Source organism: Falco rusticolus, chromosome 1 (assembly GCF_015220075.1).
Source record: "Falco rusticolus isolate bFalRus1 chromosome 1, bFalRus1.pri, whole genome shotgun sequence".
Classification (NCBI taxonomy): Eukaryota; Metazoa; Chordata; class Aves; order Falconiformes; family Falconidae; genus Falco; species Falco rusticolus.
Window position 1 is genome coordinate 78,536,761 of NC_051187.1, and position 288,358 is coordinate 78,825,118.

The window sequence follows — 288,358 nt, forward strand, 5'->3', positions numbered from 1 at the left end:
AGTGTGCTTTTTCATCACCAAATGAGATGAAAGCATAAACCAAAACCAAACATGACAACAGAACTCTGGAAAAAAAAAGATAAAACTATACACTAATAACAAGAGCCTTAGCAAGGCACATAGCATCTCTCCAGACTGAAGTCAGAGGTGATTTTAGTTTATGTAATTGATTATTAGAGACTTTAAACATCCTTGACTTACATACAACTATTCTCTCACTTATAGGAGTAAAAAAAAAAAAATTAAAAAAAATCACCTACCCCTCTCCAGCTAGGAATTCATCTGGCAGAGACAGGAAAATTACTCTTCATTCAGCTGTAAATATTTTTTTCTTTATTGACAGATTCTTCAGTGGAAGTTAATCCATTCTTTTTTGAAGTACATTTTCTTCAAACATGCCCCCAACATGAGCCCAAGGGCTACTAAAGAAAGAGGGAACAAAATTAAACCTCTCAGAAAAGAAGTGTAGAATGTGAACCCTACAGGATATTTATAGAGGTTCCTCCAGTGCCCTAGGTAATCAGAAGCCTAACTTTAAATATTCTAACTTGGGTGCTTGGAAGTACCATTCTATTTTCGTTGCTGACAGAGGGACACTTGGGGTCTTTTGGCTAAAGTTAGCCTTTGTGAATGCTAATTCTCCTGCCCCACCTACCTTCAAAACACAGACTGGTGTAGACAGATGTGCATTTTCCAAGCTTAGACCCAAAAAAATTGTGGATAGTTCAGCTAGACTGCTGAAGGCATCAGCAGCAACAAGACAAGTTATTCTCTGTTCTTCTCAGGTAGTCTCTCATGAGCAACTAACCAGATAGATCCAGATCCTGTAGCAGCCAGCTGATGCTAATTACATCCAGGCTAGACAGATGATGTGATTTTTAAGTGAAGGTAATTAGGCATTTCAAAGACTTACCAGATAATATAGTAAGTTTGTTGTCACTGGAATGTAATGCCTTTCTAAAAGCCATGTTTCCCATCTCAATAAGAATTTATGCTGGGATTATGGAGTCCAGCTCCCTAGCGTGTCTTATACAAGAGATCAGATGAACCGATTGTAATGGTCTCTTCTAGCTTCTAAATCAGTAAATAAAGAAATTGCAAATGTTTCCATGATTAGCCAGAAAAACAGGTTGATTATAGTAAAGAGAAAGAATAAAGAGAATGAAAAAAGTTGGGTTTGACTACTAACATTCAGAAGAGGGACAGAAATAAGCATTTTAAGTAACTATCATGGTGAAAAATTTAAAAAGCAGAAGAAATTTTCTGCTTTATTTATGCTTATAAAGTTCTACCCTTGCTTCCATCTTCTTAATCCCCATGCAGGGCATTATTTTCTGTGGGTTTTATTGTTTTAGCTGATTTGTCCTAAAGGTCACAAAGTTTATCTTGCCTTCTGCATGAGGCGATGGGACACCTTAATAGATTTCATTATAGTCGCCATTTCTCTGAAATTCAGTTGACATTTGACTGCTTGTGACTTCTGCTGAGCAACTTCTTCTGACAGAAAATATGTGCACATCTATCTAGGAATACATTACATGTGGCAGAGTAGAAAAAAATCTCAGGAAGAAGTAACATCAGAACCATCTTTAACATGGTCACTTTCAGACATTTTAAGTGTTAGAAAACTGACAGCCAAAGACTCAGAGAAGCACTAACCTAATTCTTCTTCGAGATTTAAGGATGAGATATCAAAGTCAAGTATGGGATTTTTAATGTAGTGGTTCAAGTAGAAAAAGTGACTGCGGAGTAAAGTGAGAAAGGGATTTACCTATACATGCAAAAGTGCACAACAGACTTGGGTGACTGGCTCCACTTGTTTTATCTTCACCATACATATAAATTAAGTGATGTGCAAAATGAAATAAAAGTCTTACATAAGTGTCTAATTGCAAAATGTAGCTTAAAAAAAAATCAGCTGGGAAAACTTCATCGCATCATGGTTTGTATCATCACTGCCCACCCTTTGCCAAAGAGACATTGGTTGTCTCCCCTCCTTTTCTGGGCACTTGAGGATACCAGCTCCCAAAGTTATTCCAATAGTTTGGAAGGTGATAATTGCCAGCTTGGGTTACAGGCATTGCAAAGGACCTGCCATTTTCCTTGGATTCCTTACTTCCTTGCCAATGCAAGCACCTTGAAACTATCAGATTTGTTTCAGTTCCCCTTAGGCAAGTTTAAAAATAAAAGTAATAAAACTTATTCTTGCAAAAGAAATTACTACGTTCTGGATTATGAAACTGAAAACACACTTTAAAAAGTAAAGCATAAAATAAGTAAATGGACATTTAAGACATACTTGACATGAATGCCTTTTCATCTCTTAAATACATTTGGTGGAAGACCAGCAACTTCTAGAGAGAAGCTAAAGACAAGGGTCACAATTTGCAGGCCCATCAGAAGCAGTGTACAAACTACAGGCTAAGAAACACCACTCAGAATTGTCTTTCAGAAGGGGACCTCTTTGAGACTTTATTTGGAAACAGAAGCTAAAAGGGCAGCAGCTCAGTAGCATTAATTCTCTGAAACAATTTCCAGTTGACCTAAAGGTTATCTTGGAAGCTAGCAATCTATCCTACATAAATATGCCTTTCTAACATTTAATATAATTTCAAATTTTCTTGAAGACTGTTCCGGGCATACCAATAACACAGATGAGAGAGCTGGCCCTTAGAAAGCTGCCTGTTCTTTTCTGTTTGTTTGGGGAGTTCAAATGCCTCCAAACTCAGGAGTCACCCAGACTCCACAAATTACTTTCATATTACATTTAAGTGCTTGAAGTATGTTAAGTGATGTGTTAAGTACTCAAATGTACTCACATTTCTAACTGTGCCAGACACTATTCCCACACTAAACTCTCAGTCCGTATAAACCTCCCTTTACTCCCCTCCCTTTACAGGTTAAATCCACTAGTCTATCTAATCTGCAGTCCTGGCAGATTAATCTTCATAGAGAACACAGTGAAGTTTCCATTTGCTTTCTTAAGACCCAACAGTGGTATCTCCTGTTCATCTAAAAGCCACAGAACGCACACTCAAATCTCTGAACTGCTTTAAGGATTTAAATCCCACAACACTTACTTCTCTGGAGAATCTTCTAACTAATAAGCCTAGAGGGCTTTACAGGAAAGATTTATCTGACCACCTAAGAGCGAGGGCATGAATCAATAACTTCAGCTAAGTGTCCTGCTCCTATGCCTGGGTCCTAGTGAAGAAGGACATGCACTCAGCCACTGGGGGAAACACAGAAACTTTAAGAAAGAAAAATAAGATCGTCCTTCCCTCCCCAGCTAAATACTCTTACCATTATTAGTGAGAGTCACATACTTTCACCATTTTCAGTTAAAACTCTCCTTCAGCTTAAAACAGCTGCAGGACACCAGCACAATGAGCTACCGCATTCACTACTGTGTTGCTTGTGCCACCTCTTGGTTCAGGCCTCTAGATGACAGTATGTAAGGAAGTAGGGCATAAACCAGTATAAGTCTAAATCAAGGACAGAGAAGCAGTAGTTCCTTAGATCTCATCACAGCTTTCCATTTCTGTGCTGCAATTTGCTCTTCTGAAAAGGAGGATGATATTCACAGAAGTGTTGGGAAGACTAGCTGGTCAACACCTGCAAACATAGCTAAAGGCATAAATGTACTTTCTGATCAATATGACTTTGATGACTGTTAAACATGATCAATCCAATCCCATTCTCCCCTCAGGAACCCGTTTGCAAACCAGATTTTCAGTGAATAAAGCACATCAAATTTATTATAGAACAGTATTGCCCTCCTGTGGCCAAAGGCTACTCTGAAGAAATGAATCTTACGACGGCTCCCCTTTATTTGTTTCTTGTACACAACCTCAGATACCCTGGGCAATCTTTCTGAAGGGCACTCAGAACTGGGAGACTCACCTCCAAACCCTCCAAATCCTAGATTCATAGCTGGGTTTGGCATGTTATGGCATAGCAGCTGAACAGAAAGCGTAAGCAGTAAACATGACGCCAGTCCCTCTGGCTCCTTTCATTTCTCCTGATGTTATTCACAGCAGCAATTATGATTATCTGCATTCATCTTCAGTGGCCATGTTTAATAGTGACAATATATCTTTCTGTGCACCATCAATCAGTCCTCCTCTACCTTAGAGGTACTGCTTTTTTATTAATTCAAAAGTAGAACCATATCCTGCCCACTTTCAGAGACAATCCTCTATCCCCTCACCGGTAGCAGGCATGGGCCTTCCAGACGTTACCCAAAATCCATGTAAGTGAACAGATTCTCTCTGACTTAAATGACTTTTGGATCAGGTCCTTACTGACCTAGCTAGACATAATGTCAGAGTTTGCAGACACACATGGCAGTAACAGACTGAATGCAGGTCAGGGTGTGACATGCAGCTCCTCAGGGCAAAACCAAGGTCCCCCAGGCTACAGAATTGATGTGCAAACCAGGAGATATCATTCCACCCTTGAATATATAAAGTGATCTCTGAAACAACCATAACTTAGCCAAACAGTATAGTTTAACCATTGCAATTAGCATTTTCACAGGTAAAACAACGGGAGATAATAAAAACTTCTTAAATACTGAATCAGCCAAATACCTGAGAGAAAACTGTTGCAGTAAAGGATTTATATACATAAATGACCAGATGAATGTAGCTTAAAGCAGTCTAAATTCTTCACTATTATGTCAAAGCGCTGTTGAAAATCAAGTTAGAGTTTCTGTGAAAATTAATTGCACTTGACATATTCCATGGAATGTGCTTGACCTGATCTATTTTACCTGCCAATAGTCAGTTAATATGACTCAGCTTTTCTGCCTAGCTGTCAAGGCTGGAGAAATAAGCACCTCTATCTTTCTTTCATGATTGCTATGCAGTGCAAGAATGACTTACCTTTCCCTTCTCACAGTTGGTCTTTTTCTGACAGACACTGTCAGTATTGCAATAAATTTAAACAGAATATTAAAAGTAATTATGGTGATGGAATTTTAAACTTTTAACCAGGACCAACCATTGTGGCTCTTCTGAAAGAAACAGAAATAACCCCATGTGATCAATATCCCCAATACAGCAAAGGAACAGTCAAATCTTACCACTAACTCTAATTCTAAAAAAAATGTGGCAAAGACTCATTTTCTAGAACCGATTTATGTCATCTTTAGGGTGTGGTGGTAGGGAGGAAGTCCCCTGTGAACTTTAATAGGTCAGAAGCAACTCCAGGACATGTGTGGCTTTAATCAAGTCTGACTTCAATTTATACATAAGTTTCAGTATTTCCTACACTGGGAACACCATAACACAATTTTGTTCCGATTAAAATAAAATCTTTTTTTTTTGTCAGATAAATATTGACAGCAAATCTTCCTTGCTGCTCAATATTTATTTCTGATCAATGAAATTCAATGATCATCTCAAGAGAAACATTATCTGCTTAGCATTACGTTCCAGAAGGGTCTATAGAACGTGATGGAAAATGAGGACTATGTACCCAGCTGGGTATGTATAGAGGGAGGACAGGATAAGGAATAACTCTCATTCTCTTGGAAATATCTGAAAAGGATTTTTACCTATGCTTCCCTTCCAAGAACATTTTTGTGCAGACCAAGCATACAGAACTGCAGCCTGGAACAAGCTTACAGAACTGCAGCCTGGAAGGAAGGAGAATGTTTGAAAAGGTTTTATCAACAAGGTCGCAGTCAACACTGCTCACTTGTTCATTAATTCTGTGTAATAAATGTTCATAGATATGTGCCAGTTAAGATGACACTAGAGAAATTAGCCTTGCTAGCATTTGGTTTAATTGGGCAGATCACCAGTGTGTTTTGAATGGAGGTATAAAAACAACAGCATTCTCCCAGCTCAAGCTCTATTGTGTTACAGCAAGGATGTTCACTGGCCACATCTTTCAGCTACATGTCCTTTAGCATAGGTGAAGAGAGATAGACATTCAGGTTTCTTCTGGGGACCCTGAAGACATCCTCCATTTCCTTTTGTGTACCTTCTTCCTAACCCTGTGGCAGCAAACAGCCACATTCGATTCTTACTATTCATTCTCAAATGCAGCAGATTTTTGATTGTTCATTTTATTTTTCTATCTTCCCTGATCAGTTTTTATTTTGATTGCTATCTAGGAAAAACAAATGGAAATGATTAAGTGGCTCACACTTAGTTTTACATTTATTTATATTTTTGGCTGTTAGATTTGTCATCTGTAGTGCTTAATATTAGTTATGCTACATTTAACACTATCCAGAACCGTTCTTTTCATTTAACCACTTTTCCCCAGAAAATAATTTTCTTGACAATTACACTGATTTCTTTTTTGTTGGTAGTCCATCTTGCAGAAGCAACAGAATCAGACTGAAACAGCTGGGTGCAACAGCAGGATGCCACCAGCTAGTGCAGGTTCATCTGCTCTCTTCTTGCTTTTTCACCCAGGCTGTAGCAAAGAAAGTCACTTCATCATCCCTCCCATTGCTCCATCACCACTTAGCTTGTATTCATAAGCTCAGTATTTCTTGCTCTGTTGTACAACCCTATCTGCACTCCTTCACAGCACATCTCTGCTTGGATAGTGTGCATTTCAGGCAAGAAGCAAGTTTTTTCTTCTGGCTCGTAAGCTATTTTTCAGGCTGTCATAATGCTGTGAACTAACAAAATGATAAGAATTGCTCTCATTCTTGAGACTGGTGTGACCTCACCTCCCTCTACAACTATTGTCCTCTTGGATTCATTCCTCCTAGGCAAATGTTCAGCCACAGCTACTTAGACTTTTTACGTTTGAAAGCCTCAGTCAATAAGGATAACAAAATACCCTGAAATCAGTGTTTGGTTGGTGAGGTCCTTCTAGCTCAACTGCAGACTCCTTGAGGAATTTGTTTGTGATGCCCATTGCAGAGAACTAAGATCTCTACAGCAGGTGACACAGATTTTTTTCTAGCTCTGAAATCCTCTTTGAACCTTCCACAGGAAGAGTAGTTCTTCAGCTGGACTAGAAGATCCCATCTGGTTTTGACTCAGTTTTCTACAGCTCCCTTCTGCCTAAACACATGGAACTTCAGGAACAGTAATGAGACTGAAAACTACTCTTTTTATACTCTCAAGTGATTATGCCAAAGCTTGTAATATTCCAAAATGCCAAGCCTCCTCTGAAAACCAAGAACTCAATCCCCATGTAACAGTAACCTGAAAAATATTGCTGCTTCCCTTCAAGAGTTCTGATAACAAATACACCAGAAAATAAAATGTCTTCTGTATGTATCAACATAAAAAAAAGATATTGAGCCTCATCTACGCAGAACCATGACATACAACTCTTCCTTGCACACCTAGGAAAAGAGTGCCAGAAGTTCAAACAAGTTTTGAAAGGTATAGGTATTGCTTGGTAAAGTTTGAAAGCTGTTGCGATTAAGTTACAGCAGTCAGGAAATAACACAACACAAATAAAATAGCAAGCAGCAAAAAGCTTTACCATTGCATAAACTCTACTGTTCGTGCTGTTTCTCCACCCTCCAGAGGCCAGACCACACTCGTCCTTGTCTCTGCTTCATCCAGGTTTTTTTTTCCCCATGCTCCTCAGAGCTATTTAACCACTTTGCTGTAGGATCACAGCTGCACATCATCAAAGCAAGGCCACAGCTGCATTTCACCAGTGTCAATCAACCCACTGTCTTTCTTCCCCTACAATTCCCCCTTTTTGTTTTTTTTGGGGTTTTTTTGTTTGTTTGTTTGTTTTTTTTTCAAAAAGTTGCTTCTGTGTGACAAACATTTAACACGTGGTGGGGCTGCAAGTGCGAAAGGGCTGCAATGCCCACTTGCAATCTTCAATGCAATTAAATGCAGCAAAGAAGCATACCTTTATTTGTTTCCCCAGGTTTATAGACCCTTTCCCCAGCTTCTCTGATTGGTTATCCTTATAGCTGGCATGCTCAGCAACAGCTATTGATTAGCTAAGATGCCTGGGTTTCATGTTCTTGGCCAGCAGCTGACATGTCACCCCACATCTGGCTCTAGCCTTGCTTCATATTCTATTTTCTCTCTCCTCCTCCTTGTCTCTGAGTTCACTCGGTCAGGGTTGCGGCTCGCTCTCTTTAAAGACACAACTCTATCCCATCATTGAAGCTTGAGCCACCAGCAGCCCAGTCTAATCCCTCATTTCCCACTTTTTCAACCAAAAAGGCCATGTTTATCATCCATTGCATCATCCTTTGCAAACAAGAAAACAAACACGGTACCATGAGCAAGATGACACAGATTACAAACAGTCCCATGAGTCACAGCTCAATCAACCCCATGAACCAAGATCCTAACCCCAAGTGACTTAACCGACCATCTAGAAACTCATGACTCTCCTGTAATTTCTTTGTTGCTTCCATTTTTCCTTGATCTATTTGTGAATTGTTTTTGAATGGTCTTTTAAATCCATGCAACATATACCATCAAAGTCTTGACAGCCATGACCATGTGCTATCAATAGATGATTATGGTTTAATATGATGTTCTGTGAAGGCATTAACAAACTTAATTTGCCTATGGTATATGGTCCTCCCACTTTCCTGCTGGCTAGCCCTGGCCAAGCCCTACCTCCACAAATTAGAAATAAACTTTTTGGGAATTGCCTAGGCAAGGCCACATCCAGGGTGGGTTGTGTACGATTATGCCCTACAGACGCACACCAGTTTGATTCATTTCTCCACAAATTGACAGGTGTGACATTTTTCGCTCCCGCCCCATTGTTCCAATGAATATCTGCTGTAGGTGTGAAGTTAAAAAACCACACAGGATTCTGCCTCTAAAGTCCCTAGAATATCAAGTTCTTGGGGTTCCAGAGGACTGACAGACAAACTATCATCCCAGACATCCCACCACTGGGCACAATCTGTCATATTTTTACACTTGTTCTATCTCAATGTTGACAATTTTTCTGTTATCCACTGACTCTCTGACCCATTTGAGGGAAGCCTCCTTCCCACACTGCTTTTCTTAACTCTTTAACAGCCTCATATTCCACAGGCTGCCACTCTGGAGGTTGATTTGGCCAATAAAATACTGGTCATGCCACCACGACTCCCAAATCCCCTCATTTAAGTGCCTCCCACTTGCATTCTTGCCACTGATCCCCCAGACTCCCTTTCAGCCTCCCCCAAAATATAATCAAGTCATCGGGGTGGGGAAGGTCTGGTTCCTTTTCCAGATCTATAGGACCTGGATCAAAAGGTTTATCAGTGTCAATGGAATCATTGTCCGAGTTATCCTGTTTTCAGCTGGTTGCAAACTTTTCTTCCTTGTCTTTCTTAACAAGAACACAAAATTCTCTGCTTCATCTTTCCTCCACCTGGGACCAACAGCATGAACGATGTTCTTGCAGGGGAGTTTCCCAGGGCCCGTGATAACTGTGCACCCAGGCTGCAAACCCCCATTCTTCCTCACCAGCTCATCACATTCCTGTTGCAGTTCTGGACCGGCTGCTTTTAACAGTGCCTCAGCAAGGCCACCGATGTGTTTTAAGTCCTCACTAGACACATTTACCACAACATCAGGAGGATAAGTACACAAGCCAGCTTTATAAACAGCTATTACAATTCCATCTATGGTCACTTGACTATAGGTCTTGCCTGTATTACTATTTCCTTACTGTTCTTCCAACCGTTCTGACTGCTCTTCCAGCCTGAAGTCTAGTTTTGCACTGGCAGCAAAAAAAGGGCTCTCACTCTTTGAAATATGACTTGGCTCCTGGCTCTCTAATTACCACACAATTGTAATGGAGGCCAGACAGATTTGCTCAGCTAAGGTGACTCCCTTCAGCACTTCTTGGCCCGCTCAAGCATATAACTTTATGTTTTTTCTATATGCTAAAGTCAACTTTCACACCTTTATTCTGTAAATCACCCCGAACAGCGGTCTTTCTCAAAAAAAGATTATAACTACCATAGGCTTTCCTCCAATGACCTTTTGTACTTGTGTGCTTTCATCTATGAAGTTATAGAGTTCTTTAAAGGCTTTTGCTACTGCTTGAGAACATATGCAAACTCATAACCATTAGTCCCCAACAGCTCACCTCTCCCTGCATCTGTTACATGATCCAGATTGCAGGCTCTCCCCACCTGTTTCAGCTACATTGGGCACTGCTGTCACAGCTCATTACCTACAGTCTCATAGAAACTTCAAATGTACAAATCAGTTCACCTCACACAGGACACCAATTGTTGTGATTGACTTTACAGCGGTCAGGAAATAACACAACACAAATAAAAGAGTAAGCAGCAAAAAGTTTTACCATTGGACAAACTCTACTGTTCATGCTGTTTCTCTATCCTCCAGAGACCAGACCATGCTCCTTGTCTCTACTTCATCCAGTTTTTTTCCCATGATCCTCAGAGCTATTTAACTGCTTTGCTGTAGGATCACAGCTGCACATCATCAAAGCAAGGCCACAGCTGCATATTATCAATGTCAATCAACCCACTGTCTTCGTTCCCCTATAGAAAGGTATATATGCAATGGAGCAGGAATAGGAGGGAAATAAAGGGATGAAAGCATGTATTATGCAGGTATAGTTAATAAGTTGTGATGTGAACACTAAAGAAAAAAAATGAAGGAAACTCATGAATGTATGTAAACAAGGAACAACATAGCCAAAGTTAGATGGGAAGAGGAAGAAGAAACAAGAGATGCAGAGAAGCAAGAGACAGAAATGAATCAAGGCAGCAGCTCAGCCAAACATGAACACACATGTACATGCTCAATACTCAAGACCTCCTGCTGTCACATCTCACAGTGACAATTAGCAGTCTAGAAGCCATCAGGATCACTGTACTACACTTCTGTAGGAGAAACAGGGATCAAGTTAAACTGCAACAGTACTTTTAAGGACTCCTTAACTAAATTCCTGACAAAAAAAGGACACGTTTACTCTGACAGAAAACTGATGTAAAGGAGCATGACTGTCAGGTTTGTTTCTACACTGCACTGCTGAATTCCAGAAAAGATCATTCAGGAGGAACAGAGTTACAAAGAACTATTTGTAATAGTTTCATGAGAGAAAATACACCACTTAAATACATGGTATTCAAAGACATGGCAGTTGATGTCTTCCAGAATCTTTTTTGTTATTTCATATTCTGTTTCTTTAAACTGCTTTTGCATTTTTTATTGAACTAGACCCAACCATGAGTTGCACTGATGAGCTTCACGTCAGAAAGGAGCTGCACTTCACTGGCAGGTGAGATACCTGTTAGCAATTTGTTTATTTATTTTAGATTCTTTGATCTACTCATAATTGACAGCCTAAATTCTATTTAAAAATTACCTATATGTTTAATATTAAAAAAGCAAGTAGTCCCACAACAGTTAAGTCCATGCTGGTACCAAGATAATAAAACAAAGATGTTCTCTGGGACTCTAAGTGCTTGAGAAATCATCTCTTATTTCAAATTTTGAACTTACTCAGTACCTAAACTCTGTCTCATTGGAAAAGGTCAAGATTCCAGCTACAAAATCCTTATTATCCCCTCCACACTTACGAAGAAAGAAAGAGTCTATAAAAACATGTGTCGGGAATTGGATAAAAAGGAAAGGTGGATTCACCACTGCAGCCAGAAGTCATCTACAGCTGTAGCCAGGAGCACTAAAACAAACAGCCAAGAATGCCAGTTTGGCTGGGATAGAGTTAATTTTCTGCTTAGTAGCTGGTGCAGTGCTGTGTTTTGTTTTTGTGTGAGAACAATGTCTATAGCACACCTATGTTTTCAGTTGTTGCTGGGTAATGCTTATACTAAGTTAAGGACTTTTCAGTTAGCGAGAGGCCAGGAGGGCACAAGAAACTGGAAGGGGACACAGCCAGGACAGGTGACCCAAACTAGCCAAAGAGATATTCCACACCATGGGACATCATGCTGAAAATATAAACTTGGGGCGTTGGGTGGGATCTGCAGATCATTGCTCCAGGCCTGGCTGGGCATCGGTCAGTGGGTGGTGAGCAGTTGTATTGTGCATCACTTGTTTTCTTTTTTCCTTTCCTTTGGATTTTATTCTTTCCCCCTCTTTTTCATTATAGCTATTATTGTTATTATTGTTCTTGCACTTTTTGTTCTATTTCAATTATTAAAATGTTCTTATCTCAACCCTCAAGTTTTACATTCCTTTCCAATTCTCCTCCCCATCCTTCTGGGTGAGGGGGGAGTGGCTGAGTGGCTGTGTGGCACTTAATTACCAACTAGGGTTAAACTATGACAGTATTTTGTTTCTCTCCAGAACAAGTCAACGTTCACTTTAATAAGCCACAAAGACAATCTCTAGAAGGGCAAAATTCATAAGCTGGTTTTCATACACCTGTCTTTAGCATCAGCTCTAAACAGTTTAGCTAAGGAAGTGATTTCAGGAAGATAATGGCAATAGAAAGCTGTTGCCACTTACAAGAATTAACTACTCTAGAGACATGTTTTGCAATAATATTATACCAACACTTGCTTTATTCTTTCACTAAAATTAAGTGCATAGAAGAAAGGATCCACTTTATGAGAATATGTATTTAAAAATAAATTCCAAGGTGGTTAGTTCTCTTTGACGTTCCAGTAATTCACATTAAGGATGTAAGTAAGAAGTTAATGTAATAACAAACATTTCCTCAATTCATCTTTTCAGCATATTATGCAATTCATTTTCTTCAGTTTGACATTATTTAACTTCCTGCTTGAATGCACACAAATAAATTCAAGGAAAATAAAGATACTATTTCAGAAAAAAGAAAACGGTTACCTAGCTTAACTGAATTTAAATGGACAAAATTATTTTAAAAAAAAAACACAAAATGGTTTCATCCACACTACAACAGAGTAGTTTTCCTACAATTCAGACTTGGAACAAAGCAGACCTAAAACTTCTGATGCTAGAAAATGACACATTATCTGGGTTTGCTTGGATAGGGTACTGAGAGTCACCCATGCAGAGGATCACTGAGACAGATGCTGTGAGGAAGACTGCCCCTCTGAGCTAAAAACGGAGTTGGCACGGAGAAGGAAGGTTTACGATGATGTCTTAGACACAGCTGTAAGCCTGTGGGCCGTTTGAGGAATGAGTGTATGAAGTGCTTTTATGACAGCTGCAACTTTCCATCACAGTGAGCTATCGCAGACTCCTTAAGGGTATCAGAGGAATCCAGGTCCTGTTAGCCCTCCTGAAGTAGCCGAAACCTGACGTCTAAAAGCTGACTCTGACCTTGGTCTGAGATTTACAGAACAGCACACAGTGAAGGAAAAGACCTAATCTCTTGACAAAAAGGCTTGTGTCTTTGATGAGAGATTTCTGCTCAGTTAGTCCAGATACATATCTCTGCTGTTTTGTCCTGGAAAACCTAAAGCACACTTGACTAAATGCTCTTTAATTTAAGGCGAATTAGAGTATATGGAAATATATACCTCTGTGAAAATGGATGTACAAGATCCAGAAGGATGCTTTCTCTTCTGTTACTAAAAGAAATGAAAAGAAGAAATACAATCCCTCCATGTTTACAAAACCATACTGAGAGGCAGACACCAGACAGAGATCAGGCTGTAGCTAACTGCTGTGATATGTACCACAGGAAGCTTTGGTTTGCTGACACCATTAAAATGGGATAGGCAGATGCTTTCAAGCCAGTTTTGCCTTCTCATCACTTTTCTTATACTTCTTTGGGACCATATCTTGTAATATAGGAAGACTATATACTCTCTTGCAGAACAAAACAGATGATTTTAACCCATGGATGGAGGATCTCCAGTTATCTTGGATCAACCTTGGCTAAACACTACTAACACACAAACCACGAGAAAAAGTAAAGATGTTCAGGAGAGTGAAATCTAGAGTGATTAAGACCAAAACAGTATTATTTACCTGCTGTCAAAAACAGGCAACATATTGGGACTGATGTTGGTATGCAAAGGCATTGTGGTATCTCAGGTGAAGCTACAGGCAAACCTTGACTATTTGGAGACTCATTTATATATTCTACTTTTATTCCGTAATATTTAATTATCACAAAGTTGTGAGGTTGTTTTAAGGCCAACTGCTTAAAAAAAATTACCCTAAAATCCAGAAAATGCAAGGCTTCATACATGTGAGCAAAACTGTACAGAAAACTTTAACTGGGGGAAATTTTGAATTAGATGGTAGATAGCTTATTTTTCTTGCTTGCTACTACATTCTTTATGAAGGGCATTATACTACTGCATCTATTCCAAATGGACATTTTGGAAGACAAAGTTAGTCTTTGATTGAGTACCTGTACAAGAGATCTGTTTTTATATGGCTAATTTACTAAAGCACTAAATAGTGCTGAGATCTAGATTTATCTTCTAAATGAGGAAAACCACAGTTACAGCACAGATAAAATAGGTGCCTGATAAGTAATCTTAATCAAGAAATTCAGAATTCACAATTGCCTCTCATTCTCAGAACATTCATTGGTTTTTGTAATGCATCTTTCTGAATAGGACTACAACTATAATACACAGTATAGCCAAGAGGCTACTATTGCTTTTATAGTTTGGATACACTTGTCCAATTCAGATAAGCACAAATAAAATCTATTTATTATATTAACTCATTGAAGATAAAAGGTCAAAGGGCAGCTTCTATCTTGACTAAAAGGGAGCACAACCTCAAAAGCAGCCTACAAAAAAAAACCCAAAACCCCAGATAATGTAGTTTCAAAAGTTATTTGCCTTCCCTACATAAAATTATTTAAATTAGAACTAAAAGACAAGTGTACATGTACCTTTTACCAGGACAGACAAGAAAGGTTGTGTTTAAGGAGATGGTTAGCAGTGGTTAACAATTGGTGTTAGGTTAAAGAGAAATAGTAGGGCGTAATTTGTTGCCCAGTATGCTGCTGAATGGTCTCAGCAGAGACAAGGGTATATTATATTAAAGCAATTAAATCAGTTTCAGAACAGGAATGGGTCACCTAGCTCAGGCTTCAGCTTGTGTTATTACCTAGATAAAAATTTAGGAAAATACGAGTTTATGATTTGCATATACTGTTGGGATACTGCAGACTTACAAAAGCAAGGATAAAATCAGGGCCTGCAGATATTAATAGTTATTTCCATTTTTTGATCTTTGTAGTGGTCTCAAGATTATGCTTAAGGTTCTGTTAAACACGTGTAAGACATTTCCATGTTTTTAAATATAGAGAAGCTGGCAGAAAGTTAGCAGAATTCAAGTTACTCAGACCACAACAGGATGGAATGGAGCATTGACCGTAAAATATACTAATGGAGTATCTTTTCAAATGGGTCCAGGTTTGTCATAATACAAGTTAGGACTTTCTTAGAGTATATATTATACTTTAGGAAATCACACATCGGTAATTTCATTTCAATGGTGGATTATGCATATCTGCAAAGCTGAAGAAGTGATGAGGGATAATGGATATGTTTAGTTTGTATTTAAGGCTACAGCCTTTTTACAGGTTAAGTTTAAGGACAGCAGAAGGAACAAAGTGAACTGGGAGAGCAGAACTTACATTATTTGTGGATCTTCTAACCATCAGAAAGGAGAGAAGGAGGGATAAAAAGAGCTGATAATTATATTCAAATCTGATAAAAGTATGAATCATGTATTTCAGGCTTGTGCTAGAAGTTCAGCTCTGGGGCCCCCAGCAGAAGACATGGACCTTCTTGAATAAGTCCAAAGGAGGGCCACAAAGGTGATCAGGGGGATGGAACACCTCCCCAGTGAGATCAGGCCAAGATAGTTGGGGTTGTTCAGCCTGGAGAAGGCTCCAGGTAGACATAGCAGCCTTCCAGTATGTAAAGGGGGCCTTCAGGAAAGATGGGAAGGGACTCTTTACCAGGAAGTATAGTGACAGGACATGGGGTAACAATTAAAGCTGGAAGAGGGTAGATTTAGAGCAGATTTTAAGAAGAAATTCCTTACTCTGAGGATGGTGAGAAACTGGAACAGGTTGCCCAGAGAAGATGTGGATGTCCTCTCCTTGGACACATTCAAGGCCAGGTTGGATGGGGCTTTGAGCAACCTGATCTAGTGGAAGGTGTCCCTGCCCATGATGGGGATGGGGGTGGGGATGTGGAGCTGGATGATCTTCAAGGACCCTTCCAACCCAAATCATTCTAGGATTGGATGATTCTGTGACTGGACTCCATTGCCTTGCTGCAGAGATGGAGCAGTGGTCCCAGGCTGCAGCCTGGCCTGACACCTTCTCTGTCACTAGGGTGAACAGAGGATTTACACTTCTCTGTCTAAGCATTTTCATTTTAGCTGTGGTCTGCAGCCTTGTGGCAGTCAGGTTGTTGCAATTATTGCTTGCTCACTTCTTTCCAAGCAGGATCACTTCACCCAGTGTAGGCTCTCTTTACTGGCTTAGCCCCAAAAAAGCACATACACCAGTGTCAGGGAGGAGATGGGGCATTAGCAGTTAACAGCTGGAGGGAGGAGATGCTTCTGCTGGCACCCACTGAGCCAGCTCATTGCAGCCTTGCAGATGAAACCTCAAGCAGAACACAGCATGACTGAAAAAGGGGAAGCATTTGCAGTCACAGAGGGTAATTCCCAAACACCCTCACCAGTGCCCGCTCAGAAAGCAAGCTGGAAAACTTGCTACTTCCTCCTTTTTTTTTCCCCTTTCTCTGGCCTTGCCCTGATTTTCCTCAGGGCTCTAGTTATGGAGCTTCATGCCCGAGCCTGGCTCTTGGCTGGTGGGGTCATCACACCAGCGGCAGAGCTGCTGTCACAGCTGCTTGGGCTATGGCCAGTCCCTACCAGGTGCCCAAATGGAATCTGAAAGTTGCAGCCCTGTGTCCGGCACTTCCTCTTCTGTGGTTTTCTTGCCTTCTCCAGCTCAGCAAAACTGGGTGATCCTGACATAATCTCCCTGGTATGATGCACTTGTTGAGGTTGAAAAAGACCCTTGAGATCATAGTGTCCAACCATTAACCTAACACTACCAAGTCCACCACTAAACCATGTCCCTAAGTGCCACATATTTTAAATACCTCCACATCTTTTAAATACCTCCAGGGATGGTGACTCCACCACCTCCCTGGGCAGCCTGCTCCAGCGCTTGACAATCCTTTCAGTGAAGAATTTTTTTCTAATATCCAATGTAAACCTCCTCTAAATGGCACAACTTGAGGCCATTTCTTCTCGTCTTAGCACTTGTTACCTGGGGAAAAAAGAGACCAAGATCCACCTTGCTACAACCTCCTTTCAGGTAGTTGTAGAGAGTGATTAGGTCTCCCCTGAGCCTCATTTTCTCCAGGCTAAACAACTGCAGTTTCCTCAGCCGGTCCTCACAAGACCTCTTCTGTCTTGAATCTGAAAGTTACAGCCCTGTGGCTGCTGCTTCCCTTTCTACAGTTCCCTTGCTTTCTCCAGCTCTGAAAAATTGGGCAATCCTGCCGTAACTTCCCCAGTATGATGCACTCATTTTCTTTCCTTGAAACCTTGGACCCATCCAGCAGCCAGGGGATAAAAGGAAGGCAGCAGCAGCAGGGGCCAAGCATTGTGCAGGAGAGCCCTGCAGCCACCCCAGCTCCAGCTCCACTCGTGGTTCCCTCAGCCTGCAGCATCATGAAGGTCCTCGCAGCCACCCTGGCTGCTCTGCTCCTTGTGGCCATCTGCTCCTTGGCTGAGGCCCATCCTCATGACTCTGGCATTGCTGCATCTACCCAGAAGCCAGGTTTGCGGTCCCCCTCCAAGAGAGAGCCCCGTCCCCACTGATGGGACCCTCATGTCCATGGGAAGGGCTGGGAGTGAGTGGTCATCACCAGTGCTGGGACTCAGCCTCAGAGATGGAAGCTTCCAGGGGGTGTCCCTGAGGGATACAGCACAGGTGACAGCAAATCCCCTGGGAGCCCAAGGCAGAGCCTTTCCTACAGCAGGGGGTCTCTGTCCCCACAGACACCAACCCCACTGCCTGCTGCTTCTCCTACACGTCTCGTCGGGTCTCACGCAGATTCATCAGCTCCATCTACAGGACCAGCAGCATATGCAGCCAGCCAGCGGTGGTGTGAGTACCCAGCACTGACGGGGGTCAGGGTGCAACAGCCCCAGCAGCACCCCAGTGTGTCCAAGGGTGGTTGGGAAGGGGAAGGGAACACAGCCAGCAACACCCAGGGCACTGCCAGCGAGACCCAGCACAGGCATTCCACCGCCCCGGCCAAGCGACCTGATGTTTTTTTCCTGGCAGTCTGGTCACCAAGAAGGGGAAGGAGATGTGTGCAGACGCCAAGGCATCCTGGGTGCAGGAGCTTATGAAGCACTTCGAGTCACTGGAGTACTGACCCTTCCCTGCTGCTGCCCCAATGCAGCAGGCTTGGGCCCCGGCACCAGATGCCCAACAGAGTGCTTGAGTTGCATACTTCTTCAACAGGAAAATTGATTCTAATTGACATACATTTTTTAAACTAAATTTTGTTTCCTAATAAAGTGAAAATACAAAAGCACTTTTAAAGGTGTCAGTATGCCTGTTAATGAGGAGTCAGGAGTTTTGATGCCTAAATAGAGTGTTTGGACCCTTTGGCTGTCTCTGAAGTCCCTGCTGGAGCCATGATTAGACAGAAGGGACCCACAGGGACCCCCTTCCCCTCCCCCTGCCTTGGTTTGACTGCTGTCACCCAGGCAGGGTGGCCTCTGCCCTATGACAGCTCCCACGGTGCTTCCCCTTCCCCAGCCCTGGCTCAGCTCCTGTCCCCCAGTATAACCCAGAAATCCCCATGGGGTGATATCAGCATCTCACCCAGGGGTTGCCTGTTTCTCAGGGCTCTCCCTGCACAGCATGTGCAGAGCCAAGTCACAAGCACTCCAAGTGAGGCAGCCCCCTGGGCATCTGCCACTAGCTCAGTGACGTGTTTGCCCGAAACACTGCAGGATCAGGTTGATCCTCGACTGCACCAATGTCCCCACGCCCAGCCATATCCTTCACGGCAGCCCCTTGCAGTGATGGAGCTGAGAATCCAGCACTGTGGGGGTGCCACAGCCCCACACACACTACCCCACACTGCTGCTGGAGGAGCAGGCAGGACCCTCCTGTGTGCCTCCCCCCCTCCCACCAAAACAAAGCATCAGGTCCCCAAGGATGAAGGTGAACTGAGGAGGTGAATGACAGACTCCTGAATGCTGATCAGAAGACCATTTATTAATCCATAACCCATGCTTTTATATCCTAAGGCACCATACTAAAATATCATTGGTTAATCAATACTGTTCACACACGTCTTAGCTGTATTTCATTGGTTAATTGCTAAGATACAAACACACTGAACTTCTTGCACTTCTTTTCTCTCTTCCCTCTTATCTCTGTGTGTTTCATGTTCTCAGCCAGCCACCGACGCTGCACCCTGCATCTGCTTCAGCCTTGCTTCATACCCCGTTTCTCTTCTGGGCGTTCAGCCAACTTTATCTTACTTTCTGTGCATTCAGCCTTCAAGGTCCTTCACAGGCATCGTGGCCTCCAGCACTTGCCATAAAGCTCTCTACAGTGAACGAAGAGGATCCCCTCAGGCACCTGCCAGAGGGGATTTTGCCAGATGCCCAGCTGCACAAGAGGCCCCCACACTGTGGGAATGTGCTCTGGCCTCTCCCCCATCCCGCTCCCAGTGTTACCCGCACTGGCACCCTAGCACAGTGCTGGGGGTGACAGTGCTGCCATCCTCCAGCAGTGTGCAGGCTGTGCCAGCAGGCTGACTGCAACCCAAAGTCAGGGGACAGTTGTGCTGGCATGACAGGTTCTGCATCCATGAGAACCGCTTGGTGAGTCACTGGGGCTTGACACTCCCCAGTCCCCAGCCCCATACCCACCAACAGCCCCTGACACACACCTTCTTTTCCCCTCTTGCAGTACCAAGCCAGTGGGCTGTGCCAGAGAGGGGACAATGAAGAAGGCTTCTACAGCTTTCTCTTCCCTGACATCTCACTGAAGCTGAAGCAGGTGGCATGGAGGCCAAGGGAAGCAGGTGGCATGGAGGCCAAGGGAAATACATCCCCACCATGGTTCCCATGCCCTGTGTCTGGAACTGCACAGGCCAGCAACCTCACAGGAATGTCCTGGCAGCTGGTTGCAAGTAGCCCACCAGATCCTCATTTATCCAACAAGGCCCATTTCTGCAGAAATTGGGGATTTTGAGACGGTACATGGCTTTATCAGTGGTCTAGTGTTACCAGCCAGGCAGCCCACCAGCTGGGCAAGGGCGAACTGTGTTCCCCAGGGGTGTGCGGTACTGACACCGGCTGGCTCTGCGCCATCCCCAGGGGTGCTACATTTAATGGCTGTGGGATGACTCAGTCAGCATCTGGGGCCAGTGATGCACCCAAAATTTCCACTTCCCCTGTGGCGTGAGTGATGCTGCATCTCCCAGTTTTTTGGGGAGTTCAAGTGAGTGCAGCCACCCCACAGAGCGAGAGCCAGGGCTAGGGCGGAGGGCTGTGACTGAGCTGTCACCTCTGTGCCACAGAAACTGGAACAGGTTGCCCAGAGAAGATGTGGATGTCCTCTCCTTGGACGCATTCAAGGCCAGGTTGGATGGGGCTTTGAGCAACCTGATCTAGTGGAAGGTGTCCCTGCCCATGATGGGGATGGGGGTGGGGATGTGGAGCTGGATGATCTTCAAGGACCCTTCCAACCCAAATCATTCTAGGATTGGATGATTCTGTGATAGGCTCTCTTTACTGGCTTAGCCCCAAAAAAGCACATACACCAGTGTCAGGGAGGAGATGGGGCATTAGCAGTTAACAGCTGGAGGGAGGAGATGCTTCTGCTGGCACCCACTGAGAGGGGAGGAAGGAGCAGAGAATGCATGCTCTGGGTGAGGAGAGGTAAGAAGGCAGCAGAGGGACAGGTATGAAGAGTACGCTGGTCTGAGATGGTAAAAGACCTTGTTGCAACTGGCTAGTTTGGAGAGGGCTGCAACAATTGGTGCCCTGTGTGAGGGCCTTCAGATTATGAGTGTAATTATTATGGGTGTGATGAGGGGTGGCAGTGATTATGGCTGTGCTGGGGGATGTTTGAAATTTTGAGCGGTGATGGCAGCACCCAATGAAGTGGAGACAGGCAGGAATAGTCTGCGATCCAGATCACGTTGAGATAGGTGGGAAGAGCCTGGGGGTCTGGATCAGACGCTGGTAAAGGTGAGCTCTTGGGATCAAAGAGAAGGAAGCCTGACTGCTGTGGGGTTAAGAGACTGAGGGTAATGGGTGATAGCAGCAGACTACATGGCCAGACGTGGCAGCAGCCCACAGTGGCAGTGAGTTCGGCCAGACAGCAGTGATGGCTGTGCTGGGGGAAGGCACGGGAGCAGCATGGTGCCGCAGGCGGCTCCTGCTGTGGCTGCTGCTCGGCCTGGTGGTATTCTTGCCAGTGTTTATGTGCTCGTTGAAGGTGTCTCCAGTTGTAGAAGAAATGAGCAACCACAAGGATGTTGTGAAGCTTGTTGGCACACAGAGTAATGTATTAGCGCTGTATTCTAGATCTGCTGCTGCTAAAAGCTCACTCAGGTTACTGTCCAGTGTGACCCAAGAGGTGAAAGGACAAGGCACTATAAGTTAATCAAAACCGCCTTCTGAAGAAATCAAAATCCCAGACGATAAGAAGAAAGGTGATCAACCTGTAGAAGCTGAAAAGCCCAAGATAAAAGTGAAGAAGGAATTCAGGGACAAGTTGTCCAGACTGTATGAAAAGTCTATTTGTAAAAAGTTTGTGATGGCTGGTAAAAAGGTGAAAGGTAGAAAGGTTAGCCCACTGCCTGTAGAACTTTTTTTTTTTTATAGATGGGATGAGGGATGTCATTGGGAAGAGGTGATGGGTTTGGTGGGAATTTTACCAATGCTTAAGAAAACCATCATTACAGAGGGGACAGAGGATCATATAAATAAGCTTTTACGTTTCACCTTGTCAGTCTTACATGGATGGAACAAAAAATATGCAATGGTGCTGTTCTCTGTTAAAATTTAGTTTGGCCAGGAGTGGAGCATGGGATAAGTCCTAAAACTTCTGGGGCCCGTGTTACTACACAGAGATATCTGTGGTATCCGAGAGGGGAGGGAAAGGCACCCTGGGAAACATCTAACACATGGTTTTCCAGCCAGGACAGATTTTGGGCTAAGGTTATTGTTTGCAAAAGGTTTACAGACATCACTTCGGTATACCCTCAGCAGGGTCCTGGGGAGGCCAAGTGAGGGATAATTGGACAAAGCCAGCAGCACTCCTGCAAACCCACCACACCTATCCTATCTGCCCTGCATTTTTGCTGGCTGAGCTCAGCCTGCAGACCATATCTCTAAGGTGGAAGATTGAGATGAGAAAGGCCACAACCGCTGTCATTTCCAGACCTCTGCAACAGAGTATTTGAAACACTGGACAGTTTCTATCACTCTCAAAAAAAAAAAAAATGTTAGATGTATCTAGAATATGCGAAGGCACAAATTCAATGTGAACTGTTTTTGGTAAAACTGAAACCAGAAGCAGCTGGTCCAGCTGTCATACTGACTCTTAAAGGAGAAGATCTGCTGATCTTCTCCTTTAACACACTGTACTCAGAAGAATGTAATTTAAATCACATTCAAGCCCTAGAACGTAAGCTTCCAAGTCCTCCTCTCCTTCATTCTAACAGAAGCCCTGCACTGTTCTGTAAGTGCCATTGGACTTTCCTCTTTCTTTTAACTAAGACTTTCTCTGATCTCTTCACTGCTTTGCAATGTCATCCTCATTCCAAATCTCTCTAATTTTGTTTTTCAAGTGAGCAGAGGGCAGAAGACAGACTTCTGAATGTGGTCTACATTATGTTTTGTTAGAATTTCTTTTTCTTTAATAAAGATAATAAAGAACAAATACACAAAAAGCAATGGTCCATCAACTCAGCTACAGCCCTCTGGAACAATGCAAACAATAGAGTCTGCAATAGCTTAACAGTTCCACTGGTTATATCAGTTTTGGCACAGTATCAGGGATTCAGAGGAACTGCTTTTCAGTTCTGCTAGGAAAAAGTTAAGGGAGAATTTGACCACAAGTGCACAGGAAAGGGAAACAATGGACCTGATTTTTCATTACCTCACACTGCATATTTCTTATTTACACTACGGTGCACCCTGTGATGAGTTTGGCCTCATGAACAACAACGTAAATCCAAAGTCTCTCCACTGAATTCCATAGAATTATTTCGGCTTTTTACTTGTGAGAATTAAGCACTTGGGCCAGGACACACAAAACAAGACCAAGTGTGGTCATGTGACACAGACATAAAGGCACTGGAGAACAAGATCCAACAAGCCAGCACAAGCACTAATGGTGCCGCATCCCTTACCTATTAAAATTTTCTCAGTGTTGCTCAAAAACTCAAGCAAATAAATGCATAAAGCTATGCACAACTATGCTCAGCGCCACAGTGGGAACCTGTAAGAGTTTATATAGCATACAGGCTGAACTCATTTGTAGAGCCAGAAAACTCAATCAATAGTTCAAATGACAGACAAGACGAAACCATCGTTCCATGTTCCAAAATGATTAAACACTATGTATATACACTATAATAATGAGACTAAAAGAAGCTCTAGATCCTAAAATTGATGTGAACAGCTCTGCAAGATTTGGGTAAGGTTTATGGGCTGCTTTTCCCATCATCATTTCACTATACTTCAATGTATACTTCAACGCTTACTTCAGCTGCTCTTCAGTGCAGTACATACTGCAATACTTTTGCCTGCTTCTCCAACTTAAGACTGATAGCAACGGCTTCTAGGTTCATGTGACTGATAATCTCTGTATTGACTTAGGAAAATGCAGAAAAAAGACAAAATGTTTATAGTGCTTACAAGGCAAAAATGAGAGCCCAGTAAAAATCCTCCTCACGGCACTGTTTTCAGAAATCTCATTCTAGTTTAGGCAATTTATTTGTTTTCATAGGACTGATTTATAATGCATGAAAGCTTGGTGTTGACAGTACTACAGAGATAAACTTTAATTTTCTCAAGGTCATACATGAGATCTGAGCTGAATTTATGAAGTAAACTTTTGCTTCCCCCAGCTAGACTCAGGCAAGCAAGCCTAGCACTAACCTTGCTAAACAAACTCAACACAGAAGTTCCCAACTATGCCAAAGACTCTGTACTACATAAGCTCTGCAGTGTGCAGAAGAGGATTCATCAAGAAGACAAGAGAAGGAACAGCTTTCTTCACCACCTTCCCCTCAGAAACACCCACATGGAGTGTGCTCTCCATACCCTGCACTTCTTTCATAGCAGCATTCAATTTTAGTGGATTTTTTCAAAACTGGGGAGGATATATCCAACCCTAGATTAAATATTGAGCATTTTCACAGCATCGTGATTTTTTTTTTTCTTAATACAGCTTGACTTAATCCCCTCCAAAGATTTCCCATTGCCTACTGCACTTCTTGGCTGCCTACCTGAGGAGGAAGCACTGTGAGAGGAGGTCAGTGCCATGCAGGACAGGGCACTCCTGCCCAGGAGCTGTGCTCTCAGCACACACCACCAGCCTCAGTGCTGTTCCCCCAGCTCACTCCTCAGTAACAACCCACTCTACTCATTATTACATTTCTCACAATCCTTCCTCTCCCCACATCATCAACCCCTATGTGCTGTCCTGGGCAGAGGTGCCCTCCACTACCACCTCCAAGGGAGGGCAGAGTCCTTCTTCCCCTCATAGCAAGTACTGGGGAACTGGTCCCCATTCTGGCCTTCCAGCCCTCCTGAGCTGCCTTTTCTTCTGTATACTTTTCAACATTTTACTAATATGTGAAAACTTTGTTCTGTCGAAGGGGTGGTGTTCAAACCCATCATGTCTCTCTTTCCTCGTACAGCTAATGGCAGCATCTCACTGAGGGACACACATGGTGCAGGAGAGCATTTTGTGTAGTTAAGACAGACCAAAAAAAAAAAAAAAAAAAAAAAGTCACTGCCACATTGGGCATATTTTCACATTTTGTGAAGCAAACACAGAAGAATGACACGAGGCCGCTTAAAGAGGAACAGCCCAAACCTAAATCTCTTACGCTACCCATACCCCAAAGCAGACACTGGATTTTCAACCTAAACTGGATTTTCAGCCTGTTTTTCTACACAGACGCCCCTCTCCCTCACTGAGGAGGGCGCGGAGCCCGCGCCCCAGTGGCCGCCCGCCGGAGGCTGAGGGCGGGAAGCCGTACGGCATCTCGGGACTCGTAGTTCCCCGCCCGGCGCGACATGGCGGCGGCGCAGGCTCTGGCGGCTGTCGGTGCCGCGCTCCTCCTTGCTGCTAGCGTCCAGGCCAGCAAATATTCTCGAGAGGCCAACGAGGGGTTGGCGGCCGCCGGCGCCAAGCGGCGAGAGGCCGGGGAGTTCCGGGTGGTGAGGCTGAATCAGGTCTGGGAGAAGGCGCAGCGGGTGAGTGAGGCGGCGTGGGAGGGATCGGCGGCGGCGCCTTAGTGGTGGTGCTCTGGCTGAGCTCTGCGGGGGACCCAGGGTCGGGCTTGGCCGCTTCGGACACTCCTTCCCTGTCAGCAGCCTCAGGAGATGGGGTGCGGCGGGAGAAGCGGCGCGGGCAACGGTTGGAGCGGTGGACTCGTGTGTGAGGAGAAACCGAGGCTGTCCGGCCCGGCGTCGTCTCGACAGGCCCCGGCTTGGTGTTGGGTCTCCGGGCTGCCGTGGCTTTTGTTTGGTGTTCAGGCCTGGCTGCCCCTGACGGGCAGCTCAGAGCAGGAGCCACACCACCTTGCTCCATGGGTGCTGTCCCAGGCGACTGGGAATAGTGGTGCTGTGTAAGGCCTTCTCTCTGGAGGTATCTTCTTCCTCTCTCCAGCTATATGTATCTGTGTCATGGGCAGTGTTACTCTTGCCATACAGGCCCAGGAAGTGGAAGAGAGTGTTGTCCCTCTGGTACCAGGGAGGAGCCGAGACTGGCTCCTGCACTTGCTGGTTCAGTGCTTTAGCACTTTTGTTAAGGGGTGATGCTCTCATCTGTCAGAACGCAGTGGCCTTAATTCCTACTTTGTACAGGACAGGAGTTCACTGTACAGGAGAGTAAAAAACCCTGCACCTTTGTGGTTATGTCACTTTAATTTATATCAAGTGATACAGTCACGTGTGGAAGGACCAGCAAATGGGTATCATCATTGCCAGATGAGAGCCTTAATTTTGACAGTGATACTTGAGTTTCTCTCATTCTGAGCTAAAAAAATATTTAATTAAAGTGAAAATACAGTAAAAATATTTAATTACAGTGAAATATTTAACTACAGCTAAGCAGAACAGCACCAACAGGAGCGAAGGAGCACACCCGTATTATCCCCTGAAGATTGTCAAACTCTTTTAGGGTCATGGCTGGCAAAGGTTCAGTTCTTTCAGGCAAAGGAATGTAGTTAATATTAATTCTGAATTTTCTGTATCCTGGACCCAGCCTGAACTATTGAGTTAGAGGCAGGACAGCCTGATGTTCAGTCAAAATACAGAAGCCCTGCCATAATGCTGCCTTCCAGTGTGCCAGAAAAAGGTATCAAAAATACTCCTTCCCTCAATGGGAGAAGGATGGGGTGAAGGATAGGGCAGTTTGTGATAATGAGACTCCAGCTGTGAACTGACAGCTGAAGAATAAACAACATGAAGACTAGAAACAAGCTATAATAGTAGTATTGTCAGTTTGCTCTTATTTTTCCAATTACCTCTTTTTTAATTTTCATACCTGGATCTTCTGGAATTCAAATTTGAGATGCTTTACGTCATCTACATTAAGACGCTAAAATGTAAAATGATATTAACTCTGTTAGAGTGAAGAGCTAAGCTTTAGTAAATTCTATATGTGTGAGCCAGATTTTAGAGACACAACACCTACTTGAACTGAATTTGCCACCATCTAAATTTCACTTTTGAGTACAATCAACACTCAGCCTGTGTTTCAGAAAGTGATTTTTCAGTATGTCTGGGCAAGGTCTGAAATAAGAGGACAACTATGCCTGTATGTTAGACCTGCTTTGAGATACTTGTGTGTGCCAGTGCTGGACTCTCTTCCCTTCATTTTGGTAGTGGTGGACATAGGACTGAAAATAAGGAACCTCTTTGTTTTGATGTAAAAGATGGGTATTGCAATTCAGCATTTCAACACACAGTTGAATGAGCAGTCCTTCAGAAAGCCCCAAAACATTACCAAGCGGGAACCAGAAGCTGACAAGCCAGAATTATTTCCTGTTTCCTGAGGTAGGGAGGATTTGATCTTTCTCCAGTATCTCTTTTCAGAGGTATATGTTTTATATAAAAACTTTAAAGAGTTATTTTAGTAGACGAGTTCTTAGACCCTAATTCTGTAGTTAATTGAACCAGTGACAAATATTATGTAGGTTTCACAATGTGTGTGGTTACACCTACTAGTCTCTAACAATCCATTGTGCTGGGGTTGTTGCCATTGGCATGGTTCTAGCATCACTTGTTATCAGGGCTTCCTGGCCATCCCAAAGCAGCAGTGGACTCCAGGATCTAGGGCATGTTACACCTTAAAAATTTGTAGTAAAGAGCCCTTTCCTCTCAGAAGCATGGTTGTAGGTAATGATATTGCAGGTAATGATTGTAGCAAGGCAAAGAGCAGATGATGAATTGTTGTACTGTTTCACAGCTTTCCAGCACTTATTCCCAGAATTGCCAGGTACCTGACTTGGGTGTTAATGTCCAGGCAGCATAAGGAATAAGGAATGAGCCTAAGGCACTTGGTGCTTTCTTATTTAATCATTAAACAGCTTTTCACCTCTGCTTCTTGTTAAGTTATTCAGACATAGGACTAATGTTAGTAAAGCGATGTGCAGTCTTACCTGTTGACATTTTTTACCTGGTGTCATTCAGGGTCCTACATGAGATGGCCTTGAAGGAAGCAGTTCTTGAACTATATGCTTTAAATTAGCCTATGTATTCGTTTCAGTGCTATATAAATGGGACAGACAAGGGGCTTCCAACAGGTTTCAAATGATTTATAATGTTTAAAAGGACAGTTACTTGAGTTTCATATTAAATTGTAAGAATCATAAACAAATTATTGGAATTGGGAGAAATTAACCTTTTCTTTTTTTCCCTTAAGCAACAATGGGCTTAATATAGTTCCTTAGGTTTTATTAAGAGTTTAAAATGTTTGATTGATGATGGGTTGTCTCCAGACTCTGTGTTTAGAAGTTCTGATATTCTTCTCTGGAACTTTCAGAAAACACAAAACTGTATATGTTTATGAGATTGCAGTAACTGCAGAGAGTGTCTAATGTAAACTGCATTATGTAAACTACTTTATACAGTAGCACGTCTCTGATGATAAAGTCATACATTCAACAGATTGTATTTTCCTGGTTTTGCAGTACTTGGAAGCTGAATTAATTGTTACCTAAGTTATTGCTGGTGATTTTTTTTCCTGGGTTTGCTCAGCCTAAATACATCTTAAGTCATGGTATTTGAATGCTGACATTAGAGTACAGAATTACTGAGATGATCAGTCATTTCCTTCACAATTTATAGGAAACTTTTCACTCAGTGTTCCTCCTGAAGCATCACAGTGCAATTCTTGACAAGTAAAGCATTGTTACTCAGTGCCACTGCAGCAATGACACACTGGCTGTCCAGGCCATCCTGCTTCAGAAAAGCAAATAAGTACATGATTAAGTTTTTTTGACTATAGGGCATACTAAAAATCATAAAGTGTCTCCTTCTAAGTGCTTCCCTTTTATCAAGCAGTTCCCCAAAAGCAGATGGTAAAGAAGAAAACGGGGATGCTCCTTTGCTTTAATATTAAAGGGATCAGAAGTTTTAAAACGTTCTATAAATTTTATATTTACCTGTGATTCTAACTACTCCAGATTTTATAGTAAATCATTTCAGTGAGCCAAGTGGAAGTTACAGGAAAAAAATCTTAGCTTAAAAATTAAAATTATTATATTCAGTAGCACAAGACTAACTATCAGGACAGCCTAAGCTGAAAGCAGAAAAATAATGTGCATAGGTTCCTGAAATCCTGTCAATAGGAATTTAGGGTATTCGCTCAAAATAGTGACATTTTTCCTAGTTACTTTCAGATAACCTGCTGACATTCAAATGAATGGCTGAATCTTTTCAGTATCATTCTGATGTTTAAAAATAATACTGAGTTCTGAGTCCATGTTTATTAAACATACTACTTCCTCGCTAACAATTAGATTTTTTATAATCTGTAATCTGATTTTAATGACAAAAAAAGACTCCCCCCCCAGTAAATAAGCCTATCCTAGGACAGATGAGCCTGGGTGGTTCAGAGCTGGAGATGAGCTCCCAGGAGCTGGCTGCTCAGTGGTCAGAGGTAGAAGGACTCAGGCAGCTCAGGCAGAACTGTACTGGAAGTCACACTGCTCATGTTTTTTGATCTTCTCTCTTTGGGCTTTTGCTTACCTCGCCTTTTTGTTATTAATATGCATGCACACACACACAAAAGAAGTTGTGAAGCACTGATATGGTTTGTTACATATCTTTGTTTTAAAGTGAATAACTAAAGTGTCTAAAATCTAGAAGTTCAGCCTCAACTTACAGCAGTGCTGCTTAGCCAGCTGCTTATTAGTCATTGTCTCTTCCTGTTTTCTCTATATTTCATGAAATTTCAAGTTGACCTACCATTCATTTAATTATTTCCTTTTTTCCACAGCTTCAACCTCAGTATCTTACCTTTTTGTTCTGTTATGTGAGTCAGGAATACCTCTAGGTTTTGTATATTTTTAATGCACATCAACCATGTTAAGAAGTGACCTTAGAAAATTTTGCACTTTGATCATAGTAAATGAAGTGGCTCTCTGACCTGTAAGGCCATCCTCAGTGTCCTGGTAGTCTGCAAAACCATACTGACAAAGTTTACTGACATGCTCTAACTGTATGCTTGAAGGTGGTCTGCAGGAAAGCACATATGGTGGCAATGGTGTATTGTTTCAGAAATTTGGTTATTATTGCCTTCTGTGAATTAATGAAACTGAATTGTTTCAATCATTTTTTTTTTTTACATTCTTTGTTATCAGTACTGGACATTTTAAAGGTAGAATAATTTTTAGAAGGTGGTCTCATTAAACATGGGGGGAAATCCCGTTTGAACGTTACTTAAAGGAATACTAAAGACAGACACAAATTTTTAACCCTTAGGTAGTTTCACTGTTGTCCAAGTAGCTGAAGAGCTGAGAGAGAAGGCTATGTGATCACTGTGTGTTAACAGTAGTACGCTGGGTACGTAGTCACATTCATAGGCAAGAGATGTTATGTATGCAGTGGCTTATACCTTAAGGCCCTTAAAGTCAGATAGATAAGTAGCATTAGAGTAAAAGAAAAAAATGCGGTGCTATGCTGTCTACACATTTATACTGACTTCTGAGGTAAGACTGCAGCAAGAGGTGACTCCACATAACTAAATACAAACCTTTCTCTGTTCTTGTTAGCTTCATCTCTCTGCTGTGAAACTGGCAGAGTTGCACAGTGATCTAAAAATACAAGAAAAGGATGAGCTAAGCTGGAAAAAATTGAAGGCTGAAGGGCTAGATGAAGATGGAGAGAAAGAAGCCAAACTCAGACGCAACTTAAATGGTAAAGTATATCTTTGAAAGAAGCCAAACTTAGATGCAACTTGAATGGTAAGGTATACCTTTGCAGAAGTTTAAACTTTGCCTCAGGTGCATACATAATTAAGACACTTGTGTTTGTGTTTGAACCATTAAATAGCAGGTTGTCTTTCCGGACACTGAGCACACCCAAGTTCTTTGGAGGTCAGTAGGGAGCTGCAGAAGGCTAACAGATTCCTTTGCCCCTGATGTTTTCAGAAAAGATCATTAAACTTGGGACCTCTGTGTCTTAAACTGTGAAGTTTTTCCACTGTGAGCTGCAAAATCCTCCTCTGCAAGTCAAGGATGCGGCCAGTGTCTCACCTTCCATAGTTAGTTCTAACGTTTCTGTGTCTTCTATTCCCTTGCAGTCATTATGACTAAATATGGAATGAATGGAAAAAAGGACTCTCAACTAGCTGATACCAACTACATTAAAGATGGTACAGAAAGCGATACACTAGATGATCCAAGATTGGAAAAATTATGGAGCAAGGTGTGTAAGGTTTCTGGGAACTGGAGCATAGGAAATCAGTGTTTCTTCATTGAACTATTGTCTGTGTCTTCTGAGAGCCCGCAGACTTGGAATTAAATAGCTTTACTAATCTGCTTTTAAGTACTGGCCAAACTGCTGTGGTCTGTGGCTCACATCTTTGTGCTCTAAGGGCGTCCCACCTGCATCCAGGTCACCAGGTGTGGTAAGTTGTCTTTGCCAGAGAAAACACCTGTATCAGTCTGCATGGGGGGTAAGATCCTGGGTCCACTGAGGACAAACAGAGTTTTCCCTTAAATTTCACTGAATAATGGTTTCCCTTTGTGTGACTGTTAGAGTGTGTGGTAGTATACCTGTGGTGTTTTTCCTGGTTTTATTGTTTCTGGACTTTTTTAAAAAGATGCATTTAAAATAGAATCATTTCATAGACTGTTTAAAAGTGAAATGTATAGTGGGAGGTGTTAAATAAGGACTTTCCCAACCTGTTATTCAAGTGAAAATTTCCAGGACTTGCATTAATGCATAAAAAATAGAAAGTGTTATGTCAGTCTGGGCAGTTAAAACTAACGAAGTCATAGTCTTCAAAAATTAAATAAGTGAAGTTTTAAGAAACAAGTAGTCAGGTACAAGAAAGGAATTCTTACACCAGTCTAGTATGGTGGTAGTAAAGCAGAGAAAAAGGTTTGCTGAGTTTTAAAATGTTACTGTAACTAGATACAGCTTTGTCAAGGGACATGATGTCATGTGCTTTGAGGAACAGTAAAGTGCGTTAGATAGAAAATTCGCTAAGCAAAAAAAAAAAAGGGTTGGGGCTGAATAGGTGTTCAAAAACATTCATTTTTGATCATGCATTGCAGCAAGTAAGTTATTTTTGTGGCTAGTGACCTAGCTGTGTGACCAGTGCTTCCCTAATTGCTAAGAAGTAGTCTAGTGATGAACAATTCACTGCAGAGCAAATGCACAGTAGTGATGAAATCTTCACTTGCCAGTAAGATTAAGTAAAGACTGTCCTTAGTATCAGGCTGCATCCCTCATGCAAACAAGTCACCTTACAGTAACATGTGGACCTCCAAGACGCTTATTTCTGTATTAAATTGTTTCCCATGGAATAGAAATGACAGACGCTTTTCACTTGGTAGTCCATAGCAGGTCTGGCTTTGCAAGTCTGAAGTAAACTTCCTTTTGGCATGATTAAAGCCACCATATCTGTCAGTGTCTAAATCCTGACCTCAAACTAGTATAAAGGGATTTAAAACAAAAGATCTTAGGGAAGAGCTGGACTTAATGATTTTCTAAATGTGCTGGAAAGTGGGAAGAAGTTTCAGCAGTTGAGTGCACTTAAAAGCACTTGGGCTGGAAAGCATAGTGAGCTCATGTTTCTTTCAGGCCAAGAACTCTGGGAAGTTCTCTGACGACGAGTTGGATAAGCTTTGGCGAGAATTTAAGCATCACAAGGAAAAGATTCGTGAATACAATATTCTGCTGGAGACCGTGAGCAGAACAGAAGGTGCCTGAACATTTCTCTGATATTTTGACATCAGTACAACTCTTCTCTGCCCATTGCTTCCATTGTTTCCAAGTTTCTTTGAAACTCTTGAAGTCTGACATTGCTGTTAGAACTGCTTGCAGATTCTGACATTTCCAGATACTTGCTGGGTTCGATTCTGCAGTAGCTGCCAAAAATCTTGCCAGCTAATAAAAATGTTGCCATTTCAGTTTTCTGGTTCTGCCTGCATTTCAAGCAGGGAGGATACCACCAGATTAGCAGTGATGGCTATAGTAGTTTACTGGAAATTATACAGCAAGCTTAGATCCACTGCTGCAAAATGTGGTCCTAAAGTCTGCAGAACATGCATGGTTTACTTTACCAGCTGGGAGCACAAGAGGATATACTTGATTATCTTAGGCACCTAGCCTCAGGTGTATTAAAGCATCGAGGATCTGAATCCAGCTAGCTGTACTAGTCCTAGCTAAAATTGTTAGAGCAAAAGCATTCTAAAGCTTATAGGCAGTTTTATGTTTGCATTGTAGAGTCTAAGCTGGAAGCTGCTGGAATTTATTTCAACATCAGATGCCCTGTTTGGTTCATAAAATGCCCAGGGAAGAGGGCACCGGACTCATCAGCCATCCCTATCCCATTTCCTTGGGATATTGCTAACCTAGGAAAATAAGAACGTTTCCTTACTAGAATCTTGGCTGGTGGCCAACAGGACTTAAAAGGCATTTCTGCAGTATCGCCCTCCAGAGCACTGCAGGGCACTGGTCTTAATATTGATGTGCAAAAGGAATTACTGCTTCTTAAAGTGTGTTGTTGATGCTTTATTTACACTCAGCTCAAATGCTATGAACTTAGCATCTTTTATTCACCTCAGATTTGAGGAGCTTTTGAACGATCAGGATTTGACCCACAATTAATAACACTTTTCTTCTTCGACAGATATCCACAAAAATGTTATCAACCCATCTGAAGAGAACCTGGTGAAAGAGGAAATCTTGCACAACAAACACAGAGAACTCAAAGACAAGCTAAGAAGCATCAATCAGGGGTTTGAGCGTTTGCGTAAAGTCAGTCACCAGGGATATGACACAAACAGTGGTATGACACAGTTTTTTATGTATATTTGGAATTAATTTAATTTTTTGAAATCAAAAATCAGTGGGCAAGTTGTAAGATGTAGTCACAGTATCACAGTACATGGTGTGACCACAGTGGGCTGAAGAGATACAACCAGCCTGTTCTATCTAGAAGCAAACACTAGAAGCCTAGTAAAAGGATAGGGATAACGTCTAAAGAATATAGTTCTGTCTTTCATGCCCATATGAGAAGGAATGTTAAACCTTCAGCCCCAGGAGGGCAGGTAAGAGACAACATGCAGGGTTGCCAATGCCAATACTCAGTTCTTAGGGGCTTACTGCTTTTTCAAAAATACTTGCTGCAGCAATAATGTAGTTTTACATTAGGTACTTGGATTTTTCTCCTTTTTCATTTAAATAGACCTATTAGTAATGTGGTGCTGAATATGTTTGTGTGTGTGTATGTAAGAAAGCATAGTCATCTTTCATAGAAGCTGGGCATAAAAGCATTGTGTCCAGATTTTCATTTAGTGGTATGTGTTTTTTCAGAATTCGAAGAACCGAGAGTGATTGATTTGTGGGACATGGCCAAATCAGCCAATTTCACTGAGAAAGAACTTGAATCTTTTCGGGTAAGTAGAATTCCAGTTAGATATCTTACAGAAAAATATTTTCCCGCATAAAGAAATACTCGATGTTACTCTGAGTGCAGCCACTTCTGTATTGCCCCTAAGACATCATGAAAAAGTCGTGCTTCTTTCTTAATATTTCATATATATAAACATGTATGTAACCAGTCACATGCATGGTTCTGTTATTATAAGCAATATGACAATTCTGATTCCCATCAAAGCAAGTGTTGCATATTTTAAATCTTTGGAAGATCAAACAAACTGCTTGTTTGATTGCAGTGCACCAGGTTTCCCTCTCTTACCTGACGTCTTAATGTAATTCTTTGAGAAGCAGTGTACTCCATATACCCAAGAATTTCCCTCTCATGCCCACCTCTTGCACTGCTAACTATATTGGAGCGGTGTTGAACTGACCCGAAAGTACCATGATAAAGGCCACTTTTCAGTGAAATACAGGAATTAATTCCTGTGGGGTTCATACTGGTTTTGTTTAGTTCAAATTGCATTGAGAAAATGTGTTTTTTTTCATCTGACTCTGCCTGTTTATCAGGATAGATTTTGATTGATAGGCTGGAGAAATAACTTTTCAGGGCTTCTTCATGGAGATGCATGTACTTACGATGTCTTATGCTCCAGGACATGGCTAGGGACACCTTGAGCTTCTTTTCTGGATAAGTTAATGAGAGAGTTTTAACTGCCTGGGACAGGGATTGAAATCTGTCTTAGGTATCAAAGATCCATCTTTCATCTTTTAACTCGCATGCAGCCCAGTTCTCTTACGAAGTAAACGTTTTAATTACACTGATTTCAGTGGCCCTGCTTTTCAGGCTGTCAGAGGAAAGCCTGCTTGAAGTCAGCAACAAGGCTTCTGCTGACCTCAGTGGGACATTTTAATCAGGATTGTACAGTTGCTTGAGAGGTAATTTGGCCTTCATATCTGCCGCAGTGAAAAAGAAAGACCCAATTCCATAAGCAAGAACATGTATCTGCTTACTAATTTTTCTGGTTTAGTAGAAATCTTCATTCATACAAACTCTCTTCACCAGACCAAATCTGTCTTGTTCTGTGGATGTTGGGACATCCTAACAAAAGTAAGACAGTAAGAATCACAGTGAAACATCTGCCTATTTATAAAGTCCATTAAAGCAGAATTAAAGAATTAATGTGCCGATTCCATTCAGCCTTGCTTGAGTAGCTGAAGTTGTGTCTTCTCCTGACTAGACACAGTACCAGCCTTCTTAAGGGTTTCATAATGAAAGATGCAAGTGCTGCTCTGCTGGTACATCATCTGAGATTTATCAGAGCAGTAAAACCCCAGACTGAGGTCCTGAAGGGAGTATGTAAAACAGACTGGAGTGTTCTACAGCAAAAGGAAACTATTTTGTCAGAAATGCTGAGAAAAAAACTCTTTAAAAAAATGAAGATTATCTATTAGGATGATGGATTTTTATTTTTTTTAATTGTTTTGAGAGGAATTTTGTCAGCCACCAGGATTGATACCAGTGACCAAAGCTAAGTGGGCTCTGTCAAACAGGGATTTCACTGTAGGGTTTGTCTGAGATTTTCTCAGTAATGTAATGCGTAGAACTGCTGCCATAAGTGGCATAACACTTTGAACTCTTCCCATACTTTTCACAGAGGACATGTCCCAAGGCACAAACTGAATTTACTGCCTCAAAGCAGCAAAACAAGCATACTTCGGTGGGCAGAGACATTACGTACTCTTTGCTCCCCCTTGCAGCATACCAGGTTGTCTGAGAATCTCTCTGATAGATCCCTGAACACCATTGTTAGTCTGGCCACTGTCTTTGGGGCAAACTAAGAGGGCTTTGAGTTTGTTAATTAATTCATCCTATTTCTAACTCATCATAACAGATGCAAAGCCAGAAAACATTTAAGTCTGAGCAGAAAACAGCAGATTCAGGACCTGATTTTGAGAAGAGGCTTCTCTTAAAAATTGTCTCCCTCTGTCCCCCCCGTCCCCTACTCTGATGTATAAACTTTTACTTGGTATTCACTGCCGTCATCTCCTAGCACCTCATAGCCATCAGGAGTCTCATTTTGAGCACTCTGCAGTGGGATGTTTTCAGCACCTGCCTTCAAAATTGGTGTCTGGGTGGTGATGATAATGTATTGTCCAGACATTCTTAAGAAGCAGGGAACTGAAAAAGCCTTTTGTGCTTGACTTTGTAAAATAGCATTAGGGATGTCTTGGCAAGAAAAGAGAGACGAAGCCTTGGAAAGAAAGTCCTGTGAAGCTGTGTGTGTTTGCTGTCTTAGGAGGAGCTGAAACACTTTGAAGCAAAAATTGAAAAACACCATCATTATCAGAAACAATTAGAGATTTCACACGAGAAGCTGAAGCATGTAGAAGGAACTGGAGACAAGGATCATCTGAACAGAAACAAAGAGAAATACGCCATGCTGGAAGAAAAGACAAAAGAACTAGGATATAAGGTCTGTATAGATCCAGTGTACATACATGTTGAAAGTTTAACTCAGTAGTAGAGGGTATTATCCAATGCTGATTTTTCATGCAAGTCGAATGACTTCCAAAGCGGGCTTAAGGCACCCCTGTGCTCCGTGTTAGTTCAGGATATGCATAATTGTGTTTTATAGACCTAATTCTAAAATGCCTGAAATCTCCCTGGTCTATGCTCTTCCTGTTGTCACATGTACTGATGGCAAAAACTGAATATATGATATTGACAATTTATTGTCTTACTAAAATTTGTGTGATGTGTTTTGTTTTTCTGTTAGGTAAAGAAACACTTGCAAGACTTATCCAGTAGAATCTCTCAAGGCCTTCAACACAACGAATTGTAAAAAATTGTTCTCCTACATGGAATCGGTCTATTAACACAAAACAGATGACGCGTTTTTTGAACAGAATTTACCAAGGAGTCCTTCTGAAATAGTAAGGATTGAACAGAGTTGTCCTGTAAGAGAATTTTTTTTTGGTCCACTTAATTTCCAGTTTTGTATTTGCACTATCAAATGATTAGATTAGATTATAATTTAAATTGCATATCTTGGATCATATAAATCTCACATCTGAATGAAGTAACAGCCTTTGAAATAAGCAGTCATGTCAAAAGGAAAAATACGGGAACTCTCAAAGGATTCCTGCTAGTAAAAAAAACACTAATAGTCAGGAAAGGTATTTGATCAATGAAAGCAAACACTGAGGTACAGGAAGTTAAAACAGAGGCCAGAAAAGTCTTTTATTTCAATGCCTGGCCTATTATATTTCCTACTGAAGGTAATTAAAATACTTCTACTGGCTGAGCAGAGGCTCAGAGCTGCATATGAATTGTCCATGTCAGAAGAGGAGGAAGAGGAAGGAAGAAACAAGTATTGAGGTCAAGTCACACAATTTAGTTACAGACTAACACATCTGAAGTTACTGAATGCATGTGTACAATTACCTTGATCATGGTTGCTTGGTTTTGTTACACTTAGTCATTAAAAAAATCAAAACGATACTGGTGAGGCTTCTTTTTCTTCCCTCTCATTTACTGAGAAGTAATCAGACCTGTTTTTTAAGCGTGTTGCTTATTCCTTTAAACTAAAGTTGACTCACACATCAGTTTTTAAGACAGGAGGGGTAGTTTTGCACCACAGGAATATGTTTCTATGTTCTGAATAGACAAAAGGCTTTCTAAAGCAGCTTCTCTTGAAGTACATATTCCAGTACAGTCTTTAGCAAAGAGTATTATTACTGTCCTGTTTGAGACCAGATTTTTCTGTTGGGCACCAGAACTTTGGCAAACATTAGCCACCTGGGTTGAAATTTTCTATAATAATAATACTGACCCTTTGTTTCTAAGGAGTTTTTCCCATGAAACTGTTCCAGGAATAATGTTAAGGCAAAGGCCTGGTGTAGGTAAATCATTAACAGCTGCTTGGTTAAGAAGCTCTGTCACATACTGCAGCACTGTAGTGTGCTGCATGAGGAAGCTGCTCTCTGACCTCTCTTGCCATACCTGTTCCATGAGAAATGTTGAAGAGATCCATTCAATCAGAATTAGCCACTTTATATGTTATTTATGCAGTTCCTGGGTCCATGGTAGGTTGACAGTTGTATGGTTCTGTACATAAAGACCATTTCATAATGTGCTAATGATCTGAACCAAAACTGTGGCAGCAGTCTTTGAGCTTCTGAGTATCTTTCTTTGAAGTAGTAAGTTACTGGGGGTTTTTGTATGTTTTATTTTAACGTAAGCTAACGGTTACTTACATTCCGGAGAATCATTGTCTATCAGGAGGAACACAGGCTAACATTAATATTAGCAGTCACCCTTAGAATTTATGGTGTACATCCCCTTGGTCTGGTAGGCTACAAAAAGTAAACCCAAAAATAACAGAAACACATCTATATGAGAAAACAGGTGTGTTGTTTTCCTAGATGCTACACACCATTTCTTCCCCAGACTATCACTTTAAGGGCTATTCAGCCTTCTTTAACATAGCGGTAGATGCATTGTCTCACAGGTTTATCTTTGTCATTATTTTTTTCATATTTTTCAAGGTGAAGGCAGAGCAGGAATGTACTCTATACTATGTGGAAGGAGCAGACTTCACTCTGTCCTTCAGTTTTTCCCCTTTGGTGGAGTAAGACATAAATCCACAACCAAGGTCAGTTTGGTGTTTGGTGGCTATAGCTTGGATGTGGAGAGAGGTTCACACCACTGGCTCCTGGGTGAAAAATTTGAACACATGCACTAATACTTCAGCAGAGGAAAGTAACTAAGCATAGCACTGAGCAGTTCTGCTCAGCAGTCCTAGCTGGGCTCTACACAAAAGGAAGAGCTTTCACTGAGAATGTTCGGAACCTTCTGCTGAGGGAAATCTGTTGCACAAGGGAAAGCAACATGACTATCTCAGCCTACAATAAAGGCAGGCAAAGTAGCTGTGTGGTCCACACAGCATTGCAGAAAGCTGGTTTTCATCTTCAGTGTGTACCTGAAATAAAATATGTTGAAGAGTTTCTGAAAAACTTGGGAATAGCACAGGGTACTGGATTCACTGAACACGTAACCAGGGTCAGCAGTAATAATGGTTGTCTCCAAGTGCAGAGCTGCTTCAGCACAGGCTGTAAACAGAGGGGATGGTTGTACCATGCAGTGGTGACTGTGCCTTGTCACGACATACCACGCTGTGACAGTAACCAGGCTTAAGGCCAGGTAGGCTCCAGCAGAGAGAATGCTGGGCAAGTGCTTCAAAGTAAAAGAGGCTGACAAAATGTTTACATGTCACTGTAATTTAAAATTAGGAATGAGTCACAGATCATCAGTGGCAAAGGTTGGAGACTGAGGTCAGCACAGTCACCTCACTTTAGATACTTAACATAGCTGTTAATGAGTCATTGGGTCCAAAGATCGTTTGCAGAAACCTAGAGAAGAAAAAATATTAAACAGCAGTGGTTGCTGCCCCTGAATCCAACTTCCCCGTGAAATTGTAGCTGAGTTCGTCTGCAACAGCATAGAGAAGACATTAGGAATAGCCTCCATTCCTGTCAGAGCTGTTTGGGTCTTTCCCTGCTTTTTGAGATCTGGGGACAGTGCACAGGCTAGCAAGTTGTCAAGTCTGATTTCACTCGAGTCTGCACCTCACACACACCAATATATGTACAAGTCTGTTAACTATTGCAGTTTTTAATTCTCCAAAGACAATTCATATGGCCAAAACAAAAAGAGTGGGTAGTCTTTGAGACATTTAAACATTAAAAAATAGCTTGAGTCACCATTCTTGTGTTTCTGTAAATAGCAACAAAAATTCAAAGCCAAGAAAAAAGGTGTAAATGAAATACGCCTGCAGTCCTGTCCTGTACCTAGTGAAAGGGGAATAATTGAGCTCATAGATGAGATTGCATGGAAGGGACATCTGAATAGGAAAGAACTAACAGCTTCTAAACAGTGGTTGAACGTTCTCCTCTGCCTTAGTTGGTATTTTATCTGATCCTTTTGTAATTATTCAATTTATCAAGTTTTTTGAAACCACTGAGAAAGAATTTGAAATACAAAAGTGGCAACAGCAGCATTTCTTAGGGGGAAAAAATAAATCAGAATGTTTTATGTTTCATATGGTCTGTCAAATTCTGCCCTGAAAAAGAACCTCCATTTCAGTAAACATGTCAGTGATTTCAGGTAGGACAGATTTTTATTTATTAAACAGGTTGGATGTGGAAATGAGAGGGAAATAAATACACAAGGCATTAAATACAACAAAAATAACAAAGTCTTTCTTAAAATAAACACTTATGTCCTACATACTGGTAGAGGAGCTAAGAGCATATCATTCTACCAAGACAAATGTGGAACAGTCACTGGGGGTGATATATTGCTGTAATGATTTCTCCCATCCCTCCCCAGGGCTTCTGAGGCCTGATAGATCAGGCAATAGCCAGAGTATTTAAGTTCACCAAGTAGAGATCATTTACATTTGTAGGCTGTGGGGCTCCCTCGAGCCAGAGTAATAATACAGCTTTTGCACAGAAGGTGACAGAAGGCAAGAGGCAGAGAAACCAGCTTAGTTTCCATGATGTGGCTGCTTCAACAGCTGGTCTCGGCTGAGCATTTAGAGGGGCTTCATAAGGGCTTCAAGCCCTGAATGGAGAGCAGAAGGCAGCTCCCAAGCTCCCAGCACAAGAACACGACACATACCTGTGTGCATGCTGCCTAGATGCCAGCACATGGGGTCTGCATCTGTGCTTAAGCAGGCATCTCGCCCTGCTGACCCTAAAGGTGCCCCAGCATCATATTTTCAGTTCTGCCATTTATTCATTACATGAGTTTGGGTGAATTAGTCCAGTAGTGTTACACTCCATGGAAGAATGTAGGTCCCCAGGCAGGGTCCAGCATGCCACAGTGCCCAGAAACCAGAGCATTACACAGGGAGCCGGGCTGCTGAGAGCTCCTCTGCAGGCCCTAACCCAGGGTCACCTGTCACAAGCCCAAGTACTGTGTTCAGCTCGGGGCTAACTCAGACAGAGGGAACAGGTTGCATGCTTGGGTCACAACATACCATCCGCAGACCTTCCCTGTCATCATCTGGCACTGCTTCAGAGAGGTAGCTGGGTTTCAAGTTTGTTTAAAAAGTTGTTTCACATACAGAAATCTACTAGTGAGTAGTACACAGGCAGTTCTAAAGTAATTTTTAAATGTAAAATGTATTTTTTTCTTTCCATAGCATTTAATGAGAATAGAAGAAATAAGTAAAAAAAAAGATGCGAAACAGAAGTCAATGAGTAGAATGGACACTTGCTTTCAATAGAAACAGATCTACCCTTGTAACAGAGAAAAGGGAGCTATGAAAAACAAAGACTGCATTTTCCATATACATTGTGTTTACTAACAAACAGCTTCTAAGTACCAGAATCAACATTTTCAAATACAACACACATTTAACGTATATTTCAGGCCATTCACAAAGCACCTATTGGGAAGCAGGTTGTTAATCAAGAGAACAAAGGACTGTGTGGATTTCTTTTACTAGTATCCACAGTCATAAAATGGAAGCATTCATAAAATCTGTCTACGTGGGCCAAAATAAATCTATAAACTTTCACCCACAGCAAGTTGAGCCATAATTGGTACAGCAACAATTGTAACCCAGCTGCTTTTATCAGTAGCCCTTAATGGACTTTCATATCCAAACCTTCATGTATATTACCGAACCACTCAACAAAAGAACACTCTCCTAAATCAAAAAGAGAACAGTACACAGATGTTAATGCTTAACATGTGAATGTAAAAATAATGGATACATTAATATAACGTAGATATTTTGTTCCTTCACCGACATGTTAACTTATCAGAAAGCTGCACACATCCATTTTAATAAAACTAAACATTTTCAGTCTCAAAGGTTGCCTGTCAATAACTGGCCTACTGCAACTTAAACCTGGTGATTTCTGTAGGGCAAACTGAGCGTTGAATCGCTTTGAAATAAGCCTCCTGCTAAAACAAAATGCTATTTAATGTTCATTTATGATTTTCCTGGCAACTTAATTTAAAGAGGGAGGGGAGCTACATTATTTTAAGAAGAAACACACTGAGAACTGGCAACCTTTGTATGAAACCCAGTAATTTGCAATGCTTGGCATTAGATCCAGGAGTCTAACCTCAAAATTCAAATCTCAGTTTCTAATTCAAGGTGACATCTGAACCAGAACCATTAAGTAAGTGGTCCTTCAATGGGGAAAGGTCCATTCTCCAACCTCAATTCAGATCCCAGTTCTGGGACTCCCGTTCACAATTCCAAATATGCCCTGTCATAGTGTAGAGTCTTCATTCACGCCACTTCCTGGGGCCACTGGTGATCTAGTATGTGTTCCATTTTGAAGTTCAAGAAAACAAAAGGGGAGAGAGAAGAACTGTGTGCAAAAACTCACATCTCTGAAAGAAGAGACTTCCATGGCAAGAGCTTAGGAATTGGGTTACTGCTTATTTCAGTTCAACAGCAGACCACCGGCAGCGGGAAACGCAGTAATTTTCTCCCAGTTTTTGTTAGGAATTTTTCAGGCTATACCTTTTTCCTAATCTGTCCCAAACTGACACAGATTCTTTACACAAAAGCCACTTCCCAACAGGCTGAACACCTTCCACACCGGTAAACATGGCCTGGAACACCTGAGTTACCCTTCTCTAAGCCCTTCTTCAAGCAGCTAACAACCACAATCTATACGGGATACATATGTCTTGGACAATGTTTGCATTAGCCTCAGTTCACTGGTGCCACTAAACCCTTACCACTGATGGATTGTTTCAGGTCTTGTGCAAAGTGACCCTCATTCCCCTGCAGAGGAAAGAGCTTTGCAGAACTGCAAAACAAAGTTTTCATTCATGATTAGTTATTAATTCAGGATAAGAACATGATCTTCCAAAGATGTTCTTAGGAATTGTTTTCCTTATTGTATTGCCATCTGTATCAACGGCTATGCTAGGATTTTTGAAAGAAAAAACCAGCCAATATAACCAAATAGGACAGTCACAAGTCCAAATCAAAGTACTGCCACAGTGCATATCGAGGATTACAGAAGAAACAGGAGCGAGCCTATTTAGCCACTGGCATACACTGATGATAAACAGCAGTTCTCTTCAGCTCCTTCAAACCCAAGGAACAGAACAACTCATCCTTTTCAGCTTTGACTGCTTACAGCTTTCCAGTGACATGGTGGAGACTAAGGGCAGGGTTAAGCAGTCTGGCATTTTCATGTTGACAACCTTGCTGCTTGGCCACCAGGTTTTCTGTTACCCAGTTTCTTCTGGCTCTTCCTGCACTGCTCAGGGCAAGCACCATGCTGAGAGAGACAGGCTTCCCGTCACGGGCCAAGCTGAAGATGTGGCCAGCTGCAGGCTGAAACTTGCCAGATGGACAGGAATGAGAGGGTCTAATCGTGTTAAATGTTGTCAGTGTAAAGGAGGGCTTGGCCAGAGGTATGCACACTGGAAAGAGTATGTAGTGTCAGCAAAGCTCCAAAGCAGCCCACCTGGGACTTCAAGGCCAGTCACTGCAGGAAATGCATTCTCACAGCTATCGCTTATAGTCACTACTATCAGGTATTCACCATAAAAAGCACAGAGATTGCAAAAATTCACCTAAGACCAGTTCTGGGCTTTCAGTAGACCTGATCCATCTCTAGCAAATCTCCCAGCTGTTGGTAAATAGCAGTGGTAGCTGAACGCAGGACTAGATGCACCTTCATGTCCTGTCAGGGCCCAGCTCCCACCATCCCTCACCCAATGCACATACTGTGCTTCATGCACTTCCACAGAGGGGAAAAACAGACTGGAGGGTAATTCTGTCCACAGTCTAGACAGTGTCAGTGAACTGCTTCCATGACTTGACACAAGGGCAATGAAACAACACACTGGCGCACACAGAGCACAACAGTCTGCCTCTTTACAGTGTATACCGGCATGTAACCACCCCATGGTTTCCACTCCATTCCTGGTAGAGACAGTGCCAGCCCATCTTCTGTTTGACAGCAGATACAGCTGCAACCTCAGCCTGTCCCAGGAAGCTCCACTTCCTTGCTACAACCACGCTTTGTACAAGAAGCAACAATCCAGCCGGCAGGTCTCCAGCAGTGGCCCAAACTACATTTTACAGACTCACGTACTCCTCTGTCAGTACAATAGCTGGCAAAGGACAACTTTCCCAACAGGAATTCCTCCTTGGGCTTCTCAATTTGTGTGCAGCGCTGCTGTTGATAGCAATAGGACAAATGTTAGAGCAGCCAAAGGCAGGCCACGGGGCACATCTTCCAACTGTAGCAGGCAGAGACATGGATGCGTGATGAATCTGAGCAATCCATTACATAATAAAACTTCAGTATCCAAAGGCCAGGTTCCTTTCTGAGCATGCAATCTGCTCTATTTTCTGTATATGAACTATCCATAAATTGCCAGCTCAGCCCACAGATGAGTAAAATTTAACTTCAGCAGTAGCAGGTGCTAGGGCTTTTTTTTTTTTTTTTTTTTTTTGGGGGGGGGGGAGTATTTCACAACAGTATAATGTAACGTAGAGACAAATTACTGTCATGCTAAATCTGCTTTCTGATCCCACCCCCCCCTGCACATTCCTCAAATAAGTTGACACTTATTGTTTCAGTAACATAGTGATGTTACATACGCCTCTGTGTACACAGTGGGGATAATACATTTGAATTATTTCTAGATGCGCTGATGCAGACAAATGTCGGAAAGCAAGTAAGTTTTAAAATTAATTTTCACTCACCCTAAAGTTTTTACTAAACTCAGTTTACTTGGCAGCTGCACCTTCCTAAACCTGCCCACTGTCTTACAAAGTTATTGTGTCAGAATCCAGGGTGTGAATTACATATATTTTCCTGTTGTTCAGTTCTAGCCTTTCAAAGAAGAGTCCACAGGAGAGTTGCTTTTAATCTGTAACCAACTGCTCATCACTGTCCTAAGCCTCAGAGTGAGGCTACCCTGAAGCCTGTCATCTTCGGAATAGAATAGAATATAGACTGTTTCAGTGGGAAGGGACCTACCATGATGTAGTCCAAGTGTCTGACCAGTTCAGGGCTGACCAAAAGTTAGAGCATGTTATGATGGTCATTGTCCAAATGCCTCTTAAACACCGACAGCCACAGGGCATCGGCCACCTCCCTGGGGAGCCTGTTCCAGTGTTGACCATCCTCTCGGTAAAGAAATGCTCCCTAATGGCCCAGATTTAAGACGTGCCCATGCATCCTTTCACTGGATCCCAGGGAGAAGAGCTCAGCACCCCTCTCTCTGCCTCTCCTCTTTAGGGAGCTGTAGGGAGCAATGAGGTTGCCCCTCGGCCTCCTTTTCTCCAAACTGGACAAACCCCATGTCCTCAGCCACTCTGCACAGGACATGCCTTCCAGCCCTGCCACCAACTCTGTTGCCCTCCTCTGGAGACATTCAGGGACCTTCACATCCTTCCCAAACCGCGGGGCCCAGCGCTGCGCACGGTACTCGTGGTGAGGCTGCCCCAGCGCTGAATGCAGCAGGACATCACGTCTGTGGCCGGCTGGTTGTACCATGTTTGCTGCACCCCAGGACAGACATCCCCAGGCCGCCAAGACCGTTGGTAGACGATCGAGAAGGGTCCTGCCGTCCATCTGCTAGCTCCCTCAGTCCTCTGGGATGAATCCCATCAGGCCCCACGACTTGTGAACATTTAGCTGATACAGGTGCTCAGGGAAAGCATAAAACTGAAGTCATCAGAACCTATACAACTTTTTTAAAAATTGCACTTTTCCTTAATTCTACTACCTACACTGAAAATACATTTGCAGAGCTACTTCTTACAAATCTCCCTTAATAACTTCTAATTCATCCATCCTTACTCCGCTTTGTTTGTTCTCTTTGCTGTATGATGTTAAATTAACATTTCCTTTCAACCTAGGCTGCAAAATAATGTTTGTATGACTGGCTGAATGAGAGCTGAGGATCTTCCCAGGTAAAAGGTGACATAAAAATATAACAGCACTGTCATCTGAAAAAATTGCATAATTTTAACAGAAGTGAGTAGCTAGTAACCCATAAAATTCTGTCTTCTTCCTGTGGTCATTTTAGCAATAATATGTGTGTCACCCCAGACAAACCAGAAAAGGTACTTACCAAAGGGTGCATGTTTCAGCATCTCAGAAAAAAAATCTAATCACTCATAACACAAATTCAGGTTTTCCAAGCTACAGTAATAAAGCCTGGTTTGCTTACAGCAGGGTGGAAAATGCAGGATTTTTCCAAGCTGTTTGCTAAAAACAACTCTTGAGGCAGATTTTCCCACGCATTTAGATGCCTAAAGACACCTACTGGCATTTTCCACAATTAGGTGCCAGACTGCTATTAAAACCCAGACAACTGTTTGTATTGTTGGGCAATTACATGCCTCCAAACTCCAGCCCTCTCTCCTGCAGCACATGTTAACTTGGAGCAACATCATAAAACCCACTGAAGTAGTAGTTACATTGGCAGTAACCTACTGAGTAGAACTATCAGAAAGAAAGAGGTACCTATACAACACACTAACGGTTATGCCCAAATGCTGCACCTGCTGACAGTGTTTTCTTACCACCGAGAGCACTGCCCCCAAACTGGCACTTCTGCTGTGTTAAAAGTATTTCAGGAACATCTCACAGAAGTATCAGCCACATCACATTGTTTTGTTCTTCTGGTAATTAGTTTCTCATACTCCTGGTAATGGTAGGAGGAGATCTGACTCTGGTAGAATCTTAAATTAAAAATGAGCCTTTGTTTTTACCAGCAGAAGATATGAAGATACACTTATCTTCAAAAGCATGGGAGATCTTTTGGGGGTTTTTGCAAAGAGCTCTGAATCTGCAATCATCCTATAGCGATCACAAACTGTATTTTAGATCACTTATGCACAAGTTTTGTGCAAGGTGTGTGAATAAATCCCTAACTATTTGTCCATTAACAGCAGTCCTAGAGTTAACCCATGCAAGCTATGTGGTGAGCACAAGCCTGCTCATAGGATTATGGTTTGACTTCCATTTCCCCCAGTTTGCTACCGGAACTAGAAGGCACATTATTTTATTTATTTAGGAAAAACGTTTTCCATTTCTGCGAGTTCCTGTTGTTCGAATGAGAAAACTTAATTTCTTCAGCAGAAATGTCAAGCCTATAACTTGTCAGGGAGACCTGCAAGGTACTACAAAAACAACCACCCACCAGTTTTTAACAATAAGGTTTGGCCTCCTGCTTCAGTCTTCTAAACATAATTTAGTGCATTATGAAGTGAATTTAAAAGACATGTTAAAGTCTTCTCTTCTATTTATCCTACTCAAGTGAAGCAGAATCTTACAAAGTAAAATACTTCATTTGTGGAAAGCCTTATAGGATAACTATGTTGACATTAACAAAGGCTATAAGTACAAATTTATATCCAGCCACCTAGCTATTCCTAGCTGAAGTTACTATGACATACACAAATACATGTGCAGAGAGAACCACGTGCATGCACAGATTCATAGCCCTGCTCAACCTGAAAGACATATTTTTACACTTGTGACCCCTCCTGTAAGGCCAGCAGCAATCCAATGCCCTTTTCTACTGTATCAAATCTTTACCCATGCTGCAAGTCCAGGATTCAATGCAAGCGATTCTCAGCAATGCACAGAAAGGCAGCCTTTGTAGATAACCTGGGTAATATATTTTCCTGGTAAATAGGTTTTTAGAATAGAAATATTGCAACTTCATCATATATCATGATGGAAAACACTGTATTTCAGTGCATCAGGCAAGCTATGCTCATTTTAAACATTAAACATAAATAGGCACATAGCAAGAGTTTTAACCCTGCAAGTCCTCCAGTGGTGGGTCCTTGACTGAATAGCAGTTCAGTTACATAAACCTGGTCCTAAGGAGCTGTAAGTCCAGGCCATTCCAGTTGTACTGAATATGTGTTTACGAAGCAGATCACCACTGTCCATTTGCCAAATGAGAAAAATCTTTTAAAATGGGAATCTCATAAGAAATATTTCTTTTCCTTTCAGAAATGTGCCAGGCTGATAAACAGAAAACTGTATCTTAGCACAGGACAGATGACAATGGCAATTGTCAACTCTCAAACACATTTTTATTTATTTGAGAGATTTCTGACATTTTACATTACTATTGAGGCTACATTCAAATAAATTTATCAGTTAAATTCTGCCTCAGAAACAAATACCTCTCATTCCATGTCACTTAGTGAAACCTTCACTGGCACAAAACTTCCACTCACCGATATAAATTATAACACATATCTGAAAAGCAGAACTGGGCTGTGATATTGTATCTTAAGAAGACACAGTCAAAAAATCATAATACCCAAGATATCACTCCAGATAACATATCAGCTTTGGCTTCCAGGAGTTAACACAGGCCAATTTTTTTTCTTCGTAAGTACACTGCTTTGTTATTCTAGTGTCACTATGATAACATTTTGTTTAAATAACATTTTGTGTCAGGACAAAAACATAGAACACAAGAATTACATAGACAATGCACAACACAAGAAACTAAGTCAAATTTTGAATCATCCAATCTCACTGTACAAAAGCAAGATGTCACAGACTTGTGGATAAACCTATATTACAACATAACATCCTGTTGTGCCTCAACTATGTAGCATCTCTGAAGACATCATCCTCTTACACAGAACTAGTTTTATGCTATTTAGGGACAGCAGGGAATTATTCAATGAAAGTTTTAGATTCAAGGTGTATGATCTGCTTTTGATGCTGCTTTATATTAGGGATAGTTTTGGAGGTATAAATAAAAGAACCCAGTTTTCAAAAGTAAGTGTTTCTTTTGAGTACTTTGATTTTAAGATATTCTGTATGAGAAACCCGAGACCTGATTTTCAAAGTGATACATACGTTCAACTCCAGGAGAATTGCTAAGAATTACAGGAACTCAGCAACTATGAAATCAAAGCCTATGGTTTGTCACAGAGTTTTTTAAGAACAGAAGCACCCAGAATGTCCCTTCACATTACTTTGGTTTATAGACATAATTAAATTAAATAACCTGTTTGTGTGTGCTCATGTCTGTGTGCATACACATATGAATCCCTGACACTGCAGCTTTTAAAACTGAGTAACTTTAGCCAAAGCTGCAGAACTCTTGGTGAGGTATAACACTGAATTACCCATAGGTAAAGTTAAGCATGTCCATAAATAAGCATATAAATTGAACAAAATTGTGCCTGCAAAAAATCAGGCACTGAATTTTCTTGCTTTTGTAAGAGTCCATTAATATATTAATAGAGGTTTTACATATTTATACGCTCAGATATATACATATATTTTAACAGTAATGTGTGCTTACATACATACATATGGCACACATGCAAAGATATGTACACTTATCACGCACACACTCACATTCCCTTACCTGCACACATTCAAGTTACTTATTTTGAAAGAAAATGCCAACATTTAATAAACACTGGAATTGGTTCCAGGTTCTCCAGGATTTTTGAATTATAGAAAAAGGTAATTTACATCTCTCATTGCATATGAAAAAAATAATATCTGGACTTTACAACCAAATTAAAATAAAAAGGAAGACCACACACACCCCTCATGCTACCAGCTTTCCAATTAGGAATCAAGATATTGGAATGAATCTGGTATAAATGCAATAAGCAATGGCAGTATTTTGTATGAGTATTTTTTACAATTAATGTGAATCTTTGGGAAGATAAATTAGTACCAATTTATGGTGAGCAAAAATTTCTTTCCTAGACAGGTCACTGCTGAGTCCCTTTCTTCTTCTGCTCTAGCTCCTGCAGACGTTCCTCCCGGCACTGAGCATGCTGTGTTCCCACTTTGTGGGCTGTCTCCGTGGCTGCAATGTCAATCTGTGCATATCGGGATGATCCACTTCCTGAAATACCAAATGAAATCCTGTAAAAGACTATAACCCTGGTATTCCTGGGTAAAACTGACCCAGGTTTAAGCTATTGAGACATTTCTTCCACAGATTTCCTAGATTGTCTTGATCTGGTCTTAAGGCAAGCTCTATAAAGGGAGGAAGATGATAACAACAACTGGGGGAAAAAACCTCAAAAGCTTTGTTAGCTATGTATTTTACCTACCTGGTTTTCTTCAAATAAGCAAATGAACCACTTGTATTTCTGCCCCAGGTTTGAATCTCTACCCCTACTCCACCTGATAGAAGACAAAACTGAACTCGGCTCTCCCACTTGTGGGAGGCTTCATCAGCAGGCTACTAGTCAGTAAATGAACATTTGGCATTTGAAAAGAAAACACCTTTGGTAGGCCAGTTGGCAGGATTAGGATTCTTTGTCTGAATTAGGCACTCTGAACTTTTACCGGATCAGCCTCAGACAATGCCAATTTTGTCTGATAACTGGCAATAAGGGAGAAAAAAGCTTCTCTGTTCAGAAGTAAAATAGTTCTGTATAGATGCAGACATACAAATCTAGAGGCTGGAAAAACTTTTGCATCCAAAAATAAAAACGTTTATGGTCACTGAATGTGCCTCCACACTTATACAAGTTGACCTTCAGGGGGTAGTTAACAGTTAAAGTTTATGTCAGTTTATGAAATTCAGCTCTTCATTCTCAATGCCTTGGTTCACTGTCTTTAAAATGAAGATGAAATGTCACTTTTACATCTCAACAGGATGTTGGACAAAGAATTACTTTGAAGTCTGGGAGATGCTTAGAAGTACTTAACTAGAGACAACTATCTGGTTGTAAAGTCCAGATAAATATATTTAAAACAAAACAAAACAAAAAACCACAAAGCCATAAAAAAAACCAAAACCAAACAATGGGAAAAGTGCTAGTATTTCAAAGTTAGTAAAATTGCTGAAATTAAAAGTATAATAAAATGTCAGTAGCTGAAAACTATTCATGGAAAACATGAAAACTATTCATGTGAGCACTTAAATGCCAGAACCTGATTAGGGACTTTCTGTAAGGAGGAATGCATCTCTAAATGACAATACATGATAGCTATATTGTATGTTTATGTGCTAATTGTCCAAGTTAAGCATTAGAAGTATAATGCTCAGATCCAGAAAAAAAATTAAAAATAAAAATCAAATACTCAGTCTGGCTTCCTCTCTATAGCACTGTCACACACCCTCATGGAGAGCGGATAGAAGAACACTTGTGTTCTATTCTTAAGCATTTGCTGCATGGCTCCAGAGTCAGTGTCTTCAGGAGCACGGCCCCTACACCTACACCCATAGCCCTGTTTCTGAAGTCAAGCAAGAAAAATTAAGTAAGCATCGTCCTAATGTGTGCACTGAAAATCTTGAGAACACAGAGAAAATTACTGTCTGTCAAACTCCACAGACAGAGAAATGTTCACTTTAGAGAGAGTGCATATTCAATGCACCTGTCAGAGGGATGCAATATCTTATAGAACCTCATCACTTAAAAATCTTTTCCAAAAGAGTTGGCAGTTACAAGAACTGCCTCACAATTGTGCCAGAGTTCAACTCCTCTGTTAGCAAGAGCCTGAGGGCAGATGAGAGGTTAAGAGTCCCCATAGCCCATACAGTCTGCATTTCTGCATCCTGTGCTGTTGGGATAGAACCGCAGACTTCCTTACCTCTTTCCTTACCTCTTATGCTTGTGCCAGGTTCCTGAAGTTCCAGTTCCATGTAATGAAGCTGTTTTTTGGAAGTAGGGCTGACAGGAATATTGACGTAGGTGGCTGCCTCGCTGTGGGGTCGGTCTGGTGTAGGGACATCAGTTGAATAACCCACTGCCCCTTCTAAAATAAGGAACATGTTATCATAGACACTGTTTGCAATGACCCATGATCCATTTCATACAAACACACTGTTCCATCTAATGTTCTGAAAGCAAGCATTGAGCAGTGACAGCTCTGCTTGCCAAACAGTACGTTCCTCAGCTACAAGATGGGAGATGAGAAGACCAAGGTTTCTGCAGAAAAGACCCTGAAGACTGCTGAAGCCAGGATCTATGCAGAAGACCACAGACCACAGCCAGTGATCTCACCGTGTTGTGACAGAAAGCCAACACTGCAGAAATTTTCAAACAGAAGCAATGTATCCGACACTACCTCGCAGGGCTTTCAGCTGTAACTCAGGCTAGTAACACCTTATATGAAGCAATCTGTTCTAGGAAGGCGTGAACTATTACATCATCTGCAAGAGAAGAATCGTAATTACTAGAAGTTCAGAAAGTATGTCCCAAAAACAGGGACTGAAGAACTGTTTCAATTAAGGGGAAGGCAAGCCTGGGGAGACAACACTGACTGCTTCTATGAGTGAAAAAGATAGGAACAATGCCAAGCGAGGACTGACCAAGTAATTTAATACTTCTATTGCAGGAAAAAAAGTCAATTAGCCCATGGGAAAACCTTCCTAATAGTAAAGATCACCAGAACACCAGAGGAAATGCCACAGAGGCTGAAGAATTTCTGCATCTAGAAACTTCTAAATAGGAGAGACTAACACCTACCAGAAAAGAATTCTCTATAAAGTGATTCTGACTTAAAGACAATATTTCAGGTACTGGATGAATTCTCAAGACCTCTTTTAGCCCTACTTTTGATTATTCTAATCTTGTCAGAAGTAAAACTAAGAAGGAAGGTAGAAGGTTAATGTTCCATTCTCTGGCCAACCGGGCATTCCAGCTTTCAACCCATTCTTGATAGCAGGCACCTACATCTAGTTCTTCAACCCATGAATACTAAGGGACTTCCCAGAATTACCTGTGCTACAGGAGACCCAGACACAAACCTGTATTCCCTCTGTGCTTGGGCAAGGCTTTGAGCCACATTCTCATTGTCCTGCTCAGCAGGCTGGTAATCACCTGCCTGTCAAGTCCAGTTAAAGTTCTTACCCATAAACACTTCCTGCTGTTCAGTCAATTTGGGACAGAGGAGTGCAGAGGAAAGATGGTATCACTTTTCTCCCTTTCGCCGAGGTTCTCCCGTTAAGCCCTTCCTTGTTCCCCACATAAAATTCGTGTCAAAACTTCATTTGTCCAAATCACTGCTTTTCTTTTCTGCCCATTCAGACACAGTTGAGATGTGAATGGAGAGGCAATAGGTGATCAGGGCTTTTTAGAGCACAAGAGAATAACTTCTTATATCCAACCAACAGCAGCTGTGAAATAACCATTAAGGGGAGCTTTTTCTTCTTTTTGGACTGTATTATGAATAACAGAGGTAGCTCAAAGTCCAGCAACAGTAACAGTTGTCAGAGGCTACAGAAGGCTGCAGAATAAAGGAATCTCTTCAGGCTTAACCTGTTTAAACCAAAGGAGTCTACTATGCAGTCCAAAATTCTAAAAGCCTGGAAAGTTGGCCAAATTTCTGACAGATTTTCATAAAGAAAACATAGGAACATCAGTGAAGTAACAGCATTTTTCTGATGGTCAAATTTCAAATTGTTGTTCCAAAGTCAGAAAGAAAATGAAAATTAATTAAAAAAAAAATCAAACAGAAGTTTCTATATCTTCATCAAACATTGTTCTCAGAAATTATTCTTAATTATTTTGTCTGAAGTATTTCAAAGGAATTTGGCCTGACTGTGCCAAAAGGGATTCAGCAGATCCACAGCATTGAAAACCTGCATCCCAAGTAGTTGAAGTTGTAAGCAGATTACAGTCTTAAGTACTGATACAGAGTCAGAAACAGTCATGAATGAAAATATATATTTTTCTAAGTCTTTCTATGCACTGTTAAAGTGATGTAGCAGGAGTTTAAATGAAGTGTCCTCAAAGCTTACTGGCATGACAACTAGCAAACTTCTCTATAGAGCTAAATAGTTGAAAGGTTTCAGGAAGCTGTATGCCATACCTGATGCAGACAAGCCAAGTGATTTTCCTGAGAACTAAAAAACCACACATGGAGAGTAATGTATTTATTGGTAGGGCTTTGTACAACAAAAGCAAAAGAAACACACAGAACAAAGAAACCCCTGGCAACAGTCAAATATTCTTCCCAAAGGAAAAAAAACAAATGAAGAACAAAGTCGGGCAAACTGGAAGGAAAGGATAAGTCCTCTGTTGTTTAGTCAGTTCTGTCTTAATTGAAACTGTGCTTTCCTTGTAAACATAGAAATACTTGGCTTTTTGGTTTTCCTTCAATTAAAAAAACCCAGACCCATTAGACACTAAAAACTGGCTTATGTTTGTTTGAAGAGAAAGGTTTTCTGAAAAGCATAAGACAGTCAAAAGCTCCTGCAAAGAAAACAAGGCACACAGAGAGTGCCATGGACAAAGACAGTCTTTTCAGCAGTTTGTTCTGGGTGGACAGATGTAGAAGATGCTTAAAAGAGGGGTCAGAGGACCAATATTTGAGATCATTATGGAAGGAGACTTTGAGATAAAAACAGACCAAAATGCGTGATTGCAACATTCTGAAAGGAGCAGTGTAATATCATGATTGCTTGAAGAGCAAGGGGGAAAAGGTAGGAAGAAAAAAAAGTAGTTAAGCAAGTAACAGAAGAGTAGAAAAGGCAAGGCAGTGGCACTGAAATGGGGGGGAGGAGGGGGGGAGAAGGGAAACATAGTATAATTTAGGAAAGAAGAAGAAAATTATATTTTCAACTTTCTTTCAGCAAGTGTTACTTGTTTGTATTTTCTACCCTATATGGGCACCATTCTCAGAAATGCACGATAAATAGCACAGAAAGAAAACCCACACCATAAACACAGCCCCGAGATAAGTGTGTGTGTGTGTGTGCACCTGTGTGAGCATGCATGTAAAGCTGACATGTTCAAAGGGTAATACTTGAAGAAAAAATATTTAGAAGAGACCACAATAAAAAAAAAGAAAAGGAAAAAAAGGAAAAGAGAAGGTGCTACTAGAATCCTCTGATGGAGTCCTCTGATGCACCTGGCTGCAAAGATCTGTGACTCACCAGGTTCCTCAGGGCTAGTAGGAGTTCCAGGTTCTGCAGGAAGTATCAGCATCTCATAACCACCTTTAGGACCTAGAATACAGGAAGCCCATCAAGGGGTTTGGATTTAGGAATTTGCACAATGTAAAGAGAGCATATGATTTTCTGGGTTTGACTTGTAACCTTCTAACCCAGATAATCATACTGAATAATCTCAGAAAGTATAAACAGTGGCTAGTGTTGACTTTTCTGTCATGGTGATGCCAGCTTTTCCTAATGAGTATAACACCAAGGAAATAAACGTTGGGACACTTCTACAGGTATTCAAACTGAAGGCCACTGGAGTCAACGGTATGTTTTGCTGTACATCAATGTGGGAGCAAAGCTGTCTTGAATGCATGAATCAGGGAGAAGTGTGTGGGTGATCTTGGGAGCATCTGGAAGACTCTTGTTAAAATTCCACCTCCAGCATGATGGGTAACTTCTTGTTTTCTGACAAAGCTCTGCAGAAAATGCTTAAGCTAGCCCTTCCAAAGATAACTTTGCTTTCCAAGTGCAAATCATCATCTTTGCAAGAAGTCAGGTTGCACAACATCATTAGTCCTTTCTAAACACTAAGCTGAAAAAAGATGCTCCGGTTCCCTCGTGATCTGACTCCACCCCAGTTTAAACAAGGTAAGTAAAAATGTTCTGTCCATAGGATGCATATATTGGGAATAATTTGGAATGACAAACATAATTTTATCTGCTGGTGTTGAGTTTTTGCTCTGTTAGCATGAAGAAGTACCTTTAAAGGGGGGTGGGGGGGTGGGAGGGGGGGTCCCAACATATCATTGCTGAGGTACAGGATTTCTCATGGCCTGAGGTGCGATGTTTTTGGTGGGTGCCCTTTGTTGAAGTGCTGGCAGCATTTTACTGCTGTGAATAAGATTACTGTCTATGCTCTGACACTTATCTCATCTGTCACTGCCTCTTCTAAACTTATCCCATCTGTCAATGCCTTTCTAACAAAAACCCTGCAAAGCAAGAAACCCAAAGAAATATGTAAGTCTTTCAATAGGGAATCAAGTCATACGTTACCTTTAACACCTTCTGAACTTTAAAATAATTTCAGTTTAAATTAGTTTAAATTTACATGCACTCACATACCTCATAACCACTGATACTTACCAGCTTGGAGACTGTGCCCTCTATGCATTTTCAAAGACCCAGAAACTGCCATGACAGAAGTACTACCTGTTTTCAAAGAGAGATAATCACATTAAATCTAAATACCTGTTGCTATTATTAAATACCTGCTGTGCATCAGCGATTTTAGTAATGTTTCTGAAACATCAAGAAAAATTTCAGTAACTGTAATTCTTCTCATTGTTCTTCATTTAAGCAATATTCCTTCCCCCCACCCCCACCCCCCAAATTCTTAGCCCAAGGTTATGGCATTATAATCTAATTCTGCTGTTGTCTTTCTTCAGAAAGAAAGGATGCCTTCTATAAAAGTTGAGGATACTGGCCTCCCCATTTGTGGTGAGTACTACCTTCCTAACAGAGACAGTTTTGTTAAACTGAGAAGTAAAATGGCAATGAAAAATGAGTGGGGAGTTGCCTTTGCAATCCATAAGAGCTTTGGAAACAAAAAGTTTGAAGTGTTCATTAAAATCTCATTAGATCAGATCCAAAACCTATTAAAGTTAACGGGAAGAACTGTATCGCACTTCAGTAGTCCACCGTCCGGTTTTAGCCACGTGCAAACTGGGGCAGGGTGAAGGGCAGGTGAAGGATCTACCTTCCATTGGCTTTGAATCCAGGGCATAGCTGGTTCTTTGGAAGCAACATTCCAAGGGTTACAGCCGAGAAAGGTTTACCAAGGGTATGTCAGGAGGCACAGTCAGTCTCCTTTCCCCAGCCCCACGCAGAGCAGCAGGAGGCTGTCCCAGGTACACTATTAGATACGGAAGTTTGAGGAAACAAGAGCCAGCAGCTCAGAAACCTATGGAGTAGTACACACGTAGTGTGGCTGGTCTACATACACACATCCCTTCTTTATTTAATCAGCATACTAATGAGTATTATCCTTACTTGTTCAATTAGCACTATTGCTATCCAGCTGTGAATGTCTTGCCTCTAGTGTTGTCACTGTGGGCACCTTAATCAAGATAAGTGGCATATATTTCCTCACATGAATCATTTCGAGGGAACTTCTTGTGCAAGTAAATGGTGCTTCACAGAAATAAGGTAGGAAGCTGTGCTTAGGAGTAACCCTGCCACTGGTGACAGGGCAGCTGTCCATGTACTGCTGGGTGTTGGGGATCAGGTATAAAATTAACACTCTTTTCTAAACTGATGGATAGTCTCTGAGTAGGTGAGGCATTTGTCTGCGAATTTTTTTTAAAAGAGCGCCCAAAAATTACTGTAATTCTTATGCAACATGAAGAAATTCTGTAAGATAAATAGCAGTCTCAAATACTTAAGAAAACTGCTGACATAGAAGCCTACAGAAAATAGCAGTTTCTTACTTTTCCCCTGTATAAAGTATATATTTGTACATTTTTCCCCTGAATTATTAATTTCCAAGTTTATAACATTATTGTTATGCTTTTATAAAATAAATCTAAATAAAAACCACAGATTATTTCACATAATGATGAGAATGGATTAAAAAAATAATAAACACCTATTTCAGAAGTGCACAACTGAACTAAAACCTTTAGTTTTGTGGTCTTTGTGTACAGAAAAGCATATATAGGGCAACCCAAGGCTACGAAAACAATTTTCAAGCATACCACACTGAGAAACTTACTTGGTATTTTAACAACTGAGATCAGGTTGTAGAACCTTTACATACTCTGGTGAGGACTTAACCACTAAAAACATTATTTGAAATTTTGATTTTAACCAGACTGCTGACAAAAATAAATGCAAAAATAGGACAGCCCTGGACTAGCTGATCTACTTATATTTTCACTGTAACTGATTTTCCTTTTTTTCAGCTCAGGGCAGCCTGTCTCTGTATTATTAAGAATATCAGAATACACTTTATGCAGCTGAAAGCCTTACCTTACTTTGAAGAAAGACTACGGCTTTATGCCAATTGCAGCTTCATCACAAAACCAGTATGTTTTGGGTTTGTTTTTTTCTCTCCCTCAAAATCCTAATGTAAATCAGCAGAAATCATTCCAGAGGAAACACAGATTTTTACACAACATTTTTAGGATTTGTGAAAAACACACAGGACAGGAAAGGAGATTTAAAGTAAGATACGCCAACGCTTTTATGGTCAAGTTGAAGTTTTCCCATTTGGAGCTCATTTAAAGAGCTATGTTAATCCTTCAGGATTTGACCTGTTGCATTTTTCTCATTTTCAAACTTGGCAGCTAACAAATATTTACATAGTCAAATCTCACGTGGATTTTTTTTTTTTTTTGAAGCTTTGAACTATGTCATGAAAACACATGTCAGCAGGGATTGACCTAGATATGTTCGTTCTTCTTCTTTACAGCTACGATGTAAACTGGCTCATTTCTCATTTATGAATCCTAAGATAACACTTGCAGGAATGGAAAAAGCAAGTTAGCGAGATAAATTTCTGAGTATATAAAGCATCCAGCAGGAGACAGATACTCCCTTTCATCATTCTTTTTGTTTTACAAGGGATTGTTCAGAATATTTTTTTCATTTTACCCTGCCATCCAGTTCTGTGTGGCTGACTCGCTCAAGTCTTTGTTAAAACTGAGTAGCTCATCAGAAGTTATTTCTGTTCTACATTCCTCAATGTGTAAGAGGAAGAAGATATGGAAAATGTGACAAAATGAAAATAAGCTGCAGAATATTTTGCATTCCTACATATGATTAGACTCAAATGCCTGATGTAGCTCAATGAAGACAACCACTATTTGAAACATTTTTCTAACTTCATAGTCATTTCTTTATGCCCACTCTTCAAAAATAAGCACTGTTTACAGCACATGTGCCACAAGAAAAAGCCATGAAAAAAAATTAAAAAACTAGAGGGAAGCTGGTATACATGCTATAAACTGAGCCCAGACAGTTCACATTTTCAAATCCTGTCACCTATCATTACGTGGCCATGCAACACTACACTGCATTTACCAAGTGATCACTTCTTACTGCTCAGCCTCTACTTTGCCTTCACACAGCAAGTCACAAACTTTGCAGATCTGGGCTATTAAACTTGCTGACAGAGTCAGGACAGAAGAAAACACTATGCTCTATGATTAATTCTTGCTTCCTGTTGAATTAAAACTTTCATTATGAAGTACTTTAATCCATTCAGCCAAGCAACATTTCCATCTCCTCCTTTGAAAACAGATACCTTGCTTAAAACTGTATCCAAAGGCTAGAGCTACTGACAGGAGAAATGCTGCAAGCACACCAGGAGGGGTTTGGTTTTTGTGTAAATGTAATAAGAGACTTCCTGGTGTTGTATAACCGCCTTATAAAACTTCCCTAAGTTTGTTACTCTTCAATTTTCAAAGTGATTTCTTATATTTTCTGCTATACAAATGGCATTATCTGCAATACATAAAAGCTGAAGGGGATGCTTAAAAACCCTTACATGCTTGACAGATTTCACCATATTCAGAAATGCCTCCTGTCTAACAGCCAACTTCAAAAGTAGTACAAAAAACTAGAAATCCATTCAAGCACCCTGACTGTTCAAATATTGCTCCACAAAGATGCCTGTTTAGTGTGTCTAAAAGAACATCTACCTCTAGCTATTATTCATGTTCCCATGCTGCAGAGCCAGTCCTGCTTAGCCTCCCACCCCAAAAAATGCAAGTGTTAAGCTATAATCATTACCATTTTCCTGTACAAGGAAGCTCAATGTCTGTTTTTTGAAAAATATACCTTCAAAGATGCTTTACATACAATTTACTCCAAAAATCTTGATGCATCTGAAGCTCAGGATCTACACTGGCCAAAAATGAAGGTCAGTTAATGGGTTTCTTTAATAGAAAAAAAGTTTAAACAATCACTGTGTTTGCAAATAAAGTTTCTCACCTTTTTGTTCTAGAAGGCTGGGATATGTAATTCCCCCACATTTCAGTGTCAGAGAAGCCATGGGGAAGCAGCTCAGGCATACAGAAAAGACAGGACTAGAGAGTCACTGTAACATGGACTTACCACCTTCTGTCACCCCCAAAACAGGCAACAAGAACCTGCTGGATTTACTCAGCCCAGAGGATGAAACAACAGCATTTGGATCATTCACTAACACCTGGTTTCACTGCAGTGACTTTCCCCCTCCCCCCTTCCTGTCAGGCCCCTAATAATTCAGGTAGTCACCAAGGCCAAGGTTTACCTTGTAAATGCAATACGTATTTTAATCGGCTTACTTTTTCCAAGCTCCTACACTTCTTCCCCTACAGAATTATTTTGAGTGTACTTATAAAATAAAGCACAATCAAGAAAGAGAATGCCATATTATGGCAGAGTTCTATTCATCAGTTTCTCATTAAAATAATGCTCTTCTATTACAGCATTTAGCTCTATGAGATATTACATATTTATGGTGGACACGGCTCAGCGCACAATCCTTTACTGGCTCAATGAAAGTACCATTGTGTACTTGGTCTTTCTACATCTGAAGAGCTGACAGAATACTTCCTGGGAAAAAAATTGTGAATTCTAAATTATTTTCAGCCTAAACAATAACAACCAATGCAGCACACCCCAGATTCTTCTTTCCTACTGCTCTCAATTAATTCCTTGAAAGCTTACTCCTAAGCTTGGAACAGAACCATCAGGCTGCACGGGTTTGCAATAAAAATTCTAAAAATGCATGAAAAAAAGTCTATTTTTCTATCACAAAAGCTAAGCTGTCAGACAGCAGAGTTCAATTTCAGCACCCATCACCTGTTATATACTTAACTTTATTCTATCTCTCTACCTTGACTCCCTATCTACCTAAGAACAATTTAATAGAGATAAAATGTTCATAATCAGCATTAAGCTGACATTTCAGCTGAATTCCAATCCACAGCATTGTTTTATGCTTATTCCTTAATTCAACTTCTCAGAACATTTTCCATCAAGCGTTGTGTAGGTTTGGTATTACAAGCAAAGAGGCTGTCAGATAGCAAGAGTGTCTGTTGCAATGCTGATGAATTTGTTCCTGTGGAATACAGAAAAATGGAACTGAACAGACAGAAAAAGAAAAAGATAATTTAAGAGTCACAAAAATTATTAATATTAAAGTATGCTGCTTCCATGGGAGGATATTTGTTAACTTATTTTCCCATTCAGCTATTGATTTTTGTAATGCCAAAGCCTGTAGCACAGAAGTACAGGGAGATCAGACCTCCCACTATAGAAGTTTAATTTGATTATTGAAAATGCCCAAGGTCAGGTCTGGCTCCTGGGAATGCCTAGGCAATCAGCTTCCCTGTAGCTAATAGGAAGTGACACAAATTTCTGAAATATGGTGCATACAGTCTGCATGAAATGCCTTCCAGGGATTGCAGAGCATCCCTAAGCAGTTCTACAAACCCATTCCAGCTCTCAACTTAGCTTCTCTAAATCGGAGTCTTGGGTTTCAGACTGCTCAGTTCACTTGGAAGGGTTGGCAACTAAGGAAATAGTGGTATTTTTCCCCCCTACAAAACAACCTCATGGTTTACATAACATTCATAAAACAGGTGAGCTGTGACGGAGTCCTAATCAACCAAGAAAATTCAAATATTTTGATGGAGAGAATGAAGACATTACAAGTAAGAGCTGGAGGTTCTTACCTAAGCTGTTGCAACACGTTAGAAAGAAACACAAGATTTAAATAAAATGCCTAAATTACAGCAAGAAATACCACAACTGTTAGGAAATACATTCTAAATGTAAGAATAACAAAAGACTTCAGATGATTTAAGGTGGATTAAGGACTTTCATTGCAGAACAAGATAAACAAACACCTGTTAGACTTACTGTCCTGGTTACAGCTGGGACAAAGCTAATTTTCTTCTTAGTAGCTGGTGCAGTGCTGTGTTTTGGGTTTGGTGTGAGAACAATGTTGATAGCACACCGATGTTCTTAGTTGTTGCTGGGTAATGTTTACACTAAGTCAAGGACTTTTCAGCTCCTCAGGCTCTGCCAGCCAAATGGCTGGGGGGGGCCAAGAAACTGGGAGGCGACACAGCCAGGACAGCTGACCTGAACCAGCCAAAGAGGTATTCCTAAGGGTCATGGCTCGGAGACTGGCTGGGCATCGCTGCTGCTCACTCCCTCCCTCCCTCACCCAGAGAGATGGGGAGGAGAATCGGAAAGGAATGTAAAACTCAAGGGTTGAGATTAGAATAGTTTAATAATTGAAATAAAACAAAACCCAATAATAATAACAGTTATAATGAAGCAGAAGGAGAAGGGGAGAGGAAGGAAATCCAAAGGGAAGGGAAAAAGGAAAAGAAAATTATGCACAAGACAGCTGCTCACCACCCACTGACCAATGCCCAGGCAGTTCTTGAGCAACAACCCCCGGGCCCAGGCTAAACACCCAAATTTATATACCAAACATGCCATCCCATGGTATGGAATACCTCTGTGGCTGGTTCAGGTCAGCTGTCCTGGCTGTGTCCCCTCCCAGTTTGTTGTGCCCCTCCAGCCCTTTCACTGACAGGGCCTGAGAAACTGAAAAGTCCTTGACTTAGCATAAGCATTACCCAGCAACAACCAAAAACATCCATGTGCTATCAGCATTGTTCTCACACCAAAACAAAACACAGCACTGCACCAGCTACGAAGAAGGAAGTTAACTCCATCCCAGCCAAAACCAGGACAGTCCCAGGAGAACTTCTCAGACTAAATGTACTAAACCTACACTCTGCCTCCAGAATCCAGCAGTCTCAGAAATCAGGAAATCTGAATCAGATTTTTGAACCTCTGACCTGTCTTGGTATTTTGGCCCATAATAACCATAAATGCAGTCTGCTATGCTTAAGAGCAGGCATCCCCACATCATATAACTCCAAAAAATCCCTTACCTTGATCTGTAGTACAAAACTATGGTAACAATAGGAACTTTCCTCCTACAAATGCAAGTATTCTATTCAGTCTCTCTTCCCAAACAAACTTTACAAAGCTATTTATAACAAATGCAACCAACTTATTTAAACGAGAATTAAATGATTCACCCCAACTTGTTTTTTTCCACCTAGTAATACAATTCAGAATTGTTGCCACATTTATGAACACTTTCAGCTTGCCATTAGAATTGGACACATTGCTCTGAAGTTGCTGAGTCTATTGCACAGCATACACAAGTAACAGTAGAAAAAGAATATCATCACCCACATTCACTACCAATAAACTGAAAAGTATTTAAATAATTGATCCTGACTCTTTAAATCCAGTTCTTGCTGCAGAACTGAGGCATTCAAAAGCAAAAACATTGCACAGGAAATGTGGGCACCTATAGCACTGGAAGAAGTGAGTTTGCATTCGTACAGTGTATTTGAATGAAAATACAATGCAATACTTTCTGTGATAAAAAAAGAAAAGTGTTTATGACTAAGTGGACCACCACACTAGCAAGCATTATAACTGTATATTGGGTCATTGTATAATCATTCATGCTAGTAGAGGTATCTTGCCATGTACATGTGCAAGACAGGTTTTGAAAGTAACCTCAAATTAGTGTGCCCTTATATTATCCTTAACAATGGATTAAAAGATCATAATAGAAAAACATAGAAAACTTATAATACTGTTCCTTTAGTCCAAAAGAAAGCTTCTAATGCTGTTCCTTCAGTCCAACAGAACTATTTGAGTAACTGCTCAGCACCCAAGGACCTTTAGTTAATGGCTTGGATTAAACATGGTGGAAGCAAAGTACTCAAAGGCTACAGTGTTATTTTGAAAGCTTTGCAACATCAAGTTCAATTATACTTGAAATGTTCACTTATACAGAAAACAATACTTTAACATGAAATATCTGAGGATAATAAAAGTGCAATGAGACAGAGAAAACATGGGTTTCTTTTGTATTCTGAAAAATAGTGTAGTATTGAAGAATAAAGTTCGAAGGTATGCAAGAACATTTGAGAGATGAAACCCCACAAAGATAAAAACTAAAAACTTCAGTCACTGGCTTTAGATGCTGTATTTGCGTGAAGCATTTATACTTATTCCAACAAGTATTCAGTTCTTTTCATCAACAGTATTTTCCTAGCGTACCAGACATGAAAACCCAGTCACTCAAATTTCCCCAGTCCTGTATCTTCCCTTTCTGTCCTGTATTTCTACATTCCCAATTTGCTTAATGATAGCTTTTTTCAAAACAGCTAACTCATTCATCTGCATGAATAGCCTGAGATTAAGGTTTTGCCAGGTATTGTTTGCATCCACAATTAATTTGCCACTGAAATTAACACAGCAATTATGTTGTGACCACAACACAGCTATAAACCCAAGTTCCCCTGTATTTATACACATGTGAATCATAAATGCTCTGGTTTCCCTGGGTTGATTAGAGTACTAGAAAGTTGAGCACCAGAAGGAAAGATAAAATTAGAGTTAATGGTCCAATTTGTGCTTCTACTTACACCTCTACAAATCAAAAGCAATTCTGCTGACTCTAGTGGAATAAGTAGGAACAAGATCTGCTAAATGATTCCAGATTTTTCTCCTGCTAGGACAGGCAAAGGAGTAGCATTACTTATAACCTTCTCCAGATATACCTCCTGATCCTAAGTATCATACTGGATTTGTTCACACAAGTATCTATCAGGTATACTTCACATTATTCGCCAAGATTTTTAAAAGTAATAATGAAACCCAGGCACAAAGAGCTGTACTGTGTCTATTGGAAGCAGGCAACCTGAGGAATGTAATGGATCTGCTGAATTATCAGGCAAATAATTTAAGGAATATAAAGATTTTGAAGATACTAAACAACTTATTTGCACAATGAAAAGATAGTCAGCATATTACTTTTGCCTATAATCTTTCCAGACCAGATACTCAGCTTCCTCCCGTTACTGATTTTGTTGGTCATTAACTAGTTCCACTGACAAGACAGAAGCATCTCCATGTTGGCTCTGGTAAGAATCCATTCCAGTGGTTTTGTGTTATTTAAAAAACTAGGTGCACACACTGAACATACAAATCAAATTTTCCCTTCATGTTAGTATAGCCTAGGAAGAACACTTTCTTGACGTTCTTCAACTATGTAAGTAGAAAAAGCACTAAACAACTTTGTATAGAAAGTGACAACTTTGAACCTCTTCAAATTACAAAAGGGAAAAATAAATATATTAATCTTTGCAACTTAAAATGCTACAGATTACAATGTATTCCATAATTTTCATTCATGAATTGCAGCAGCAAAACCAACCACAAACAAGGTACTTCTCAACATAGTCTTTAGTTCAGCTTCCATAAATCTTCTGTTTCTTTTGTCACAATTTGAGACTTAAACATTATTCTTTAACAAATCAAGTAACTAAATGGCTCCTACCTGGTATAGCTGGTAAGACTCCAGACTGTAATATTGCTGTTCCCTAAAGAAAACAGAAAATTTTAGAATGAAAAAACTTCATAAGAAATAGAAACTTCAAAACATATAAGGAGAATGGCAAAGAAATCATCATCACAAAAACTTAACAAATGGTTTTAAAATCCAGGACAGACGCAATGGTGCTCAGACACAAAGGTGTTCAAAACGTGTAAGTTGCAAAACATTTGTGCACCTTATAAAAGTTAACTAACTTGGCTTTGGAAGCTTTGCAACAACTGTAGCAGGCACAGTGAAGCTTAGCCCTATTGAAGCCATCCTGAATTAAGCAGCAAAAAGCAAGAAAATTCAATATTCAGAGGAAGATGATATCAAGTTGGAATAACAGGACTAACAGATGTATATTAAAAGCCTATATTTGCTTAAAATGATAGATGCTTTGAATGGACTGAAGCCTGGTGTGCTTTTGACTCAGCTCCATAAACCGAGATAGAGCTTAAATTGACTCCAGACTGCCTCAAATATCACCTGTACATCAGGGTATTTCTAGAAGAGCTTTTTGCCATCTCAGATGTTTCATGGGTTTTTGTACCACAGTGGTACAATGGCAGCTGGGGCACATCAAAGCAGTCAGGCATAAATACCAGTGCCCATTCACACTTAAGCGTAAGTGTGTTCCAAAACACGCTGCAGGCCAAGTTTCTGCCCAGCTTATACTATCTATGTCATTCAAAGCTGGTCTGGGCGACACTCTGGCTTTTCCATCTCCAGATGGTATCAACACTGCTCCTGCACATCAACATCAAGTTATGCTGCAGTCAGTCTGGTCTGTGCTACTGACCACCACTCTCCTAAAGAGATCTCTTTTATTTCTGCAATCTTGGTGAGAAGAAGAATTCATCATCATGATCCTTTCTTTTTCATAAAGAAACATGTCTTCTGGACTTTGAAGTGGAAAAACATTATATACCTGTTGGAGCTGAGCAATAATACTGCTCAGTTCCAAAACAATAAAATTCCATTTTGTATTGACACCTGACAGTAATTTTCTTCACCTAAAGGCACAGACTTGTGACCTGTGATAACTGCCTGTTTCCTGCGCCTTCTGACAAAGTGGTGGCTTTTCAGACACACTTAAAACTTTATATATACATTACATATATCTTCCCCTTATACAGGCAGCGTGTTGACTTCCCAAAATTTTTCAATAGAAGCCAAAATAGATTATTTATGTAGATTATCCATGTAGAAGTTCAAGTCATACTACAGGCAAACTTATTATGATATAAAGCTCATTACAAGTGACCCTCACAAAAAACTGTCAGAGCTAGCAACTAGATCCAACTTGAGTTAAAGTTATATGGAAAGGCTTTTTTCGGCTTTCCTGTACCTTGAAATGAACCAGAAAAAGATTAGGAAAGATTAGACTGATTCTGTTTCAGCCAATAAAACATACATTAAAATAGTTTACTTGGATCAATTGCGGAAGAGCAAGTTGGCTTTTTTTATATACTGTTTTAAAATCTGCAACACAGAATAACTTTCAATAGGGGAATAACAGATCCTATTGCAAACATGGAATCTACAGCTTCAGTATTTCCTTGAGCTTTTGTGCTAGCTGTATATTTTAATATATAATACACTGAATTTGAGCAACTGTTTAAAGTAGAACAGAGGGGGAGGAAATCAGAAACATGACCAAGATTTCATGGAAGAGAAAAAACATCCCACAGCATTTCAAAAATAGATTATTGTATTAATTTAACCATAGTGAATGTTATTTGTTTCTATAGTTACTGTGTGACACCACAGAAGTTGCTGCTTTCATTTGGGGAATACGCAGAAGTTTCTGCACAGATAAAGGACAGAGGACTTTGGAGTCCATTACAAGCAGCATTCTGTATATTTAGGTAACAATATTTTTCCATTACAGTAGAATTTCTACGAATTTTTTGCAACTACTGTTTATAGCAGAATTGGAAAATGCTTTTTCATGCCCCCAGTAACTTGTTAGGAGTTTACTGATATAGAATACCAAAAAATAATTTCCCTGACTCGTTATGTCTATGGATGTAAAGCACATTATGCTGCCTCTGAAGGTAGCATCTACTAGCTTACTTAATGCAATAGAAAGTGGCAGACTTCAGTGTCGAAACGCATAAAAATCAGCTCTTGCTAATAAGAAAGAATCTCACCATTTTCTGGCAACTTTTTTGCTTCCAAAACCAAAAAGTTTGGGGGGGCTTTTTTGTAACTTTTGCGGTATGGGGGCCAAACTGTGTATTACTTAGTTCACAAAGTCAAACAAAAATTGGTTTGGGAGGGGAAAAATAATTATCCTCCTCACCTTTGCCTCTAGATTCATTAATCTGCACAGCCTGGCTGTCATTCAGGGCATAGGCTTGTTGCATGAAACTAGATAGCAAGTTGGAAAAATATTTTTAACTCTCTTTCCATAAATGCATTACACATCAGAATATCTGAAATTGTGGGAAAAACACGGATAGAAATAAAGGGTAGAAAGCAGAAAACCCTAAAGGAGACCGGAAGCTCTTTGAAGAAAAAATGGCATTTTGGTTCTTTGTTTATACATAATCCCCCACAAAGAAGTCCTCTTTCATCATTACAGAGGTTACAAGCAACAGTAATGCAAAGAAACAAAGAATAAACTGCATAGTTTTATACTGATTGGTTTTCTTCTCACCTCATAGTAAAGTTGTTATCTGCAAAATAGCATACGGTCCTCCTAGCTACACAGCTCTGCTCCCCATGTAAATTCAAGCTATAACTACCTGATTTACTTGCAAATCACGTTTTGCTGTTTTTCCCTGTCTCAGCATTGCACAAGTACAGCTCTTCTGCAAGAGTGAGGACTGAAAAGTCAGCAATGCCAAACAGTTAAAAACATTTCAGTCGCAGATAATTTTTTTTGGTGATATGCTACTTAATGCAAGTTAAAATCAGTCACCATGGCTTTCTGATCTCTGAATATGAGTGAGAATTTAAACCATCATTTGCCTTTTATGCATCATATATGTATGGAAATAACTGAAAAATAAAGACAAATAATTTTGTTAACATAGGTACAGTTTGTTCAACAGTGGAGTCCTATTCCATGCCTGGAACTCCTAGTCATTTTTATAAAATAAATTCTAAAATGTTTTTCATAAAAATGTACAAGTTAGGTAAGATGAGAAAATTTATAAAGGCTAGACAGTATCAAATAAATATACTTTCAAAATAATTGTTTGAGGATTAGATTATAATTGACAAAGAAAGATGCAAAAAGGCCAACAGAAGTTTGATGTGTGACATTACATCAGATGTGGGACACTGATAAAATATTGTCGAAGTTATAGGGACTAGATGAAGGACAACAAATAACTAAAAGAATCAGTGTGACTACATAAAAAAATCAGTCTGAGACAATAAAAAAAATAAAATCAGTCTTTTGTTATCAAGTAGTTTTTCTAGTCTGTAAGATTGTTGTCTTCATTTCCATTTCAATAAATCATATTCTATTCTTTCTGCAACTCTGAGGCCTCCTGCTGCAATCCTCTCTAAGGCAGAGGCTTCGCTAATGCAATGGCTACTACTAAGGCAATTCAGTGGAAAGAATGGTACCAGAGACTTAAAAGCTTTTTTTTTTAATTCTGCCAGACTGCTTTTGTCAAATATGCTTTTGTCTGTAGGAGAAACTTTTTAAATTATTATGGCATAATGTACAAATGTAAAACGTATGGTTTTCAAATGCAAAGTATAATACATATCTCAACCTACTCTATGATTACATCAAAGAAAAAACAGAGTAAGTGACCCCACTCAACATGCTTTTCTTATGCCTGCTATGATATTCAGGCTATAACTAACAGAGTATCTAAATCCTGTGTATCTCATAATATTACTCATGAATATAAGTTAAATATATTTTAATATTTATTTTCATATCTATATTTATATCTAATATTTCTATAAATTTCATATAATTAAAATATAATTAAAATAAAATAATAATTAATAAAAATAATGTAGGTTCTTTTATCTGTGACCCAAGAGCTGAGTGCTGAAGTATGTGATGCATGGTTGTTAGTTCAAACAACCTCACCACTAGAACACCCACAGTAAACGGATATGTACCACTTGTATATCACACATCATGAAGTATGTGTCCAGGGCTATTTTAACTCTGGTAGTGATCTGGCTGCTGTCAGATGGCATTCATTTTTTATTTTCTGCTTCCAAATATCCTGAGCAGGGTTTCAATGATAGATGTTAGGAGAACCCACTAGTCTGATACACTGGATCATTATTCATGGATTAGCTCTGTTGCCCTAAACAGCTAAACAGAAGCTAAGACTTGGCATTTATTTCTGTGTGTGCAAATAATCATCGTAGTGCATAATCCTTTTTACAATCAAAATGGGATTTTCCCCCTCGCCCCCTATATATATTTGGTATATCATTGTCTTTCACCTTTAAGTTTAATCTTATTTCATTCAAAGTTTCATTCACTTTAAATTTCATGAAACATACGATTTATCAGATCAGTTCTCATTTTCAAAAAATTATCAGACACAAGTACTGTCCCGCATTAAGAAAACTATGCCTACCTTTCTCTATATACTCAAATCACTTCCTGTGGACTACAGACCCAACCCTGCTCTGCTGCTGCTAATGGCAGTTTTAGTCGTTGGGCACAAGATCAGCCCCAAAGTCCAGATTTTCCAGTATAAGCTGCACATCAAGAAGCAAAGATTCTGTACTGCTCCATTTCCTGGTTTTGGAAGAAGTTTTGCCAGATTCACAGTAACAAAAGGCATCACAACTGCCTTGTACGCTCATCTCTGTGCTGTAAAAAGGAACCAGGAGCTTGCAAGTCAGATGGACAGATAAGAAAGAAGAAAAATATTGTCTGAAGACTAATCCCTCCCATTACTGACTCTAAGGGTAGGAACTGATATATAACTGTTCCATAGAAAACGTGTATTTTCAAAGAACCAAAAAAATTTTGTTTTGTATCTTTCCTCCTAAAAAGGAGGAAACCACGCTTCCAAGAAAAAATAGATCACCTTCTGTAGATTGTAAGGCTAAGCTGGGCTCCATCATCACTGGCAAGAGGAATGAAATGCCATTTGCCTGATAACTGTCAACATTTCAGACACACCTCATCAGTCACAGCTTATGTAATTCTCTTTGTGTATCTTTAGAAAGAAAGCTTTTCTTTCTGCTCATCTAAGTTTGCCAGCTTTTTATAGCTTCGTTATTCTGAACCTAGTAAGAGTTAGAGTTCTCAGCACAGGAAAGACATAGACTTGTGGGAGCGAGTCCAGAGAGGGGCCACGAAGATGATCAGAGGGCTGGAGCACCTCTCCGGTGAGGAAAGGCTGAGAGAGTTGGGGTTGTTCAGCTTGGAGAAGAGAAGGCTGCATTTCTTATATATACATATATATATAGATATATATATAGGAAGAGACCTTATAATAAGGCCTTATATATAAGGCCTTTCAATACGTAAAGGGGGCTTATAAAAAAGATGGGGACAGACTTTTTAGCAGGGCTTGTTGTGGTATGATCACAAGTAATGTTTTAAACTAAAAGAGGGTAGATTCAGACTGGATTAAGAGACAAATGCTTACAGTGAGGGTGGTGAAACGCTGGAACAGGTTCCCCAGAGAAGCAGTAGGTGTCCATCCTTGGAAACATTCGAGGTCAAGTTGGACAGACCTCTGAGCAACCTGATCTAGTGGAAGATGTCCCTGCTTATTGCAGGGGAGGTGGACTAGATGACCTTTAAAGATCCCTTGCAACCCCAACTATTCTATGATTCTGTGACTTTTAGGTGTCATTTGCTTTGGGCTAAGCACATGCATGACATTTTGCCACAGTCTGGGTGCTCAGACAGGAAGAAAGGCTCAACTTAAATGAGAGGCTCCCAGATTCTTCTTGTTATGAAAGAGGAATTCATACTCAACAGTAATAGAAGCAACTATTTGCACTGTGAGATTTTTATTCAGCACATACCAGAAATGCACTCAGAAACAGAGAGGATGGATTGCAGCATTGGTTGGCTGCTTAATATTCACGGAGAATATGATCTAGATTTTTTTTCTCCTCTCTGTTTATTTTAGGGCTATTATGCAGTATCAAGGTCATGCAAAACACCCCGTTTTTCAAGAGAAAACCATCAAAATCATGACTCAATATCCAGAGGATGGTCCCTGAAAAGCAGAAACTGTGAAGCAGACTAACAACGAGCAAACACTCTCATGCCTGCTATAGACAGCTGGTGGCCCTTCATCACAATCCTTCCGACTGCTTCATGCAGTTTGTATGTAGAGGGAGGCAGCAAATTACAGTTACATTATATAGTTTATAACAATAGTATCTTGAACTGTCAGAAACTTCACAAAGGAGCAAAGGACCCAATGAGAAATCATGAATAAAGATTTTGAAATCAGCATCACAAAACCAGAAGTGTGAATTGCCTTTAGAAAATGGAAAAGTCTTGAACATGTCCAAAGTTATGCAAAGCCCAGATATTTAAGCAAAAAGAAAACAGTCCCTAATGAAACTGACAGCTAAGGTACTTTCCTCATGAGGATTAAAAACTATGACTTATTCTTGGTGCAAATAACCAAAGAAGTTTAAAGCTGGAATGCTTAGGCTGCCACAGGGGGAAAAAAAAACCACAAAAACAAAACCAAAACCAAACAAATGAAAAAAAAACCACAAAAAAACCCAAACAAACAACAAACAAATAAAAAAAAAACCCACAACAACCAAAAAAAAATAAATCCAAGTTCCCAGGAAAGGTCAAGAAATACAGATACATGGAGCAACCTTTAAAGGTCATCTGCTTTGATGGGCTGGTTCACAACGCCTAGTAGTTAGTTGATCAAGTCCTGAACAAAAGATACAAAACTATTCAACTCTGCCATCCTTTGTAACATCTCCAAACGAAACAATCTCCTGTCCATGGCATGCTTCAGGTGTGGGGCTCCAATTTCAGCCACAAACTTCTGATTACTCAGCTTCATCTGTTGCAAGCCAACTGGCGGCTTACAGAAAGATTGCTGAAGTCAGTTCAGAAACATCTCGGTTTGCTCAGCCAACCCCAAACATCAGCTATTTTTCTAAGCATGAAGCTGGTGATTTCAGTGGCACTAGCAAGCCATGCTCTGCCTCACATTAAAATACACGTCCTAAAACCTGTGGGATAATCACAGCTCAACTCACATACAAGCTGCAGGCGTTATTTAAACAAGAATCAAAAGCATTGTTTAGTTCCAGTCCAGATTTGTGTACCCATCTTCTCTCTCATGTTTTTACAGAGGAACTCTTCTGCTATGATTTTGGCATGCTTCTGTTGAGAGAGGCCCTCCTGCTTCTTGCTGTGGACTTCCCAGCCACCTGCAGCCACGAGCCCTTTGTCACCCAATCCCGAACATGACCACTGGCATCAGAACACAACCATTAGTTCTGAAAATGACACACCTTGCCTTTAGCATGCTCTGAAAGTGTCCACTCAAAGAAGAGAAAGAAAAGCTGGGCTGAGTCCTCTGCCACAGCTACCACAAAAGCCAGTACCTGGATCCAGCTGCACAGCCTCCACCCTGAGATAAAAGCCATCTCCAGCTGCCAGCTAGCAGTGACGGCCCTGCAATTCGGGTGGTGGGAGGCTCAGTAACAATGCTGAAGGGTCAATTTTCAAGCTCTGCGATGAATAACATATGGGCATGGGGAAGCTGACACAGCAACAAGGCACATGATTTGCTCTTGTCCTTTGCTTTTCAAAACCAAAAATTGCTCTAGAATGACTTCATACCAAAGAGCCACACTAGGAGTGTGCTGAACAACTGGGCTGTAATGCAATTACATGGTCACATATCATTTTTTCCACAGGACATCTGCCTCATTCACTGCATGAGAGGGACATGTGTGGGTGAAATCAAGATGGCATGAGCAACTGTAAATCTGTCAATTCCTTAACAGTGAGGGGCTTAACTTTTCAACCTAAATAACATCCTTTTAACATCACATACATATCTCATTATGTACAAAAGTATTGAGACAGAATTCTAGAGGAAACAGCTATGCAATACCATCCACTGCATATAAAATACCCGGTGTAAACACATCAGTGATGTGTTTGTTCTGAAGCACTACTGCAAGTCAAGTTTGCATACTTCCTAGACAAAAAAAAAAAAAGCCAAGAGCACGTACAACAGGCACAAAGCAATAAGACTCATTCCAAGTAGACAGCAAAGTCTGAAGGCACACAACACCAAGCCATTGTAAACTGTACTAACACCAGTATCAGCCAGACAGCTTGTGGTTACAGAGAAATGCCCAAAACCACAACAACTTAAGAAACATCTGCCACCTCCCTCAAACATAGATTTTGGGTTTGTCTTACAATTTTTTAAACTAATTTCATAAGGTTTCAGTTTTTCATGGGTCTTCAAAAAATTGCTATGATTGTTCCAGACCAACAAGATGCATCTGTGAATTTGAAAATCTGTCCTACTTAACCACAGGTAAAAATTAGCAGTACTGTTTTCCGTACAGGGAGAAGCACTTCATTATTGCATGGATGTTTTGTAAGGATAGATACAGTGATGAGCTGTGGAGAGAGATACTGCCATTGCAAACCCTCTAGGTAGATCTGTATAAGCAACTCAAATGAAAAGGCGGACGTGAATTATTATGAATATTGCTGAACAGATGATCTCATTAAGCTTCCTGAGAGACCTCACAGCACAAAGACGCTGGAACATAATCAGAACACATTTCACTCCCAGTTGATGATACAGGAGGTCTTCCATAGCAGGAGCCAGGACCAGGCTGAGGAATTCAGCTAGTCAGAAGAAATGCCTAGCAGACGTAGCAAATTGGCTCCAAGACCAGTTTTAATTCAACATATTTGATAAACACGGGCATAAATAGTGCAGGAGTTAGAAGGGAAGAACTAAAAACAATTCTTCATGAAAAATAGAAACACCATATGCAAATGTCATAGGGTATATTCATCAAACTTGAACAACTAGGGCACAGCATCTCCTGATTTCAGAGCACAGAACCCTGAACAAATACACCTGTGAACTGGTGCTAGATACACAATAAAATGTATTAACACTAGCCTTCACTGCCTCTTCTTTCACCAAATGTATCTCATAACAATCATTCTGTCATTCAGGAGATGAAAGAGTCCTTACACAATTGCCATTAAAATACACCATCAGAAATAAAACCCTTTTTTCTCCAATGAGAGGTCTAAGATCCAAGGCAGATACCCCTGATATAATCTGAAGTTCTGCATATCACATATTCTTAGGGCCAAAATAAAGATGGCCAGTTTGTCCAGGTAATAAGAAGCGGCTACATTGTTTCCCCTAACTCCTTGGCTGAGCTGTCATGATTTAGAGTAGCAGAAGGTCTGTTCTGGAATTTTATGAAAAGGAACAATTTTTAACTTAAGCATAAGATATCCAGCAGATTTTATGATTCAAGATAGCGTTGCCAACTTTTTAGAGATGTCTTCATTGCAACATTACATTCCCTTTTCCGAGCCTTATTCAGCTAGGCTCCTTTTAGTTAAACCACCTCTCCTAAGGTACATACAGAAACTCCAGTTATAGTGCTTAAGCAGAAGAGTTCAAACAAACATTCCTCCTGACTGTTGAAGGTTCAGCAGTGCACCCACAGCATTGCTTTAACCAATCACATTTTCACAGGTGAACACATGTATAATAGTGTATACAGCAGCTTTAGCTGTGTTTCTGTTTTAGAAATGGTAAGGCCTTTATGAATAGATACATGTTTACGTAGACTAAAAATCAACATTAACTGTAATAGGTTATATATTTGTGTTCTTACAGAAAGACAGTAAAATTGCAGACATCTGTGCCTATAAACTTATTTTAACATGAAAAGACTATTTTAAACTAAATTAGCTCCAATAACTGGGGAAAACATCTTTCCTATTTACGCCAAAAAATTTTTTTTCTTTCTTTTTTAAATAAATACCGGCACTTCTGAAGTCCTATCAAGTGCAACAGAAACAAAGTAATGTACACAAAGAGGCTTCAATTCCATGTATTCTGGTTTATATTCCATGTATTCCAATTTCCAACAGGGGGTAGCATTACACTACTACAAGAACAGCTGATATTTAAAATACACTCAGTTTCCCCACATTTGCTAGTCTGAGCTTCCTTGTACAAGAGATCTGTTAATTTCCACTCATTCTGCACCAAGTGAAAACCACTCAAGGCAGAGACTCCAGCAAAACTACTGTACCACTGAAAATAAGGCTCAAATGGAGCCCAAACACATATGCGTAACAGCAGACTTGACTCTACTGTACAGATAATAAGCAGGGTGGAGTTCTCATCTCATTCTTGCTCAGCACATAAAAGAAACAGGAGAGGCAAAGTGCACGTACACTGGATGCAACATCTCACACGATCCATTTCTTTTGCATTTTAAAGTTCACAAGAGTAACTGTGCCACCACTGAGCATCTCAGCACTGCACAAGTACCTGTGAAATTAGGAGGGCTTGACAAATGGGAAGTGGTGTTATACATTTTCTTAAAATAGCACATCCCGGTAGATACAGCAGAGTTCTGCTGCAGTAGGAGCATCAGCCCATTTCAAGTTTTTAAGTCAACATAAAGTACTGTTTAGCAGGAAACTTGGAGAGACTGAAAATAAATGAAAAAGGCAATCATTAACATATACACATATGCACACATGTACTCACAAAGGGATTCAAATAGTCTCGCTCTTTTGATTAGCAAAGGAGCAATTTACAGCAAATTTACACCGGGAAGAGACATGTAAGACAAAAGGTCCAATAATCCATTCATTTCCTGACACAGACAATCCTTCCCTGATGAGGAAAAGGGGATGAGCTTCAATCAACATACATAAGAGACATTTTACACTTCTCAGTGAAAAACAGCTTTTATGCCACTGTGCTGAGAAGTAGCCTAACTTATCACAATTGTTCTTGTCAAAAAGCTTCTGATTAACAGAAAATTAATTCCACCATTTAACAGAAAATTAATTCCACCATTCCACCAAAAGTGCATGAAGTATCCCTTTCACTCAAGTTTTCTGCTTGCAACGATATTTAAAATCCAAGTCATCTGTTCAGGAAGAACAGGGATTCTGTTTTGCATATAAAGAGTTTAACTACAACTCTACAGCTACAGTGACAAACAGTAAATAGGGAAGGACTCAAATGTGAAAATATTGCAAAAGCTGACAAAGTGAAATATCAGATGTTAGAGTCAAATTAAATCCACCTCTACAGATTCTCAGAGATGGAGAAAGTTTTTGTTAAGCGGTAATTACCATTTTGAAGCATTCACCTATGGACTGCCCTAAGTCTTTTCCTTCTTCTACTTCCCCCAAAGAGTGTTGTTCCACAGTGTGAGTTTAGCTTGTGCTTGCACTAAAAATACACTTGGGCCTGTTTTGTAGCTGATGGAGCTATGCCAATTTACATTAGACTAGTTATTTGATTCCTTCCTTCCAGCCCGTTCCACATAAAGACACGAAGAAAAGAATCCTTGTTATAACCTGTGCATCCTGCTCCACACAGAGAGAGAACTAGAGTAGGCTTAATTATGAGCGTATGAAGAATAAAAATGAACATCTTGCAATATCATCTTCACATCTGTTTTCCTTCTTTTTCAACCTCACATTTACAGCTAATAGTAGTCAACTTCTCCCAGAAAAAAAGTTATTAACAAGATAATCAGTTATCATCATTAGAAAGAAATGGGTGGAACTAGAAGGACAAATAAGGGAGAGTAAGCTCAAAATAGTAAGTTTAAGACAAGGATTTTCCTTTATCCCCAGCCCATCACTGAAATTATGGCTTGTCAAAGGCAATGCAACTATAATTAAGCTTCAAAGGATACAGATACTTAACTATTCACGGGGGGTGTTCACAGGCTTCTCCTGTATTGGAGAGACTTGCTATAAATTATTATGTATAATTACTTCTGTAGTTTTTCAAAGCTTTATGTAATAGTCACCTCCATAGCACATGTGTTCTGCTTGACTTCGTGTCTCAAGGAATGAGATGAATTGGCAGACTTCACCTGGAAATGTTTTCCTCGTGCTACAGAGGATTCAAGTATATAGTTACTAGCCCTGATATAGCCCACTTAGCACTTCTCTGTCCTTGTAATAAACCAGATCTGGGAAAGGTTTCTATTCCCTTAATATTTTCCAGGCTCAGATTTCTTGTACATTCAAAATTGCTTCCAATCAGCATTGAATTAGCAGAGGATTCCACAGAATCCAGACTACTGCAGAGGATGTGGCTAGGGGAGAGGGAACACAGCCAGAGTTCATGTCCCACTGATTCCCAGCTGTTGAAACAGTCATTTTAGTTGATTGACAGCTGGCTGCTGCAGTTTACACTGTGAATAGCCCAATATCTTCATGTGACAAGACTAGGAGCACAAAGCCAAAAGCCCCTTTTCAGTCTACCCTGTGGACTTGTGTAGGATCAAACTGCTTCAGAGAAAGTCTCAAGGACTGCCTTCTTTCATCTGTCCTGTTTTAGGAAAGGAACATGGAAATACATAAAAGGTAATGCTGAGGAAGACATACAAGCAGAGCTTGTATGCAGTAAAGGCACTTTTACTACAGCCTAGAATCTGTATGTAAGACTCTGGTATTCAGTCACCCAATCCTGGCTGTCATTTATCACATGGATCATATTAACAGTCACTTGTTTTGATCTTAACATCCCCATCCCACCCGAGGAAACTCAGTCTAACTTTTGCACACACACAAAAATTTTGTGTTGTTACAGTCCTGTTGATGCATTGAACTTCACTAGAGATGAAGCAGAGGGGTTGGAAAGAGTAGCTCCACATAACATTTTTCCCCATGCTTCTGTCCTACACCCACGGTTTGAATTACTCCCTGAAGCAAGTTATGAGTTTCTCAAGCGACCCTTCAAGATTCAAAACGTTATTACACTAGCAAGGATGGCTTGAATGCAAGGAAGTCCTTCCTTCCAAAATGTCATTTAGGAATGGAACAGAAAAGATTTTGTGCAACTGGTAAAAAGTGGCATAAAGAGCATTTTTAACACTGTAAAAAAGATTTGCTTAGTCAGGTGCAGTAACTTTAATGGTTCATTGTGTCACCTTGGTTCTGACCCAGCGTTCCTATACTTTGAGCTCAGTTTAGCCAGCACCAAGAAAACTCAAGAGTGTCTACTTAAGATGGGACAACTGACTAGCTGAAATACGTAACTGCAGATCCTTAGACAGCTTGAACGGGTCATCTGCTCTCAAACCTCTTACAGGGAAAAAACTCTGAGTTTTACCTAATCCCTATTCAGCCAAAATAGCTTTTGACCTAAAAAACGAATTAAAGGGGGAAAAAAAATTCATTGCATCAAAAAAATCTGCTAAATTTGATTTGGTGCAATATGCCTCTCCTAAATAAGGATTTAAGAAAAGAATACATTAAAAAACATAATACATTCATGTTTTTCTTTTCCTCTGTTGTTACAACTTGACTTGAATTTCAGTCATATCTTCAAGCATGTTCTTGGTATCTTGCTCCTTTCTAACTGCTACAAAATTGCTCAACCCTCAGGCTAATCCCATGCTTAGAAAGAACTGATTTTCAACTGCTATGTCTGCAGTTGTAGATTTTCTGAATCCACTAAGTGTAAAGGTTCCTGCGTTAATAACTTCTTTCCAGTAACTCTGCCGCTCTTTAAAGACACCATTCATCAAGCTCAATTTCACACAATTAAAAAAAAACAACTGTTGAAATCATGTATTCAGTGCCACTGCTCTCTGATCCTTCATTAAGTAGAAAATGGCTTTGAACTATTTGTTGAAATCATAAAGTTGTGATAGAATTCCCAGCATTTAAATAAATAAATACATAAATAAATTAATAAATAAATAGAAATTGTAGAGTAGCTGCTCCAACCTGGCAGGCTGATTTTCTTCTTTAGTGACTCTTATTGAGTTCCTTTTCTGTCCACAGTTCACTTGAAAGGCAAACAACTTCCTGTCTCTCTCACTGCAGCCTGGAAAACATCACATTTAATATAATCTTTAGCACTTGGATAGAATTGTCCACATCCAAAGTACTGTAGAAACACCATCCCATCAGTCCTAACAATAGCCTTGGGAAGTAAACATTCTCCAGTTACAGATATTATATAACTAGGTAGACTGAGGTAACCTGGTCAGAGCCACAATAATAAAACCATAACACAAAATTCCTACATCAGTGCAGATCTCGAGCTTTTTACCTCTCTTGCACACCCTGCGAATCCTTTCCCCTCCTATTGATGGGTTTCCAAAACACCATCACCTGCACTTTGCTGTCACAAATTCCTGCCAGGAGTCTGCAGCAGACAACTAGCTTTATAGCGTATCACGCAGGTTTGTAAAATGGATCTGACAGGCAAGAAAACCAAAGTTTAATAAGCATTCTTTCTGTATTTCCTGAGGTCCACAGCAATCAACCCCACTCCTTCTACTATGGGACAGGGATTGAAATCTGTCATAGATATCAAAGATCCATTTTATTTAACTCACATCCAGCCCAATTCTCTTACGATCCAAACATTTTAATCACACTGATTTCAGTGGCCCTGTTTTTAAGAGTCAGAGGAAAGCCTGCTGAAGTCTGCAACAAGGTTCTGCTGACCTCACTGGGACCTTCACCAGGACTGTACAATTGCATGGGAGGTAAAGCTGGCAGTCCCATCTACTATACACACTTTTAAAGAATGCCCTTTCTTTTGTTCTCTAGACAAGTTCTGTAGCATTTCAGCAGAAGCGTTCATAACTATGCACAATAAAGCGATAGACAAAATTGCAAGAGGAGCTTTAGAACAGTATGCCTTGAAAACTGTTTGGCAGGCATTTCTATACCAGAATGGTTTAGCCACATTTTCTGACTTTTTAGCCTAAAGGAAGTATTCATTCAGTTCTGAACACATAAATATTCTTCAATGATTCATTCCTCAGATTGGTTTCAGTGTAATTTTTTGTGGAGCAGGTAATAAACAATTTTCTGTTCAGTGGATTTGTTGCCACACTTGCCCTTTTCTTGCTAACAAATGCCAAAATCGCATTACCTGTATGAAGATGTTACCCTACTATCAAACTTCACTAGGCCAATATTAAGAAAAAATATTTGCTTTTTACAAACAAAGTAATACAACTTGGTATAGGGTTGCACAGTTATACTGGAAACAGGAATTTGCCTACATCACAACCTCTACACAACTAATACCTTAAGGATCTAATCTGATTGCAAATCTATGTGGGCTACTAGCCAGACTGAAAGTATTTCCATAGATATCTTGAAGTAATAAGAATACTGAGCATCTTGAACTACCAAAACTAACTCCATTTATATGTCTTGTCACGGGTTGTGGACAAGTATAAGCACAGTTTGTGTAATTTTGTTGGAACTACTGAACATCTATTTTCAGTCCTCTCATCTACTCGCAGTGAGCTGCTGTCAACCCTCCAGACACCCCATCCAAATGATTGCTATCCTACTGACACTTGCCAATTCCTTCTGAGCCACAGAATTACTTCGATATCGGTGACTGTTAAAACAGAATATTTTCTGCATAGGCTGCTTGAATCCATGGTCTTAAAAATATAATGGTGGTAGACACTACAAGCATTTTGCAGAAATGCAAGTCCAGGAATTGAGGTTTTTTTAAAGTAACTGTTTATGATTTTGCAGAAGGAGATGAACCACCTGGGAATAAAGCCTAGGAATCTTAATCCAGGGCTGTCACCGGAATTATTTGCTTGCCTCTGAGTTCAGCTTAATGTAATCCATGCCTTCCTAATGTCTTTTCGGGGTTTCCTCCTCTGCAGGTGAATTCTACTTTTCTCCGTTTTAGAAAATGAAGATAGAAAGTGTGGTAAAACTTTACAGAATTCTGTAGAATTCTTCCAGAAAAAATGGATTTCTATTTAGAAAAAAAGACAGACAGAAAAAAGCCTTCCATTTTCCCATTTTGGCCCCATTCCAAACAATCTGATGAGTCTCTTTACAACTGGATCAAAACCAAAAACACCACAAACCCTACATTCCAAAGGGAGTAATTTTTTCCAGCTTTTATTATCAGACTCCTCCTCCTTTAAAATATTTCTTTCTCTCTCTTCAGAAAAGCTATTGCTCCCAACAGAGGAAGAAGTAGCCATCAGTTGTAGTAATAATAAAAGCTATTATCCAGCTTGATTATATTTAGGGGAGGAAGTAGTTTTTCCCATTTGTTCATTCTGGTGGGTATAAAAGGTCAACAGCACGGTTTATCAATATCTTCACTGGCTCTCTGACAGAAAAGCGATCCAGCAACACTTCTATTTAGTACAGAAGAACGAATTCTGCTGACCTATGTTGTCTACATTCCCTCAGGTAGGAAAGACACTCTCTTCTCTTGACATTATTAGTATCATTTCACTTACCAGTGCTTCTGCGGCAAGCAGTTTTCCCATTAGAGACCACAGGCTATCTGTTCTTAGTGCCTGATCCCAAGAAATGCTGAGAGCTTAATTCTTATTATTCTGAATCCAGGTGAGAAACTTTATTCCTAGTGCAAATCCTGGCGGGGATTCTTTCCTGATAGATGGAGAGCATCTTCAGTATTACTTTTTAGGTATGAGGTAAGGCAGCCTCCTACAGGGCCAAAAGCAAGTCAGATCTGCACAGCTCTGGTAGGATCAGTATGTCTTGTATTTTAGTATGACATCTCAAATCCAAAGTCATACCCATGAAGTGACCTCCTCCAAGCAAAGCTTTGGAAGAGCTGGGTCACTTATATGAGCCCCTACCAGCAACAGCAAAGGGAAAGGGAGCTGGGTTCTCTTCTTGATTACTTGGGAGTGAAGCCTATTGCCAAGAAGCATTATAATATTGTATAAAATAACAGTGGTACACTGAGAAGAAAAAAACCATATCTTCTATTTGCCTGTGAACTGCTGATAAACAACACTTCAACACAGTGTATAAGCAGACCCAACAGCACCTTAGTAAGAGGATGGGAGTTAACTCTGTGATAGACTTGGGGTCCTGGCCAAAACTACAAAAAAGAAAACAAAACAAATCAAGCTCTAACCCTGACACTACAGCCATCTGTTTTATGCCCCTTTCCTCTACCAGTTTCAACTGGAGAACACATTTTTGCTCCAATCATTGACTTGCACAGTGCTGTGTGCTTTTGTCAGCACAACCACCTCCAGAAATGACTGTGTTTCATTGTCAAGGACAGCAATGGTCATAGATTTCTTCTCTTTCAGAATGATGTTGTGGGGAAATTGGTGGTTTTAAAGATGTCTTTGAACCTGTGAAAAGCCCCCAAAATAACACTACTTTATTGTAAAAATGTCAGAGCCTTTTACAATAACTGTAATGTAAGTAAAATGCCAGATTGCCAAATCATTGTCCGGTGCAGTCACCTCATTTAGCGGTGATACATGTTATGGAAGATCCATCTCACTGCAGGTTAATGTATCACAGTCAGGACTGAAAGAACAACAATTGGAATTAAATCTTAAAAGAAGAGAGCACAAATGCAAGTTTTCTAATTCATGCCAAAAGCCAGTAATACCCAAAATCAATGGTCATCAAAGCATACAAGAGCTTCACAAACACTTTGTCATTCAGGTCAATAATACTGACAACTGACTACCAGATTCCTCTGAGGTGCCAACTGTTCCTGTTACAGTTTTGACAGTGTGTGCTGCCTAACTGCCCAGAGCTCTGAGATGAGAGCAGAAGTACAAGTAGAACCAACACTGCAGAAGATGACAAATGTGTCCTTCTCAACTGAGGATTCAGACAACCTGTAGCTTTTCTGAAGGTAGGAAGACGCATAAAATGTTACAGCATCACACATCAATACTGTAAAAAAAAAAAAAAAAAAAGGAAGTAAAAAATCAATCTTTTAAAAGAGCTGTAAAAGGTGTGTAATTATGAATAATCATGTTCCTATACTTTCAGAGAAAGCAGGGAAATAAACACACTACGAGATAAACACATAAGGTGTTCAGTCTCATGGGGAAGGAGGTAATGGCTCCAACAGTAAAAAAAAGCTACACTGAAGTTGTATATAACAACATACTGTGATTTCTTCACTATCTATTTTAATACTACATTAGAAAAGTACCTGACTAAAAGCAAAAAAAAAATAATTCTCAGTTAAATGGATGTGACAATGTAGTCCGCAGCTATTTCTCGAATCTCACTACACAAATTTACACCTTATAGGCCCTCTCTTTTACCACTTGCAAAAGCAGCATCTACAATGAAAGGAGACAAACCAGCTAAACCCAGGATTAAGGGTTTGGTACAGGATTTGGAAGGCCAAGGCTATATTCCCAACCCAGTAACAGGCTGTTCATGACCTTAGTTAAACCAGTCCAGGCAAGACCACAAAACAGACCTCAGTGCACTATGTTTTTTAGAGTCCAAGCCCCTTCTCTAAGGAACACATGAGCCTTGCTTCTCTCTTAGCTTAGTCTTTCCGTGGTCTACAACGCACGGTGGAAACACAGATAATCATAGTAGTTCTAGATCTACCCAGAGACTGTGCACTCATAAAAGGCTGTGTGTAATTAACAAGCCCTGCAAAGACATGGTGCTGCATGACTAAATATACTGAGTAAAGTGCCTGCTCAAGGATCACAGTACAGACATGCACATGTCTTCCTTTAAAGCTGTAACACAAAATAAAGCAGTTCCTACGGAACAGACTAAATGAGGTAAAGTTGCTATCAGCCAATCAAAACAACTCCCCACTTGAACCAAGATCCACATCCCCCCAAGGCAGGTACCAGATCTCCCTATATTGTGTAGGGAAGCATCCTTGGAACCCTAGGAAGGGTTCTTCACTCGGCAGTGTGGATCCTGCTACCTGACAAAACCCCTAAACTCTTTTGTACATTGTGAGTACAGCATTCCTTTATTTCTGCTTACTACAGATAATCCGGGAGATTCAAAGTTTGAGGCATACAGTTAGTGCAGTAGTAGGAACTACACAAATACGTCACAAAGGATTTGCATAGACTGGCTCCGAATTTGGGACCTATGTCTCCAGGGAGGTTTTGGTATTTTAAATGATCAGCTAAAGTGAGTGTCTGAATACCAATACTGGATTGATGATAACAGTCACACAAAAACTGACACTTTCTTTCCTCCTCTATCATAGCAAGGTAACTACCAAAGCAGTAGCCAAGACTGTATTTCTACATACATAATACCTCCCACTGCCATAAATATGAATTTACGGTTGGCTAAACGTACATAAAAGTCATTCCAACTAATAGATATTTCAAGCTGTCAACAGTGATTTGAGTATAACACTAAGTAGTGTGAAAGAGACAGCCCTAGTCATTCCATATTAATTCAACTTGCAAGAAGATGAAGGTCAGGGGATAAAAAGCAAAGCAAAACTAAAGCCAGTACTTGTGAGATGGAAAAGGACAAAACCAGTTGGAAAATAATTTTATTTTTCAGACTTCTATGAAAATTTACAAACAATGGTGGTGTAAAAAAAAAAAAAAGACACCCTATAAAAAAGTTTGACATAATTTCTCAAACTATAGCATCAAATGAAGTTACAGAGCAATAAGCATACAGTGAAAGTCTGTTCATCAAATTACTATCAGCTAAGTAGTTGAAAACGTAGCAAGTCTAATAATATAGCTCTACAGCTTACTCAGAAATCCTGTAACAATCCAACATTCTGAGCTTAAAATATACTGAGAATACACAATGGATTCATCTCTGCAATCATCCATAAGACTGAAATCACCTAGGCAAAAAATTACATAGCAAAGGCACACCTTGCGAAGTTTGTAAAGGAAGACATCTTGAGCACACTACAATAACATACAACAGAAAGCAAAACACCCTGCATGCTTGCTTATTAATCCCCAGTGTCTAATATGAAATACAATAGAGAAATAAGAGAAGCAATTTTTAGTAACTTTCTTCAGGCTGGTTCTATTCTTCATCCAGAGTGAAACAGAAAGGCTTCCTTGCCCTATTTTCTGTTTGAACCTTGGCACTTCCCCAGGGTATGTTCTCCCTATGTTCATCATCATCCTTGTCATTAGCGGAGCAGGTGGTTCTTAACCAAGTCAATCCCAATCACAAATGCCACCATGCTTTCCACATATGCATGTCTTCATCCTGCAATCTGTCTCCAGCTCTTCACATGCTGAACTCCAACACACACAGACAACATGCCCAAATCTAACCTCAATTTGCCAAAGTTTACATACAAGGCAGAAAAAAACCCAGTGCTTACACCCTTTATTATTGCTGTAGACTTTCCTCTACTCAGGTCACTCACTCAGTTTAATTAGTAGGCATTTAAAAACCATCAACACAATTTAACTAACAGGTTAACTTGAAATTGCAAAGGAACTCCAAACACGGGCATGCTAAAGCATTTTGAACCGGAATTGGAATAAACATGAAAATCTGATGTCTTCATTAATCCATAAATCAGCTCCTCCTGGCCTTAACTGCATCTTAAATGTATTCTGCTCATAGCACAAGGAATACAAATTATTTTTTAGTTACAGCATATGAATTTGAGCTTTCACTGTATTCATTATGAGAAAAGCCAAAAATGGTGTCCATCTAAAATAACTCATCTTGACAATTCAGGACAATGTATCAAAAGGTTATTTTTTTCTTTCAAAAGTAAAAATAAACCCATGAATCATTCCATTTAGTAAGACTTCCTTCCCAACTGCTTACAAATGGCAGGGGGTGCAGGTGGGGAAGGATAAGAAACAGATGTGCATATCTCATGCTAAAACAGAGTTATTAAGAGGATTGCACCAGTGTTTCTCTCACTAAATTTGTTTAAATATTTACAGTTCCTGAAATTCCTTCCAACTATATTATTAAGGCAACTAGAAACACCATGAAACCTGATAACATTTTGCAATAAAAGATTTGGGTGTGTATGTTGCTGGAGTCAACGGGCAGTTAAAAAAGTGACATAAATTAGCCTTTAATGGCTTTGAAGATACACAACAGAATACTCACTTTCAGCTTCCTGTCTGCAACAAATACCTAGGGTAAACTTTGATAAATTCATGTCTGAACTGACAATTCAGATCACCCAGAAACATTTAGACCACATAAGCTAACTAACTGTACCTTAACTAATTATTTCCTTGCTGCTTAAGACAAAGCCATCTTGGAGCTTTCTGATCCCAGAGGAGAGCCCTCCTAGGAATCAGTCTTGTGCATTTTTCCTAACTCCTTTCTAACTATAGTCAGCAGGAAGCCAGCAGCAGATACACTGCTGTGCACCCTGCCGCCTGCGCTGCAGAAAGAACAGAAGTGGGAGGCTAAATCTCAGCCCTCCGCATCCAGCCAAGTTTTCAGATTTAGGCTAAAGTTCGAGTGAGGGCCTTTGGTACAGATGGCTGGCAAGGATGGTCATGGAAGAACACTGGTCCTAATGATCAGTGTAGACACAACCTTATGAGGCCTGTCACATCAGTGTCTCCCTACCTCCTAATGCTGCAAGTACATGACAAAGTAACATCTCCGGTGCTGTTACGGAGGCTATACAAGCGCCTCAGGCAGACAGCATTTTCTAGTTTTAGATGTGAAGGTGAAGGCAGTCAATGATGCAAATGCATGAAACACCTCATGAGAAGAAAATAATCCCTCGAGTTTATAACCTTCTAATTTTTCTTTTGTAACTTACTGTACACTTGAACCCTTTTCGTAGCAGTGATTTATGTAATCTCACACGCTCAATTAAAATGCACACACTTCAATGGCAGTATTTAATTCCTCAAACAAAAGTCTCTCTTGCTGAATCCCTACTTCACACATTCCGTAATTTGAGCACTCCCTCTTAACTTTTCCAGCCTTTCAACAGCTCACCAACACAAGCAGCTTTACCATCTAAGTTTAGCAAACACATTCACAAAAAAAATTCCTCTCCAGAATGGATAAAAACAGATACATTTTCTTCATGCAATGTACAATTAATGTATATATCTTACTCCTATAAAAAGCTAAGAATTCAGCAGAGTTCAAAAAGAATTTATGAGAATATCAAAATCATAGTAACAGATACTGGCAAATGTGTTTAGAAAAGCGTATGAATCTCCATACTTTGGGTTTTAAGTCTTTACATGACTGCTGATAAAAAATAATTTTTCCTGCAAATATGGTGTCCTGGTAGTAGACCACTAAGAGTTATTGTATACCTCCTCTAAAGTATCTGTCATTGGCCAGTCATAATACTGCATTAGTTAATCCGCTATGGATTGCCATGCTGACTTGACTATCTTCTCTTGCCCCAGTGAGAAGCTTTGCTAATCTGGCTTCCTGTGCAAGACATGCTCAAACTACAATGGTAAAGAAAAGAAAAACATCAATAAAATAAAAATATGCACTGTGGTCACCTTAAAGAGAAGTACACACTATTTGACCTCCCTTCTTCCTTCTTTTAAAATACCAGCAGTAAAACAGATCGATGTCCTTCATGCTAGATTACAACTATATGACAAATTCAGCCCTCTCAGTGCCTGTAAAGCTTCTAGCTCTGTCACTGTAAGCCACCCACATATATCCAAAGCCAAAATTGGCCAATTTACAAGTAATGATTGACGGCCTATATTGTTCAGTGTTTTCCTGATCAGGCACACATTTTGAGGAACCGTGTGCTAAACCTCTCAGCTTAAGCATAAACAACACAGAAGTTATTACCTGTTCAAATTATAAAGGAAACAGTAGTACTTATAACCTGCAACTTTAGCCATTTCAAATTAATCATGCTATATTAAGTAAGGCTTGTTAGCATCTGCTCAGTGTTAGGTATTTACCTTTAGTCCACCACAGATTGGACAAGCTGAAAAAAGAGCTCTTGTCATCCCAGGGTGGGGGCTACATGTATCACAGGGGTCAGCTGAGGGCCCCCTAGGTGGTGACAACTCACTACTTTTGGAGTCTGACACCTGTCCTTGTGGTTTTGTGTCTGACCACCTCGAAACAAAATCCACATATGTCTCATCACTTGAGTCCTTGCTGCTTTCTGTGAGTAAGGATGAAGGCCTCCCTCTGTCCTGGCTGCGCTCGGGTACCCTCCATGCTTCCAAGTGTGGTAGTCGCAGTTTTGGGTCACTAGCACCTTGAGTTGACAGGGCCTGGTCCTTGGGTAGCGTGGAATCTGCACTCTTTGGTTGCACATCTTTAGAAGCTGCCTGTAACAAACTCCTGGGTATATCATAAACATGTCTTAGAGAGCTGGGAACCTGATACTCTGATCCCACACCTCTCTGGAGCTCACTGTGAGGACAAGTACATAAATTCTGATCCGAAGGAAAGTTCAATGGCAAGCTTAGCAATGATCCAAACTCATCACCATGGCAAATGTCCAAGCTGCCAGCATAGGAAGAGAAGCTTCCAGAGTAAGAAGAGTGACTACCAGTAGCTATTCCACTGTCAGAAGAACTCTGACGACCTATTTCCTGTAGCTGTCTTGATCGGAGGGGCTTTGGAGGCAGTTTAGTGGTGCCACGTGCCCCTTCTGGAAGGGTCTTTTCTTCCCCAAGATGAATGCCCTTTGCTGCTGCCAGTCCATGACTCTCTTGAGAAGTGCTGGCTGAAGACTGTTCAGGCCAAATTGTCAGTCTGCTCCCAACACTAACATCCGAGTGGCTGGTATCTGAAGATGAGCTTGAAAGACTTCTATCATCTCCTAGAAAAGAAAACACATCGACCTATGTTTAAAACACAGACTGAAGCATGGCAAGTATGTACAAACAGAAAGGACCCTGAGATACCACCTGCTTTTTGTAAGGGGAACATCTGTCAGAAAGCCAGAATTCCTGCAATAATTTATATTCCCCACAGGAAAAATTAAATGCCAATAGTATGTTACCTTGCCATAACCCTACCACGCTGTGGAACATAATGCATTCAGGGCTAAACTTTTAGAGTTTATGCACTAAGTTCTCCCCTTTTCAATGACATTTTACTTCCATACAGTTCATTTGTTTTATTTTAGATACTTTTATCTTATATTACAGGGAATATTCAGAAAGTCCCATGCTCAAGATAGCTGAGGATGCTCTGAAGAAAACCTTGTTATTGTAACCCAAAGCCATATAAAACATTTCCATGTTTTAATTTGATCTGAATCAAACAAATTATTAACCTATTTGTACTTTTTTCTCTATCTACATCTTCTTTGAACGACACCAAAGTGAATGTGTAGAGACCACAAAAATAAAAATCAAACTTAAGACTGTCCTGTTCTCTCCTCAGCTCTTTTGCACTTCTGCATAATATCCATACCAAAATGCAACCACACATCACTGTAACAAAAAAATGAGAATACTACTATTATAAAAATGTTTACATAACTACATACAAAAAGATCTTCCATAATTCATTTATGCATCTATTGCAAGAATATTTTTTTTTCTCACCGATACTTGCAAGAAGGACACTTTTACAGGTAACTACTGCTATCAAGACAGAATATGGAAGAAAAAAATCAAACATTGGCATGAAAGGCCATAAGGACAAACACAAATGTCAGACAAACAAATGCACAAAAACAAACAAGCAAACAAAACCACGTTCTTGTAGTGACACACAGTCCACAATGATATTTCCTTCCTTCTTAATAAAACCAATGTGAAAACAAAGGTTGACAGCAGCATAATTTTGTAGGTATTAATCTTCATTGATTTAATTAGTTTTAAACCATGGGCATTAAGTTGCCAGATGGGGTAGAAAGGGGAAGGGTCCACTGCAAATTGTCACCTGAGCTTCTGATGTTACTAAGCTATTTCTATTCTCAGCTGTTGAGGGAAAATTTTAGAACAATTCTCCTGCTCTTCATGGAGTAATTCTTGATACATACTATCACAAAATAGCTATGTTTACCCTGTGAAATCTAATTCTTTCTTTTTCCCCAGTGCCCCACTGCATGACACTGGCTCATGATCCCTGAGCAACTCCTGAGATTAAATTATACAGCTGTCTAGACAGAAGGCACAAATTATAAAAATATGTGTAGTTCTCAGCAGCATTCCCAGAAGAAATATACTTGTTAAATAAAAGTTCTTCTGCTTACAAAAACATCTTTTTTATTTCAAAAATAAGATTGTTGAATTTATTTGAAATCACTTCTCTTAGACAACTATTTCAGGCACTTCAAAACTCTGGAAGGAAAGTCCTCCCTGTAGAGCTACATGTTCTCCAAGACGGTGGCAGAACCTACATCTCCAAATTTAGGCAAATGTCCTCTGACCAAACCTACAGGAACAATCTTGTTGTTATAATATTTCCCATAAACACAAATATTTAATTTTCATATGCAAAACCCAAACAATAGGAAAACCTAGGATTCCTCATTCTCTGAGGATTGTAACATTCTTAGGAGAATAAGGGCATACATTCAAGTAATCTCAGGCAGGGCATGTATATGAAGTTGGCCCACGTTTTCTAACCACAGTGGATAAAGCAAACAGGCATGCTTCCCCATCAAGTCTCATTTGTTTTCCATCACTCCAGTCAAGTCCAATAGTTATATACTAACTAAGAAAAACCTCAGGAAGTCTCAGCAGAATTTAGTCACAAACCACATTACTCAGCAGTGTCAAGACTAAAGTAGCCATGGACATATACAGAAGCACATAATTAAGCTCCTGAGGATCTCCACAGGGGCATTTTTAGGCTTTAGAGTCAAAAGCAAGGCACATGTTTTGAGGACATAACTTCTGCTACTAAACAATTCAAATGGCAGTTCAGGGCAGAGGCCCTTTTACACTCCAGTGCTAGAGAGCAATTCTACTTTGATACATAACTCCAGAAGGGACATGCATAGATAGTACCACAAAGAGCAAGAATATTAACAAGAATAATAGTTAGAACCAAAGCAGAGGAGTTCTAGGTTTTAGTACAAAAAATGTGCTGTAAGCCTGATGGGTGAACTATACAAGTTAGTCCATCTCATGGGCTGGAGTGAAGTACATAAGCAGATACCAAACCTGATGCAGCCAGTTCTTTTGAAGTAGCACATGCACAAATTCAGTAGGACTCAGCATACCAAAGGATCTTCCTGCATTAACAATGTTTGACCCAAAACTTGCACTGGTCAGTTGAAAAACTCCAGTCTACATCAATGGACTTTAGGCAATACTGTTAAAGAACTGCCCCACAAGCAACAGCAGCCAAATCAAATGTCTTGACCATTTCTCTATTATTTTTCTTTTAAGTTCACCATCTTATAATTATCTACATGTGCTTATTTCTAAAGCCTGGAAAGGAAGGAACGCCATTAATTTTACTTAGCTAAATTTCTTACCTCCACTGCCCTGGCGACTTGTATGGGACAGCAAGCTCAAGCGCTTTTCTAACTGCAAAGCTTCATGAGCCAATCTTTCTTCTGAATAGGCTGGATTTGTACTTGGATCTTTGAAAAGAAATACAAAATAAATAACAAAGAAGCAGCATGGAAAATATATAAAAAGAAGGAAAGAAAAAAACCACATTATTTTGTTAGATATTCTTATGTTCCTGTTTGATCTACTACTACAGGAAGGGAAAACACTGATTGGAAAATGTATGGGACAATCTGCCTTCAAGCACATCCTAGAGAAATGCTACATAAGTTATAATTTTAAGCTTCAAAGACTTTCAGAGATTATATCCAGTGTCTGTAAGAGTTACCACCAGGGACAGAACCCTGAAAAGCACAGCGCCAAAGGCAATAGCTAGAAAGATAATTAGCACGTTGCAGGTCTAGAGCAGTTGAAAAGTAATGTGACCAGTAAAACGTGTCCTGACTTCACTGAACTCATTGGGAATTTTATCATCAAGAAAGACCAAACTTTTTATGCTACAAATTTACAAATCTACATCATAAACTCAAGAGTCATAGTGATAAAACTACCTGACACCTTGCAATCCAGATCACCTATTTACAAAGACATTACTTTCAAGCTTCATGTTCAGAAGTCAGAGATAAAATAAGCAGCCTGGTGGCTCTCTGTCTTCATGTTTAATACAAGACAAGTTAAAATTATAAAAACCACTACTAAAATGTACTGTCAGGGATTTTGCCCATACATTTTAGTCAGTTTGCCATTCCAGCTGAAATTACTTCACAGAAGAAGTCTCATTCTATTCCAATAAAAGGAGAAATACCAGGAGTTATACAGAATGTGGAAGAACTTTCATCAGTAAAACAGGCCAGTTTCCTCTAAACCATTTTTTTTCCAGCCAGGCACAACAATAAAACCAGATGTTGCAAGTAATCATAACCATTACCCCAAGAGAAATCTTACAGGTGTTTTCAAACAGCACTGACAAGTGTGTCATGCCCAGCAGTTGCAAAGGATATGGTCTGCTAACTTGTTCCTCATCAGAAGTTTCAGTAGCTTGTATTAATTGCATAGGGAAGGTAATTAATGACAGATAAAACAGATTAGCTTCCTCAAGACTGCTGTTCTTGTATATCTCATCAACCAAGTAGTAGTAGCACACCACAAAAACATGTGATTATTGAATAATTTAATAAGGGGGGGGAAACGATGAAAAGGGCTGTGGTTGAGTTAGTAAGATAAAAAACAGTTGAAATGATGAAAGAAAAGTTTCATTTTCATCCCAGTTTTAAAAGACTTGGGTTTGATGTTGTCAAGACAGCAGTCAAAGCAAGCTCACACCAGGGGAAGGAGCATTACCAGGTGAGCTGAAGCTCCACAGGAGTCCCTACGTTATTAACTACCTGAGAAACCAGCTGCTACATCTCTCCTAACCATATTAACTTTCTGATCTGCCCTGGATAGGTCCAAGTGCATCACAGGAACAGAAATGACAATGCTGAACCTTCTTTCCCATGTGGAGGGGGTTTCCTTCTAGCAGTCTGCGATCTGGATCTGGATAAGATTAGCCGAACAAGCCAGAAACACACATTCCTTCTATAACAGCATATATTGGAAGGCAAAGATGTTCTAACAGGGACAAGGCAACAACACCTGTGACAAACAGAGTCTGTGACCTCTGTGTCTCCCAGCTCAAACAGTGCTCAGTGCTTGGTGTCAGTGTCTGACACCTCCCCAGCTTAGGAACAGAAAAGAGGGCTGTTTGGTATGGATTATTTTGTTAGGTCTCCATTCCTATTTCTGATGCAATATAACTCATATTAAGCACCGACTTGTTCAAACCTGTGGAACTCAGACAAAACCCCCAATGCTTCCATATGGACCTCTGCCAAAAGAAACACAAAATTTGGCCACCAGTACCTATGGTGCAACCCAGACAGGTCTGTGCAACTATCTGCTCAGTAGCACATAGTGTTACAGGCTGCTGCCTGAATCTATTTTTTAATGTCCTCTGCTCCAGTTACTCTGCTGTATGTAGTTAAATGCCCTTATGCCCAAAAAGGTTCATCAAAGATGTTCTACAAGGACTTTGCGTACAAAGTTGGCATAACAGATGAGCAAATTAGTCAAACCAAGATGTGACAGACACTAACCCTTCCCAGAGCAAAGAACTACCTGTAGGAAAGAGACTTCCCACTTTCCTCTGAATATGATTACTTCATAAATACAGATTTTCAGACTGTTACTAGGGCAAATCCAGAACTATTAGGTTTTTAGTAACTAATATCCCTCTTACAGACAGCAAAAGATATAATTAAAAAAACCCCAACAAACTGGTCAAACAACTGATCTTGCAAAAATGGCCTGTAATAGAATACAAGATCGGGAGGCAGTTTGCATTTCACATGTTCACTTGCTTCTAGAAGCCAAATTCCCTATCAGCTACACAGCTACAGAACACAACAGGTTTCACGCAACAACATGAAATCTCTAGACACAGGATTGACAATTTTTTACTTAAACTTCCCCTTAAGGAATGCCTGTGTACAAGAGATATGTATAAAACTGGGTTCATAGTTATGTGCTGGGACCTCTCATTGGCATTTTGTGGAAGATTGATTAGAACCCTTTCTCAGCAAGTACTAGGAAATATCTACAGAAACAGCTTCAAAACTTGCCAAACATATATAAACTTTAAGTCTTAGGCTTAAAAAATAACTGTCCATCAATCTTACTGAAATCTTTGGTTTGCCCTTAATCTTCTCTGCTAATAAGCAAGACTTCTATGGAAAACACACACAATACTATGCCCCAGAAGCAGCAGATTCTTATACCAGTATGTTTGGTTACAGACTACCATGCACTAATCAGGTTTTGCTACAAGATCAGACTAAGGACTGAAGTCATTGGCAGCCACCTTATAGAGACCAGTCCTTATTGGAGGGCTTAACCTATGACTTCCTGTCATATGACTGTAGAAATATGGCCTAAAAAATGATAAAAACAAAGGGTTTTCAACAGTAAAGTTGGATTTGTCGGCATGATCCTATACCTTGAGCATGCACAATACAAAGCCTCTAAATAACTGTGTAGTAATTTGCGGTATTACTAATTCAGGAGGACAGAAGCAACATGACTAGTACCAAGGCAGCTGTCCAAGGAAGTTCAGACAACTACTGTCCACGCAACATCCATCAGTATCTCCAACTCTCAGAGCAATTAGTACCTTCATTTCCCAAACTCCTAACAAATGTGATTTACTGCTACTTGTTTGATTTACTCCCACGGAATCTAGGCATTCACCCAGGTCCTTCAATTATGGAATTGTTTTATCATTTTCCAAACAACAATGGATCCCTTGCTATGAAGAGAAATCTTTTGTGCAAGGCAGTCACTGAAAACTTCTTAACGCTGCTTTGGAGCAAAAGGGAAGGATTACATGAAATCTGGCTGGACTAAAAATGCCTCTGATGGAGATTTTATTTTTGTATTACATTGGTGGATATGCATTTAAGCCACATCAGCTGCTCATCGTGGGAGATTTTGAATACTTTGGTAACATACAAATAAAGTGTCACAGTAACTCAAATCTCTAGGTTTGTTCAGTAAGCACCTGTCAAGAAAAGTGTTTTGTATCAAGTTAAGCCAGCAGCTACCTAAGATATGCTTAATTATATGCATCTTTAAAATGCAGCATTGGTTAATAACTTCATTAAACAAAGTTAGGTAAGTTAGGCTGAACATCTCTCCTTTCTTTCTTCCTGTAACTCTAGGCACATTTGCAAATCAGGCCTGGACCCTCACCTTCATGCTAACATCTCCACACCTTGTAATATGTCTGGAGGAATGAAAAGATGTCCTAAAAGTTTGAGGAGAATCCACTTGGTACAGATACTGCAGAAGGCAGCCACAGAGCTGTCTTGCAATGGCCAAAGGTGTATCAAGCTTCAACAAAAAGAAAGAGCATCAGATAGATCCTCAGCAAGCAGCACTGCACACTTTCATCAGTCACAAAGCAGTCTGAAAAAGCTTCCAAAATTAAAAGAGAGCATCAAGACTATGAACATAACACTTTGGGTCTTTCAAGCCTGCAGGACTAGACTGTCCTGTAGCCTTAGCCAGATTTAGAGAGTACTGATCTGCCCACTGATCAAAGACACCACCGATCAGCTATTGGCCTTTGCCATGTTCAAGTTTGGCATTCAAGATGAATCTTGCTAGTAAAAAGAAGGAATTCAAAGCACACATGATGAACAAACATTTCTCAAATAACATGCATGCAAATTCAGTATAGATTACAAACCATGCAATCAGTGACCCATTACTAGTTGTCAATACCTAGACTTCTGTCAAGACAAGAATATAAAATTCTTTGGTCTGTTTTCTAAATATCTTTTCAAGGCCGGGGGTGGAAGAGACTATGCAAGTAGTCAGTTACAGCAATTATTTTCCAACTAGTAGCTGGGGAAAAGAAGCCGTTCTGTCATTCAAGTCCTTTATTTAAAATGCTACATATACCTCATGAAAAAATATAGATACCTACACTACCTTTGCATTCCCACTCAGTGTCGTATGTCCTAAATTTGAGACCTGATCCTGCAGCTTTTAACAAATCAAAACCTCCATTCTACTAATGGAGCTACCAATGAGTATTTTGGTACAATTTTGCATAATTAATGGACTCCCAAAGTAAGTACCACACAGTAATAGACTGCAAACCATCTAATGTTATTGTCTTTTTCCATTTTATTTCAGATATACATATACTAGAATTATTTTTATCATGAGAATATTCATATTCATTTGATATCTATTCCTAAAAAGTCACAGAATAATTCAGATTGGAAGGGATCTCAGGACTTCTGTAGTCTAACCCGCTGCTCAAAGCAGGTCAACTATAAGAGATTAGACCAGAGATTATACCTTGCAATGGTCACTCAAGTTTATGCTTCCATTGCACAGCATTTTCACTACATATTTTATAGATGACATAATAAAATACATACAGTAATCATATATCCAAACTTTTAAGGAAGTCAGGTATATTTTTTAAAACCACAATCCTGAAAAAAAGGTGTGAATATTGAGTACTTGAGCAAATATCCCTTGCACGTGCAGTTTACAGGCTCCTTTTGGACACCGGGCATTTTACATTTTTTAAAGAATCACTACGGGAAGTAAGAAAACTAGTTGTTTTTCCGTCCTCTTCAAACCAGTCTCTACCATTTCCTATTAATTTCATGCTACCACTTAAATATTTCAGCACTCCACTTAACCATATGGTTGAGCTGTTTGTACCTGAAACCACTGGCTTCATTCATTACCCTTTTTCCAAAAACAGACCAAGCAGATGTTGACAGCATAACATCGCTGGATTCTATTTGTGCTGTGGGTGCTGTTATCCAAGAATACTGTCAATGTGACATTTTTTCACCACATTACATTCTTTTCTCTGTACAGCTCCCCTTGGTGTATTTTCCTTTCTTGAAAATACTAAAGAGTTATTCAAGCATATTTAAGTTGGAAAAGTACAGGCAACAGCAAGAAGCCAAATTTGAGCAGCAAACTGGAGAGAAGGCTGCTTCCTATAAATGATTTTAAATTACACAGAAGCAGAACATTGCATACATAAAGCACAACTGAGGCTGCGTAGAATTCTGCATTGCATTAAATATGAGTAACAGTGACTAGATGTTTCTAGGTAGAATCCCCAATCTGGAGCTTTTGATCTAGTTACCTGAGGTGTGCAGATGATTAATCTATTTAATAACTAAGCCTTTCAAAAGGTTGAGTGAATTTCAATACTCTTACCAGATACACTTTACAGCTGGTAAAGGCTTGACCTTTTCAAGCAATACAGTACATTCTGTGTAACAGCATACCTGATACAGAAATCCATTTATGCGTGAATCACTAGTATTGTACATGTGCACGTGCCTTAAACAGGTCTGTGCAAGCTTCTGCATAGGATAATAAATGAAGAACATAAACCATAAAAATGTTCTATGAAGGGACATGTACATAGGGGGTGACAACAAACTGGAAGAGACAAGGGTAAATATACAGGGAAATATAAGTCAAAGGGGTCAAAATAGCATGAAAAAGGAGCTGCAGAGCAGTCTGCAAGAGTATGAGCACAGTTCCCTGCAGACACTGCTCCTGTCTAGGGAAACAAGGTGAAATAAAATGGCTGAGTACATCTTCACCTCATTTTATCAGCAAGCCCATCAAGCACAGAAAAAAAAAATTAAAAGATCTCAGAAAAGAGGTCTTCCCTTACAAAAACAATACCAAATCATCCCCAAGATACTCCACAGCCACTTTCTACACATCAGTGAGGTCAGAGCGCTTGAAGGAGGGAAGGAAATGAGGTATGTGGCTATGTATAACAACCCACAAATGCCAGAGATGGTAACGAAGATGCAAAAGCAGATTTACTTCTATATGCCTCTAAAAAAAGATTTTTCAAAGAATGTGCCATCTAAAATTAAAGTTAAAAAAATAGTAATAATAAAAAAAAAGACAACAGAACAGTTGCTAGTAGGCTTAATTTTTCTGGACAGAAATTTTTGTTAAATGCAAGATTTAGGACTTGTATATGTATAATGTTTTAGATATGCAGAAAAATATGCATTCAATAGCAAAGCTTTAAGTTGACACTGTTTTTTGAGTTTCTGTTGGCTTTTTCATTGTTTGCTTTTTTTTTTTACACTTAGTTTGAATGCAAACACAGACCATCATATAAGCAGAATGAGGTTTTATTTCCCACTATTCTGCTTGATTATTTTATTTATTTCAGTCTTATAACTATGGGAAAGAAAAGATGAACTGAGCCTTGTGTCTGCTGCATTTACCTTAACTAACATCATAATTTATTTTCACAAGTTTCACATCCAGATCTAATCTTTTCCATCACATCTCCTTTCTACAATTACCTTAATCTTATAGCAGCAATAAAACTCTGTCAAACACCTATTAACTGCTTAGCACTTAAATAGAAACTCTATTTCCCATCCTTCACCATTCTTGCAGACTATTCCCACTATATCCCACTGCCAATTCACAGATACTTTTCTGCAGCCTCACTTCCACACTCTTGCCCTGTTTGACAATCATTCTGACTCAGTTTTTCTTTCTGCTAAAGTCAAAAGGTAACAGAGCTTAGTAGGATGCCATCTAATTTCTTCTCTGAACATTACAGCGCATGCAGTGTTTACCATGGAATAGGAAAAGGAATTTAATCCTTGCACATCAGAAAAGAAGCCCAAGCTGCAAAACTGAATTATGACGTGGAATCTGATAAAGTTTTCTAAGGTTGGCAAGACCTAGTTCTAAGTGATTTGGATGAACTCAAAATGTCCCAGAAGCTAGTTTTCCATTAAGCTATTAAAATAGTAATGCAGACATGGATCCAAGTTGAACTGTGTAAGTTTAAAACTAATGATTAGGGTTCCTTTCAATTCAAATTGCCCTATTTTAGTACTGTTAAATGAGAGAAGGCTAAAGTTAGCAGTATCACCAGAAATATGAATGAGCTAGAGCAGCAGGGGGAAACACGGTACATTCAACTGATAAATCTGCACTGTGACATTTCAGCATGAAAAAAACTTTGCACTTTCTACACCCTTAGTGTCTGCAAGCTGTTCTTACAATCACAGCAGTAAGTGCTAGACATGGCAAGTTCCTACTTTGCTTGGTTACTCTATACTTCCTATATTAACCTGGTAGAACTGGACGCAAACCAAAAGGGCCTTTTGTCGGGGAGATGCCACGGACGATACAGTCGAAGAGAAAGCTGATCTGCTCTCCTTCAGCACAAGAAAGGAAAAACACACCAGCCCCTGCAAGAAAGCACAACATAAATATGCATTGTTCACCTGGATACTTTAGAAATATATTTAGCTGAAGCTATTTATAATATAGCAACCAAAAGAGTATTAATTGCAAGCCATGAAAAGATATCAACAAGACACGCTCTTCAGAGAAAAGAAATAAAAAGAATTCAGGTCAGCACACACACACCATCACAACCTTACACATAAACTCAACAACTACCTAATAATTTATACTAATTCTCTGAGATTCAGGCACTTTGAGCAATGCAAAATACAACCCATATTCTCAATAGTTGTCTGGGTATTTTAATCTTATTTACCCCTAAAATTTTTTAGAAAAAAACTTAGCTATGCAAGTGTCAGGGATACTTAAAGTGTCTTCATCTAAATGAACCAAGTTCATTCTACTTTTATGTAATTTTAAGCAAGAGCAGCTTTTTATATCCCAATGAATTAGGATTTGGTTATATTGCTGGATTATAGTATACATTTTCCTAGACTAAGTCCTATGTGTCTATTATTAACAGAACGTAACACAACTCCACAGGTTGTCATCAGATCTTTACCCTTTGCTCTATTCTGATATTTTGCTTTCCATTCATTAAGAATAGCCCCAAGCAAAATTAGAATGAGAATCACTAAATAAACAAACAAGTTCTGAGCTGCATGATATATGGCTACATGGACAACACATAAGACTAGAAGAGCTCCACAGAACATTTTATTTGAGAATTCTCAGTCCAAATACTACTTACAACAGAAAAAAAAAAGAAAAAAAGAAAAAAAAAGAAAAAAAAAAAAAGAAAAAAAGATCTTAAAACACCAGGCAAAAGACCACCCCAGTAACTAGTGACTTCAGGAAAAAGAATACAATAACCATACACAAAAGGAAATTAAATTAGTGTATAGGTCTTAAGAAGTGCTGCCAGCTCACCAGAGCCATGCACACCAGAAAACCAGTACCAAACCTTAGACCTGCAGTAGTTTAGGGACCTGGGCCCCTAAACTGGACAAAATTGACTTCTGCATGTCTCTAGCCAATTCTGAGTCACACACATATTTGCCAGTTTTATTCAAAGCAGCAAAAATAGTCCTGACCGGAACACCTGCATTCCCATCCCTTTCTATACATACTCCCTGCCATATCCAACAGGATATTCACATTTACTTAAGCAATGGATACACTTCTGACTGCTTGACAAAGGGCTATGGGATTCAAACAAAAGGGGTAATAAAGAGTGGACCACAAACCAGATTAACTGTTTTAGTAAATTAGATCTAGCCAGCAAGTAGTAAACCAACCACTCCAGGAAAAGCATATTCTGGTCCACACTCTTCTCTCATTCTCAATTTATGTCAAACCTAAGTCTCTGCCTGCTCTGCTTAAATCTAGTCAAGACAACATTGTTAGCAGCAGCTTCGTAACTTGATTCGTCACTCCACCACGTTTGTTCCTCTTCAGACCTTACTGATCAAAACTTCTTCATAAATCCTCTTCCTGGTACAGTTTATTTCATTTGGTGAACTGCTATAAATTCAACTGGAATTAGAATTCACTCGCTACTACAAGTCAAAATTCATACTTAAGGTCTGGCTTGCCAGTCATTTCTGGAGTAGAAGGTCTCAAATATATTACTTGAGACTAGGGCTAGACAAATATTAAAACATGAAGCTATGTTTAAGCAACTGAAAAAAATGACCACACACCAGCTTATGAAACTTAAACCAGAAAAGCCTACTTAACTCTACATTCCTATGGTATTGTTTTCTATTACTGTTTTTAAAAACAAGTTTGTCCCACATTTCCTCATGGCACATACACACCCCCTGGCTTCAGGATCAAAGACCATCTAGGAGATTACAACACTAATCACACAGTCTGACAGGTCTGCAAGTTTCTGGTGGTGACTCACTCAGAGTCTTGTCCCATTTCCCCTCCCCAGGAGATGCCAAAGAGTCTGAGAACACTGTACTAGAAGAAGCTGGGTGCTAAGTATCTATTCAGGAATGATTTGAAATTCAGCTCTTCCTTTGAGCTGCCTCCTCCTCCCCCCACAGAGCAGAAAGAACCTAGGGTAATCTGTTTGCCTAATCTTAGATGGTATGACTCTTCCCCCATGAATCACACTGATGCCAGAAGCCACGCCTTTCTTGACAGAGCAGGGCAGCACAAGGCTTTGCTGGACTCTGAACACATGACCTTCCCATCCCATGGACAATATGTAAGCAGGATAGAGACAACATAACGGAGGACAATCATATCTCAGGCACAGTGATATACTATGTGGCTTGGTAATTCAGCAGAACCCTACACATCCATGTTGCCATTCAGGAAAAGAGGATTCCTCAAATATTTCTGTACATGAACAGTACATCTGGGCTGCTTTGTTCTTTTACCATTGTGAAGAGTCTTACTTAAACTCCTAAGAGGCTCTACAAGCCTTTGACTTTAATGCGGGGGTCCTCAAACTCTTTAAACAGGGGGCTGGCGCGCGGATGCAGTGGCAGGCAGTCATCTGCGGCTGCTTGGTTTCCCCCCCCAACCCCCGGCGGGGGGGTTTGTAAATACTGGGGGCCGGATTGAGGACCCTGGGGGGGGGCATATCCAGCCCACGGGCCGTAGTTTGAGGACCCCTGCTTTAATGGAAACAAAAAAGTAAATGCATGCACACAAGCTGGCTGCTTAACTCAAAGATTAATTTCTGCAAAGAACTATCACACATTTGGAAATCCCAAAAACAAATGTGATAGCCTTTAAATAGCTAGTGCAAACAGTGGATGCAAAAAACCCACATGCATACAATATTTCTTTGTGAATTCTGTTATTCACATGATCACCATAATTGCTGATTGACTCTCACAAGAAACATTTTCTTTCTTGTTTCGCTAGGTAGAATTAGACTGTAAGGGAAGGAAGAAGGCTGGGGGTCCTTGCAAAAGACATCAGATGAGATGAATTAATAGGTAAGGCTTAACTAAGTTATGTTTTTAAAGCATACATAAAAGTCAGCAATTACATTTTTCTGCTTTCTCGAGAAAGCTGAGAAATTCACTACTAGAAATTACACATCTCAGTCATGTGTTGGAACAGATTCGGTGCACAAGCATTTGGAAGCCAAGGAATATGTGGTATGCATCACTGTAATACCATGCAGCTGTTTACTAGACTGAAGAGCTCACTCACTCATGCTCTCCATGGGGTAAGAGACGGGGAAAAGCAGCCTGCAGCCACTTGCACAAGGCTGAAACACTAAGCCAGTCCTCTGTGGCAGTTAGAGCATCGTATCGTCTCCCAAACATTAAAAGAAGTTGCCAATTTCATAAAACTTCCAAGTATTATTAAATCTTGCTAATGCTGATTTTCACTCAACATATTAAAAAAGCAAACCCATGGGCAAACACACCCTCAAAATGCACAATAACCAAAAATTACTTCAATCTCTGTACTGTGTGTGAAAGCAAGGAGGAACAGTCAGTCCCTTCCCATGAATTATTACTCCTAACAGGTGCCAGACAACACTAGAGCCTGAAGTCTAGAGTTAGAGCTACAGGACAGGTATGAACCACAGCAATCATCATGTTGTCCAACCAGTATGTCTTAATCCTGACCTTGAGCAACCCCCTTTAGGAAGTGTCTCGGGCTGCTTTTCTCTCTGCTGAAAATGACAATAGGTGTCCCTATTACTGCCAAATAAGACATGGGCACAACTACAAGAACACTTGCTGTCTGCAGTAGGAGACAGCAACAGAACAATATCTGCACATAAACAGAAGTTTTAACCTATGCAACTGTCCTGATTTCAGCTGGGATTAATTTCTTCTTAGTAGCTGGTGCAGTGCTGCGTTTTGGATTTGGTGTAAAGACAATGTTGATGGCACACACTGATGTTTTTGGTTGTTGCTGGGTGGTGTTTGTACTAGGTCAAGGACTTCCTAGTTTCAAAGGCCTTGCCAGCAAAAGGGCTGGAGGGCCATGGGAAGCTAGGAGAGCACACAGCTGGGCCAGCTGACCTGAACTAGCCAAAGAGGCATTCCATGCCACGGGACGTCATGCTCAGTATATAAATGGGGGTGTGGGGGGTAGGGGGGGGGTGGTGATGGAGGGGGTGGCTGGGGCCAGCAGATCATTGCTTAGGGCTAGGCATCAGTCAGCTTTTATTTTATTTCAATTATCAAATTGTACTTATTTCAACCCTCAAGTTTTGCATTCCTTTCCAACTCTCCTGCTCACCTCTCCAGGTGAGGGGGGAGTGAGCAAGTGGCTCTGTGGCACTTAATTACCAGCTGGGGTTAAACCACGACAGCAACCCAGAATCTTTCAAGAAATTCCAGATATTGCCCCAGTTCAACCACCTCTACCACTTCTAATTTTCAAATAAATTGCCATTTGCTATAGGGCTTCTCCTCTCCTTTCGACCTTCCAGATATGCTGGTAGCCACTTCCACTATTTCAGAACAATTTTTAAAAGCCACTTGCAGAAGTCTCAGAAACACAGACATACAGACAAAAAGACAGAATCACCTAATTTCATAAAACAATCACAGAACTACTCCTGCTTATCCTGCAATAGCAGCAGCAGTATAATTTGTTCTTTCCAAGGACACCAAGAGTTCTACAAGTTCCTCTTTTCTAGGAGATGCTGTTATAAAACAGAAGGCAGCTTCAAATTGGGTTCTGGAAGCTAATTCTGAAGTAGTTGAACATTGGAGAGCCTGAATTCTCACAGCATTAACATACCCTTTGATTACCTTACTGAAATTTTTTCACACTACCCTCCAAGTCAAGATCCTCCTGGCAACTGGTGATTTTAATCAGTGCACACTAATTGAGCTAGCAACTTAGGAAAGCGAGAGGCTCCTTTTTTCAGCCTGTTCCTCTTAAGTAAACCTCTCAATCGACTCCTAGGCCCAGATGTGTGGTTTTTTGCAAATGGTATGTGTGATTGAGCTTCACCTACTGAGAGGCTGGAGGAGTCAAATTTGGCCCCAGAGATGTACTTATCTGCAGCTGTCAGAAGCATAAGAAAGGATTTTCTAATCTCTAGCAGTACAATTGTGATGTTAAAAGCAAGAGAAATTCAAAACATAAATGCTTTTTTTTTTCTATTTTAGAATAAACTGGTGTTAACTGCTTGAAAATGCACCTAGATACAATGTTTGAAATCTCAGCATTATCTCATATGATTTTCCTCTACTTGGATTAAGCACCAAAGCCTTTGGAGTTAACAAAACCTGTACTGAGCAACTAATTAAAAAACATAATTAAGTATTTTATATTTATGTAAAGAATTGTGAGGAAGCAAGAAACAGCAAGCTAAAACAGATTCATATCCTTTTAGACCTTAGTCCTACCACAGAAATACCCAAAATTAAGCTCTGCTTCTGTTTGGGGCTTCATGGGGTTTTGTGGAGAGAAAAGGCAATCTAGCCACATGATCATCAGTTCCTTTAAGTGAAGTATTTAATATAGTGGTATTTAAAATTGAAATTCACTAATCCTCTGCATTCAGAGCTTCATAGGAAGAAATGAGGAAAGATATGGTTTAACCTGTAGGAAAGTAACATTAATCATAGTCTGCATAATACTGTATGTTTCTATAACAAGATAATGGAGAATGCTTTTGTTTAAGAATCAAAACAACTTCTGTAATAACATACCAGGGTTGGTTAGTTGCTGGTTTTTTCCCTGAACACTATTTGTTTGTCCTATTTCTCAAGAATTTCAGAGCAATGAGCTAAGTCAGACACCTGAAGAAAGATGATCTTTCCTTTACCATCATTTTACTGTTAAAAATAACCAGAGTCATATTTTTATTTAGTGTCTATTTACAAAAAGCATTTTCTTCTAGTGGCAGCATTAAATATTTAGACTAAACACATATTTAAATATCATTATGCCTGCAGATATGCCTAAGTACTCAGTTAAGGGCATCAGCTCCTTTAACAAGACAAGCTTCAGCTCAATATGGAAAAACTGTTTCCAACCATGGCAGGCTATTTTGCACCAAAATGAACACATCCTTCTTCCCTTCGACTGCACACATACAGGGGAACAAGCAAAAAACACCCTTTCATGGCAACTGAAGGTTCTTAGCTATCAAAGCAGATATTTCTTAAGGAAAAAAAAACAAACAAAAAAAACCACCACACATTTAAAAACCACATTAATATAATGCTCAGCAATGTAGTGGGACCCTTTCCAAAATACTCATCTGTAATTCTGGTCACCTGTAACCAAAAAAAAATTAATTCATACTTAAAAATCAGGAACGTAGGTGAGCTACCGAAGACCTCCTATATCTTACCAGGAAGATATATAGCTGAGTTTCTTTAATGTAGAAAAAGTGACAGAAAGCATAAATAAATGCTCTATCAATATTTAGGGAGGTAAGGGAGCAGGGTGGGTCACACAACTACAACAACAACATTACACTGAAGGACAACGTTGGTACAACAACAATCTAGGGTAAAAGAACACAAATTTAGGCTGGAAATTTTAAAAATATTAAAAAGATCAGAGATACAAAGAGATCTACAAAACTCAAGACCACATTTTAAGCCTAATTCACACTTTAATTCTTTTTAATTACAACATTACAGAGACATTACAACACCAGTGTTCAAAGCAGTGCTGGACCTTCAGAAACAGCTGGCAGACATGCAGGTTTCAGATTCTTTGTGTATGCCTCACCACAACTGCTTCCTGGAAGCAGAACAGTTCCCCTTGAAAGATAAGGAATCATATCTGTTCCTTTTTATACCTGTACCAGAAATTAGTGTAAGCTTAAGAGGAGTGGGGGCATAATATAGGTAATTCAGGTACTTCAGGTTCTATCACCTACAGTTTCACATTTTTGTATCATTCATCCACATTTCATACTACATGTTCCTTATGCGTCTGGTGCCTTGGCCTATGGATTGTACCATTCAGGTTTTCTGCAATGTGGAGATAAGATACAGCAACGCTCAGTAAGCTCCATTCAGTTTAAATTCTTGGAGCACAGCAACTAAATCAAATCTAGAACAAGTTACATTACAGAAGAAATGCCACAATTTAAATAGTCTTCAATTTACGTTCTTTACTTATATACCCCACTATTTCTGGGCTTTCTTATACAACTAAGATCTAAGTCTGACAACTAAGCACTTAACTTAGAAGCAGTAACCAGATCTAGGGTCTGTCCCTGCAGTTGCGCTCACAGTCTAAAGGCTACAGACACATACTCCATTTTTCCTCTTCTGATCCCATTGACATTTGCATGCCTGGTTACACAATGAGGCAACTTTCAGGCCTTGTAGTGGACTGTTATTTCTTTGGGTGCCAACCACTCCTCAGGAGGAAACCAAAGATTTGAAGCCCTGCAGGCTGAAGGAGACCAGGAACCTGGGTTTCCCATGCCACAGAAGTATGGCAACCAGAAAAGACATGCAGAGCAACACTACCACCACTTCATCTTTTCTAGTGATGTTTTAGAGTGTTCTCTCCAGTTAGGCCACACATGTGAAAGAAGAATCTGGTTTAGGATTTTTTAACTGCTTTCCTAGGGACCCATTAGATCTTCACTCCCACTTCCTAAAATCAGTCTGCAGTAGCAGACTTTGGCCTGTTCAGGAGTTTAGGAAGAACCCCATGCGACACAGTCTTGGGGAGAAGCGTACCCAGGAAAGCTGGCTGATTTTCAAGGATCACCTCCTGCAAGTTCAAGCCAAGCAAAGGTGGCAGGAAAGCCTGCATGGGTGAACATGGGACTCCATACAAAACTCAAACATAAAAAGAAAGCATACATAGGGCAAGAAGCAGGGTTACCAAGATGTTGCGGGAGGAATACAGACACAGGAATACAAGCACACAGGAATGGGGTTAGGAAAGCCTAACTCTGCCTGGAATTGGAGAGGGGCGTGAAAGGCAACAAGGGCTTCTGCAAGTATATCAACAGCAAAAGGAAAACAAGGGAGAACTTCAGCCTATTGCTGAATGAGATGGTGGACCTTTTGACAAAGGACGTGAAAAAGACTGAGGTACTCAAGGTCTTCTTCACCTTGGTCTTTACTGACAAGATTCAATTCCCTCATCAGGAATCCCAGGCCCCTGATACTTGTGGAAAAGTCTAGAAAAACAACAACTTTCCCTTGGTGGAATAGGACCACGTTAAGGAACATTTAAACAAATAGAACATATTCAGGCCCATAGGGTCTTATGGAATGCATTCACAGGTGCTGAGGGAGTTGGTTAGTGTCATTACAAGAACACTCTCTATTATCCTTGAAGGGTCATGGAGACTGGGAAGTGGAAAAGTATGCCTGAAGTCTGGCAAAAAAAACCCAAAAAAAAACAACACACACACAAAAAAACCCACACACCAACAAAAAAGCAGATGTCACTTCTGTCTTCAAGGAGGAGGATTCAGGGAGCCACAAACTATGGAAGGTGCAAATAACCCTAGAAGCCATTTTCAAGGTGCTGACTGGAAGTAGTTATTATGGATTTACGGAAGGGAAATAATGCCTTATCAATCTGGTAGTCTGGTAAAACAACCAGTTTGGTGGATGAAGCAAGTAGATATTGTTTGCTTTGGTGCTGAAATTCTTTCTAAAGTCATGTCCTATAATATATAAATTGACAAACTGATCTACTACAAACTAGACAAATGAACAGTGAGGTGGACTGAAAACTGGCTGAACTGCCAGGCTGAAAGGGTTGTGATCAGCAGCACAAAGTGCAGCTGGAGGCCAATCACTACTAGTCTATGCAAGGATTTGGGGCTAATGCTGTTTAACATCTTCATCAATGACTTGCACGGTGGGACAGGGTGCAACCTCAGTAAGTTTGCAGAAGAAACAAAATCCGGAGGAGCACCTGATACACCAGAATAAGGGAAGAAGTTGCTCACAGAGGTTGTGAAGTGCTCTGTCTTGGGAGATATTTAAAACCTGATTGGATATGGTCCTGGGCAATCTGCTGTAGCTGGCCCTGCTTTGAGCAGGGGATTTGGACAAGGTAACCTCCAAAAGTCCCTCCCAACCTCAAGTATTCTGCGGTATTTCAGCATTTGGATATCCCAACTGGAAGTTTCTTTCCAATCTCCTTAAAAAATTAGCTTCTTACTATATTGTAGAAACTTAATTAGCATTCTATAACAATGCTGCATAACCAGATCAGCAATGTCTCAACACTTTAATAACACAAGTACTACGACAAATTCTCTATACTAAAGCACTACTAATGTTTCAAAATAAATTACAGCATTCATTTGTAATACCAAACAACTAAGCAAAAATTGACAGAAAGTTATTTCAGATTAATATTTTTGTTCATTTACTTGCTAGCTTTCAAAATTTGAGCATCACTGTGAACCAGTGATACTCTATGTATTAAAGCATAAAATTTTCTTTCAAATGAATTAACAGTAAATGGAAGTTCCTAGTGTATTAGTAATGTTATAACATATGTTAGCATTTACTACAAAATTCAATTAAGAATAAAACAACTGAAAATGTTATTCCCTAAACACGGTAATGAAAGTGTAATGCACAAACTGAGGTGATAATTTTCACTACACGGGCTACTGAACATTTTTATATCACATAAAAATAGTTCATATTACTTATTGGTCTGATTTTATTTGGGGAAATATACATCCTTAACAACGTAACATGAGCAATACATGAAAATGCAGGGTGATATACTAATAATCTAATATTTTTCATTCCAGTCACAAATACAGATCATAACAGCACATAGTCGATAATATAGATCCATTTCATTACAAAAGCATATGAAGAGAACGGATAAGTTTCACTAAACACAATAATTTCGGACTGAGTATGTTAACTAGATCCTACTGAAACAGACCTTCATTCTTGGCACTTACATCTGAAGTGCCTTGATGCTGAATACTTGGAAGTTAGGTGACCTCAAAAGAGTGCCTTTGGAGATGCTATATTCAGGTTTCTCCCTGTATTTTTTTTTTAAATACAAGTTTTCCATAGTTCAATTATTTCAGATTTCATTAGTTCAGAAACTAATACTCTACACAAGCTTTCCAGAAAGTGTAGCAGCTTTTTAAAAGACAAAAACCCCACACTGTTGTTCAACTCTGGGAAATTTTCTCCCTGTATTGATTCTGAAGTGTTTCATTCAAATTTAAGTTTTCTATTTTCAGTTAACAATTCAAAAAACAGACCCAAATTATGTCAGCATAGCATAGCAGTGCACACATTTAGTGGAAGCCCAGCTTGCATTTGAAGTGGTACTTGCCTGCAGTGACAAAAATGAACAATTGCTTTATTCTGTATAGAAAAAGCCCTGTTCAAACCAACACTGCAGGTGTTAGCAGACCTACACGAACTTGCAGATTCAAGTTTAGCCTGCATCAAGTGCACTATCTACAAGACAGGGGTAAAAGATGACTGTGCTGACTCCCCCCTATACTCTATAACCTATTATCTAGCACTCAGTCTAAACCACACCACTAAGAAACAAGACACTCACATTGCAGTTCCTGTACCATTTTTTAACTGAAACAGAATATCCCTAAATGAAAATGGATTTGTTTCTTCTCAGGCTATACGTATAACTCATTCCTTCAGACAGTGGAAACCCTTCGTTAACCCCAACCTCTTCATTGGGCAGGGAAAGATTTGAACCAGAATCTTCTACACTGGAGACAAGCATCTTAAATTAGGAGTTGGGACATAATAGTTGAGTCCATACTTACCATCTCTGTGCTTTTCAACAGACAAAACAAAAATATCTCACTAGAGTAAAACAGTTAGTTTCTTTCCCCTTCCTCACCAAATTTTTTCACAAGCCCCAAGGAAGAATATCTTTGGATTTGGATCAACTCTGAAACCTTCTATTTTTTTCAGTTTGGTAGTTCAAGAAGTCCATTATTGTCACATTTCAGTATGCAAATCAAACAACTTCACATCTGAACTGGTGACCTGCATGCCCACTTGCACTCACAGATAACCAATTCAGCATGGCTTCATACTCTGCTTTTGAAGTTAAAACCTTTCTAAATTATGTATATTATATTATACCACTCCATTAATTAACTTTCCTTTTCAGCTCTTGCATGGGTATTTTGCATTTTATCTGAAGTGAGAATGGGAGAAGTCCTAAACTGAACATTGGAACAAGAAACTTCTCCCTGTCTAAAGGTTTATCTAAGCTACCAGGCTACAGAAACTAGCTTCAGCTTGCTTGCTCTCATTTTGACCCCACAAATCCCATGGTCCTATAAATTAACAAAGCTACTAACAGGGAAGGGAACAGACAGAAATTTCTATCTTTTAGGAGTTAGAAGTCCTCTACGGGATTTAGACATTAGCATTTACACAAGAGCCTCGATGCCACCTGTAACGTCAAAGCTTCATATCATTTTCCCTCTGCAAACAATAAAATAACCATAATTTAATAATCTGAACATTGAACCATTTTGCCTTACCTCTTGCATGACACAAGCCATAAAATTTCATTACCTTATTTTTGCTCTGAGTCCAATAGCAACAGTTGGCTAAACATCTTCTGGAGAGCCACAGGACAATGTTTAGTCAGGACTCCACAGAGTCAAATTTTTACTGAACACCAAGGTTGAAGCCTGCAGAAATGTACTCAGTAGAGCAGACCCTCTGATATGAGGCTGCCTGTATGACAAAGCAGCACAGCTGGTTCTGCAAACTCCACTTTGAGGCTAGCATTTGCATTTCTACAAAACTTTTCAAACAACTTTTACAAGACAGGTTCCATTTGTACTTACAGAAGCCGCACCTGGTACCCCCTTCAAAGATGAATCCATTTGGGACAGCTCCATACCGACGCAGATCTGAGAGCTTCCACTGCCCCATGACACTAGGGGGAAGGTCTTTTACAAGGACGAGAATGTCATTGCAGAAATGCAGGGTAGCAGGCCCACTCTCTAGTTTAGTGCCAGGTGCTACAAAAACTTGAAATCTATGAACTACCAGATAAGGAAGAAAAAAAAATTACTACAGAAAATAGAGATAAGGTACCATGACTTATGTTCCGTAAGTCATTCTGTTCTGCTGTGGTATGTGGACCAGCCCCAGCCCACACCACGAGGCTCTAACATAAAGATTTCAGTAGTGCCTGCACAACCCCATGCAAGTAGCTATAAGCTCATTACTCTATTATGCCAGTTTAGGACTGGAAAACAAAACATATCTTGGCTTAATGCTACAAATTATTAAGTTGTAAGATTATATTAATTTATACTAAGTCTTTCAGGCTACTCCCTATCTCAAATTAGTCAGTTATCCAGCCCACGCTTCAGTTACCTTTTCCATCCTTGCATCACTACATTGATTTGTCTGTCTCCTCCTCTAAACAGCCTGTGCCTCTCCTTTCCTACATGCGTGCACACACGCACACACACACAAACACACCAGTGCCCAAGGAGCCCAAAAGCCAAGGCTCAAAGTACCGGACAAGTTCTAACCAGAGCTGTTACTGACTCATCTGTAACCTTCAATAAACTGCTTTACTCTTTCCCTAGCAGTAAAATGGGGAAAACTACATTTTCCCACCTTTGTGAATCTTTTGGGAGTTAGCGATGGCAGATGCTCAGACTTTTAAAATGACTAGGAAATTAAGTGATTCATAGGTAATATGCTTAGATGTTCACTTAATTCTTTGTATCTCACAGCATAAGCTTTAAAAAGGGTGGAAGGAAAAAAGGAAACACCTATCTCATTCAAATTTACAAAATCTACAGGTTTGCAAGGGTCCTTACCTGAAGTAGCAGCTGTTCTAAGCTGGTCTCCCATCTTCTCCTCCAAAGCTGCTGCATTTTGAATAATAAGCTATTGGGAGCACTTCAAGGGCTCAGATCTCACAGTGTCTCAAAGGGAGCAACTTAAGTGAGCAAGCACCTCGTTCTCAAACAACTGTTGACCTCCACTACTCCTCTAGTTTCTTTCATTTTGTGATTAGACACATACCAAAAAAAAAGAAGAAAAAAAAAAGAGTCTGCCTTGGCACAGGGAAGCATCAGGACTGTTACATTTCCAGTCAGAGGTTTTCAGTGGAACATTTATCCAGGAGCACATAGATTTAGCTTTTGGTTATCCATCAAAGATTATACAAGCAGCTACCTGCCTGTGAAATCTACAGGCTAGCTTCCTCATGGTCTCACTTCTTAGGAGCACACTTCCCAGTTTCTTGCATAAGCTTCTTCAAGCATCATGAATTTCAGCTAGGTCTGAGTCTTGCTTCTCTTCTAAATACTTGCTATATTCTTAGTTACCATCTTAGCTGTAAGTCTAACTCCTCACCTATGACGTGTGTTTGTAAGTCCCTAGGCTCCAGCAGAATTAGCCACAAAGTCATTCGAGTGAAATGTGCAAGGAGACAGAGATAGATCTAACTAACTACAGCTCTACTTACAGCTTTGCCAGTAGTCCCTGCTAGGGAGCAAATCAATAGTCACACAATGTCCCCTTCTGGGCACGCAGCTGTTACACAACCTGCTTAAACATAAACTATGAAAAAAGATACCAAAACCAACTTGATGAAAAGCTTTCAATGAGGAATCTTTAATACCATTTGGACCGCTCTGCCCAATTAACTCTGCTCGGTACTTTCCTGGCAATTAAACCATGGGACCAGAAGCATCAGGGTTCTTTCTGCCTCATAAATGAGGAATGGAGCACACTCTTCACACAATCAGTTGCAAATTACAACAGCTGCCAAAAACAAAGCTGCAGTTCAAATTCTAGATCACTGTTAAAAAAACAGCACATCCAAATCTGAACAAAGCCAAAGTAGAGGAAAAACCAGATCTGGACATGAAACTTTTGCCATAAGCTGCTTTCCTGGTAAACTGGGATATTTATTTTTTTTTCCAAAATTCTCCCTAGCCATCTACTTCTATTCTGAAAAAAAATAAATTAATAAGATACAGAGCTGAATATACCTATGAACGAAAGGTACTATTTAAGGTCCTCATTTCCTTTAGCTAATCTCTTCCTCTCACAGCTACTTACTGACCTGCAGTATGCTAACTTCCTCAGAATGAGTACTGGGCTCAAGCACTCTTCTCACACCTAACCTATACCTCAGCTCGCTCAATTCCCCTGTTTTTATCTAATCTGGGTTCTTTTATTCCAGGAATCACATCCACCTCACCTGCTAAAAATGGAGAAAGCACTGGGAACTCCAGTGCAAATAAATGCCTCCATTCTCTGGTCCTCACTCAAGTACAGCATCAACTCTTTTTTTTTTTTTTTTTTTTTGCTTCCCAGACTCTGAGGTCATCTGTCCATAATCTATTTTTATCATCCAGTCACCTTACTTCCAAGGCACACAAAGAATCCCTTACTATGCTTTAAGAAAAAACAAAGTCACCATCCTGTCTTCATCTAAGTCTGCACTCTTTTCTATTTCTTTTCTGTCTACTCAAACTAGAGTTATTTTAATTTAGCTTTCAGTGCAAGTTTTGTTAGTAGAAAGAAGCCAAAATCCTGAAATAAATTTCTATACTCTGGTCTATCCTCCTTCCCCTAAGCTTTTTTGCAATTAACATTCTACAAATTATTGCCAGTTCAACTAATTACAATTTTTTTTTCATTTCTTCACCTTCACACACATTCTTACCCACTCCATCTTTACTCCATAGCTGCACATATGATCATCCAATAGGCTCTATTCCTACTCCACTCAGAGCTTTCTTTTTTTTAAAAAAATCTTTTTAATGAAAATCTTTTCATTGCTCATCATTTCCTCCTACGACAACCATAACCCTCACACCCAGACTGAAATTAAACAGTCTCTCCATCCCAGAGCACTGCCTCAGTGCTAGATTATGAGTACTGGACCCACCCTGTCAAATTCAAATTCTCCTCCAGGTTTTAGGACAAGTCTATGCTGTAAATAGATCCCAAACCTAGTCAAGAAATAGAACTGGAACACAATACAGCTACATCAAAGTGTACCAACTACTCCAGCTACTCATGCCTACATTGTTCAGAAACCCCCCTCTAACCTTTCCCCTTATGTAAAGTTTCATATTTGGTAGCTCCAAGTGGTACATCCATACCTCTCTCTTCTGATACGTCTACAATTCATTACTATAAATTCCCAGGCCATCTACATATGTACTGCAAAGGAACAAGTCCACAAATGCAACAGATGGCAAAGCATATTGAACAAATGATTAGGATGGCTAGTGTGTGTCTCCCACACAGTTACCCTCCTTCCCTAGTTATGACTAAACAAACATAAGACAGATACTATGGATTACCAGTATTATCACTCTTTGTTCACCACTGTACCTTTTAGAGCTACTAACCAAGAAAATAAAATAAAAGGATGCATAAGACTGAAGTTAGCTGGAAAGACTGTGTCTGATGACACTCCTTATTGCAAGATACCTCTTCCTGAATAGGGACACTAGCAGCAATAAGCATTATCAATGCAACACCTAGTAGGCAGCTCAGAAAACTGGGACTGAACTACCCAAGTTCTACTCAGGACACTGCTTCTCTTAATTCAGGCTCCCTCTGAATCATGTTGTCAAAATCCCCAAGTAAATTGCAGGACCAGAAGTATAAGTCTGATCACATTGCTTCAAAGCTACATGCCTTCAGTGGCAAAACAAAAAACGGACTTAAGAGGTCTCATAGTTAGCCAGCAATACTGGGCAGTACTGTAATCAAAACCTATCATAAGGGACACCTGCTTTAAGATGTAAGGGGAAGACCAGTCTCTTCATTCTCAAACGAGTGACAGGCTTTTCCTTAAATGTACTGTGTTATTTGCATTTTAGCTATGCTTTTCTTTGCCTTTTTTCCCCCCAGAAGAAAAAAGAAAAATAATAAAAAAAAAAGTGTGAGAAGACAAAGGTTACCTTCCCCCAAACTGTAGCGGATTCGAACATCCCACGCATACATTGTTTCCTTGTTGTCAAATCCCAGCATCACAACTTGAGAGAGACAGATGATTGCAAGCGTGTGATTTAAGCCCTCATAGGAGAGCCCAGGATCCAAGCCACAGATGTCTTCTAAGGTCATGCTGCTCCTCTCCTTATGCCCTTTTGCTCGTTCAGATTTATCTTTGTACACCAGCATGAGCAAACAGTCTAAAAGAAGCAAAACTGTCAGAGATGATGAGGCAGAACATAGAACACAACACATTTCTCAGTACTCTGCTTCAATACAAAGGTGCAGGGTCAGTCTGATCAAGTCAATGTAAAAACTGTTTCCTTTTCCCACCCTTCACCCAGGTAGTTTGCAGTCCTTGTTTTCAAGGAGCAAACACTGAAGGCATGTTTCAAGGGTAGTCTGCAGGCTCAGAAATAAGGACGTAAGTAAACAGTTTTCCTTGTTCTACTTTTAAAAAATCTGGTAGTTTTTCAGATACTCTCCCAAGTCTGGAAGGGACTGACTCATTAATTCTGAGCATTAGAAGTTACACTATGATAGCTGTTCACATTACAAACACTAAAGACGGAGCAGCTATTGTCATCTATAGTGCCATTAGAACATACTGAACCACAAATGAAATTCTTACAGTAGTTCATAGATTACTCAACTACTAAATGGCGAGCAGACTGCACTGCCAAATTGTTAGCGTCAGCTCAGGTTTCCTAGTTAGATGTTACACAGTAGCCATTGCTAAATAATCATTATGTGCCACACCTTTTCTTTTTTTTTTAATTTTGCTTGCATCACCATTTGTTTTTAAAACCTGCCTAGAGGTGCTTATTGCACAGTAACTATGCAATAGAAGAAAGTAATTCAAATGCCAGGGTCCCAAGGGAAAACCAAATTTCACAAGCAAACCCAAAACTCAAGGAAAAGGGGAGAGCCCTCTCCCACCTTTTGCGTTTATAACAAGAGCACGCCTCTTCCTCCAGGTTCCCATCTTACTACACAGCACTCAGCATTAAATGAAATTAATGGTCAATATCAAAGCTGCAAGATCCACCGCTTAGGCTGACCTACATACCACAAAGGAGAAAGCCCCCTTATGCACCATTTTATGAATGTCGGGGTGTGGTGCTCAGAGCCCTGGCGAGGTGCCCTGTGGCTCTCAGCTGGGCAAAAAACTGGCAAAACTCCAAAGAGGTGAAAAATGACTGAAAGACTGAACCGTCTGCTAACTAAAGCAGAGCTTTGCGTGGACTCCCAATTGTTTTTGTGCACCTGTTAGCAAAAACAGCTGCAACTACAATATTTAAGCATTCTGCAATACAATTGTGCATCTGAAGAAAGAACAGACAGGGCAGACAGGCCAAGGAAAGTAAATCACTGGGCACTTTCACTGGTAAACCTGACTAATTTAGCAACATTAAAAGTGCTATTTTTGAGGAGTAAGCTACATTATCAGTCAGTAAGTTTTCAAAGCAAGCTCCCTCACCTTGCCCCTTCAAACCTGTCTTACGTTAGAAATCCAGGCCTGCATTCACAAGTCTGGACACTAGCTCTAGGATGAACAGACACCTGTTCACGCCCAGTTTAACAGATTCAGCCCAGGCACAGGCATTTAAGACGCCAACACCTAACTAACTCGGGTAACAAAGAGTTAGGTCTGAGGAGCTTCAATTAGTAAGAAACCTTCAATCTATCAGCAACAACGTAGAAAAAATGCCATAATCCATTCTGCAGCTATGCAGATTCACATTTTCTGAGAGTAGGCACCATTTTGCCCAGCAGAGAGATACTTTTAGGCCCAAATGTTTTCCCTGTTAGGAATAGATGGGGAAACCTGAAACCTACTTTTCCCTCTCCAGCAGTACAACCATCACTCTGAATTACATTTTCAATTTCCCTTTCAGATGCATGGAAATGATTTTTTTTTTAATTCAAAATGTCGTTTTATTTTTAAATTGAAGTGATATTTTATGTCAAAACACTGATCAAAAATAAGTACTGAGCTTGTAACACCAGCTTTTCTTACAGCCAACAATCACCGTGAAGAAATACTAATAATTTAAAATATATATATTAAAAAAAAAATGCATTTTAAATGGAAGCCAGAGCCAACTAGCTGTGCCTTGAAGAGTCACCTTTCCCCTTGGTTTTAGTCAGCGCCTGACACGAAGCTACTCAAAAACCGAGGGCGGGCGTTACGCGGGGGCACGGGCCCAAGGCTCCCGCCAGCCGCTGAGGGGGCGGTGGGTCCGCGCCCGCCCGCGGCCTCGCTGAGGGAAGAGCTGTCCCCGGCGTGAGCAGACGCCGCAGCTCCGCTCCGCGCTCTCCCCTCGCCTCCGCCCTCATTACGCTCGGGGGGCTCAGGCAGCAGCCGTCTCCTATATTAGGCCGCCTGGTTCGTTGCCACATAATTTACAGCCCGCTCCCCCGATTTAAAAAAGTTTAAAAAAAAAAAAAAAAAAAAAGAAAATTGAAAGAGCAGCGACGGCTCAAGGAGCGTCCCGCCGAGGGCGATCTCCGGCGGCAGCTAGTCTCCAGGGGAGCCCTAGTAAAGTCCCTGCCCCGGGGCCCCAAACCCTGTCCCCCCACCGCGGGGTGGCCGGAGGGACGCCCCCGCAGCTGCCGCCCCCCATGGGACGGGCCCCCTCTTACCTGCCACCGGGGAGGGCTTGCGCAGCACCAGCCACCTACTCTTCCACTGCAACGAGAGGCAAAAGGAGAGGGTTAGCCAGGGCCGGAGGAGGGAAGAGCGGGCTCTCTTCCCTCCTGGGGAGGGGGGTGTCGGTCGGGGACCCCCGGCCCCTGCCCGCCGCGGGGCCGGGCCGAAGGGGCGCCAGGAGCGGGGACCTTTTTTCCATCTCTCAACTTGACGTGACCCTCCACCACCACGGAATCCGTCATCTTCAGTCATGATTCCGGACAGCTGCGCCCGGCTCGCTGCTCCCTCCCCGCGCTCTGGCCGAGGGGTCACTTTCAAAATAGCTTTATTAGGTCCCCGCGCAGGCACAGGCAGCGCCGCGGGCGAGCGGCCAGCGCCGCCCGGCCCTCCCCAGCGCCCCCTGCCCCACCGGGCGCGGCCCGGGGCGGCTGCCGGCTGAGGGGCCACGGGGGGCTTTGCACTCCTCCTTTATTCATGTATTTTACTGGGGCGTTTGGGGTATTTTTATTTATTTATTTTTGTGTTAATTATTTTGTCTCCAGGGTTTCGGCAGCGGGAGACGCAAGTCGAGGCACAGCGCCCCACCGGGTCTGCCTCCGGCCGCGACCCCGGCGGGGTGCCGAGCGCCGCCCCCCGCCCCGATCCGGCTCCGGCCTTTGCAGCTGACCGCCGCGGCAGCGCTGCGCCCGGGGGCGGCGGGAAAGCCCGGGCCGGACTCCCTGTGCCCTCTCCGCGGAGCGGGGCCTGGCGGGCAGGAACACCCCCTCCCCCGCACCAGCGGCTTCCTTGCAACGCCCAAATTTCTCTTTCAAAAGGTGTAATTACTGCTCCCCTTGGCTCCCAGAAGACATACAGCCAACTACCCCAGATAAAAATACTCTCGGTTTTATATTATTATTATTATTATTTGCAATGCAACTGTCACAAGATAACAACCCACTTATACCAAACCCAGAGCAGCTACAATTAATACAATAAGATGTGCTAATGATGTCCTCAGATTTATTTCAACGAGCAATGGACTAATTAGAGTCCATTATTCTAAAAATATTCCTACTGCATCTTATTTGATGGTAATTAGTTCTTTAGCTTTTTTTAAACAGCACCACAGCACATTTTTCTTTCAATAGCATAATAGAAGGGGTTTTTTAGATGTTTGCATTTATTTCCTTCCTTTGAATCGCTCAGTTTGCATGGAATAACATATAATTTAATAAAACCTTCTTTAAGTGTGTTTCATAATGAATTTGGAATGTGTTTGTTCAACTGGCTTTGCATTCTAATTCAACTCCAGTAGAAATGTTAAGAAAAATATCAGATAAAATTTCACCAGTAAATTTAAGGTGGATTTTTATTTTAACCGAAGTGATCAGCACTTGAAGGGAGGAGAAAAACATGGAGGACGAGTTTCCATGAGGTAATGCTCAACAGAAAGACAAAAGGTGCTGGAGTGCCCCATAGGGATGTGACCAATGTCAGGGGTGTGAAAGGACAGGCAAGGACCCCTCACTTAACCTGGACATTTCCTTGCCACCCGTCGTCTGGGTTTGTGGGTTTAACACAGTGCTAGTCACCGTACAGCAGATGCTCAAGTGATGAAATTTAGTTCCATCAAATCAATGCAGTAACAGTGGACAAACAGGCTGCTTTGAAAGCCACAAATTAATTTTGATGCATGCAAAGAATGGCAGTATCAACTGAAGATTTGTCATTTAGACCTTTGACACTGTTTCACTTGTGAGCACTCAATATATTAAGAAAATGTTTTATTGATTGTGTTGGTGTTGCTATATACTGATATAAGCAGCGTGGATTTTGAAAACAGGACAGCTAAAAAGCTCTACACAAATTGTCAGAAACACCAGTCTAACACCTTTCCTATCAAACAGCCACTTTCTTTACAACAAGACAAGACTGGGAGAACATATATAACACAAAACTGCCAGATCAAAAGTATGCACAGTGTGGATGGATATTAATTTCAAAGTGAAACTGTAGTCACAGAACAGATATGGACGTTCAGAATGGCATAAGCTTTGTGTGGAAACCTGTTCCAAATGATTCCCTCCCAAAGAAGAGTGAAAAGTTCCTTCATGCTGATTTGGTACTTGTCTTTCAGCAGCAGGTACAGTTAGTCTTGTTACACAGTTGCATTCATTTCATGGAGTTAACAAGCCAGACTCGTCCTGCAAATGTCCAGGAAGGCAAAACCAAACAAGACTTTTCAGCTTGTTTTGGAATCAAGACCCCAGAGGTGGATCTCAATCTTTCAAGCTAGCGTTTAGTACTTCAGAAAAACAAACTAAAGACTTTGATCTTAGTATTCACAGTATTCACAGCTGAAAATCATATCCAAACTTTTACATCTGTCTACTGGAAATCTGTGCGACACTTGCACAGAACTGGGAGCACCACCAGCTGAAACTGATCCTTATGCAGAGCTTTTCAGATGCGTTCCAGCACAGAGAAGTGTTACTTCATTTTCCTGCCAGTTCTCAACCTGTTGAACAACCTCCAGAGGGATTCAAAGATTTATTTGTAACTTTATACATAACAGTCCAAGTCCAAGAAACAGAGGGTAAACATTTTTATTAAACAGCTTACATCATTTATCTAGATTAGCATTGTTACACATTTGTACTTATGCAAATTCAGGTTTTGATTATTTTTCCTTACAAAGTTTCTTTTAACTGCAGAAATCATTCACCACAGCTAAGAAACCCACTGCCAGTACTACAAAACAAAACACATATCTGAGTATCTAGGTGCCACTTTAAAATTTCATATCTTAAAGCACAGCTTTGCTTGAAACACTTAAGACAATTGAAAACACTTAAAACAATTGAAAAATGTTTGCTATCAGAGAAGAAATACATTTCACATCAACATCTCCAAACGTGTACATCTGACATGGCTAAAGGTTCCCTGTATTAAAAAAAAAAAAAAGTAGTAATTTTCTGTTCTTCATCAGATTATTTTTTTTTCTTGAATCATTTGCTGCCTCTTTTGCTAGCACAGCTGAGTCCACAGCCTCTAAATGGCTATATATTGTAATAATTTCTTTGATTATTCACATTCCATAGACCATGACAGCAAAGCCTGTGGTTTATGATATCACCAAATCCCCAAGGAAAATGTCAGGCTGCTTCCCCAGCCATCCAGTTTAAAAATCCATTAAGAGAAACCTCCTTTCTGAATTATCTAAATAGTTGAACAACTTGTTACTACAAAATCTAAGACATCTTCAAAACACTGTCAAATTTAAGAAATACTTAGGCACTTATCATCAAGGTGAAGTGTTTCCGCTGCTGTCTTCAGCGTGAGGAGCAGCTCACAGTCTGCAAAATGTCCTAACTGCATCGGCCTGAAATCAAGTGCTCTGACTTCCAACATTTTTCAGCAGGAATCTTTGTACTCTCAGGAGGTGTTGCATTACCCTGCTGGAAAATTGCACACCAGATTCAGCAGAGCTCAGAGGCATGTTCCTGCCTTTATGTCAGTGGAACATGAAAATATACTTACATGTTCAGCTGAATCAAAACCTAACCCTCTGTTTTTTTCCCCAGAACTGATTTGTTGCAGTTAGCTGAGGAGCAGCTTCACCTGCATTCATTGCTCTGTTGGTTTCTCTCAATCAACTTCAAGAGATCACTTGCTGGGCTGGGGAGGGATTTCAGTTTTTGTGCTCCTCCTGTTTATTTATCTCATCTGAGAATACAAGGACAATGTTGTTACAGGTTGGGCTGGGGGATGACAGCTCCACCAGAAGCTGCATAAACACATTCAAATCACTTTTTATGTAATCTACCAAGCAGGCAAACAGTTGTAGATTTTGGTGCACTCTTGGACATGGTTTTTTTTTATTAAGCCAAAGAGACAGTCTTGTATATTGAGCAGTCCACAGCCCTAAAGTTCTAGGTCAAGGATGCTGACATCAGATGGAGTAGGCCTACTTTTGGTGGTCTGGTTTGGAATTGCTAAGGAATACCATGACAGTTTTCATACTAGCATATAATAAAATATTTATGCCACTTTAATGAAACCAAAAGACTCCTGAACCCTGCTTCAAATGGTAGCGTATCTAACTGTTCAATGTTTTTCGAGGTGCTATTTTCTCATTAATCCAGTTTACATAGTTTGTCACTCGTGTATATACTCCAGGTTTGTTCACTCTCCCACAGCCATCTCCCCAGCTGATAACTCCATAGAGGTAAGAGATTTCTTTTTTCTCACAGGCCAGAGGTCCACCAGAATCTCCCTGTGTTAAAAGTAAGCAAAGATTATCTCATTTGATAGAAAGCAGTCCAAAAAAAGGATCAGTTTTGGAAAGTCTTAAATTAAGAATATTTTCATGTGAGATTTAAACTGAAAAAAATAATTCGGAAGCAGTGGTCTACTGAAGTTTCATTATAGAATGGGTTTTTCAGTCATACGCATCTCTAATATAGTAGTGGTGGATTTTTTAATTCCACACTGAACAGAAGTATCAAAATATCAGATTTTCTTTAAAAAGCTGAAATTCTTTTCGATTCAGACACCTACTGAAGAGCACAGTTAATTTGGGTCACCTTCAATGGGAGTCAGCAAGTCTTTGACGCTTACGCTACCTAGTGATATGGACACTGCATGGATGGGTTATGTAAGGCAGAGAATATTTGGACAGTTTCTCAACGCAGTTTATTGCAACTGTCAGAGATCATGTAAGGTTTCAGAAGAAGGGTGTTGCATACATACACACTTTTCCATGTGACCGTGGGATGCTATAATTTTATGTGGCATATGGGGGTTTTACATCCTTTGAATTCGATGCTACTGAGCATTTACCTTGTCATTAAAATCATAAACCGAAAATAAGACCAAATTAATGTTTGATGACACACTACAGCAAGGATGAATTTGGAACACTTCTACTTATTAAAAGCTTGCAAGCATTCAGGAAAGGGTTTTTTTATTATTATTACTCTTAGACTGACTTTCTAAAGAGATGAAAATGACTTAGTAAAAGAAGCCACCACTCCAGTTACTTGAGACTAAGGAGAAATATACTTTTTCCTATTTAAAAAGAAAATCACCAGAGAGCAAAATAAGTAGGAAAATTGTGTTGCCTTTATACTAGAAGATTTCTATAATAAATGAGGAACATCGAATTAAGTCTTGCATCTGAGATCAATTTACTTCTCAGAACCTTGCTTATTTCTCCACAACTCATCTCATTGATTACAATTTTGGTATCAGTGCACTGATGAAAAAAACCAAAAGTGTCCAATAAAATCTTTAAAAAATAATCAAGCAGAACACATTTTCTGCTTGGCATTTCTTGGTATTGAAATATTTTTGTACATAACAGATGGTTTATAGTTTGATTTCCTAAGCATACGTGAAGAAAACTCAAAGGTCTTCTACTTTTGTTGTGACATTAAGAGATCTACACACTTTCTCCTTAGACCACGCTACAAGTCCACCAACAGGAAAAAAAAAAAATATTGATTCACTAATAATGATTTCATGTCATAAGCACTGTTTTTCCACAACTTCGGTAACTCTAAATCACTGTTTTTCAGTCTTCGCAACTCTCTCCTGACCCCTTGTCTTTCTGCAGCTCCACTTTCCTTCCCCCCACGTTCTCCTTTCTTTCTGTCATTCCTGATCAACTGTTTTTCCATGGCAGGGAGTAAGAATCTGCTATAATGCTGTGTCTTGGATTTGTGCTTCCTGGATAAGGCAAGGAAAACTGAGCAAACGAGGTAGTTTCTAGTTCTCTGGCCAGTACCAACAGTTGCAGCCAACAACTACAATCAGTTCTCAGCCCTGGCCTGGAAGCGCTGAGCCACTGCTGGCTGCTGCCATTTCATTCTTCACACCTTTCTTCGGACATTTTTATGATCACTATAGGGGTTCTGGCACGCAGTATACTTTTTTTTTTTTTTTTTTGCTTTACTTACTCTCACTGTCAACTATTAGCTATGTTCTGCCTGTTCCCAAATTTATGCTAATAGACATGACCCTCCTCCTTACAACTGAACAGAAGATAAAATCTGAAGGTTTATGTAAGGAATAATCTGATGCTACACTTAAAAAATAGTCTTATCTACCACCACAACAATCTGCATCCTTATTCAGAGCCAAGGTGTGACATAATTCAAAAAGAGATGCAAAGTATTAAGAGCATGATGAGGTCATTCCACGAAGGCGAAGGACAGAAGTCATGAAACATTTGACTGATATTCTACACCATTAAATCCCATCCACTACACTAACCTCAGCTCCTTCCTCCTCCAAACCTCAGCACTGCTCCCCACCTCCTAGCCAGGTATACCTACTTCCATTCAGGCAAGAGGCAGCAGCTCGGGGATTTGGCTCCACACCAGTACCTGGTGGCTGGCCTGCCAGCGCACCCCTGCCAGCTGGCCAGCTAACAGTTGCCATCACACTGCAAGCTCAGGCAGCTGCTAAAGCAACTCACCCTCCAGTGCATCGCAACCACCTTTTTGAAGGTAGGGGGAATATAACACCCTGGAGGTGTTTTGCCCTTCTGTAGAACTTAATTGACATTGAACAGATTTAAAAATGAAGGTGGAAGTAAACAGTGCAGTCACATAAGTTTATTTTTTTTTTAAAGAATGTTTCTTTTCTTTAGGAACACTGTAATGTCAAAAGTAAGCACTGCAACACTGTAACATTCCTGGCAATAATATACAGTTAGATTCTTTGCCTAGAGATGACTCACAACATTACCTGACAAGCATCAGATTTGCTATCGAAGTAGCCAGCACAGAACATATTTTCAGTGATTTCTGTTCCATAAATTTCAGGGCTTCTGCACTTCTCCTCAGGAATAATTGGAATCAGTGCTTCTTGCAGGACATTTGAATAACCAGATATGTCTTTAAAAAAAATGCACAGAAGAAAGTAATTTTTTTAGAATGCAAAGAGCATAACATGGAAACACAATGCACAATACTGCATATAAACATATTTAACACCTCTCAGTCACATTAGTGTTGTGGATCTCTTTAAAAAACAATATTTTTTCTAGTGATCAGATAACTTCCAGTCAGACTCCATGCCCTTTAAAATAACAGTGTGCCATGTCCAGACATTGAGCCACTTTGGGTTCTCTCCTTTCCTAGAGGTTCAGGAACAGTCCCCCCACACTCCTGTCCTCTCCTTTTTCCAGATGCGATATTAAATCATCAACTTATCAAAAGCTCCATTACCTCTTTTTGCCTTTAGACTACACATTTAGACCAGGACAAGGTTTGCTCATACTGAATCTCTTACTGAAATGAGACAGCCAGCTCCCCCATCCTGTTCATCTATCTACATAGGTCTCTGCTGTCTCCACATCAAAGCATAGCCAATCCTCATAATCCTGAAAATCCTCATCTGAAAGGATGGGATGGATTTTCCACGTTTCTCAAGCTGGATGTAAACATTTCTTAGCTAAAAGTCTGTCTCCTGTAGATGATTCCAAAGTTTCTTGCTGGCGAAGGTAAAGATCTATCTCCTCCATCACAGATTAGTAAGTTGATTGTGTTTGTTTTGCAGTCGTTGATATCTACCTTGAGAAATCAGGGGTGGGATTCACTCGACTAAGTGTTAAGTTGTTGGCACCTATAACTAAGCTACTTGCTCCCCTCCCAGTCCACAGAGACCTAGCTAGCTCATAGCTCATCTCAGCCTAAAATAGACACACACATTTGGTCAAGGGAACCACACTCCACATTCCAAGGACTATAAAGGACGTTCAGGATGACTATTTCAGTTGTACATGTTGTACACATCTAAAGGCGGGTAAAAAGAATGCCACCAGAAGTCCCTTGGAAAATGTTTTACCAAACTATCAGTTGTATAACATATACATGAACATTATGTTTTAGTCATCATCATTTTTTTTTCTGCAGACACCAACTCTCATTTTACTCACTTTCATGCTTGTGTCCCCATCCAGAAATCTGACATTTGAACTGATCAGGGAAAACAGTGTCACTTTCTGGCAAGCAGATGGGCTGAACAAACTGGGACTTGACTGCACAACGTTGGCCATTCTTCTTCAGCTTAATCAAAGCTGCAGAAAGAAAATACAGGAGGAATAAAGCAACTGCTCCCTTTCTTTGATGGGATTGGCAGCAATGGGTCTCAGATACAACTTTAATTATCCCCTAAGCCTCTCTTAATTAAGTTATTTCAATCAAAGACAGACAGACTCATCTCAACAGTACCTGATTTCACAGCAAATTGAAGGCTGAAACAGTCAGCTACACCCCTTGTGGGAATATTTATTTTATGCTGCACTCACTGAGCAGATTTTGCTTCACTGCCTCTGTAGAGAAGGAGGGAGGTAGAAAATACATATGTCTCCTCCCACCTTAAAGTTAAATAACAGTGACATATCCACAACTTTCAGCTGTAATAAGTGGGATGTGCAAGTGCTCACTGCTTCTGAAATTCTGGCCAGCTGCCTAATTCCAATTTGATTTAAAAAATTAATTACTGCAAGTGTTGGTGTATTTTGTGTTCTCTCATCACTGAGTTCAGCAAAATTCAGGATCTTGAAAATTAAGGAATAAAAACCCCCAAAACGGGATATTTCAAAACCAAGCTTCTGAAAGCTACAAAGAATTACACAACCTTTACTACCCCCTCATGGGGCTGAAAACAGTGTAAATACAGAGCTGTGTAGTATCATAAGCTTGATACTGAAAAAAGATGTCAAAAGTAGAAGAAATGTTGGTTCCCCTATAGCAAACCCCCTGTGTTTGGCTGTAGAGCAACAGAGGGGACTTTGCACTTGGAGTAACAAGGGCAGCATGTTGGGTTTGGGCACACTGCTCAAAGACAGAGCTGATGTGATGTGAACACATCTATTAAAGCTTCACATCACAGCTTTTAGAAGCTCCAGGTTTTCTGAGCACAGCTGTGTAGAAAGTAAGAGATCCCACTGAATAGTCTTTTTTATCTACCAGCTATAATTTTTGGCCTTTGTGGAACATGTGAATAGTATCTCACAGGCTGAGAAGCCCACACAAACCACTTCAACACTCAGCAGTTTGCTCTTCTTTGCCTTCTTCCTCTTCCCCACCAATTTTGCCTTTTTCTGAATCCCCCAAACTTCCCAGAAAATGTTCATATGGTAGTTTGTTTCCTTTAGAAAAGCATTTTCAGCAGGAAATAACGCTTCTGCTGCTTCAGTAGAAACCACTGACAGGGCAGAACATGTCCCCATATCTTTCCCCCATTTCTACCTTTTTGTTTGTTTTTGCAGTTGGGCTCGTCTTAGGCACCCCTAGTTCACCTGACCCTAGATTTGGACACTGCACGTCAGCAAGGCACGCTGAATTTCAGAGTAATTAAAAAAGTTAGGAGATCTCAAAGTGCCAACAGTGGTTTACACCAGAATATTTCAGAGCAAAGTAATACCCCAAATCCAGCTTGTCTCCCAGTATGCTGTGACATCCTACCAACACAGAATCTGAATGCTTTTTGCTACAAAGTGGAAAATATTCACCATCTGGGAGCTAAAAAGCCAGAACATGCCTGACCTGAAATATCCCTGATACCAGGCTGTTAAATAGTCTCATAGACAAAGTGCTCACACAGCGTGATACCCTGGGGGATGTGCCACCTTCTGCAAGAGTGGATCAGAAAATATGAAGTGAGTTGCTGTTCCATTGTCATTCTAATAGAAGGTCAATCAGAAGGGCATTTAACTTTTGACTGATAAGACAGCTGATTTTTAAATCTGTCTCAGCGTGAAAAATGATTCTTAGTAACATGGATTTTTAGAGCAGATGGGGTTATTATATTAATCTAGTCAGATCCTCTATACAATACAGACAATAGAATTTTACCAAGCAATTCCTGCATCAAGCCCACAGTTTCTGGTTCAGTTTAAAAAATACCTAATTGCACAAAGACTTGAAGTGATGATGAATCTGCCATACTTCTAGGTAAATTGCTCCAAAGGCTAATTATCATAATTATTTTAAATTTGCAATTTATTTCTCATCTGAATTTGTCTAGCTTTCAGATGCTGTTATAACTCCAGTAAAACAGAATCCTCTGCATTTGAAAGCCTCTCCTAATATCTACGATTTTTCCACTGTGAAGGCAGTTTTTGACAGAGCAACTAAACTTGAAACTAAGTTGCGTAAACAGAAAATAAAAGAACAAAAATACTCACCAATATCATGTTCGGTAGGGTTGAACACAGAATATTGAGGATGCAAGATGTATTTCTCTATTTCAAATGTTTGTGTTACATCAGTTGTTTTATTAAATATATGCTGACCCAAAACTACTGTAATAGTAGATTTTAGTGGACTGCAATACAAGAGAGAACAAGCAATTCTGTTACTAGCAGGACAAATGAAGCCTAATTTCCAGTGCCTGTGTATTCCCTGAACTGTTGTAACCTCAGCCCCCCATCACGTCCATTATTTACCTTCCAATAATACCTTGACCTGTTTCCCAGGGTTCCTACCTACTGGGGGCCAGGAAAAAGATGGCTAATGTTACAGTGAGTCCCAGGCTCTGTGGGTCCTGATTAGGCTAATTAAAGGCTGCTGTTCATTGACAGAAGAAAAAGGCAAGCACAGGCACAGCTGCCCAGCTGCTGTCTAGCTAACAAGAATCTTCAGGGGCTGTAAGCACTTCTTGTTCTAGAAACTTAACTGAGTCAACATTGACCAGACTGCCAATGACTACAAAAATTACTGAGGAAAGAAACGAAGGACCAAAAGATGAGTCAATGGTGGATATCTCATTTCTCTGTGAAGCCAGGCTCTTAAAAATATTACAGGCATGGGTACAATTTTACAGGTGCTGGCAAACTGACAACTTAGGAACATCTGGGCAGCTTCCACCTAAGAGCTATCACCTCTTCTGCTCAGAGGTTAGATTGATCTATGTTAAATCTGTTGTCTACAGTCAAAAGCAGCTTGGTGGAGGAAGGTTCCAACAGCACACTGATCTAACAGAGAAAAAAACACTCAGAGGAGAATACAGTTTTTGTGATTCACACCACCTTTTTCAGGCATTGATTGTTTACTTTAAAAAGACCACAGTCCTTTTATATCCAATGTCCTTGAACAGACAACTAATAAAAACCAGTACAACAGTTGGGAAGAAAGGGACACTTGGGAATAATCAGGAAATGTCTGGAAAGAGTAAAATCTCTAGCTTTGAAAGGAATAGAATTTTAAAACCAAATTGATCTGTATGTTCATAAGTCTACAATGAATTTAGTTCACAAGTGTCTTCAACATTTGAGCACTCATATGATTTTGTTATTCAGTGCAGGAATAGAAAATGTCTGCTGTCACACATCATGCACAGATGCAGAGCAGTTAACATCATTATAGTTTCCCTAGTTGTATTTCTGCACATCAGTAGTGCCCATCAGATATAAAAACACTGTGGAGTCTCCTCCAGTACTGAGCATGAAGCAATGATCGACAGTAATGTACTTAGAGGAGAGAGATTCTGGCTAATTGCAGTGCAGAGAGCCAGCAGCTACCCAGCAACAATAACTATGCTTATAATTAACACAGGAAAGTGCAAACTTTTTTTTTTTTTTTTTTTTTTTTTTTTGTGTGACTGGAAAACAGAAGTCAGTAAAATATTCTATGATGAATATGTAAGGCCAGTAGTAAACCAACCCCCTTAAAAATCAGATTTGGGGCCTGTAAAACAGAGTGAAAGTTTGCTTCTCAGAACTGTATTTAGATTTTAGGCACTGAATGGTTCTACTGTGACTTACAGATGGTTCATTCAGGAAAAGAAATAAAACAGGAGGGGTTACAGAAAAGGGGTGGGGGGGAAATAAGTTAACTGCACAGGTAACTATTGTCGCCTAGCGGAAAACAGTTGAAATTGTGGCTAACAGAGGTACAAAACATATGGAAGTGTGCAAATTACAATGCAGCAATTATGAAAAATCTGTATGTACCAAACCACCAGCTGGAAGTGGGTGGAAATGTCCTGAATAGCTGCCAAAGTTAGTAGCTATTTCACAACATTTGAAAAACAAATGCATTGTGGCTCGAGCTCCAAATGCTTCAGTACAGCATTCACAATGGTATTATTAGCTCTGCAAGCTACCAGTGTATGTATTCTGGCAGGAGGTTTTCTATTTCTCTTGGCTTCTTTACTAAGCAAAGGAACAATGGGTATGAAATGATGTAATATTTTTCCCATCGATGTGATCTAACTGAAATCAGAGAAAGTGTATTCGCACACTTTTGTGTAAAGCGTTTGTAAAATCGGAAATATTTAGAAGAGCATCTTATAGTCAACATTTTCTCCAGTGTCCCACAGGAAACAAAAAACCTCAAAAAAACTCCAAAACACCTCTCAAGGAAGTCAGCCTCAAAAATTTAACAGTTCAGTTCTTCCCTTTGGCTTTTTGTGAAGCTCAGCCACTCTATTTTTGTCAACCAAAAGTAATTTATTGTCTTGGCTGACTCAGCTTTTTTGAAGAAAACAAAGCAGTGAGTATAGTCATCTTTGTTGTATCTCAAAGCAGGCATAAACATTCAAAAAGGTAACTGAGAAAAAGAGAAGTGCTTATATCCCCCTGCAGATGCCTGCACAAACAAGCTCCGGTTCTATGTCCTGCTCTGCCATACCTTATTCCCTCCATTGGGTTATTTATCTTCTTTGAGACTGCTTAAGGAACAAGATAAGGGCTTATGAGATAACAGGATTCCAAGCTATTTGTTAGGTATGAATGGTGTTCAAGTCACCAGGAACTCCTTCTGAAACCTTGGTCTTTTACAGTCTCATCTGCTTTCTCACTTGTTTCAGTTCAGGTTTGTTGTGAGTCACGGGCAGATGGTGACTATGAAGAGGAGAGGATCTACTGTCATACTAACAGGTGAGTTTACCTGTTAGCAAAGCAGTGTGCTGCTGACACAACCCAGCAAGTCTGAATAAGGCTTCCACCACAGAAACTCTCTCCAATATATATAGCTGCTGTCCAGGGATGAGATCCAGGCAGAGATGAAGATCCCCCAATAATCCTAGGTCTCACAAAACTTCTTTTTTTGTGTCTTCTCCCACACGGTCTTCTGGTAACGGCATAGCTATCTACGTTGTCTGGAACTGGTGGCCTCCTTTCCCTGCTTGCTGAGATATAAAGGGATATGGCATCAGACTATAAATCCTTGTGATTTCTAAGGGCTGGGACTTCTACAAGAGTCTTTAAAAAGAAAGGTTTGTTAAATTATCATTAAACATTCACATAAAATTTAATTTCGTTCATTTCCTCAGGAGACTTGCAAGACAGAAAGCTATGCCTATTCCCAACACTGGCTACACGTGTACTAGTGTTAAATGAATGCACCTGTGAACGCTGCCGGACACTGTTTCATTTACCAGTAGAAATATAACCTTCACTACCAGAGGAGACACAACAGAATGCATGATACAGCACATCTTCATTTTTGGGTTCTGGACTGAGCTTTGCCAGTGCAATAGCAAGGACTAGGATGTTTGTGTTAAGATCATCTATCAAATGCATTAGAACCATAAAAAGGAAATAAAAGGACCACTTTATAAACTGACTTTTCAGATTACAACTCTGTTCTAAAGGTCAGCTTCAACAATAACAACAGTTAAATATTAATTTAGGGGAAGAGCAGAATCTTTAGTTTCTGGAATTAAATACCATGTCTCGTACATCTTCAGGATCCAGTCCTCTATTTGCTCACAGAGTCCCATTCACTTCCCTGGGCCCATAATTCCCTGAGTGATGACAATATGTACCAAAGCATCAATCATTTCTGACATCTTACATGTTCTAGCAGAAAATTTGATGATATTGGGATGATTGTGACTGAAAGCAGTAGTGTGACACTGCTGTTATTTCAGGACAAAAATCTCAGATTGTATCACAACTCCAAAAATGCACAAGAAGCCTGTTGTTGTCATTTGATTTACTGCAAACAGTAAAATATTCAACATTCTTGGGAAGAGCAGAACATTCAAAATTATACAGTGAAAGCTTGTTCTTGTATCAATAAATCTTTCTAAAAATAAATCATTCATAACATGGATTTTAAGAGGGCCTTTACATACCACAAGATGGAATGTCACAATACTCCCAAGACAAACTGTTGTCCTTCATGATGTAACACCATGGTTTCTCATCATCATCTGGATTTCTAATTAATTCAGGGGAGAGGAATTACAAGCATTAACCACAATGTTGTTCCAAGCTTCCCAGAGGTTTTCTGCTTTTTCCTTTTGCCCCATACAGAGGACTGACAGGACTACCAGGTTTTGAGCCATCTGACAAAGTGCTGAAGCACCTGCTAACCCCTAAATGGGTGAGCAGCCCTTCAGTAGAATTCTTCATGCTTAAAGCTAACCAAGTCTAAGGTTCTCTAGGACCTGAAATACAGACACATGACTAAACACCTGTAAAATTTGCCTACAAGTATTGGGATGCATGTTCACATGGTTTAAATACAGCCCACACTGAAGTGCTTTAACAGATATCAGCTCAGCTATTTTCAGGACCAAATCCCATGGGATAGATTCTTTTTTAGATTTCTTTTTTTTTTCCAGTGAGGAAATTCCAACACAGGTAGTTTCACAGAAAATCTGTAACAAGAATAACTAGCAAAAATGAATTTGTGAAGCTCACGTTCATATTCCCTGGAGAGTCTGAAGAAATGAAAGACTATGTAAAAAAAAAGAATAAAAAATACTGCATTCCTCAAAAGAAGGGGGGGGTGGGGGGTGGGGAATATCAGAGACAGTTTAGCGCTTTGTTACCTTGGTGTTAAACAGATTTTGGTTTGATTCCATTAAGGTTTCTCCATAGTACAATCTAAATGTCTTAATCAATGCCTTAAAAGCAACCAGAAATTTGCCCGGTTTATTCCTCCAATAATACAAGGGAACTTTGAAGACCCAGAAAGATCTGCAGTAGGCCAGGAAAAACAGACAAGGTAATTCAGGGATCCAGATAAACAGTAATTCTAATTTCAGTTGGATTTATCAGAAGCACTCGCTGTTATTGTAAGGTCCTTAAATGGTTGGGGTTTTTTTGATCTGACTGCTCTTCAGGAAAAGGTTAAAGCACTCTCAAATTCTCAGAACTGAAGAAGCAACACAGATTGACTCATCTTCTGCCAACAGTGTTTCTAAATTAGACTATTTAAGGAAGAAGATATCTGCGGGATTATATAGTGTAGCAGAGATATCCCCAGAAATTGTAACAAGCTGACAAAAAAGTGAAAAGCTCTTTTCTCAGCTGTGCAGAACACGAACACATCAGCTCCTACACCATTTTGTTCTTTGCATTTCAAATCTGCAAGTGAATATTGTGCTTAAATGATGCAAATGGAAGGGATCCGGTTTTACCAAAGCATAGAATATGTGCCCGATAAATTGCCATACTGTGCGGGAACACCATTAATCTCATATCTAAGTGCTTGAATCAGAATTAAGCCTTGGAAAGCAAGTTGATCTGGGTTAAGGGAGGGTGTAGCAACTGCTTATTATTAGTTTGTGTTAGATACAGAAGATACTTTCAACATGCACGCATGCTTTTTAACATCAAACAAATTAGGAATAATATTCTGATTTTCCTGAAATACTGGTCTAACTTTCATGAAAAAAAATAAAACACATACACACACACACAAAAAAAACCCAAACCAAAACAAAAAAAACCCCAACAAAACCAACCACCACCAAACAAACCTAGGCATTAACCAGTAATTTATGGAGAACTATCTAACGTTTGCTGCTTCAAGCATTTGTTCATCTCCAGGATTCTCTCTAAATGGAAACATTTCCTTTAATTGTGGATATTCATTGATCTCATGGAGACCTCAGAGACAGGGGGAACATAAAGTGACTGAGGAGAAAGCACAAACCTATATGCCACAAGCTACTTTTGCTATTGCTGAACAGAAAACTTCAGCAGAAATGTAGTTTATCAATATATGGAGAGGAATCTAATGAAGTTCAGCAAAGGCCAGTGTAAGGTCCTGCCTGGAGAGGGACAACCGCGTGCACCAGCACAGGTTGGGGCTGACGTGCTGGAAGGCAGCTCTGTGGAGAAGGACCTGGGAGTCCTAGCAAACAGCAAGTTGCCCACGGCCCAGCAGTGTGCCCTCATGGCCAAGAAGACCAATGGGATCCTGGGGGGCATTAGGAGGACCGCAGCCATCAGGTGAAGGGAGGTGATCCTCCCCCTCTGCTCTGCCCTGGTGAGGCCGCACCTGCAGTGCTGTGTCCAGTGCTGGGCTCCCCAGTTCAGAAGGGACAGGGAACTACTGGAGAGGGTCCAGCAGAGGCTACAAAGATGATGAGGGGACTGGAGCATCTCCCTGATGAGGGAAGGCTGAGGGAGCTGGGGCTGTTTAGCCTGGGGGAGAGAAGACTGAGAGGGGATCTTGTCAATGTCTACAAATACCTTAAGGGCGAGTGTCAGGAGGCTGGGGCCAGGCTCTTCTCAGTGGTGCCCAGCGACAGGAAAGGGGACAATGGGTACAAACTGAAACAGAAGAAGTTTCTTCTGAATATGAGGAAGAACTTCTTTCCTTTGAGGGTGACAGAGCACTGGAACAGGCTGCCCAGAGAGGCTGTGGAGTCCCCTGCTCTGGAGACATTCAAAACCCACCCGGATGCCATCCTGTGCAAGCTGCTGTAGGAGAACCTGCTTTATCAGGGGGTTGGAATAAATGATCTCCAGAGGTGCCTTCCAACCCTGACCATTCTGTGATTCTGTGATATGTGGTTCAATCAAAACTGAAACAGTTGAATCTGATTTGGCAATAGTTTTGCTTTGGAAGAAATCCAGAAAAGAAATATGACATGTTATTTCCACATCACTGAAATCTAGTGCTTTGATTTTTGATTTTCAAATAACTTTCCATTTTTGAAAATATTTTCCTTTATGTTATGTATTTCACAATTTAAGAGTTAGAAATAAAAAGTTAACCATTTCAATTTGGCTACTGCATTTCTTTCTCCTTTTGAATTTATGAATAATTTCAAAAGTTTTGCAATATGTTCTCATTTGAAAATAATAAAACCCCAGGAAAAAAAAGGACCTGGAATTTCCAAAATTATTTTGTTTCTGAGTTTCTTCCAGCAGACCCAGCTTTAGATCTAGCCTATCTACCAGATCTGGTCTTCCGTACACTTAACAACCCTTGGGTCAGTCTGTTAAGTCAGTTTAGCTTTTCCTAGACAACTTGCTTTGAGATTCCTGACCTTTCTCCTTTCACAGTACATCTCTGTATCTACAAATACAGGGCAAATGAGAACTTCCCCCACCTGCAGTAAGAGAAGGGCCCCAAGCCAAGCTGTACTGCTTTCTCGGTGCTGTTGACATGAAGCTCTTCGTAAAGCAAGTCTGAATCCCAAGGCAAGCAGCTGTGTCCAGAAATGGTCGTCTTTGCTGTACCTCTGTACTCCGTGCCATTGCCAACATAGCACCGATGGCTAGGAACTGGCAAAGCATAAGAAACTGGTCAGGAATCACTGCTAATTACCTGTTAAATAACTACTTCACAGCTGAAGTCCCAAAATGAGAGCCAGCGGGTCCAGTTCTGTATAGTGCCTTTCACCTTTCACAGGAATTGAGCGCATCGAATGAGATTTTTTTTTAATAAAAAAAAGAGCCCAAGCAGTTAAAACTTCTGTTTAAAATTAGTAGTGAGTTAGCCTCATCTTACACATGCACAAATAACTCTTCAACAGGCAGCATGGCAGAAAATTAGACCTAAAATTTGTATTGTGTATGGAAGATTTTAGTCAGCAATCTGCAGCAAAGTCAGCAATATGGTTGGGGTTCCTCCTGTCTAATTTTAGACACAACTGAGCTCATCGCTGGAGACTCCCTTTTTAGTCAATTAAGAGAAACAGGCATTTCTAGCACCAAACTGATCCAGCCTGTTTGAGGTGACTTTTTTAAGATGAGATTAATCTTGCCATACGTTCTACACTGACTGAATCTCCATTGACAATAAAGGGAGCTTAAGTCAAGCAGCTCAGATAGAGGTATCTGTGTTGCAAAGCGGTGAAAAAAATCCTGCCCTGCCAGCAAGCGCTTAAATGACCTGGTTTTGGAAAATACTTCTTTTTATGGCCTCATACATACCCATATATATACCCACTATACCCATGTATATTATATATATGTAGCTACATATTTCAAGTACATCAATTTTGCATAAAAAAACCAAGTAGGGTGAATTTTCTTGTTCACAGCTCATTTCTTTGTCACCTGCACATGGGTTACTTCTTCTGATAGGTCTGACACATACATATTCTATGACCTGTATACTCAGCTGCCAAGATCTATCAACAGCACATACCAGCCTTATGGCTGAAAAACATATGTGGATGCATTTGTATACAAATAGCTACACTGAGCAGAAAGTCTACACCTCAAAACACAGCTCAGAGTATCCCAAAGGAAACACAAAACCATCTAATGTACGAAGAAGATTAATTGTCACTGAGTGTCAGAGGTTTTCTTATCCAGCCATGTCAGTGTGACTTATCCTTGACATCTGTAAGACTGGTAGAATCTTCTTCTAAACTTATAAACATACTTAAATATATAACATCATGATATTGCCTGACTGTTGAAAAACACACTGTGAAGATGATCTATCACACCACACAGTGCACACAGCTATTGCCAAAGATCTGTTTATTTTGACAGAATAAGGTGGCACATGAACTGGGGCATACAACCAGCGCTGAAATAGTGAATCACAGCACTGAATAGTAATGCTTCCAAGTCATCAGTGTAGCAACAGACCTCAAACCCACAATCAAGCATATGGCATAAATTTGGGAGCTGAAGGTCAAGAAGATTGGTGCAAGAATTTCAGTGTGCATTAGCATACAAATACTTCGCAAAATTTCTTTCTAGCTTGGCCTGGCAGACAATTCTGAAGTGATGAGCCAACATTTTCTCCCACCTGCACCCTGAATCAAATTGCCTTTATAACATGAATATAACATTAAATCAAACTCATATTTTAACAACCATAATCTAGGAACTCACAGAAAATAATTTGTCTGTAATTTGTACTGCTAGCAATCGTAACCATTTCTTGGCAGCCCTGCCATTTATTTTCTGGGCAAGCTGCAAGTTATGCTGCTTTGTTTGCCTGAAACAGTGTCATGAAAATACCACCATAATGCTGTATGCTAAATTCTTTCATTTATCCAGGGAAGTGCCAGGTGCTGGTTTTATTTGTACTGTATTTATTACATTCAGAAATTATTTAGTGTTGCCTATTTTATGAGGATGAAACAAGAGATTCTGTTTCAGTGCAGAACCAGGGCCATATTCTGCAATACCAATGGTTTGGACAGCTTGCAGATGGTGTTTACAGGTTGTGCTCATCCCTGCCAGGCTTACAGTCCAATGCATCTCTGTTTTGTCAGGTCTGCTGGTTATAGCTAAAGCTGCCAGAAGATTATAACTGGAAGAATTTGGCCCCTTTCTAAATTACCCCTCATGTTCTCCTTCTGTAACTAAGAAGCCTAGGTTACGTATTGGACTTGTTGAGAGGAACAGTAATACCTCTTAGGCAGGTTTTTGTTTCTTTCTGGTTTTATAAGGTGTATTTTGGGCGCAGGAGTAAAGTGACTTCATCTAGTATCTTGTGGAAAAGCATCAAGGTTAACACAGTTCTTTTATTAGTAGCTTTCCATTGGCCTGTTCTCCACTCCAGCAAGCTTTATTTGACTGGCTTGCAGTAGCACCATGGTACTCACAGCACCGTTCATTAAAGGGCGATTTCTTATGTATCTAAGGCCATTGAAAAGTATACGCAAAGCCTAATATGCTCTATCGCCTATAATTCAGGACAAACAGTTTTCAAAAAAATCTCTGCAACTATCACAGTCAGCTAGATCTTTTGCTTCTAATACTCTTTCTTGAACTATTACAACACTGAAAAAAAAATCTTTTTTTCCCTCTTTGTCAGAAATGGTGTGTAGGTGGTCTGCTTTCAACAGTTCTTAATGGATTACTTTTGACTGGGAATCGTTCCTTCTCAATTCTTTATAGCTTCTGCAACTTCTTATAACTCTGAAACATTTTCTTATGTGGAAGAAAGTAATGGAGGGCATAATATATGTAATGCTCTTGTTCATTCACTTCCCTGCGGCACTGCCAATCACTATGTTAAGAGTAGAAATGGCCTAAACTTTCAGATTATGAAAGTTTTGATGCAAATGCAGATTCAAATTACCCTGCAGACCTATGCCACTATCATCACTGTTTGTTTCTTCTCAGAAAAAAAAAAAGTCATTAAAATTTAAAACTAGAAATAATTTCCTGTTATGATTTATTTTTAAAATCCAAAAGGTTTAATTAGCTCACATAAAACATTCCAGTTGTGTTAGGATGGCATATTTTATCAGCATGTCACACCAATTCTTTGCCTTTTAATATTTCAGTAGAAAGCAGTTTCAGGTCTTAAAATTAAAAGCAACCTGAAATAGCAGTTATCCAACCAGTTCTAATTGCTAACTTCCTGAAAACACTTCACAAGACTTTTTGTCACCAGATCTTCTTTCAAGTTCTGTAGTTACATACTTGAACATTTTTATGAGTTTCTTTTGGAAGTCTTTCTGTAGAAAACAACGTATCTTTTAGATTTTCTTTTTTCCCAAACATCTCATTAGGAATTTTCATTATGTTTTTGATCTTTGACTGTATTTTCCTTCCAGATACACATAAGCTGTTTTATTCTGTTAATAAAGATATATTTTTCCCCGATGGTCCTAATCCTGGGACAGGATAGTTTTAAGTAACCCTTTCATTCAGTACTGCTTTGTTTTATCCCTGACCAACCTGTAATGCTTTTATTAAATACAATGTTAGATGAAGGTAAGCCCCCTTTTTGTTTACAATTGCCTTTACAAAAGGTCCTCTCCAGTGTCTTAATTATTAATCATCCTGATGGAAGAGTTCTTCAGAAAATGTACTTATTATTCAATATATCTTTGTACCTTCATACTTGAAAATACTTAGATCAACTGAGATTTATGCTTGTTATAAAAGTTAATGTACAAATCTACCTTCTCAGTAAGATGAGTTCTTTCACATAAAGGTTTAAATCCAGAAATATATAAATTCTGCCAGTATTTTCTTATAGCTTAGAGAAGTAGTATTGTAGAAAAGAAGTAAGGATTGGTTCTTTTTCCACTTCATTTTTCTATTGATTATCTTCAATTCTAGCATAATAGTTATGATTTACAGAGTCATAAATGCAATCAAATAGGTAGCTATATAGAGCTAAAAGGACCAATGTCAATAGGTAAGGGAAAGGAATTCCAGCAGCAACAAACAAATCTCAGTGCTGTATTACTTTGACAGGGAAAGAACCTGTTGCATGTACTACCTTACGAGATTTTCAAAAGTATCTGAGCACCTAATTAGCACCTAATTCTTAATGCAAGCTTTCATTCTTTTCAATATACCTGTAGGTCTTTATGTTTTAGGAGTATGACCCAAGGTAAGTCTCTGGATAGAAAAAGAAACAGACTGTATAGTCATGAATGACGGTCAGTGGATGAGCAGTTGCTCTGCAGAGAGCCAGTAATGAGAGGGGAGGTGGGGTGTCTCTGGAGCACCTGAAGCACCCAGCATGGGCTGGTGGCAGAAAGCAGGCAAAGGGAGAGACAAACAATGCAATGGAGATTTTTGCAGTAATGCAGGGGGTGAGCTGAAAGCCTGTAAGCTGCTGTACCATGTCTACTGTATCTTCCCTTCAACCACCTTCCTAACTGACAATTACATAGCAGAACAGATTGAATGGATTGAGAGATGTCAATCCCCTCACACTTCAAAAGAAGGTTTTCCCCCTATAAAACATAACTAACCATTACCACTGTCATGTCTCAAATAAATAAAAAAGTAGGATTAAAAAACACCTTTATGGCTTTGAATTAACCAGCACCCAATAACTAACACAGCTGCCAAGTCAGGCACTCTATCATAAGAGTAAGGACTAAGCAGCTGCTTCATATTAGCAGCTGCCAATATTAATTGTATTACTTTATACTAGGATTAAAACAAAGACTTGTAATCTAAAAAGGCACCACTGTAGGAACACAGAAGGCATCTCAGAAACCTTAGTGCCTACCAACATCTGGAAAAAGCATTTCTTTGTAAAAATAAATAAGTTGTCTGTTGATCTCAAACCTACTCCTGCTCTGGCTGGAGAATATTTTGCTTATTCCTTGGTATTTGCCTTATCACTCAATCCTTAAAGAGTTAATCCTTGCTGTATGCTATACTGCTAACAGTAGAGCTTGTTAGCTTTCTCCTGTCTAGCCCACATTTGCCAAGATGTCAAATGTAAATGACTAATCCATAACCTCCATGCAAATGATGCTCCCTTCCTTGTTTGCATTTTTCTCTATATCATCCAAAATCTTTATTTTCCTAATCCTGTAAAGAAAACCGGGAGATCAGAGTAGCTTCTCTCTTATTGCTCGCATCTATCACCTCCATAAATGACACCTTATAATTAATATTCTGCAAAGTCACAGTTATTGCTAGTCTCCTGTTCACTGTCCCCTATACTGGCACTTAGTGCAAGAGGTGGATTCTTAGTTGATAATGCCATGCTCACTCACTTCATCTTTCGGTCCCTTCGACTGTTTATCATTGCAGGCGACAGTCTACTAGACCTAGTTTTTCTCCATGTAACTCCACCATTATTTGAATTATTCTGAAATAATTCAAAATCTGACAAAAATGCAACCCACCATTACTATTGCTGCAACAGCGCCCTAGGCTTTCTCTTCATTATCCTTGCCTTATTATCTCTTGCCCTATCCTCATGCAATCTCCCAGGAGACCCATAAAAATTTACCTCTTCAAAAAACTTAACTCTCCAAGCCATATCAAACCATAACGATGCTTTTTTATCTGCTATTCCATCCATTCTTCCACAATCATGGAGGAATACTATCCTTTTTCATCCTAGTTTTATTACTAATCCCAATGCTCCATACATGTAAGGAACACGCAGCATCTCAGCTCCACTTACAACTCCTCTTCAACTCTTAGTAGCAGACTTGCTTATCCAAGCTCAGTGGGGGACTGACTGGTTGAATACTCACTTATTACTGTCAGCCAACAGAGCTTGTTATTGTACTTCACTCCATTTTTTTCTTCCCCTGGGATCCTAGAAAATAAAAAACTAAACACTAATCCAAAAGCATTCTAGTAGATTATAGATAACATTGGTAAACATAAATCAGGAAGTTAAGACTCATTATCTTCTGCTTTCTTTAGAAGTAAAAGATTTAAAACACTCCCTCCAGCCTCCAGAGCTGAATTTCCTATGCTGAAGTACCTTTTTCAGTAGAAAACTGCAAACACCCCATTTCAGTAAAACAACCACTAAAGTGGTGGGGGTTCTGTCTTTTTTACTTCTTTTATTGCCTCAAACTCCCCTGGTTTAACCCCCAAAAATGTGGCCAAGGGGTTTTTTTTTCTGTATGTAGTTATATATTCAGCTATTCTGTCATCTTCCTTTTCTAAAAATCTTCAGCCTACTTCTGACACACACCACCACATCTCCTTATATAACCATAAGCCTTCCACAGTTAGCACTCCAACTCATACTTTCTTTAAAGCTAGGGTACCCCTATAATTCCATTACCCACAGCCTAACATGAAAGAAAACCCACCTCTAGAAAACACAAAACGTATTCAAATATACCTTCCACAACTTCATACTTCATCATAACCAAAATACTAGCAAAAACATTATTGCTACTTAAACCTTAATCCAAAGAAAACTCAAGGCATATAATCCTCTGTGCAGTCATCCCAATAGTCCCAAACCCACCATCTACTGCAACCCACAACCATAGTGACACAAATCCAAACAGGCTTTCCATGTGCCACTTTCTACCTCTTCATTAATCACGAAAAGCAGCAAAATCTGCCACAACTCATCCAACCCACTGACTTACTTTATCACACAGCTACCTTATTTTTCACAAATAGTTCCACCCCAAACTGTTGCTGAGTCCTAGTACAACAAACAGGCCAGAAATAAACCCCGGCTAGCCATCAGGAACAGTGTACCACCCAATGATTAGGGTAACTCTAGACTCCTTAAAACCCAGCTGAAAGCTGATGAACCATTGAAATATGTAGTGTTATACCCCACCTCAGTTATCTAGACATGATTACCAGCTATTCCTCTGATCAACAGTAACACAACAAAGCCACCTATAGAGACTAAATGTTTCAGGAGAAGGCTTGTCAACTAATTAAGCAGAATAAAGGTACCCAGCTAACATACCCTCCAATAAATCAAGAATAAACCTAAAAATACAAATGACTCCCCAAATTTACTAACAACCCACACCCGAACACAGTACCAAAGCAATGCTAAGGAGAAGGAAGTGGTTTTGTCCAGGAAATGGGGCAAAATATATATTAGTTTCCACTTGCATATCAATTAAGGTCAACATAAGGTGAATGCCATAGTGGGTTTTCAACCACGGAAACCTAAAGGCACCAATCCCTTAAAAAAATAATTCTACATCTCCTTCCTTCACCTTCAACTGCCTTTAACATCTGCATAAACACTTATTATAATGAATTATCTGTCCTCTGTCCAAAATGCTTCCCCTCTTTCTTTAGCTATGTGTCCTTCTGTATTCACCCAACCCATCTGCCATGGCTCCTGTCTGTTCAAAGAAACATGAAATGTCAAAGTAATTTTGCAACTACAGTTATAGGTTTATAACTGTTCGTCAGAAGTTATCACCTCCAATGAAGCTAAATATTTCTGAAACACCTCCCAAAAAGTTTCCTCTCCACTCCCTATACCAACTTGGGCCAGAGATAAAGTATCATGCTCACAACCTTCTCAGGTGTCACTTCTTCCTCATATTTATCACCACCAGAGTGGCTGGGTCTGGGCCCTTTTTGTAACTCCCTGTCCAAAGAGACAACTATTGCTACTCATGGTTGGGTACCTGAGTTTGAATCTTCACCTAAAGCCTGGATTCAGAGCTCTCTCAGCAAGAACTCTCTCTCCAAAGTGAATGTGGCTACTCTCTTAATACAAAATCCTTATTTCTGAAAATAAGTGCATATTTAAGGCCAATTATTATGAATTAAACTTAATTAAAAATGGATCCTTGAGAAATTTTAAACAGCATGTTTGGGGAGGGATTTGTTGATGATGTATCTAATTTCGTTTGAAATTAAATTTCACTGAAAGCTTATGCATATCAACTGTCTCAGAATGTTTTTTTAAATGGCAGTTCTTTCTTTAGTACCGAAGGTTTCTTCTTGAAGAGCTAGAAAATAATGTATTACTACAAAGAATAGAAATCTATATTAAAAACTGTCTTTTCTATATCAATCTCCTTTCTTATAGATATCTCCTATGCTACATTTATTACCTCCCATATGTTTTTTTAAGTCAGCTCATAATTTGCTAGGAGATGCATTGTCATTATGGTAATGGCTTGGCAATATATATATATATATATATATATAATGATTGTTTGCAAAAGAATTTTAAGATCAGTGAAAAGATGATTTTTGAGTACTGACAGGGACCCTGTAGTCCAAAAAAAGAAATAACTAATGGACAGATAAATAGGTATCTGTAAAATCACAAAAGTTATGATTATTCTCTGTTACTCACTGTTCTAAGCAGGGAAATGAAATTACCAGGCAGTAGGTTTTAAGGTAACAATAGAAAATACTGTTTCTCATCACATCTATTTAAATTCTGGAACTTCTTGACATGGCATGCTGTGAAAGGGAAAAGCATAAAGGATTTTTTTTAAAGAGTTTAGACAAATTCATGGAAAGCAGGTAAAGGTCTATCAAATATGATGGTCCAGCCATCTGCTAAGAAAATCCTCAATTACAAGAAGTATTTCTCAGTAATTGCCTGCTACTTACATTACTCCTCAGTCAGCCTCTACTTCACCAGTGCTTGAGCTGCAGTAGTACTTAGACTTGTGATCTGGCCCAGGATGGCACTTCATTCATTAATATTTGTGAGTGTGATGTCAAGACAAATTAGCCAGTTTTCCATTAGAAACATATGAAGGCTGGTTATTCTTTGTAGAAGTCAAGGGCAGCAGACATCAGAGAGGCATCAAACATCGCAGCCCAATAACATTTTGGGGTACTTACTGTCTATGAGATGGATTGTTTTCTTTTCTTTAAAAAGACGATATTTTTGCATCACAATTTGGGTTTAAGGTTGCCCTGATAAATGAATAATTTAGATTAAAGTACATTTTGGGGAGACCATAACTTGCTCGGAATCAAGCATTATAACCATAAGCTATTCAGACTAAAGGGTACCTCACAATTCAGTCCTGTTAGATAGGCAAAAGTATACAAGACAGAAAAAAAGGAAAAACAGAGAAAAGCCAGCTGTGCTCACAGCATCAAATTGAAGCGTTGAAGAAAAAATTAATCTGAAATACATTTAAAAATCAGTTTTATGTGCTCTGAGAGCACAAATTCCCAGTGCTTTCACCAGAATGCCATTGCCCTGGTGTGATGATACTACCAGGTCTATAGATCCCAGCACTAATTTATTTGCATTAATTTAGAATGACTAAACCCTGGCAAAGAGGTTTTTTCTTTTTTAAACTTCTTTGCAAGGCCCTGACACACAAACAAAATGCTTCAGTTCCTGTTTTGTGTGGGGGTGTTAGGCAGCTGAACGCAGATGGATTGTAAGCATCTAAAGCCATTTGTTTAGCAAACCAAATGTTTGCTGTATTATTTTCAAGTAATCAAAGAGCACCTGCTTATTTCTTGTTCTAAGCTGGTGAGACAGAAACCAGTATTACAGCAATAACACTGTAAACTATTTATAATCCAGGCCGTGCTGGGTGGATGTTTATGCACAGCGTTACTGCTTTGGGCAGGGGAAGATCATAACAAAACAGCATTTTGAAAAGCAGTTTCATGTGAAGATGAGCAGTGCACAGTCCTCCCCGGGACACCAGGTAGCATGCACACACGTGTGCCACGCACACACATGTGCCACGCACACACATGTGCCACGCACACACAGCCCCTCACCCAGATCCATGCCCCAGCATTCACAAAGCCTGGGGCAAATCTCCCTAGGGCAACTAAAGGACAAAAAACCCAGAGCTACAATATCACTCCTTATGAAGGACTTAGAAGAGTCACAAGCCCATTCCACACAATTCATAGTGTGAAACCTCAGGACCAGTTCATATGCCACTCAGTTTGCCAATTCATTCCTGCTATTCGCTATTTCAGCTGTACTGCTGGTCTCCCAAATGGATAATTTTTTTTCAATGCCTACACCATTTGTTAATCATCAGAACAAAAAAGAATATCAGATACCAATTCCAGTGTTCATTACTATGTATTTTTACCCCACCACCCAGCTGAACCAACTAGGTGCCCACCAGAGCTACCAGGAGTTTTGTCTTCAATTTTGATGAGCCCTGGGATTTATGTACTCAGAAAGCCACAGCCAGTGAGTTGATGGGTTCACAGGCCGCTATGACTGAAGGTCTTTATAATTCATGCTTGGAACCTGCTGAATTTGAAAAGTAACCACTGATTGATATAACGTGAGAATTTAACATGCAGGTAAACTTTACAAGCAGATTTAATCCCTGCAGTGAGAAATGTTAAATCTTACGGAGGAAAATTATATCAGAAACTATCTAGCATCTAATAAGAAGCAAGACAAAATTAACACGTAGGCACCAAAAACCAGCTTTCTCTGCCCTCACCCACCAGTGCAAGTAAGGATTTTTAAGTAAGTGGTACTGGGCGAAACATGTTATTAATTTAAAGTACAAGGTAACCCAAACAAAGGGTGTGCATTTTCGCTTTGCTTCCCACAGTAATCTAGTGCTGCCAAATACAGTCAGCTGCTAGATTTTGTCAGAGTATAAATCCCTACTTTATGAGGAGACGCATGGATCTGTGGGGAAGAGTTTGCACTAGAGTACAGATCTCTGACTGATCCTACGAGATGGAGGCATGCGCTAATTTTACGGGCATGAGTAATCAGATTAAAATTTCTGTGTTTAATTTTCCATGGACTAAAGGACATGAACAAATATTTTTAGAATCAGGGTCTTGGTGGTGAAGAGTGTGTTGTGTTCTACACTGGAGGAATACATTAAACACTTGTTCCGTGTGACTCTTCAGTTATTACAAGAAATGTCTGCAAAGGCAGAATACAACAGAGGCAAAGAAACACCAGCTTCACGTCCAGGTGAAAACTCCAAATTCCCTGCCTGCTGGTAGGCTGTTAAACTTACCAATATTGCAGTACTTTCCTGCATAATTTCCTTTGCAATCACAGACTGTTTTCCCACTGAAGGTAACCATTTTACATTCTCCACCATTCATGCAAGGGTCATAAACACAACCTACAAGCAGAAACCAAAGATCAAACCAAAGGTACACACTATTCAAGAGAATCAGTCCGTTTGAACTTCCTTTAGTACACCTTCCCAGGCACAAGCATTTTGGGGAAGTTCTTACTTTTTCGCTCATCTCAGCCCTACACTTCATAGAAATTAAAGGAAACTCTGCTAATTTCTGCCGACTGAGGTCTGTCTCATTGTTTTCACTTGTATTGGATAATGTGAGCCTAGCTATTGAAAGATATTATCAATTAAGAATAGGTAAAATGGGGGCGGTGATTTTTATTACTAGTGGTGATGGCAATGGCATTAGCACTTCTTTCTGTGTAGAGGGTTCTGCCAATTCCAAGTTTGCCACTGAGCTGCATTAAAATTTATAAGAATGTATCTAGCAGGGAGCTCAGTTAAATATTTTAGAATCTGTGACTGGGAAGTACTAAGTCTTATCAAGTTTCACAGCTCTCCCATGGACTCCAATGTCCTAGAAAGCCACCAGCTCTCCAAGCTTTAGTTTCCATTTCTATAAGGTGGGAATAAAAGCACCTACCTATTTCAAAGGGGTTTTATGAAGCTTACTCAGTACTGTAAGTTACTTGGGAATCTGGGCAAGGTAAAAGTCAGCCAGACAGAGTAACAGAATAGCCATAACAGAGCAAATATAGGTGAGGCATATGGTTTGTTTCCCACCACCTCTCCTTCCAAAAGGGAAGTGCTGTGATGGCTTCATCAGAGAAGTGACAAACCAAAGCGCATGCCCTGCAGTGAGCTGGCCAACTGCTTTGGGCACCTGGCAGCCCCAAAGCAAGGAGGAGGCTTCACAACATAAGCATCACCCTGGCCAGGAACGGGTACGCTGGGCCAAAAATGGCTTTGATATTCTCACTGTCCTTTAACCCCACTCCATGCAGGCCAATAGCTGTAATACAAAAGAGTGCCTTACCTTTGTGTTCAACACTCCGGCATTCGATCTGGCCATCCACACACATGCACTGCTCCACAGCTCCTTGTTGGACTCTTGACCAGCTCATACCCACATCAAAGAACTCGTAGAGACTGTTGTCAAAACATTTCTCTGAAACACAGTTTAAAAAACAACACAAGCTTTCTGAGGTTACTTTTTTGCAAGGAATGGCACCACAACCTCCATCATTCCCTGCTCATCCCTTTTTTTCCCGTTGAGCAGACACGTGTTTGTTGACAGTGCTTCTCAAGCAAGCCAGCCTCCATAGTGTGGAGGCACTAAACCACCATAGCAGCAGCTCCAATGACCTCGAGGCAGATGTGGCTTTCTCCAAAACCCTATGAGCGTGACAGCACCACAATTACTCAAAGCCCTTCCACAAGTTCATTCAGTAAACACAAAAAACTGAATCAGTGGTATCTGTCCCACTTTACTGCATCATCCATAGATGACGGGTTATGCTAGAGAGAGTGGAGCATTCGGATTGAAAAAGGCTTCTTTGCCTGTTGTTGGGAGAGAAGCCTAGAGCCACAGGGAACATGGTTTAGTGGTGGACTTGGTAGTGTTGGTTAATGGTTGAACTCGATGATCTTAAGAGTCTTTTCCAACCTAAACAATTCTATGATTCTGTGCAAAGCCTTCATTAAACAACAGCGAGCACATTTGAAAACCCTCAGTGTAAAAGCCTAATTCCTTGCTCGACATGCAGTAAATTGGGAGTGACACCACCATAAAACTGGAAAAATAACCCAACAAAGCCTTTTGGCCTGACTCTCCTCCTTTGACAGGGACTACCCTGAAGGTGGAGTAGCTGCCCAGGTGCAAATCTGGTATCAGAGGAAAAGTTGTAACAGACCCATGTGCACGTATAGATAAGGGATAAGGCATCACTTGAAATTTTGTTGCTTTTTCATGTCTCTCTGCCTTACCTACTAGATGGTATTATTAGTAATTTTCAAATATGTAAGGAATATTTAAATCTTAAAAACAGCAAAGGGAGGGTAAGAGGCTCTTTGTGTTTCTCGTAGCTTAATACCTCACTGGCTCAGAGAACGCTTGGATTTATGATTGTATAATCAAGCTATTTTCAGCTGTCCTGTCAGTAATGGATTGTCTGTCATAACCGTTTTGAAATCCACCTACACAAACATTCACGCCGCAGTGGTCTCTCCCATCACAACAGCACTACCTTTTCATTAAGCGAACACTAATGAGCTCTACTTACTGCTGATATGTCATGTTGTGACACTCATGGGAGAAGATACTTACTCATCTGACAGTCCTTGCCTGTGAATTCCTCGGGACAGGTACAGTGGTACATCCTGTGGCTATGGCTGAGAGAGCAGGTCCCTCCGTTTTGGCAGGGGTTGTTTGCACAGTGATCTAGACAGGCCACGCAAGAAGCTGATGTTAATAGGTGCCAGAGAAACCATGCTTTGCTCTGTCAGGCATCGGCTTCTTTACGTAAACCGTTTTGGTTCAATCCGTGGTGGTTTTAATACCATCTATTTAACCTAAAACAAAGTTTACCCAACCAATTTACCTTGGTTTTGTTTCCAGCTGTATAGCAGCTCTATTTATCCAGCTTTTAAAAACCGGAGAGTAAATCACCGAGTTGAACCTTGTCCCTCAGAGGAACTTGTCCAGAGGTGGTAGGTCCAGGCACAAATGAAGTTGCCGGAGCTGCCACAGCGGTGAGGAAGACGACGGGAGCAGTGCCCGGCAGATGGCGCTGTGCCTTTACACTGGGCAGGGAAGGCTGGCGCTGCCTCCGCCCGGCGCGGTGCCCCGCACGCTTCGCATTTCAAAACCAAGCGCCGGGATGATGCGCCTCCCTTTTCAAGTCAGACGAAGGACAACCCTCGACAGAAGAATTTGCTATGGATTTTTTGGATTATGTCTAAAACTAATGGATAGCTAGAACAAAGGGAAAAGTATGAGGCAAAAGAAGGACACGTCCAAGCAAACCAGGCCACGCAAGGACCGGTCTAGCATATCTCTTTCTAGGCAGTCCTCTAAATCATGGGGAAATATGGCGGGAGGGGGAGAGGATGTCCCAGGACAACCCTCTGACTCCTGCAGGAGAAGGTTTCCTTGTCAGGCTGCAGTACAAAAGTTGTACAAGTCTTGCTGGCCAGGCAACAATCGTGACTTCAGGCAGCATCAAGGGATCTATCTCCCCTGAAGTTAACCAACATCATGCTTTACACCTGCTACAGAGCTGGCCCAGCAGCTTCAAGGCATCTGAATCTCCTGTTTTTTAAAGGTAGTCCAATTCTGCAAGGGCAACTCTAGAGTTGCTCAGTCTGGGTAGTCCTTCAGGTAGAGTGTGGTCCTAAGCATGGGATGCAACATATAGAAACACAGGCACACACATACAGGGCTGAAGTGAAGCATGAAAGGTACATCCTGAAGTTTGCTACAGCAGCGTAAATGTGAGGTTCCTCTGCATGGATCAAAATATTTACTTCAGAATACAGAGGTGTCATTAATATCAGATAGCAGGTCTGGGTGTATTCACTGGTAGTTTCACTCCAGGATAACATCAAGGGAAGGCAAGTAAAGGCAGTGACATTCCTACTGTTCCTGCTGTTTGATAGTTATGAAACTTTTAGTGGTGCAATGTTTTACTCAAAGGAAAATCCTATATTTCCTATTCCCATCACATCCAAACCATTATTTGATCTCCAAGCCATCTTCTGGTACAGCAGTGCTCCATGCATTTTTTGTACCCTTGTTAAATCTGCAAACAGCACTTCCAGTCCTCCATTTCTTTCCCAGTTGGAGTCCCTCACTACACCCCACCCACCACTCCAGCTGACCTCCCTGGGATGTTCTGTGTCCCTCCCCACCTTTCCTGGAGTCCAGGAACAATTTCTACTCATAAGCATATGGACACGTCACAGCTCCCTGCAGGGCATCCTGCCCACCATTAACTGGGGAGTGCCAAATCCCTGCCTGTTCAGCCAGTGTCCAAACCCACCCACAGTACCTCCCAGCCCTCACAGGTAAAACCCTCTGTGCTTGCTAGCAGCCACCTTGAACTGCAGCTTCACCTCTCTGAGGTTCTGCTAAACCAGCAGTAGCCTTGTCTTGCCTTTCTACCCATATCTTCCCAGAAGAACTTTCTATTTCTGTTACTCACCTTTCCCAGAACTGGGACTGCCCTTCCCCAGAGCCCTTCTTGGGACATGCCTCTTCCTCCTGCCTGTGCAGCCCACACTGCTCCACTTCTCCTTTCCATATCAGTCCAAATGTCTCTTAAAAAAACCTCCCCATCTGGCACTTTTCTCCCAAGTCTGGGCCTCCCTGAGGTTTTGACCATTTGTCTGAGATTTCCAGACATTCAGAGCAGTAGTCCTGGCAGTGGTCCTAATGGACTGCCCAAGATCTGGAAGTCCCACACATAGGGGCATTGCACATTCATGCATATATGCACATAAGTACGAGCCACACGTGCAAGACCACTTGGCCCATGTGTGTGAAGGGACTCACACTGGGCAGCTAATACGCATGGTCTCCACAGAAATCTCCCGGGCAAGAGTGGAGGATCATCTGGAAACCTGAACAAATACCCACTGAAGGCGATGATAAAGCGCCCACTGATTTTAAGGGAGTTTCAACAAGGGCTTCAGGTGCCAAAGGAGCAGGCTCTGGCTCTGCACAGTGCAGCACTAACACCTCCCTCCAGCAGCACCCTCAAACCTGAGCTTCACTTCATCCTGAGGCTAAAGGCTTTTTGGTTGAACTTTCTCTTGAATATGGCAGCTGTATTCTTCTGGATCAACGCCTCTAAGAGTCACGTAACATCGATTCGCAAGTAGCAATGGTTTCAAGTTGAGTCCCCCTGTACACAGGGTATTCCGGGCCTGGGGGCAGTTTGTGCTTCAGTCCTTGCTTTCAAGCTGCTCCTTCCAAATCCCAATTCACACTCCCCTTACCAATCTCTCATGGCCAAAGGATATTTTTTCTCCCTGAAATTTCTTTTTTTTTTCTTGTTTTTCAAATGTCAGTAAAGCGGTTGAGATTCCCCTCAAGATTTAATATTTTAGTGGATTTTTTTCCCAACAAAATCATATATTTTCCACATTTGAAGGATCAGCATTACTCAGTTTGACTTCTTTTTTCCTAGGGGAACTGTCCTCCCATTTGCTTGAAATTCCCTTCAGCTGTTTTGCCGCTTCTTCCTTTCAACCTCCTTATAAACCTTTCCTCTTTAAGCTGTGGCTGGTGAGCTGTTAAACATTTTCCATGTCCAAATACAGTGCTTGCTGCTTAAAAAAAAAACCACGTAGACTTATGTTTATAAATAGATTAACAACTAAGGAGCTTGTGTTTAATTTTACAAAATTCTTAATGCTTCCAGAAATAAAGTCTTTTCTTTGCAACAACTAGCAGTGACCCAGCTACCACATCCTTTTTTCTCTTTCCTTTCCTCTCTCACATATATAACATCTTTTTTTTTTTTTTCCTGGGGGGGGAAAAAAACCCACCAAAAAACCAAAAAACAAAGCAAAAAAACGACAGTAGCCAAGGCAAGCCCCCACTGGCATTAAGGTATATTGACAGAGATACCCTTCAGTGAGGGGCAGGCAGACAGGATGGCTTTCTTGTTGCAAACCACCCTAGCCAGCGCAGGGGTGGGTAACAGGGAAAAATGAGCCAGCAAGCTCGAAAAGGCTTGCAGGCAGCCAGCTCGCTGCGGAGATAGCTGCAGTGGAGCTGGCAGGGCAATGGGCAGCTTGAGGGACAGAGGTGGGACAAGGCACCCCCAGAAAGGCAACACTAGGTTTGGAGATCTCCTTCTTCAGCTACTGGAAAAGCCTCGAGTCAGCCAGCCACCACTGTGACGGTGTTTCACTGAGGGATTGAAGCAGTCACCAGTTACAGCTTCCAACATTTCATGCACTGCGAGGGCACTCATGAGTACGTGCAGCCCTCATAACCTGACTCTTGTAAGCGTGAACAGTCTATAAAGTCTATGTTCATGTCTGACATACTTGCATCACAAAGGCACCTATATTGCTGTTTGTTTTGGGGTTAGGTCATTTGTCTCTGATCTACTGTTAATCTGTTTTAAGGCCAGGCTGGAAAATAATTTAAAGTTGTTAAGTTTAAAATGATGATGCTGTGCACTGCTTAATTTTAGACTGTCAGCATGATTCAGCATACATTGACTTTTCAAGCACTCAGGTAGATTGCAATCAGCTTGGCAATAAGACTCCTGACACAGCGGAGAAGTCCCTGCAAGGGGATGGTGGAAAATACTCTTCGTTTGAAAGCGGGAAATGAATATCTAAGGGCATTTGGTCGTGTCCTGCAGACTAAACAAGACAGGTCACATTTGAGAGTAGTGAGATGGAGAAAAGAGGAACATGATCAGCATTTAGACACATCTAAGAAAAACCTCAGGGGCATCAATTCTGATCAGTGCAACACCTGATTTTTCAGTGCTGGTCTGTTGCTGTATAAATCGAGAATTAGCTATATGTATTCCTTTTAAAATGAGATTCCCCAGCATCCAGCTCATGAAACACGTTTATCCAGAGACAAGCAAGGACCAGTCATCTAGGTACTGCTGAGGACAGGAATGCAAGCTACCCACTGAACTGCTCGGGACATGGTGCGTTCACCCAGTGTGTCAGTTAAAGTGTCTTAAATGAGGAGACTGTGCCACAGACCTTGGCTTCCCATTTTAGACAGACCTTTGCAATGAGGTAACTGTAGCATCAAAGTGTAGTGACTGCACCACAATGCCATAGCACTGCTCAACTAAAGTAACCCTTTCATTGTGCATCAGTACTCCTGCAATCAATGTGTCTGTCCTCTTGCCTTCTCTGACACAGCCCGAAGCCCAAGGAAGTCCAGTATTGAAGGTCAGGAAGGACAGCTGGAAGTAATGGCTGTGTGTTATACAGGGTGTGAAATGTTTCTACACCTTCTAAAAAATTAACTAGTCAAACGGACAGAAAATGTAGCTGATTAAATGAAGGGAAAACTAAAAGGCACCTCCAAGTCGTGAGGGAGGAGAAGACAATCACGTCTGTGCTCAGCTCCAGCAGGAGTTCAGATTTCCGTGCTGGCGTTACCATAATTTCTCTCTGTGACTCCAAGTGAGTCAACAAAGAGTGAATTAAAGGCTGTGCGATATTCACAACCTAACGCTATGGTTACGCAGAGTCACCAAGCAATCCCGGAAACAGTTAACATGAAGGCTTGCTCCATGTACGGCAGATTAAAGTACCACTGAAGATTAAAGTACCACTGAAGGCACCGTCCCTCCTTACTGCAGGTGGCAAAGTAGGAGCCAGATATCTGGGACAACTCCGCAACGGCTCACCTTACCTGAGTGGTCTTTGGGCAACGAAGCGCAGTGTCCCCATCTCCTGTCCCGGTCATAGTTGTGTGTTGTTGAACACCTGAAAAAAATTAAAGGTGCAGTTTATTGCAGTTTTAAACAACCTGGATGTTGGCACTAAAGCTATATGGCCTTAATGCTTTGGCAACCTGGAAGTTCATTGGGTTTTTTATACTTAGCATCTGTTTCATTCAAACTCCCTTAACACCAGAGGAAAAATAAGCTTTTTTTTTTTTTGGTAAAGATGCTCTGCCTTACTTGTCTCAGATTAAGCACAGATTAAGAAGGAGATGTGAAAGCAGGATCTGAGATCCCCAACAAATCCTCCAGAACAAACCCAACCTTCTTTCTGTTTCTAAGATTAGAAAATGAAAGACAGAAACAAAAACCAAAACAAAGGCAAATAAATTATGCCTCCTTTATTCATCACAAAACCAGCAAAACAGGATCCAACCTATTTTTCATGCCTATCAGTTACTTTAATAATCTGTGGAGGCGGGAGACTGTCCACAGGGGGACCTTCCAATGGCTTTCAAGCAAATGTATTTAGCACTTAGTTCCTTTAAATCATTCCTATTTTTTAACTTGACAGATGAAATGAGGAAATAACTTACAGGGTGGTGGTGTCCAAACACACAGAAAAAACCTCTTCTTTTTGCAGGGCAGGAGGCTGAATCCTGCACGCCACTCTGCCCGTGCAAATCCTATCGAGACAAAGTCTGACAGCCGTTTATCCACACGTTTTTCCTGCTCTCACCGATCCATTATCTCCCAGGCTCACAGCTCTCCAAGGAGCATCAAGCTGCTATTCTCCATTTGCAGAAGTGGACTTGTAGGCTTCCCCAAGGCCACACAAAGAGTGTGTGACTGAACCAAGGCTAAACCTTGGAGGTCCACGTCCTGTCCCAATGCATTGTCCACTAAAACATTCTCCCTAACCAGTTCTAATGGAGCATAATAATCAGTGACATGGCATTGGAAGAAATGGGTGTTTGCTTAATGTGCCTGATAATCTATTTTTATGTGTTTTTACCATACCTTGAACAGTTTTGTTATCAAAAGTTTTTCCCCCTAAGACATCACAAGGTAGATCAAGCATGGTAGAGTGTGTCTACCATTTTAACTGCCCTACTTTGCTTCTTAATTAGATAATATGTGCTATTTAAAATGCACTAATTCTTATGGAGCATCTGAACAGGCCACATATATTAAGTCTGGTGACTCAATTACATCAGGTGCACAACAAGAAAGGTACTTGGTAGTCTAGAGCAGATTCACTTGACACGTACGTAAAGAGTCTGCTTTCTCAAAGGCATTAAGGCCTGTGTGACTGCTGGGAGTCGATGGAAATTTCTCCGTGTCCCTTTGGTGGGAAGGGCATTGTGCTTTTTTAAAGGATGGACTATTACATGTGAGGATCAAGGTGAGGAGTATGTTACAAGTGGTTCTCAGCACTGCTTGTGTCATTGTTGGTTAAAAGCATCTCTGACTGAGCACTTCACCTGTGCCAGCCATGACGGGGAAGGAGAATCCAAACTTTTCTGACCTTTCTGACTGACGTGTTTGTTGATTTAGCTGAGCAACATTATGCTGGGAAGCATGGAAGAGGCAAATGGAAAAGGCCCTGTATACACCTAAAGAATGCAAATTTTGATCATTAGGGCAAAAAAACCCCATTTGTATGCAAATTAATACTCTCTGGAATCTGTCCAGCTGCAGCCAAGTTCTAAGTAAATGGAGAACTCAATTTTTCCCCTCTTAAATGTTTTTTATTATCAGAGACCCTGACAGAGGCTTCTTCCACCAGCTTTCTACAAACCACTGGTCCTCCCACCCAATGCTCTTCACAGGCAGTCCCCTCCTTCCCTATCACCTTGCAGTGACTACAAAGAGGTTGATCCTCCCTCACGATGCCAGGCTGCCTCCTCAGTGCCAGGCTTCTTGCAAGTTCACATAAACCTTCTACATTTTCCAGCACTAATCTCTCAGTGTCAGGGAGAAATTTAGCACACCCTCAAAACTACTTCACTAGTCTCCCTCCTTTTCTTTTTAAAACCTTTTCTTATGCTGGGAGGTTTACAAAAAATGTGATGACATTTCAGTCTCATGGGATGTCACCTCCGGCAGCCAGACCAGTCAAATGGGCTTATTATTTCTTTGTGCTACTTGTAAGTGAGCCCATTCTCTAAATTCGTGAGATAACAAATGTATTTACATCAGCATGTCACATAGAATTGCTAAGAAAAAAGTGAAAATTTAAAGACACAGATACTGAATTAATTACACTAGAAAAGTCCACTACTAGGGATCGATTTAAAAAACATTTTAAACCCATGCATGATAAATGACATGGGAATGGAAGGACAAAGTGGTGTATCACAGATGAAGCCTAAACAGTAAGCAGACTAAACAGAAAGTGGGCTATTTTACCCATCAAGAGCATTGGGAGCCTTAATAAGAGGACATTCTGAACTGCAAGCAAAGCCTCGAGCCAGAGGCAGATTGGTGTAAGGAAAGAGCTCTGCCATCACACCTGGTGCTGTCATCATGCTCAAGGCCTGGAAGTTCCCTCAAACGTTTTTAGGTGTTGTCCTGACCAGGAGAGAAGTTCAGACTTTGCCCAACACCAGAGCAACCACCAGCAGCACCATAAAAATCCAGCGCCTGATGTTTCCTGGCTCAACCTACGTGTCCTCCTTTCCAGGAACGGTCTCACCTCTCCAGTTTGTAATACAGCTGGTCAAAACACCCTCCTTTGCACTGTTTCCAGCCTGTGGCCAAAGTGTCAAATCTTCCTGTTCCCACAGAAGTTGTTAAGATCATATCTGTCCTATACAGACCTAAGACCACCCTTGCAACCTGGCACAACAGGGACCCACACTAGCACTCAAGCACAGGATATGGATTCTCCAGGGTATGAGTCAACAGCTTTCAATTCACAGCAGTATCTGAGCCAAAGTCTGCTCCTGCCATTCCCCTTGAGCAGGATCTTGGGGGAACCCATCCCACCACGGGACACAGGGGCAGGGCGCTAGCAGCATCCCTGCAGCTGCGGCTTGGCTGCGATTCAGACCACCCTCCCCGTTTGCTTTCACGGTTGTTCACTGCACCCCCATTTTGTCTGTCCCCACACTGGTTTGTCTTTCTAGAGGTAACAATGAACTATAGCAACAGTTACAGCTAATTTTTTCTCTTCAATACAAGAAGCGTATTTACACGACATCTTTAGTACTTGGTAAGAGGCCACTAAAAAGATGTTTATCTGTGAAAACAGATTCTAGTTAATGGCAAATGCGATACAGGATGCTGTTAAAGGGAGTTTGTTATTTGAATACTGCAATTATTTTGCCTTCTTTCCTGTATTTTTGGTAAATATTTACAAAGATACAACTTGTTTGTTGCCTCAGAGAAAATAGGGGGAGGTTTCTGCAGTCAGGACTCTGCCTTACATTGAAACATTTAATGTTACAAATGGACAAGGTCGTGTCTGATTGCCTTCCGCTTTTAGCCCTTTAAATCAACACGGCAGCTTTCGTAAATGAGATATTCAGCTTTGTATTAAGATAGACACTGCTCTTAAATGCTTTCTGCTGGAGGACTATCTTTTTATTGAACTTAATATGATGGGCTAGCACACAATATCTGTGTCATATGTAGTAAGAGAAAACATATAGTAAAATTAAAGCCAATTGCAGCAGGTTTTGGCTTACACTGTAAAGTCCTACTTGTAGTCCTGCCTTAAAGTATGACTTGAGGACTAAGGACACAGACTCACTGAGTGCCTAACCCAGCACTCTCCTGGTCTGGTCTCCTTGCATGTGCCCCCAAAGAGGCAGCTGCATCCAGCCTCCCATCATCTCCATCCTTACTAGCAGCTAGCAGGCAGGCAGGAGCGGGAAGGACACAAGCCTTGCCCTCACCTGCTGCCCGCCAGGTCCCCTGGGATCAGTTATTCAGCATCAGCTCAGCACGGGTTAGCGCCAAATCACGCAAAAATGCACAGAGCAGGTTTCCCCACTGCTCTTCAGGGCTCTTTTCCCAGCATCTCCTGTGCCTGAAATCACACATCAGGTTGCTTTTAGCTTATGATAGAAGAATAAACACTGGCCGGAAGGTCGGCCATGGGGTGAAATGGCCTGTCAAAACCAAACAGCTCCAGCTGTCCTCCTCCTCATCTCCCTGCTTGTAAATGGCTTTTAAAAAATCAGAAGCATGAGAGCAAGTTGTCCAAGGTCAGCTCTAAAGCATGCTCTAACTTTGGATCCCATCTATTCATGGGGTTTTAATTTTTTTTTTTTTCATTTCTGTGGCCTAACTGACTAAAAGCAAATACACAGAGTGTCATGTATTAACAAGATCCATCTTAAGCATTTCATTTCATGTGGATGCAAAGGTCAAACTCTGTGGCTACAGTTCATCAAAGACAGGCTTCAAACTGGAAACTTATTCCTGTTCCCTTCATTTAAGATATTCTTGAATTCTTGTTTCTTGGAGGCTTTTTTTTATCTGGATTGCATCTATGGATGTTGGGAAAATTCAGAAGCAGTCTCCTAGCCTGAAGCTCTACGTCTACGTGTGTAGGAAGGTATGTGTTGCGTTGTTTTACATTGCACTAGCACTTAGACTTAAAACAGGTGTGCCATCAGAAAGGTGACACCAATCACGAAAATATTAGACAGTTCAGTATGAAAAATGAGAGTTCTGCCCTGCATGGGTGAGTAAAATAAACTATAAAATACTATCTCCACCCTGAAAACATACAAGTACGTGCTTTTCACATAGCTCATCCATGCATGTATTTTCATATTGCTGGTACCCTGCTTTGTGACTTTGATTTCTGCTAACATGCCCGTTAGATAGGTTCATTTGCCAAGTCAGTCTTATTTATTCAGCGCTTGCTTCGGTAGGGCTCTCGCCTGATTGCCCCTGCCCCAGAATGAATAATGAATATGTTTAATGACTTCTGCAGATGTAAGACAATAACCTTTGCCCAAAATAAGAAGACCTGGCCTTAAACACACTAGTAGAATAAATCGTTGCCCAACAAACAGGAGCAATACCTCACCTCTTGGTACTGCGCTGTCAAAAAGGGGCCTGGGGCCAATCTGGGTAGAAATTAGGGGTGAACACCCCCCCACCCCCCAACTTTCCACGGTAGAAGTATGCCCCACACAAATCAGTTCCTCAACCGAGTGTCATCTCTTACAGCTGTCTGTATCTCTCCTTTCTCCCTCAGCAGAGGGTTTCTTCCAGGTCGTTTCATTGCTCCTGCCCTTTCTTGCCACTCATATAAGCTGCAATCCCAGTATAAAGGCCAAGGAGGAAACCTTTCTGCTGTTCTCGAGCTCTCAATGGCCCTGGAGTGGGCTCCATCCACTCCAAGCACGAGCCTTGACCTGAGGGCCATGACCACAAGCAGGAGGACTGCGTGGCTCTCCTTGGGCACAACAGCAAGCTCAAGTTACTTATTCTAAAAACAAGATTAAAGCACTAAAAATATGACATTTTCATTTGAATGCTGTCTTCATTTATAAGCGATGCTAACTTACCATTTCTTTCTGGAAAATAGATTTGATAAACATGAGTGATAAAACCTTCCACCGTACCGGAAAGGAAATTTGCATAAAATTCCATCCTCTGTAAACACTGAAATACAAGAATAAAAAACTCATCATGCAGCTGAAAAGCAACCCTCAGGTATATTTATTATATATTATTATATGAAATGATTAAGATATATGTCTTCAAGCTTTTCAGCTGTACTTTGGACTCTGTCTCTGCAACTTCCAGTGCATAAGAAAAGACTGAAAATCCTACGAAATCACTGAATCAATAAAGATTAATGGGCTCTGCAGTAGAATAAAGATTTCAGACCATTTCAGCTCAAAATATATTGCAATTTCTAGTACAGCAAATACCAATTATATTCATTAATTGTAATTATAATTTCTAATTATGTAGTATTGTAATAGCATATTAAATTGATTTCTGAAGTAGTATCTTTTCAGGCTGCATATCACATTGTAACATCTGTTTAAAATAATTAAGGAACCAGACAGTACAAACTGAAATAGAAACAGTCAGGAGAAAGAAGGTTTTAAAGGTTGGGGGAAGACGGATAATTTTGCTCATACCACCTTCCCTTCAGGATAAGCAGATTCTTACAAGTGGGGAGAAATTGGTGGGACCAGTGTCTAAAAAGGGCAAGTTTTGTGTTCACCACATCAGTGATGGCAGTCTAAAGAAGGATGGTGGGAGTCTAAGGAGGGATGGTGGGAGTCTAGCAGAAAAAAATCCTTCAAGATGAGTCTTGAGAGTGAGAGAGACTGAAGATAAAAAAGACAATGAAAAACTGTCAGAGCTTATTTAACCATTGAACTAAAAGCAATCAGTTTTGAGAGCCAGGAGTGTGAATGGGAATCCAACCACTGCCGTGGGAGAGAAACAGGGTGTACAACCAAGCTGGCAGCACAGCACATTTCCATTTCTCAGTGATGATGTACAACTGCTCCTTGCCCTGACCTTACCCCTTCCATGATGGCTGGGGCTCCTGCACACCCTTGTGATACCTGTTAACCCTCACAAGCCCAGGCTTGTTATCTTAAAGAGCTGCTGAGGCCAGTTATTAGCGTTATTGAAAAACTAACCCATGCCTGTGGTCCAAACCCATCCTAATCACTTGGAATTATAGTCAGTCTAACTGCCCCAACTGTGCCGTTATCTGTCAATGTGAAATAGCTGCTGCCAGTCCCTCTGCTATCCCCTTTTCAGCCTGGTTTTCATTGCCTGAACTAATTATGCAAATGTCCAGATATCTACCTTCTCTGTCTGATACCTCCCATTATAAGAAGTTAGGATAGTTGTGAAAACACATCCCCATTCAGAAGACATATTGCATCCCAAAGGCCATTAAAGACTGCTCTGAGCTATAAAGGCACCACTAATGATCTGATTCATGTAATCCTTAACAGCAAAAGCACAGGACAATGAAAGCTTTAAAAATGGAAGTCTGCAATGCCTGTGCACAGCCAGAGCGTCTGCCTGTTTAGGTGCCATCAAAAAAATGCAACCCAGCAAAATGCATGGGGTTCAAACCCTTCTCTCACAGACAGATCAAGGGCTGTGGTAGATATTGAACCTATATATACAAAGAATCTATGTGCTTTAAAGTCACAGGGCAGACACAGCTCTGATTAAAATAAAGGGAGTTGCACATCTACAGCCACACAGTGAATATAAGCCACGCCAGCTCCAACAAACTAAAATTCCATCAGCACCTTCCCATTGATCTGCACCTGAAGGAGAAATACTTGAGTTTCCTAAGTTAATCCCAAATTCCCTTCTACGCATAAATTAATATTGGCATAACCGTTCCATAATCCTTATTCATGTTGAAACAAAGACAGGCTTTCTACTGACTTGCACAGCACGGAAACAGACAGGCAGATCACTCTTACTGTCATGAAACCTATTGGATTTGACTTTGTACCTTGTGGGTGAGCGAACTCATGTTTTGAGCCTCTTCCTGCCACAGATTTGTAGTGCTACAAAGAGAAAAAAAGAATGTGGATTGGAGACACAAATTCACTCTGGGAACCATCCTATAGAGACAAACGTGTTTTCCAGGGTGGCCTGAAATTGTGTTTCTCCCAGTGCTTCTGCAAGGATCTCATTATTTGCATGTGATTTTTCGCTGTGGCATAGTCTGGTGAAAGAGTGTATTTAAACACTGGCTCATGAAACTTCTCTGTTAAACCAGGGAAACCCAGTGCAGCTCCAAAAAGGCCAAAGCTCTGCTCCATTGTATCTTTCTATTGCCAAGGGACGTACCTCCTGTTTCTCTCAGCAGAAGCATATATGCATTATGGGGCCAGTTCACAGCTACAGATAGTATCCCAGCATTTCACTTTTCCTGTCATTTGGCTGTATCCCCCCAGGGCAATAGTTAAAAAAGCAACCTCTGCTTTATTTGGGTTCCTCAATCAGCAAGCAAAGAGCACTAGGCTGAGCTGGTTTTAAGCCACAGGAAATAATAAAAAACGGTAATAAACATAAAGTGCTGCTGCCACCAAAGGTGCTGACAGCTGAACTATAGCAAAATAAAAATATCCCAAAAGCAGCCAAAGCAGCAGCACATCACGAATGTAGGAGTGAATAGGGGGCATAACAACTAAGGGATAAGACAAAGCTGTTGCCAAGGTATGTAGGGAGGGCTTGAACAGTTCTGAGGCAGAAACAGGTTTTGCACTCTACACTGACTGCCAGCACTGAGCAGAATGCAACAAGCTTCAGCCAGGGCCGATCTTCTCCTAGGCACTGTGGATATTACTCTCTGCACCCACCTGCAATATCTAAGGCAATACTTCTGCACTTCACTGGGATAGTTAGGATTATAGCACCATTTAAGTATATTTGAGCTAGTCTTGACCTAACTAGTGAAATAAGGCTAAACATAAAGCCACACGACTGAGGGTCCAGGCTGCTAGTTGCACTGCTAGTCCGTGGTGGATGCCAGGCCGTAGTGGGGTTTAAGCAGACTAGCAAAATCAAACCATGCTCAGCAGCGTTGTCTTGCACACATACCCAAAAAAAGACACAAAGCACACGATTAAAACTCTGAAGACCATGGCATGAAAACAGGGAGAGGTTTGAAAAGGAGATGGTCACCAATACTGGCATGTTCAGTTAGTTACCAGGTGGCAGTACAGTCTGGTGGGGGTAGCACCCTTCTTCCATGCTACACCAGGTACCTTCTTGTGTCAACACGTTTCTGAGAGGCATTTTCAAAGTATTTCAATTTTTGTGGTACTTCCCCCCCCCCCCCCCCCATTCTTCCTGCCTAGCAGTGTGAACAATTTCTTTAAATACAGCTAGATATGGGACCAGCTATCCTACAGGACCCCCGCTTAGTCAGCACTGCTGTGAGCTGTCATCTCACAAAACCCTTTTGTTTTTCCTTTGAAGCACTCTTCCTTTCGATCTGGTCTGCAGCTTCACTCATCCAACCCCAAGGCAACATTGTCCTGCCAGTCAGCACATAGGTGATCCACCACTCCGAAACAGAAGTTTCAGACTTACCATCCCTGCACAGTCACTGCTCAGAGTCAGAGCCAAGACAAGAGTGAAAGGAGCACAGACTTTCATCTCTGCTCTCCTCTCATGAAGGTTTTGCCTGGCAGAGGGAATCTTCCAGGGCTGGGCTGAGGCAGGAGGGTGAATCAGCAACGAGGGACTTCGATTTACTTGACTTTAGGGTATTTTAGTTTTCTAAGTAAGCAGAGCTGTTATCATTGTTAATCATTAATGTCTTTGTGGGTAGATGGGAATGCCACGTAACGAGATACTCTCCCTAAACCACAGGGAGTGAAGAGTTTACAAAGTGCCTGGCCCTCAGAGATGATCACTGGTGTACTCAGCAAGCATTTAAGAGCACTTCCAGAGGAGCTGATCCAACGTTGCTTGTAATCAGAGATGATTTACCATCCAGACATTTCCCGTCTCTTTCTCTTCAGGAGCTAATAAAAAGCATGATACAGCAATAACAAGGAGCTCCGAGCAAGACCACTCAGGGGATGACATTACACTGCAAAAGGTGGACCAGATCAATGTCGATATCAGACACAAGAATTACTCATTAACAGATGCTTACCTGCCCAGCTGTGACGTGTAACAGCAACCTTTCAGTAACAGACTGGGAAAATTAGAAAGAAAAAAAAATAGACGTTACTGTGACAAAACATTTTGTTTACCAAAAAGCTTCCTGCTGCAGCTGCCTGAGCAAAGCCGCCTCCATCTTGTAAGCGCGTGGCTGAGATAGCTGCACTGCAGAAGTGTTCCTAACAGGGATGCGGAGGGTATTGCTAAAACTGAGATTTCACCAGTGGAATCTGTTCCAGCCCCACCTCGCCCCACCTTACCCCACAACCAAAATCCACAGGTTTGGCTGGTACAGCTGTGCCTATGCTGGAGGCTGTGCCAGCCATGCCCTGTCAATCAGGGGCCGCACCTCTTCACACCCAAAATCTCCAGAGCCACAACAACAGAAGGAATATCATAGTCCTTGCTTAAGTCATGCTCTACCCTTTGAAGTTTCACCAGCACGGCTATGGAAAGGATGTGACTATTTTAATTTTTTTTTTTTTTTAACCCAGCAAGACCATAGTGGTAGGGCTCAGCGGTGCAGTGGAGCTAACCCAGCACCATTTTGCCATGAGGGTTTGTAAAGTTGGAAGGGATTTCCACCGCCTGTGCTATCACACTGCTGTGTCTGTTGTCACAGTAATAGCTCTTGTTAGTACAATTATGTGTGTATAGGTTTATGGACAAAACTTTCCTACTGTCAGCAAGGCTTGGAAAAGGAGGAACTAGGCAAATTTGAAATTTTCCTCCTAAAATCCAGCAAAGAGCAAACAAGTAGAAAAAAATTCTTTGCCTCTACACATTGTTGCCTGAAGGTTTGAAGTAAATAAAGCTTCAGAATAGGCTTGTGGGACAGATCTGTCCTTCCATTTCAAACATGGAAATAGGATGTACAGTCTGACCCACCTGGGGACACCCAGCAAAGCTGGAACATAGATTTCCACTTCCTACCCTCATTCTTGACTTTGGCCATGAGACTTCAAACCAGTAATGCCTATGCAATGGCTTGCAGACATTTGCTTACCATCCAGGCTACTGAAATTGTGCAAAGACAGCAAAAACAACAACAACAAAAGCCATTAGCTGCTATTCCATTCACAGTTCCTAAAAGCTCTGAGGAAAGAGAGGAGAAGGGGCGTGAAGACTGAACAGTGAGGGGAGGAGGAAGATAATTCTTTAAAGCTGCAGAAATACCCTGTTCCACCCATTTCCAGAATAAAACCCATACACTCCCAGGACCAGAAGCATTGTATTTCAGTGGTGACCAAGGCAGGCTGTAGAAAAGTGTTTTCTTACACCTATACGTAAGAAAGAAGAAAAGCAAGAACGCATTCTGTGCCCGTCTGTCTGCTCCTGGTTGCTGTAGCTTGTAGGCACGGAACTACAAGCAAGAGTTGCAGCATGTTTTTCTGGGGAGTCACAGCTCTAAGCTTTTAAGTCAAACTGATTCCTCAACGTAAGAAAATGGAAGAAGCACCAACAGCAGGAGCCACTTCAACTGACAGTACGGTGCTGGCATAAAGCAAAAGGCAAAGACATCAAAGCCAGGAGCTGCCACAGCGGCCAGAGAAGCACCACTATACAGTGGGAACTACCCCTGAATAAGGTATGAATAAGACAGTGATTTCAGGGTTCAGACAGATATGAATCATTAAAACCCACTAACTACCACATATATGCTGCCTGTATTGATTAAGCAGAGAGGTGTCTGAACAGGTCTTATGGCCATAGAGAAAAGGCAGAATTTGGGGTGTGCTTCTTTGTAAATTCTATTAAATGACCGGTGACTTTTTCAGCTATTTATATCCAGAAGAAAGTCTGCCTGCCTTCATCAGGCTTTCTGTAGAATCAGTAAAAAGTAAATGTGCCACATACTTTTTTGAGAAGCATTGTATCTCATTGGCATGAGACTACTCAGAAAACTGGGGGTTCAGGTTTGGTAGTGAATTTTTATAAACTTCACAGGGCTTTGGGCTCTTGGGAGTTCGTAACTGTGAAGAATAAGGTCTCGGCTGCAGATCTATGTGTTTCGTCATGTGAAGCTTTTGGCCATGAGCAGCACAAGAAGTGTGCATGGAGGGACAGCTGGGGAACAAACCTGGGGAAAGAGAGCTGAGATGCGTGAATCCCCTATGCTGGTCCTGTTCTATGCCATTCCAGACAGAGCCATCCAGCATGGTCCTGGGTGAGCTGGGAATGACTCCAAAGGCAGACAGGCACCCAGCAGAGGTGCCATTCCTTACCCTAACGTCTTCACACCTGACTCTGCAGCACAACCGTCATGAATCCAGATGCACACACCTTCCAATGTGAAGATAATGAAAATGGGGAAAAAATCAGTAGCATGGAGCTTAGGGAGTTTCAGCAAGCGTAACCACTTTAATTCACCCATATACACTGGTGCCACAACCTCTGCTGCTCGGGTGGTTTATGGGAATTGCACTTGACTCAGGAACGGGCTAACCAGAGGTGAGGGCAGAACTGGTGTGTGCAGCCAGCCACCTCCTCAGCACGCAGAGCATCGCATGCTCCGCGCCTGCAGCAGCCCTCCGCCTCTGCCAGAGACCAAAGAGCCACTCTCACGTTCAGAGATCTCCAGATTACACATTGATAAGACCTCCAGGGGTACCTGACATGACAGGAATGTCTTCTGCGGTAGGGAGGAGGTGCTGTTTGGTTTGTATCACTGCAGCTGAGAACCATCAGCCTGCGAGACCCAGGACACTGTGCCAGAATGACCTCCAATGAGAAAAAAAATTAAGATACAGAAACAATCCATATGGCATTCAAGATAACGTCCCTAGCATTGGATCTTAGACTTCATTTAGTACACTTTTCAAATAAGTCTCTGTAAAACACTAAATAAATATACATACATACATACACACACATATATATATTAAAAAATAGAGGAAATCTGGAAATAGGAAATAGAGGAAAGACTTGGCTTTGGGGTCACAATATTTGGCAGCTCTAAGACCTAGAGCCTGTATTGCAGCTTATCCCACCAGTGAAACTGCAGCTAGAGTCTCGTTGTTGTTTTCAAAGAAAATCCCATTTTCCTTTCAAAGAAAGGGACATTCTGATTCTTAACTTTTCTACGCATAATATTGAATATTTCCTGTGGAGCACACATAATCTGAATGCATTTGGAGCCAGATTCTGCTACTGCTGAAGTCAATGAAAGGTTTCAAAATAAGGCTAGGAAGTCTTTATCATGTTTGCAGGCTGTAATCCTTCTGTATCAAAGGCTAAAATCCCTCAGTTTCAGCAATCATTTTTCCCTTTATATTGACGTCATCATAGGAAAATTAGAAGACAAATAAACACACAATAAATGAGCAGACAGAGACAGAGATCTTGCTGCAGGGGGTATAGCACCTACTGATAATGCTGCCTCACATGTTTGCATTTTCCTCACTTCCCACATGGCAATGCCTTTTATTTCTTTAAATTTAACAATAATTAATAAAACCCCAGACTGAGCCCAGACTCCAAACTACTTAGTAATAATGAAGCAATATTAACAACCATCCTAAATCATTAAATATCAACAAAAAGTACATTGATTCAGCCACCAAATATGAAATAATAAAATTACTTTATCTTTTTTCATCAATTAGTTCACTAGACATAGGTGGAATAGCCAAATTTAAACACACACATGTGTTTGCGTTCATCCCTATGCACCAGCTACCAAGCAGACTGGGGGAGGGTTGTCCCATGACTACAAGTTCACTTGTTCTCAATTTTTACCTTATTTCCTGACCATTGTAAATGTTTCTGAGAAATCTACCACTCAGCTCTCCTTTTTTTTTTCCTCTGGGGGACCTGTAAAACATGCTGTAGACCTTGTTGTCACTGTCAGATGGGATTCCGTTCCTCTGTTGCTTGAGACCACTCCCATCGCCTGGTCCTGGGAGCTGTTACCAAACCTCAGCTGTCCCTGTTAATGAATATCCTGATCACCAGAACTGAGGCTAATACTCACGTGCTCTGAGTCTAGTGGCTGTTTAAAGATTTTAAAATAAGGCAAAGCAGCAACACAGGGAGTGCATGAGGAACCCTTCTCCCCTTGCCTCTAACACCTGCTGCTCCTGAGATGGGAGAGCACGGGCCACACCTGCCTCGGGAAACGGTGCGACCTCAATTGGAAACCAGCATCTTCACCGCTGGGCAAGGAGCGAGCCTCCACCTCTGCTCTGTTCTGGAGCGGTGCCTAGAGAAAAGCCATCGCGTTCCTCTTCCTACAGCCACGTGCAAAAGAAGAAAGCTCAAATCATTTCTCTGCTTTGCTTATTTCAGCAAGAAAAAAGAAAAGTTTTGGCTCAAATCAAACTGAAAAGTTGAGTTGTTCATATGGGCCTTAAAGTGTCGCGCCCAGCTTTCCACACTGCAACCACAAACCCCTCTGGGTGTCACCCCCTCCTCTCCTTGGGAACCTGGCAATCCCGGGGGGAAAAGCTGACATGGTTTTGGCTCTCAGAGAGGATGTGAGCCCTAGTCCATCCTTGCCTGCACCAGGCTTTGCTGTTAATATTCGCAGTCCCCAAGCTGTGTACAACCTCCGTAACAGAGCAAACAAATCCTTTTACAAACCACCCCCCCCATGCCTGCGAGGCCAGTGCAAGCGCAGCTGCAGGAGGCTGTTCGCTGGGCAGCTGGGATCCAGCCAACATGGATCTGGCGCTGCTGCATGTAGATCATCCTGGGATGGAAAGAGACGCCTTCACCCAAATGTTTACTCCTCCTCTCTCCTCTCACCTCCCACGCTCCTCCAGCACCTCCAGCAGCTCTCCTGGCTTCCCTCACCCGCCAGCTCACAGCTCTGGGGTTTTCTGTACCCATTTCCTTGCTCTTCTCTCCAGGGACTGAAACTGTTCTCAGATCTTTCATGTTATTTTTTTCATCTCACTCCCTCATCTCCCCCACCCCAACACACTGTCTGTGGCCGTTCCACCCTGACCCACAACCATGCCAGCAGCCTCTGGTGCCCCACCAGCACACAGCAGCAGAGTGGACATCTTCCTTCCGTGCACAAGGCAGTATTATTGCATTGTCAGCTCTTCCTCTCACCTCTGCCTCCTGCCGGGCTTGGGGCCCTCCTTTAGCAGCCCTGCAGACCTTCACCCTAGCATCACAGCTCCCCATGGAGGTGGACCTGTCCCTGGACTCCTTGATTTTCTCCCCATTGTTCCTCCAGCTGGCCTTGGCGTGTTTTCATTAAACATTGTTCTTCACCAAACCCCACATCCTGGTGCGTATCTGCTGCTTCTACCATCTTCTCACACTGCTGCCCCTCAGACACAGCCTCTTGGCTCTTGCTGTCCGCTAGCATCTTCTCCTCCCACACCACTGGGCCTGCACTCAGAGCTATACCTACCTTTGGCTAAAAGCATTAGAGCTTATGAGCCCCCGCTGGCCATGGGGTTGTTGTATTCATCTCCCTCCCCCAGCCCAGAGCTGCACAGCCTGTCCTCACTGCCATGTCCTGCAGCGGGTGCAGGACCCTTGACCGCACAGCACCAGGCAGGCACAGGCTTTCAAACAGGCTCTGCAGCAGCAGCCAGCGCCCGGGGCCTCCCCTCCTCTGGTTTCAGCATTTCTATGAAGACTGTCCCCATTTGTTTTGTACTTTCCCCACAGCTGTAGCCCCGCTTCATCCATTCCCACACCAGACTTTCTTGTTAGCATTTACTTTCCCACAGAGGCATATAACAAACCCATCAGGCTGCAACTCTGCAAGTAGGACCTCCTGTATTCTTCTTCCTATTGGCATGGGTGGTGTGCGGTATCAGATAAAACCCTGCCTGTAATTTTTCTTTTTTCAATTGACCGCCTTTGTGTGCACTGATTTTATAATGGCTTCATGCTTTCTCCTCTGTGAAATCACATTTTCAGCCAGATTCAGCCACTGCGGTTGGAGGTACATATTTAAAAAGCCTTTACCTGCAGCTGTGCTTACAAATGTTCCTTTCATGCGTCCAGAAAACCTTAGTTCTGATCTGAAAAATCAAATCGTATATAAGTAGCAATGAAAGAGCTGGGCTTGAGCTGCAGAAACAAAACCAGATTGTGATTTTACACCCCTAATCACACAAATCTGTGGCAATTCAAAGCTCTGCCACAAGTCACAATATGCAGAACCTTCATTTATACACCCCAGACATGGATCTAGTTGCAAAAACTAACCAAGATTTTAGAAGTCCATTTCAAGATGATCCTTAGCTCTGTTCATACACCCAGATGTCATGACATATCTAAAATACTACGCCTGCAACCAGTCTAGGATGTGTTTGCATGAAGAGACTGTTCCTCCTACTGTATGAATAAGAGGGGAAAGTAGGTAACTGTATTTTTCAAGGACTTTGATAGAAACCTTTGCTGATAACCCAGGCTGAAACAGTAGGCCCATATACAGAGGCGTATGATTTTTTTTTTAGCTGTGTACTCACTGAAAACTGACAAGAAGAGGTGTAGTGGCACCCACCTTCCACTGATGCCAACCCATTTAGGTACCTTCAGCATAGGCTGATTTGCAATTGTTAGGCATGTACATTTTTAGCTGTGCTCAAATTCCTGCCATTCCACCCACTTTCTTCATTAGCATATTAGACGCCCCCATGGCACACTTTAAAATGGTCTATAAGTCAGGCATGTGTGAAGGAAGGTGGCTCCACTTCTGCAGCTGAAGGCAGCTGAAGTCTTCCCTCTCAAAGTGGGAAAGAGCACCAGCATGGAAGAGAGCGCCCCATGGGAAGGATGCCAGCCCCACAGCCTGCCTCAGCTTTGAGGTTATGTCCTATGGTAGGGGGGGGAGCAGAGTTCACAACTAGTGCTCTAATTATTCTGATTGCAGCCCTCATAATATCCCATACGGCAACCTGTACATACATGTATACACATATATTTTCCATCTTTTTTTCATATATATGTGTGTGTGTGTGTGTGTATGGAAACTAGATGTCTTATTAAACATTTGCTTTCTGATTTGCAGGTAGCTCACATGCCAAGGGTTGAAGTGCTGGGTGATGCTCAGTGACCAGCCTTTTGGCTGAGGTGACCAGGGGAAGCCACACAATGAGGTGCCCTCTGCTAAACCTGCACCCCACGCAAGGGGACACTCCTGTCACTCGGTGTCACAGCAGCTGCCCAGGGCCAGCTGTGCCATTTGGACACTGGATTTTGCAATATCATCATAAGGATACTCACCTTAGATTTATCACTCTGTGTCATCAATCCGTTAATCTAGCACAGTGTTTGACCAGGCTTCCCCTGGGGTTTTTGCATCACAAACCCGGTGGCAAACCTCTAAGGGACACCTCCAGCTTCCCCACTTTGTCTTCCCGTCGCTGAGCACTTGTTCCTATGCAGAACAGGACCCCTGGGCCTCAGCCCCATGCCTCAGGGTCTGTTTGGGAGAGCTGGTGACCCACCAGGTAGGCAGAGCGATATTTGCCTCCTGGAGGGTGAGGCACGGGTGTTGCTTACCAGGGCTCCCCTCTCACTGCACACAGAAGTCCCACTACTGACAGCCTCCTCTTCTCTACTACCTCCCTCTGCTCTCGCCCATCCACGGTCTCACCCTGTGGGAGACTGCTGCACAGTTTTTTCAACAAATCAACAGGGATTCCGTCCCTGAAAAAACCTAAAGGCTCCTTTTCCCGCACTCACAAAAGTACGGCAGGCAGGGATGTCCCAGGAAGAACCTGGGGTCTCCCCCAGCAGCAGCCCTCTCCCCATCACACTTACTCCAGAAGTGATTTGTGCACCACTCACTGCCTCACTGCTGGCCTCAACAACAGGCTAAAGATTTCACAGCACAGCTGATATCCCTGCCGCATTTCCTTCTCTTTTTTCCCCCCTCATTTTCCTGCACCTCCAGTGCCACTCCTTGTAATTGCTACAGAAATGTAATTGCTGCTCTGTGTAATTGCTGCAGAAACAATCTGAGCTGTCACTGACTTACATTGTTCACACATCAGGAGGAACTGGCAGATCAGAGTCACCCCATAGCTTCAGGGACCTCCTGCATATGTATTTACATCTCAGGTAGATATCAAGGCTCCCAGTATAAGGAATGGAGACCTAGAAAATACAGGAGTGAAATTTAAGGTACGGGTCACCTGACTGGAAGTATGTTTCAACTTGAAGATTAAATAAAACATTCTTTATATCCATGGACAGTATTTAACAAATAATCCTTTAAATCCATAGACCGTATTAACTATATCTCTAACAAATATATAAAGTAACACCCGTGTTTAGGACACAAAGGCAGCTTTGGAGTAGACACCTAAAGTTTTGCAAGAAGATCCCAAGTGAGTTCTCCTAAAAGAGAAGTCGTGACTTTCAGATCAGCTCTGTGAAGTCCATTTTGAGTTAAACAGGACTTTCTTTTGCTCACATGAGGCCAAATCCTTTTAACTACGCAGCTGTCTAACAAGGAAAGTTACATCTTGTGGCACCACAGAGTGGTATAAGCTGATGTCATTGCAATGAATGGCAGCAAAATCTCATACCTCTGTATCTGTCCCTTTCCCACAGAAGCATAGAACAAATGGGCCAGATGCAATAGGAGAACTGGCATTCTCCAGGAGACTGAGGCACTGCAAGACTGATCGAGCATGCACAGCCATCCAGCACCTTCCAACGGGAAGATGAACATCCGCTTGCTTTGCGCCTTCATCCTCTTGCAGGGAGTAAAGTTGCGGTGGGGACTGCTCTCGATTTTCTGATACACACCCATACATGTTGTACTCAATGCTCAAATGAGCAAGGACGAGATCAAAGATACGTGCCCACCATAACTGATTATCTCCTTGTTGCAAACAAGTTTCAGCTAACTGCTTTGCTTGCATACAGAGAGCTGATGAGATGCTCAGCTGTGCACTGCTTCATCCTGGCCATAGTATTGACTCCAGAAACTTTCAAAGTGTGGAACAGGTTGAAGTTACGTAGATGCTGTTGGAATTTGAGTTCATGTTGTGGGTATACTGGTAAATACTGGCAAACAGTTACTGAAAAGGATGCTTGTGCAAGTCTGTAAATGAGGGAGAATAGTAATTAAAGGGTAGTTTCCCCTTATCACATAGTTTCATCTTTCCAGGAAAGACTCTAAATCATTAAAAAAGACCTTAGTTACCTCTCACAGGAAAAGGGGGAGGCATTAGCTTCATTTTTGTGCCCTGATCTAAGATTATGTCACTCCAAGCTTTAATTAGATAACTTCTAGCTGGCCTTTCCCTTCTTTATCAGCCTGCTCTGGAATTAAGGCTTGAAGCTGCACAGTAACTAAGTTATATATACAATTTTGAGGTTGCAGCAGATCTTTGCAAGCAGAGGATGCAAAGGAGGTACAGGTTGCTGTGTCCTGGCAAAGCAGACACAAGGTACTTCAGAATACACTTTCCAAACTTGGACTTCAGGGCCTTCTCCGGTGAGGCAGGTGAGCCGTCTTTCCAGTACCTGCCCCACCACCTGCTGCAGGCCATGGGGCTTGGAAACACTCGAGTGCCTTTGCAGCTCTCTGCGTACCTGCAGGGGTGGGACTCAGCATCATCACTGGAAACTGGTACAAGATTATCATGGGGAGCAATACAGCCTTGGCATGGACTTGGAAGAAGTTACATTTCACCCCATTCCAACAGTTGCTATTTTCTGCTGTTGATACTCAGACTTCTGTATTCCCCCTTGCTCTGGCACAGAGCATTCAAAGCACAAATGGAGAGGATGGTGAACAAGAAGGGAACCATCTAAAGAAGGTTGTGTCACTAATTCAGGTTAGTGGACACAGACACAACCACTGGGTCCCTCACTTTTCGCCACTCTTGCTCTCTGATAGATAGAGCACTGGTGTATTTTAGCAGTGCCTGCTGCAAGGGTGGAGAAGTTCTGACACATTTGTCCCCTGAGAAACCATAGAGCTAGACATCCCACCAAGACTGTGCAGAAGGGAAGCCAGAGGAGGATTACACTGTACCTGGAAAACATTCCTCTACTGCTTTACCTCAGGTTTGCAATCTCTATTGCTGGAATAGAGCAAGAGGAATTAATTAAAGGCTAAAAACCTAAACCACTATTATAAAATTCCAGAAAAAAGCTTTTTTTAAGGTATATAAATATTTGGCAGAAATTCTTAACAATTCTCTTTTAGAGAAACTTCTATAGGTAACCTAGGTTTAAGAAGACATCTTTGCAGAATCTAATAAAATGCAGGCTAGTTTCACACTGTCTCATACTTCTAATGAAGCTGTGATATCCGAATGGCAGCAGGTCCCAGAATAACTAAAAAAAACTTTTTTCACCTCTTTTCCCTAAACTGAAATTAGGTATCAATGAAATATTATCAGTTCCAGTAGTATAAATAATTTACTTAATACATACACAATTAACATTTTAAACAAGTTTGACACACTGAAGTTTCTATAAACATTACTGTGTGGTACAGGATTTCTCAGTATTTTGGGGAGATACAGCATGAGAAATGTATCCAGTGTGCATTTTCCTATTAAAAAGTCATTATATAGACATTTAAAGACAAAACAACAAATAAAACAAGAATACAAATAAAATTCTTCACAACATTTTAGACTGTACAACAGAACGATCGCTTGGGATGAAAAAATATAAACAATTTTCTTTCCTTCCACGCAAACAATTCGGAAAACATGTTGGTTCACGTGTAACGTACTGGGTTTGCTAACATTTTGAGTAATGCAGGCAAGATCTGCAGGCACCTGATCATCCAGCACTTCTCAGCAGATAAAAGTCTTCTGAACGAAATCAAGAGTAACCCAGCTAAAAGTGACAGTTGGGCTACAGCAGGGAATATTTCAGCAAGATCAACGAAAGCTTTTCCTGTGTTATAACAGGTTCTGGATTTGGGTTCAGAAAATCTCCCGGTCGTTCAGTAGTCTATGCCACTAGGCTTGGGATGCTGCTCCAAGAGCACAGGCAGGGAGAAATACTTGGATGCGCCACTTGTTTTGCTGCAGGGCAAACACCCACACTACCCACAGAGCAACACTGTTGTCACACGGGTTTGCTACAATCCCACCACGCTTGGAAATCTGCCTGTTGATGCAGAAAATATGGTCATTTCTAAATGCAACACAATGAGCTGCGATAGAGAGTTAGGAGGAGTGCCTTGGAGCTGCAGTGGTTTTGGCTTCTCACACCTTTTGGTAAGGACCTGCTGCTGGGCCTTTGAGGCTTTGAAAACTTCTCAAAACCTTTGAGAAATTGTGAAAATATGCCTCCAGGCATCTCCATCACAGACGCCATGGTGCAGTACCACACACCCACTGGGTCTCCCCGTTACCGAGTACCTTAGGAGAGACCATTTTAAATGACAACATTCACTGCCTATACTGTGTTGGAGAGGTCTGGCATGAGCAGTAGCACCACTACTGAGAAACAACTACTGGCAAGGATTTCAGTTATGTGGCAAAAATCAGGCTACTTCCAAAAAATCAAAATAAGCTCTTAAGGCCTGATTATCTCTGTTATGGGGTAAGGAGGCTACCAGCTGAGCTATGTCTTTTAGCAGTTTTCCAGCGCCAGAGAAGAAGGAGGAATAAAGCAATGCATTCTACAGCGAAGCTAAGAAAAGAGGCCCAAACTTTCAGGCAAAGTAGGGCACAAAGGACCTGGAAACCTTGAATGACGTTATATAGCCCCCAGAAGACCTTCAGGGGCACAAGAAAGGACACGGCACAGACAGGTATTGGCTCCTTCTCACTGAGCAGTGAATCTCTTCAAAGTCTCTTTGCAAAGCCTATTCATGTACCTTCAAAAAACATCAGTTATTGGTCGTGCAGTCCCCCAGACCTAAATTGCACAGCGGTTTATTTTGCATGTGTGTTACATCACAAATTTGTTGGCAAGGCATACTGCTATAGTAAACCTAAAGGGGCAAGTCCCTTTGCAAGTTTGCCTATACATGTATTTTTGCTTCTTCACAGAGCCTTTAGAACAAAAAACCAACAAAACTGTGGCTGTTGTGGAGCCTATGAGGCCGAAACCACTACCATCTGAAAATCAGATACCATGACAACAAGTGAAATACAAGACAACTGTTATATTAAATAAGATTCAGAATGCCGCAGGATCTTCTAAGCATTGGGATTGGGTTTTTTATATCACTGGTTGGTACAGTCTCACGTTTGAGTACTGATAAATGTCAGTGGATCTCCCTCTTCCACTTGAGAGGGTGGGGAGATCAAATCCCCCTTTAATTTATCATCATGAGAATAAGGAGTCATAAGAGTAACTCTGTACAAGCAAAGTTTCAACAGGGGAAAACTGGGAAAAGTAAAAGAGAAATAAAGCTACAAAAAATCTGATTATCTTTAGAAACTAGCTGGCAAAACAAAGGATTAAGCTATCAAGCAGTGCTTCAATTTGGCTGCTTTTTTAATTCCAAGTAGATTTCATTAGTAGTGGAAATCACAGTATAATGAGGCAACTTATATTATAATGCTGAAGTTACACAGTAATTAAAGCTGAACATCCTTAGTATAATCTTGGGAAATATCAGCCAGACACAGGCTGTCCACATTCATTTTTATTAACTCCATGATCTGTGGCAACTGATTCCAGCAGGTTTAATTTTTATATTCTGCCAGATATTGAATAGAAGAGCTAGAATTGTGAATTATTTCTAAGTCTAAGGAATTAATTTCCCTGAGTCCTAGTTAAGAAGTCATTCTTCTAACAACGTGCCAATAACTGGCATGACAGTGCAGCGTGGGGAGGAATGGTTTTTCCATGCCCCTTTGTTGACAGGATTTCCAGGCATTGTGCCAAGATTTTTCCCTACGCTAAAGAAAACTCTATTTTTTCACATCCTTCATTTTCCAGCACACAGCTTGACTCTCCCATGCTTTCAAATTCCCTTTAAATTGCTGATACACTCAAATCCAGGTTGCTGCACTCAGAATTTAAAAACAGCGTGTTTGTTTTTCCTTTTCCCTTTTCCTTTTCCCTGAGCGCAGCAGATTGTGGAAAGAAAACAGAAGATGAAGAACCAGCTCCTTGATTTGAACCTTCTACTTATAGCTTCATCTGATGGCCCCTAATTCTTGTTGATAGTCCATCCCCATCAACCCTTTCTATGGCATTCAAGGTTTTTCAGACTTTATTATATCTCCTCCCAGCTGTCTTTTTCCAACTGAAGAATTCTGTATTGCTCACTATAAGTCACTCATTATAAGTCACTCACACAATAAGATAAGCAACCTTGCTCCATCTCAAATACTGATCCGAGATTAATAAAGACTGTAATGATTGTATTTTAATTTTAATCTTTTACCTTTATGATGTTAGGATTTTATTTTCCAAGACATATGAAAAGTGCCAAGCGTATCACACATCAAAAAGCCCTCTCCTGAGTTTGACTGATGTCATGTTGGTCTCAATCAGAACAAGGCTATTAATTTTCTGGAAGATAGGAAAAAATTGTGGCCATTTATCTGTGCAAAGAAATATCCTCTCATGGGCAATTATTAGCAAAATACTACAAAAAAGAAAGAAAAAAGAAAAAAGAAAAAAATAGAAACAGGAAAAATACTTTAAAATAGATACTTGAATATTTTCACATTGTTGGGCTATGACTGTTTTGTTATGTTGTGTCCCACACAGATGCTATATAGTATGATACAAAACAACATATCTTATGGATCAGTATAGAAATTGTCCCCTTTATCCTCTGCATAGGTAAAGTCAGACTGCTTGCAAGGTCAGACTACATTCAGTATGCTATGGTCGTATTTTAACAGCACAGCCCATTCCAGTGTGGTACCCAGTTCCATTGGCCTCCAGGCCTGTTTGCTCACTCCCAGCTCTGCCCACCATGTTTCCCCAAGTATCTGGTATCAGTAAACCATTAAGATTTTAGCATGACTCTTGAATTAGTTTTAATCTTGAAAAATTTTAAAAGAACGGCTATTTTCATAGTATATATCCTCATTCAGTCACACGCAGAGCTGAGCCTAATGTTAGCAAGGGTTTTCCTCAACATTAAGAGCAAAATCATTAATCAGTAGAAAAGAATTAAAGTAATGGCTGTTGTGTCCACTTATATCACTGTAGTATTTTATGTATAATGCTTAAGCTTTAGGAATCTTACTTTACTGTTATAAAATCCCACGTATCTCTTCCTCATCTTACAGATTTGAGTTTAAGAAAATAAGTGACTGCCTCCAGTATTGCTGGCTATTCAGAAAATTCATGAGTCTTGGTATGCTTTAGGAGCAAAGAAAGAGAAGTTAATGAAATATTTACTGCGATGCTTTAGACTTACTGCCTGTGTGGATCTGCATTCTTGGAGCTGTGCAACAGGGCTTAAGTCTCACAATAACTTCAAAGCAGTGAACCACCAGCAGGTCTCAATACACACACTCATCATTGTCTCACATGATGAACAGAGATCCAGCGCTTTCACTTCTTTGCATTTCCTTCTGCATGTCCAGACTCACAACCTCTTCTGTAGAAACGGGAAAGGAGGAAAAGGAGTGGGTGGCAAAAGCAACATGTTCAGTAGTCTTTCTCAAAACTCCAGGAAAGCCAGAAGATTAACTGAAACTAGAATTAACAACAAGAAGAACAGGGGGCACTTAACCACTTCCTGAAAGAGCAGTAACAAAATCCACCTTCCCCTGAAGCTGAAAGAGTGGTGATGAGGAGGGACCCAAATGACCCTCCTGCCACTATGTGATTAGTACATACATTTCTGGTATGTAAACGTCACCAGTTTTGCCTATGAGAGCAGCTATTATTCCCAGCACGGGAAATTCACAGCTTGTTTTTTTGCTTCTTACTGCTTGTGTAACAATGGTCCTATTGCCTATATCCATCCAGACAACACATTGAACAAGACTGAGTTCCACCTGGATTTCTTCCCAAACATTACAAGTCAGATAGAAAGATATTAAGAAAATAATCCTCATCTTTTTACACCAGTAACTGATTCTACTTCCACTTCAAAAGTCTACCAGCACTGAAGGAATCCTGCAGACCAGGAAGAAACATTATAAGATTCAAGTGAAATTATCTGAAATAAAAAGTTTGGATAGGGTATTTAAAGTGAATTTGTCTTCAATAAAGACAAGAAAGGTAGGGGTGGAAATAATAATTTTAATTGCACTGTGCAATGGAATCATCCCAGGGAAAATGATACAGAAATGGTAAGAGAACAAAACCAAATAGCTCGATACTTCCATTGAATTTCTATTTATTTTTTTTCATTCTACAAGTTCTAACTCATATCAGAAAAGACAGTCTGGCAGGCTCGTTGAAGGCAACTGAGTACTGAAAACAACTTATAACTTGCAGAAACATGTCTCTAAGGCATATCTCCATTGCTGCTGATGCCAAGCAAAAATACCAGAACTCTTAATTACAAACAGAGATTTAAACAAAAGTAGCTTTATACTGATTCTCAGTGCCCTTATTCTTCTCACTCTTGACAGTAATCAGAAATGGAAGGTCTGATGTCCCATAAACCCCAGTTCTCATCCTCCCTTGGCAAGATCTCAGTTCAGAGATGTAACCTTCAAAGCTGAGGTTCCCTTCAGAATCATCACAGGAGCGTGTGCCTGTGTCTTCCAGTTTGACTCCATCCACGTCGATTATCCTGTTCACAGGGAGCTCCGTTCCAGGGTTCTCTCTCACACCAGGAAGATTAAAGCTTCTGCTGGTCTTCATTTTGTGAGAGCTCTGCTCACAAGAGTTGCCTGAAGTCCCTTGTGAATCTCTTTTCTTTCTGTGGTTTGCACCTAACAGAACAATTAAAAACAAAAAAAACCATAAGCAGAGTTACGTATCTTCTGGCTTCAGCAGTTTGCAACATTGCAACCTTCTCTGAGGTCCTAACCGTAGATACTCAGCTGGGATATTCCTCTGCCTCCATCAGGGAGACTTATCAATCTACCAAGGAGGCAACTACACAGTAGATCTCAAAGATAAATATAAAATGTTATTAATTTAGCATTTTTTAGAATTTTTAGAAAGACTGCATTAAAAATCACTACTTAGTATGAATTTGTACACCTCTAGAACAAAAACTCTCATACCAGCCAACTCGAAGGTGAAGGAGGAGTAACACGGAGCTTCCACTGGGGCAGAACAGATGCTCCTTGACTTGAACTAGCCTCCAATACCAGATCCCTGCTGAGATATTATTTTCACTTGACTAGAGATTAATTCTCTAGCAAACTAAGAAAGGATGACTTGAAGTTGCAGTTCACTGTCCGGAACTGCAATGAGCAATCACAGCCCACGGTTTACAGGACAAGAAGAAAAGAAATAACTGAATCCACTGAAGGGCTTTAAAAATTCAAGAAACACCTGAGTTATGTCTGATTTTTTTAGCCTCAAAGTTTCTTTCTGGTACAGCGCTTCTAAAATCACAACGGTTAGGTTCTAGGCCTGTTCTCTAGCACTGCTCATACAAAGTCACTACAATCCCAGGCTAACCCTGGATTAAAATTCAGGCCCCAAAAAGCTCATTTTGCATTAGGTGTGACACGGCAAGCTGCTAGGCACTTGTTACAGCAAACGCAGATGAAGCTGGTCTGCCCCTTTCAACAAGCAACAAGAAAGGAAGGATGAAGAATTGGCTGATGTCCTGATTTGCACCACCAGTTACCAACATGATTTCTGCAGCTGAGGTGTGCTGCTGCCCAAGCCCCCACCCCCCCCCACCCCAATGTTTAAAGGTACAAAGGCAGACCTGAGTAAAGGCTTCCACTTCATATTTATTTCCTTTTTTCCATGTATACCAGCCGGCTTTTTGAAAGAAACAGTCTTAACCAACATGCCTTACCTAAAACATTTCTAAATTTTTTGCCACTGTACACACAAGTGCCTGACGAGCACATTTAGCCACACAATCCCAGGAGACTTAGTGGTTAAATCCCACAGCTGCCTTTGAAACCTTTTATTTGTGTTTGTTCCACAAAGTGGTATGTACAGTTCTGTGCAAGAAAATTAAGTATCAACGTATAATCGCAATCCGGAACTTTTTGATATGGAAAAGGGGGCAAACGCTAACAAAAGGACAAAAAACCCCCCAATTTCATACTGTTTCCATCAAATTGCTCCAGGGTCTTCTCAAGGGTTAACGTCTTTTCATTAAATAGAAAGCTTTAAATTCTAAGTAATGCAATGTTATTTTAGTGCTTTAGCTACAGTGCAGCCTCACATTAATAATGCAGATATTCCACATCAGTAATACTTGCCTTTTTTTTTTCCCACATCCAGAGGAATTAGATCAAACTCCAAACAAATCAGCTGAGCAATAGCTGAGAAAGGGCAGAAAGCTTCCTCAGCCCTGCTAGCCCAGCACGACTCCAGCCTACTAAATTACAGCTAACATTTAATGGGATTATATTATGCTTCATGTTTACATCTTCCTACTGCAGCCGAACATTGGCTTAATTTTAACTGCTGTTTGCATGGCTGTGGTGTAAAATGCTATTCTTCTTCTCCAAAATGTTTATTTTAACATTAATTGACTTAATTGTACTCTTGATCTCTTTAATCTATTATTCTATGCCCTTTGAGGAAGATCTCCGATTCTCCTTTCAAGCTGGTTTAAGAGATACTAATTTCTAAATATATCGTACTAATTATCATACTAATGACAAATTACAACAAGTCGTTTGCATTGACAGAACATGAGTCATCCAGTTGTCCTAATATTGAGAATACATCCTTCTACTAGATGCAGTGTAAAGAAATAACTTTGATCATGGTGTAAGGTCTCGTAGCTCTGCTGACTTGAACTGTGCCCAAACACTTTCCACGTTTAAAAGACGCAGCCTGCACTAACAGGATACAACAGATGAAAGAGCTGGCAACAGCTACTGAGGAACACTATGGAAGGTGTAAGTATTGCTGGATTTATTTGGTTGCTAAGTCCTTCAACAGCTAAATGTAAGAAATGCCATTAAGTTTTGGAATTATGGTGTTACTGAGTCACTACACAAAGCAACTGGGCTTGCAAGCTGTGTAATAGGAACAAAGCAAAAATAAGGTCAATGTTAGCTTTTGGGCTTCACAAGACATAAGCCCATCTGAGGAGGAATAAATTTGTATTATGGACATTTTTTTCTATTATGCTTCTATTTTCAGAAGCAATCCCTCTGAAGCATCTAACAAATTACTACTACTAGAGGCAGGACAGTAACAGAGAAGGTCTTATCTAAAATACTGGTTCAAAAGAATATGGAATTACTAAGGGATGATACTGTGAAGATGATTTCTCTTTTCCTGGCAGGGCAGAAAAGATCTTGGCTCATCTACACCAAAGCAAGATGATGATTTCAGGAGTAGCACTGCACTGAAAAGATATCTTAATATGGTTTTTTTTCCCCCCTCATTTTTAAAAACAAAGCATTTATGTAGCAAGGCTATTTCGCACAAATAATAGGAGAGATTCCCAAAACCAGCTTGAGTATAAACGCATTCCACATGTTTTAAAATAGACTTCAAAATCTGCACGTACTCACTGGAACTTTATAATGAGGTTTAAATGACACCTACACCACTTCTGCACTGGTCTCCTTCTCATATTCCCTTTCTGAGTAACAAATACCCGAGCCATGCAGGGTACCAGCTAAGGTGCAGAGAGCTCACAGATAACATTTCTCTTCACATATTCTTGCGCTGAAGCGATGAAAACCTCCATGGCTATCTCTGCGGATCACTTCGCCTTGCATAAAGCATGTCAGGAATGATACTACATCTTCCCAAACCTAATCTGTCAAATGTCCCACCTAACTTCAGAAGGGAAAGGAAGCCAGTGCTTACAGCGGTAGCTGCACAGATTAATTTCCAGACTGGAATAGCACGATCAGGCCTATTGGTAATCTTCACCTCCCCTGCTAGGCATTCCACGCGGCTCTAAGGGAATTTTCTTGTGCATCTGATGCCATTAATATGTTCCAGCTGGTTTAAAGATGAGATGATGCATGTCATCTTCTGGCTTTAAACTGGACATCTGCTTTTTTACAGACTCACAGCTAAATGACTGCTTAGAAGACTAAGTGCACCAGCCTGCATTTTTCATGGAGCTGACAATCAGGCACTGTTTTGGCTGATCTTCTGACTCCCTTTACCAATATTTCTCTTTTTCTGATATTTTCATTTTGTGTATTCTCAAGCTCTCTGAATTTGACAGTATGATTACAGAAAAGCATCTTCACAGAGGAAGAAAAAGAGGATTTTTCTTCTTCTGGATAAAATATTCCTCAAGCACCCATTAAGATCTAAGCAAGATATGAGAAGACATTGTCTTCCAAATAGTTTAGGACCATGGGAACATTGGGCCAAATTCCAAAGACAAGGTCACAAAACCCCTGGAAATTTCAGGAACAACATTAACTGTCAAATGTAGATGGATAGGATCAAATAACCATACATCTAATGCAGATGCTTGGGATTTAAAGGTCCACCCGTAACATTTTGCAATGATACTGTTTCTATACCATAATTACTTGACCCATTTATTTTCAATGTGCCAAATTTTATTTACTTCTTAAAGCATAATTTAGATCTAATCTGAAATTCAGCACCTACAGTTTTAAGTGATCAATACTTAATATAGTTCCATTCACACCATAATTATCTTTTTTTATAAAAGATGAGCTCTGTATTTGAAAGTCCATACTTAATAGATTTCATATATGACAATGTTAAAATCTGTTCCACAATTTTCCCAACACCATATCCATATAGACTGAAACCTCTCCCTGCTGGTTTAACGTTTCACTTAGCATTCTGCCTTGGCTAAAATCCCGCTGTTCTTGTCACGACCATTTGACTATTCAGATGGGTCTCAGTTCTACTGAAAGATAACAAGAACACTCTGCTGACTTCTGTACCATCGATCCCAGGCATTCAGCTTCGAACGTCACAGGGAGAATGAGCTCCGGTTTGATTTTGTGCTGACTTCAAGCAGATAAGGTTCTGTTTGAAGTATTTCATAATACTTCAACGCAGCTCTCGTGAAAAGAAACCACCAAAGTTTTCAGGAACAGTCCTGGATTGGTTATTTACTGGCATATATGACCCCCAAACGTAATCTGGCATTTTCAGTCTCTAAATTAATAAGACTCCAGTGTGTTCTGTAATGTGGGAGATTGGGCAAATACTGTTCTCATCTCTAATCCTGTAAAACAACCTGTCCTAAGGTAGTAACACGCTGCCTGAGAGAGAATTTTTTTACATGAGACTTAAAAACTTTACATGAGACTTTGTGATAGCCACTTCTGCAGTGGGTTTCACTTCACCTCAATGTCCTGGAAAAATTTCACTACAAGTAATTATTTTCCTTAAGATACATGTAATCCAGCAGTTTCCCTTTGGGAAAGACACTTCCCCCTTCCTGTCCTAAATTGTTGGGAAATGGTACTCCAAAATTTTAGCCTTCCCAGATGTGGATTCTTTTAAGCTGTGGATAAATTACTTCCACACTGGCTGCCTTACTCTTAGTAAGCTTTTTTTTTTTTTTTTTTTTTTTTTTTTTAAGTTTCCTGAAGTGATTTATGCTTCTGGAGGGAAAAGGATACTTTACATAGAAGATTTCAAATTCTGCAGGTTAAATTTCCTTTAACAGTTGCCTTCGTTTTATCTCTTAACTGATACAACACCGAGGAGAAAGAGGATTTAATAATAGATTCCTACCTACAGTTTATGCCAAATCTTTTCAAAGGAAATTTGATTTTATATGATGCATTTCACTTGCATGACAAAACACCAACTGCAGCATATGCTCCGTGCCTTGAAATCTGACTCAATAGCAATGAAGGCATCAAGCTAGGAAACTGATTATTCTACAAAGCAGCAATATTCTGCATTACCAGTGCATTTACTTTCATCCTGGAAATTTCCGGAATACATTTGCAGTATTAAGTTTAGAAAGACAGGGTGGCTAGAAATTCTTTTTCACTGCACTCATCTCAAAAGCAATCGCAAGCAGAACAAAGCACAGAAAGACAAATTCTGAATATTCTATAGAAGAGGGAGCTGGTATGACTCCTAGTGCTCACCTGTGGCATATATAATCAAAAAAGCACTGTAAACTGGGTTTGCTGAGGGCAGTGACTTCTTACATACACGGCCACCCCAGCTGCTGAAGGGAACTGCACACAACGTCATTCTAAAGCCAGGAACGGTCCAGGAACAAATAAAATGAAAACTTCTGAATTTTGATCCAGACTGACATACATGCCTTCCATAACACTAGCCAATTTGCTTAAACTTTATTTCTCCACTGCTAAAGCTGAAATCATTTTTTAAAACTTTCAAGCAGTAGCCATGACAAAACATATCTGCAACAGTCTACCAGTATTCAGCCCTCAGTCTGACCTTCCAGCATTTATTGCTAACATTAATTTTGCTTTTCTGTTAGTAGTCGGTAACAGCAGGTTTAATTCTTGCGGAGAGTAGTATGTTGGGAAATTGTCGATTGAATTACTTGAATCAGTTTTAACTCAATTTGCCATTCATTATATCATTCTGCTATTAAGAAATTCTAAACCATGGTTTAGTAGGGCCACCAGTTATATTTCAACTAATAATCCAACTAAATTCATTTCATCATCCAAATCTAAGTCATGCGTTTGAGCAGATCTGGTTTTAGCTTGTGCACGTTTGGTTCAAAAAGCAGTTGTAGTTTTTCTAACATTTTATCTAGTCAGTGATAAAATGTGAAATTCTTTCTAAAATGCGTATCTTGGTGTTTGACTGAAATAAGCTTACATTTCAACCATCCCTCAAGGCCTTCCTTGCTTCCCAGTTGTCTACTCTCACCATAACTCTCCTTCTCAGTTGTTTACTGTTGATCTCAGTCATGTACTACACGTAATTCTCCCATTTAATCATGCTCTGATTAGAAGAGGATTAACAGATTCTGGCCTTAGTATTACTGAATCCCCATGAGTACTTCTTTATATTGATCCAGAATCCAATTATCTTCTATAAAATTACACAGAGAGCCAGTAAGGACATAATTAACTGCAGGACAACAACCTTTGTTAAAATTAATGATTTACATTACTTTTACATCTTTTAAGTCATAATCCCTTCCTTTCCCTAAATTTTTATTTGTTTTCATTTATGGGGTTATCTTCATTTACAAAGGAAACACCACTGGATTGTCTCTAAAATGTGTCACATGAATTAAGGGATTATGTAAAAATATTAATTACGTAAAATATTATAGATTTTATTACCAAAAAAGGGTTGTTTTTTTATTTTTGAAGATATATGCATTATCATTTCTGAACTCTGTAACTATCACAAAGTTTATTGTACTTGGAACTCATTACCCTTTTAACTGAAAAGTTTAGTAGCCAAAAAGCAAAAAGTGAAAGTCACAGAAATCCTGCCGATACTATCTGATCTCTATTCCTTGGTTGTAGCATACTGCGTCCTCTCTGTGAATAATAAAAAAGAGCAATTGGGAAACTTTTTTTTGTCTTTGGTAACAATAGCCAACGCCAGGCTCTGAGAATCCACCCTGCATTTTATTTCTGCACAATTTATCTTTCAAAGCAAAACCATCCTGGCACTGGTACCAACTATCCAATTTCTGAAATAATTCTTTCCAATAAGAAAGGAAGCAAGTTTATTTTGAGAATGTGATTGCACATCTGTTTCAGAAACAAAGCAGTGTCTTCAGAAAAAGTTAAGCAACTTTACATAGTCAAAATTCACCCTTTATCTTCCATAGTCATATTATCAAAGTATAATTCCAGAGAGTTCACCATGCTTTTAATTTTCTCTAGCTGGCGCTCTCTGTTAACCAGTTGCGCTGTACACCTATTAAAAGGGAGTTCTGAATAAACTCTTTATTCGACTGAATTGCTGGATCCAGTCTATACATCTACTGGGAAAAATACCTTCTCACTTGGTAGGCAATAATTCCATTGACTGTAATTGTAATTTTTTTTTTTTTTTTTTTTGCTTTTAGGATAAGAAATATTTTTAAAATTGAATTTTTTTTAATAACAGAAGGAAGAACAACTTGCTGGAATCAAGCCTCCAGTCTGTGTACCTCCAGTCTCAATTGCTGCAAATTGCCCTGAGGATGAGATGCTACTCCCTGAAGAAGCACAACTGCTGCCAAGACTAAATCCCCACCTACTTTGTAACAGCAGCAGCAATCACAGCGAACAACTCACAGGCCCCAGTGGAATATCACTGAATAAATGATCTAGTGCAACGTCTCCAGCTTCATAGTTACAGCTCTTGAGGGGACTAAAGGTTTGAAAGACTGCCTCTCCCCATGGCATCTGTTTCTCACTTGGGTAATCAACATGTCTAAGCCCCTGGGGAAAAAATGGACAACATTCAAAGTACCAAGACAATACCATACAATAAAACCCGAACCAAACCAAAAGAGAAAAGAAACCCAAAAAACAACCCCAAAGAGATTAAATCAGTACTTTAACACTCGCAAAAATTAATGCATCACTTCCAGACAACTACACCACACAGTAATTAAGGTATTTCTTCCACAGATGGGTACCACCACCATTATAGGTAGAGACAAGAAGCACATTTCAGAATTAGACTTCAGATTCCGGAACCACACGATTTTTAAAGTGGGAAATTTGCCAGAATTAGCAGACTTAATTCAAAAATAAAGACACTTTCTCTTCATGAGTAACGCAGCTAGAATCAGTAATGATTCCTGTGTGGCAAACCCATTTGATATTTACTTCATAGCTGAATATTACTACAGCATACACACATTTCACTTAAGAAAGCTAAGATCAGTGCTTGAAAAATTGTTCTCAAAAGCTCCGAGCGATGCAGACCTCATTTTGCTGCTTATCACTATTCATATTTGCTTTCTAGACCTTCAGATTAAAAAAAGTTACCCGTGACAGGGATGGATATTGGCCTGGCTTTGTTACACCAGCTGCCATTAGCAAACTGCCCCCTGTAGAACACGAGTGACTACTTCTCCCCTGTCCAGCCCTTTTCCCAACATACATAAACCCAATGTATAAAAGCCCAAGGCACAGTGTAAGCATACATGTCATTTGCCTTTATGAAACCAAGATTCTAGATCTTTAAATTATGCAGTCACCATTTTTCCTTTTATCCCAACATTTTAATTCAATAAACCAATCAGAAATACATTTTCCATTGATAGGGGATTATGAATGGAGAACCATTAAAGCACTTAAAAAAGCAACCATAATTAGTCCTTTGAAATATCGATTCTTGACTGGATATATTTTCCAGAAGTCTTCATCATAATTACTGCACATCACTGAATAGCCTTTCCATGCAAACTCCATGAAATCATGAAAATAGAAACGCTGTGTTTCAAGCCCACACTTTTTCCATAAAATCACCGTTCTTTTGTAGAATACAGTTCCCATAAAACAGTAGTGTACTGTGAGAAATGCATAGAATAGAGTTAGTGTATGCAATAAGGTTGTAGCAAAAAAGGTGTTTTACATCTTTCTTTTAGATTTTTGTTATTCCTAGAAAAAAAAACCCCAAAATCAACAAACTAGCTTTGTGACAAACCAAATTCTAACAGAAACAAAGAATTTCAGTTTTGCAAAACTATTTTGATTACTTAAAGGTGTCTCAAAGGTGATTATGGCAGAAAAATAAAACATAATCACCACTGAAAGTACAACAGACCAGTTGAAATACATGAAAATGGAAGTCTGTAAAAAAAAAATCCACTTTGTAGGATCTTAATTATTTCTTGTGGAAAAGTCTGAATAATTTTAAAAGGCGAACTGCTACAGGACTTTGAACTGCCTCATTGTCTTTCATGGAGGCTCCTGACTACATGGGAACACAGTGACTTTTGGAAAAACTACATTTTCAGCCCCCAGAATACAATGAGACCTAGGTAACAGCACGACAAGCCTCTCTGCAGTTTGTTTTTGTTTTTTTTCAATTAGGCTACAGCGTACTGTTATGTAGGACCCATCTTTAAGAATGAAAAGCATAGCGCAGTCTCCAACACCCATCCAACCCTTAATTTCCTACCCAAAACTACCAAATAAAGAGCTTGTTATATTGGTTACTCCACATCAAATGAACTGAGATCGCCAGCTCATTTCTTCAAGACCAGGGAAGAATGTCTTTAGATTAAAACAAGAAGGAAAGTAATGAATATAAAGTTTAGCCCAACAACCCAAAGACAGAAGAGACTCTCCTTTCAGGAGTTCCCGTTATGACCAATTTAAAAGAAATCTCCGGTCTTATCTGCCTTCTGGTACACATGTCAATGCTATGGATTTCACATGTGACCCATCAGCATCTCAAGACAGCATCTGCCCTTTGATATCTAATTATTAACAAATAAGTTTGTCACCTTTGTCTCAAGACAATTCCAAGTTCGTATCTATTAATCTGTTTGTTATCAGAAGAAAATTTCAATCAGAATTCTTAGTCCAGGACTGAAAGAACTGTTTTTAAATAATGAAGAAAATCAAAGCTTAAAACCAGTTTGCGTAACTAGGTCTAGAATTTATTACTCCTGAGAGAACAAAGATACAAAATACACATGAAAACTACACAAAGATTTCTACAAAGTAAAAAGTAGAAAGTGGGAAAAGGGAAAGCTACAGTTCAGTGGTTACACAGAAATGTATGGCATGCATTAAAATACTGTAAATTCATGAAGTTTTTTTAAGTGCAAATGGTTTTTTTTAACAGTTCTTACTGAAAAATATGCAAATTGATACCCATGTTGTACACTTGTCATATCAGAAAGACACCAACACAAATCTATGCATATACACATCAACACATCTGAAGTACATTTTGTGGTTGTGTTATTCGTAGGCACTGGTTACAAGTCTGTTCAATACTCAGTTTCAGAAATTAAGTGGTAGCGCTTATAGAACATTTCTCAAATACTACGAATAAAGGAATTTGTTTTTAAAATACCAAGAGGATGAAATAACTTGCATTGCCATTTATAAGCATCCAACAACCAAAGAAGTATTTACAAATCATCAACCATACAGATAAAGAACAGTATCAAATACTCTGTGTAAAAAGATAAATAATTAAAATGTATATTCCCACATCACAAAGAAATGTGATCATACAAATTATGGCACCATATGTTTGTGAAACATCAAAAATAAATGTAGCACATAGATACCTCTTCTTATATTTTACATTAAAATGTACAGTACAATGACTGTAAAATGTCAATGTTGCAACACCCATTGTCTTCAAACTCTTGTTTCTGGTAATAGCAATTATTATTAGAGTCCGTGTTTATAAAGAAATTCCATACTTCAGCCTTGGGCTAATATTGCTCTGTGATATTGCTAGACCAAGAAACTTACAGCCTAAAAAAAGATTACATATTTTCTTTAAAATTATCTAATAGAAAGAGCTATTTCACATGTGAATACTCTGGGAGATGCAATCTATTTCTCTGTGTAGCAAAGTATGGGTTAAAAAAACACTGTAACATGTTTTAATCACAAATATCTAATTTATTAGAGAAATACTTTTTAAATTAAGGTCTATCCATTTCAAATTTTAAACCTAAATGGTACTGCAATTTTCAATACATAATTAGGGTTCCTGCTAAAGCACTTAAAACTTCCAAACCCTAATCGCATATCTCATTATGACAAATGGATCAGAAAATCTGGAACGCAACAGTGCTATGGAGCTCAAAATGCTGATACCCTGTTTTGTACCCTACTTTGTAGGGTAAAGAATGAGATAATTACAGCACATGGATGTATTTTAAAGGTTTGTCTGCATGTGTCCATTTCTGGCCACATGCCAAATCCAAACAAAAGTACATTGCTAAAGGCAACCAGAATTATTACAGTTAGCACAGACTAAGGCAATGAAAATATTTTATTTCTTTTTTTGGTAAAAAAATTAAGGTGCAGAGCGAATTTTCTTTCTTGTTTTAATGGGTGCCAAACACTGATTAACAGTGTCAAGGAAAAGTAGTTTTACATAAAAGGAAAGACTATTAAAATCTAGAAATACCTGAATTGGATCTTTGATATCCAGATTTTTCCTGATTACCTGCAAAAGGAGTTGGGGGTGGATAGTTGGCTTCTGTGAGTTTACTGATGTCTGATGGTGGTGTTGGCGGCGGCGGCGGCAGCAAAGTGCTGTTAGGGCTACTAATATCTCCTTCAGCCACAAGAGTCAAGTCTCCCACATTCTCGTCGTCTACCATCTGTATGCCTTCAGCTTGTAACTCTCTTGACTGCCTTTTCCATATTGTTGCATTGTTGTCCTGTGCATGCGGAATTGGAGACAATGCAGTATTAAAAGGAACACTGAAAGTCTTCTGACTGTGGAGTGCTGTCAAAGCAGATTTATGTTTACTTTCTGAGTAACCCACTTTCTTCACCAAATTTTCATTAAAGTTTTGTATGGACTCCTGTTTTCCACTTGGGGACGTACATCCATCCTTGCCATCATTTTTTGAAACTTGCTTGTTGAAGCCTTTAGGGCCTGCAGAAGTAGATGAAGATGGTTCTGGTCCAGAGGGCGGTAAACGAAGGAAGTCAGGAAGAATAAGGTCTTCTTTCCTTAGCAGTCCACGCTGGTCATCTGCTCTGTTACTTTGAGCTTTGGATATGAGTTCAAAAAATTCTATTGGGAAAAAACCCAAAATTGACAAGTTTTTGTCAGAAAGTGTAATGCCATTAAAACGTAAATTTTCAGCACATTTATTTTCCATGAAGATCTTCAATTCTTTCAATGCTGCCTTGAAATAAGATCCCACGTTAATTAGGAACTTTTTCAATTGCAGCAATGTTCACTAGCATCACTATAATTAAGACCATCAGGATTGCTATTGTAAGAGTTTTGCAGTTTAGAACAGCTGCAATTCACTGAGCCTTGAACACAACTTCTATTTTATGCAGTTAATAAATCCGTACACACATACACAGGATTTAATTCTTTATACAAAACAAGGCTCTGGTCTTACTGACAATGGGTGAACTTTTTTATATTCTGGTTGGGTTCTACCCGTCTTAACTCAAAAGTACTCATGCCATTTGAAAGTTCAAAATGTTGCAAACTTTCTTGTTATACTCAATTTCTCTCACTTTAATATTTTATCAACAGTTTAAATTCAATTAATGGTATAGTTTTAATCCCAGGTTTTATCATCACAGGGCATGATCAGATAATGATTTAAGGAACCCCATTTTATTTTGCGCTGCAATGAATCACTAGCATATAGGTAGTCAATAACCATCAAAAGAGCCATTACTAAAAGCGATGGGGCAGCTTTCTTACAGTTTTCAACACAATTAGAATTGATTTTCTAATCACATCCTTAATCACGTCAAACAGTTTAATATCTTTCTATATAAAAATAATACTCATAGTAAATCACCACTGTTCTAGAAAGTCTCAAAACTTGGCAACAAGAAACTGATCAATTATAAGCCAAGAATTATACCACTCCTCAAAAAAGAAGCATCACAACAATAAACAAACTCTTTAGTACAAAACATATAGATATAAAAATATGTAATTTTTAATACAGGGTCTCTGCATGTCCTAATTTTTCAAGAAGAGAGCATTAAAACTATGGAATATTAAAGATGCTTAAAAAGGCTATCTCCAACAGATCAGTTAAAAACAACAGTTCCAACCCAGCTTATAAATACTGTTTGAAGCAAAAGCCATTACAAAATAAAGCATAGAATGTTAGTATCAGTTTTAACTTAGCATAAAACGAAGTCATACACTTGTACGACCTTATTTCTAATCCTCATTCATATTTGGCAGGCTTTGCAATGCAGTTGTAAAAATTACTTTTTAACATGCTTTGTCAAATGCCATAAAATTTGAATGTAGCCAAGATGGAAGCTTCAAAATGCTTCTTATTGCCAAAGTTTTGCAAAATAGCAATATGTATATTAAAACATGCAACATTTCTAATATACGTCATACAAAAATGTTCCTTTCTGAAAATTCAAACTTCATAGAACAGTTGTTTTTTCATTAAAAAACAGTCTACAACATTTGGTACGTATTTTCCAAACTTGGACAAATTTCACAAAATTCAATATAAAATGTGAAAGCCTCGAATTCTGAAGTTTTCAAATTATGTTAATGTTTTACTCAGCCCTAGGAAGAAAAATGAAAATATTAAAATATGGAAAACAACAAAATAGTAAGCAACAGAAAATAATTTAAAATGCACTAATATGTTGTAATAACACTTATATTAACAAACATATATTTTGCAATAAAAGTTTTAGCCACAGCATTTTTTTCAATTCCAGGCAGTGGACATTTATTCACAGATAAACATTCATTTGCTGTATAACTGCGCATAACCAGGTTTGGATACGCATATTAAGTAACATCAGCAGTAAATTTTCATCTGTGGGTAAAATATGTCCTCTGATTTTTTTTCTGCTTGGGAAAATAGGGAGGAGTGTGTAGGGCTGACAAGACAGGTCATTGCTGCCATTAATGCCACAGGGCAGAGGGTGGTATGTCAATACTTCTACTGCTATGTTGTTCTTATCCCTCTTTCTCCCATGGACATCTTTCTGCAAGAATGCAAATTCTCTTAAGAGTTCTTTTCCAATGGTATCACCAAAACTATTAAAATTAACTGAAGGTGAAAATAGGACTCAATAGACAAGATGATCAATAACTTCTTTGCTTATTTTGATTTCTATCCACCTTTTCAGAGCAGCTACTGAATGTAAACGAAGCTTTTACTCTTGCCCATCACAGCTCCTCTAGAGTCATCAGACTGTACTACCTTGACTGTTACAGACTTTAGGAAAAAATTTTCAGAAGTTCTTACCTGAGTAAGTTCGGGTCTACATCATTGTACAGAATGCCTTTCATGAGTTGAAGTCTCTTACATAAAGGTGAATAGAAAGGCAAGCTTCTACATGGCTCGGAAAGGGTATCGAATGGGATATTCAACTGCAACTGAGTAACTAATTCCTTTCTATTTTACCAGAATTAGGTACATTTCAGTTTTGAAAATCCCACTAGGCACCTACCATCTATCTATAGGCAATGTTAAAAATTTTACCTTCAGCTTCAAAAACTTCACAATTCAAACACAGTATCAAACAAACATGTAAGGATTATGACTATGATTTTCACAATACAGTATTAAACACACAGTAACTTTTCCTACACAGACACAAAATTCTCATTTTTCTAAGACTACTTATGTTAATACGTCAACTATAAAGTTCACATACCCTCTGCTTCATCCAAATTTATTTTCTGACATTTTTTTTTCCCAATCTTTGCAATAGAGTCTTCTCTCTTTGACAGCCGGACTTCCCTAGCATTTTTTCCATTTTCGCCTTTCATTTTGATAGAATTAGACTTTCCTAGAGTTCTTCCCTCTCCCTGCATTAGAAGGAAAGTTAAGGTACTACTTACATTTAGGCTATATCATTGTGTACATTATACCATCTAAGTGAATCAAAAAGTTATTTTAAAAATACATTTCTCTAACACCACCACAACAAATGTTTTAGTTTAATCTTGATTATTGGCAAAGAACATTTGCCATAGTAGTTCCCAAAAGTGTATAAACAAATATAATACTGTTTACTCTGAAGAACTCACTTAACAGAAAGGGCCGTTGAGTAATCTAATAATTTTCAAATACAGATAAGCCAATGAGACATGAAACAAATACAACACAGCGAAAGAGCTATTTGATTCATCATGATGACAAACTTGTCACAAAAAAATGCTGTTGGCAGTGGAAATATATCAGATTAATTATAGCTATACCCATTCTAGTTACACCATTTGGCTGATTCAAAACCATGGATGAATGCAGCTTTTAGTACAGAATTCCAGAAGGAAACAAAAGATGATCTAAAGGACAAAAATCATTACAGAAGACTTACAGTAGATACTTGATTTCTTGAAGTAGTTACAGTTGCACTCTGTTTTACTGATGCACCTTTTTGTTTATCTGTAAACACTGAACATAAACATACACCTTCTATAACTACAGATGCATAATTTCCCAAAGGAGTAATACTTAAGTGACAGTGATGCACAAAGCAGATTTTTTTTACTTTAAAATTTCTCAAAGATATACTCAGAAAATAAGAAGGGTTCACAGTTGACATCCCTGACACTTTTCAGTCAAGACCTACTAGAATCCCCCTCTTATCCCCAAGTTTTCCTGATACTGGCAATACTTTCAAAGTTTAAAGATGCTGAAGTTTCACCTAATTCTAAATTTTCAGTTAATTTATATCCAATAGCTTTTAAAATCTCAGCTAATAATTCAGTTCGTAATTCTCAAATTTAGAATTTAAACAAGAAAAAAAATTCAGCAGAAAAGACCATTGAAAGGTCATGTTGAATCTTTTCCAACCTGTTCCATGCATCAATTGTTTTCTAAATATTGCCATACACTCCTTGTCTACTTCGAAGTAACTAAATGGCTCATTCAAACTACATCTGGCTATAGTAAATAGACTAATCAAAGATGGAGCTGCAAACATGGAATCATGGCCCTCTTTCACTGGTATATTGCCACCAAACCAGCCTACTGCTAGAATGATCCTCTATGATTTAGGCTTTTGTAGCAGCTGGCAGCACATAGGATTAGTTGTACTTGTAGTCTTTCATCTGACTATCTGTGACAATATTTAGATCTATATCCTTTTCAAAATGACTACTGGTTGTTTCCTAGAAAAAAATGGCAAATCTGATTCTCAATAAATCCCTCCACCTTTATTCTCCTAGTTCTTTCTCAAAGATGATCTCTGCTCTACTTTATTTTATACACACACACACATATATATATAAAAATATATAATTTAACCACATCTACTTTCAATTTTAAAACAAAGTGTTCTGTATCTATAAAAAGGTCTCCTAGTTATACCAGATATGTACTCTCAAGGCTGCTCACATTAATCTAGCATGTTAATTGTGCCAAAAGATTGTCAGCTGTTCAGTTGATCAATTTCTATTTTTCAAATTATTTTGTCTAGGGAAATCACAAATTACATCCTTTTTAGTATTATTTCCAGAAATCACCACTTAAAACTGGAGATGTAGGCTCTGCTGATTTCTCATGTTAAAAGGGGGTTATCATAGCAGTATATAGAGCTGCTGCACAAACTGCATCTGTTTTACTTATACAGAATGTCTCCTATGAATTAATTGCCAAATTCACAGAGGTTATTTGGCATTTTATTCTCATTATTGTTACTAGGCACTATGTCCCTATATGTGCATGGGTATTTACAGCTGACTGCAAGTAAAATATTCAGATATTACTAGTGCAAAATTTCTTACAGCTACAGAAAAGTACTTGCTATCAACAGATCAAATTAATCTCCAATCTTGAGAAATGGCATGCCTTTTTAGGTAAAAAGAATATATGCTACGTATGACATATCTAAATTTAATCACATTTACCTCACCTTTTCATCAACAGAAGAAACCAATCGAAGTCAGGGTTTATGAAACTGACTTGACATCATAAATAAAAGCTTTTATGCCAACTTACCTCTACCCTTCGTTGGCTCTTTTTCATCTAGAACAACCCGCTGACCGTCCAGATTAGATATGGGGACACCAAGATCAAGTGGTTCTTGCTCACCACTCTAAAGTCGGACCACAGTTTGTATATAATAGAGAAAAAGCTGTTTTCAGAACAAATTTAAGCAGTCTGACATTTTTAGAAAGAAAATGAGCAAAGCATTTTTGTTTCAGTGTAGTCTCAATATATCTTCCCTCTAAAAAAAAAATGTTTATTCCATTTGTGTAAAACTACCTTGATTACAATGAGTGTAACCCATTTATGTGATAAGAACAGTATTTGGGGGAAAGATGATATAAGGAGATAAAATAATCCAATTTGCAAGCATTCACAAATATTCCAGGACCATTAGAGTGTATGTTCAGCAAATCATATTTTTCAGACAAAACCTGAAATTATTTTGCATCCTAAACTGGTTGTAATTTGTTAATTTTGTAATTTCATTAAATGAAGTTATCTTTATACCAATAGTTATTCTAAAAACATGGACTGGTTCAGCCAAGATGGTATACATTCTAGAAATACCACAAAAGTAACCTTCCATTCCTTGATATTCCATTGCAATAGAATACAGAAAATGCTAGCCAAGTGTTTAGTAGTAGAGAAGTTAAATCAGTCTGCTTCCACATAAATTTTCTGTAAGGGGATTTGAAGTAACTTTAATGATTCCCAGGGTACTGGAACAATAATAGCTTTACCTAATCCAAATCAACTTTCCCTGGGTAATAATGGGAAAAGTTGAGCTCTGGAAGAAGCTAAGTTCAGGCTCTATTATTTAGGATGTTGGATTTATTCTGAAGGAGAATATGAAACAGATGTCAACTAAAGCTTTCAAGTACTTACAATTAAGTGTAATGGTTATGAATACTATGCATTTCAATCTCGACACATAGTCTATAAATACAGATTTTAATGCCTAATTATAATAATAAGAATAATTTCATGGACTATCACATGATCTTCTCCAGACAAAAAATATTGCAGTTTGAATTACATCAAAAGATACTTACTAGTCTTGCCACAAGTTCGTTAAGATTTAAACCATATTTTGCAACCACAGGCCTTAAGACCTCTGTTACTGGTTTGGTGGGTTTAGCCTTCAAACCAACTGATCGATTGATTGGAACAAGATCCAGCCTGAAATATATCAATTGTAACATTAAGTATGAAATATTCCAATAAAAAAAATGTACAAAATATATAACATCGAATCTAGAGCAAAGTTATACTAGATTACTAGTATTGTAGTTATACTAGCTAGTGACCTTGAAACTTCACTAGCACCAATGCATCCTAACCTGAATATATACAGCACTTCTAATACAAATATAACTTCCACTGTTTCACATGCAACGTAATTGCATGGTGATCCTCAGACCAATTAGATATGTTCCATAGCACTTTCACCTTTGCAGTGAGATTGCTCTGACCATTTTGGTCCAGGGGTGCTTCCAAAGTGACTTCATGTCTGTACTATAGCCTTGGATGCAGGAAAAGTATTTCTTCCCACATCCACAGGAGAGACTTACAATGTCCTATTCAATTACTTGAGATGGGCTTGGACAGGAATTTTTATTTTTAAGCATAGGAACAAAGACAATGGAATTCCAGATGAGGGTAACTTCTAGCTAGATGCCACCATATCACAAAAAATTGCTGTAAGAGAAGCTTATATGCAAAAGCTGTTAAAGTAATTCAGCTGGAATTTAAAGACAGCTCTCTTCACAGTATATTATGCAATTTTATATAATTTCATCACAGCAAAAAAATAATGAAATAAGAAAAAAAAATATAAACCCCAAAGAACTATTGTATGTATGCCTACTTCCCTGCACAGAACTGTGCCTAGTTTGGGGTTTTTTTTTAAATGCTCTTCATCTATGCATGGATTCCTCCGTAACAGCCACGTTTGACTATAATGGCACTATAGTATGATAACAACAGCAGGCTTATTACTAACAAAGCTATAGAAGAAATGCACATTATAAAAAAAATAAATTAAAATTATTAGTGATTTTGCCAGTCACAATCAAATGTCAACACCACCTTCTCTCTCACACAAAAGTCATAGAATCATAGAATGATTTGGGTTGCAAAGGACCTTAAATACGATCTAGTTCCAACCCCCCTGCCATGGGGTATTACTCGCATTACTTAAAAGATGTTTAGTCTTACTGACTTTTCCCTTTCTCAAGAAACCTGAATAACTGAAACTTTGCCTTTCCTATTTTCTTTGAACACAACAGCTACTAAAGAGAAATGATCAGTTTTACTCATTAACCAGTATTTGACACAAAGTGGCAGACATTCAGGTAACCAAGTATATCAACATAGTATTTGCCTTATGTCTAAAAATATTACAAATATTTCAGTGATTTTGCTTACACAGGGTCTACCCACAGCAGGAAATAGTGTAGAACATTTCTACATTTTAATTAACACACAAGTAACATATGGTACTGCCTGCTTAAAGTTCCTTCTTGATTTGGAAACTCTACAAACTCACACCTAATAAAAGACTGCTGAACCTCAATTTAAAAATTGAATATGCTATACCATATTCATTAAAGTACCCCTTAAATAGAAACTAGCCCTGCTTCCTAAAGAAAAGTAATATAAAGCCAAAACGAAGCATGCCTGACAAAAGTTTTATTCACTTCAAAAGCGCAACTCAATAATGTAATGCAAGCATTCTAATTCATGACTTTTCCCTGAAATAACTATTTCAGGAGTTTTCATAGCACTAGTTTGGATTTTTAGAATCCAACATTTTTACATTAAACATTAAAACATTTTCTGGCATTTTGGAAAAAATAGAAGCAGGCTATTTTGAAAAAAACTGTATACTATACAATAATATTATGTAATACTGAATATATAATATACCGATTTATATTGTACCCATATTAATAATAATATAACATTGACTCATTTAAGATTCAGAGTTATAAATCTATACTCACATGAATTTATATTTATACTATTAGTCTTACTGTAATCTGCCAGTTAGGCACACAATTACAGATGTAACTGAATGGGAACATTTAATCAATAAATACATCATTTAATCTTTAATTTAAGTAACAACGAATAGGAACCTTAGATCCCCTTATGTTGGATTCTGGATTACATACTATGATGTTGCATTGCATGGCTAACTGGATTTTTTACTGGATTCAGACAAGTTCGTTTCTGCATTAACTACTGTTTTGCTGCACAGGTAACTGACAATATACTTTAGTGCACTTACAAAAAGTAAAATAGAAAATGGGGTGCAGAATGCCAGAGGAAGATAGTATTTTTGACTCTTACCGAAATAAAGTGCGTTTTTCTAAACGTAGGTCCCGAGACTCCAGGATGCTACTGTCTTGGTGCAATACAAGTGGCTGCAGAACATGTCAGGAACAAAAGAACAGAGAGCAAATTAATTTAAAATATGTAAAAAAGAATGGCTTCATGGTTAAAAAAGATTCTCAGATACTTCAGAAAATTATTCATTAGGTTTTATGCATCCTACTGGATATCCATTTGCATTATTCAACATTATTAAAGTATATTTTATTTTGGCTAGTTGTGAGACAATGACCGAACTTCAGCTTCCACTGGAGTCAGCAGGTATTCAGAAACTCAGTGTTTTAAAACAAGTCTAGGTCCTTCAACTTAAAATAAATTATTACATACAATGATGCATTAGAAAATACGGCAAGTTAACAATCTTTAAAATATGTAAAAAACCAGGCACATAACTATGCAAATGTGTTCATTTTTGTCACTGTATTTATCTAGATTGATAATAAGCACAAGTTTATGACAATAAATGTTTCACATCCACAGTATCTCCTTGAATAAGTTGAGTTCCAACTCCTGCTGGAATAAGAGCCATCAGCACCACCACCACCCGCCTACACAGACTGCTGTCTTGGGAATTTTCCTCAATATTAAAACATGTACCTTCATTCTAACATGAATCAATCTCATTCATCTTTGAAGAACTGAATGTCATTATGTTTGTTTACTTTAATGAAGTACCACCTGCTACAACACATTTGTTTTCATTGTGGATACTTACCATTAAGCACAAGCTAACCATTGCCCTGGAAAAACTACATGGACTAGACACCTAAATTAACTTATTTTATAAGAAAATCCTTGTCATAAGCTCTCTTCTACTTTCTGTAATGTAGATACCACAACCACCCACAGTAGTGTACCAGTTCTAGTTTCACTAAAATACTCCTTCAATTAACTATACTGCCAATGTGAAACTACAGATAGAACTAGGAGATATGTACTACTATTGAGAGAACGCAACTTCTTATTAGTAAAATAAGTAAGAAAAGGCTTTAAAAAAGGCACAGGAATATGCAATACCTTATCACCTCCAACTAAAAAAAGGTCCACTGCAGCTATGTTAATGCCATGTTTCTCGCAGAGCCCTGATAGCACCTCTTTGATAGAGAATCCAGATTTAACAGCCATTTTGCTGGATGAACCATCCGGAAGGTTTATACAGCAATATTTGGAGGATTTCTCTTTATCTGGTACAAATGCAGGTAATCTTGAGGCTTCCGACTTGACAGGAAAAAGAAAGAAAAGTCAGTATCCAACGGGGGAATCAGGAATACGCAGAAAATTTCAGACTCTGTACAAATCAAACCAAGCCAAGAAGCATACTTTCTACCATCTTTACATTTTAGAAATACTTCCAAATATAAAAATATCAGATACATTTAAATCCTGGAAAAAAATAAAGATAACAGCACTGCACAAATCTAAATTTACTTCAATAACAGATGAAGTTTTAGACAAGTGAGTGTGTAAAACAAGTTACAAGATTCTCAAACTGTAGAACAGAACTCCTAATCAAAAAGTGTAAAGTAGTAAATAAAATCTTACTAAATTTCCAAATAGTTGTCTATACTCAATAATGACCTGCTGATGTAAAAATTACCATTGACACATTATGAATCAACACTTATGTGATAAGGAACACCTTTAACCATCAAGTCCCTCAACAAAATTCCCTCTTTTAACATATTCTGAATGCTACATATACAAATACACCACAGCATTAACTATTATCCTAAAGTAACAACAGAATAGTAACACTACTACGAAATATCAAAAATTTAACAAAAAGCTCACTTATAACTTTGAAGGACCCTACAAAAATACTGTTTGCAACAGCCTTTCAGGGTATTCGTTGTGCTTTTTCTCTTTTAACTTGTTGGTTCTCACAGCAACTTTCTGACTTAATCATTTGGAATGGGAGAGAAACAGAAATAAACACCACTTTGCCAAGCTTGTTTCCCTACCCAATATTTGTAGTGTAGGCAAAATTCCATAGTTGCTAGAAATCTAGCCCACTCAAGGGATATCAAGACTACAAAAAACTTTTAAAAATTTCTTTTTTTATAATATACCTCCATATCAACATAGTTAAAATAAATTTAAAGAATTGCATTTATATTCAATTATTAATACTGTTTTAGTTTTGCATTTTATTAATTTTACACTGAAGGTAGAACTTGATGGTTAGAAATCAGTGTCTTCACTGACTATTTTCCTACACACTATGACAAAATCACAGTGTTCACAATGAAATTCTCTACCTCTCTTTTCTCAGTTTTTTAGGAGCAGAGTTAAATCATAATGACAAGAAGAAAAACTCACAACTTTAAAAAGAAACGAAGAGGAAAGCATGACAAGACAGTAGTACCACGGAAATCAGCCTAACGCAACATGCATACAGGTCAAGCAGAGGGAAAGCTTTAACATGTCATTGTTCAGAACAGAATCTCCAAGCACTGGTAAGTGGAAAAGGCTGTTTATGAAGAGCTACAGTAGCTCCCTTTGAAAGGCAAACTTTTATTCTGGAAGTTTACTGGTGCCTGAAATTAAGACAGACAAGATGCAAAGGATATCCTTCTGTTACAAGGACAAAATAAGGAGCAACATATGAACACAACCACTACTATATTTCTAGTATTCTAAAATTGCTTAACATTACATCTTGCCTGCTAACCGTATCACCTAAAGATCCTTTCTTAAACTGTTACTTTGAACAGGTTACTTCACACTACTTCAAAAATTAGTAACTCAGTTTTCACTCCTTCCCCACTTCTTCGTTATGAAGAGCTGGCCATTACCAAGTCAAGACTAGCGGTTGATGACATGGAGCCTTGTGATTCCCGTCTGTATGATAATCCATTGGACTGAATAGAATCTGTTTGTGGAAAGAATCAGCAATCAGTAAAAAGGCTTATTTTGATTATTTATTATGATACAGAAAGCTTTCAAGTATTAGCTCCTCTAGTCAGAAAAATAATTTCTTTCATTAAAGGAAAAAACACCAAATTTTCATCTGTGCACTGAAGCATGGAAATCAAAACAATATTTGTCAAGTTATTCTTGGTTATGTAACCACTGAATAACCCCACTTGCTTGTATATTTAAAAAAAATGAACCTAACCCCCTTTTTTTAACATTAAAATGTTTTAAAAAATTTAAAAATATTCTACCTCTTTTGATATTTTGAAGGGAGTTAAGTATTTTTAAAAGTGCAAGTATGGTGTTAACTAAAATCTAGAGTCATTACTAGTCACTTTTCAGAAGTCTAAGTCTATAATCTTAGCAAATGCCTCTGATGTCTTTTCACATATGACTATAATGAGAACACGTAAACTATTCATATGATCAAAGATACTGTGTGGGTCTGGGCCTTTACTAGAAAATAGAGAAGAGGAAACCACAGTAAGAATAAGGTCCAAATTTCGCACTTCAGTGGAATTTCTCTATTATTTTTAACCCAATGGAATGAGTTAATACAAAACTTTCATCTCCTCCTTTACAGACCATGTACAGCTGCTTTCATAGGGGAACTCGAACTCTCAAAACTAGTTAACAAAACAGCAGATTACAAGGGTTTTCACAACTCTGACTTTTTTTAACTTTAGTTAGGAAAGGTGGAAACAGGTAGCGAGTGTGTTCAAAAGTGAACATACCTGTATGGTACTAATAAAAGAAAGAAAGCTAGGATAATGCAGATGAAGGAATCTTTAAATAACTGTAACCATAGCACTACTTGCATGTACAGCTCCTGAACTTTTCGTAAAGAGTTGAAAGTATCTTACTGTAAAAATAGTAGTGCTCTGCTTGAGAAAGCAATTGCCAGCACAAAGAAATGCATAGTCTACTGAAAAGCAGCAAAAAAACCTCTTGGAAGTCAATAAAACCAAATTTAATTTTTTTCATACTTTTATCTATCTATTTGTACATCTTCTTCCACAAAACTTCCAGTAACACTAGCCATGCTATGGCCTTCTGACTTGACAGTTTCATCTCCCTCTGTCACACCTAAGGATGCACTTAGATACAAACTAAACATAATGAGATTAGTCACATCTATTGCTGAAACAACTTGGAAACAAAGTGGAATGTGATTACTCACCGTTTGGATAATCACCATTTTCTCTTCTCTTCTGTGATTTTCCCAAACTCTTACTTCTTGACCATGAGAAAAATGTTCCCCTTTTCTTTTTCTCAGTGTCCTCCTCTCCTGACTCTTCATTTAAAGATCTTCCTGACTTTGATTTACCACTTAACTATCACCAAAACACAATTAAATCTTTGGTTGGATCACAGTTGTAAATATATTACCTAAAATAACCCCACACACACTTCTTCCCACCACCCCACCACCCCCTCCCTCCCCCCCCCCCCCCCCCAAAAAAAAGTGTGACGGCCAGGTTAGCTCTCTTCCTTACCCAACTCATAAGTGTATATGACAGCATCCCCCTCAGTAACAGTCAAAACCAAAAAAAACCCGCCCCAACCCAGTTGAAACCAAAACAATATACATGGATGGAAATGTGCTGCTTGGTAGGGCATACAAAACAGTAGCTGGAAACAAGCCCCGCAGAGCTCCTGCAAATATGAACGAACTCTCGACAGCTCGCCAGTAATGCCTAAGTTAATGTGGAAAGGTCATTTGCCTTGCTTTTAAAACACAGAATTTCATTTCGGTATTTCAGGTATTTTTCCTAGGCTAGTCTTGAACATAAACTGCATTTAAAAGACAATGACAAAGTATTGCTTAACATTTACAAGTATAATCAATTTATTAGTGCTGAAGAATACAAACATCGGAAATGTTTGGCATTAAACTAAACTTGCTTTTAACAAGCTAGTATTCACGTTAGATTATTAGAATATTCCTTAAAATAGTTCCTAGTCATAAAAATACATAATAGCATATAGGCTAATGTGTAGTGATTGACAAGAAAAATGCAAAGTTATAATTTACCCATACAGTTACATAATACTATGGTGGTATTATCTACATGAAGAAAAAAATAAACTCTAAATAATGTTAGAAGATCAGTAAGACTACTGGTCTAATATTTAAGCAATTGTTATCTGTTTTACAAAGAATTATCTTAGCTCAGAAGCAGATAAGAAATTTAAAAAACATCCTCTGCAAAGATGAGTTAAATTAGATTAAGCCTTCTCCAATAACTTTTGATAAAATTTCTGTTCTCAACAGTCATTAGAAGTATCACAACTTAATTCCAATATTAAATCAAAACAAATTTCTGAGCTGATGCATTGAAATTATCCTCATTTTTTATTTTTACACATATATTGAACAACAAATATTTAAAATTATATTCAGGAAGTCAATAGCTAGAAATCTGACTCAAAGGTATGGATTAAAAAAATTATTATTTTCCTAAGTACAGAAAGATTTGGTAATTATATTTGTCAGCATCACAAAATATACATTCTAACTGGTTTTTATGTATTATCTTTGATCTTCTAAAGAACTTGAAAAACACTGTTTAAGAACACAGTTTTAAGATAACTTTAGTTTAGTTAGTTTTAAAACTAACCTTTTTCGGTGTTGAGATATTGGACTTCTCTGAACTGATACTGTGTTTAGAAGTGGGGCTGCTGGGAACACGCTGAGGATCAGGAAGAGGACGACCTTCTACTTCAGCTAAGATGCATTCTTGGTAAAGGGGGGACTTGAGAAAGCGAGTATAGCTATCAAACTTCATCAAGTTAAATATCTGAAATTAAAATGCAACAGATAATGGTTACGTAAGCTTAAATAACACATTAAGAGAATGAAGCTATTTTGCAACAGCCAACTCCCACAGCATTTAGGATATTAACCTGTAAACAGCAGTATGTGTGAGTTCATTTAGACCTGGTTAAATATACTGCACCAATTTAAAGTGAAACCTAATTTGATTTATTCCCTTTGTACAGGTACAGAAAAATGCTATGATTTGTGCAAAGCACATGAGAAGCCAAGATGCTGTGGGGTCTTGACACCACCATCCTCATAGCCATCTTTTCTTGCATTTATGCCTTTGTACATTCTATGCAAAGAGCATAGCAAGCTAGACATTTTAAACATTTTTTTTAAAGATTAGTACATCAGCACTGTATGTGACAGGATTAAGTTACACAAGGGGGTTGTGAGGTAGCCATGTACAAGAGATGTTTGTCATCTAAAGCTCAGGAATATGATATAATCACAATATGCAAGAGTATATAATGATACAAGATACACAAGGTTAATTACTGATGCATGCAGGAGCAGAGTCCTTTACAATATTATGCAATGTTCACAAGCCCAATCATACAGAAAAAGCAGAGCAGTATCTTTGGAAGACTCAATAACTAAGGTGCTGTAAAATCAAGACCTCGAAAAAGAACAGTTTACGTAAAATGGTTGCTCTAGGCAAGACCAACATTTATCTTCAGCTACATAGGAAGGAACCACCTCTATACCAGTCCTGAAGCAAATGTCTGCAGCTAAGTTAGCCAAAGCAAAATTTATGAAAGGAAGAGAAGTTCTTTCTTAAATGCTAAAAAACGTTTGAATTTCTTATTCCATTTTTGCAAACCTGTAGTTTTAAGTGAATCCATACTTCTACCTTTTTATCTTCTCCAGTGATTCACTTGACCTGAAAAAACAGTATGAATTCCTTCTTCTTTGGACATGACAAACTCCCTACGAGTGAAGGAAGATATGCACTACCCAACCCGTTATGGCATTCCCAATAGTCTTCAGGGAAGTGTGTTACTAAGCCACAGTGGCCCAGCTGCAGGTGGAAATAATCTTTCAGATTGTGCAGAGACACCCTCTCAACAAGTATTAGCCCAAAACTTTTCTGACAGCAAGATAATACAGAGAGAACTTGATCCTGCAGTGTCACACAGAAACCTAATTCAAACTGAGAGCTGCCTTCACATTCTTGCCTTCCCCCCCATATATTTCCATTCTCGCTCAGATGCTACCTGGCGTGTTTGCTGGGCCTTCTAATGCACTGTTTTCTGCATAGTAAAATATGGGGAAAAAAAACACGTTGTAGGGTTAGTTTTGCCAGACTAATGTGCTGAAACAGCTCAGCACAAAATCTGAGGTGCCCTTAAAGCAGTGTCAAAGAGACAATCAAGTGTCAAAGATTTCCCACTTGAAAAACTGCTCACAAAGGGAAATATCTCAGGCTATGCAAAATAAATCCTTCTCTGACTACAGGTACGCTGTCAAAATTCAAAAAGGCAACTAGTTTCAGAACACACTTAAGTCTTCAGGTCAAGGTTTAACAAATTGAGTACATACAACACACATAGCTGTGAAACATTTTTTGAGTTCTGTTGAGCCCAAAGAATAATACTGTGGTGTATGGCCAAGACAGCATAAAATATGGAGAAGCAATTGCAAGAAATCAAAGTGCCTCAATCTCAAGGACTCACAGATGCACTGCTGATACAAGGTTATTGGGGGAAAATGGTTAAGCACAGTCTGCAAACACCAACACAGATGCAAAACTCAAGCTAACTGAAAACCACAAAATACTTCACCAGTCCTTGAAGTTTTTAAGAAAAAGAAACTTACAGAGGTTACACTCCTCAAATAATCACGGTATTTTAAACTAAATGCAATTTGTGCCCTCAAAATACAAAACACAATTCTACACCACAGCTAACACTAATACCTTAAATTTACTACAGTTTCAGGATGAAAAACAAAGCTTTCAGAGTTGTCTCCTCTCACAGAATCTAAGACCAAAAGAAGCTAAAATTGTTATTCTATGCTAGGTAGGAAGAATAAAGGAAAATATTGCAGAGAACTAAAAGACATAAGAAGAGTTACTGCAGACATGAAGCCTGTAGATTAAATGTACTTAATATAGCAAAAACATTCCAAACTCTTAACTTTGCTGGACAGAGTGATGATAGCTTAACTAATTTACCTTGAGCTGATCATCATCTGCCCTACTATGCTGCTAGCCCACACAACATCCCCGATTTCCTATATTTAGCATTATTATCATATTAATTTACAAATGTTAATGCCTTCTGCTTATTTGGAAAAAAACTAGCCGATGCTATTTCTCATTCTTACAAATGAGAAAGAAACACCTCTTATAAAAACATAATTTGAACTTTACACATAAACAAGGGTAGAAAACCTTTCATCTATTTACACAACTCTACATGAAGTAGATGCTATTTTGTTCTTGTTTTAGTATCTTCAAGTGACCTACACTGCCTTGCATCCAGAAACACTCAAAATGCTTGTTCCTATTCTACTGTAAGAAACAGTGAAATCCTAACTAGGTATTTTGGCTGCATCCACACTGTCACATTACAACACCTCTAACACCAGGCTCAAGGACAAATTTTTGAGCCCACGGACAGAAAGCAACTTTCAGCAGCATTCCCAACAGGCAGTGCTTGAGAGATAACAGCCTCAGCAATGCTTTCCAAGATACTTGACCTTGGGTACACACACTTCTGCAACTCGACTGCAGCCTTACAGCAACACTCCCTATTCCCCAGCAACATATAACACTTATCTGATGACCACCGGAGATCAGCACCCACGCACTCTTATGTTCAGCACTGAAATCTAAAAGACCTTGTGAAAGACCACAAATGCAGAGCCTTCACAATATTAACATGGTGTCACCAGCATGAGCTGAAGTTTGAAAGTCTATGGGTGTGCTGCAGTAACTATACACACCTACAGCTCTCTGTTCTCAAGGTCATGCCACCCATCAGGGCCACAAACGCACCTACTGCAGAACCACCACTCGGTGAAACCAAGATATTAAGGGCCATCATGACAGCTGATAACCCGGCAGTGACTTCAGCCAGGCAATACACCACTGGCACCTCAGCTGGCACACCCAGCTCCAAGGCCTCTTACTTTGGCAGAAGTAACTCTCATGCAGCTTCACCTAACTTTTCAGTGGGAGGAACGGGCCTGTGGATCTGACAGGAGTACTACAGAGGCACTAACAATTTGAGACTGGTCAGGTCCAGACAGGGTCCAGTCTCAGATTAGACCCACAGCAGCACTTCACATCAGCATTTTCACTCACCTTATCAGCCCTCCAACTGAAGCACACAGCATTTTCAAAGGAGGAAGAAACCTGCATAAGCCCAGACACCAGACTCATAAGAACATCATTTACTCCACCAAACAACTGGGGGAGGATGAAGAGGAATTCAGGCATGGTCTCCACAAAGCCCAGATGAGGAATGCATGAAAAAATGTCTGGGAAGGTCGTGGTTGCTAATTCCCACAGAGACTCAGGCTTCTGTGCATGGGGGATAGCTGTAATGCTAGGAGCTACCAGACCAGAGAGTTAGACCTAACTTTCTGTCTCCACTTTGCAGATGGAGGAAGATGCTACGTCCACCTGCTCAGACTGTGCCAAAAGCACGCAATCTGATGTTGCACAAAGATTATGATGGTGAACTGCTTCATTTATGCAGTTAAAGCTATATTCCTAAATAACACGATCTCAAAATTAATTCTACTAATAAATTGTTAGGGTGGGAGAGTTACCAGAGAGATTACTTAGAAGTAAAAAAGAGGAAACTCAAATTCTACAGAAAATATGAAGTGTATTCTGTTGTTACATAACTATGCTGTTCTGAACATCAGTAATTATTTATAATATATCCACTTCAGGTCTTCAGACACCAACAGTTTTAACAAGCTTTCTCTGACAGCTCTATTAAAGGATAAGGGAAGGACTCCTTTAAGACAACAGGCATATTTTACAAACCACTTTAACCAAAATTAGACACTATTTCTGTACAGAATTGTCCACTACAGAAAAGAATAAGCAACCATATGCAAGCACCATATGCAATGGTGTTGCAACACATGGAATTATTTACTGGCACTAAACCGTCTTTTCAGTAATAGTATTTTTCAGATTATTTTGCAGGTAATGGCAATTTTCTACATACATGCAAATGTACAGAAAAACAGCCAAGCAGCCTTCCGTTATATAACTTTTGCTGTTCTGCTAACAGAATATATATGATCTTGACTTCAATGTCTTTTTATACATATTGAAATATACAGCATGTGAAACTTGAAAATTTTCTAGATTTTAAAGTACTTCAAAGGAAAAGATAATACACATAAATGTACAGCAGTCATGTTTTCTACGGTTACCTGAAGTTGCTGTTCCTTGAACATATCTGGATGTGGAGAATTGAGAATATCATCTGCCAGCTGTGCCTGACTATCAATATTAACTGGGGTTGTAGCTTTGCTGCACAAGAACTTAGTGAAGATCTCCCGAGCTCTGTAAGAAAGCTACAGAAAAGAAATGCTAAATGTATGTTTGCTTTAGATGGGCTTTTCTTACATCGATATATTCTACCAAAAAATACACAGTCATTCCAGTTTCCTATTAAGGGAAATATAAGCATTTTTCAAATGACAACTTTTGTTAGTTTAGGCATATAAATAGGGTTTTTCCTTTAAAATTGCAAATATTCATCAAATATTTCTTAAGCAGTAAAAGTCATCATCAAAATAAAACCTAAATATTCAGACTATGAAAGTAACAGAAAGGAAGCACATCATGTTGTCTTACAAAGCAGAACAGATTTTTTAGCTTTTGCACCTTCTATATAACAGTTACTATTTAAAGAAAACCTCTAAGCTTCAATTTCTAGAAGTTAGAGAAAGGTAAGCATATACATGAATATTTACCGACAAAGCCATTCATGCTCTATTTTTAACTTATTCACTTTGAACCACCCACACTCTTGAAATAATGAAAATAACACCAAACTGAGCTCAAGAGTCCTTAGGGGTAGTGTTCAGAAAATACACTGTTCGAAGACAGAAGTAAGTGGCGGGAAAAAACCTGAGTGGTCCACAAGACAGCAAGGAGAGACTTTCAAGATTAAATAATTTCCACATCTTAAACCTGACTATATTTGGCTGTGGCGTAGGCAGAATTGCTGCCAACCTGCACAAAATTCAAAATTCACCAAAACTGCCTGAACAACGTAGGACTATCTTAAAATGATGAAAAGGAGATTCTCATAATTTGTGAACAAACATGACTACGCTTCTGGCAGAAGATAGAACTAAATTAGTTACGAACACATTACCTTGGTTAGTGAAGGCAGTCTACCTGAAATAGCTTGAGGCTTATGCTCGCATCTCCTTGACATGTTAAAATTAACTTGCTCTGCACTCTCTTGTGCTGGGCTACTGCAGTCAGCTGTTTTCCAATATCCAGTATACTTTAGCTCATTTTTACAGAGCTACCTCTGCACTTCACTGCAGCCTAAATATATCAAATGTATTCAACTTAGGACAGTACTCTCAGGAGACTGAGAAGATTAGACTGAGGCTCCAACCCTATACTAGTGAAGTCATACTACAAAGACCAAGTGCAGCTCCAATAATTACAACCATCTTGAAAAGTAACAATTTTTGAAGAAGCAACACCATGTATTGAAATACAACATCGACTTACCTCTTTTTTATCATGTGCAGGTACATGGTTAAAATATTCACAGGCCTGCCAAAATAAAATATTTTCTTCACTGAATTCTTTACGTAGAAATTCCTAGGGGAAAAATAAACAAATAAATGTCTCCAAGAAAAGAAGTTACTTGCCATTCAAGTAACATACTTATAATGTTGGTAAGTTTGAAAAATGGTAACATTTCGATCAGCCTCACAGTCCAGTTTTCATCTCAAGTAAAAATCAACTCATGTCCAAGATATACCTAGTGCTTCTCCTCTTTCTCACCTTTTTAAATGTATACAATTGAGAACAATCTATCAAGTTACAATCAAATAATTTGCACATACAAAGATGAGATTTGAAACTTCATGTTAAGTAGTGTATAAACTAGTGAATAAACTTTTAATAAAAATTTAAATAATTTAAAACTAAATTTAAAAATTACATTGTAAACCAGCTGTCTTTAATTGCAGTCCTACTAGTACAATAGATGTTATCAAGCAGTGCCCATAATCAGTTCTGTATTCATTACAGCATCTTTCTGCATCACATTGCAACTACCAAAAATCTTTTGTCACTGCTTGCTGATGTGGTCACATGGGTTCTCCTTGGAAAATACATTTTTAGAGGGGGAAAAAAAAAATCTCCCACTACAACACACAATAATCAGGATATTTATATTACAGCATCCAAAAGTCCAAATAAAGACTGGGACCCCATTCAAACCCGTGGTTTGTACAACGACAAATTGTCCCAGATTGAAATCTACAATTCAATATTCTCTCAGCATATGTTTCTTGAACGCATTTTAACCATTAGAAGTGGGAAGCGGGAAAAAATAGGTATTAAAAAAATTAACTTGGTCCTCTAAAAAAATTATCTAGACACTCATGTAATTGGAACAATGCCTGTTTATACTTTAGAGCTTTAGGTAGCACTGTTTAATTGGAAATTTTATTTTAAGTCAGATGACAAGCCACAACATTCACTCAAGTGTCACACTGGTATCGCTCAAGCTTCCTTAACACACAAGGCAGTCTCAAAAAGCAGTATAAGAGGAATCTTCACAGAGATCCTTAAAAATTTAATTCTAGTTGTGCTCTTAAGATGTACGTAGAGTTTAGGGAGTCCAACTGTAAGAAAGCAACTGAGAAACTACAATACAGGGAGTCTAAATCCACTAGCAAGCTCTCAATTTAAATCAAAAAATTTTCAGAACTTTTCAGACACACTTCAGAACCTGAGATACTTAATGTATAAAAGACAATCCAGAGGGTAGTCAGGGGGCATTTCTGCATTTTACATGTAATTACAGATTAAAAAAGAATCAAATTAGTCAGCAGGAACTGGAACCCAACTGCCTACTTCCCCACTCAGTGCCTTCACCGCGAATCTACAGGCAATCTCCTTCTGGCCACATGATTTGGGCACAGCTGGCTGTACAACAATTCAGCTTCATCAGGAAGACTGAGTGATGCCCCAGTTGGAACACTATGTAGCCTAGCAATTGTCACACATGGCTGGGAAGCTGGAGATGTTGGTTTGAACCACTTGAGGAGGGAACTTGCAATCAGGTCTGTCACTTCCTGGATGACTGCTCTAATCAGCAGACTATTATGCAAAATTGAGTATTTGCAAAACATGCAAAACCTCCTCTTCTTAGAAAGAAATTCCTGCTCTGTGACAAAGCTGTCCTCAGGAAAGGCCTACGCATGCTGAATCCCAAATGTACCAAGATGCTTACTATGTAGTCCTGAACTAAATGCTCATGCTTCAATGTTCTTGAATACTGGGCAGAAATCTTTAACTGCACAGGTGTTACGATAGCCAGGTTGCAAGTAAATCTAAGCAACAGCTCTGGATCTCCCCTGGGCTTCATGAAAATGGTGGTGCACACAAATTTAAATATTCCCTATTTGTTCTTCATATTGGGTATTTCTTTAACACAAGCAATTCTGAGGTGTTTATAAAAATAATTTCCAATTAGAATAAAATGAGGGGGAAAAGTAAAACTTCCTGAATACCTGAGGTTGCCTTCTGCTGAAATGAAATGTCACTTTAACATTTTAATCTGAAAATTAAATAAAATTACATTAGCAACTTCCTAAGTTTTTTATGTAAGTTTTGAACTTTCACAGTAGTGAAAAATTACTAGAGCAATTTCCTAAGTGTACATTACTGATGGCTTACAAGTAATTAGAAAAGACGACTAAACTTTCTGTAGCACCCCCACAAACCACATCATTTTTCAGGTGGACTCAAACATCTGATCAGAATTGTAATTTCTCTTTCAGTCTGACAAGAAGTCTCAGTATCTAAGCAGAAATGCTGACAACTCTTAGACTATTCTGCTAAGAAAAATACAAAGACAGAGAACACAATACCCAGGATATACTATTTTGCTTTCATCTTCTCTGTTTCCTCAAACAGGTGTTCACTGTTAACGTATTTTTGGGTCCCTACACCAGTTAAGATGGAAGTCTGCTTATTAATCCTTCTGATGCTTCAGTATTTTTGTATCGAAGAAAGGAGTCTGCACGAGTTCCTGCAAATTCCAATAATCTACTTCTCTTATGCCAGCCACAGGTTTCTTTATTCTCCTTGTGAAAATTATTTGGGCAGCACAAACCATCCTTGTGCAACATATTCAGAAGTGCAACAATGCAAAAGCGTATACACCTCAATTTCCTTACATGTAAGGAAAATCTCTGTTTACATGTAAGGAAATTGAGATGTATACGCTTTTGCATTGTTGCACTTCTGAATATGTTGCACAAGGATGGTTTGTGCTGCCCAAATAATTTCATAAACATGCTATAAAGAAGCTTAATTTATGCTTTGCAAATACTCAACACTATTCCTGCAGGCTATTGCTTTAAACAGTGCTCTTAGCTACCTTAATTACTTCCAAAAAAAAAATTGCTAAAAACCTTTTGCAGGAAGATAAACCACTACAGCATTGAAAAAGTCCTCTACATGGCTTCCAACATTTCAGCAGGTAAACATGAATAGATTACCAATTCTTAGGAAACTACTGAAGCTAGTGCCTTTTCTTGTAAAAAGGCTACAGATGCAAATATAACAACATATAATTATTTCACAAAATGAGAAAGCTTTCCAAAAGTTCAGATACAAAGCAAAAGATAGCTTCCGTTTTTATGTGAACCTTTTGCTATCCAGAAGTGCACAACAATGTGTACTACTATGAACCTTACTCAACTGTGAACCAGTTTAGACTTAGAAAGATGCTCAGATTAACTGTGTAAGAAGGAACTCCTGTCTCTTGTCCTATGTAAGAATACTGTCAAGAAAGAAAAATACAGGAAAATCATTGCAGCATTATCAGGTATTTGGAAAGGTCTCTCACCATCCCTCAAAACTTACTGAAAAATATTTAACACCAACAGGATCCTGAAGAAGACGCTCAAATGAAACAGCCCAGCTTGCAACTCTTCTTTCTCTAAGTCGTCGACAGCTCTGTACACTGGGAAGACTAGCATTGCTACTGAGGCTGTTTTCACTGATGCAGTCTTTTAAATCAGTACTATTCAGCTCTGTTAAAATAAAAATAACACATCTGTCAATAAAGTATTATTCACTTTCACCCTTCAGCATTGTTTACTTGATTTATCACACCTCCTGCTCAAGCTCACAGTAGTGCAGGCTTCAAAAACATCCCTTCCCATTTTTATTAGAAGCATCTGCATAGAAAAAGCAGCCCCAAACATCTCTCAGTTTTTTCTGTTCCACTGCAAAGAAAATTAAATGTGTTTCTTAAAAGCAATCCCCTGCCAGAAGTAAAAGTGCAGGTACAAAAGGAAATCTTTTTTCTTGCTTCACAAAATAAAACATTTTGGACAAAATTTTCTGCTTACGTTCCTCACCCTATGGACTGCACTCCTTCATAAGATTATCCAAGGAAGGTAGACCTTCAAGAACCCACAGTTGACCAGAAAGTGGACAAAAACCTATTTGGTGATAGGAAATAGCAAAATTTCATATGTGTTTAAAACAGTTGAGACAGGCTCTGAAGTTTTTCATGGAAATGAAAGATTCCTGTTAAATACTGAAAATTTAGGAAAGAAGTCAACTGAGGAAGAGACTACTAATGAAAATGAGCTAGTAATAAATGCCTTCATCATCCATAGCAAGTAGAGGTATCAAACCATATATCCTCAAGGTTTCTGATAAAAACAGGGAATCCTGACTCCCTTCCAGACTCGAGATGACTTATTGCAATACTCTGGGGACCCCAAGCTGAGGAATGACCAGGTTCTTTAGATCTTTAAAAAACAAGTGCATTTTGTATTCTGAAAAACAAATGAACAAGAACCCATACAGAATTTAAGAAAACATAACCTTGTGTAGCAGCCTCATAATTTCAAGTATCAACCCCGCATTATCTTTGTCAGGTATCAGTAAACAGAGTAAGCACAAAGAAATTCTTAAAGTGACAACTTATCCATAGAAGTGGAAACGTGAAAGAAATGGCTGCTCTAAGTAAAAGAGGGAACTGTATACAACGGGCTCCTGTTCACAAATTTGTCATTTCTTTGTTGCATGCCCTTTTACAAACCACTGCTCTCTTCATCTCTTAGTTTACACAAACGTAAAACTGGCATAGTTATACTCACAGCTACACACTTCACAGAGGTGACCTGAGGTATAATTAATTGTGAAGACGTAACTGAATAAAGCCTTGAGATTCGTAACAGACCCTGCTTTGAGCAAGAGAGGTTGCACTAGAGAGATGCCAAACTGAGTAAGATTCTGTGAGGAAGGGACTAAAAAAAAGCAGACATTTCAATTCTTTGAAAAATTAGCAGTTACAGATGTGAGAAAATAATGTCTTCAAATAAAATAGATGAAATCTTCAATGCCAAATGGAAAAGCAAATATATAGCTCTTTATGAATGTTAACTGATTGAGAAAGCTGAACCCACCACCAGTAAGAAATGGCCTGTTCTTCACAGGGACATTTTTACTGTTGTTAATTTTCCTCAGTTAATCACCTGGACTAACTACAGCAAGGAGTAATTTCACCAAAGCGCTTCCAAGTTCAATGTTACAAAACATTACTGTTCCTCCCTGGAAGTAGGAACTTTGAAAGAAAAGGACTATTCAAAGATAGTTATAAGTATTTCAAAAACTTATTAAGATAGTGGTAAAGATAGCAGAAAAAATAGTTTTGAAACTTCATTTTTAAGTGTATTCCATATCTCAGAAGTATTTACTAAGATGTAGCTGTTAACTGGTGCAAATTTCTGTAAGCAAAGCTATTGTTTAAGACAAAAATAAGACAAAATAAGACAAAGATACAGAATTAGATTAGGGAAGAATAAATATATATATATTCAGCAAGGATAATATTTAAGAACCATTGCAACATACTAGGTATATAAATATTTTTCTTTACCTTATCATCAGATTAATCAAAGCTAATTAAAAACACTCTGCAAATAATGCCAAATTTTCTTAAAATATTTATTCACTTTTTCCTTTCAGATATACGAAAGAGCATAACAAAGTCAACTGTTAGATTTGTTAGAGAATACCTGTCACCAAAGTGAAACTATTGTGAAAGAAGGTGATGTGAATCTGAAGAGAATTATATCTAAATTTATTATCTGAAGTATTTTGCTTTAACTCTGCAGGTGGATATGTTTTCTTTTACAGTCCAGGATATAAATAGACACCCACTTCTTGATAGATCTGGAACAGTTTCAGATACTGCCTTACTCCTAGAGGGTTCAATCCCCAGCTTTCCCCTGTGATGAATGATAAAAATTTCCTAGTTCCTTTCGGGCAAAATTAGAAAGGTAAACTCATCCCACATACCAAACCCTTTAAACCTACTTGGCTGACACAGGGAAATTAGGCAGTAACCACACAAAGTGCACAACTCTCAATCCACTAGTTGCAGTGCCTTAGGACTCAAGGGATTGCAAAACGCTTGGCACAGCAATCATTAATACAGGTCAGCTTCGCCTTCCTCCCCCCAAGTGGTGGCTCTTCAGTCTCCCTATGGCAGGCAGGAAGACCAAACTGCAATTACAGTCCCTGAGTGTTTACACCAGTGGGTGACTGCTAACTACCTTTAATTGCTAGCAGCTGCTCAGTCTCTTCAGCTTGTCAGAGTTACACTTGCTCTAAACTACACTGGGTTCTTGTTCCTCTGACATGCTCCCGACTCTGGAGGTCCCATGAAAACAAATGAACCAAAATACGACTGCATTTTCAACAGCTTTGAGAGCTACTGGCATAGGTCCTCCAATGTGTTAAAAGCAGCATTAAGGGATTACTCATTCACAGTAAACTGTCTCTGTTCTGGTGGATTTTATTTAGCTAAATCAGATTGTTTTTTTAGAAAGAACTATTTGCATTCATACTTAACTGACACTGCTTTGCTCTCCCTTAAAGCAAAAGTGCAGTCAGTTTGCTTTTAAAAATCTGTACAGATTTCTGCTGGGGTACTTGGCAACCTGAAAACAATACAGAACAACATTGTTTCCCAGAAAAGGCTTGGTTATTCCAGTTTCTCTTACCACATACATCAATGTTGCAATTAAAACAGTTACAACCTAGTGCAGGTACACAGTTAGAATCAGAGAAAGGTCAGATGGGAAGAAAAAAACTCACCTATAACACTAGTACACAACTTATCCAAATCACGCTTAAATGAAGACAATATAAGACGTAACTCCTGCTCCCCCTACTCCTCTTGCAGAGGAATGTTTCCAAGGTAAGACTTCAGTGTCAGATTTCCTGATTCTCACACCTTGCGCATTCCTACGTACACGCAGCCCACCTTGGAAAGCAGGAATAGAGGAACTTTCCAACCAAGTCACGCATTTTGTCTAATGAGTACTCTGTGATGATCACTAGAGGAAATGTAGAGCCCCAGTTCCCACTCTCAAATGTTCTAACCACAAAGCTGTTATGCAAAGTGGCCTCCTCCTCGTGTTTAAAAAAAAAACACAAGAGAAGTAGCTATTGGGAAGCTCAGGATGCCAGAGTTCACCGTGAAAAACCCAACTCAGGTGTACAGACAACTTAGCAGTGTCGTGAAGTTTCCTAATGCCTGCCTTCCTTTCTCCTTACTGTGTGGAAGCACTGACTCATCTTGCATTACCTGTAAAAGGAGGCTCGTTACTCAGGCATCCTGAATCCCAGGAAATCAAATTTATTTCTGTTCTGTTCAAGAGCCACCATACCTAGCAAGGAAGTACTACTTTCTATGCAAACTCATTCAGTTTCATTTATTACATTCTTCAAATACAGAATTGACACAGAATGCTTTCTAAAACTCCTCAAAATTCAGTATTTTAGATCTTTTGTGTTTACGCATTCTGTGGAGGGTCTTAGTTTTATTTATCTTACCAAAAATAGCATTATATAAGAAAATTCAGGCATTTAATCAACTAAAATCTTGAAAGTGTTCAGGATAAGATGGCTCTGGAAGTCTTGATTTAAATCATATAAAGCAGTTCTGAATACAATTAATTAAGGATATTTAATTGTATGCATTTGTTTATAAAATCCATATACATTTTTCAACCTACAAATACTTTTTATTATTGTGAAAAGCCATATGTACCCCTTGTAATCATCAGAATGCATACACTCATATAATTAAGATACTCCAGATAATCACTAAATACATTACCTGGATAAAGCTGATAAGAACCACTGTGGTGCCACTTAATCAAATACTTCAAGCCATTCACTGAAAGCCATCCTTCTGAATCCATACCAAGTTCAGTTGTAACATCCCAGAACCCATTGGGTGCAGATTAATCTTACTGTACGGCACATTGCTCCTCTGCAACTTTGGGCTAAGGGAAGCTAACGCATTTCCCCCCAGCAATTCCTGGCAGCTTCTAACACCATTCTAAACAAATTGATTCTTTACCCTCATGGCTTCAAGCAGAGGAAAGCAATAGTATACTTACCACAAAGCATTATAAAATGCTACATAAATTATTTAAAGAAAAGACCTTTTGCCACTGCTGCTAAAGGAACTTGAATTATTTATATTACAGTGGAACACAGCTACAGCAAGCATGCACTGCCAATGTAGCTGACAAATAAGTCATATACCCGTTAGAAGGTAATAATGCATCTTTCTTACAGTGCAAAAAGTGTAAACAGTGTTTTGTTTTATTTTAGGCTTCACTGAAGTTTTTTTGCTCTACCTTCTTTAGTTACTTTTCAAAATACAGTTTTACATTATTTATTATTGTAAACACCAGGTTCCTTTCAAGAAAAAGTCTTTTAAAATGCCTTTCCTTATGAAGATTCTTTCCAGGTCATGAACACTAAAAAGAAAAAACAGCAGAAACTACAGCCAAGTAGTATCTGAAAAGAAAAAAAGACATGTATAGTATCTGCTATGCTTAAGTATTTGGAAATAACAGACTTCAGCTTTGTGGAACTGATCTGTGTAGGGAATAAGTACCAGGTAAGAACTAACATACCTTCTCAATAGTCCAGATACCTCACCACCTGTCTGTTGGAAGATGAATGATGATGTACTTCTATTATATGTTCTTTGACCTTAAGGTCTGCCCTTTGTAAAGTGCCGTCTAGGTGTCAACAGCCAAAATCAGACATTAGCTGGGGACTACTGATATCTCTGTGATGATTTAGATGGCACAGCGCTCAAAACATCAGCTACAGCCTGCATGCTGTGTACACATTCTCACTATCCTACAGTCAGCAGAAATGGACAGGTTTTGAGATTTCTGTTAGTTACAGGTTGCTGCAGTAACATAAAATCATTTCTGCTACTCCTAGAGCATAGGTGCTGCAGATTAATTGATCTATAGCAGTGATCTTGCATCTAAACATTATTACAGTTTGCATTCTGATTGTCTGCAATTCATTCACCAGCATTTCTGGAAACAACACTAATTCAGGTACCTGTATCTTCTACATGTTACCTATCTTGCAAAGCCCAAGCGCACAGTTTTGGCTGATGAGAACAAGCTGAGTTACCATGTTTAATAAACACAACAAGGGGTAGATGATTTGCAGTGCCTGGCTCTAACCTAATAAAAGCTGTATTACATGAGGCTTCATTGATCTTGGAAAGAAAATGTACAGAGAGCTGTCGTGCCTCCTATTATACTGAAGGGATGTATATAAACACATAATGATTAGTATTTACACATAAATTTCCCTTCCCAGACTAAAGCTTAACAACAGTATTTATAATATCTAGTTGTATGTACCAGTACTAATATTAAGATTTAGTCTAGGAAGGAAAGTATGCACCGCTATGCTAATAGTTACGCTAGTGAAAACTTCTCTAGACATGCCCTAAAATGTGTAAATCTGTGGATCTATTAATGAATTAGTGAGGTTAGAGAAGATTAGAAAAATTTCAGTGCTGTGACATATTCAATAAAAGTGAAAGCCTGAAAATGTTTCAGACGTGAATCAGAGCTTTTTACTCAATGCAGCTCTAAAGGAAATGAATTAGGATTTTATTTCATTTCACTTTTTCTGGTTAAAGTCTCTCTGGTTCTCACTTTTCGAAGCCATTTTCTAGGTATTTAAGCATTGATTCAATATTACTCAGTATAATTCGACTACCACTTTTAACCACTTTTAAATTACCCCTCCCTTAAGCAGCATTTAACAATTAAGAGAGTCCATGTTAAATCTTCAGCACTATCTGAAAAAACAGGTCATAGAACTCTGCAGAAAAATACATGCAATTTATGCCCCTTAGATTCACAACTTCACAAAAATGTATAGAATTAATTGTGAAAACACAATTATTATCTATGGAATTGGAATGAAATATAAAAGTCACATTGGAAAGCCAAAACTAAGTCAGATCTTTAAAATAAATTTTCAGCTGAAAGCATAAAAAGCTTGAAATGACTATCTTATTAGTACTATCACAGAGATCTCCAAGTCTGGATAGGCAATAGAAAAAAAATAATTTTCATTAACATGGAACAAGAACATTCACGGAGACAAAACACAAGTAGATTCCATTTTAGCTTAAAAAGATCAAATTTTTTGCCTATCAGCACCTGGAATATAATTAAACTACATATACATACCAAAAAAAAAAAAGTGTGCTTTGTCTTGATTTTTATATCAAACAGGTAACATATTTGGGAGGAAAAACCCCACAATTTTGCCCACAAAAACACAGGCTACATTTTAGAACTAGAAAGTAGAACAGACATATTTTCTGTTCCTGTCTTTTGACACTTTGCAGACAAGACATACAATATAGAGTCTTTCTCTCCTAGACAGAAGTACTGTTGCAGTAGTAAAGAAATACCTGGCGAAGTCAGCCAGCCATTGGAAAATGGCTCTGTCAAAAGGACCAAAACATTAACGTTTCTCTCAGCTGTAGTTTTTGTTTTCCAAGGCATCAGAAAATTAGGACATGATGGAGTTCTGTGAACAGCACTGCTAATTTTGCATTTATATTTGCATGTAATATAAAAAATTACCCTTACCATTCAAAATATTTCTTCAGTTTCACTGAACTAATCATGGCAACACAGTTTGCCCCCTTTTTATTTAATAAAATTGTCTTGTACTGTCGTCAAAGAATAGCAAACATAGTAATAAGTATGTAAGTGAACTTCTCTACAGGATCAAGTGAGCCAACTCCTGCCCAGCAAGACAAATGACAAAAGTATACTTAGGGTAAAGTATACCCTAAACTATATAAATCCCTTTATTCCATTAAAGATGTATACTTAAACTGTTTCAATTAATTTCAAGGGTTCAGAGAAATCATCTTCTAATGTTTAACAAAGAGTGCATGTCCTTTAAAACATTAAAGCCATGGTAAAATCAAAACAAATAAACTTAGGTGACATAAAGAGGAGTTTACTTAAAAGTACTCCAGAACTGCAAAAGCTCCACAGTGGGATTTTGCAAATATCAAATTACTTATCGTCTTCTCAAAATGCATCACACTGTAAAGAAATTTCAACCTCAAACAACGCACCAACACAGCTTACAACTCACGAGCTAGAGTATGGCTCTTCAAAAGCAAACAGTGTATGTAAAGGACAATAAAACAGAAAACAAGATTTTACCTACCATCCAATAATACAAAAGTCTACCAGCTCTGCTTCTTTATTATAAATGAAGAAGCCTAGTTACAATAACGTGCATAGAGAGAGATGTGGCACACAAAAAAAATTTGCAAATAAATCAGTGAAAGTATGTGAACATAATCCTGCAGTATTTTCATTGGCACAGTTCCCAAAGAAGTCACAGAGTTCTGCTCCACTTTGGACTCACGTCTTGTAATATATCACCTTATTTACCACATATTATGTTGCTTAATGTGGAAAATTGATTCTTTTTCATCATAAAAGTAAAAACAAGCTTCAGCTTACCTCCATCAGAAACAGTTGCTGACTGCAATAAGAAAGAGAAAAATAAGTGTTACTTAAGTTTCATGGTAAGTATTAGAAATCTCTGAGCTTCGTATAATATTTTAAGTGTTAGCTACTTTATCACCTTATTAGGAATAGATAACATGAGAGAAGAAAATGAAAAGAAACCAGCTGTTCTTGTAGGTGTTTCCTCCCCACCATGAAGTTCAGCCCAGGCCTTTTAACCACTGTCCTGGAACTCGATCCCGCTAGTATTTACTGGACGAAGTACTTCTTGCTGTGTACTTGGAGTAGCTACACTGCTTCCAACACTCCTTTTTAGATTAATAAAGTCAATTGGTTGGTATATGTGAGAAAGCAGATACCTTAAAACTGACCTGCAAAGACTGAAAACTTAAACAACACCTTGCGTACTTCATTTTGCTGCAATATGTGGAGATATGTGGCATTAAAATTTGGTATTTTGTCAGTCAGATGACTCCAAAAACTTCCCCTGCCAACCACTTCTGACTTCCACAGAGCCAAAAGGGTGTGACAAGTGTTTCCAAGAAGCTAGGTAAAAACTCCTCACCATCTCTACTAGTATTTCACATGGAATTTTCAAGGACAGTCAGTCTTCTAGCGAAATGTTGATGTTTCTGTGCTTATCTACACTAAACTTTTCACCTCTGATCACAAACTACCTCAAGGCAGCTAACATTTCTGTAAAACCAAGTAACTGACCATTTCCCAGACATACTCCAGGGCTTGGTCCTTGGCACTCGGTTTAGGTAAGACTGGAAGGACAGCTGATATTTAGATCCAAGTTTGCACTGATTTTTAATGGCTATTAAGAATTAGTATTATTTTAGCTTGGGGAATCTTTTCTTTGTCATTTAAAGTGTCCTTGAATCCTTGAACCTTTAAGTAATTATCTGAACAGTTAAAAAGAAACTCTCTTATTTTATACTGCTCTTTTAAAAGGTAGGAAAGAATGCCCTATACTATCTACAATTTCTTCAAGACAGAAAACACACTCAAGAAAAAAATCAATCCATACATACACAGATCAAGAAAAAAGCTCTCTCTCCATAGTTCGTCTGTATTTTCCAGCCTTGGCAACAAACATTTCCTCTGCCCTTCAAAATCCACAAAAACTTTCAGTAACTCTTAACAAAATAATATCTTTTCCCCTCCTTCTCTTTTCTATTTCACTGCATGATCTCATGCTGCTGTTAACACTATCTAAAGAACATAACCTGTTAAAAATTGTTGCGGCCTCACCACTCACATCATCATCAGAGGATCTGATTTGTTTTTTCATACAAGTATTCTGAACTTTCAAAGTCTAAAGTAGCCTCTATTGACATCATTCCTCTGGTGCTAGTTCAGATAAACACCTTTCATGGAAAAGATAAAAAAAAATAATAATAATAAAAAAGATATGGCACTTGTTTAATTACACAAAAATAAATGCTTCTGAATCTGTGAAGCATAATAATATAATCAAAAATGTATCCAGACCTCTCACTTTTTTTTAATAGCACTGTTTCAGGTATCAAAAAAGTACTCCTGTTTTGGGTACAGTTCTCCAGTGAGGCTTGGGACACTTTTTCTACTTCTATTTTGCACTTAAGTCTAGCAAGCATATTAAGCATTCAGAAGCCGTAACTTAATTCATGTTTGTAATTTAGAAAATCTAATTTCTATTACTGAAACCTGTTTTATAAATATATTGCTTCTCATTCCTTATTCACATACTGTACAGAACAGCTGATGAATTAACAATTCCAATTCATTTATCAAAGAATGAAGAAAACATGACTCAAAATAAAATTATAGTATCTGTTTACACATTAGACAGAGGAAAAATAAAAATACCTTCAAAATATATACATTTTAGGAATGGTAATTTACTTTGGCAGCTTGCATGAATCCAGATTCAAACACCAAGTACAATTCTCCTTCATGTTTTTGAAAGGTATCCAGTAAAATAAATAGGGTGCTCATAATAATAAAAAGTATATTTACACTACTTTTTTCAAAAACTGGGAAGTTAACAATTGTAAAATATTATTTTAAAGTAAAAATTGTGTGCATTCACAGAAAAGCTCAAACATTATGGTAATAGTACCACTTAATTAAGTTCTGTGGACAATGAGATAATTTTACCTCAGTCCTTCCAGCCTAAGTTAATGCAGTGAGCTTTCTATACACCATGGGTGGGTTTTATATGTTTATTTTAAATACTTCGGCTAATGCATGTTATATTACATGTATCAACATCTTAAAATCTCTCAAGCAAGGCCTTAGTAATTACTATGTTTAAGCATTAAAAAAAAAAAAAAAGTACCCATTGGAAGAATGGAATTTCTTATCTAAATATCAACCTCCTACTTCTGTGCTATTAAGATATTTCAAATTTCTCTTTGGTTTTGATATATTCCAACTATATGGTATTTTTTCTACATTACAGTGTGCCACTAAAACTACCCAGCATGTTCCAAACATTACCAGGTTAATTCGGTAGAACACAGAATAAAATTTATTTTAAAAATATTTCTTTAAATTCATGTATGTAACTGAACTAAATCCACTTAATTCAACAAAACCAGCTGGAAACTAAAGGTTGAAATTATTGTGTAAGAATTCACAGTTCAAAATATGTTTGTGAGTACTTAGAATCTTAATATAAACCTGTCAGAAACCACATGCAGTCCACATTTCGACAAAGCAGTTTCTTGTCTAAACTGTTCAGTTGAAACTTGTCTAGATTTGTCCAAAGGTATAAGTTGCGAGACCAGATTTTTTTAAACACTATGATGATCTCATTTTAAAAACTCACTATATGTTGGGGGTTGTTTTTCATCCTTCAGCGCCCATGCTTACCACCACTGGAGTCTCTTCAGGACAAAAATCTGATCTACTACACACATAAAGTTTGATTATTTGACGGAATTTAACACTTCACACATGTGTATTAAGAATGACCTATTAAAAAACATATGTATTAAAGAGCTATAAAATTGAACAGCTTCTGTATGTAGCCATTTCTGAAAGATGAGGAAGAAGGATAGGGTATAACCCCGTGACAGCTAGAGCTAATGCGGGGGAAAAAAAAAAAAAAGTATTTAGGTATTTTATTCCAAATGACAGGACATAAATGTATTAATTTTGTGAATGTCCATATGAACTATCACCCAGAGATAAAATCTAATTGCATTCAACCCTCAAACCTTTCACAACCAGATAAGAACCAAATTCAGTTCTTTGAATTACCCTGACTTCCAAATTCATTTAGGAAAAAGCCCACAGTATATGGCAGGAGTCTGATTACCAAAAGTTAAAAAATAAATCTAGCTTAGGAAAACTAAAATGTCTTCCAGTATATCTCCTTCATAGGAACTCTGCTTGCTCATCTAGCTGGATTATCAGCTGAGGTATACAGACACACACTCCACAAAGGTGGAGGATGCAACTCTCTTCCTCTAGACTTCAGGGCAAGCTCTTGATCCCTGTGATCCAAGTGAGGAGCTCAATGCCAGAGCTAGCAAGCTGAACAGTGGCTTCCCCATTATCATACACCATAAAAGGTGTTCTAGGTCTCTGTAAACTGGCAAATACTCCATCATATACTAAATAGCATAAAGTTCTGATTAAGAGAAAACATGTAAAATGTCTCTTTGTATCACCTGTCTTTGCTAGGCGGAAAAACCAGAAGGGCCCATGAGTTTTTTGATGTTGTGTTCAGGATCTACTTGCAAGAAATCTAAAAGAGTATCAGCTTACAATAATTATCAGGGAGAAAACTATTTTGTGAGTACTTCTCCCCCCTAAATAGAAATAAGACAACCTAGTATCTTGCACCAACAACAGGGTACACGGGGAGAGAGGGCATAAAGGAGTATAATTCATAAGCCTGAAACAGCCTGTATCTTCTAGCTTTCATGGTCCATAACCTGCTAGACGTGTGCTCCACTGCATGAAACTAGTCTCGTGGCATCTTTCAGTTAACAGAAACTCTTATCCAGAAAATCCACTTAGTTCCATTTTACATGTTCCATTTTAGATGGATCAGGTCCCAGCAACCAAAGTAAGTACTGCCAAAGTCTCCCAAACACCACCATGCAGAAAACCCCAAAATACCCCACCCATATCCCAAACATTACATTGTGCAAATAAATCCATGTGTACAGACTACCCAGACAACACAATAGAAAAATGTCCTTTTTCTCCACCTCAAGATTTGTCATTCAAGTCGAAGTCATGCTCAAGTACTTCAGTAGAACAAAGGGAAAGAAGGGGATACCAGGAGCCGTGACACACACTAGGAAATGCCAGGCCTTAGCAACAAAATAGAGCAACGTGAAATCATCTATGCTAAAAGAATGTGGGTGAGTGCCTTCCTGAGTCAAAAAAGCCTTGTCCATTTCCTTCTGAGATGCAGAGGGATAAAATCTATAATGAGAGTGAAGACTTATTCCTCTCTCCTACCCTAACAATGACAAAACCACAGACTAAACAGAAACATTTTCTTCCTGGGCATCCAGAAAGGTTCAGAGAAAAAGGGATTAAAAATGACCTCTCTATGAGTCCTTTCTAAAGCACACTTTCTTCCAATACCAGCATCGACTTTTGCATCCAAGGAACTCTCTGACCACCGTCTTCAGAATCTTACCAAAGTTAGACTTACCAAGCACAGTATCATACCACACACTATTGTACAAAAGCCCCTCTAATTAAGCCTTTCAGCTTGGAATAGCATACCTACTAGCTCCACCAACCTTCTAAACTGATTTTCTCATATGATTTCAATATACAAAATAAGTTTGGGAGACTTCTTGTGTTCTTTAAGAGATGAAGCACTGCAGATTTATAGACTGGATACAAATTGCCAACTTTCAAACATTCTGTCACTTAGCTCAGGGAAAGCCTATCACTCATTCGACTGTCTCCTTGCATCTAGCTTTGTTCAAACACCTTATTAAATCACCTGAAGCAACTTCTCCTTTTGCCAAGGTATGAATTACGAGCAGGTCCCTAGATCTTCAGTCACATTACTCCAGGACTTACATTACATACACATATTTTTATCCTTTTAAATTCATTACAGCATTAACATTGTACAAATGCCTTGAACTCCAGTGATCTCTGGGAGGAAGATCATATCTCAAAACATAGTATACACTGGTCTAACAATTTAAATAAAAAAAATAAAGCCATATTACTCAAATTATTGCTAGATTTTCCTTCTAATAAATAATCTCAAATGTACTTCCCACCTAAACACTAGAGTAGTATTAGAGTGTTTTTATCTTCATTTCAAAATATTATTGCAATTAATTTCATGATTTAGGATTTTATTGAGAAGCATGCACCTTCAGGATGCCACTTAAAGGAAAACTATTACATAATTTGTCTTTTCAGTTCTTTACCACCAAGGAAGTTCGTTTATAATAGCTATTACAAAAGTATTATAGATGTAAGCATTCCCAAGGAAAAGAAATACAGGACAAACACTGTACAATAATTTTACCAAACATATTCTTCTCTGAAGGTTAAATATTTTTGACAAAAATTTGAATCTATAAAAACAACACATGAACAGTAAATGATGTGACATTTGGAATTCCTTTAAGAAATAAATGTTCAACTTTTTACCCCAAACAAAACCAATCTTATCACACATAAACACGGTGCCTTAAATGCCAAATCCATGCCTAATATTTTTTTGATAAAGATATACACAAAATACATACAGTTTTACCTAAAGATGTAATATTGATATAGTGGTACAGAAAGCATATACAAAACACATTGCACAGAATTAAAAAATAGGCACATATTATAAGCATACTGATTTTTTTAGCTTTATGCATATTGGGCACTGCTCATAAATACATCTCAAAATCTGAATGTTAGTTGGTACAATAAGATTCCCCTTTCTCTGATAATAAAACCCAATTTTGCATTTACAAAGGAATTTTAACTCAAATACTTTAAAAGTAAAAAAGCTTAAAGGCTAAGCAAAAAGCATTCTGAAAATCTTAACATTCTTCTCTAATTTCTTGCCAATAACAATAGCCTCTTTAATTTCCCACTGCAACGATGCCTTGCCTTAGCTAAATATAATTCTTATCACTTACCCGCTCTTCGTAAGAAACAGCAGTTATTTTTCCTAACAGTACTCTTCCTAAATTCATCTTCACTTAATATGGAAAAAGCATTTCCTTAACACATCAGCTCCTCAAAGATTAAACTAAAAAAATCAACCCTGCTCCATGCCTGTACATGCCAGTAAAGTTTAAAGGCATTTCGTATGAAGTTCTATTTTACTCCCTTTATGTTACCCATAGCAACAGGCCAATGCAGGAAGCAGTGGCTCGTCAGGGATTCAGATTAGATCTCAATTATCTCTCACCAGAAAAGCTAGATCATTTTATATAAATCATGCTGATTGTATTTTAAAATGTTTCCTATAACAAATCAGGAAAATAAAATAACACTGAACTGTGTGACAGTCCTGTATTCAATAAAATAATTTCCAAGACAGTTTTCAGAAAAACACTAGTTAATCACCTAACATTAGTTATAGAAACATTCACATAGTAAACCACTATTTTCAGAGGTTTACATAATGCAAGCCAGAATACAGTAGGACCTCTAACGGTCTATTCTGCTTAACTTTTCAGTGGTTAATACTATAAATTGTATGTAAATATCTTCAGTATAAGGAAACCTGGCATATTTGGTTAAACCTAGAAGCAGCCCTTTGTCACTAAAGACAAAATTCTCCTTTCAGAAACCAGCTGGTATTCTGCCCTTCCTTCCTCACTACCCGAGCCTGTACTCAACTGATGTCAAGACAGTTCTGTGCACAGCACCTTAGGAACAGAGAGCAAAATAGGCTACTTGTAATGTAAGAGGGAAGTGCTATTAACTTGCCTGTGACAGCACTGTCTTCAAGAGACTGTATATGGCAAGTATAGGATTTCATGAAGTTTGCTGCTATTCACAAGTAAACAGCGATAGTACCTAAACCATTCACTGCTGTTATTTTTTAAGCAATCAGAATACAATTTTCTGCTAAAAATAAACACCATAAATGCAAACTGGGAATTATTAGTGGGCATTTTTATGCTAGTGAGATGTCTTTAAAGCCAAGGTGGACTTACTAGTAGTAGTAGTTTAGGAAAAAGTAATCTTCTCCCTTGTTCAGTGCAGCATGTATTCCGCACCTCCATACAGTTCCTACATTGAGCCCCTAATACAAAAACAACCCTATGAAGAAGGCAAATATTACTCTGAAGTTATATAGAGAGAAAATGAGGCAAAAAGAAGTTAAGAGCCTTTACTCAAGATCTCATGGTCAGACTGCCTTGCAAAAGACAGTCCAAGTCTGCACATCTTACCATTTTTGGATTTAGGATGAAGAGACTTGGTTAACAGAAAAATTCAATCTTCAATTTAGAGTGATCAGAGAAGAAATTTTAAGCTAATTACAGGTGAAAATGGAGGAGGTATACTTTAACAAGCATTCCAGAGACATAAGAAAATTGGTGCAATGGACAAAGTTCCTTTTATGGTTGGTTATCTGTTTGAATAGGCACACCACTGCACTTTTGAATGCTGTCTTCTATAAGTACTTAACACCATAAAGAAATGCAATGGAAACAAACGGGTGCGTAGACAGGAAGGAATGTGTTTTAGAAATTACACCCTCTATTATTTTAGGACTTAAGAAGCAAATGCCCTACAATACTTGCACAGAAGAACAGTTTTACTATCTGTGGGTAAGCATTAAAAACTTACAATTTTATAAAGCAAAAATACCAGAGGTGTTTAAATACAGCGTTTTGCTTGATGCTAAACCAAGTGGGATGCAGAATGTATTTTCACTGTCAATAGTTTAACCTAACAGCAACACCATTACAAATATGCAGGTGACCAGGTACATAATAATCCTTACATTGTATAAGTAAAAGCGCAAATGGATCAGAAATGCCTGGAGAACTTTCCTGTGTTACCTCTTAGGGGTAACACAAAAAAGGACTTTTATCAATAGTATTTACTTAACCCTTAACCCAAGTCCTTCAGGAATCACCTAGAAAGACCCAATGTACTAGCAGAGTTTTAGCACATAAGCATGTTACTTGCAAGAACACACGAATGATCAAGAGAAAAATAACCCCACATGCAATGGGATGTAGCTGCAAGACTAGCAGCTCAACAGAGCAACTGTAGTGAACGTTGTTAGGAACACTGTGTGTGGGCAATGTTTTATACATTCTAGGCACTCGTATTTGGCATTATAAACCCAATAATCCCTTAGTTTAAACAGACCTTTAGAGTTGTTGATTTTATTTCATTGAACTAAGCACTGCACGTTCACATTTTTTCCATACAGTGACTCTACCAGCACTGCAAATGAGCTCTACCAATTAGACAGTACCAGTTAATAATAATAATGGCTACGAAATATCACGTGACTCTGCAAGCCCTTTAAAAAATTCATATCCCTCCACATTTTCACAGGTTATTTCTAGCAGCTGCCAGATTCAAAATCTTGTGATTTTGTATACCATATTTGTAAACCAGGCAGGCAACTCAAAGTTCAAAGGTCAAAAACAGAAGGAATGTTAATTTGCAAAGCTATTAATGGAAAGTGTTAAAATACGGCACAACAGCTTTAAAAACCTTTTTCAGATATACCAAAGACAACATTTGTAAACCCACATCCATCTGCTCAGAAGCCAAACTGTGGGAAGGGGTAGAGACCCCAGATATGGTTGATCTGTTTTTCTCTTCTACCCTTCCTCCACTTCCTGCTCATATTTTCTTTTGTACGTTTGCAGAGCAGAAAAAGCTGAAGAGAAAGACAGAATGACAGGAAGTCTGGGTAAGTTTTAACTTGTCAAAAGATGAATAGGATTTAATATATCCTTGATTCCTAAAAGAAGGAGAGACACACAAAAAACGCCAACTAGAAAGAGACAATCCCCTGGACCAGCTCCGTCACACAAATTCCTTAAGTAAATTTGACATTGGCAGAATACACCATTAAAAATCTTACATATCAAGTACTTATTTATCTCATATTAAAGAAATTAAAAACTACTTGCATGAAAGCCAGGGAAAAAATATCTGTAAGAATACGATTTAGCTCACTGACCCTAGTTACTGAAATAAAAAGACAGAGTATCAAAAAGCCTACACACAAATTAAGGGAACTTTGCTAGAAAATATGAGGGGTTTTCCTAATTCTCCAAATTTTCTATAAGCGGTCTAGATATATCTTTTGTCAATGATTTGTCAGCTAGTCAACAATAAACAGCCCCCATATTTGCTACTGACTAAAAGAGGGAAGAGTCTCTAAAATTTACAACATTGTGGTTTACCGATTTTAAAGATAAAAGTCCTTCCTATTCCAAGGCAATATTAACAAAAAAATATTTTCAAGCCAAACTATTTGGAATTTTTTCGTGTATAAATAACTGAAATACAAGCTGCCTTGTCAAATACGAAGAGCTCCTATACAGTAAATTCAGGGAAGGGAAGGGAAGGGAAAGGACGCAAACTGCTGTTCTGAGTGCCCCCTGCTGTCTGCTGACACTTCTCAGACTCGTGTACAAGTTTCAAAGTGTTAAGTTCAGGAAGATCTGCCATCCAGAAAGCTACTCTAAAAACAAATATTTGGTTTTGAAAGCTGTATTGTAAACTTCGAAAAATACTTCTTTAGAGCCCGACTCCAAACTGCTAACAAAACCCACACTTTTTCAAAAATGTTTTTCAATAGTTACTATTTTTTCCCTTCTGTTCATAGGCATTTTAAGACAACTGAATTCTCTCCACTAATCAAAACACGCAGAAACAGCCTAACTTGCACATCCAGATGGAAGGTGACTTGCAACCCAATTGTAAATTAAAATTAAATTACATATTAAGGAGGATATGATTAAGTGACAGATCACTGAAACACATTAAGTCGCTTCTGAATTTCCTATACTGCAAATGGAGCCTCTAAGAACCAATAGATTTTGATGAAATCAGTATAAATCTGAGCATGAAAGCTACTAATTTTTAAGGAAACAATGCATACACATCTTCCTAAGCCTTACAATTGTTTCTTTCCTCTTTCATATTAAAAACTGATACTTTTGCTGCGATACTTTTAGCATTAAAGACAACTAAACTCTGGAACATATAAAGAATAAGACTATAATGTCAAAATTGGATAATACAGCTAGGACGACCTTTACTTATAAAATATGTGTTTTCTGAGCAACAAGAAACTAGAACTGATCTGAAGTCTCTACACCTCAAAAATTTTGTATTCTAGAAATACTTCTCATTTATTTTCAGTTATTTTAATAACTCATACCATCTGGATTCTGCTTTATTGGATAAAAATCCAGCTGGAAGAAAAAAAAACAATTTAGCTGCACAACTTAAACACTGTAACAATTACAAGATAACTTGTAACTATAACATGATATTCTTACTTTACGGAAATACACGTGCAAGTATAGAGAAAATTAAGTGAAAGAAAACTTAATTAGAGAAGTATCTGTATATCTACTATACTCACTCCACATTTTAAAAACAATGCAATGCTAAAGAGAGATTTGAAACATGTCTTTAAAAAGGTGTATTCTTAATTTCATTACAGAGCTTATACAGAAAGTCAACTGAAATACTTATACTTACAAACTTTGTCTCTTTAAAAACCTCATTGAATCCTTAGAAGCATTATTTACCATATTTCACTGCAAGGTTTCTTAGCTCGGATGACTACTCATTAAACCATATTCCTGTTTTCTGTTCACTTTAGACAAATAAAACTTCATACTTACAGACACTTGACTATCAGTAAAAGTTTTCTCCATGTATAAATAGTTTAATAGCTCATTGTTAAGAAACAGTGCCTTCAACTTTATGATTATGCTCTTTCTGAACACATATTTACTTCTTCCAGAGTCCAGTAAAAAAATGAGGCTTCTCTGCCTGTTGCCCTATCAACACCTCTCCCATTCTCCTCCCTCCCCAGCACATTCTCCGCCCTCAATACTGGTTCTGTATCTTCTCATCAAAAGGAACAGGCAGCTTTTAAAATGGTGTTTAGGCAGGTCCTGTGTAACAATAAAGCTTCTGTAAAGACAACAGCATGCTGCTGAGGAATCTGCTAATGTAAAATGCATTTGGTAAGGGCCTACAGGACTCAGTCTTAAACATTTGTCCAAACTTGTTTAAGCATTGAGTCAACATTGTTTTCTCCTCCAAAGTATTGTATTTTTTAGTACATTCCCCTTTGATGAGTACACTATCTGAATGAAGCAGGTCACCAATCCCTATTAAAAATACTTAAAATATAATCTATAAATACTTTAAAAAAATATTGTTAAAACTTGTAAGACTCACGGCAAATTTCTTTTGGTTCCTGGCATGTAGGTACGTGTCTCAGTATGACTACAATCACATGTATGCATATTATGCAATGTATCTCATCCTACCAAAATGCTCTGTGTTCTTTTGAGTAAGCAGGGCATTGGCATTTACAAGGATTGTGTTCCAAGTGAAACATGATTCTCATAATTTTCAATACCACACCTACTCTCCAGATAAACCAGCAATATTTGTGTATTTTCAGAAAGAAATGCACACTTTCTGCCCAACAAATAATGCTTAAATACCATCCTTCTGCAGTTTCTCAGTCCAAAGAGAAGCAGAGGATGGGATCTTTACTGTCTTTTTTAAGTATTAGAAGAACAGATTAAATGTTTTGATGATTTAATACTGAATAAAAAGCAGTAGCTCAACTAATAGAAGCTCCACAGGTGATTTTTTTTTTTTTTAACTTCACTAGCCTGAAGAAGCCATGAGGACAGTGAAAATTAAATGGTGCCAATTCCTAGCCAAAATCCCAGCAGTTTAAACATGAAGACAGGGTCAGAAACCATTCACAAACAGCTACAGTGCTATATTTGTATCATATGTATTCCGTGATTATACTCTAGAAATAGCAATTCAGTTCATTCAATAAGGCCTTAGTACATTTCCTAACATTGACCAAGTCTCACTCACAGAGGAAAAAATCCCTCCTTACCCCCATTAGCTAGCATGTCACATGACAAAAAGACATACCAGGTAACAAGAAGAGCAGCCAAGGGAGAGCAGGAACAGGGAGGCATGAAACCAGTTACCCTGTTCCTCATTCCCACCCAGGAATTGCATGGGCAATAGGTTTTGCAGCAGAACCACTAACCAGGCAACCTGCAGGTACCCTCTCCCTCAGACAGCTGCAGGACAGACAGTAAAAACTCCCAGAGCCACAGCAGTTACACCACGCTAGGAGACACTATGGTCAGCCAGCCCTTTACTGCACAAATAAACAAGCTTACACCAAGTGAATGGTAACACCGTTTCCTGTACTGAGAGCACAATCCATAACCCCACAGTTAAGGAGAAGCAATGACCATCACTATGTCTAAGGACATAGGTTTATCAAACCCAGTATTGTGTTTTCAGTAGTGGCCATACATGGATGTCTACCAACGAGTAGCACTGGGCAACACTTAGGATATTTCCCTGATTACATTCTCCCAGACCCCGGATAGTTTTAGTTCAGGACATTTCCTGAACCTGGTGTGGCTTGTGTCCTTAATAATCCCCAGTGGCTCTCTTTTCCCAATACTTGTCCACTTTCCCCCTAGGACATGCAAATTTCTTGCATCTACAACACTCAGTGGTGAGGCATCCCACAGACGGACTCACCTCCTGCATGAACAATTGTGTTCCTCTGTTTGTTTTGCTCCTGGCTTCAGCTGCCTTTAATTAATGGTGCTGTCTTCTTGTCCCGAAGGAGAAGGTGAGCAGTCAATCCCAACTACTTTTCTATGCCACCCATGATTTTGTACTCTTTCTTATGCCTTTCTGAACTTCTACTTTTCTTTTTCCTTTTCTACTTCTAATATAACATATTTGAAATAAAGAGAGCAGGCGCAGGCAAATCACAGATATGTGTAATGGAATCCTTATGGGGTTTTTTCCTCTATTCCTTCCCCAGTAATTCACAATGCAGGATTTGTTTCATTGCTACTGTACTGTGCTGACATTTTCATGGACTCTCCCTTATAACTCAAAGACCTCACTTCTGAGAAGAAACAGCTCAGAGATACATATATATATATATATCATTTGATGTATGAAGCCAGGGCTGTTTTGCTTCATTTGCATTGCTTTACATTTATCTGCATACATTTTCATCTGCCATTTTGTTTGTCCAGTCATTTAGTCTTATAAAAGCAGGCTGCTCTCATTTTCAGAGACTGCTCTTGTCCTTATTACCTTGAGTAACTTCGCCTCACTGCTCACCTTCTTGGGAGGAGCCAAGATGCTCTTAAATCAGGCATAAGGTAAGAAACCGAAGCAAGGGCCAGGCTTACACAGCAAATAACTCTGCATTTCAGCAACAGACCCCAGTGCAGTAAGGTATTATTCTGACTTAATGTCATGTACCTCATGAATTAGAGCCAGAAGAGCAAACAGTTTCAGTTCAAAGAGAGTAAGCCCAATTTTAAACAAATGCTAGGTACCAAAGGTTATAGAGAAAGGCACCTGAGAGGTTGCCCGTCTACCAAGAGTCCCAGTTCTGTGATCATTGACTGTTTCTTCACTACTGAAGGAAACCAGAACCAAAATAATAGAGCCAAAACCAAGGTCTGATACCTTCATATTGCTGAACTAAGGGATATGACCCCTCTGTAGCTTCAGGTTGTTACTTTAACTTGGCTACCTTGGCTGATCCTTGTAGTTTCATAAATGTGACTCCATCAGATACGTTGACAGCTTATGAATTCACCTGCATCTGGCAGTACTGGCTACTGACAAGAAGTAAGGCGTACTGCCTGAGGATTTAGGAAGAATACACATTCCTAACTAGTCCCTGAAAGCATATGCTGTGCTCTGGTTCTGTGACAGAAATTGGCTTGATTTGGACAGCCAAGCCCAGAGGCAGTAAGGCTTGGACACCACTTGAGTGGCAGGGTCAGACAACGTGCTGACTGCTTCCTCTGGGAGAAATTTCTCCATACAGTGGCAAATGTCTGCACATATGGGGACTGAATTCCCTATGGAATCCATCCTAGGCAACACAGGCCTTCTTCTCAGGCACCAAAGTATGGGATGAGCACTACCATGATAAGCATTGCCACATGCACCTAACAAAGGAAGTAGAGATGTAATCCAGCTCTCGGCACATTCTCTGACTACTCCACTTTTTATATGCAAATTTACATGGCAAATTTCTCCATAATATGAAATAAACAAAATAACCCAAAAGCAGGAGAAAACAGTAAACAGTAAAATTACTTAAGTATGGTCATCTTACCAATTGCAATAACAGAAAATAAATCCCATTATTCTCACTGTCTGCAAAAATACCACACAGTCTAACATTCTGGATTGTATCTAGAGGTAAGTGTCTCCAATTCACAATAAAGACGTTACACACAACTGTACTCATCTGTTGACCAATCCACCTCTGTCAGATACTCTACGAAACAGTGTGAAGAACATAAGAACTTTCAATGATAAAGTCTATAATTGTAAGAAAAACTTAAAAGCATATATCCGTAACTTTTAAAAATTATGGTTCAGTATAAAGTACCAGCTTAACATTAATCCTAGTGCACAATCTGTGAAAATAATAAATATATACCACTGGCATGATCTTTTCCTTATTTAGGGAGTAACAATGGATATAACTAAAGTACCTGATAAGATCACACATGCCAAAGTAAAAGCCTGAAGATGATCTTCTAGACTATGCTGAAAAGAGTTTTAAATTCTTAATAGAGCAGTCTAGAGAACAAAATCTGAAAAAATTATGTTCTTGGAAGACATACTAAGAATGATGACAGAAAAAAAAAGAAAAGACTGAGGGATAACAGGGATAACATAGGCATCATCCAGAACCAGATGATGGCAACCTAGACACACACTGGCTATATCTGTACTAGGCAAATAAAGAGTGCCATAAGCTATTTTCAAAGACAGCTGGTGCTTTCTGGCCACTATCAAACCACCAAGCTCTCCCAACCTCCTACCAATCAAGTTGGTTGCATCTGAACTGCCCGCTGGGCACAGTGATGCCAGTTATTAGGGCTAACTACTAAACCATGTCTGAAATCACTTGAGAAAATATGCTAGTTAGCCCAGGATGAAGCCACATAAATGACAACTCTAACAACGTGACAATGGGAACATTGCAAACCCCTGCCTACCAGGACTGTAACAGTCAAAGGTCTGAATAGAGCAGAAGAATGCCTGGCAGAAAGCACTGGATGCTTTCAAAGCCTTACTGGTCCGCTCCATGACTACGTACACTACAGTAACTGAAGGTAAAGAAATCAACATTTAATGTCATGACCAACTTACACTATTTAAAGCTATGTATTATAGTTCAGCAAGCAGGTTTGAGCTATTATATATTATAGCGAGTGACTGCAAAAATCACTAACTGCTCATCTTACACTGTCCTGTTTTAAAAGCTGACCCCAGGTGGCACACTCCAAGAAACGGATCTGTCCTTCACTGCTACTCCACCAAGCAACATCAGACAGGTCTAGCTAAAGGAAAAAAGAAACAAAGAACCTAAGCTGTGGTCACAGATCCAAAACAGCAGTGTTAGGCACTGGACTATCCATATCTACATATATCTATATCAGAATATCCATATATGAGACAACAGTAGCCCCATAAGAACTCTATTAGTAGCATGCTAAAATTCCAGATCTACCTTTTACATACAAAAATGGAGATTTTATTCTGGCATGCAGGTTTTATTTCACAACTCGCCTTTTCACCACCTTCATGAAAGCAGACAGCAAACCTATCAATTGGTCAGTTACATCTTAGACAAAAATTAGGACAAAATACATGCAAAAGACACAATACGTAGTACATGGTGAAACCTGTGTACACTGGCAGCCCATGGCAAGTTAGCATAGCTTAAAACAAACCTAGTAAAACCTAAGACAAAAATACACATTTTTTTCAAATTTAAATTCACAATTATAAGCTGAGAATGAAGAGGCTTCTTGATTTAAATAATGAAATTATCCTAGCCATAGTGGTGGTGGTGTGGCCATCGTGATGATCTAAGAACATCAGTAAGACAAACTCTGCAGGGAGAGTTAATACTTTTTATTAGATCAACTGACAGGGTGAGAAAAGTTTGGGGCATGTTTAGCTCTTCTTGTCTGATTTTCCTAGTATACTAGTTGCTCTAATACAAGCTATAATCTCCCAGTGTAAGCTTTGTCTGATTATTTAAATCAGTCAAAGACAGGTACCCACTTAAAAACTCATTATTAAGTCAAATGAGCATTTAGGGGTTTTTGCCACCCACAGATGCCAAAGCTAACATCCAGCAGAGACATGTCATTCATTAGTATAAAAACCTCATACCAGAGAGATCTGTTGTATGCTTTCAATTAGCAGATGAAATACAAAAAAGTTGCTTCAGTGGAATTAACAAAATAGAAAAAAAAATCAAGCATTATTATCGATAATAACAGCTAATAATACTGCATTATTAATGGTTACAATTAAGATAGAACATTCTAACAAAGTCCTCACACTGATTTTTAAAAGGAATATATGATACATTCCAACTTTGAAAACACTACTGAACTCTAGAAATTTGATCCAACAAATGTTCTTTTTCATAAAGGATACCGCTTTAAGGTTTCCAAATCAGAATGAAGACAAGAAAATCAGCAACAGCCATCTTTTTTGTCCTGATATTTAGTTAAAAGAATTGAAGTCTTTATTTTTTAAACAATTTCTACATTAAAAGATTACTTACCAATACTCAAAGAGCTTGGCACTTTTTTGCCATCACGGTCACTCATGATGCTATTCTGCCCCACTTTTAAATACAGACAAATACCAGAAGTACAAGTGCCACAATGATTTTCAAGAACAGTTTTGAATGTTCTCCTTGGCAAGGAGGAACATAAACTTACTGACTTCAAGGGAATACTGCAAGGGTCCCCCATATTTACAGACCTCAAGAAAAATTAAAATTTTAATGGAATGAGCTACAGTTGAAAATATTACGGAATCTGATTCCAAAACGGCTGATGAGTAAAAGGATTACTCTGTTTCACGTAAATTTTTACAAAAGCAGTGTTCTAGTCTCTGCAGTCTCATAGAATCACTTTTAATGTGTTTACCAATCTATAACCAGCCTCTTTGCTAGGACAGAATTGTGCAAGAGGACGAGAGTAATGGCACTTACCTACAGAGGAAAAAAGTAGGAAGAAAGATAGGATCATATGCTCTCATTAGTCCAAATATTAAATAATCCTAAATCATGGCAAGTTCCATTTAGCTTAAGCTACACCTTGCAAATATGAACCAGAAAACATGCTATAAAGTAAAACTGGTGGAAATCACAGAATTTTAACATAGTTGTTAATGGACACTATTTCATAACAACAAATTATTTTTTATTAATACAAATTAATATTTTTTATTACTGCATACAAAAAAGGAATCTGTTCTTAATAAAAACAGTTTTCTTGTAATTTAATAAAGAAAAATTTCTAAATACATTTCTTGTGAAAACAACATAATTAAGGCATATCCTAGACATGCTAATTTTCTGGATTCAGTTCCAATTTACAAGATAATTGTATTCAGCCCTGGTGTGAACAAGCACAGTTTCCACAGTTCAGGCAGAACTGTGTCTTTTTTATTTTGTGAGACAATTTCCATAGCATAACTGCATCCATTAATTTTGCACTGTCATCCTACTTTAATCCCTGCAGATTTAAAATAATCCTGTATACAGGTTCTATTAGTAAAAGCAGCACCTAGAGGTTAATTCTACGAACTTGTCTGTTTTCTTCTGTGTGTCATACAGCTTCTGCAGGTAAGAGGAAAATGCTTGAGGAGGGGCCAGCTATAACATTACAGCTAATTCTAACCTTATAATAATATTGTCTGTGTATGTAGAGGCAGCCATAATCTAACAATTTAAAAGAAAAAGTGAAATATTCTCTTGCAATATTTTTATTAAAATTAAAATATATTTTTAGATATATTTACTTCGATAGATTAAAAAAAAAATAATCACCAAACCGCAAAGAAATCACGCCACCTTATGGCAGAAGACAGCAAAACTGACACTTGGTATTTCACACACTACAGCTCCACAGACAAGAGGAGCAAGCTCATACTTTCACAAAAAATCCAAATACAGCCTTGTTTAGACCCATAAGCAAATGAAGAGTGTTCAGCATATGCCCATAAAAGAAAGTGCAAGGAACCTGCTTACACTGCTCAATTTAGAACACCAAGTTGGATGCTAACAGGTATCAAACCCACAAGATCAGAGAAGCATATTCATTTTCAAACTTCACGTTTTGGGTTACGTTATCCATTCTGCTAAGGTAACTGGAAAGAACAAAAAAGCAACCAAGCAGCCTATGTAATATGTTCAGAATCATTATTCCAAAGGTGGAGTCTCTTAAGAATTTCCTGGTATTGTTATCTCCTCTTCCAGCAACTTTAAATAGATGGCCTGAAATAATCTTAACATGTACTGACACCATGGTGTTCCACTATACTTAGTGTAATAGTACTTGGGAGAAGTGCTGCAGTAGCAATGTTAAAGTTAGAACCAAAATCAAAACACCTCAACACTATTTTACTTTGACTTAAGAAGTTTTTGAAATTCTTCTCTGGGTTGGTATTTCTCCCGGTGGCTAGGATATCATTCTCTTATGGCATGCAAAGGGGAGGGGGGGTGGGGGAGTGGGAAAGAGCTTTCCAAGTGAAAAGCAGCAATCAACAGAGAGCGGTCCACACCCAAATAGCCACATGTAGTTAGTAAGGGCATTCATCCAAACACAGATTTCAATACAGATTGTTTCTTTGTCCAATTCATATGGTGACCTAGAATGTAAATTTCCCTATCCAAAGTAACAGCTTTAACAACTACTACACTGTGTAACCCAGAGAGCCTCTCAATCCCTCCTGCTGGTGCTACTCAAATTGTATACGCTACCATACCAACTAAGACATGAGAGAAAAATTGACTTTTTAGGCCAGTAACCATGCCATTGTTCTGAAATTAACAAAGTACCAAGTCCCTATTTTAATGAATCTTTATGCAATGTAAAACACCTCCAACAACAGAAATAAAATTATATCCTTGGTGTTTAAAATTCTCAAAATATGAGATGTGCATATAAATCTGTATGAAATTTCAATCCAGAAGAACATGGTGTGAACCGTGTTTTTTCTATTGCACATGCCTAGTGCTAGTAATTCTAGGCTCCTAGATATTGACAAGATTCTCTCTTACTGTGACCAGAAATCCTGTCATAATTGGTAATATATACTAGCAAGCTTTTTTAATTTAGAAGAAATCATAGTTTCCCAGTTAAGAAAGATTTAGCGAGATAGTTCCCAAACAGCTTTATCCAGAAGATCTTGCTCTGTTTCTTAAAGTTATGCACTTACTGTATTAAAGTTATGAATGCAAAGAAATGAAAAAGTATTTTCCATTATTAGAAAAAAAAATAAAGAGACACTTAAAAGCTTCAGGTAACAAAATAGAAATAGACCACAATTAAAAAACATCCTTTAAGACATCTGAGAAGCAATCACAGTTCCTACCTGCATTCCCTAAGCACACCAGAAGCTCCTTCCATATATTGTTCCCTAAAAATCCAGTGCACTAAGCTCCGCTTTCCTTTAATTCCAAGTCAGTAAAATGCCATTCTTCCTACATTTTCCCACGAAAGGAAACTCAGAATATCTCCTTTCCTCCTCCCATCTCAAATGCTTTTTAAACACCTCCTTCCCATTTAGAGGAATCAGTGTGCCACATTCCCTCCCATGCTGAAGAGCAGTGTAATATGTATTACACGGTTCTTGTGCCAAAAGCTCTGCACATATTTTTATTTCTCCCCAACCACAAACCTTCTTTCAGATAAGCATCATAAAAGGACAAGGGAAAAACCCTCCATTCACCTTCACATTACTATGGGTCAGGTTTTCCCAAGGAAGCACACTAGAACAGAAGATATAATGAAGCCATAATCCTACAGCTGGTTGAGGAAGGCTCTTAGCAAAGCAGGCAGAACAGCTTTTAAAATTCAGATGACTTTTTATTCCTTGTTTCCACCAAAATCAATAAGGTTTGGCCACTGAGAACCAGGCATCAGCTGATGTTTTATACCAGATGTGAAATAGCATTATTACATTACACTCAGAAAGACTCAAAATCAACATAACCAATGACCAACACCAAGTTCATTAGGCATTCCCTTTTCTCAGCTGTTGACATATAAGGAGGAAATTTAAGTATTTTAAAAAAATTTTCCATACGCAGTAAGCTACATTCCTTAGGAAGTTATGTAAAGAACCTGGTCTAGCAACAAATTTCACCTCTTGAAACATTCTCAATGCAATGATCATCAGCTGAATGAAAAGAAGAACATCATGAGAACTTGATTTTTTGTACAATATCATGATACAATGATTTCGAAGATATGATGAACATTTTGTTCAGTCAAACTGTATTGTTTTACTTTACGTGACCAGCTGTGATGGGTAAGTCAAGATTCTCCACAGAAACAATGGCCACTGCTGGCAGCAATATCAACTATTAAAGAAACACTGAAAGAGTCAGGTGATGCCCAAAATTTGTATTCCCCTCACATAAATGTCATATGATGATTAGTAACTTTATTACATTACAGATACCGCTTGCTTTCTTTCACTAATGATCAGCATTAACTACTGTAAATTCCTAAGACTCAATTCTAAGTTTTAAGTGAAAGTTATTTACCTCAAGGTCATCCAGAGAACGAGTAATACTAAATCGCTTAGATCTTCCAAATGATCTTCGAACCAAAGAACGCGGGGGAGGAGCCTGACTTAATCCCATTGGATGTCCAAATTTTGCACCCTAAACAAAACATAAAATACATATTATTGTTTTACTTCTTTAATTTAATACATGGCTGATCACAGCAACAGCACCTGAATTTTAAGCATTGGTAGGTACAGAATTCCAAGGAGATGGATTTGCAAACCTGTAACAGGACCACAACTTCAACACAAGTTTGTCACTTGCCATGCTCCTGTAAAATCATTTATTAAAATCATTAATATTTACTTTTCCGGTCTCAAGTGAAATATCATAAATATTCAGCATTAAGTTACTGTATAAACATGAGTCATCAGTTAGGCTGCTAAAATGTACACATGCAACATGTCAGTATTAGTAGACAGAGCTTAATTAAAAGCAAAACATACTAGCTCTTTAATGTCTTAACTGGAAAACATTTACAATGACAAAATATTTGTTCCTTCTATAGGAAATCATCATCCTAGAAATCATCTTGCCCAGCTTCTGTTGGAATCTTTCTTCACACTTTTAAATTTATTTTATTTTTTAATTAAAAGGCTTCCTACTGGGAAGTCCAACTTTTTAAATCACACAGTACAAAATGTAGGCCCTTTTGTTCTGGGGAAAGAAACCACCTGGATGTTCCATGACTAGAACCGGTGCTGTAATAATTAAATCTAATGGCTTTCTCTCTTCCCCATAATAAGTCTCTCCCTCCTTACAAAGTCACCAGATGTCAGTTAAGCTACAACAGCTCAGCACGTACATATCTAGTTTATGCCAAACGGCAGAGTGTAAGCTTAAACCTAAGAGTAGGCACACAGTCAGTGACTGGTGCTAAGCAGATGTACATAAACCAACCACATTATGAAAACTTGTGATTATGTGCCTAGAATTTTGGATTCCTTTCACTGTAACAGTCCATGTTGGGAAAATTCCTCCCTGTCTTCTGATGCTTTTTCACTTTGGAAAACAGCAGAGTTTAATTCAGAATAAATTTTCCTCTATTTCATTTCAGCATCCTTCTTCATCACAGTAAGCTTAAAAATATATTTTTTAGTACTTTTATAATTGCTTATTGGCAGCTTTGTAGTATTTATTATATTTTATATTTGTATTTGTTTCTTCCTTTCGGCAAGTTGCTGTGCTCTCAATTCTGAACTGTTTTAGTATCCCTTTGATCACTTGTTTGAAAGTCTATACACATCACATTAACCAAAATAAAATCATAAATTTCAATTTTTATAACCTTATACTAACAACCACTCACCCAAAGTAGAGAACATCAACAACATTATACAGCTTCCTTACTGCAATAAAATGAAAGGTATCCAACAGATGTCTGCCTGTTTGCTTATTCCCATGGATTTAGCACTATTCTTTACCAACAGGGCTCTGTCACCAGTATTCACAACTGACTGTTTACAAGCTCATAGAAATCTCAAGATGTAAGACAGCATACAGGAATCTGGATCTAAAGTATGTTGCAGGGTTCATCACTGCAACAAGCTGAGACTCCAACTTCTTCATTTAGTATTAGAAGTGATTCATTTTTACATGCAGTCTCCTTCCCCCCAGTTTTCAATTTAGTAAGGGTTTTTTTATTGGCAGAAAAGAAAACTGAGTGGATTCTACCAAGGTAAACTGGAAATCTGGCAAATGGACAATAGCTTCTAAGGTTTTTGAAAGAGCATTTAAAAGTGCAGTATAAACAAGCTAAGAAGGCTTTTGCTAAAATGATCGACTAAATGTGAAGACAGGCAGGTTGTTCTCTGTGAATGTTCACAGATAGCACCCACTGGAATGATAGTTCCTGTCTTTTTGAGCAACTTTTAAAATCATCTGTTCATCCAGACAGGTACCACTGAGGTGGTTCACACTCAGCTCATACCTTACAGTCACTGCAGTCTTTCCTGTCTAAACTGAAGGCTTACACCTAATGCAGTAATCCGTGTCAAACTATGAACTCCACATTATCCAGTATATGTTTAAATAGTGGAGATCGCCATACACAATTCTGGGAAACTAAGATACACAACTATAAAATATACACTCAAAAAAGTTTTGAAATGGTAACATTACAAATTGAAGAAAAAGGAACAAACTGCCTCAAGACAAATCTAGTTAGACTGCACTGAGAAGCAGACTCTAGATAGGATTAATTATCACCAGATGCCCCATTTTAGAATTAAATACTGCTTACCTATTTGTGGTCAGAAACATAAGAAAGAGAAAGGAGGGTGGACAAAAAACAGTTGTAAATTGTGTGGTAGTGGAAAAGAGAACAGTAGATTAGTATCCAATCAAAATTTTTATCTACAGTTTTTGACATTCTTATACAAAACTCACCACTGAGCCCTGGACAGAATGATAAAGATAAGTGCAGGAGAAAAAAAAAAAATATGTGAGAATAAAACAGTGCTTAAAGAAACCATTACAAAATGTAAAAATTCACATTTCCCCAACTTATCTGGTTAACAATTGCAATTAGGAAAAGGTTTTCAACTGACAAAAATCTCTTCCTTGCTCTGAAGAATCAAATTAATAATCTAGGAAATTAAAGAAGACATTCACAAACTATTCCATTTCCTGGTAACAATGCTAATTTCATCTTTTCTTGACTCTATTCCAGATATTCAGACTATGAAGGCAGATCTTCTGTAGATCAATTTTAAAAAATTGCCTTGCATACACATACAAATACAGAATCATGTAGCTTAGGCAAATAGCAGCAGCATTTTGGCAAGTGTTCTTCATAGGACTCTGAAGAGCTGGAAATAAAAGCATCCATGACCTGAAGAGAGAGCAGCCATTGAAGCTAGAACGTACTAATCAGTATGGGTAAAGCAATCCACGGTATTTGAGCAAGAGAGATTGCTAGTGCAATGACTGATATAAATGTAAATTTTGTGGTCTGTTAAAGAAATTCTCTTACTTCTGAAAGTCTTTATTACACTATTGAAGACATATTAAAAAACATTAAATGAACCTAAAAAAATTCAAAATGGTACACTGTATGACAAAAAAACCCGCTGTTTCATTCACTGTTAGCTGCCAAATTAAATCACTGAAATTTGCTACATGAACACTGGTCTATGTTTTTTTTTAAATACAGATTGCCTATAAACCCTAGAACTATTTACTATCCTATCTTCAAGATTCTCTTCCAGAAACACTGTCTTGCTGAATCTGTAACAGAAAACTCTAAAAATATCTAGATATTCAAGAAAATCAATGAAATCCTATCACAGGACAGTATTAGAAATTAAAACATCCATCCGATAGTTCACCAAGTATCTTCATTTTAGGAATCCAGAAACAAACAGAAAGGCACAGAAATTTGTGAAACAAGTTGATTAGTGAAAAGCATGTCCTACAGCAATACATCCTCTGTGTCTTGCAATGCAGACACTTATAACCCTGCTACTACTATTATGGTCAAAGTACAAAAGAACTTATCTCTAAAAGCCTTTACCCTGTCATAGTTTGGCAGATGGAGAGGAAAACCAACAAAGATTAAAGGAATTAAGACACTGATGCTCTAAAAAAAATCCATTCCTTTTTCTATTCGTGTAACAAAGTAAAAATTATGAACTAGCATGGACTGAAATACCAGTTAAATGTTTAATCATAAGAGGAAAAGCAGGACAATGAATGGGTCTGCATAATTATTTTTTTTAGTATATGACTAGATCACCCCTTTTCCTTAGGCTAACAGGAAATGGCAAGTGCAAATACACTCCCCTGAAATAAGCAACAATCACTGACCAAACTATAGTCTTTCTTTCCTTTCAAATACAGGGGTTTTAATTTAATTTTGAACCTGCTTATTTGGTCTTGTGGATGAGCTACCTCCTAATCCACTTTGACAGGAAAAGCATTAAAAACAAAAGTCACCAGAGAAGGATTGATACAGCAGCAGTTTGTGAATGTGTCCAAGTAAGAACAGTTTCTGTTTGATAACAAGAAATGTGTACAAGGAAAGTACAAATGAGAAAGTGGGAAATGTATTTTGTATGTTAACAAGACAGAGGGAGTGAAGAAGCACGACTCGTGTCAGACTGCCGACAGAAGGAACAAAAATTATCCAGTTAAAGGTGACCTGCACAAATTTAGCTCTTCAAAGACAGATAGAAAAAGGATGGAATCTTAGAAGTAATTTTAACTGATAAACAGGTTAGGCAGCAGTTCTATATAACATTATTTTCAGCAGCTATGCTAGCTTAAGGACTTTGCATGTACCTCTGACCATTCACACCAGCTCCCAAGTTGCAGCAGGCTGCCCCCCTCCTCTCCACTAACAATAAACTATGGTTTACAACATGAAATAATCCTGTTTCTAACACAGATCCACAGTCATGCCAACACAACCGATGACTCTCCTTGCCAGCTTTGGCCTGAGAGTGACAGGAACTCTTAGTACTACCAAAGAAATGCAATGCGAAACTATGATAGTCAATACGATACTCTAAGGCTGGAGCTTGAGTGCACAGAAGCAAGTTCATGAAACTATCAATTATTCAGAACCCAAAGCAACCAAACACCTTTAGAAAACATCTTCAATTAGCTTAAAGGAATTACCAGCTATAGCATGAGCTGTATCATGCCCTTTCGTATTCTTGCAAATGCACTTACCAAGCACTGTAACTTTTTAACAAACTGTCACACATAACAACCCGAAATTTCCCATTTTGTATTACACAGTCTTTGTGTCTTCCTACAGTTAGATGTGGTATTGTCCTCTCATCCAAATATGTGGATATAACTAATAAAACAATAAGATTCCTCTCCTCTGGTACAACAGTTTAAAAGCTGGAGGAGCAGAAAGAAGGTAGCAAGGAAAGGGCACTGGCAGCTTTTGGTGTACAAGAGGGTAAGGAAGTGGGAGATTTTTACTAGGTGTTCAAGCCTCCCGGACAGTGACAAAATACAGGCAGCTGGCAACAATTAATCCAAAAAAAGGAGGAAAAAAGGAGAAAGAAAAACAGTGAGGCTTAGGCCAGCTTTACAACATCTAGCAATTTTAATCTTTTCATGGAGAAAACAGTTTGTGACCTTGAGGGGAAACTAAAAGGGCTAAATCTTACAGGACAGAGATTTTGGCTGCAGTGTGGAAGACCAGGAAGAGGGAAAGGTAAAATATAAGAAGAGGAGCTAATCTAAAAGGTTAAAAACACCACTAACAAGCCTGATCATCTACATTTACAGAAGGATGCTTTCAAAACTGTTTCACAATGAAAGCCAATCTCACACGATTCAGAGGCATCTGAGTGATTTTTTTTTTTAAATATTTGAGGAAAAAAGCATAAGTAATTGAACGCCATGAACAAAGTTATAAGAGCTCTACAACAAAAATATAGTTACTGGTATGTAGTAATTTTGATAGAAATTGTTTCTGTCAAGCAGGTTCTATATAAGAGCAGGTGGAACATACACAGGAACTATATAAAACCAGAAGTCAATTTCCCAGGTAAGCATCTCCCTACACTAGAAAGTCCTAATAAATTAGATTCTTTTAACAAAAGCTCTGACTATGAGCACCTGTACGAAAAGTGTCAATTTGAGTACTCATTTCTGATTAATTGCCTCTAAAAAGCACATAACAGAAGGAGGGTGCTTATATTCACAGATTTTATCTCAAAGGAGAAAAAAAATAACAGCACCAATTTAAAAGGCCTCAGTTTAAGAAGCTCAACTAGATACAGAATTTGCTATGTTCTATGTGTCACAGAGCTTAATCATACTAACTATAAAATCTCAAATTTTAATGTGTTCTACTCCTATTACCAGCTATTGAAGCTGGAGCAGCAGTTCATCTTTACAAAAACGCCAGCTTAAGACTTCAGAAAGAAAGCTCCTAATTTAGACCTTTCTGAAAAGGGATGGGAAACAGGGATGCTACAGTAATACCAACATGGTGCACAAAATCTCAAAAAACAGTGAAAGCCTTGGAGGATTGTAGAACAAAGCAGCTGATACAAATATTTTCATCAACATTAGTCTCAAATCCTCCTCTGGACCACTTGGCTTAATCTTCCTCTGTTGTCCACTACCATCCCCAAGTGCCCATTCTTCGGATTATGGGTCCTGTTAGCAGAGCGACCACCCTGCTGAAGCAATGCAGTCAGACTGTAGGCCATCACCTCCCTTTGCCCCTCATCCTATCAGCCAGTGTCACACGCTCCTCCACCCAAAAACTGACAGCACAGACTTGCAGGACTTGTAAAGTGAGGGTCTGTGGGGCCTGAGAATGGGATGGATTGAAATATCGGGTACGCTGGGTTAGGGCCTCTCGTACCTGAAAGAGATAAAACAATCTGGGAAGGAAATGGGAAAGAGTTTGCTGTGGTCCAGTCCCCTGGACCATAGCAGGAACAGAAGCAGTAAGTCCTGAGGTACAGAAGGCATGCTGATAAGAGAGGGCTCCATATGCTATAGAACAAAAAAGAATTAAGTAACACCCTCCAGGCTGCCCCACACTGCTGCCATCATCATGGATTGGTATCACCTCAGAAAACTGGACTAGGTGGGGGAGGTCTAGCATCATTCAAACTTTACTGACAGCTTTTCCACAGCCTTTAATTCCTGTAATGATTTATATTTTTTTTTGGCACCAGTATGACAATGGATTCAAATGGTATCACTCACCATTACTGGTCAATGGATCTGGTCACTTTTAAGAATACCTCTTTATTAATCATTTCACTGCCTTCCAACCATTACAGGGGCATTTTTAATGGCAGTTCGGCCCATAATATAATAAAGAATGATGTAAAATTTCATGTAAGATCTCTGTGCACTCTGGGAAGACACAGAAAATAGGCTGTCCTGTCACACTGGACATCCAAGTAAATGAAATTTATTGCTTGTCTCCTGTACTAAGGATAATAAGCACAAAACACTGACCGCCTACATTTCAGTACTAGCCTAATCCCTTTTCAAACAAAAAAGCACACATGCTGATGGCATTAATGCAGATGGAATAGTAAAATCATTTTCTCAGTATAACAAGATAACAGTATCCTTTATGAGTTGGAAGCCTATTAATTGGAAATTGCAGAGGAACAAAAAGATCCGAGTACACTAGAGGAAAACGTGGAGAAAATTACAAGTACACACATAACAAGTGGCTCGAAATCATCTTGAACATCAGGTAAGCATTAGCTGGGAACATAAGTCAGTATGGCCCAATAATCAGTAACAATCAAAAAGGCAAATGAAGATTCATGAGAAAAGTGAAAGAAATCAAGAAATAAGTTTTATGACTACATTGCCTGCCCACTGCTTATAATACTGGTCAACCCATACCAAAAGTAATATAGCATAACTAAGGGAGAAAGACTAAAATTACAAAAAACTTTTGCATGGGAGGAGACTAAGCTGACTTCTGTTTGGAAAGTAGGTGACTGGTGGTTGAGGTTTAAAACAAAATAAAATGCCTAAGAGAAAATAGACAGTAAGATTGTTCAGTATTTCTTATGGCAAATATTAGCAGGTATGAAATGAAACTATATAGAAGTAACAATTATGTACTGTTTTCTTTCCATGCTATTAAACTGCAGAATATACGTCAAGTGATACCAGGAATGCCAGAAGTACAACTGAGTTTAAGAAAAAACAAATTCAAGAACAAAGGTTATTACACACAATGATATGGATGGATAGTGCCTCTACCAGAGGAAAGTCTCTAAACCACATGCTGCTGCAAATTAGGAGATTTTTTTCACTGTTCTTCTAGGATTCCTCTAAGCAGCTGCTCCTGGATGGTATCCAAAACAGAATATTGACCTCAATATTGGATATCTCATTTGATATATATATGGATGTTTTTACTGATTGATTACAAAAGAAGTATTAACCATCAGTGCTATGTGCTATGCAAAAAGTAATATGTTAAGAGGTATTTTGGGAAGTTACTGGCAATAGAGACAGGAAAATATATTTTTGTATATTTTTGTATTATTTTTGTATTTGTAATTGTGTATTACAATTACACAAAAGCTTGACCAGGAAATCAGCATAAAATTTTGGCCACTCAGCTCCAAGAAAGAATTTAAACTAGAATACTTACTGAAAGAGCTACTAAAGTTATCCAGAGAATGAAAACCTTACTTCCCAGAAGACTGAAAGACTAACTGCTTTACATCAAACAAAATTAAAGCCAAAAGAGAACAAAAAGGTAAACACTGAAAAAAAGACTCAAATTCACTAAAGGAGTCACTAGCAGCAGAGGAAATGAGTATAAGGTGCCCATGACTAGATTTCATACTGGAAAAATCAAAACAAGTGTCTAACATTGTAATAGAAATGTAATACATTTCTGTAGAAGGCTGGGTGCAAACACATTTTTTTTCAAGGTACAGCTGCTAAATGTATGGGAGGCATGACAATACATGACTGCCTAAAAGACCTAAAATTTGGTTGGATGATGCAGAAAATCCTCCTCTAGTACTATCTTTGCAACTTTCTGATGTCTTAATGGCAATTTTATTGATGGGATTTATTTTCAAGTCTTTCTCTTGAGGCTTCATTTTTCCATGTTTATGTTTAGATACTTCAGGCAAGTTTTAGCAATTCCATATTTATCTTTGTTAATCAAAGACCTTTGATTCCATACTGATGTATTTCTTCTAGAGTGAAGAACTGCTCTTTTACACTCCTTTTTTTCTCTACATCTTCTCAACTGCAAGGAATTGGGGTCTATCTTTGTATAACTGAAAGCTCAGACAATAATGTTATAATCTTCTATCTCAAAGCTTCTACATTTAAAACTTAAAATAGAGCCATTTTTATTATTTCAACTCATTCTGTGCTAATTATTTTTCTCGACACTACTTTATTATGACTTTTGTTTCTCAAGGTGCTACATTCTTCTATGATTTTGCAACTCAAAACTATCTCAGAAATACTTACGATGCCAGCATCTCCCCTTAATTTTCATGATGTTAATTGCAGTCCAAACCTACACTTGATCTAGAAAACATTTAAATTCAGGTATAATGAAAAAATCTAAATCCCTAGCACGTAAATTTGAAATGAGAAAATTTCACAAAGTCAGCATTGCTCTACAATCATTTACTTTCCAGATTTTACGTAATTTCTTTTTCAGAGAAAAACACCCACCATTATTTTGGCTTTTTATACATTTTTAAAGATCCTAGAACTGACCACCTTTTAAAATTTTAGAAGATTACAATCATATGAAAAGGCTGAATTAAATTACTGAACGCTTAATTGCTTTTCATTTTCTCATAGGAAATGTATCAGAGGACCGGTTTCATATAAATGCCTCTTTCCAGATTAATTCACATTAGCACATTCTCAAGATCTAGCTTGATGTTTCAGATTTCAGTTGAGTTCTCTTGAAGGTATATACGTACATCTCAAATCAGATCAAAGCCTGTAATTCCAAAGGTTCACATTAAATTGCACAGTGTAAGAATAGCAATCCAGCTGCCATTAATTCTGCTTTATAAACAGCTGGGGTGGAACAATTTAAGCTAGTGATCAAACAGAATTGCAGAGGAAAGGGAAAAAAACATGTAATTATACAACAAAAAACAAATATGGGAACCACACAGCTTTGCCAACATTGTCTTTGCATCTAAAATATCTGCCTTTCAGTTACCAACATTAAAAAATGCAATTCTTGGATTTGAAGCAAATTACAAATTTTCACAAAAAAACTATTCCATTTTTAACTTGAACAGTGTATATTTTTCAGTAGTACTTGCTTTGGAAACAAGGACAACTCTGAACTAGTTACAGTTAAACTTCTGATGAAAACAGAGTAACAATTACAGTAAACCAGAAAATATATCACCAAGGAAACATGCGTTAATGAACCCCTCAGTATTGCTTACCTGTCTTCTCTCTTCTACATTTTTACAATATTTTCAATAGCTTAAGTCATGAAGGTTACAAAGCAGCTGACTTTTGGTTTAAAAACAAAAACGTATTTGCAATACTATTGTCCAGTGAGTCTAAGACAATGAGATGATATATTTTTTTCTTCCTCTAAGGTCTACAAATAGGATCCGTTTACAAATTCACACTTCATGAGCGCAAGCAATAGTATGGTCAAGATAGAAGTCTTAAAACAAATGTGAAACAGAAAAGGGTTTCTAAAAATCAATACTCAAAATTTTAAAAGGCTTTTTAATTACCTTGTAATTTACTGTTGTCATATTCTTTTGGAATAAACCTAGTACCCAAATACTAGTTATTAAGGTCAGGTTGTAAAACCTCTCTCTTGTGATCTTAAATGTTGTACTTGCCTCCACAATACAAAAACAGACTTTCTTTCTACAAAAAGAATGACGAGACATCAGTGCCTAGGATTCTACCCTCATGGAGAGTAAACTCAAAGACTAAACAGACTGTTACAAAGCTTTCCAGTGGAAAAAGGAGTATTTTCCCAGTAAGACAATTTAAAACAGTAATGGGTAGACATATTTTTGGCCAGGCACTAGCCCAAAAACAGAGAGTGAGGGCTGAGCAAAATCAAATGTATTATATTCATTTAGTCTAGAGGGAAAGAAATGCTTCCCTGTGCAGCAATTTCTCAAGTTCCTTGCCAATCCTAACATCCCCTGATGTTTTCATATTGTTTATGGTGCTTTTCTTTTGCGTAACCCAAAATCATGCAAAAGGCAGAGTAGGTAAGTGACTGGAACTTGGAGTGCTGAAGAAGATGGAAATAATGCAACAGCTAAGTCAGTAGAGCACAAAAGGAGTAACAAACAAAAAAGCAGGAATTATTCCATTCCCACTGAAAACATAACTCTTGATCTGCTCCTTGACCTCATTAGCCTACCCACTATGAGTCTTACAGCAATTTAGAAGCTTCTCGACACCAGAAATCTCCTTAGTCATTCTGAGGTTGAAAGCCACCTTAGTTTCCACGATCTGCCTTTTCAGTGAATTTCAGCAATATCACCAGGCCTCCCACTATTTGTTTTGGTCTAAGGCTTACAGAATTCAAGGATCTAAAAGACAAAGACCCAAAATGTCTCCTAAGATGCTTCAAAAGAAATCTGTTCACATGAAACTTCTAAGAAATATGGGAAATGTGAAGTTCAGTACAGGAAGTAATTTTAGAGGGTGCACAGGGCCAGAGGTACGTACCTTCCAGTAAATCTCAGAAGAGATAGAAGAGAACTAAAATTTCCCTGGTTTAGTTCTCCTCTTCCCATGTACAACAACCATTTTAAAACCCAAAGAATAAAACCCAGAAAAATAGAGCAATTTTATGAGTTCAGTGATTTAGGGATAAATTCCTTATAACATTCTAAAGCAAAACAAAAAAACCTCATGCTATCCAGTAACATTTAATCAAATTAGGCATTTCTAAATTTTTCAACTATTCACACTTTATACAGACCTTTAAAATGCTTTGTAGCGGTGAAAAGAATATTTTTAAAGGGTTTTTGCCAATTATTACAAAATTAACCACAATTCTAATTTGTAAGCTGAAAACTTTATCATTAAAGGGAAAACAAAACTCAGAAAACATGTTTACTTCCTTGTAACCTAAGTCTGAAAGGCCATACCTATTCCTACCAACAAGAAACATTTCCCATGTCCAGCTCTGAAAGTGCAATTTTAAATAGGTATGTTCACTAGTGCTTTCTCACATCTGATCATGTTCTGTACCATTCACAAAGGTTTTATCAGTGCACCTATAAAATCAGTTTATGACCCTCTTACCCACCACTAACACTGTATAGTAACAGTGTATTTTGCTCAGTTACATTTGTTGTGATCATCTGTTTAACTGCACAGCAGTTCTGCTAGATCAGAATTGCATTCAGGAACTCACATCCTTTCCCCAGCATGTACTTAAAACTCCAAGGAAGACGATGCATAATATGGATGTGCAGAGTCCATCAAAAAACTCTACTTTGGTAACCTTTTCTCCCTCTGGTGTCTTCTACACACTCCCACTTGTAGGATGTATTACCATTCAGTATCAACATAAAAGACAAAACCCCCCACCTTAATTAAAAAGCAATTTAAGGACTGCTCTGCTAAATGAAGCATTACGTTCAGCCACTAGGTTGTAAAAATATTAATGTAATCCTACGTGGCCATTTTATATACTTATTCCATGACTGGAATGTGTCTGAGCATGCTGTGTGAAATCAGTCCTTACCACTTAAAAAGGTCACAGGAAGCTGAGGACACATAGTTTTCCAGAACCCAGCATCTAATCCATCTGAATAATGTTTTAGAATTAACAGTCTTACCTCTTCTCTTCACACAAAGCAAAAAGAGGGTCTGAATTTCTAATTATCATTATTTATGAAAGCAAATTAATGCTCTAATATGCAAAAACATAGATTTTCTCTATTTCTGCAGTACTTAAAGAAGTACAGAGGTACATTCATCAATAATGACATCCCCTGACTATTTTTCATTAAAGATTTAAGGTAAGAACATAGTACTACTTCATCTTTATGAATTGCTCTGAATAATGCTAAGTGCTTGCAACTCATGCTTGCAAATGATTTCAAGACTTCCATGAGCTTTTCTCAGCAGTTTCAGTAGCCTTCAATAATACTGAAAAACAAAATAAAAATGCAAAAGAGGTTCTATAGCCTTAATGAGGAGACTAAATGCTAAAGCCACGTAGGAACATTTTAAATGAGACTTGCAAACAGATTTGTTATTAATCGAAGAAGAGAATGCCTATTTTATTAGTAAATACACTTAAAAGGGAAGACTGAGACATTTAGTGTTGGAACATATATACTGGTGTATACTGATCTGAATGATACAGTAGGTGAAATATTATTATTGTTTACCCACACATAGAACATCTTCCATCTTAAAATGTAAAATTGTCTATGAGATTTTCATTGGCATATTCTTGACTTCCATGAAATAAAAGTTTCAAACATTTCAGGAATATTTTCAGTTTTAAATCTCCCAGGGGAAAAAAAAAATCGAATTCATATTACTACCATGAATAACACTGCAGACATAAATTTGTTGCAGAGACTCTGAAGGAATTTCAACAGCATCCCATGCAGCTGGTCCAGTTCCCAAGGAGCACTTGGGACCAACATTCAAAATGCATCTGCACCAGGTGCTGCATATAAAAAGGCCTTTTCCCTGGTCCACCAGCAAAGAGACAAGGAGCACATAGTCTTCAGAGTAGCAGATAGAATTAATGGATAGGTAGTTTGGGTGGGCAATGTTTACACATGAAACGTTTCCATTTGGATAATTTCTATTTGGTTTTTGAAAAGTGTGAATCACCACCTATTTAAGATGACTTGAAATTTATTACATTATTGTGGGTCTGGAAAACATTGCTGCCTGCAGCAGTCACTTCACCTTAAAAATATACTATTATATATACTAGTTCATTTTTTCATTTTCAGCACAAAAAGCACACAAAAGAATGTATGAGAAAGTTGTTGGCTTCACAGTGCAAGAAAAGCAATAAAAATTAATTTCTCTTTCCACACCAAAATTTTCTGAAGTTCTTCATTCTAATCCCCAAAAACTCTATGCATCTATGCCTGAGTGTCACACCAATGCAAAGATATTGTTTATAACAGTATGAAACAACTAATGAATCTCTACTGTAATCCACTTCAGCAGCAGTTGGATATTTTTAACCAGGTGAAAAAAACATTTTTTTCAAAAGCAGACTTGGATAGCATGATGGACAGTTGAATCAATCATATAAGCAATACTTCCTCATGAAAGGACAATGCTTCTTCAATACTGTTCTGGAGTTTAAGGTTGTGTCTTTCCCTGGAGTCGACAAACGTTTTAGATACAACTGTGCTAGTAACTCGTTTAGTTTAGCACAAATGGCCTCCGCTTTACTAGAATCCCAGCTATAAACAACATGAAATTAGTTCCCTCAACAGCAAAACCTGTATGTGACAAAGCAAACGGTACATAATTATGTTGGATACCCCTCCCACACTTTTTACATCTTCTCACTGTGGTTTATAGAAGCCTAATAGTAGACAAAACAAGTAAATGAAGCAGGAATTTGGAATAAAATCTGAATTACAGTTTACTGGCAGAATGTCAGATTTGTGACTTAACAGTGGACACTATATTCACCACTAACAATTATCCTTTGACGTAGGTTTAAATCTACTTGGATTGAAACATTTGACAGAGCAAATTTTTATAAAAATATTGTCTCAGTTAAAGTTAAATGTGTATAACACAAGTTTTTTACTAACGATTAGACTACATCTCTATAAAAATAGATATCACTAAAATAATACCATTTGCAAGCCAGCCTTCTATAAAAAAGGAACCAGACTGAAGATGCAGACTGTTTCCATTCTTTTGCTGCTGGAGGTCAGAAGGAACTGAAGTTGCTAGAATGTCATGTCTCCTTTTATTGCAATGCCACTGCAACATTTGGAAACAATGAAGAGACCAGAAGAAATGTGAGAAAGCTCTAACAGACAACACTTCCCACAAACTTACAATTCCAGAGCTGCAGTCAATTAAAACAGGAATATGCAAAGCCTCAGTGAAGGAGAAAGAACTATATTATTTTCTTCATCTGAAATTTTGTAAATGATAAAATACATGTTTATATTTTAGTGTGCAAATATTATGGTGTAAAAATACCATAGGCTGTTGGGCATGCATTTTTGTTTTTTAGGAGCCAGCATCATTACATTCTTACCTTTTTATCTTCTTTAGACTTCCTGATACTGTGTGGAGGGGCAAATTTGTTCTGCATGCAAAACATCTTCTTAGACCATTCATTTTTATGAGATTTTAACTGAGGCTGACCAAAGCTGCCATCAACTCTGTACCTGTCAGCTGGAATCTTACTCATTGGCGGGGGAAGAGTTCCACAGTTAACACTTGACCAGCCATCCGTAGAATCAGTGTAGGACTCCTGGTCACTAGCATTTCCATGCTGCCATTCTTGTAAAACATGCACAGGCAACCACCTTTGATTGCCTATGCCTGCAGCATTTTTCTTTGATGGGGGTACTGAATTTCGGGAGGAAACCAGGGGAACTTCAATACGAGCAGAAGGACTTAGGTGTTTGCTTACATTTTGGGACTTATCATTCTGAATTACTTCTAAAGGAACATTTCCTTCTTGTTCATGACAGAAGCCATTCCAATGGGAAGCAGGCTGATTTTGTCCCCTTCCTACTGGATTTTCCCACATGCTGTTAGGAATGTGTTTACTTGGATTGCTCCCTAAATCAACCACCAAAACCCTATTATTCTTTTCTTCTTGGTTAAAATTTCCAATTCCACTATCACTGTTACTGCTTGTACTATTATTCTGATGAGCATCTGCATCACCATCAAGAAAAGCTCTTGCACGCATTCCCTCAATCAATTCTCCCATATCCCTATACAGGACAGAAATAAACTGAAGAACAGGTAGAGATGACGTTGGGAACTCTAGACAGCCATTTGTGTCTGGATCTGCTGTACATTCCAGTCCAAAACGTCTTGCTATGCCCTGGTGAATTTTATGGTGAAATAGTTCAGGATCCACCATAAAAACATGGCAAGATGTCCTCAGAACACCTTCATCTTCCAGAGCAAAGCTTGCATCATCATTTGTCTGCATTGTAACTAGTCCAAAGAATCTTCTATCATCTGGGCAAACAGCACTGAATGCCAGTTTCTCTGCAGGATATTCTGCCACTACACCGGATTTGTCACTGCAGAGTTGAATACAGTCATGCATTATCTTCATCATCACTAGTGAATGGATTTTTTGTTCTGCTCGCAGACGTCTCATGCATCCACGAATAGCCTGCAAGCTCTCATTTTCCAAATTCGAGGTTGTTGAAGGAAGTTCAATCGAGCCTAGGTAACCTACAATCATGGCAACATTTAAAATGCTTGCATCTAATCCAAAGTCTTCCACACTCTCTAGTCCAACTCTAAAAACGGAATCATCGTTCAGGACTTTGGATATTTCTTCCCTTGACAGCAGGTTTGGATTGCTTACACTTTCATTGCCAGTTTCAAATTTAGTACCAGCAGAAATTGAAAACGACCTTTGTTTTGGTGCAGAATTATCTGCATGACCAGCACAAAGAGTAGGGTTCTCAAAGATCATGTTGAAAATGCCACCGGACTGCATTTCTTCAACAACTTTCTCTGCTCTGTTTATACCCAGAGCTTTAGAGTCAGGTTTGGGTTTCAGCCACCCCTTCCCATCATAAAAACCAACTTCTTCATCACTTGAACATGAATCCATATGACTAATCCCTTCAGCAATGACCATATGCAGGACTCCAGAACATTTTCCTATAAGTTTCACTACATCTTCATGAGAGGCTTTTTTCACATTGATTTCATTAACTGCAAATATCTGATCTCCTGCTTTAAGTCCAACATAATCTGCAGGGCTTCCTTTCATAACACAACTAAGAACACAAGGAGCTTGTCCAGAAAGGGTAAACCCATAACCTGCTCTTCCTCTAGCAACTTCCACGCTTCGTATCCGAGAAGCGGCATGCATGTTGAGTCGACGTTTGACCGTTTCCCCTGGTCTATACATTTTGGGGTTTTTTCCTGAAATAGGAAAACTTTTATTTAGTCTCTTTTCCTGTCATGTTTCAAGAGTATCACTTCTTCATCTGATGAAGCTCTAAAGAAAGAAAGAAAAAAAAAAAAGGACACTTTAATTCTCAGTCATATTTCACGTTTTATAGCACCCAGTATTCCCTTTAGCATTCAGAAACATTGCTAGTGAACTCTACCAAAAACTACTGCTAGAGAGTCAACACAACACTCAAAACAATTTGAAAAGGACAGGTACCACAGTCTTAATTTTACTGATGAAAAAGCAGTAGCAAATGCAAATAAAGTGGCTGTCCAAAATAAGAAAGTAACTGAATGGCAAAGCAAAGAACAGAATCTAAGTCTTCCGATGTACAGCCAGTGTTTTTATACTACAGCATGTAACATCTTCCCAAACTCTACCACACTACCTACTATTCAATTAACTTCTGGATTACTGCCAGAATACCACCAAATTTTACAGCACAGTGAAAATCCTGGATGAAGCTCATCTGTCCTTTCCCAGCAACATAAAAATTAGAGCTCAAGTGTGTCTATTTGGCTACAGCCCACCCCACATTATACTCCATGTATAGAAACAGGTACCAAATGTATCCATGTAAAACAGGTTAGAGAAGTTACCCCTAGAATTGCCTGTATCTCTCCACTGAGTGACTATAAAGGCAGAATAAAATAAGTGTCTCAGACTTCAACTTTTGCACATACATTTCAGTTACATACACAACAAATGGCCATTCAATCATGTATTAGACCAAAGGTATCCAAAATCAGATTTACTTTGCTACACCAATCAATCTACTCAAAAATAATGTCAGAAAGCAAACAGTATAAAAAAAATGCATTTCAGTCAGTCATTCCAACTTCAATGTGTTTCAGTTTAGCCTAAAATTTCAAAAAAAAAGAGGAAGAAAAAAGGAACTCCACATGCTGCCAGTATTAATCTCAGCATGACTTTACAATTAAGATAAAGCAGCTTTATATGAACAGCAAGAAATAGCAGATTTCATTACATTTTGGTGTTGACACTGAAGTCTGGATGTGTTGTTCCAATTATATACTCAGGTAAATTCCATTGGTTTAGACAGGGTTCCTCCACTAAGCAGGTTAAAATGAGTAATGTCTTAACACAAAGAATAGAAATGACAACTTGTTCAACTTTTGAAACTATACCCTTGTTGCATCATATGAACTTTTACTTCCACAGGTCTGGAGGATGACTGACTGAAGTAGCAGGAGGACTACAGCTACATACAATTGCAATAAACTCAGTCTGATTAAGTGAGAACTAATCTGAAAATAATTACTGCTCTGAGCTGGTCCACAGGCTTATTCATAACTCAGTCACACTGTAACATACTTAAAGTGTGTAAGGTACTCAAAGCAGGTATCTTGTATATGTGGGCAACTTTTTAGATAAATACACATAAATATATATACACACATGGAGAGACACACATTCATCATATCTAAAGTGTTAAATTAGTGGTGTCCAATCTCCTACTTGCATGGAAGAAAAATGACCAAGAAATCCTTCTGATAACTGCTCTCAGCTACAGAAATAACAAAAAACCCCAACCACACTCAAAACATGATGCAATCCACAGCACACTACTTTCACAGTATTTTTGCCTGGGATAGACCAAACAGAAAGACCGTAACTTCAAACATTCTACACACACACAAAAATCAAACACAATTTAGGATCAAAGTCTTAACTACCTAACTATATATGAGCTGTCCGATTACCAAATTTAAAAACATCACTGTTGTTTCTTGAATATTCTGCTAAATACTCAACTACAGGATGCGATTCCCTTAGGACCCTTCCAAATCCTAAACAGGACATCCTTCAAGATACCAGAAGACATCCACTTGGCTGTACTTTGAGTTTTTTAGTTTGCATTTTTTTTTGAACAGAGGGACATCAGGTTTTTATGTCTCCATGCTGCAGCTGTGACTGTTCAATGTAGTATGGTTTTTGCAAATTGTTTTAATATAGCAATTATCTAGCTTAAATAACAACAGTTCCCCTATAATTTGAGGAAAAAAACCCAAAAAACTTAGCTTTAAGAAGTAATGAAATGTCACACTTAACCTTTAAATGGAAATCATAACATAAGAAGTGCTCTGCAAACATTTCACCAAACTCACACATTGCTGTAAAAGACCCCTGTCAACTTGCATCCAGTCTTGTGCCTTAAACATAGTGACCTTTTCCTGATGAGGCTAAACTTGTGAACCAAGAGATCACTGTGCATTCAGCTATCCCCAACTAGGTCTGGTACTTTCTGAAAATAATAACTTCAAGACATAGTTCTCCAACCAAAAAAAACCGAACCAACAAATGCCCAACAGTAGATAAAAACCTGCTATCTAGGAGCATGAATACATACATGTTTTAATTTGTCTTACAGTGAATAATTTTGTTCTCAATTGTCTGGAGAATAGCCTAATGTGTCCCTTGGGTACCCTCCAAAACCATGCTGCTAACCAGGTCAACACAAAGCACTGTAGCAACTGGCACCTAAAATTGTGCTACTAGCTTGCAAAAGGAAAGGAAACAATTGAAAGAGTATTAGATTATAAATACTCTGATGAAAAAATATAATAAAAAGCAGTCATTACCAAAAAAACTTAAGACTCAATATTGTAATGTTGAAGAGCCTGATAAAAAAAAAAAACAAACAGATTTTTCCAGTTATCTTTCTAACCTATAAAAAATACCCTAAATGCAACTATAAAAGTCACACAATGAAAATACACTTAGTCTGCTCTTGGGAAGCACTGTCTTACCTCATGATTCCACATTTGCTATGACAGGCCTTCTAACTCTACTTGCAAGTCAATTTATCTATTTGCCTTCATAATCTATGCCCCTTACACATCAAGCATTTATTCCAGATGATAACTACTGATAAGGGAACATGATTCCCAAACCTGACCACTATAAAAACAAAACAGCAGGCTGCTAATACATTACTTTTATCTAATGATGCAGTCCCAGAGGTGTGAAGACTTTTAGCTATTAATATATTTGTGTAGTTTTGTGAGTGTAAAGTTAGGAAGTAATTCGACATTAAAGGGTGTTTTGCTATCAATGTGTATATATATTTAAAAAAAAACACCAACAAACAAACAAACAAAATCCCCACAAAACTGCATTACATCCACTGTAAAAGCCATCTCTCCCCTCCCTCAGTAGCTGAATATTATTGTGCACTTTTTGTGCTAATCACACCCATGACAAATAACAGCTTATTTATAAAGGAAACTGCATGACAAAGGACAAATGCAGCTCTTCTGTAAGAACCCTCAACATTAAAATATGTTTTACTGCAAAAATGGCATGATAGGCAAATGGAAAAATTACTGAAATAGTGTTTCTCAGAACCAGAGAGATTCCAACAAAGAACAACTCACAAATTGTTAACAAACTAGTTCAGAACTAAATTATCAAATTACCTAATTGTCTAAGTTTTTTTTTTAATTTCTTTGCAGATTTAACACCTGAAGCTAAAGAGATGTTGTACAAAAATGGCACAAACTTCCACAGTTTCAAAGTAATCATACGTCTGAATATCCACTTCCTGTAATAAATTACAAAATGTATAGTGTATCCAGTGAAACAAAGACATTATTCATCATTTTAGCTGCTTTGTGGGCGTCTGCATGTTTACCAAAACATGCAATTGTTAGTGACCTATATAACCTGTGATAACAGTCACAACTAACCAAAGATAAAATTATTTGAGCTGTTGATTTTCAGGTCAAATTAAATACCAAATCTTAACGAGCCTACCAATCATATACTAGTATAATTACAGCACTGAATTTTACTAATTTGATAGCAAAACTACATTCAGTCATACACAACAGGTCAGAAAAACAGTTACACCACAATACTACCCATGGCCAAGCTTACTTTGACTTTCTGCTATCATTAAGCATGATTAAGTAAGTCTTAAAGAAAAAAGTCTGTACAATGCCAGAATACATCAGTGACTATTAGTCAGGAGTATATGTGCATTTTATAGCAGAAAGCAGGCCTATGAAAGCAGAGTAATTTGCAATGCACAGTAACTAAATCTCAATAAGAGTTTTGCAACATTTCAATATACTTAATAAAAACACTGAAAATACAGAATTTCTAGTATCATTTGGAGAACATCAAAAATATAAAATACTATCATTTCAGAAAATTCATCAAAATTTGTTCCAACACAGCTTAGTAATATGACACAAAACAAATACAGTTTAATAAGTACGAAATATTTCACAGGACATTTCAGACAGAAACACTAACATACACATTAAAAGTTGTTCAAGTATGTGAAATAACATAATTTGTCCAAGTACATCAGCTTTGTCACAGAACTGCAAAACAAAAAGAAACACTCCAGCGTTCTGCCAGCACACATTCTGGTCTACCATTTCAATCAATTATTTTGGGGGTATAAAACACCCAGAAATACCAGTTACAGTTGAACTGTAGTTTATCCCAGAAATACTGCATTTCTTCATGTAATGTTTTTACACATCCTAGCGTAAGTGCTATCTTTTCATGTCATTTTCAAACCCTCAAGAGAAAATAATGCTTATTTGCTTACTTTCAAGGTAGAGGTGGTTTGTTTCCTGCTTCTGCTCTTGTTAACTCATAGCAACAAAAAGAACAGAAACAGAAGGCATACTCCTGCTATAGTCTATGTTAAGACTATAACCTTGTTACACAGAGCAGTGAGGGTGCATGAAGTTTAAGACTATATTACTGATCACCAGTTCATTTTGAAAAAGCCTGACACTCAGCATAACAGGATGCATGGTAATGCACTGCTTATTATTTTAAAAGCAGATAACTGGTTGGCTTCGCTGTGTTTTTTTAATAGTGAGACTGTAAGAGGATAAAGCGTGCACAGAGAAGAGAGCCTGTTCCCTCATCCCGCACACACACACACCTTGAAGTGCCGCAAAACTTTTCAGCATGGATGCCACTCGTTAAGGCAGAACTGTCTTTCACAAGTGATGTCACTACAAAGCACAACTGAAGTTAATGAAATTTGAATTCCACTCACTATTCAAATGTGGTACATGTTTACAGACAAGTTACACAAGAAATATAACAGCACAACCTGTCTAAGACAGCTACCAGTTGTTTGAGAACTTGGGCTGAAACAATATTTTAATTAAAAAAAATCTTATCAGCAATTCACAATTGGCAAGACATACCATTATGTTTCCTGAATAAGCAGCAACCACTTTGCCAGAAAACAAACAGGCATACCTAGCTTGATCGTTCAAAAAATACTGACTTTAATTAGTAACAGCAGGCTGGAAAATAGTTGTTAATAAAAACTCTTCTCACACCGAAGCCAGCGTACAAAGTGCAAGGAACACAAATGGCGCATTGGCTGTTCTGTCTTGACAAGACCCATGCGACTAAGGACAAAGTTTTCTAAAGCCACTACATAAACAGTCATGTGTTTACAACGCAGATTAATTTATCTGCTATATTTAAGAAGGTGAAAAGGTGCTTTGTTGGTAGTTTGGCATTTTGTTCCCCCCCCCCCTTTTCTTGCAAATACGTTCCAAACTGCCGGGACGCCGCGGAAAAGGGCAGCATTTCCAGCTGAAGGCAGCGACACGCGGGGTCTGCTGAGGGATAACAGCGGTCGGGAACAGGCTGGGCACGGTTCGCAGTCAAAGGCAAGAGCTTGGCGGGGCACGGCCAGCTCCCGCCGCCGGCTTCCCGGGGCGGCACAGGGGGGCGGCACAGGGGACCCGGCTGCAGCGGCCCGCCGCCCCAGTGGGGAGGGGGGGGTCCTGCACCCGGCGCTGCCCCGGGGGCGCGGAGGCAGCCCGCGGGGCACGGCGACCCGCAGGCCGCGGGGCGGGGGTCAGCGCCGCCGCTACCCGCCCGCAGCAGCGGTGCGCGGGGCAGCCGCTCGCCGGGAGGGTGGAGCTGCGGGAGGAGAGACGCGGCACCTGAGCCCGCAGGGGCGGTTTGAAAACTCAAGCGGTAAAAACAGAGGGGAGGGCACGGGGCACCCCCGGGACCCCGCACCCCGCAGCGCTGCCCGCCAGGGGTCGCGGCCAGCGCCGCAGCCCAAGGGGCGCGCAGAGGGGGCGGCGCGGGCGCTGCCCTCCCCCTCGGCTCCCTCCGCCGCGCTCCCCTCCCCCCTCAGCTCCCCTCACACCGCCCATCTGCTGCCGCGCCGCCGCCGCACCCCGAGCGGCGTCCCCTCGGCTGCGAGGGGGATGGGAGAGCCCCCCCTTAGACCCACTCACCTCCGTCCCCCAGGACTCCGGCTACTCTACTGAGGCACCAGCTCCCCGGTCACCGAGGAGACGGGCGCCGGGGCTCCGCCACACAGCGCCACGGCCACTGGCTGCGCGGAGCTGTCAGTCACTGCACTCACCCGGCAGGGGTGGCGGTCGGGTTCCCGGACAGAGAAAGGGGAGAGACAATACCCAGCGCCAGAGAACTACAGCTCCCGGCGTGCCGTGCAGCCGGGCCGCTCGCCGCGGCCGTGGGGCGCGGGCCGCGCGGGGCATGCCGGGACGGGTAGTTCCTCCGTCTCGCCCAGCCGCCGCGCCAGGGCGCGGCGGGCAGCGGGCGCTCCGCCCCCTCGCCTCCCGCGGGCGGGGAGCGCGCACGCGCGGGCTGACGGCGCCCTTTCGAACGGCCGGCGGCCGCTGAGGGGGCGCGAGGCGAGAGGTGTCATGGTCGGTATCGCACGGCAGCGACAACTTGTCAGTGCGAGGACAGAAAGTGGAGGCAGTCCTCATATAAACAGCGCGATGGTGTTAGGCGGTGGGGAAGAAACTCGTTGTAATAACCTGTGGCATTGAGAAGAAGGGGCAGGTTGGTCAGGGCAGACAGGCTGGCACTAGCTTCAACCGTTAAGCTATCCAGTGAGAGTAAGGAGGCAGGTGAGGCATTTCATAGTAATTAAGCATCCAGAGGGCAAAAGTATGTGTAAAGGAGAAGTTTTGCCACTCAGATGTAGCAGGACACAGGCAAGAAGTTCTCAAAATACATTGGGAACAGCTCTTTATTTCAAAAGGATGATACTAGAAAACCTTGTTTAAAATAGGAGAAATAGGAAGAGTGGAATATGGTACACGTAAAAGTGAACATCAGTTGAGAGGTTCCTGGGGAACATAAGGTCCAGAAAAAGGGAAGAATTAACCAAATCTGTTTGACTTAACAGAACCTGAAAGGGTATTGTGATCTTTGCAGAAGATTGTTATCTTTAGTTGTTAACAAGGACTTGTAGAAATCCTTTGTATGTGGGGGGTCTCTTCATTTCAGTGTGTTTCTCTATGCACCAGAAACCCGAAACGGAACTGAACCTACCAGTCACAAGGTAAAGGAGAATGCTTACCTTTTCTTTCTGTGGGTTTTTGGGGGGTTTTGTTGCAGAGCTTTTGTCAGTCTCCAGGGCAGGATAGCTATCCCACAACTCACTGTTGCTGTTACGTCTGTAAGTTAACTTTTAAATTTTAAATCTGTGGCTTGATGATTTAACTTCAGTAATCTGTCTAATTTTTATCTAGTCTGGGATGTTGTTTCTTGATATCTCCTTCCCTTTCTTAAATGCTTACAGTATGCTGGCATCTTCAGGAAAAATAAAAACATGGGCCAAAAGAAAAAGCTCTTTGGAAAAATGGAGATCCTGCTCCCATACTCCAACCTCCGCCTTCTCATTCTGCTGGCTTTTTCTTTGTCAGTCTTTCCCAAAGAGATTTCTACCAATGTGAAACATTTCAGATCAACTGAGATCCCAGTTTTTTTATCTCTTTCACCAGGTTTTATAGGAAAAGGTTCTGAAGAGGAAAATAACCAAATAAAATAAGCATTATTTCTTTTCCTTATCTTCACAGAAGACATCTTGGCAGATCAGTGTAAAATTACAAGATGATAGACCTAAGTTCTTCAGACATAGTGTCCTATAAAAGTAATTATTGATCTTTTAGGGAAGCTAAACATTCAAAATGTAAAGAAGAAAAATGACTGATTGGTTTTAAACCTCACATGATTGATTCTTTCAGGTGGGGTACAATAGTTAAAAAAAAATATTCTAGAGATCTAAATATGCCCAAAGTAGCAATAATTCTTCATCCCTTTGACTGTGGAGATGTCACAGGGAAAAGAATTGCATTCCATAAACAAAAAGTGGTTGCCATCCCTTAATGGCCCAATTATTTCCAGCTTCCATATGAAGCTGTCAAGGCTGTATGTCTTTTGCCACTATTTCTGTTGCCCATGCTACCCCAACCAATCTAGCAGTGACTTGTGCTGCCTCCTTGCTTACTGAAGGGAAGGCTGGTCAACCATGTGTTTCAAATGGTCCGACCTTTTAAACAGCTGTAACAGAAGAAAATCTCTGTGAAAGTGGCAAGTAGTAAAGTGGAATTGTAACTATTCCACAGAGGATTTGCAGTTCTCCCATTGAGTCTTTACGGAGTTAAGACAAACAAATTACGCTTTATTTTGTTTCGAAGAGGAGGGCTGCTAAGAAGTGGCATCAGCATCTACTAACTATAAAATAATTACTCCGTGGCAGCATCCGATTACCTTTTCCACAGATATTGAACCTGTTCTATTTGTGATAGCCAACAGAATCGATTGGACTTTTGTAATAGCACAGGAGTGTGTAAACAGTCTGATTTCACAGAAGGCTTTTCTGCAGTAGGGCAACATTTTCTACATGAGTATTGCTCAGCAAGGAAGAAGTGAACACTGAAGACTGACATGGAAACAGCTGTACTCACACAGCCTATTTGCAGTCAGAAATACCCAACACACCATGAATGAATTTAGTGCTTTTCTTTATTTAAGACTTCATGTTAGAATTTGGAACAAGGTGATTAATGGCCTCTCAGAAATCCACACAAGGTCTCAGCTGTAACTTTTCTCACTGTTTTCACCACTGTTGGAGACAATAAAGGAAGAAAGGGTGTGAAACAAAGTGGTAAGGATTTGTGGCTTTTGGGCTGTAAAAGCTTTGGCTTATAAGCCTAAGTAACTTAATGTTGCGTGTACAGACATCTCAATCACACCAAGCGTGGCTGTCACGAAACAGCTTGTCAGATTTGATCTGGAGAGGTTTACAATGCATCCTGTAATGAAGTGTGATTATTGCTGTCACAAACATCAGATGAGAAGCCAGAAAATAAACTTGGTCCAGCATCTGATGTGAAGGCTATGGTTTTAATTACCATTGTTTAATTACCTTGCTTAAAGGAATGAAGGTGTTGGTTTTATTTTAGACACAGAAATATCTTCATGTAAATGTCAACTTTCCCTTTTAACATTTTCAGCATGTTCAAAATAATAAAATTGTATATAATTGTCAACATTAGATGCTTCTTCAGTATACAAACTCCATTCTAATTTCACTAGCTTAACTTTGTTCTGAACATCAGAGAAGACATTATAGTTAGCTCATGTTGGCCAGTTAATATGTAGTTGGGAGCGAAATCCTCATTAGAGAACATTCTAAAATTCCAGAAGGTCGTCCTCCTTTAGTTAACCATCATTGTCCAATCCAAAGGATCAGTGAAGATCATGTTTTCTCACTGAGGACTGCAGATGAAGACATAGCCACCAATACCTACCTTGGTTCACTGGTTAATCTAATCTGTAGAAATACCTTTACCTTTAGTTTAAACATAGTCTTCTCCCTAGTGGGAGACACTCTTGGCAGTGGGAAAAGGAAGAATATGTTTTTATATAAATGCATTTGTTTTGGATGATGATGTTTCCTACCCTAGCATACCAATGTAAAAAAAATATATCTTTACAAGGAGCTGTGAAGTAGTGGAACTAAGCAGGGATACTTATCTTGTTAAATCTTGACAGGCCAATAGAGGACATATCCTCTCAAATCCTATTTAGACATAAAAGGATTGATTTATATACCTTGTGCATCTGCTTGGCTTTGTAATTGTGTCCTTACCTACCATGTTACTTAATTAAACATCGAAATATAGTTAAATGGGGTTTGTGTTGAAAGATTCTTGTGTGCACTTACTCTTAAATATGTGGATGCATATCTGCAAAGTTGAAGGTTTACAAGATAAAGAGTCTGGAACATCTTTCTCTGTGCGAAAACGAGCACATCTAGGCCATGGTCCTGACTGCTCCTTTGGATAGCGCTGCAATATAAATAAAACTATTTAGCATTTTAAGATTTTCCCAGATTCACTAACATAAATCAAATTAAGCATTTAGTTGCATACAAAAATTGAAAACACAAATCATTGTTCATTGATATCTGTTTTTCTTCCCTTACCTATTACTACAAGTGATTAAAGTCAGTATCAAGTTAAACCTCCAATGCTGAAGAGCAGCCCTAATGTATACAGCCAAAAAACTCATTTCAGGTACACAAACATACCTAATATGCTTCTGCCGAGAATTGGAGACCCAAGACTGGGTGTCAGTGGAAGCATAGAAACCTCTACCCCACCATTTCTTATGGGCAAAGAGTGTATACCCTAAATTCCTCAGTTCCTGAGGAATACCTTGCTGAGCCAGAATGTTTTTAAACTTTTAATTTCATATTATGTCATGGACAACTTCTAATACTGCTAAAACACATACATAAAAAATAATTAAAAAAAAATCTAGTGTGGTTTTTGGTTGTTTTTTTTTTGCTCTGAAGGGTTATCTCTGAGACATTACTGAAAGGTTTGTTGGTTTGGGTTTTCTTTCTTTAAGCCTTGGTGTTTTAATCTTATAATTCAATATTGCCTGACTAATTAATCTCCCATGACCTTTCCGCTCCATGTAAGCTGTGTCTTCTGTCCCACTGAGCTCATTTAAGCAGAATGTCTTCAGTCCCATTGGGCTTGAAGATGTGTTTCATCTAGCAGTTGAATTTACATGTTCTGAAGGAGCACTGTATATTTTTGGTGCTGTAGGAAAGGGGATATCTCAGGGAGGTATTCCTATGGCTCTAAGTACTATGCCAAAAATGTCATTAAATTCATCGTATGCAGCAATAGCTTCTCACAGGGTGAGCAAGCTCTACTCTTGCATCTAAACAGCAAGCTGAATTAGGATCATGAGTGACATCTCCCAGTGCACGGAGTAGCACTGTCTCTTTTTTTCCTCTTTGAAACCATTTTCAGCATGGCTCTCAGGTTCACACACCATGCAAGGCTGACGTTATCGGGACTCTGCTGGCTAAGTTTATTGCTAAGCATGTTTCCTGAAGTGCTGAGATACAAATGTTAGTGTAAAAGTGCCACTCATATCCCTAAACCTCAGGAAAAACAAACTAGGAGTTCTCCAAGTTTACACATTATTGCATGAAGAGAAAATGAGAGCCTGGGGCACTGAAGAGGTGACGTCATAAGAAATAGAGAAAGTAACTTTGCATATTCTCATTTAACATAATTCCCCTGATAATAGACCCTGGCTCTGGGACAAACTACGCAGCATTAACGTGAGGAGAAGGGATCCTCTACACCCAGTAGTTAACTCTGGAATCAGAGAACACACTTTATCTCTCTGCACTCGGGATGTGACAAAGTCAAGTCCAAGCATTTTCCCATTTCCTCATCCAAGCTTTTTATCTCCAAACTCTCAAGAAAACAGAAGGTCCTTTTGGGCGGAGTTCAGTCTGTCTTTAGGATCCCTGCCAGAGGCACTGCCCTGCTTGTCATCTCTGCTCCTTAAGTTCAGCTAAAAGGGCATGACATAATCACAGCGATGCTTAAGTCCACTTTGGCAGAGGTGGTTTTGGTGTTAATGGCTTCCATGCCTAATAATGCAGAATGACAGGATTCTGCCCTGGCCCTCACATCTGATTTAACTCAGGCTGACTTCATCTTCCTTCACCTCATAAGTAGATTCTGAATGGCTTTTAAGATTAGAAGATAACTGCTCATTCTGGGTAAAAATAATCATGATTATTAGTATAAAAACTCATTAAGATATACCTACATCAAGTAGAATAATTTCTTTGTTATCCATCAAACCTTTGGTTTCATTAAAATTAGACTTGCAATTATTCTAAATGACCTTTTGGAATGAAAACAAATTGATTTCTCCATTAAGTGCATTTGTTAAGAGTCACTTTGGCCTTGACAGCATGTGTGGAAGTCTTCTCAGTGCCCTCACCATCGCTTCTTAAGGTTCCTCTCGTTCTGTTCCATGGTGAAAGTTCAATGTTGATGGATTATTTCTTTGAACCTGTGGCAGCCAACCTCCTCTCTCACCTTTTTAAAGATACACTTGCGGTGGCTGTTTCGTGAGTCAGGTGATCCACGCAGTTCCTGATGAAATTCTGGTGATTATGGTGGATCCTCCATAAACATCCTTTCCTTGGTAATTGGCTTGCTCCAGGTTATTGCTACCATAACATCCTAATTTCATCTGAAACAGAAAATTAGCCTATGCTTATTTCCGTAGACGTATTCTTAAGACTGAACCTGAACTGCATACCTTACACATCAAGTATACTTTCTTATTTGGAATGAGCAAGACAAGATCATGGAGCTTAGCTGTGTCTCCAGCTAAAAGATTCAGAGACATCACTATATCTGGAGACAGATGACTGAATATAAGGACTACCAGAGACTAATATTCCTGTAGTGCTGAGGAATGCTGCAGCGGTGTTCAGGCAATTTAAACTTTCATTAGGCACCATGTCATTCCTGATGCTTCAGCACATAGGCTAACTGTCTTCAATGAAAGATGCTGGTGCCCTTCTGTAAGCAAACTACAGTGTGCACGGGATGTTGCGTGGAGGTGTTCATTGCACAAGTGAACGCATACAGTCAGTCGCACAGAAGGAAAGTCTACTTGAGAATAACGTTCTTCAATGTATATTGTACCTTCTTTAACCACCTTTCTAAAATGAGATCATGGCTTATTCGCTTGAGAATGCATAAACCAAATCACAAGAAATTCTTGCCAGCAAGGAGACATGAAACAAGTGCATTATTTCTGGTGTAACCATTTCAGCTGTAGTCATAGTTTTTACTGAATGTTAACCAATGTGAACCAGCTCTAAACAGGCTTAAATCCTTGAATACAGATGAGATGTAGATTTAAACCCTAGGTGGACAGTTTTCTTTTTGTGAAAGATTTAACAGTGGGGTATTTCATCTTCATCTAGTGATGTTCCAAGTTAAGCTAACTGAAAAAGAAGTATATAAAATATTCATATAAGCTTAAAGAAAGTGTAGCATTAGAATTAACACCTCACAACTTCATTGCATTTGATCTAATTATATTGAATTAAAGGTAAATTATAGTTAAACCTGTAGGGGGAAGAATGAGGATCATGGAGAGTTTTTAAAGTAGTTTCGATTAATTTTCTAAATATGTTTACTGCAGTTCATAGAAAATTGATATTCCTATAGCTTCCTTCAGTGAAACAAACCTTCCTCAAGCTGTGATAAGTACTTCTCAAGCACGTAGCAAATTTTATACCTTTAATGGTATGCACCAATTCATTTTTTTCTTGCAATGCATAGCAGTCCAGAACTTACTCCTAAGACAGCAACATATAGTCAGGAAGTTAGACTTTTACTGAAAATATTACCAATACATTTACAAATACAAATTCAGATATAAATGCTTTAACATCTTAAACATTTTAAGAGTTATTTGCCAAATTCTTAGAAACTGATGAAAGAAGCACAATAGCACAATTTAAGAAAGCAGAAAGAAAGGATTTATATTCAGATAACTGAAAGCAGCTACTTTGAAAGATTCTTTCATATGAGGTACTTTCTTTAAAAAAATATGGTAGCACTGAACAAGAGATTTGGAATACAAGCAACAACACCCTTCACTACATTGCAACTGTTTTACAAAGATACAGTTCTAATGGGTGTCTTCAACTACCCATACATTTGTTGGAAGAACAATGCAATGGCTCACGTATTATCCATCAAGTTTCTGGAATGCACAGAGGGCTGCCTTCTCATACAAATGTTAGATATGCCAACCAGGAATGAGGCACTGCTGGACTTGCTACTCACAAACCAAGAAAACCTGATTTTGTAATATCTCAAGTTAGTGATAGCCTTGGCTGCAATGATCACAATATCGTAGAGTTTGGGATCTTGCTGAGCGTGCTGGAGGTTAGTACTAAGACAAAGGGTTTAGATTTTAGAAGAGCAAACTTCAGCGAGAGCTCAGCTGGGAGTGTTTCTGTGGGAAACTTCCATGGAGGATAAAGGAGCTAATGAGTGCTGGGTTTTTTTCAAGAATGCTTTCCTGGAAGCACAGAAACAATTAATCCCCTTTAAAGGTAAGGGAAGTAGGCAGAGCAAGAGACCTCCTTGGCTTAACTGCAAGCTTCCGAATCTGCTCAAAACCAAAAGAGAAGCATACCAGCAATGGAAAAGCAGACGAATACCCATTGAGAACTACAAGGGCATTTCCAGGGTGTGCAGAGATGCAGTTAGAAAAGCAAAAGCTCAGCTCAAATTGAAATTGGCCAGAGATGACAAAAACTACAAGAAAGGGTTCTTCAGATATGCGAACAACAAGCAGAAAGAGAAGGAAAATATTGGCTCGCTGTGAAACAGGAGGGGTGAATTAGTCACCAACAATACTGAAAAGGCGGAGAGGTTCTCAACACTTTATTCACCTCTGCCTTTACCAGTACTGTTGGACCCCAGGCCTTGGGAACATAAATTGGTTTGACACAAACACAGACCCGCGGTCAGTGAAGGAAGAGATGGTATGTAAACTATTATAGGAGCCTGACCCCTACAAATTGATGGGCCTTGACATTATCCACTTGAGGGTGTTAGAGCTGGCTGATGTTATTGTGAGGCCACTCCCCATAATCTTTGAGAAGTTTTGGAGATCAGGGTACATCCCAGAAGACTGGAAGAAGGCTAATGTCACCCCCATCTACAAGAAGGGCTTAAAGGAGGATCCAGGAAATTATAGGCCCATCAGTCTTATTGCAGTCGATGGGAAAGCTATGGAATGAATCTTCCTGGGAACTATCATGAGTTAAATGAAGCATGTGATTGGGAAACACCAGCACAGATTCATAAAGGGCAAATCATGCTTGACAAACCTGATCGCCTTCTATGGCAAGGTAACCTGCTCAGTTCATGTGGGGCAAGTGGTGGACATTGTCTACCTGGTTTCCCACAAAAATACAGTTTCCCACAGCTGCCTCCTAGAGAAACTGGCATGTTACAGTCTAGACTGTGTGGTGGGTGGGGAACTGGCTGATAGGCTGCATCCAGAGACTGGTAGTAGATAGCTCCTTTTCAACCTGGCAACCTGTCACAAGTGGGGTCCCCCAGGGATCAGTATTGGGCCCAATGCTTCTTATTATTTTCATAAGTGGTCTGGATGATGGGATCAAGCGTACCCTGATGTAGTTTGCTGATGATACCAAACTGAGCAGGGAAGCAGACACTTTGGAAGGGAGAGTCACCCTGCGAGAAGACCTGGCTAGCCTGGAAGAGTGCAACAAGGACAACTGTAAGGTCTTGCACCTGGGAAAACGTAATCCAGGAGTGCAGCATAGGCTGGGATCTACCTGGCTGGGAGAAGCTCTGTGGAAATGGACCTGGGGGTTCTGGTGGACGAGCTCAATATGACTGAACAGTGTGCTACTGAGGCAAAGAAAGCCAACAGGATGTGGAGTTGCATCAACAAGGGCATCACTGGTTAATAATAAGTCATTATCCCACTGTACTCAGTGCTTGTCAGGCCACACCTGGAATAGCGTGCCTGGGTTTGGTGCCTGCTGCGCAAGAAAGATGTGGACAGGCCAGAGAGGGCCCAGAGAAGGGCCACAAAGATGCTGGGAGGACTGGGAAGCCTGCCGTGTGAGGAAAGGCTGAGAGCTGTGTTTGTTCAGCCTTGAGAAAAGAAGGCTTAGGGGACACCTTATCACCCTGTTCCAGTATTTGAAGCGTGGCTGGAAAGAAGGTGGAGATGCCCTTTTTACAAGCAGTCACATGGAAAAGATGAGGGGTAATGGGTACCATTTACTCCTGGAGAGATTCCAATTGGACACGAGGAAAATTTGGGGACAATCAGCTGTTGGAATAATCTCCCCAGGGAAGTGGTGGATTGCCCAACATTGGACACTTCCAAGATTCAGCTGGACAGGGTGCTGGGCCATCTTGTCTAGACCATACTTTTGTCAAGAAAGTTTGGTTCATAGGCTCATGGTTCTATGATTCAATGACATAACTTTCAACCAGGATCAAACTGAGATCTTACCTGTAGTAATTAGTCAGCTCTAGACAACTGGATGTCATTCACTGCAGATGACCGGTCTGTTTTCCAGAGAACATACCTGAAAATATTCATCCTTATTAAAATGTGTTTCAATAAGACACCTTAAAATAAGGTGCAGGAGAATGAAAAAATTCCAACTAGAAAAATTATGCATAGGAACAAAATTTCACCCCCAAAATGGCAAAGTAATTTAAACGTTTCTGTTAAAACACTAAAAAAAATCAACACAGAAGTTTAATAATGTAGTCTCAAGCTTGCACACACAGGAAGTATGCTACCCATAAAATCAGGGGAAATAGACTAGCAATCTAGAGACCAGATGGTTAGTATTTACTTGCTGACATAACACCACCAAATGTTCCTAAATTCCTTTTTCAAATTTGCCTTTCACATTATATTATCAGCATAGGAACTAATCTGCGAACATATACATACAGAGTTCAATAAATTTGTTCATTTGAGCAGTCCCTTTGACTTTAAAACAAGAGACTATTCACAGAACCAGCCTGTCAACTTAGGGTGAGTCTGCAGAGTTGTAAACTCTTTTTCCCTACACTGAATTGGGCAGATTAAGTCTGGAAAAATAACTAAAAAAATCTATATGTGGTTTTCTGCTGGTTTTGTACTTTACAAAAGAGAGAGCCATTTATGGAGAAAATCATAAAAGACATTCCATGTCCATAAGTATATTGCCTGTTTTTCTGGATATCTGTTAGATTTGGCAAGACATGAAATAAACTGAAATCTTAAAATGCTTCTCCAATTTGAAGTCAAGGAATAAAATTTAAAAAAGTTACAAAATATTTTAACCAGCAAACTGTTAATACCAATGTGAGAAAATGCTGTTTAATTATAATGGGATCATCCTGCAAATTACTTAACCTCTCTAGTTTCTGAAAAATATTTTTGCTTCCAGATGTTTGTCCAGAGACTTATTTTTCTCTGGTGGGATAAAAGTGTTAGTACTTGCTGTACGCTGTTTCTAACTTGTCTAAGTTATCTGTAGGAGCTGTCTGTTCAAAATATACAGAATTCCACTAGTGTTAGCTCTTCATATTCATACTGTAACTTTTCTCCTTCAGCATTGTTTTTTCTTCCATTTTCACTTTCCTGTCTTCCTTCTCATCCCTGTCATTACTACCTTTGTTCGGAGGCATTTACTTAGCCCCTTTGCCCAACATTTTTTGCCATCTTTCCTTTCATCACAATCCACTTCTCCTTGATTGCTTGCATGTTTTGCAATGTCCCGTTTTCTCACCTGCCTCCTCAGTTTCCTTTTCATTCTATTTTCACATCACTTAAAAAGTCACCTGCCTCCAGGCAGTGAATTTCCTCCCCTATTTATTTTTTCCATTTGCACCATCTGTGTGTATGTGTGTAATACAGGTGCTTCATTTAGTGAAAGCGGTATCATACTGTGTTGACCCTGTTACTGCCCTGAAAATAAGAAATTTGTCTTCCTGTGCCACAGTTTACTTGTTGATCACACTTCTAGAAGCCACAAGGGAGTTCCTTTAATGTCATAGTTACAATGGTAAAGTTGAGCAACCCCTGATGTGCGCTCCTTGAATACTTACTACACCGTATACCCCCTACTCATACAGACACAGAAGCAGTGTCCCAGCTTTGCAAAACTAGGAATTCTACCAATCATTTTAATTCTAGGCAGGTCTTTCAAGTTACAATTAGTCTGAATATCTCAAACTTTCAAGTTATCTTTACATGCAGCTAACTGTCCCATATAGATGAGAAATCTGTGCCTACCTTACAAACAAATGCAGAAAAATCCCTCAGCCTGGTTTTTTTCAAGTAAATGTTCAGTCTTTAAAACAAATGAAACAGCAGCAAAAAGAAACTATGGGTAGGTAGGGAATTTTCAACCTGTTTTCAAAAAGAGCTTTAGAAAACTTCTGTCATACATAAAACTAGTTATACTTGTCTACATCAGTGCTCTGTTCACTCCCTGCACAAAACCAGGGCTAGAATATAGATAATCTGGAAGCATGGGGATAAAGCCTTTTGTTAAAGAGATAAGGTTTTAAAATTTAACTTCTAATTTTAACTACTAAAAAAATGATGGTTTATGTAGAAATAAAATCTCACAACTTCCAGAAAACACCACTTCCTTGAATGCAGTTATGTAAGACAATGTTCAGAGTCTCATCTAGAACGTGGTATACCATTCTGGTCATTCATCTTTAAAAGAATGAACTCAAAGAGCAAAATCAGCAAAACAGTTATCAGAATAATCCCTACGTCATAAAAGAGTTTTATTCTCCTGAAAAAGGGCTGCATGGGACGCAACCTTTGGCGCTCAAGAGTAAACACTACAGAAAGCGGCAAAATCAGTGTTGGTACATAAAGAAATTGGTATAAATTGACCAGGAATAATCCTAGAAGCAATCTTCTAAATTGCATTTTATCCATCTGTAATGCAGCTCTTGTAATTCTGGGGACCAAACACTTAATTCATTATAAGATACAGGCCCACACATTTACAAAAGGGATTACACATGACATGATTGCTTGTGGTTAAAAGCAAGGAATCAGTGGATTTCCTCCATTCCTGTGTTTCTACAGCTCTGGAATTATAATTCTCATAGCATGCAAGGAGAGGGACTACCTACTCTACAGCACAAAGTTCAAATATGCTGCCATTGTTATTGCTCATTAATTGGATTTAATTGCTTTAATGGTCAAGTAGATAATATCAGTAAATATTAATAGTTCCCGCGGAGTCAGGGGAGACTTACTGTAACACAAGTTAAATTGTCAGGAAGCACTACAACATGGATATATCTGCCTACCCAAATCTGTAACACATCTACATTTGTAATGTGCAAAGCCATGACAAAGCACACAACATATATTCCCCTCTCTCTTATAGGTCTGTATGGCAATGCTCTTGCAGGTATTCTGATCACCTATATGACATTAGGAACAGTCCTGCTTTTAACAGTAGTCCTGCAGGCAGAGATATAGTACGGTTTCATGATTCTCTTTCAGATATGACTAATTCAGTTTTACAACACAAAAGTATTGGGAATTTCACTTTTGCTAAATGTCAGCTATCACCCTATCGTTGCAGAATCAGACCAGACACTTGCCCTTTTTCCAATCATCTAATCACTGTAGCAAATGTGAAAGAAAGTTACTAAATTTATACCTCAGCAGCCACCATTTTCTGCAGGTTGAATCTTATACTACATTTGCATTATCCTGTTATCATCAATTAAACTCTATAGGAATGAGCCACATTTACATACTTAATCATTCTTAATTTTCATACCTGCAGGATCTTCTAAGAAATGTTTCCACGTATTACTAATTTTCTTGGTGAATATAAACTTTATCCTGTTTACTAAGTATAATTACAGAGTAATTGGTTGTGTCGGGGTTTTAAAATAGTTTAACTAACATTAGCTTAAGCAACAATACATTAAATTACATAGGAAAATGCAAACACCTTCAAAAATAAAGTTTCAAGAGGGGATATGGTTTAATAGCAAGAATGGAGAATGGCCTGAATTCCTAATACTAACATTAATTCTGTACTTTCTGTACCTGAATGTAACCTTCAGTCTTGCAAATACAGTGAAAGCAGCAGAAATATGTTTTTCAAGGAGAACGCAAAAAGAAATGGTATGTAGGAAATTCAGCCGACGAACTTTTGATATTAAAGGTTATTTCAATGTCTTACTTCACTGAAGAACCAAGCACTTGCTGGTACTTACTTTACCGACTTAAATACAATCCTTTATGCCTCCGGCTCCCTCTTGTGGTGTACCGATGTTGATCGGCCTTACAGACCACGCCTTAAAGCATTAATTGCACACCGAAGCTGTGCCACCAGCAGATAAGAAAGTTTGCCAACGACACCAAGCTGAGTGGTGCAGTCAACCCGCTGGAGGAAAGGGATGCCATCCAGAGGGACTTCGACAGGCTTGAGAGGTGAGCACGTGTGAACCTCGTGAAGTTCAGCAAAGATGGGTTGAGGCAATCCCAAGCACAAATATGAGCAGGGTGGAGAATGGGTTGAGAGAAATCCTGAAGAGAAGGACTTGGGTGTGTTGGTGGACAAAAAGCTCAACATGACCTGGCAATGTGTGCCTGCAGCCCAGAAAACCAACTGTATCCCGGGCCACATCAAAGCAAGTGTGGCCAGCGGGTCAAGGGAGGTGATTCTGCCCCTCTGCTTTGCTCTGGTGAGACCCCACCTGGAGTGCTGCATCCAGCTCTGGAGCCCTCAGCACAGGAAAGACATGGACCTCCTCGAGTGAGTCCCAAGGAGGGCCACCAAGATGATCAGAGGGCTGGAGCACCTCTCCTGTGAGGAAAGGCTGAGAGAGTTGGGGTTGTTCAGCCTGGCTCCAAGGAGCCTTTATTGTGGCCTTCCAGTACCTGAAGGATGCCTACAAGAAAGCTGGAGAGAGACTGTTTACAAGTGCATGTAGTGATAGGACAAGGGGGAATGGCTTTAAACTGAAAGAGGGTAGATTTATATTAGATATAAGGAAGAAATTATTTACCATGAGGGTGGTGAGGCACTGGAACAGATTGCCCGGAGAAGCTGTGGATGCCCCATCCCCGGAAGTGTTCAAGGCCAGGCTGGATGGGGCTTGGAGCAACCTGGTCTAGTGGAAGGTGTCCCTGCCCGTGGCAGGGGGGTTGGAACTAGATGATCTTGAAGGTCCCTTCCAACCCCAACCGTTCTATGAATCTATGAAATACTACCATAGAGGTTTTGAATGTTCTTCATTACTTCCATCTCTATATTTCACACATCAGTACAGGATATCTTTACACTGCAATTAAGAATTAAAAAACTTTGACCATGTTTACCTCTCCCAGAATTTTTCACTGTCCAAAGCATACTATCTGCTCAGCAATAATAAATTTCTTCTTTTTCTTTATTTCATTTGATAGATTATATATATATATGTATATACACACAGTACAATATTTTTCTTTTGTGATAGAGAATAAATGGGAGTTTTCATTGCTGGTTGTTCTTTAAGTCAACAGATTCCAGTTAATAATGAAAAAAATTAAACATTTAATATCAAAAGCAACTTCAAGTATCTTCTATACATTTTAGTATTCAGTATATAGTGAGGTGGTTGGGGGGGGGGGGTGTCTTTTTATATCAAAAGTGTATTTGAATAGACTATTTTTACCCTAATACTTTTAGAGTACTATTCATATCAGGCATGGAGTTAAAAATTATGTATCTCCACAAGAACCATAGGTCACTTGTACAATCATGGCGTATGTTTCAAAACAGGGTTTAATCATCAGCAAAGTCAAGATGCAATTACCATGCTTAGAAATGCACTATTTTGTTCCCCTACAACAGGTCAAGCTATAGTCCTTGATGCGAAGCGATACACAACACCACTGTTTGTAAAACAATACCTGACCTAGGCATTAATAGTACTGAAGTTCCCAGAGCTATTCATCCCTTAACCTTTCCGTATAAAAATAATTCAACTTAGGCATATATTGCACTAATTTTATCATACTGGATAGCTCTCACCCTCCATTATCTGTTCTCTTTGCTTAACTAAGATTACACTAGGGTTTTAATTTCCATGGAAAACCTGGGAATAGGGCAACAGACACACATGTGGTGTGCAATAAAGGGATATCTATATTATCAATAGTCATCTCAGAGGCATTCACAAAGGAAACTACACATTAGATTTGGAGATCATTTTCTCCAGTAGATTCATCATTCTCTCCTGTAACTGTAAGCTTTGAACTTGAATGATGTTCTGCTGATCCAAAATCCTGCGTACTTCTCTACAGGTTTCTTCCATAGCTCTGCTCAACTTCTTTTGTTCTTCCAACATGGCCTCCATTAATTTTAGCTTCTTCTTTTGGAAGCTGCAGTTTTGCATTTTTCTTTTCTTAACTGGTCTTTCTTCAGCTCTGAAATGTGAATATTTGATACCAATTAAACTCATATTTATTTTAAAAGCTATGTTAGAAACTAAAACTCTATACTACATTCTTAGCCAAGTTACAACATAGTCCTATTTTTAAACCCGTCTGTGTTCTCCAATAAATTCCCTCTCAAGTTCATGTCAAAACATAAGTATTTACTGTATTTGTGCGTAGTGTTACAGAATGTTAAAAAAAAGTTTTTAAATCACATTCCTTTTAGAAAGAATTTTCCCTGCACAATACCAGGCATCTTGGGATTTTTTTGTTTTTGTTTTTTTTTTTTTTAATCTTGACTTTTCTTACATATTGAATTTGTAAACTGTATTGGAAGAGACATTTTCCTTATCTGGCCCTTTAAACTCCAGTTTTAAAGCTGCACTAACCATTCCATCTAGAGAAAGTGCTGCACTGTTCTGTGCGGTGGTAAGCCACAGTTTGTTTTCTAAAGCTTCACATCAGTAAGGCTGGTCCCACTACAGAATACTAGTCTCAGAATTTGCCCTTGCACTGAGACACAGCAGTTGCACTGACCACTTATTTATATATTCCATCACAAAACATTATAAACAACATAAAAGTTTAGCAGGATACAGTTTACAAGATGCCCCCTTCTCTTAGTGGATGAGGGAAAGGCTGCGGATGTTGTGTACCTGGACCTTAGTAAAGCCTTTGACACCATCTCCCAGAGCATCTCCTGGAGAAACTAGCTTCTCGTGCTTTGGATGGGTTTGCTCTGCACTGGGTAAAAACCTGTCCAGATGGCTGGGCCCAAAGCACGGTGGTGAATGGGATTTACCTCCCACTGGTGGCCGGTCACAGGGGGTGTTCCCCAGGGCCCAGCGCCGGGGCCAGTCCTGTCTAATGTCATTATCAATGATCTGGACAAGGGGATTGAGTGCACCCTCAGTCAGTTTGCAGATGGCACCAAGTTGTGGGGTAGTGTTGATCTGCTGGAAGGCACGAGGCTCTGCAGAGGGAGCTGGACAGGCTGGATTGATGGGCCAAGGCCAGTTGTATGAGGTTCAACAAGGCCCAATGCTGGGTCCTGCCCTTGGGTCACACCAGCCCCACACAGCGCTGCAGGCTGGGGGCAGAGCAGCTGGGAAGCTGCCTGGGGGGAAAGGGCCCGGGGGTGCTGGCTGACAGCCAGCTGAACATGAGCTGGCAGCGTGCCCAGGTTGCCAAGAAGGCCGACAGCGTCCTGGCTGGTATCAGAAACAGCGTGGCCAGCAGGCTGTCAAAATTGGAACAACTGCCCAGGGAGGTGGTGTAGTCACCATCCCTGGAGGTACTTAAAAGATCATAGATGTGGCACTTAGGGACATGGTATAGTGGTAGACTTGGCAGTGCTGGGTTAACACTTGGACTCAATGATCTTAAAGGTCTTTTCCAACCTAAATGATTCTATGATTCATATCTGCTTTTAGAGGCATTTTCCAGTTGCACTTTAATTTTTTTAAATTAAATGTATTTGTCACAAACACAAGATACTATAGGTACCTTCTTCTCATATTTAGTCTAATGACAAATTTTATCAAGTAGGATACCTAACCAAAAAAAAACCACCATTCTTTGCTTCAAACTCCTAACTTTTTAACAGACATTTCAAGCACACTATAACCCTCTGCCTATAGTTTTGTTTTCACCATAATGTTAAGGCAAGACTCTGTATTAAATATAGTAATTAATTGTTACTTGGATTAAAAAAAAAAGTTATTCTGAAATTCAAAAAGAGTATTTGTGGTCCTTGCAGAACACCAGATTGCCAAATCCAAGTCTGTCTATGTATCCAGTCATGTTGATGTTCCTCTAGCAGAATGTATCTCAGATTTCTCAGGGTATAAATGATAGACAAGCACGTATCAAATTGCACATCCTCATCTGAAATGAATGTAGAACTGCCATATGCGATTTGGGTAATATTTTAAGACTTTCCTCTATGCTGCATCATTCTGAGTTTCTGTTTTGGAAGAGAGAGATAAACTTAGCAATAGACAGTGTTCTCAAGGTGAATGGTTCACTCCGCTGACCTAACTTGGGCTGACAGTGCAACACATTAATTCAAAACCAGCCTACACCGCATACAAGTCAGAACAGGTACACACAGATCTGTTTCTTTTAACCTGCAATCTAAGCAGCATGCTGAATTGTGAAGCTGGAAGAAAGGCAAGTAGAAGGCAAACATGTAAGTGTACTACACACCTTAAAAGCCTCCAGTTACAGGTGGATAACTACTTTTCTGACTTAAAGTGATAGTCCACGTGTTCGTTCACACTTTTTATAACTCCAGACTGGAGATCCCCACATCAAAGTTAACTGATGATGGGTCTTGAAGTCCCTTTACACAAACATCAATCTCTGTCGTGTTCTGCCAAACACAGTATCCTTTCTAAGTGAAATGCAATAATGACATAGCAGAGTTGTGAGTGGTATGCCAAGTCAACATCCTTGAATAAGGATAACTTGAACTCTAGTGGAATGTGTTTTTATTAAGGTGAAGAAGGGGAGTGGGGGGGGAGGTCACTCAGCTGTGGCAGATTTGTATCAAAATTTCATTCATGTTCTTATCCTACTTGACACAGTCTTTGTGCAACTGCGACTGTGACATTCACATCTCTCAGCAAAAGAAATAAACAATCCTAAGCACCTGAAAGCACCTGAAAGGCTTAATGCAAATACCACAAAAAGACACAAGCCCCTTGACATTTAAGAGTGCAATGACCCCAAAAGGGTGAGGTCTATGAAAAGAAACAAGTGGGTTAGATTAAATGCTGTTAAAACCTAAGAGAAAAAAAAAATAGAATTGGTCTTGAGGGAAACTGTTTGAGTACTGTTTAGCCACTTGAATGTGCTGTACCCCTGTATACAGGTAAGAAAGAACAAGAGTCTTCCTTTATAAACGTAGACTAACATGGTGAACAAGAACTACTGGCTTTCAGACTATCCAAGAATTTAAAGTTACTTGTACAATTCAAAGGGCTTTATTACCATTACACTGCTATGATGATGCTAAGGGAAAGAAGTCATCATCTTTATGCTAAACAAAACTTTGGGAGATATACAAAATAACCTCATTTTTGCAGATTCTATATATCATATTTGATTTTGCCCATCAAATAAATGTGTGTAAAATAAATACATGCTGCTCTGCTCAAACTGTGCGTCAAGCTTGCAGGTGATCACTGAGATTATCACAGCCAGACAATTCTCCAAGAATGGATCTTGGCTGACAGCAAAGTCTGTTTTCCCCCATTGATCTAAGGGCCAGAATGATTTCAAATGTGGTTCTCAAAGGGGTCAAGCAAGTGGGAAAAGCCTACAGCAATCTAAGGACAACACTGAATCTGTTATTCCAAGGTACCCATCAGTGCACTCACATTGACGAAGAATGCATCCTTTCTGGTAGACAAAGCAAGAAACTTTCAGAAACTATGGTATTATTTTAGCCAAAGTGACCTTTTGGATTTAAACTTGTCTTCACAGAGGATTTAAATATTGAAAACTAATGGATCTCTATCCTCATCCCTATACAGAACTAGAAAGTAGCTATGTAAGAGCTCTTGTCTGAAACAAGTAAGAATTGGTTCCTAGAGCCACAAGAGGGCTTGTGTCTTGTCAAAGTAAACACTAGTGAGAATGGTCCTTAATAAGGAATGAGAGAAAATCTGAAGCATGTCAATGGTACTGAGCTGCCCTGAGTATTGCATGACTTTCTTGGCAATTGTGGCTACTATTTATTTTAACCACGAAAAAAAAAAAAAAAAAGCCATGAAAAAAGGAGATGGAGTGGCTTGGATTGAAAGATTTAAAATAAGCCTTATTTTTAAGAGAAGAAAAAAAGTCTTTGAAGTGTTTTCCTAGAGTCTGTACAGGCTTTTATCAGTTTTTTAGATAAACAACAGTGGCCTATCAGAAACCTGTAAGACATAATCATATGTCCAAGATAATAACAGTCTTTGTAGCTCCAGAGAGGAAAGAGAGGCAAAATGTCTGGTGGTGATGGCAGCTAGTTGGGGAACTGTATCAGCAGTATCTGCGATCTGCTAATAACTGAGAAAGTGCTCACTGACAAGTGCTTGCTCAAAACCAGGTTTCAGCACAGAGAAATCCCCCAAAAGCCAGGGCACAAGGATTCTTCAAGGTCTCCTAAGTACTCTCTATGTTTGTTTACAATTAAACATGACTTGGTAATTAGACAGCCTTCATTGAAAACAAATACCCATTTCAGACACCCCTACCTTTGGTGGTGTTCCCAATTTCCTTTTTCCTCCACCCATAGTGACTATCAATGAAAGGGTTTTAAGATCACTCACCAGTTCATAGTGAGGACCTGGAACTGACCATCCTCTCTTCTTGCAGAATAGCTCTTGAAGGAGAGCTCTTGAGAAGGGGTCTACAAAGGAAGGATCTAAAGAATCTAATTTACAAGTAAAGAACCCTCAGCAACATGAAATGATGTAAAATGTCCAGTGATGCCTGAAGGAGTTATTTGAATACTGAAGTGTTTCCTCAGATATTAAGCCATCTTTCTTAAGAAGTTCTAAGTCTCCTAGGTAGTACACCTGAGAGACCTCTCCATTGTCAATAACTTTTTATAACAGAAAGTCAAGAGGGAAGCAATGGGTTTCAGCACTGAGTAACCAACCAGCACGAGTATCCTCAAATAGTTCCAGCTAGGAGTATATCTAGTCTGGCAATCTATAGGCACAAGAATAAGAAATGATCACATTTGCTGTAGTGAACACCAAACACCCATTGGTTCCTGTTGCTGATTCTACATGTTGCATTCCTGTGAGGCCAACACCTCTGTGACATTAGGGGTGCAACAGATCCTAACAGCATCCACAGCCTTTGCCAAAAAAGCATCTCCACTCTTTTCCAAGCTTAGTCTCTGAAGGTAGATTTTGAGATCTGGAGGAAAGAGGAGTCTAAGAAATCCAGGACCTCAAATACAACCTGCTGATACTTTTGGACCTCTGTCGTCTATGGCAGGGAGCCTCTAAAAAGCATTAGCACTCGTATTCCACTGATCACACAAAGTATGAAGAGCTCTGGCATTGGGACCGTCTTCCAAGCAGAACCTTGCAAAGCTGTTTCCACACTATGCTCTAAAACAGACAGGCAGGATTCAAAGGAAGCAAACCAAGGGAAAGAAAATGTTCTATCTCATCTAGGACGAGTAGAAAAGACAGTGTGTATTGGGGACCAAGGGGAACAAAGCAAATTCTCCAGATACAATTAGGGAAGATATTAGGCAAGTCTCAAATGCATTTGTTGTCTCCCTATCTAAGACCAATTTAATTCACTGTTCAATTAAAAGTATTTTGATTGATTGCCTACACTCACCCAATAAGGCTCATTTCAGGGATGTGCATGAATAATTAATGAAGCAGGAGTTTAATACAAGAGTAATCCGTCCACCAAAATGTATTACCTCCTCAAAACCATGAAAACAATTCTTGCTTTCTGACTACTTCATGGAGAATGGGTCTCCAGTACCATCAGTTTCTGGAATTTATGACTTCCAACAGCTAACAGATGTTTCTGGCTTGTGTGTGTTTTTTAGCTATGTACAGATCTGAGTAGACCTCCATAACCCACATCTTTATGGAAAGTAATTGACAACGATCTGGAAATAAGTAATATTAATATTAGAGACGGCACAAAGATCTTCAGAGTTTGAGGACTGAGGATCAGGCAACCTGGATCTTCTGGTAAACTAGGCTCATTCAAATGCATTCAGGAATTAATGAGGCTCATCCTTGAAGTAAAGTGTAGAAAAAAACCACATAAATGGCTTGAAGCCTAGGCAAAGCATCTTGCTATGATGACAAGTCTGCATAAAGAGTTAAGATGCACTACATAATGCGCATAGCCTGAAGCTGAAACTTCTTTGTAGATGCTGCCCATTCAGATTTTAAATAGTCATGGCATAATTTTAGAAAGATTAAAAGCTTTGCCAAAACTCTTATTCCTGAATTAGCATCCTCACCAAGTTTTAATGCACTTCTATTAAATGATTCATATCTTGGTTAATTCATGTTACCAATTCTTATTCTTTGTCCATGTGTAAACCGTCTGTACCAAATTATTTGACCTACATTTAAACATTTAAGAATACCAAAGATAGTATGATCATGGTATACAACTACCTTGAGGCAAAAAGTGAAAAAAAAACCTGAAAAGGTCTCCAATATAGCAAAAAGAAAGATA

General features: G+C 39.4%; 6 protein-coding genes across 11 annotated transcripts in view; 2 read left to right on the plus strand and 4 right to left on the minus strand.

Moving 5' to 3' along the window:
* Positions 1–17,405: 17,405 nt before the first annotated feature.
* Positions 17,406–18,436, plus strand: LOC119154032 (C-C motif chemokine 4-like). The gene is made up of 3 exons (XM_037401170.1): positions 17,406–17,670; positions 17,892–18,000; positions 18,181–18,436. The coding sequence occupies exons 1-3, from the start codon at positions 17,406–17,408 to the stop codon at positions 18,272–18,274; spliced, it is 468 nt and encodes a 155-aa protein (XP_037257067.1). The 3' UTR covers positions 18,275–18,436.
* Positions 18,437–25,145: 6,709 nt separating this feature from the next.
* Positions 25,146–37,732, plus strand: LRPAP1 (LDL receptor related protein associated protein 1). The gene is made up of 8 exons (XM_037385831.1): positions 25,146–25,364; positions 30,392–30,536; positions 30,922–31,046; positions 32,430–32,550; positions 33,481–33,639; positions 34,167–34,249; positions 36,530–36,706; positions 37,010–37,732. Exons 1-8 carry the CDS (start codon positions 25,185–25,187, stop codon positions 37,073–37,075), a joined length of 1,056 nt encoding a protein of 351 aa, XP_037241728.1. The 5' UTR covers positions 25,146–25,184; the 3' UTR covers positions 37,076–37,732.
* DOK7 (docking protein 7) lies at positions 37,200–118,718 on the minus strand. Of its 3 annotated transcripts, none has more exons than XM_037385803.1 (12): positions 118,555–118,713; positions 118,360–118,405; positions 115,683–115,928; positions 111,576–111,776; positions 99,700–99,819; positions 91,960–92,067; positions 88,466–89,340; positions 65,576–65,618; positions 56,284–56,349; positions 55,135–55,206; positions 51,858–52,010; positions 37,200–50,145 (listed from the first exon to the last, which is right to left on the minus strand). In XM_037385803.1, the coding sequence occupies exons 1-12, from the start codon at positions 118,606–118,608 to the stop codon at positions 50,009–50,011; spliced, it is 2,121 nt and encodes a 706-aa protein (XP_037241700.1). In that variant the 5' UTR covers positions 118,609–118,713; the 3' UTR covers positions 37,200–50,008. The 3 variants fall into 3 exon arrangements, with proteins under 3 accessions (XP_037241700.1, XP_037241709.1, XP_037241717.1); XM_037385812.1 differs by having other exon boundaries at positions 115,683–115,913; positions 118,555–118,711; XM_037385820.1 differs by lacking the exon at positions 99,700–99,819 and having other exon boundaries at positions 118,555–118,718.
* A 2,218-nt stretch (positions 118,719–120,936) lies between these two features.
* On the minus strand, positions 120,937–163,362 carry HGFAC (HGF activator). 2 transcript variants are annotated; one of them, XM_037385853.1, is made up of 14 exons: positions 163,189–163,362; positions 161,600–161,654; positions 159,660–159,756; positions 154,098–154,171; positions 149,022–149,135; positions 147,732–147,863; positions 146,684–146,794; positions 135,665–135,839; positions 132,446–132,531; positions 131,254–131,494; positions 128,550–128,689; positions 126,294–126,434; positions 125,094–125,250; positions 120,937–122,624 (listed from the first exon to the last, which is right to left on the minus strand). In XM_037385853.1, exons 1-14 carry the CDS (start codon positions 163,252–163,254, stop codon positions 122,534–122,536), a joined length of 1,680 nt encoding a protein of 559 aa, XP_037241750.1. In that variant the 5' UTR covers positions 163,255–163,362; the 3' UTR covers positions 120,937–122,533. The 2 variants fall into 2 exon arrangements, with proteins under 2 accessions (XP_037241750.1, XP_037241743.1); XM_037385846.1 differs by having other exon boundaries at positions 125,102–125,250; positions 163,189–163,361.
* A 15,625-nt stretch (positions 163,363–178,987) lies between these two features.
* Positions 178,988–266,387, minus strand: RGS12 (regulator of G protein signaling 12). 3 transcript variants are annotated; one of them, XM_037385870.1, is made up of 18 exons: positions 266,242–266,387; positions 258,080–260,026; positions 243,346–243,465; positions 222,501–222,522; positions 214,504–214,673; positions 211,126–211,218; positions 209,802–209,945; positions 205,198–205,377; positions 203,757–203,910; positions 202,456–202,532; positions 200,678–200,878; positions 199,619–199,692; positions 197,317–197,443; positions 196,274–196,370; positions 194,649–194,725; positions 193,983–194,136; positions 190,804–191,382; positions 178,988–179,528 (listed from the first exon to the last, which is right to left on the minus strand). In XM_037385870.1, the coding sequence occupies exons 2-18, from the start codon at positions 259,934–259,936 to the stop codon at positions 179,164–179,166; spliced, it is 4,491 nt and encodes a 1,496-aa protein (XP_037241767.1). In that variant the 5' UTR covers positions 259,937–260,026; positions 266,242–266,387; the 3' UTR covers positions 178,988–179,163. The 3 variants fall into 3 exon arrangements, with proteins under 3 accessions (XP_037241767.1, XP_037241762.1, XP_037241774.1); XM_037385865.1 differs by having other exon boundaries at positions 190,765–191,382; XM_037385877.1 differs by lacking the exons at positions 178,988–179,528; positions 193,983–194,136 and having other exon boundaries at positions 189,244–191,382.
* Positions 266,388–281,095: 14,708 nt separating this feature from the next.
* The window catches only part of MSANTD1 (Myb/SANT DNA binding domain containing 1), a 22,130-nt gene continuing 14,867 nt past the window's right edge, over positions 281,096–288,358 (minus strand). Inside the window, exon 3 of the mRNA XM_037401212.1 lies at positions 281,096–282,130. Within this exon, the coding sequence (XP_037257109.1) occupies positions 281,890–282,130 (241 nt within the window). The 3' untranslated portion in view covers positions 281,096–281,889. The remainder of the gene's footprint in view (positions 282,131–288,358) is intronic.

Coding starts and splice junctions, on each gene's coding strand:
- DOK7 (XM_037385803.1), bottom strand. CDS start 118,608: ATGACGGATTCCGTGGTGGTGGAGGGTCACGTCAAGTTGAGAGATGGA. Junction 65,619..88,465: donor CAATCTGTGGTGGACTAAAG/GTAAATACCTAA, acceptor TGTTTTCTTTAG/GGAACAGCAATATTACAGTC. Junction 56,350..65,575: donor AGTCTTACCAGCTATACCAG/GTAGGAGCCATT, acceptor CTTTGAAAACAG/GTAGTACTTCTGTCATGGCA.
- HGFAC (XM_037385846.1), bottom strand. CDS start 163,254: ATGAAAGTCTGTGCTCCTTTCACTCTTGTCTTGGCTCTGACTCTGAGC. Junction 132,532..135,664: donor GGGCCCTTCTCTTACTGCAG/GTGGGGGAAGTT, acceptor TGAATTAATTAG/AAATCCAGATGATGATGAGA. Junction 122,625..125,101: donor GCAAATCTGATGCTTGTCAG/GTAATGTTGTGA, acceptor CTTTTAACACAG/GGAGATTCTGGTGGACCTCT.
- LOC119154032 (XM_037401170.1), top strand. CDS start 17,406: ATGATGCACTCATTTTCTTTCCTTGAAACCTTGGACCCATCCAGCAGC. Junction 17,671..17,891: donor TGCATCTACCCAGAAGCCAG/GTTTGCGGTCCC, acceptor CTGTCCCCACAG/ACACCAACCCCACTGCCTGC. Junction 18,001..18,180: donor TGCAGCCAGCCAGCGGTGGT/GTGAGTACCCAG, acceptor TTTTCCTGGCAG/TCTGGTCACCAAGAAGGGGA.
- LRPAP1 (XM_037385831.1), top strand. CDS start 25,185: ATGGCGGCGGCGCAGGCTCTGGCGGCTGTCGGTGCCGCGCTCCTCCTT. Junction 25,365..30,391: donor TCTGGGAGAAGGCGCAGCGG/GTGAGTGAGGCG, acceptor TGTTCTTGTTAG/CTTCATCTCTCTGCTGTGAA. Junction 33,640..34,166: donor GGGATATGACACAAACAGTG/GTATGACACAGT, acceptor GTGTTTTTTCAG/AATTCGAAGAACCGAGAGTG.
- RGS12 (XM_037385865.1), bottom strand. CDS start 259,936: ATGTATAGACCAGGGGAAACGGTCAAACGTCGACTCAACATGCATGCC. Junction 243,466..258,079: donor AGTCTAAAGAAGATAAAAAG/GTAAGAATGTAA, acceptor TGTTTTGTTTAG/GGTGCAAAATTTGGACATCC. Junction 194,726..196,273: donor AGAGCCAACGAAGGGTAGAG/GTAAGTTGGCAT, acceptor GTTTATGTTCAG/TGTTTACAGATAAACAAAAA.